A 275,810-nucleotide genomic window follows, 5' to 3' on the forward strand; every position below is an offset into this window, starting at 1 on the left:
TACCAAAGGACAAGAAGAGAAAAGGTGTAAGAAAACAGACTCTTTTTCTGCTTAAATTCACAAATGGCAGCTTCGCAGTGGGCCGGAGAGGAACAGCAGGGCTCTTCAAGTGTTTCACCTTGAGATCATGGATCATGGTTCTTCCACAAGTCATTGGCCAGTGTCCAAAATTCTGAGCTAAAGGAACTGCTGGGCTGGCCCAGTGTGGCATTCCTCACATCCATTCATCGTTTGATTATTAAGCTATCAGTAAAGTGAAGAGCATTCATGCTTCATAAAGCCCTTGAATGAGATCTCCCACTGTCTGTGGTTCTCTGTTCCAGGTGGAACGACGTCCCCTCTGAGGTTGTTCCTGAAGGTACAAGGTCGGCAGATGGCCAGGACTAGAACATGAGCTGCAGCTGGGCTGTGCTAAGAGAATGCGCAGAACATGCAGAGGCAGGAGACTCCTTAGCTCTTGTGGGCATCAAAGACACCTGTGCACCTTTCTAAACACTAGAGGGCTTGGACCCCTCTCTCTACCTCCAAAGGTGGTGCTCCAGGCAAGCGTGCCTTAGCAAAGCTTCACTGGCCTTCTGATGTGTGCTACACAGAACCAACTACCGGCATCAAGTTTCTGCCAGGCCATTCACAGACCGCATTTTGCATAGCTGGAGATGACTCATCAGCGATGCATTTTACAAGTTCACTACTTTGAGAATGACTTCTTTGGCCACCATGGGTGAGGGCTGCCCAGAAACAGGCATGCATAAAATGTTCATTCCCTTCATACCTAAAGTTAGGATCTCAAATGGACTCTTAACTTTTCATACTTTCTCTTTATGTGGTAAAGCCAGGATATCCTTTTTAAATTTGCTTTGTGGTTAGTCTGACTGAATGTTCTTTTGGTTTCAGCGCTGCTAACTCTTGTTTTAAAGATAAAGGGACTTGCATATTCAAAAAAAAATACTGAAAACATTCATCACAATTTCTGATGAAAAGATAAACCTGATTTTAATTTACCACTGATTTTTACCCAACTTTCAAACTTTAGTTTATTAGAGAGGACCAGAATTCCTTTCCCCGGTTAGTAACACCCATATTGTTTCAAATTCCCAAAAAGGAAGCCCAAAACATCATGCTAGAGAATTTCTTCTGTGTTAGCTTCTGCAATGTTTCTCTGCAAAGGAGCCAGGATAACCCCAACATTCCTCTCTTCACTCTCCGAGCTGTACAAATTATGCTTTTCAATATATTCTCGGACAAGATCTGGTACCAAGTAGTGAATGCTCTGGCCCCTTCTCAATGCTCGCCGGATCTTGGTGGATGAGATGTCATTGGTGATCCATTCATTCACCAAGTGAATGTTGTTCTGGTGTTTCCACAGCACGTCGGATTCATAGATAAATTTCTGAGCATCATTTCCAGCCCGAGTAACACATATAAGCCCATATTCTCCCACTATTTTGGTGATATCCTCACTCTTCCACAGATTGGGGACACCAAAGGACTCCAGGAAATCTGCTCCACACAGCAACTTTACCTTTGGCACATCTGAGAAGAAGAAAACATAGTTTCAGGGCTTGCCTTTTTAATCACCCGTGCATCAAGATGAATATGAAGGGGGAGGGTATAGCTTAGCAGTAGAGTGAATGCCTAGCATGCATGAGGTCCTGGGTTCAATCCCCAGTACCTCCATTAAAATAAACAAGTCTAATTACCTCCCCACCACCAAAAAAAAGATGAATATGTATATGTGTTTTTCTGGCTAGAGGGTTCATAGTTTTTTTTTTTTTTTTTTTTAATTGGATTCAGATTCTCAAAAGAGATCTAGGACACCTCAAAAGTTAAGGTCTACAGTAGGAGAAATAAGCTCAGGGTGCCTTTTATTCTCTCTTCCTCCCATCATAAAACTAACCAGGGCACTTTCCAAGCACCCCCAGACATTGAAGAGGAAAGGAAAATACAAAGGGGGTTTGCTCAGTCCTAGAGCCTGCTTAGCTCTCGTTGGTACGTCCTGGTAAAACAGACAGACCTTTTGTTTTTGTTTGCTCTGGGGATTTCCTTTGACTACAATCTTGTCTTTGTTCAGCCCACTTCCTCTTCCGTCCAGGCCTTCCCAGCACAGGTGAGCTCTGCTGGTCATCACAGGCGCTAGCCTCCAGTTTCTCCTGATGGTGTCTACAGACCAACAAAGGAACAGGACATTTCTCTTCCTCACAATGCTCGACTGAAATACCATCCCTCTGGAGATGCCTAAGAGCCTCTCATGTAACGTTAAAGGTTGGGTGATGTTAGAAACGTTTATCCACAGATATACACAGTGCCTGACCAGTCAGAACGGACGCCTTCCTGCACACAGTACTACTGGGTCAGAATGGATGCTGGCCAGTCCACTGTAGCCCTGGGTTCTGGCTGTCAAGAATGGAAAGCAAGGAAACTCCTGGGAGGACGGCAAGTGGTAGCTATCACCATTCTAAGCTTTGCGTCTGTGTCACAATAACAAGAATTAACGTTAATTATTTATTATGTGCTAACCACCACCCTAAACCCTTGGCATGGGTGATTTAACTAAATCTTCTCACGTCATGACCTCGGAATGGCACGGCCCAAGCCTTTCCGGCCCTGGGGACAGCCTTACAAATCTGTATATTCAGACACGGGCAGCGCAGAAACACGCCAAAAGCCACCAAAGCCCCCAAACCATTATATCTCAGAACTGACAAAGCTGACTTCACTGTGAATACCTTAGCACCTTGGCAGTCTCCACCCACTCCTTCTGAAGACTCTCCCATGTGTCAACTTCCACCCAGTTTGAGTTCTTGGTGGCGAGTTCGGCCATGATAAGTCGGTGATGGGCAGAGATGAGTCCTTTCTTCTTATATGCATCACCGACAGGAGAAATTATGCCTTTGATAACCCTGTATTTTCCTGGGAAAAGAGTTAGGTTTGATATGAGGTGTAAGGAATTAGATTTTATGCACAGGAAATATTATCATCAATATGGTTTTATAATCATACATCTCCACCCCCCCACCCTTTTTAACAGGGATTCAGGTTTATTTATTAATTTTAAACATTATATGGTAAAACATATAAACATAAAATTCACCACTTTAACCAGTTTAAGTACACACACGTGGTTGTACAAACACGACCACTGTCCATCCCCAGGACTCCTTCACCTTCCCAGCTGAAATTCTGCACCCATTAAACACAAACTCCCCACTACTCTGCACAGTTCAAATTCTGATCGGTATCACCAAACTGCCTTGCAAAAAGCCTAACTCCATTTGTATTGTCCACCTATAGCATATGCAAGAGCCTATTCCTCCCCAACATCTGTCATTTGACATTATCAAGTTTTAAAATTTTTGTCAATGTGATGGGTGAAATATATCTAATTTTTTATTTTAGTCCCCTGGTCACTGGAGAGTTTGAGCGCCCATCCATCTAATTTATCAGCACATGATCATTTATGTAACAAAACAAAATAAATCTGTGTGTATGTAGGGGAGAAAAAGTTTTCCTCTACCCTCTTAGGGGTCCCTGGCTGGGTGTAAAACTGATAAAGACATTAACAGGAAAAAAGCACACACATTTACTTAATACAAGATTCATGAGACATAGGAGCCTTCATAAGGAAATGAAGACCCCAAGAAACAGTTAAACCGAAGTATTTTTATGCTAGGTTTGACGAAGAGTGGACAGTCATGGGGAAATATGACAGGACAGAGAGTACAAGGTAAGTGTAGAAAACTCAGGGAAACTTAGCAAGGCCTATTCGTTTGGCATCCTTTTGCCCTCAAAGGTAAGGATGCTCCTTTCCTCTGGGTTTAGGGAGGGCATCTCTCACATGAAGGTTTTATTTTATTTTGGGGGGGGTGGTAATTAGGTTTATTTGTCTATTATTAAAATATATATATATATTTTTTTGGTGGGGGAGGTAATCAGGTTTATTTATTTATTTATGGAGGTACTGAGGATCGAACCCAGGACCTCGTGCATGCTAGACATGCACTCTAACCACTGAGCTATACCCTCCCCACCTATTATTATTTTTAATGGAGGTACTGGGAATTGAACCCAGGACCTGATGCCTGCTAAGCCGGCGCTTTACCACCAAGCTATACCCTCCCCTGCTTCACACGAAGATTTTACAACCTGCTTCAGGGACAAGGGGTGAAGGAAGGAGGTCAGAGAGACCTTCCTGCTTCTGTTGTTTTCCCAAACTCCTTCAGCTTAAAATATACAATATAGCAAGGGGCCATATTTGGGGTAGCGTATTCTGAACCCCATCATTGCTTTAGGTTACTGTTCCTACCTGTTCCATTCATGTAGTCCTTGGCCAGCTCAAACAGCCTGAGGTGCATGTTGGTGATAGGATTAAAGGAACCACAAGCAAGGAGAACCACTTCTGTCTTCTCTGAGTTTTCCATGCTGAGAATTTGAAGTTGTGGATCTAAATGGAAGAGTCTTACACCTCTCGTATTGTCTACAAAGGAAAAAGAAAGCAAGTTCAGTTACCGGTCTTCTAATGTCCTTCCATGTTCTTATTCCAAATAGATGGGGAAATATTTGACTATGCTAGATGCACTGCAAAAATGGCCCCATTTCTCCTCCTTTCCTTTTCAGTGTGAATTTGCAGCTCTTACCACCAAGGGAAGGAGTCTCCTTCCCACCCTTTGTGACTTGCTTTGACTAAAACAATGCGGCAGATGAGAAAGTGTGTGCGCCAGTTCTGAGCCTAGGCCTTCAAATGCCTAGGCCATACACCCCACTCTATTCTGGACTCCTGCCTCCACCACAGAAACAAGCCCAGGCTAAGTAGCCTGCTGGAGGGTGACAGAAGATGCGGGAGAAAGCTGGTGCGCCTGCTCATAGACAGCCAATCGCCAGCTACATGGCTGAGGCCACCCTAGAGCAGCCAAACCAGACAGTCTGCTCAGATGCAGGAGCAAGGCCAGATGAGACCAGCTGAGCCCGGATCGGATCAGCGAACCCACAAGCTGAGCCTGGACTCATAAGGAAACATGAACGTGTACTGTTTTGTGATTACACTACTGTGGCCACAGTTAACAGATACAATGACATTTTCATCTACCAAATGTAACTCCCCAGCAACCCGTCCTTTTGCCTCTTAGCCAACATGATCATATTATCACTTTCAACTGAATAACAGTTTCAATTGACAAACTTTTTCATATCAAATATTCCATCTGATCCTTTCATAACCCTAATGAAGTAATGCAAGACAACTGATTTTAAAACTAAAAATTTAAAAATTTTTATTAAACAAATTCATGTATATAGATTTAGAAATCACAGGGTGACAAAAGGCCCATATGGAACGAACATATTTTTTTCTTGTATTTTTTGAAAATTGAAGTACAGTCACTTTACAATGTTGTATTAATTTCTGGTATACAGCATAGTGGTTCATTTATACATATATATATATTTCTTCTCATATTCGTTTTCATTATAGGCCATTACAAGGTATTGAATATAGTTCCCTATGCTATACAGTAGGGCCCTGTTGTTTATTCATTTTACATACAGTAGTTAATATCTACGAATCTCAAACTCCCAATTTATCCCCTTCCCACCTCTTTCCCCACCAGCAATCATAAATTTGTTTCCTATGTCTGTGAGTCTTTCTGTTTTGTAAATAAGTCTTTTTTTTTTTTAAGATTCTACATGTAAGTAATATCATACGGTATTTTTCTTTTTCTTTCTGGCTTACTTCATTTAGCATGACAATCGCCAGGTTTATTCATGTTGCTGGCATCATTTTATTCTTTTTTATGGCTGAGTAGTATTCTATTCTGTGTGTGTGTATGTGTGTGTGTATATATAGCATGACTTCTTTATCCAGTCATCTGTCCATGGACATTTAGGTTGCTTCCATGTTTTGGCTATTATAAATAGTGCTACCATGAACTGTGGGGTGCAAGTGTCTTTTCAAATTAAGAGTTTCCTTCAGATACATGCCCAGAAGTGGGACTGCTGGATCATATGGTAGGTCTATTTTCAGTTTCTTAAGGAATCTCTATACTGTTTTCCATAATGGCTGCACCAAACTACATTCCCATCTACAGTGTACCCTTTTCTTCACACCCTCTCCAGCATTTATCATTTGTGGACTTTTGAATGGAATGATGGCCATTCTGACCAGTGTGAGGTGATACTCATTGTAGTTCTGATTAGCATTTCTCTGATAATTAGCGATACTGAGCATGTTTTCATATGCCTATTGACTATTTGCATGTCTTCATTGGACAAATGTCTGTTTAGGTCTTCTGGCCATTTTTGGGTTGGTTTGTTTGGGGTTTTTTGTTATTAAGTTATATGAGCTATTTATATATTCTGGAAATTAAGCCCTTGTCAGTTGCATCCTTTGCAAATATTTTCTCCCACTCTGTAGGTCATCTTTTCATTTTATTTATGGTTTCCTTCTCCAGGAACCAAAAGTCATTGACCACACCCTGCTCACCAACGCCTCCATCCAAATCCCTAAAAGTAACCACTTTTAACTTTTTCAAGTATTCCTTCAAGTAGATTCTACTGTAATTCTATATTACGTGCTTACGATGCAATTTTTAAATTTATCTAACGTAAATAATGTCTCTTTACTTTCTCTTATGATCTGTGAGGATTAGCGCTCATAGCCTCTCTCCATATATATGGGGAGGGAGAGAGAGAGAGAGAGAGAGGCAGAGAGGCCACCTCTAGTCTATATTGAAAGTCAGCACCTCCCCGAATTTTGAAGGCATTGCTTCTAGACTGCAGTGCTAACAGTGGGAAATTCAGAGTCACTTCCAGTAATTTCAGATCCTTTCAATGTGGTTTACATTTTTTCTCCCTTGAAGCTTACAAGACCTTCTCCTTGTCCCCAGTATTCTGAAGTTTTGCAGTGATGTCCTCCAGGGCGGCTCTATTTTCATCCATTGTGCTGGGCCTTGAACAGGCCCTTTCAAAAGCAAAACTCATAACCTTCAGTGCTATAAAATGTCCTTGAATTATTTTCACGATGGTTTTCTGCCTCCCATTTTCTCTGTTCTCTGCAGAAATGCCTGTGACAAGAGCTGAGGCACCAGGACAAGTCTTCTAATTTTCTTATCCTTTCTCTTCTGTTTCCCATCATTTGCCTTCATGCTCTAATTTCTAAATATCCTCAGATTCATCCTCCACCCCACCAATTGAGCTTTTCATTTATGCTATTATACTCAGTTTTTAAGATTTTTGTCCTTTGAATGGTTCCTTTATATGGTATTCTGTTCTGGTTTCACCTTTCATTTAAATTTTCTACCTCTCTTATTTTTCTACCAATATTAATGATATATTTAAAATTTCCTTCAAAGAGCTGATAGGAAGTTCCAAGTGGGTAGGCAGGGCTTTTGCACCAAGGGCTTCATTGTACAATAACCTGGCTGTCCGTACTGCAGGTCTTTCTGCTGGGACTGGTCAGAGCTCACAAAAAAGTATCCTCCAATCTCTTGCCTCTATAGCGTAAAAGCTATGAACCTATGCTCTGAAATTAGGCTACCTGAGTTCAAACCACAGCTCCAATACTTATATGTGCTGGATGACCTTGGAAAACCTAACCCTAGCCAAACCTTCATTTTGTCCCAGTTTTTCTCAATCTTAAAACATAGAAAATAATAGTACCTACCTCAGGATTATTGTGAGACAACACACGTACACTACATAAAACAGCTTTTGGCAAGTAGTGAACATACTATGAATTCAGCTATTATTAATGTTGCATATCATGTTGCTATAATTCAACTCCTTCTGATCTTCAAAAAATGTCAATTTCAAATGGTTCAGCCAACTATTATTATTCTATTGAATTTGTTTTTTCCTAAAGGCTTTTTCTTCTGAAACTCTCTTTCTCTAATTTGGACTGAAAATCCCTAACCCTTTGTGCATCTGTCATTCTGAAATCTTTCTCACCTCTCTCCTGAGTTAGATCCCCTATTTCTTAGAACCACGTCATTGCCTTTCTTGTTTTACTTCCTAACTTTTTGGGAGCACATCCTCAAATATCTTTATAACAAAGAGCACATGACATAAAATAAGTCTGTCGTTATTCTTCCTTAATTAAGAGAATTTTAGCCTGGAATAATTTTCTTTTAAAATTATGAATGTATCCTACATTGTTTTCTAGCATCTAACACTGTGATTGAAAGTCTGTCTCATGCCATTCTGATTCTTGTTCCTTTTCATGTAACCTACCTTTTCTTTTTGGAAGATCTGAAGCAAGGTCTCTTTACCCCCAAAGTTCTGAAATGCCATATGATGTGTCTTAGTGGGGGATCTTTTTCATTCATTGTGCTGGGACTCAGTGAACCTCTCCATCTCCAACTCAAATCACTCATAGTTATAATCATTTCCTTAATAAACACTCCCCATTAACTATCAATAAAATAATTTTGCTATTGTAAAGCTTTAAAAATATTCTTATCTATCCAAATTATGTTTCAAAATAATAATTTGGAGCACTTAGAAATATAATTCCAATGATGCCAAATTGCTCAAAGCATTTTGGGAGCTTTTAGGGAATTACTTGCAGAGCTTGAAGTATTTTTATAATTAATGTAGAAATATAACAAATGGCAAAAACAAACCAACATTTGAATGATACTTTCCAACTTATAAAACTACTTTCATGCACATTATCATTTAACCCTCATCATAAAACAAAAAAAAATTGGCCAGAGGCATTTAGTTTGTTCCAAATAATAATCTACTGTTAGATATTTTATTTTTCTAGTTCATCTTCTATCACTGGATTATCTAATTTTTCACTATTACAAACATCTCAAAGAAGAAATAATAAGTTGAGAATGAACTGAAAATTAAGGCCATAAAACACCTCACTGTGTACTTCTAAGACTTGCCAGCACTCAAAAGACCTGCACCAGAACCATTTATTTGTAGCCCAGTAGTGTTCAGACCCAACTGCTAAGTTGATCAACTTACCCTTACTCAGATTTTACACTCTCATTGGACAAAGTTAATGAGTGGCAGAACCAGGACTGGAATTTAGGTTTCCTGACTCCTGGGCTCTCTCTCACCAAAAAATGGAGATAAATGGGAGAGAAACTGGAGTTGTGTAGATTGGAAGTGAGCCCTCCCAGCTGAGGAATTGAGGAATGTGAACTTTAGTTCCTTAGACGACGGGAAACTTGGAAGGTTTCTGAGCAATGGAGTGACAACAGGGTTCTAGAAAAACAATGTTCTAGAAAAATAAGGTAACATAGGTGCTTAAAACCCATATATAGTTGTATGATCTTGACCTAATCACTAAACTCTATGTCTTAAGTTTCTTCATCTATAACATAGAGATAATGATGTAATATGGCCAAGCACATATCACATTGCCTGGCACGGCATTAATATAAATGGTAGGAAAGTGATAATGTTGGTGATGGTGATGCTATTGGAGTAATTGGAAGGCCAGTTACAAAGCAATGAGAGCCCCGGTTTAGGTACAGTCAGTGGGAATGGAAATTAGGAAACGTTAGTCAATAACCATTTAAGGTCCCCCAAACAGTGGCAGGGACACTGCTAACTGTTAATAGGAAATAAAAGAGAGAAGAGTCAGTCATGCTCCACACAGCATTAAAAGGGGTTCACTGGTTACTATTTAAATGTCTCACCTTTCAGTTATCATCCCATGGAGAATACCAGGATTCACTTGGGGCTTGTTTCCCCCTTCCATCCTCAGGCCGTCCCCCAATTCCCATGCAAAGTACCCGTGGTATTGTGCGGCAGGCAGCGGTGAATACCACACCCCCACAGTCCCCTGGGCCTACAGGGGTATCAGGATATCCGGCCGCTACGGAGCACTTCTCAGGACTAGGATGGAGGGGTTGGGTTCAGCTGGAGTCCAGCGTCAGTTTCAGCCCCACCCGTCTCAAGTTTCAGGGACCATTCCCCAGGGGACACTGAGCTGTGGGCTGGAAGAAGAGAAAGGTAGAGAGCAGGAGGTACAGGTCCCCAAGGGAACTGCTTACTTGCTCACCAAAGGATGGAACAAAGAGCTTGAAGCCCCTGCCCTGGAGGAGCTCAGGTTTCCAGGTCCTCGCCAGGGGAAGGGCTGACGAAGGGGATGGGGGTAGCTGATCTCTCAGCTGAAAGGAAGCTTTCTCTTTTCACATTCATGACCTGTCTCAAATATCCAGCTCAGTTCTATTAACGCACTGTTAACAGCCAATTTGAGCTCAGAGTAGACTTTAGACCCTCAAAGCCATAAAAGTATTAAGTTACAGTGAGCTCCTACCACAGCCCAGAGTGGCTTTAAAAGAACAAGGATCTGTCCCTCTCCATGGGAGAGCACTTCCTGTTTCCCTGCCGGGTTTGTGCATAGGGAGGGGGGCCTCGGCAGGTGAAGACTGGGTGTGGAAGAGGTTCGGGGGCTCTAACAGGGCAGCCCCTCCCTGCTCCGGATATTCCAGGACCAGAGGCACCATGATTCACTTCTGTCTGGCTCACACAGCCTATCGCCTGCACTGCTGGCTGCCAAGATCTCATCAGCTCAGGCTGTAAGTGTCTCTTACACTTACATTATGGGCAGTCCATGCTGACAAAAAGTTCATTTCTTTAGTTTAACTAAAATTTACTTTCAATTTTAAAATCACCTACCTCCTTAAGTTTAAAAAAATTGACGTGTAAACATTAATGAAACATTTTGTAAACATTAAGCCAGTTTTTAAAACATTAACTTTTTCCACACACACACACACAAAAAAAAACCCCAAAACAAAACAGTAACTGTTTGGCTTTTCTTGTCACATTTCAGAATGCTCAATATAATTAAATCTGTGTTGGCTGCTGTTAATGGATTGACTTGACAACCCCTCAGATTTACACCTCTAATGGGACAGTATTCCTTTAAAAATAGTAACCTTAAACATGTAACTATTCTAGTTCTAAAAATGTGCCATTGCTTTAAATAGTCTGGGCTTTATTTTGGAACTTGCTTGTTTTTTTTTTTTGAGTACCTTCAATGAGGATAAATCTTTGTCTATGGAGGAGAGATCTGATTTCTACAAATACCCTGAAGTCATTCAGTGCTAAACCCAATTATTAATAAAATAAAAAATGAAGGTAACAGTTTACAGTGAAGACAGACACAGAACTACTAGTCAAGGTGGAAGATTCTCCTACAGGCATGGAAACTAAGCACGTGTAATCTCGGAAGAAGAATTTCAAAAATGTTCCAGCAGTAACTGCAGGCTTTGTTTGGTTGTGTAAGCTGTGGTAGGTAGGTTAGCTCTCAGCTGATGGGTTACACTCATGCGAACAACGCATGGAAGCTGAGCCAGCACAGCCGGGGATGTGGTCAGGACTTTTAGGTCTGGTTCACATTGTAGCTCTACCACTTAGTACTACTAGGTACTAAGTTTGTCCTCAGAAAAGACATTTAATCTTTCCGAGCCTCAGTTTCCTCATTTATAAAATGGGAAACCACAGTCTTATGAGCCTCTCAGGATTTCTGTGCATATGAAATGAGAAAGTGAATTAAAAATGTCTGACACATTCGTCTACTAATCATGAGTGTTAGTAACTCTTACTATCACTTGTGGGTTGTCCCACAGCAGTAATTTACAGTCATGGCAAAGAAACCAAGGTTCTAAACGTCCCTTGGAGACCAGTACCAACAGTGCCCGCTACACGGTAGGACCTCAGTCAATGGTCACTACTATAACTGAAGTATTTTTAGACATATTTTGCTCTAATGGGATGGATCTCAATTCTTCTTTACTATGTTTAAAACTTTATTTCTGTGGCTTGATGTAACATTATCATGAAATAGAACCCGAATTTGGTTTCCGGAAGCCATTTTATCACTAAAAAAGTAACATAAAATGTAACTCATTGTGTCCCATGCAGCCAAGTGACAGTTTTCCTGTTTGGGGCCACCATCCTGACCGTCCAGTTCTATGTTCTGCTCAGGTAAGTCCCTTCACCAGCTAAGCCCCTCACCTGGCAGCTCAGCACGCCTGTCTTACCTGTGCAGACAGCGCCGGGGCTCTCTGCCACCCTGCTGCGTGCTTAACTGCAGCCTGCCCCATGGTTTTTCCCTATTATCAATGGTAGTCACCTGCCTCACCTCTTTGAAAAGTAAAAAATCTTAGTATAACAAGGATAGCTGGGATTTGGGCAGACTGAGTTTAACTTTTACTCAACAGTTGTTTCTTTTCATAAAGAAATCATGGAATGGGAGACAATGACGGCACCAACATTTCAATTTATGGACTCCCCAGAGACCAGTCCCAACAGCCTAGCATTCGCTAATGTCTACAGGGCTGAGGGAGACACAGGCACACTTGACCAGATTGTGACTTGACCTGCTATTTCAGATTTTATACTGGAAATCAGTCTCGGTTGGAAAGTCAGTTAATACCTTTTTCAGTGGGCAAATGAAGCAAATGCAATTTGACACATTCAAAATAAATTATAATTCTAAAAATGTGAAAATTCTAAAAAAAAAAAAATCTGAAAACTGCGAATCCACTTAAGTGATGGGGAAGGAATGGAAACTGCCACACTCATTGTAATTAGCCTAATTCAAACTTGCCAGCTTCCACGGAAACAAGTTTGTGTGTGGTGAGGCACAGCTCCTTACTCCAGAAGGCCAGAATTTCCACAAAACATTTTCTCACCAAAACATCAAACTGATAAGAATTAGAAAAAATGGCAAGCATTATTTGTCTACCAATTAAGAAGATTATTAACTCTTAATGTTATTTGTGGGCTGTTTTACAGCATTAATTTGTGGTCATGATAAAGGAGCCAAGGTTTTTGAGAGAAGTGAGCTGCCTAGAGCCAAATGAACCTAGTGCCAGAATCAGGATTAGAATTCAAGGATGAGTGCCTGCTGGTGTTACACTCACAGCATGAATTTCTTCTAACAAGTAATAAATGAATGTATGACTTGGTGTTTTGATTTTTTAGGCCCAGATCTTCCCGATACTGCAGTCAGCCTCTCCTTACCAACCTGGTTGGTAACATCATCCTTACTTTCTTCACAATTGGTAAGCGTGCAGTCATTCTGTCAAGCACTTAAGAGTGTATACTGCTTGCCAGACACTGCTAGAATAAGAACGGGTAAGATAGGACCCCCTGCTCTTTAACATAAACTCACAGGCTAAATTCTAAGAAAAAATTCACACTTAGAATTCAGGTGGCATCTAAAAAAAGGACACAAATGAACTTATCTACAAAACAGAAACAGACTCACAGACATAGAGAACAAACTTATGGTTACCAGGGTGTAAAGGGGGTGGGAAGGGATAAATTGGGAGTCTGAGATTTGCATCTTCTGGGGAGTGATGGAAATGTTAGCTGTCTCAATTGTGATGGTGGTGGTTTCACTGGTGTATATGTCTATCAAAATTCAATAAATAGTACATCTGAAATATGTGTAGTTTACTGTACAGGAATCATACCACAATAAAGGTGTTATAAGTACATAAACAAACAAACAAATAAATAAATAAAATTCAGGTGAAAGAAATTTTTTAAATGTTCCTTAGTATCTCTTTTAGCTGTCTTACAATCTGAATGTGAAACCAAATTAAGTTAAACACAAATATTTTGTTTTGATAGTATAAAATTCTTTACAGTTATAAAATTATCACATTTATTCACCCATTCAATAAATAGCTGCTGAGGAGATAACATGGGTAAGAAAACCAGGGACCTCAACTAACTGAACTCAAAAAGTGACATGGAAGAGTTGGACTCTAAAATGTGGAGAAAATTTAGGAATAACTTAACTAATATATTTTAGTTACTGTTTATTTTGCACGTACTTGTAAGAGTGACGTGCAATTTAAACAAAGACTAGGTCTAAATTTTTATAAAATAAAAAAGTAGTTATTGGGTGTCTCAGGCACGATTCTAGAAAGAACCCCCTCTGAATAACAACTGTGCCAAGAGCCAATGTGTGTTAAGGGTGAAGAGCACTGGCTTTGGAGACAGAGGGAGGTCAGCTCAAACGTCCACCCACCACAGCAGGAGAGACCACCTCTCTGAGCCTCCCTCTCCTCATTCCTAAGAGGGAGATAAAAAATACCTGCCTCATATTTTTGCTGTAAGGTTTAAGTGAGGTAATGAGGGAATTATTCAAAAACAGTCACAGTTAGTATCACCAGCATTGCTAATAGTGAGAATACAACTCTATCAAAGGAAAACCTTAGCCTGGTTAGATTTTGGGCACTTTTATTGCACAGCAGGAACTAGAGAAAACACTTTCCATTTAGGTTTGCATTCAAGAACGTGCGTCTGACGTGATTCCACCTACTAAACGGATGCTGTTCTGCCATCCTTTTAGGCTTTACTGTGCTGCTTACTTGGATGGAACCGGTCCCACGGGCACTGAAGAGGATGTTTTCTGTATTTGGTGTGGGATCCTTCAGTGAAGGAGTCTGCACGGCAGTGTTAACATTTTTGGCAACTGACTGTGTTCGTGTTTAAATATTGAATTTCTAATGGTTCATCTTAATCTGAAAGTTTGGCTGTATAAAATGCACCACTAGTCTTCAATATTTATTTTCTACTTATATTAAAAATAGAAATAGACAGGAGAGACAGAACTCCTAATCAGACACATGTCACAGTTAAAAGATTTCATCAGGGAAAGTTTAAAAATTACATGAGAGATTTTTCTTTTTGTGGAGGTAAATCCCACTTTACTAGAATTTTTTTTTTTTACGTTATATTAATCAACAGTGGAACTGTTGGACAGGGTTTGGCCCATTAAGCAGCAAGCCTTCTGTCTCTTGCTAAGCTGGTGCCTTTGTTTAAATCATTTTGGCAAGAACATTTTAAATATGTGTTCCAATTAAAAGACAGATATTCTTCACAGTGCTTTTTTCCTCCCAAATATAGGAGAAAACAACTCCTGAACTGTACTACTTATCTGTGCTGCTGTCCGTGAGCAGTCTGGTTTCTACAGGTAAGCAAAAACTTCCCCAGTAACCCAGCCCTGTCAAACCCAAACCCGGTCTTCAAGGGAAGCACACACGCTCAGCTAGACTGTCACTTCGCAAGGGGAAGCCCTGGTTCCTCTTAAAGCAGCAGCTCCAAGCAGCTATGGGGTCTGACAGGAAAGAGAAAGCGGAGAGGGTTAGAATGGGATATATAATTAAATTCCATTCAATTTGATTCCACTCTTTACCCTACAGTGCTTTTCTCAAGCCTGGGGCTGACTTGGCTGGCCACTGTGATCTGTCCAAGGCCAGATGCTAAATCAACAGTCTGAAGACGGCGGTTGAGCCCTGCCAGTCTCCTGCCTCAGATATGCTGTTGGCAGGTTGAGCCCTTCCCAGCAGCACTGTCACCTGACCACTGCCAGCAAGCACGTGACCATCTCCACCCTGCTACTCCCGGGTGAAATGGGCAGCTGAGCACCAGAGCTCTGACAACAGAAAGCACCACAAAACTAGCCATTGCGAAGAATACTGTCGTTAAGTATTAATGAGCACTGACTATGGATTAAAAAGGAAAAGTTCAACCAAGACCAGTGGGTTGACATCACAACTAAATTCACCTCAAATCAGGATCTCCTTTTAGATACTTCAAGATCATTACTTTGGCTTTCTGAACCTCTTTTCTGTCTCAGTGAAGCTGGCAGCATCAGCTGGATGGTTGCTATAATAATAAGTATTGAGAAGGAAGAAGGAAAATACAACTCTTAGTAATGAACAAAGGTCTAATTTCAAAAGAACACAGTGACCCAGACTATATATTTGAACAAGATCAATTCATTGCTGCTTTAAAAGCACAGTGGGAAATTTTAGAGAAGAAATCATCACAATCTCCCCTATCAGGGTTACACGAATCTCTCACATCACAACAGTCAATTGTTGTCTAGACAAAACAGCCAATTGACCTGCATGATGCTTCGTCTTCTGGCTTTTTCTGTGTGTATCCACAGATTCAGAGGGATTTTAAGTAGGAGCTAGTTACTCACAGATGCTCTCAAAGTCTTTAGGAAGTGGAGACAACTCCACTTCTTGAGGAAAAGAACAGAATCTCTCGGCAGATGCAAACATCTCCCAACACATCTGTGACAGGCACAGACCTTCACAAGTGGAAATGACTGTTTTCCATCTGCTTCTCTGTTCAGGTGGTAAGTGCCAGAGGGGAAGTGACCTAACAAACACCGTACCCATCCACCACACTGACATTTTCTGAGCACCTTCCACACCCAGACATAGATTAAAACTTAGGAATTAGAAACTTGAGTAACTCAGTATTTCAGTGAAATTTCCTGAGATAATTCTATTACTATGATTAACAGAAACTATTTAAAAATAACAATAAATATAATGAACAGCCTTTTACATTCTCTAAACCTCATTAGCCAAATATTAACATGCCAGATAAATGTCAGCTTCTCTGAAGACAGGATTTCTATCAGAAGATTCTTTTTTTCTGAGTGTTCCATCTTGCTCCTCATCCCTAAACCTGATCAACCTGAGAATCCTAGCTGATGACTACTTCATTCTTCCAGATGCTAAAAGCCAAGTACCCCGCACCATCCTTAATACATTTTTTTCTTCCCCCACACACTGGCAGGAAATCCTAATGGCTCACCCCCAAAATGTATCCAAAATCCAACCATTTTTTGCTAGTTGGAAATTTTTAACTGACTGTTTCTCAATGCAAGAGGTTGCTTCTTAAGACCAAGGTTGCTTGATACTTCTGTCTTGAAATTATGCAACATCCTTAACATAACTCCAGAAAATGAAATTATGTTTCTTAACTGATAAGCATAACTTAAAGCATAATTTGAACCAGCACCTTAATCCATAACCTATAAAATTGAATTTTCATTCACTTTAATGGTTTTATCATTTCCTCCAAAACCAAATCTGTGTTCACCAGAGTTAATTTCATTACAAAACATTTATTTTAGCTTACCAATATCTTATGAAATATAAATTATGTTCTTTCTGCTACAGATGAAAATTATAAAATTCTAAAACTGGTATTTTAGCCCCCTCATAATTTCAATAGCCACAATCAGGTATAGTTCCACAGACTAACAAAATTTGTTAGTAACTAGAAGTGTTTCACTTTTATGGTTTAGCAGCTGTTATAGCAGTTTTTAATCTGGGACCTGGGCTTCAAAGGTGTAACGTCTCTGAAGTTACAAGCAAAATGTTAGGTATGTACATCTATGAGCAGCTTTCTGGAAGAACCTCAGGGAAATCTGAGAAACTAAAAACATTAAGTATTACATTCTGAAATTTACTATAAGAAAAAAATAATTGATGTTTGACATTCACTACTTTTTCATTTAAAATTTTTAAAAACCCTGAGATTTAAAATTAGTCTTCACACTACTTTTTCCACAGCTGCTAAACCCTAAAAGTGCAACCCTTCTAATTACTAACTGAATTGAATACTGAATTTCTAAATGCTCCTCTTAATCTGAAAGTTTAGCTGTATACAATGGGCCATTAGTATTCAATATATACTTTCTACTTATATAAAAATAGAGATATGTAAAAATGGAATTGCTAATTAGACATGTGTCAGTTAAACATTTCATTGGAGAAAGGTCAAAAATACTCCACAAAGAATTTTTCTTTCTTTTTCTACTCTACTAGAATTAAAAAAAAAAAAAAAAGGTAATATGGGACTAGTAGAAGACTGCTTTAGTGCTCCCACTGTCAGATGCAGTATTAGGGAGTTTGGATTTCATCCTGCAGGGAAGGGAGATGTATTAGAGGGTTTAAATAGGGAGTAGTGTACCAGTGCACTTTAGAAATAATTCTAATTTGTTCATTATGGCTCAGCAAATATTTCTGGAGCAATGGCTAGCTGTAGATGCTGGGAATAAACCAATATACAAAACTGTCAAAATTCCCTATCCACATGGAGTTTACATTCTAGTGTTGAGAGACAAACAATAATCAAAATACATACATATATGTGGCACATAAAATAATGAGGCCATGAGTAAAACAAAGCAAGGCAAGAGGATAAGGAGTGTTGGAATTCTAAATAGGGTGGGCAGAAAAGGCCTATCATGTGACATGTGAGCAAAGAATTAAAGGAGACAAGGGAGTGAGCCATGCAGACATCTGAGGGAAAAATGTTCTAAACAAAGGCAACAATGCAAAAGCCCTGAGGCAGAAACAAGCCTGTCCTGCTCCAGGATCTCCTGAGAGATCAGAAGGGTTGAGCTGGGATCCTGCTTTCCCAGCAGCCCTGCAGCCAGCCCACCCTCCATGTGCTGCTGAGTCCCGGGGAACCTGTCAGCTCTTTATCCTTTCTGGGAATACTGTGAATCCCTGAGGGCTGGCAAGATGAGGCTTACACGGCCTCAGATAAAGAACAAGTTTATAGTGTGTAGCACAGGGAACTATATCCAATATCTTGTAAGTAACCTCTAACGAAAAAGAACATGAAAACGAATATATGTATGTATATGGATGACTAAAACATTACGCCGTACACCAGAAATTGACACAACATTGTAAACTGATTATACTTAAGCAAAACAAAATAAAACAAAAATAAAAAAAAAAAAAAAAAAAAGAAGAAGAGTTGAGACAGAGGAATAGTAGATGTCATCAGAAAGTAAGAGGGAACCATTGCAGGGTTTTTGAGCAGAGGAGTGACATGATCTAACTTATATTTTTAAAGGCTCTCTCTGCACAACATTGTAAACTGACTATGCTTCAATAAAAATGTTAAAAATAATTATAATAAAATAAAATAAAATTTAAAATAATAATAATAATAAATCAATAAAGGATCTCTCTGGCTGCTGAAGCTGAGAACAGAATGTAGAGGGAAAGAGGGTAGAAGCAAGGAGACCAGATAGGAAGCTACTCCAGTAACCCAGGTGAGAGCTAATGCTGACTTCAACCAGGGTGGTAGCAGAAGTGATGAGAAGTCATCAGATTCTAGGTATATTATAAAGGTAGAGCCAATGTGATTTGCTGATGGAGGGGATGTGGGTTGTGAGAGAAAGAGGAGTCAAAGATGACTCCAAAAGTTTCTGGCCTAAGCAACTAAAAGAACAGAGTTACCTTTAACTGAGAAGAGAAAGATGGCCGTGGAGTAGGTTTAGGGGAGAAGATCAGTAGTTCAGTGTATAAAGAAGTTACATTCAGGATGTATATTAGATATCCAAATAGTAATGTGAAGCAGGCAATGGAGAACAGAGTCAAGTTCAGGGGAGAGGTCCAGACTAGAGATTTTCTAGATTTGAGGTTATCTGCAATAAATGGTATTTAAAGTCATGAGACTGGATGACATTACCAAGAGGATGAGTGAGACAGAATGGACCAGTGGTATGGGCATCACCTGGGAACTGGTTAGAATACAGAATCACAGGCCCTATCCTAGATCTACTGAATCAAAATCTGCAATAGAACAAGATCCCCAGATGATCTGCATGCAACTTAAAGTTTGCAAAGCACTGCTTTAGAGCACTCTTGCAGTCCCCTCTTATGGACAATGAAGGGTGATAATGGAAAGGATGGTGTCAAGGATTTACAACTGGATCAGCTGACTGAATGGAGGAGGAGAGGAGGTGAAGGAAAGAGATTTCTGACTTAAGCGACAGGGTAGATGGTGAGCCAGGAGTCAACTAAGCACAGGTTGGAAGGTATATGGAGGGAAGGCATTAAGAGACAGACTACTATTTTACAGGTGTTGAATTTGAGGTACACATAGGACATGCAAGTAGGGAGATCTAGCAGGCAGACAGAAACAGAAAGACTAGAACCTGGCAATAAAACCCAGAGACACTAAGACTACCTTCAATGGGATATCATGGTTATAGGAAGATTGTTTATTTCATTTTTTTTTTTGAAGAATAGAATTAGAATGTTGGTAGGTTAAAGAAAGAGCACAATTAGGAAGCCACAGAACCTGCAGGAAAGCAAATAATTGATGGAGAAAGGTCCTTAAGGAGGCCATAAAGAAAGGATTTTGGGGACAAATTAAGAGGATAGCTTAAAAATAATGGGGAGAAATTAAAACATATGTCCACACAAAGAATTGTACAGTTCAGCTTTATACACAATAGCCAAAAACTGGGAACAACTCAAATGTTAATCAAGAATTGAATGAATGAAAACCGACAACATAATGCCATTTGCAGCAACATGGATGCTCCTGGAGAATGTCATTCTAAGTGAAGTAAGCCAGAAAGAGAAAGAAAAATACCATATGAGATCGCTCATATGTGGAATCTAAAAAACAAAAACAAAAACAAACAAACAAACAAAAACAAAGTGTAAATAAAGGACAGAAATAGACTCACAGACAGAGAATACAGACTTGTGGTTACCAGGGGGGTGGAGGGTGGGAAGGGATAGACTGGGATTTCAAAATTGTAGAATAGACTACACTGTATAGCACAGGGAAATATACACAAAATGTTATGATAACTCACAGAGAAAAAAATGTGACAATGAGTGTGTATATGTCCATGAATAACTGAAAAATTGTGCTGAACACTGGAATTTGACACAACATTGTAAAATGATTATAAATCAATAAAAAATGTTAAAAAAAAAGAATTGAATGAATGAATGAAAAAACAAAGTTGGTATACTTATATGATGGAATACTATTGAGCAATGAAAAGGGGCAAACTACTGACACAAATAACATGGATGAATCTCAAGAGACATTATTTTCAGTGAAAGAAGCCAGATACAAAAAAGTACACATTGTATGATTCCAGTTACATGAAATTCTAGAACAGACAGTTTACTATAGAACAGACAGTTTACTGTGGAAGGCAGCTCAATGGCTGCCTGGGGTTGGGAAAGTGAAAACAGAGGGCAGAAAGCTTCAGGGTTCCTGCCATGGAATCTTCATTTTTTTTCTTGTGTGCTCCTCACTAAATAGCAATACATTGGGGGAGGGTATAGCTCAAGTGGTAGAGCGTATGCTTAGCATGCTCACAGTCCTGGGTTCAATCCCCAGTACCTCCTCTAAAAAATAAATACATAAATAAACCTAATTACCTACCACCAACAAAGAAATGTAAAAAAAAAACAAAACAAAACAGCAGTACATTCACTTATTCTCACTGGGTTTATTCTTTATAAATAAATATCTAATTATGCTATGTAACTATAATGATGGTGATAATTATACTAATAGTAACTCACTGAGTTCTTCCTGTGTACCAAGCAATTATACTAAGCACTCACATGATCCTTACAACACTCCAGTGAAGAAGGCACTATTTTATCTCTTTTTTTAATATATAAGGAAACTGAAGCTGTTGATTAACTTGCTCAAGATCTCACAGCTCATGTAACAACCTCAACTCTAAAAGTTCTTACTCTTAACAGTTACACAAGACTTAATGACAGTACAGATTATCTACCAATAGACATTTAAAAGAAGTCCATACGTTCAGAGAGTCTTTGGCTCATGGTACTTCTTGTTAGCTGCTCAGGTTTCATCTGTCCCTGCATTCTCCCTACCTAGCTGTAGCAACTTGTGGTCTGTGGACTCCCATCCCAAGTTCAAGCTAAAGTGTTCTAAACTCCTCCAGCTGCCAAGTAGTATTTACCTGGTTTTCCAGTTATGACTCCCAGTTCTGAGGTTATTTTCCCCAATGCTCTCTTCTGTGACTACCTACCTAACATTCATTCCTCTTTTCCCAATTTCTTCTCTTCCCTCCCCATTCGTCCTCCAGGCTTGGTTTCTTTTTTGTTTGAGAACTGGAACCCAAATCAACTTCCCTTGCCTATGTACTAGTAATACTTCTTCATTAGCCACTAACTCTAAACAACAACCCAAAGGTATGTAAGACTACTCTCAGCAGAGACCTGCTGAATCAGATTAAGTCATTGAGAAAGAGGAGGAGGCACATACAATGAATATATGGTGAGGCTTTTCCTCCACAGCTTCTAAAATTGCACACACTAAAACCAACACAAATGCCTGAATAGAACACCTTACTATCATGATCACAATTAGGGGAAGCCCATAGTGAGAAAATGTTTATTCAGCAAAAAGTTCTTCAAATGGTGAAAGAAGTATATTTCCCAGTTTTGTGTTATGTGGCACTAACCCTATTTGTTACTAAGACTTCAAAAACGTTGAGACTTCCACACATATTCACATAACAAAAATGAGAGATACTTATACTAACATAAAAGCCACTTACTTTTACAAAGTAAATTCTGTGAATCTGAAGCATTCTGCAAGGTAGGTTATTGGAACCATTCTAACTTGAGTGTCAACAGTCTTCTCTAGGTTGGGCTGAGAATGGTGACTTCACATCCAAATTGTAACTCTGAAAAACAATTTATGGTGATAAGTAAGAAATTTTATGATCAGACATAACTGACAAATAATTCATTCCCGTAGAGTTCTAATGGTAATCTTGGGAGTTTGCCCTGGGAGCCTGAAACAGAATTAACTTTAAAGATAATACCTCTGAAACAATTTCGCCGTAAACCCTGATGGTGTCTTGTGGACTAGTGACTTAAAGGAGATGAGCTGAAAACGGTTTCTACCTAATTTCTGAGTAACTTTGAGAGTGTTGCGCAACTCCTTCTAAAGAGGAGAGCCAAACAGCTTCCAGGAAGGTGGATTTGGTCTTTTACAGATTTGGAGAGGATTTGGGAGAAAATAGAAGCTCCTCCCACCCCCGCCCCACTTCCGATAAGCTGAAGAACCCTCTAGAAAAGACATTTTTTTCCAGGGTGAATTCACTTGTTCCGAAGGTCAGAGGCAAATGTACCCAGGTTTTTGGTTCCACAGAAAGAACTCGTAAAAGGCAGGTTGCCCTTGCTTCGGGGACAGTTGTATTTGACCCTCAAAGACCCCACATCTTGAACTCCCCTGTGCTGGCTTGCGACTTTTTAAAAAAGAGTCCTTGGCTGACTCCCCTGAAGTCAGGTTTCTCAGGGGCCCGGGGTGGGGACTTACCACGTCCTCAGGGCCGACCGGTCCGAGTCCTCCGGGAGACGACCGGCAGTCCGGACGCCAGCGAAGGTAACACCCGCGGCCGCTCCCTCATTGGTTCCCAGAGGCCGGAAGTCCGTGCGTCCGGCGGAAGTGCTCCTTCTGCGCGCGTCCGCCGGGCCGGGGCCCTCAGGTAGGCGGGGTCCCTCGCTCCGAACTGTGGTACGGAATGGTTGGGCAAAGGCGCAGAGGGGACTCTGGGGGCCTGAGGTGGTTGTCCGGGTTCTGGTCAAGGAAGACCGGAAGAGTGTCGGGGCCCGCGGGTTCCCGGCGACCTCTGATAGTAACCGGGCCTCGTGGAATCGGCCGCAGTAGGACCCAAGTGCGGAAGCTTCAAGTTCCTCGATGGGAGATGGGGTTTGGGGCTGTGGCCAGAGCTGGTCCCTAACCGCGTCGGGATGGTCGAGGTCTGGACGCTGCTCACTTCCAGCCTGGAAGCCGTGTGCGCTCCGATTTTATCTTTTCCGTGCTTCTGGATTTGACAACTTCCTTCAGGGCTAGTCTAGGTGCGGAGTTTTCCTCAGTAACACCCTTGGCCTCACGAGATAAAAATCTTAGAAAAGCTGCCAGAGGCACAGTATAAAGAGAAAAACGGTTTCTCCCCCTCCTCCATCCTCACTCCCATCTCCTACCCCTCACTACCGCCCTTTAATGTGTTCCTAGAAGGAGAAGATATGTTTCAATTGCAGGTTGCTCGAGTGGAAGTTTTCGGGACTGCTTTAGGCCAAGATTATATATAGTAATTAAAACTACTTGTTAATGGCTTCCCTTTTCTCAGCCAGCTCCACCCCCAGGTGGTTTGAACTTTGAGCCTCTTGTAGACCTGATGAACAGTTTCGCTTTCCTCACGTTTATGACACTTGGAACTTCAAGAATTGGAGGTTTATGCAATTTGAGACCCGTCAGCACGGTGCAGAATTCAGAGTACTGAGAGACAGGTGAGCATGAATGAGTACCTTCCACTCCAGGTTACAGATTTTGAGAGTGATTTTGCTGTTTTTGTACAAGGTGCACCACCTTTATTGAATACTAGGTGGTGCCCGTGAGTTAATCTTTCTGGGATAAATCTCCATGTAGCACCAGATTAAGGGTTTTCAAGTGCCTCCATCTTCCTTGAAATTCATTTAGAATAGCTTTATCTGCTTAAAATATGTTGTGTCTTTATACAGTTCATCCAGTTACCCAATATCTAGTCTGTATTAAGGGCTGAGGAGGCCAAGAAAGGAATCAGACTCATTTTATGTTCTTGGTTTACAGTGTGGAGAGGAAGACAGACAAACAACAAGCTATATCACATATAATTCAAGGCATACATAGTGCTAAATAGAGAATAAGATGTAGAATGTAGTGGAAGAAGCAGTCAGTTCTCATTATTCATTTACCAGTTATTTATCCAGTACCTTCTCTCTGCCCAGCATTGTGCTAGATACTGGTATACAAAGAAAGTGTAAAATCCCTACTGTCAGATAACTCATAATCTAGTGATTGGTAGGGAACCAAGGAAGGCATTACGGAGAAAGTGAAACTTGACTTTGAAGAATGGCCGTGATTGATAGAAAAAGATTCAGGCTCTGAAGAGAAGAATGAAGTACATGGCATGTTTTGAAACAGCAAGTAGTTCTGTGTGGTTAAACTGTAGGAAATTAAGCCTGAAAGACACGTTCAGTGTTACTTTGGGTTTGCACTGACTTAGATTGGAAAATTCAACAGATTTAAAATAATACTTAAATGTATTTCCAGAAGAAATTATACATGAGGCATAGTTATAGTAAATTACCCTCTGGCTAGCATATTATACATGAAATATAGCTGTAATAAATTACACTTCTGGCTATAATGCAGCTCATTTATGCGTACATGTTATTAATGATTGAAGTTGATTTAAGTCAGTTTTAAAGGGTATAGTAGTAAGCATAGATTTTCACTGATTACATTCTACTTTGAATATAATGTAAGGAATCATTTTCATTAAAGTTCACATGTCAGATCACTGGATAATGATTATGTGTAGGAAAATTTTAAGTGCTTTCATAGGTTACCCTAGAATTTAGGTTTTGATGAACGGTTGTACCTCATATTAAAAGTGTTTCCTAAAAGGAATGTAAGTTCAATTTTTTTTTTGAAGTATAGTTGATTTGCAATGTTGTATTCGTTTTTTGATGTACAGTATAGTGATTTAGTTGTACATATGTGTATTCTTTTTCATATTATTTTTCATTACAGATTATTACAAGTTATTGAATATAGTTCCCTGTGCTGTACAGTAGGGCCTTGTTATTTATCTATTCTGTATATAGTAGTTTATATTTACTAATCCCAAACTCTTAATTTAACCCTCTCCCCTTTCCTCTTTGGTAACTATAAGTTTGTTTTCTATAGTTTAATTTTTATAAATGGAAAAATGTAAATGCTATAAATGTTAAGGTAAATGCATACAATATCAACACACCAAAATCAGTAGCTTGTCTCTACACCTGCAATAATCAGAAATTGTAATGACAAAACCCCTGTTTCTGATATTAACAAAAAAAAATACAAAATATGTAAGAACAGCCAATTTTCAAGGCCTTTTTTGAATAAAACAGTACTTTTTTTTTTTAATTAAAGATCATAAAAGGAAGCCTAGATTTATGGAGAGATATATTGCTTGATTGGAAGAGTCAAATTTCAAGGATACAGATTTTCTCCATATTAGTTTTAATATAATCTCTGTCAAAATTTTAGATGAATTTTTTGGAACTTCACAAACTGATTCTTAAATTCATTTAGAAGAGAAAATGTACAAGAATAGTCAAAAATTATTGGGAAAGAAACCCATAATAATAAAGGCAACTCCTTACCAGTTATCAATGTATACCACCTCTAAAGCTATAGTAATTAAATAGCAAGGTAATGCCTTAGGGCCAGACTTGAGTCTGTTTCTATTGAGTCTACATTAAAGGTAGCATAAATACAGGAAACAGTGTTGGGCCAATTGGCTATCCATTTGAAAGAAAATAAAAGTTAGATCCCTACTTCACAGTATTAACAACAACAACGAAACCTTCATATGCTTAAATACAAAATACTATGTATTTTTTTAATCTTGAGATGGTTAGGGCTGCTTTCATGAGACACAAAACTAAGAAGATGTAGAGGAGAAGATAGATTTGGCCATTAAAAATAATAATTTACCATAACAAAATATACTATAAAATTTCAGTCAGGGACCAGAGATAATATTTGCCACATAATTACAAAGACTTTATACCCATGCTATATAAATCAGTAAGAGAAAGATAATCCAGTAGAAAAATGGATGGTTTCCAAAGAAGAAATTCATATCAAAAGTTGTTCATGCCCACAAGTCATTAAGTAAATACACATAATGGCCAATGAGGTAATACTAGGAGTATTCTGAGTCCTGGAGTGTACTTATTAAGAATGAAAAAGAATGTTAAAATGAATCTTGTAAAGCAAAGTCACACCTGATCTACTTTTTAAAAATAAATCTGTATTTTCATCTATTGAATTTTTTTTAAGTGAGACCAATAGTGAAGACTTCTGATTAATTTGTCAAGTCAGTTAAGAAGACTGCTAGGCATTTTTGTGGGATGTTAATACTGTATGAATTTAAACTTTTATATACTAAGTGGAGGTTTTCTTTGCACAGCTATCTTCCCTACACCTGTAGCTCAGAAAGTATAGGCTATTTTAAATTGCACTGCTATACTGAATCATTTCAAATAACCAATGTATCTTCTATGTGGGTTTATTGTTTTACTTAGAGATTAAAATGGCTTCCAGAGGAAAGACAGAGACAAGCAAATTAAAGCAGAACTTAGAAGAACAGTTGGATAGACTAATGCAGCAATTACAAGATCTGGAGGAATGCAGGTAATAGTATAATTGTATGCTGCTGTGCTGTAAAGTGGCCTCTCTTTGCATCTAGATTATAAGCTCCGTGTGTGCAGGCCCACGTGTGATTTGGTTTCCCCTGTAGCGTTCTTCACAGTGCCTTGTCTGCTGGAGAACTAAACTCAGTGCAGGCTTTGGAGTTATAAAGGCTGGGATATGAACATTTTTAAATTAATTGCTAAGTGAATGTGCACTTGGGCAACATACTTAACCACCTCAAGTTTCCATTTCCTCTAGTGTGAAGTGGAAATAGTAACACCTACCTTGACTTCAGTATGTAAAGTAGCCCAGCCTGGTATCAAGCTGAGAAGGTACTACTTGAACTTCTGGTGTGTGTTTTCAGCTTTAAATGCTCAAAGGACTAGGACTACTCATTGCCTTTTTAAAAACCTTGAAAGATTGTTGTGAATATAACTGATGAAGGGACAAACACAATGCTTGGTCCAAAGTAGATGTTTGATAAATGGTAGCTGTTTTTGTAGTAAATGTTTAATAAATGGCTTGTTTGGTTAATTAAAAATAGCCTCTAACTCAGATGGCCAGCACTGCATTGCTATTGTATTTCAAGGTGCATAAACTTTACCTACCATTAATGATAATTGTGATAATAATAGATGTTTAAGTACCTGTTATATGTCAAGGACTTTTTATCTAGTGCTCATAGCAACCCTATAAGGTAAGTACTATCATTATCTGCAGTTTATAGATAAAGAAACTGAGGCTCGGCTATGTTAAGGTTGTACCATTGATTCAGAGACTGCTTAAAAGGAAGTTATTACATGGTTTGTTAAGTGTGCCTCATTTTGGTTAAAAAAAAAATTTAATTGTTAAAGTAACCATATTGCAGGAAAACACCCATACTAATATCTGAACACATCCATCATTAGTATTTTGATATTTTCTTTCAGCCTTTTTCCCCCAGGATATTTTTTGTATATGTATGTATCTGAAGTCTTAGTGAACAAATACTAAAGTTGTTTTTTTTCACTTGGAATTCTATATTTTTCTGTATTATGTTCACTATACATCAGAGAGGAACTTGATACCGATGAATATGAAGAAACCAAAAAGGAAACTCTGGAGCAACTAAGTGAATTTAATGATTCACTAAAGAAAATTATGTCTGGAAATATGACTTTGGTAGATGAATTAAGTGGAATGCAACTGGTAAGCGTTACGTACGTAGCATGGTAACACAGGGTGGCTTTGTTTTTGTTTAGGTTTTTTTTTCCCCAGGATGTATATTTAGGATAGAAAATGTACCCTTTTTGGGGTTTAACTTCTAGAGGAATGTCTACATACGGGTAAAACAGCATATGCTTCTAGATTTTCATCTAGTTTGTATTTGACTCCAGTGACTTACATTGAAATAGCAAATGGTAACTAAAATTGTAACAGTGTTTGATGAACACGGAAGACCTATTAAGAATTGAAGACCTGTCAATCAAATATTGTAATATCTGATTTGTTGGAATATTTTGGTTAGTTTTTACCTTGTTTTATTTCTAGGCTATCCAGGCAGCTATCAGCCAGGCCTTTAAGACCCCAGAGGTCATCAGATTGTTTGCAAAGAAACAACCAGGTCAGCTTCGGACGAGGTTAGCAGAGGTAAAGTTTCTTTAAATTGATCCAGTTGCTGTGTGTATTTCTTTTCTCAGTGCAAGAATTTGCTCATTATGTCATTCTGAAGTTTAAAAATCAGTCAGCTGAAAATGCACAACACCAACAGTGAACCCTAATGTGAAGTATGGACTTTGGGTGATGATGAAGTGTCAGTGCAGGTTCGTCAGTTGTAAGAAGCGTAGCACTCGGGTGGGGGATGTTTATGACAGGGAGATTATGCATGAGAGGGACAAGGAGTATATGGGAAATCTCTGTACCTTTTGCTCAATTTACTGTGAATCTAAAACTGCTCTAAAAAATAGTTTATTAAAAAGAAAATTAGTTAGTTGATTTTAGAGGCACAACCCACAGTTTTCTGACAAAATTAGTCCTTTGAGCAATTATTGTTGATAACGAATGCAGAGGTTTAAATAGTATACGGGAGTTTAAATTGCTACAGGCCACTTCTGCTAGGACTTCACATGTAAGGTTTTACTATTTACTTCTGGAGCCCTAAATTGAAATCCCACCTAGAATTCATGAGCAGCAGTGCTTTATGCATGTATGGCCTTTCCCATCGAAGAATTTCAAACATCTTTATAAACCTGATGCTTCAGGGAGTCTGTTTATAGACTTGAACGTAATTAAGACATTAGTAAGTTATTGCAACAACTAGTAATTTAATAGTATAGTAGCTAAGAGCATGGACTTGGGTCATACTGGCCGGATTTGTCCCTCTCCTCTGCTATGGAGGTATGTGACATTGGGGTAGTTATTTTCTTCAACCTTTTTGTGCCTGTTTCCCCTCTGGTAAAATGGTGACAGTGATAGTCCGTCCCAACCTCTTATGGTTGTTACGAGGTTTAAATGGAGTAATATGTGTAAAGCACATAAAATAGTTATCAAGACATGCTGTCAGTGTATCTGGTGGTAGAGGTGATATTTAACCTGAGTTCCAGGAGATCTGTTACCAGTCATCTCATTTAAGCCTGTAGATCACACTTCAGTTTAATGAAATGTGTTCTTAGAGGATAGCTCCTCTTTAAAGGAAACTATTGACCTGCTAATTCTTTGGTATTGTTTATAACTAAGATAATGGTTATGCTGAGCGTCAAGATTTATTAGAAGTGTGTAATAGTGTTTCTGTCATGTCTGCCTTGAGTTTTATCTATAGTTCTTTATCATATTAATCAGCTAGAGGACCTTTTATTAAAAGTAGATCTAAAAAGCTGGATTTTTGCACAGGATGTTTCTAACTTAAATACCGTATGCTTTGCATTCGTCTATATAGATGGATAGAGATCTCATGGTAGGAAAGCTGGAAAGAGACCTGTATACTCAACAGAAGGTGGAGATACTAACAGCTCTCGGGAAACTTGGAGAGAAGGTACCTGTATTTAATTTAATATATCAGGTATAAAGGAAAAAGTGTGAAGTATTTGGTATAAAACTTCTTGATCTGTGTGGTCTAGTTTGTCATCCTAAAACGTTCTTAACCGTGGTTCCTAGAACTACTTGTTAACACTTGAACTCACTCCGCCGGGCTTTGTTCGTTTAGCTGACTGCAGATGACGAGGCCTTCTTGTCAGCAAACGCCGGTGCTATACTCAGCCAGTTTGAGAAAGTCCCTACAGACCTTGGTGAGTACGCTCCTATTTCTGAAAGCTGGACATGAATTACTGCTCCAGATTGACAGATGGTACACGTGAGATAAAATGATGGCCTTTTCTTGAGTTTAGAGGTGAAACCAGAATTGTTTCCTTTATAAACCCCTTTTAATGGGTTTACTTCCCAATACCTTTTAATTTAAAATAACCAAATTAATATAACCTACTGTTTTAAAAATATGTGTCGGCTAAATGTAAATACAAAAGTAAAGTAAACGAAAATTTTACATGTTCTATTTCATACCTAAATTAGAGTAAGTATTTGTAACCGATAAATCACCCTACGTAGCTGAGTTGTTTGTGCAGGGGGAAGGGAACTGGGATGGCAGTGGGAAGGCTTAGGGGTAACGCACTGATAATAGCAGCTCACTTTGTTTTCTATTTTAATATCTATGTGATAGATTTTTCTTTCTTTATCTGGAACTGTGAATACATTTAAAGTGACATTTTAATTTATTATGTGTCTTTCTCCTTAGGCTCTGGAGACAAAGTTCTTGCTTTGGCAAGTTTTGAGGTTGAAAAAACAAAAAAATGACATGATATGAAAGCTTGAGACATTGATCACATTTTTGTTGTAAATGGCGTTTTTCTTCTGGGGATTTTGAGTCATTGCAGAGAAATCAAGAGATTCTTGAAATGCATTAATAACCTAAGAAAAGGTGACGGGAAAACATGCTTGTGGCTTCTGTTCATGCCCTTCATCACTGCTTTGTGCAGGGATGTCTGCTTGAGTGATCCTGGGCTTGCTGGGATGGAGGGACTAATGGACCTTATTCATTATTATTTGTGTGATTAAGAGAGAGAAAACAACAGTTTCTCTGCCTGTTTTTATTAAGGTTCCTTGTCTTTCAGTGCTGATAGTAAATGAAAAGATGTGAACTGACAGTTCTTTTCTGCTCATAATTTATCCCCACTTGTTGGAGTAAATAGTGTAGGCAACATCAGCATACCTTATATTTGTAGAATTTTAGAGTTCTGAGTGATGTTAGAAATCGTTTTCATTTTACAATCAAGGAAAGTGAGGCTCAGAAATAGCAAGTGACTTGCTTGAAGTGGCATTAGAGACAGAGAGCTGGGGATAAGATTTGGGTGTCCTGATTCTCAGTTTAGTGTCCATTGAATTTTATTCCTTTATTTTGTGCTGTTTTTTTAAAAAAAAAAAATTCACACATATTTGTGCAAGTCTGTGTTTATGAAAATTCAAAGTCCCAACAGAAAGTTGTCACCGAGGGACCTCTCCCCAGCCTGTAAGCTCTCGGAATGAATGGTGCCATTGTGTCCCTGAATTTTGAGCTTGGAACAATGGGAGCCCTGTTGAGAGTCTCCTGAAGTAACTTAACCTCCTGCGTTGTTTCACCAGGGAAGCAATTGGAAGTGGCAGCCAGAGGCCCTCCCCGTGTGTGACCTCTTTGCCGAAACCCAGAGGGTGGGGACTGTAAACTACTATTTACTCTTCAGTTTTTGGAGAAACACGAGTTGTGAGGAAAAGCTGGTTTCTCCCCTGAGTGTTTACCTCTCTCTGTATACTCAAATAGGTAGACTTCCCTATACGCCCATATGTTAGCTTATTTCCTAGGCTCTGGCCACTTAATATTCTTTCATGTTTTTCTCAGTATTCTTTTTCTTTGCACTTTATGCAAATTAAAAACATTTTTAAAGCTTCTTGTATACTGTAAACTCTACTAGGTGCTCTGCCAACTTGACAAATTAGGGGACCTCAGCTACATTAATGCCTTAGTTAGAACTTTTAATGGGTAACTTTTTATATATTGGTTTATTATGGGCAAAATCATTAAATTGTGGCAAACTAAGAAAAAGCAAATTATTTGCTATTCATCTAGGGCTTTGTGGTCAATCACTATTTCATTATTTTTATAATCAAAGTGAAATTCACATGACATAAAATTTACCACTTTAAAGTGTGCAGTTCAGTGGCATTCAGTCCATTCACAGTGTTGTACAACTACCACCATTATCTAGTTCCAAGACATTTCCTCACCCCTAAAATAGACCCCATACTTAGTTAAGCAGTCATTCCCTCCTCCTCCCAGCCCTCCAGCAACCACTAATCTACTTTCTGTCTCTGGACTTACCTATTCCGGATATTTCATATAAACATAATCATATAGTACGTGATTTTTTGTGTGTCTGGCTTCTTTCACTTAGCATAATATTTTTGCGCTTAATCCGCATTGTAGCATATATCAGTACTTCATTCATTTTAATGGCTGAAAATACTCCATTGCATGGATACCACATTGTGTTTATCCATTTATCTCTTGATGAACATTTGGGCTTTTTCTACTTTTTGTCTGTTGTGAGCAGTGCTGCTATTATGAACATTTGTGCATAAGCATTTGTTTAAATACCTGCTTTCAATTCTTTTGGGTCCATACCTAGGTATGGAGTTGCTGGGGTTTGTTTTTGTTTTAAGCCATAGCAGGATTCCCCCTCCCCTTCCAGTAGTAGTAGGACAAGGAAAATCAGCAATATTTCATGTTTGAGAGGGGCCTAGATGAATCTGAAGTTCTTCATTTTTCCCCCGAAACTTTCTCTAAGACTAACCTCAATGAAATATTTTGTTATTAATTATATTAATGTGTTCATTTTATAAGTAATAACAAGTACTCAATTTAAAATTAATCTTCCTTTCAAAGTGGCCAAGTTTACCATGCCTAGCAAGACGCTGTCAGCTGTGGCCGTGTGACCTTTGGTAGGTTACTTAAACCTTTTGAGCCTCATTTTCCTCTTCTATTCAGTGGGGATAACAGGAGCTACCTACTACATTGGATTACTATGCATTCCTCTCTCTTCCTTAATATAGAAAGTTTTGCATTAGAGGTAGTCCACCATTTAACAGTTCTTTCAAGGGCCATATGATATATTTTGTTTCTCGAATTCGATATTTAATTCAGAAAAATTATTTGAAACGTGAATAATTTGAAAAGTATACAACTATAGTTATTAAATGACATAAACTATGTTTCTGTTCACATTTTGCTATCCTTAATTCTCCAGTTTTTTAGACCTCTTGGGAGGTCTCAGACAGCAATAACTAATGCTAAGGCAGCTGATTATTTGACATCCTTGGGTCAAGCTAGTATTTTAATGAAAAGAATTCCTGCGTTTTTCAAAGAACTGGGGTTGCAGCAGAAATAAATTTCAATGATCAAGTGTCTAACTGAGCTGTTTAATGAAATCTAGTAATTTAAAGAAATACCTATGTTTCAATGTTTTGTTTTGTTTTTATCCTGTGAGTGGTAAGTTAGGTATTCTAGGTGGGCGATAGAGGGAAAAAGCAAGCAATAGAATGAGTTGTTCCCAGGACAGAGCTGGAGCTGGGACAGATGGATTGTTAACTTTGGTTGTTAGGTCTTTTATTGAAGACACTCAGCCAAAGAACGGTCATCTTAGGCAAAATAAAAGACTCTGCAAATCCGCCATTGGAATAGTATCTTATTACAGTGAATGATGGATAGTTTGAAATTATTACAGAAAAAAATAAACCCAGACCATTTTGCCTAGAGCTTTTCAGCCACTTTCCTGTCTATTTTTTCCTTATTCTATTCATTACTATGACCAAAGAACGCTCTTCTTTGCCTCTCAAAATGTTTTCCAGCATTAATATGTAAATTAAAACTGTCAGCATTCCCACAGACCCCCATGAACAAGCTGTAATTGCTTTCAGCCTGTGTGGCCCTGGAATTAAAAAGATTTAGAAACCGGAGAAACTAGTATTTAATATTTTCATTAAGTTGCAAAAAGCAGGTTAGAAATATGGCTGTACTAGATATCCCCCTGGAAAATGGCCTTTTGACATCCTCACTCGCTTTCTTTTAGAAAGCCCTCTCCCTGCTCACACTAATAGCAGAGTGGAGAGACTAATGCTGAAGGGGCCTCAAAACACAAGGGGTCAGCAATGTTCTCAAGAGTTCACGATAGAAAGTCGTGCTGTTCCAAGCAGAGAACCAGGAAAGTTGAGAGGGTCGAGGCTGTCAGTTGGTGACTTCCTAATGCTTGGTTTTCCTCTGAGAAGATCACATTCCTTACAGCCTCAGACAATGAACTACAATTAAAATTAAACAAATTAAAAAAATATTTTCTACAAAGGAGGTCAAGAGCCGCCAATTTTCTTTTGAGTTAAAAAAGAGGAAGATAATGCTAGTAAGAGTTCTCAGATTACGCTCACAGGTCCTCTGCCCCCAACTTCTGGCAACTGTGACCATGAACTCTTGAAGCATTCCCACAAGAACTTCTAGTTTTATTTCTTCACTCATAATTTCAGTACCTGGTTTAAGAGTTTATCTTAATTATGTCTGTTTACTCTAAAATGTCTTAGTGGGTCAAGTACTGTTTCTTTGTTACTACTAAATTATCCTATACATACATAGCACTTTCTTTACTATAAGAGGAGTTCAGTGATTTTTTTTTTTTTTTCTTTTTTGGCTTATGTGAAAACCTTTAGGTCTGGCCTTATTCCTCCAATGCTAATAAACCAAGCCAAGTTGAAAACTGAGGCAGTGACCCTTGATGATAATCAAAGAGATAGATAATTTAGGTAAAAGCAAGTATTTGGCCTGGCTTGGATTATAACTGATTGCCTTAATCCTGTGGTTGACTATGATGTTAGAAAAGGTGGTGCTTTCTATTGCTTCATCTTTAAAAAAAATTTTTGACTCTATTAGCATCTCAAATTTTAATCATTTATTCTAGGTCTTGGTAAATTATACCTTAGATTTGGTTTATAAGGCTCTGAACTTACTTGTTTAAATATTTTGTTTCGTATTTACCCAGGAGAGGAGCATTTGTACTTTTGGAGCAAACAGGCAAAAATCTCAGTCCCTTAGCCTCAGCCTTGTGGCATTTCTTTTCATCCTGTCTCCCAGAAGTATGAGTGCTTTGTTCTTCTGCAAGAAAATACCATGAGCAAGACTCCACATAAAGGAGTACATATAGAAATACTTAAACCTACTTTCTATTCTCAGAGAGAAAAATGTGGATTCTGTCTTTAACTTGTGAGCTTGGAGGAGCAATGAGGGGTGTGAGGGTGTGCTCGCTCATGTGTATGCCTCTCTTCTGGGAGCCTGACTGCTCCCCCAGGGCTCTTACGACCTCCCACAGCGCTGCTCTTGCCAGAGTGGGAGGTTGATTGTGCCAGGTTAATTTTGTTACAATCAAAGCACTGAAAAATTGTGTGTACTAGGCCCCTTTGGTTTGAAAAACTCAAAATGTGCTTTTCTCTGGTGGGGATCAAGTCTTGAAATTGAAAAGAACACATTTGAGAAAAATCTTAACAATCGTTATTGTGTGAAAGCAAGGAAAGTTTCTATCTGCTACCTCTTCTGATTGTGATATCATTCTTTCATCAGACATTTGTTGATTGCTGATATATGCCACACACATTATTTGACTCTTGTTAAATTTTCTGAAATTGGATATATATATTGGATAGAGTCCTTTTTTAAAAAAGTAGGACTCTTAAATGTTTATATAATTAATAGAAGTTTAGCTATCCAGCTGCATCACTGATTTATTTTACAATAAAATTGTGTTTAATAGATCTAACCCCCCCCAAAAAACTTTTACTCTATCATAGTTAGCTGGGTCTTTAGAAACATTATTTCACATGTGTATTTACATGTTGTAAGGAAGATTCCACTTAGAAATAATCCTAATCTGGGGAGGAGGGTATAGCTCAAGTGGTAGAGCAGCATGCTTAGCATGCACAAGATTCTGGGTTCAATCCCCAGTACCTCTGAAAAAAAAAAAAAAAGAAATTATCCTAATCTATACAATTTGATCTAAGTGAACTCTTTCATCTATAACTTTTTACCTCATCTTTTAATCAGTGTTGGAAAATGCATATCTCACTAAAATACAGTTGACCCTTGATCAACATGAGGTTTAGGGGTGCCCACCCTCTACACAGTTGAAAATCCTCAGTCAGCACTCGGTATCCGCAGTTCCATGCATCAGTGAATTCAACCAACCATGGATATGTAGTTAGTTCTATAGTATGTATTTAGTGAAAGAAATTCGGGTATAGTTTGACCCTGACAGTTCAAACCCATGTTGTTCAAGGGTCATCTGTATTTAAGTTATTAAGTTGTTCTGGAGAATATTAAATGGAAAGAAATACTCCTGTGGGGGAGGAAAAATGTCTTTCCTCTACCTTTTCATGTTCTTAACTGGGACCCCGATAACAAAAGATTAACAAGAGAAAAGCATGCAGATTTATTTACTTTAAGTTTTATGTGACATGGGGACCTTCACAAGGAAGTGAAGACCCAGAGAAATCGTTAAACCTGAGTCCTTTTATACTCAGTTTGATGAAGAGTGGAAAGTTGTGGGGAAATGTGATAGAACAAAGGTGAGCTAAGTGTGATAAACTACCAGAAACTTGGTCACATCTGTTTGTTCAGATTCCTCTCTCTGTTTCTAGTCTTCGGAGGAAAGGATGCTCCTTTCCTCCAGGTATTGGGGAGGGTACCTCTCACATGAGGGTTTTCTGACCTGCTTCAAGGGAAGGTCGAAAGTCTTCCACACATGCCATATCTCAGATTCCTTCAGCTTAAAATATTCAGTGTTCCAGGGTGCCACATTGTGGGGTGATGTGTCTCCTGAACCCTGTCACTCCATTTTTAGTTCTAATTCTGCCACTCTTTTATACTTGTATCCCATTTTGTCAAGTCACCTTCCAAATGTTCATGTAGATATTTTGTGAAGAATGGTTATTAAATGTTTAAATTGCTTTGAAACTACCATATAAGGAACTGTATAAAATTAAATAATACCACTTTCATTAAAATAAAATATTTTAAATCTTAAAATATACATTTTAAGAATACTAAATAAAATGGAGGTGTTGTGTTTGGTTTGACTAAGGGAAGCTTGTGTTCATATAGATATTTGAGGTAATGAGAAATTAAAATCGTAAAATAAAATTAAGTAGAAATACCTGATGTGGGGAAAAGTCTACAATTCTGTTACTCCTGTCTTTTCCTTTCCTGGAGTTGAGATAAATGACTTTTTCTGTTAAATTTCCTTTAATGACATAAGTTGTGCTAAAGAGATCTTATAATAACTCAAGACATCCTAGTGAAAGAATGTTACTGGGTTTGTGGGAATTTGTGTGTCTCAGCAGGGTGTCGTTAGCAGCAGAAGTAGAAGACACATTAAAACTAGTTCCACATTGTAGGCTGACTATAACTCAATACAATATTTTTAATTAAAAAAATTTAAAAAGCATTATTTATTGACTCGAACAAAATAAAAAATTAAACATAAAACTAGATACTGCAGCCCCTTTAGCATGCTGGTTCTGTGTCTCCTCCCAAAAGAAATTAAATGGAAATTGCCTGCTCAAGGTTGTTTTAAAAAGTCACAAGTGTCCCCTGTGCTTGCTTGAGGACTCCTGCCTCTTCTTCTCTGGGAGTATGTCTTTTGCTCTTTCCTAAGAAAGCTTTTCTATTTATTAGTGAGGTAAGTGTCTCCGTTCTGTCTGTACTTGGGCACTAGTGAGTAAGATGAGCGGAAATGCTCCCATGCGGAGCACGTGCCGGGGGCGCAGGAGCAGCCGGCAGCACTTGGTGATGCGGGCTGTGGAAACGCCTTTCTGTCTCCCAGGAGAGGACCTCAGTGGGTTTGGTCTGCCCCCTGGAGCCTGCAGCTATTTCAGTCTAACTCCTCATTTAAGTCAATCTGAGGTACTGCTAAAGCCTGTGGATTCTTTAAGTGAATTGCCTCCACTTGAATTCAGCTAAAAATTGTTCACTTTCACTTCCCAGGGCTGCTCCCAAGTTCCATGAACTCTCCCCTCAGCCTCACACCCCACCAAAAATATTGATGTCCACAGCATGACTAATTTCTTATTAAAGACCCAGGACTATGGCTATGAATGCATGCCTAACTGCAGGAACGGAGGAAAAGGGTGAATCCCAGTGAGAGCTAAGCCCAAGAATGTGAGATAAATTAGGACTTAGGAGAAAAAGAATGGATTTGTTTTCCTCTCAATAAATTGTTTTTAAAAAAGAAGAAAGAAGAGGAAAAAAATGCAAAAAACCCCACCCCCAAATAATAAATTATACCTAAAAACTGATGCGAGTGCATAGCACTATGCCAGACCCGTCCACCATAAACTGAGTGCCTGCTATGCCTTTCTCTCCTTGCCGTCCGGAACCCGTTGTAGAATTGGTAGCCGTGGAGCAACTGACAGAAGAGTGAGCATTCCTGAGCAAGGTAGAGCCAGCCCCCGCAGGAAGAAGCTCCTCTTGTGTGTACATAGCAGTGAGTGCAAACAGGGGTCAGTGTGTTTCTGAAAACTTGTGAAAGAAGATCATTACAGCCCTACAACCACCTACAAATCATACACACACTGCATCCAGAGACTCCCTGAAAAAGTTAGGGTCAAGGACCCCAAACTGTTCCATAAATGATCAAAGTCATTCTGAGCTGATAATATTATACAGTTTTATATTCTACACATTGTTTTAAATGGAAAATTAAATTAATTGGGAAAATTAAAGCAGTTGTTTGGGGGCTAGGGGCAGGTGGTTTAGGATGAAGAAAGCAGTAGACTCTACCATTTATTTTTTTTTCCCGTAAGAATGGAAAATGCCTTGATCATAGCTGCTTTGATGTATTGGAGTATCACTCCACAAGTATTTATTCACATCTTCCTCCCTTGAGGTGGAATATATTTCTTTACACCACCACTTCAGACCTGGCCATTAGACTGAACTTGGCAAACGGAATGTTTATGGATATGACTCCCGGAGAGGTCCTCAGTGTGCTTCCGCGGTTTGGCTTGGTGCTCGTGCTTTTCTGCCATTCATCGTAAGAGGAATGTGCCCTCTGTGGCCTCTGATTCAGGAGAATGAGGAGACATATGGAGCAGACTTAATCCCAGTCTGCAGCTAAACCCTGTTGATCCCAGCCTAATCCAGCAGAGTCATAGCCAACCCACAGCCTGAAGTACACACACACCAGGCAATCTGCAGACCCCTGAACAAAAAACACAAATGCATGTTAAGCCACTGAGTTTTGAGGTGGTTTTTTACACAATCACTGACTAATATGCCATTCTTATTCCATTTTAGTTCATTCTCCTTGCAGAAGCCATAGTCATCTGTTTAAATACAAATCCAACCATGTCACATCCTTGTGTAAACCTTTTAGTAGTTCTCATTGCTTTTGGAATAAATACTGAATGTTTAGCATGCCCTGTAAAGTCCTGTATGATGGGGGCTTGGCCTCTTTCCCCATCTCTCTGCACTCGAGCCACCCAGCCTTTTCTCTCAGCTCTTTGGTCTCACCATGCTCTCTTTCTTGTTCACGGCCCTTTTATGGGCTGGCCCCACTGTGTGCTACCCTCTTCTCCCCACTCTTTGCTTCGTTAACTCCTATTTATACCTCAAGTGTAAGCTTAAATCTTAATTTTTCCAAGGAAACTTCCTGACCCTAATGCAAGGTTAGGTCCCTAATTATATGGGCTCGCAGTCCATTTTATTTCAGCTTTTAGCACTTAACTATAATTGCAATGAATTATTCAATTGTGTAATTCATTGGTATATGTCTTACCCATCATGAGGACGATATGTGTCTGATTTGCTGCTTTATCCCTACCTAGCACAGTGACATGCACCTGGTAAGCACTCAATAAATATTCCTTGAACAAGCAGTTGACTAAGGAGACTATGCTTGAACAAAAGTCAGGGGATACATACTAGGTCACATGAAGTTCTGAATCACTTCAAATGAAAGATCCTGTAAGAATTTAGTGTAAGGTAGTGTGAATATTGGGACAAGGTCAGAAAAAGAGACCTACAAAAAAAAAAAAAAAAAAAAAAAAAAAAAAACCCACAGTGTTGTCTCAGTCACAGAGCCAGGGTAGTTACAGTAATAATGAGAGATCTCTAAATGTTACTGAATTAGAAATGAAACCGGTGGTTATATGAGGAAATGTCATTAACTGCCGGGGGATGGGCAATTTGGAAAGGTTGCTCGGTAGGAGAACTACCGGTGAGTTTCAAACAAGTGGAGATTGTCCAAGGATTTAAAAATAAGATCAAAGTGCGCCTTTTTGGGCTCTTAACTTTTTAAATAGTGTTACAGCTTATGTAATAGGAAGAAACCGTTCTAGGTATCATGATATACGCAAAGAAAAAGTAAAACCCAGCAGGAATGACACAACTTTTGAAATTTGAAGTGAAAAATCTCATGAAGGTTTCAGGACAAAGAAAAGGGAATCAAGGTGGTTGTAGCTTCAGCTTTAGAGTTTCAGTGCCCTGAGTGTGTAGGAGCAAGGGAAATGCACCTCGAGGAGAGCCCGGGACCCACCGCCTCGGGAATCTCTGGGACCTGTGAAGACCTGACTGAGCCGCCTCGCGTCACTTCCTGCCCCCACGTGCCAGCGCAGAGGGCGGCCTGTGGAAGCCATTTCATTTTCATATTCCAGTTTGTTAGCAGTGTATACAAATATAACCTATGTTGTTCGGGGTTTTTTAAAGGGAAAAAAGTGATAGAGGATTTTAAAAAATTCTTTAGCTGTTAAGTATCTTGGTCTCTTTCCCTTGACTCTATATCTTGCTGCTAATTAAAGTGATTTCAATAGAGTATCCTAGAGTGCAGCTTCCTTTTTCATCATTTTGCCGCCTGTGTTTTCTCTCATGTTCTTTGCTTAAATAATTAATAATCACTACTATCTGTTATGCAGCGTGTGGGAGAAGAGTAGCTAATCTTGGGTCCCAGGACATTTGCACTATGCCTGTCCCCTGTGCGTAAGCTTTCATGTGAGGCTCTTCATTAGCTGGCACCAGGGCGTAGATTCGCTGCCCTCAGCCTTCGGTGTTTATTTACTATTAAAAAGCCCCATCTGATTCACCAGCTGGGGGCAAATACTGCTGATGGGAACTAATTTCCCCCGAAGAACAGTAATGAAGAAAGTAAGAGGAATGGTGTGTGGAGAAAACAAAGCCACAAAAAGTTCATTTAGACTGAGCAGTCTCTGCTGGACCAAAATATAAAACGGAAGTGTCTGTCACGTTACTGCAAAGCCAGGTCTCAGTCTTACAAGTAGCAGAGGATTTAAGAAAACCCCTAGCTAAAATATGAATGTGGAACAGGAGGGTTTCTACTCGGGTAGGTTTAAACATTTCTACTCTTGGAACAGTGCAGGGTAGGAGCAAAGCTACAAATGTTTAATGATAACAGGCCCTACTACTTGTTAGCAACAGTCAGCTCGCAGGCAGCCTGTCCCTCAGTCGGGTGAGGAAAGAATTGCTCCTCAGGAATGGTCTTTCAGTCTCGCTTGAATACACTGATAACATTGCAGCATCTACAGATATGAAGTGCACTGATTTGTGCTGGGGGGAAAGACGGCTGTTTTATCATTTACTCCCCGAGAGCAGAGGATATTTGCTTTTAGGGATGGTAATTTTTTATACTTAATTGGACAATAACCAGCAATGGGAAAAAAAAGTGATTATTTAATAGACGACTGTGCTTATTGAAGGTTAATAGGCTGAATATTAGGATCCAAACTGAGGCCTTATGTTAGTTTGTCTTCACTAGGTGATTAAAACATTTGAGACTGCACAGACAAAATACACTTATAAGACATGTTGGTCAAAATTCTCTGCCAAAGAAAAGAAAAATTATTTCTTTATATTGTTCCCAAGCACAATACAAGCAACGTTCCATGATGTTGGGAGCATGTACATATCAGATGCTGCAGAAACCACCCCTCTGGGGAGAGGTTGGCAGCAAGCCAGATGTTCACAGCTGCACATACCCCACTCATGACACAAAATATGTATATTCACTGGTCTACAAAATGCTTTCATCATTGTGTTTAATAATTCCTTATTATCTCCAAAGTAAAATTAGATGACAAGTTATTTGCCAAGGCGAAACAGGAGAATGGTGTAGGACTGTGGCAGTCTTTGCTGTGCTTCAGCCTCCGTCTCACTGTCTGTTTTCAGAGAAGTTAGAGTTCTGCCACATGTAAATAGGATGACAAGCTTAATATCAAAAAACAAATAACTCAATCAAAAAATGGGCAGACGAACTGAATAGACATTTCTCCAATGAAGACATACAAATGGCCAATAGGCACATGAAAAGTTGCTCAATATTGTTAATTATTTGGGAAATGCAGATCAAAACTACAATGAGTTATCACCTCATACCAGTCAGAATGGCCATCATTAAAAAGTCTACAAATAATAAATGCTGGAAAGGGTGTGGAGAAAAAGGAATGCTTCTATACTATTGGTAGGAATGTAAATTGATGCAGCCACTACGGAGAACAGTGTGGAGGTTCCTTAAAAAACTAAAAGTAGAGTGACCATATGATTCAGCAATCCTACTCCTGGTCATATATCCAGAAAAAATTAATTCAAAAAGCTACATGCACCCCAATGTTCATAGCAGCACTATTTATAAGAGCCAAGACATGGAAGAAGTCTGTGTCCACCAACAAATGAATGGATAAAGAAAATGTGTGTACACACACACACACCCAATGGAATACTACTCAGCCATAAAAAGAATGAAATAATTCCATTAGCTGCAACATGGTTGGACCTAGAGACTATCATATTAAGAGAAGACAGAGAAAGACAAATATCATATATCACTTATATGTGGGATCTAAAAAAAAAAGATACAAATGAACTTACTTACAAACCAGAAATAAACTCACAGACATAGAAAATAAACTATGGTTCCAAAGGGGAAAGGAGGAGGGAGGGGGGAGGGATAAATTAGGAGTTTGGTATTAATATATACACACTACTATGTATATAATAGATCAACAACAAGAACTTACTTATGACATAGGGAACTATATTCAGTATCTTGTAATAACCTATAATGGAAAAAAATCTGAAAAAAAAATACGTATGACTGAATCACTTTGCTGTATACCTGAAACTGACACATTGTAAATCAACTATACTTCAATTATAAATTTTTTAGGGGGAGAGGGTATAGCTTAAGTGGTAAAGCACATGTTTAGCATGCATGAGATCCTGAGTTAAATTCCCAGTACTTCCTCTAAGAATAATAAATAAGTAAACCTAATTACCTCCCTACATCAAAAAAAAATTTTTTTTAAGTAAACAGGATGACAAATATAGGAACCAAAGTAAAAGACGATGTTTTTTTTTACTTTCTATAGTATCGGAAATTATTAATTAATGTTTAAAATTTGGTTCTCAAAACACAAAAGGAATTGGTTCCAACTTTTTACTAAAAAATCTCTTCTTTATTCAGTACAAAGCCTGTTCCTTTCTGTCACATTCTCATTCTGTACCTGCTCAACTTGTAGGCAGGAGGCCCTCTTAAGAGGTAAAGTTTAAGGACCACTGTTGCCATAGCTACTTCAGAATAGCTCTCCTTCTCTGCAGCCTGCTGTGGCTCCACTGTTGCTTCATACTTGGCCTGAAATTTTTACTGTTAGTGTTATCCCTTTGGATTAGAGTTTAGAGATTTTTTTTTTTTTACCTCCAGAAAGCAACTATTTTAAAGATATATTTAAGTCTGGGAGCAAAGAGAGGCCCTCCCTAAAGCTGAAAGGATAAAATACAGAATCATAAATTTATTAGGTGAAGAGTGAAAAGAGGATTGGTAGCATTGGAGTTCTGGGTGGAGATGGGGAGATAGGAGAGGCTATCAATGGGAGGGAAAGCCCTGGGTGGGGTATTTCCACATTTTTTTATCCATGCAGTAATATTTGTTGAGCATCTAACACATGCCAGCTACTCTGCTAGGTGGAAGTGGTTCACAGTGACCTCCTTGCCCTCCTCCTGGAATTTATGGCCATGTTGGGACTGGGGCTAGCCTAGTATAAGTCAAGAAAACTCTCCTTGAAGAAGACCAAGAAGACCAAATATTCAGTCAGATGAAGTGGACAGAAGTGGGGAAAAGCCACTGAGGCAAAGGGAATTGTACACTCAGATGTCCCAAAACACAAAGAACCCTATGATCAAGGAATAGGGAGAAGGCCTGTGTGTGGCTGAAGCCCAGGTGGCAAAGGGGGTTCAAGATCAGGCTGGAGAGGGGAGGGTATAGCCTAGTGGTAGAGTGTGTGCCTAGCATGCACAAGGTTCCAATCCCCACCACCTCCACTAAAAAAAGTAAATAAAAACCTAATTACCTCCTCCTCCCCACAATCAAAAAAAAGATCAGGCTGGAGCCAGATCATGCAAGGCCTTGGAGCCATGCTAAAGACTTTGAACTTCATCAGGAAAACAAAGAGAAGTCATTGCATAGCAGACATTTGACAAGCTCAGTACATTTTAGGAAGATCCCTCTAGTTGCTATGAGGGCAATGGATTGAGGGGGATAGGGGAAAGGCTGAATCTGCATGTACTTGGAAGTTATTGCTGGAGTCACAGTGAGAGCTGATGATGGGTTAAACGGGCAGAGAATTGGAGTGGTGGGAAGTGGGGAGATTCAAGACATGGTTTGGGGTGGAAACAACACGGAGTGGATATGAGGGCTAAAGGGATAGTGGTGTTAAGGATATTCTTAAGATTCTGCTGTAAATGGCTGGGTAGAGTGGTGACAGGTATTGACAGAGGAAAGGCAGATTTGGGGACCTATTAAGTGTGAGATGGTGTGTGCAGAGCTGGTGCAAAGTCTACTGAAACCGTGGAGCACACCATGTTAGGGGTTTCTCTCCTCTCTCCCTTTTACCTTCCCTCCCTCCAGATTTGGCTTCTGGGTCTGTCCAGCAACATTGCTCATTCTTTCAGAATTTTCCATGTGACGGGTGGCGGATGATGCTAACATTTTTGAGGTCACATCCTTACAGCTCTTGATCCAATAGGGAAGAAAGCTTCCTTTCATTTCTAATTCAGAAAGTTTCAGAGAAGGACTCCCATTGGCTCAGCCCAGGTCACATCCTACGTCTTAGTCAATGGTCAAGAGAGCACAGCACTTGAATTGGTCCAGTTTAGGTCCATGTCTCCCTGGTTTTTGTTTTTGTTTTTGTGGGGAAAAGGCAGAATTCTGTAATTGGTAGCCTCATCAGCACCTCTGGTGGGTAGAAGGTGGGGAGGAGCAGTTCCCCAAGGGGCAGAGATGGTGCTGGGCTGTCTGAACTAACAGGTGTTTCCTGCCTCCTAAGCCTTCAGTGTTTCATTCTAAGACTACAGATGGGTGGAGCCTGAGTTAATCTTGAAGTAATATTGCTATCTAAAAATGAAGAATTTTCCAACTCTGAGCTGATGGGGTAAGTGAGGGCCTGGCCGTGTGGATGAACTTATTGTGATTTTGAACTATAAAAATGATAAATAAATGAAAAATCTGAAAGAAGGAAAAGCATCCGTATTTCACACGGACATATTTTCATTTTATTCATTCATTTCCCACCTTTATCCTTAAGCATATATCTTTTAAAAAATATAATGTATACATTGTATCTTGAATACCAAGTAACTTGTTCAATTTTAATTCATTTGGTTAAATATCCATATTTATATGAAAATAATTTGAAGGTGTAAGTTTTTTGTATTGGTATGCTCTGGTAAAGTTGAAGGACTAGCTAGTAACTGTACTGGCAAATATTAGTTGGGCTTTTGTTATGGTCATGGTAGTCTGGGTACTGATGGAGATACAGACATCATTAAGATCTATTTCCGGCCTTTAAAAGTTCATAACCTCGTGACTTTTGATAAAATATTCCTCAATTGTAACTAAAAAGTTATTAAGTCAAAATAATATGAACATTGGAGAATATAAACACAGTAAAGTTTAAAAAAGGTATCTCTTACCCTTCTTGCATAGAGAAGGAGAAGAAATGTGGGGGGAGTGGAAGAGAATGGGACAGAAAAGGGGTGAAAAGGCTGGGGAAAGCCGGGCAGTAAGGCTTCTAAACTGTTAGTGTCACCCTGTGCGAGTGTTGAAAGTGAGATCACATGCCCCTTTAAAAGAGAAGGTGGAGGATTCCAGACTTGGTAGACACTAAACTCTTAGAGGTTCAGTTTATCCTACTAGAAACCTGGGAACTCTTTTTCAAGAAACAATTATTTTTCTGTTCTCAAGGTTATAAATACATAAAAATATGTTTTATGTAATAACCTATAAGGTCGTAAGATAGTGCAATACCAAATTTTAATATAAAAGCAAAAAAAAAAAAAAAAGGTAAGGTGGGTGCTGAGAGCAATTCGCATTTTGCCTAAAAGGGGCTGTTTCTATACACTTCCCAGACACAGCCAGATTGGCAGATAGTCATACTTCCTATAGAAACATTTTAATCAAGGATCCCCTTCTCCCCGGAAAAAGGCACTCACCACCAACACACACGATATTCTAAGTTTAACGAACCCTCAGAAGCCCATCCCTGGGCTCTGAGCTAGGGGTATCCCAGGTTAGACAGGCCCTCAATTCAGTAGTGGGCCTAACTGCTTCAAAGGTAGCAATATTCCCAGCTCCAGGACACAGAAATACCACGCCTCTAAATGTTTTGCATCCTGGTCCGTTTAAGATTTTTCAGGGGTCTTGGGTAAACTGGTCTCACCCAGGATTCCGCCCCGTCTGGCCTCTACCATTTTTAAACACAGACCCGTGTGTGGGAGAGGCCATTATTTTTACGGGATCACTGTGCTCCTTGAGCTGCTAGGGACAGGCAGAGTTGCTTTACCGCAGCGCCGGCTCCATCCTTGGCCCGGGCTCCGCCCTCAGGCCGCCGCCTCCTCCGAGCCCCCGCCCCTCCTTCCTTGCCAACCCCTGACCGGCTCCACCCCTTTGCTCTGAGCGCAGCCAGGCCGCTAGCCGAGACTGGATTCCACCAGCCCATCTCGTGGCTCCGCCCCCTCCCGAGGGGCCCAATGAGCGTGCCCGTCAGCCCCGCAGCACCCACCCTCAACAGGAACCTCCGCCCCACATGCTGATTTAGCCAGTGAGCCTCCCAGAGCGTCCAGGGCCACGCCCACCAGCGTGCCACGCCTCCGGTGCCCGGCCCTGTGCCGCCCTCCACCCCCGGGGCGTTGCCGTGGCCGCGCCTCCGCCGCCCGAGCGGAGCCAGATGCCGCCCCCTCCGCCGGTCCCTCCCCCGGCGGCCTGGCGCCTCCCTCCCTCCCCGCCGCGGTGACTCACGGAGCGGGAGGCGGAGGCTGAGGCGGCCGCTCCCGCTGCTGCTGCTGCCGCCGCCGCGGCTGCTTGGGCTGAGCGCGCCCCGGAACAGGCCGCCGCGCGCCGCTCTCGGACCCGCAGCCCCCGCCCGCACGGCCGGGTCGGGCGGCCCAGGTAAGCTCCGAGGCCGGCCCGCACCCGCAGCACTAGGGCCCGCGCCGCGCCGGGGCTCGGGGGAGCCTCCGGCCCTTTGTCTCCCGGGGAGGGGCCGTAGAGGGCGCCCCCGACCCCGTTCGGACCCACCGGCCGGGTCCCCGGCGCGGCGCCCTGGTCCGGGCCGGGCCTCCTGCCCCGCCTGGCCGCCGCCACCTCCTGCCGCTCGCCGCCCCCGACCCCGCGGCAGACCACCATCCAGCCGTCCTCACCCCCGCCCGGGGGTCGCCTCCACAGGTGTCCGAACCATCCACTCTGTTGCTCACCCCACCGTGTCGGCGTGGTTGTCATCGTCTATCACTCCACGTCCCGTGTCCGCGTGTCTTTTCCCTCACCTCGCCCCGCTCTCAGCATCCTGATCCTCTGTATAGAGCCCCCCTACCCATATTTCCCAAACTAAATTCTACCAAGGTCTGGCCACTGGGCCACCTTTCCTCTCTAGTTTAGTTGAACTGTCGTCTCCCCATCCCACTCTCCCGGTTCCTGGAAGGTGCACATTGTAGGCATATGTCTCACCTGTATGGCGGGCGGGTGTGTATGAGCCTGAAAAATTAATCACTCAGAGCCCCAAACTGCACTTCTTGCCTCCTTTTCATCACCCCCACCCCAACCACCTTCCTTTTTATTGAACCTGGTAACCAAGACACATAGATTTGGATACCCAACCTCTTTTAGGCCCCACATGCCTTCTGTTGTGTGCTGAACCTGTCTGAGCAGTACCTGCTGTCAGGTTAGCCCTTGGGAAGGCCCAGGAGGCCTGTGTTGGCAGCAAATCAAGTTTTATGAATAATGAGATGTGTGGCTTTCAGCACCTCCTATCTGAGGATCTAAGTATGCTATAGCTGTTAATTATTTTGTCTCCTGTCACTAACAGAACTTAAGGAAGTGTGCCTGACCAACTGCTGGGTAAATTGAGGCACAGGGTGTGTAGGTAAGGGGCCTGGAAGCAAGTCAGAGTTTGCCCTGAGGTTCTGCTCCCAGGTGACTTGGCTCTTAGCTCCCTTCTACAACTGCTGGGCTCTAGTTCCTGGCTTTGGACTCTAAGTGATACTGATCTCTTGGGCCATTAAAGTGTCCAGAGAGACCAAGTTTCCTCTGATTTAAAGCAGGACTTTGAGTCATAAATAAAGGTGGCGGCTGTTAAATGCCAGTGTGTCATTCATGGTTTCCTCGTGGAGTGAGTGGTCCTTGTAAAATACAAGTCGTTTCTTTGGAATGGAGATTCCTCTATTCAGTAGTGGGTGCTTACTGTGTGGCAGGCAGCATTCCAAGCACTGGGGCTGCCGTGGTGAAGATAGACTCAGCCCCTGCCCTCCTGCAGCTGACATTCTAAAGAGGAGGGAATAAACAAATAAGTGGAAAAAATAATTTTAGTAGTGGTAAGTGCTATGAAGGTGGGAAGAACCAGTTTGGATTTTGTTCTAAGTGCATTTAGAAACCATTGGAGAATTTTAAGGAGAAAGGTAATAAGATCTGATTTAAGCTTTCAAAGATCATTCTGGCTGCTGTATCGAGGATGGATTGTAAGGAGCAGAGGCAGAAGCAAGGATACTGGTTGGGAGACATACTGTTGCAGCTGCCAGACAAGAGATGATGGTGGCTTGGTCCAGCGTAGTAGTACCAGAAGTGAAGAGGTGAAGCCAGTCTGCTTCCCCTGGGAGAGGCTGAGAGCTGTAACACAAAACTTCAGGTAACGCTGACTGAGGTTTATATGTCTAGCAGAGAATTTCTAGACTTGACCATGCTCAGGTTTAGCTCAGCAAACCTTACTCGGTGCCTGTTGTGAGCCAGGTACTGTGCCAGACTCTGGGAACACTGACATAAATAGGGTGACTAGGGAGCAGTCTCCACGTTGTAACAGGGTGCGCATAGAAAGAAAGGTGAGCACCTCCTTGAGGGGAGGGGGTTTGTGGGCTTAAAAACCAGTTAGAGGTGAAGGAGGGCAGAACACACTGGGTGTCATTTCCACATCCAGCTTCATTATTTAAATGAGAGCATATTGTCCTGCCTCTGCTGTAAGATGTTGCCCAAAGAAATTGGGACTGTTCTCATGGTAGATGGGAGAATAGCTCAGTGGCTGTGAACTTGAACCATTAACTAGAATAAAACTTGATCTTCATACCATTCCAAATCTGTGCCGTCAGAACATGTCAGAGCTTGAGGGTCATGGGGGTTACGTAGGCCAGCCCCCTCCTACGGTTGGGCACCTGTGGCCCAAAGAGACGGAGTAGTTCTTTTGAAATCCCATAGCAGTTTGTATATTTTCTTGTGGCACCCGTCACTTTCAGCCTGTTTCAGCTTCATGTGCATGTGCATGACCCTAAGCTTCCTGACGCCAGGGGTCTCTCCTGGATTCACCTTTCCATCCCTTGCAGCGTCTAGATCCTGCACAAAAAGGAAACTCATCAAGTATCGGTTGACTTGCCTGGGTGTCTCACGGCACCTAAAACTAGAGCCCAGGATTCCTGACCCTGGCCATGCCTTTTCAGCAGGTTCCTCCTCATCCGAAGTGCAGTACGAGGGTCACCCCGCAGTCTCTGTGTCACCCAGCTCACACAACAGGGCAGCCCTTCCTTGATGGATCTGCTCTCTCTCCAGCCCTGCGTACAAGGAACAGCTGCTGAGGGTGCTGACCAAGTGGTTATTCGACACTCAGCAAATATGAGGTGTAGCGCTTAATCAGAGCACGGACTTCACACCAAGACTATCTGGGTTTGGATCCTGGTTCTGCCGTTTTGGGCTTCATGACCTTCAGCAAGTAGCTTCACCTCTCTGTGACTCAGTTTCCCCATCTATAAAATATTAATACTTCTTTATGGAGTGGTTGGGATTAAACTAAGTAATACCTTAAATGCTTAGAACAGTACTGAGCACCTTAGTATGGTCTAGGTTAAAGTAGTAGCTCTTATTTCACCATCATTTATTTATTTGCTTCTTATCTCCCATGAGAATTTAAGCTCTTTTAGGGCAGAGATTTTATCTTTTTTTTTTTTTTTTTTTGGTCAACAGTTAAACTTTGTAGGCTCTCCATAAATGTTTGTTAAATTGCATGGCTCATTAAGCACCTACTGTGTGCTAGGCACTGTTGTAGATGCTGGGGATACAGCCAAGAACAAGCTCATCTGGATGCATTATCTAACGGAGGTTATTTTCCAGTAGGAGAGACAGACAGTAAAAAAGCAGACAAGTGAACAAAATGACAGCGGGCGGTGAAAAGAGAAGCAGGGAGAATGAAACAGAGCAGGGAGATGGAGAGGGTTGGGGTCATAACTTTAGCCAGTTCTGAGGAGGTAGCATTGAATGGAGACCCGGACGACAGGCCGAGAGGTCAGCAGGAGCAGGAAGGCCCCTGGGGCTGGCATGTGGCGAGTGAGGAGCTGGCAGGAGTTGGGTCCATGGCCACGGTGAGGGGTTTAGATTTTCCCCTTCAGTTCTGAGCAGCGGGAAGTCACCATGTGGGAACTTTTTCTGGGGGTCCATCCTAGGAGGAAGAGCAGTGAGTGGGCTCTCCTTGTCCTGGGAAGGCTTTTGGAGGCCAGCAGTGTTGAGTTTATTACCACAGGTTTCTCATTGCTCTGGCCTAGGTGCCCAGAAGATGTGGGAGCCATCTTCTAGGTTAACGAAGATCCAGGTGTGTGTCTTTGGGTCCTGCAGATTCCATCAAGCTGTCTTTCCCCCCTGAGTGTGTAGGTACTTGCTAAATGTTTCTTGAATTGAATGAATGAGTATCACCAGCTCTTAGCAGCCTGTCTTATGCAGTGGCATGTCCTGAGGTTTCGGCTTCTCTCTGCATAATGTAAAGCTTTCAATCATGGTTGTGACTCTGGCATGACCTTGGAGTTTTGCTGCTGTTTTTAAATGCATCAAGGACACCCACACACATGCATGTCACTGTGTCTTTTCTGGAGGTGCACCAAGATCGACTGGGCAGCTTTCCCTCCACCCCACCCCATCCCCACTTCTCTTCCAGTCTCCTGCTGAGTGTCACCAGGCCACGCTGTCGCCTCGGAACATCTCCTATTTTCCTGTTTGATTATTTGATCTATACTCCTGTATGTCACTTGACCTAGGTACAGTGGTACCTAGAAAGCATTGGCTGTCTTTAGTCTGGGCTGAGCGAAGTTGGGAAGTTCAGCAGAGCACTGAGGGAAACTGCATTTCAAGTTTAGGAGTTCAGCTCACCAGGAATCCGGAGTCGGCCTCCTGAGACTGGGTGCAGTTGGCTAGCTTTTCAGATCCTCACTCAGGCATCCCCTTGTCTGTCAGTGTTCGTGATGCCACTTGCTCTGCTGACCTGGAGACTGGGCATCAAATAGGACTTCCGTGCTACAAGTAACCCTCAGGGTCCTGCTGTACTTCATTGGCAGAATCTGAAATGCTTGTTAGTCATATGTCACCTGTAGCCTTGTAAAAACTAAACCTGGAGTGGGTACAACCTTTTTCTCATGTAACTTTTTTTTTTTATTATGAGAGTAATAGGTACTCATTTAGAAAATGAGAAAATGAATGATAATGGCATTTTACATATATTGTCTTGTTTAATCTTCACTGTAGTTTCTGAGATAAGTACCATTATTATCATTTTACATATCCAGAAGCTGAGCCCTGGAAAGGTTAAGTAACTTGTTTGAGGTCAAGCTAGTTAGGAACGGAGCCAAGAATCAAACCCAGGCTCCCACATGCGAGCTCTAAGCACCCAGTGTTGCTTTTCAGCAGGAACAATAGAGAAGAAAAAAACATACCCCTTAAGCTCAGCGTGGGTGACGTTGTGAGGGTGGCCAGTTAGCTCACTGGCTGCTGTGAAGAGTTTGAATCCTACGCCCTTTCCCTGTCTCATCTGACCTTGGGCAAGCCAGTCGGCCTTCCTTGGCCTTCCTTTCCCCAACTGTAAATGGGGATAATGATACTTGTGCCTTCATAGCTCCCAGGGGCATTATGATGTCTGAGCCAAAGTGCTTTTGAACTTCTTTTATGAAAGGGCACTGAGCCCCAGCTGCTGTTGTACTCAGTTATTAAAGCCCTATTATGCCCTGATCCTCCACCAAGCCTTGTTAGAAGGGGAAGACAGTAGTCCCCGGAGGGAAAGGTGTCCTTCCATAGTGGCCAGAGCTGGACCAAGACATTGTTTTCTTCCTTCAGAGTTTCTTAAGGATTGAGGGTCACGAATGCTTTCTCTGTTTTTTGTATTCATGCTGTACCAGACTCGTGTAAGCAGGCGTGTAAGCTGTGCACCACAGGAGGACTGAGGACCGCCGATGGCAGGGCAGAGAAGGGGCTTGCGGGGCTTGGCTTCTCACCTGTCTGTAATGTCTCTGTACTATATAAGCCAAGGACATGGAGATGCCAAGAAGTGATGGCTGTCTCCCGTTCATCCTTCCTTTCCTCCTTCCTTCTAAGGACTCATTGATTCAATTGACAAGTATTTGCTGAGCTTTTATTATGATTTAGGCCCCATAGTAGGCACTGGGAATACTGTGGTCAGCAGGGTAAAAATAATTCTTCCCTATCCAAAACTTACAGTCTAGGGCCAAGAGGCTTATTATCTAGTTGGAGTCATGTGAATAAAGAAAGAACATGTTGGTGAGTGTTTTGAACTCTCAGGGGGAGAGTCAGGATATAATTTCCAGTTGTACACATGGGCCCCACAGGTGCCTGCCCTGGGTGGACATTAAGGTGGAGGGCTGTGCTTGGCTTCCCAGAAGAGCCAGGGAAGACTTGGTAGATTAGAGCCTCGTGTGTCACACTTAACAAAAGCTGCACTTGGTGTGGGCCTCTGTGGAAGCGGTTAGCACCTTGGCAGTCATGGTTAGTGAGAACTACGTTTCCGTTTAAAGCCTTAACCCTTTGTTACTGAAGTTCAAGTCAGGGAGAAATGATCATGGCACCGAGCTCGTTCCAAAGTTTTTTGACGTTATGCCACCAATCCAGTGCCTTTCTTTTGAAATGACCATCAGACCTAGTCTCTCCAGAATTGTCTTCGTGCCTGACAGGTCTCCGTCTGCCAACATTGGAAAGCAGGCATATGGCGGCAGGCGGGCTGCGGGGCTGCGGGCATCAGTGCTCTCCGGCACGATGCCAGGGACGCCTGTGTCTGAGAGCCCCGTTTGGGGTCAGTACATGCAGAGCCGGGCGGGGGGAGGGATCTTTCTTCCCCAAGTCTAATGTCCACCCAGGGCAGGTACCAGTGGGGCCGATGTGTCCATCTGGAAAGCCCCAGCCCCGAGCCTCGGGATCCCTTCAAAGAGTGCGGTCAGGGAGGCCCAGCGGTTCCTGCAAAAGCACACAGTGTTCTTCCGCTCTCTCTCCAGCTGGGGCTGGGGTGGAGGGCCAGAGGGCTGGCAGAGGCTCCTGCCCTCATTCAGAGTGAGCGGAGGGTGCCAGGATGGTGGTTCAGTCCCGGGCGATGTTACTTTCACCCAGCCCCTGTCACTGCCTTCCTGGTGCTGGTCAGCTGCCCCTTCCGAGAGGAGGGCCTCAGAGTCATCCAGCATCTGATCAGAAGGAAATGGCTGGCCTTGCGAGGAGACCGGGTCACTCAGTGCCCCTGGACTTCTTCAGGTGTGGTTGGGGCCCACAGGGAGAAGGTGACCCACTTCCATATCCCCTCCCACGTGGACAGCTGGGTGGGAGGCTTTTGGAGACGAGTTCCAATTAAGGTTTTTTCAGGCCTGAGTATCTCCTGAGTCTCCAACCCACATGTTTCCTGCTGCTGGAATCCTGTGGTCCGTGTCCCTGAACTAAGTAACAACCCCAAACAGATGAAGTTACCGCCTGGTCGTTCTGCAGTCCTGGTTTCTGAGGCGGGCTTTCTTCAGGGGTCAGGGTCCGTTTTGAATTCAAACACCTTTCACAGAGTGGGCCCCACCCTTGTTCTTCCTGCTAAATTACCTGGCAAACCAGGAGCCCAGTTTCCAAGGAGGTGGGTTAGTGTTGACCTCCCTACCCCAACCAAGGCCTCACAGCCTCCTGCCCCAGGCAGCCCTGGCTTCTGGCAGGTCCGTCCTGACCCTTGCCCTCGAAGAATGTTCTGCTGCAGAAATATGAACTAAAATGTGTTTCGGACCCTCTAGGTTTCTTCCATTCTCTCCAAGTAGAGGGCCTTTGAATGATTTTCCATTTATAGTTTTGCTTCTCATGTGGGTGCGGGGGTGAGGGGTAGAGGAAGATGATCTAAATTTGTGAGGCTGTGAGTACTGCCCACATGATCTGGAGATTTTTAAATGGTGACTTGTGATAGTTCTGAGCCCCTGAATGATCCAGTCTTACTTACAAAGGGGAGAGCAGAAGGTGGTAGAGAAACCGCCAAGGTCAGGTCCACAGACCCGTGTGAGTGCTGTACCTGACCGTGAGCTCCACGGCTGATCGCTGGAGTTGCAGGAGGCTGGGGGGTGCTGGTGATTTTTAGGAGAACAAAGTGGCTGTGGGGGCGTCTCTCCAGGGCCCTAGCTCTACTTTCCTGCACAGACAGCCTTCCGGAGCTTGTGGTGGGGCGTGGTGGAGTGGAGTCAGCCAGCGCAGGTGCAGGCCTCCATCCCTCCCGGGGAAGCTGCTGCCGCCACCTGAGAGGCAGCAGGTGCCCATCACTTTCCGTCTGCTCTGGGTGCGGCTGTCCACCCTCACTTCCTGCCTCCCAGCCCCGTGAGCGATGATGGCAGAGTTGAATGCTCAACATCAGCCACGGCGCTGGACTGGCTGGACCTCCTGGAGGAGGATCTTTCTTTTGTTTTCATCTTCTGACGCCATTGCACTTCCTTTAAGAAAAAAAATACCATTTGGTTATTTTGCAGTAGGTAGTATATACACAGTACACAACTCAAAAGGCTAATTGGAAACGAAGTCTCCCTGCCTCTCTGAAAGAGACACCCCGAAAAAGACGTCTGTTAGTGGATGTCCTGTGCATCTTAACCAGAGACCTCCTGCACACGTACGAGTGCATGGCGCACATGCTGACCACACACACGCCTGACACGCACTATTTTTTTTCACACTGTAACACACAGTGTTCCCGACCTTACTTTTTTCATTTCACAGTAAATACTGGAACTCATTCCATTCCTCCACCACCACCACCACCACCGCCACCACCATCATCATTGTCATCATTTGGCTATTAGCTCTTGAGCACTCTCTGTGTCCTGGGTATTGTTAAAGTGCTTTACTTATATTAGTGTATTTATTCCTCACAACTAAGTACTGAGCAGTGATAATTGTGTACAGTTTGCAGATGAGTAAACTGAGGCAGAGAGGTTAAGTTGCTAAGCTCCTTGAGAACCACCTCGCTCATTTTGTTGGTTCCATGGCATTCTTTTGATTGGTTATACTTTAATTATTTTTTAATCAATCCCCTGTTGCTGAGCATATGACTTTTCTTTTATTACTATTAACAAGAAATATATTCTTCTGCATATATCTTTGTGCATTTGTATAAGTGTATCTATAGGATAAGTTCCTATAGTCTGGATTACTAGAGCAAAGGCATCTGCTTAAATTTTTAGTATTGCCAAATTGCCCTCCATGGAGATGGTAACATTTTATACACCCACTAAAATTGCACAAGAGTACCTGTTCCCTTCATACCTTGGCAGAAGTTGTCAAACTTTTTGATTTGTTGCTAATCTGATAGGTGAGATTTGGTATATCATTATAAATTTAATTTGCATTTCCTTATGAGGAAATAGAGCATCATTTCGTATCTTTAAGAGCAATCTGTGATACTGTTTGCCCATTTCTTTCTTGGGTTGCCAGTCTTTCTTATTGATCTACAGGTGTCCTTTACATATTAAGGAAGTTTGTCCTATGACTGATATATGTTACACATATTTCTACAGTTTGTGATTTTTTTTTTTTATTATATTGTTTTTTCCATGCAGAGAGTTTTGGTTTTTCTATAATCAGATTTCTAAATCTTTTATTTTATAACTTCTAGGCTTCATTTCATATTATTTCCTCTTCCCACTGTTTTCTTTTCATATACTTAATTCTCTGCTTTACACATTTAAAATTTTGGTCCATAACTGAGTGATACACAAATCCGACATACCAGAAGTGGGACAACCTGGTATTGTGTGCCTCCGGTGGGACTTTGACATTGCCAGCTATGATGGTTTCTTGCCAAAATGTTTACCCTTTCCAATTCTAAGGAAAACTGGACAAGTAGACGGTGGTCCTGGACTCTAAAAAAATGTTAATGTCATGATAGAGAAAGAAAAGCTGGTGAACCATTCTAGGCTAAGGGAAAGGAAAAAGTGTGGGAACCAGATGGGGTTGAGATCTTTGATTAGATCCTGGATTAAAAACCGGTAAAGGCTGAAGCGAGGGACGCGGCTGGGGAAATCTGGATACAGGCTGTATATGAGAACACTACTGGGTCAGTAGTAAATTCCTTGGGGGTGAGAATAGTATTGTGGTCATGTCAGAACATGGCTTTAGGAGATGGGAGATAAACTGAGAGACGTTTAGCAAAGTATCGGGTGTTTGCAACTTGCGTTCAGATGGCTCAGGGAAAGAAGCAGCATCCGCACCTCCATCTCCCTACAGCCTGGGGATGCAGGGGACAAATGTGGCAAAATGTTATCCATTGGTGACTCTAGGGGAAGGGTATTGGGGTGTTCCTTGCACTCTTCTTTCAGTTTTTCTGTGGCTCTAAAAATTGTCAGAATGAAAAGGTGAGGAGGAAAAAGCAACAATAAGTTTGTTCCATCTGGAATTTATTTGGGTTGCAGCCCCCTTGGCTTTGCCTGGCCCTCCTGGGTTATTGTCCTGGATTTCTGGTTTCTTTTCCCTTTACAGTACGCAGTCGTCTGTTTTTCTTTGAATTCTTTTTTGGGTGAGTTATTCTTTTTTGGACTTGGAAGTTTTTTGACTGAGTATCTTTCTGGCAGACTTACATGACTTTTCTAGAAGCAGGTAAGAACTAGTGTGCATTGTATTTTTTGTTTTAACATTGCATCATGTGCTCCACGTAAATTTGCAAGGCATTTTAAATCCTCAGGAATACCACCAAGCTAACGTATAGTATAGCCTCTCTCTCAGTGAACCTGGATATAAGGTTTTTCCTCTCAGCTGAGAGTTTTTGCAGGAGGTGGGGTTCTGATTGTATTTTGTGGATATGGGCTTGTAAAAAGAATGTTGGATTTCATTTTATGAAATATGACAGCCTTGGGTGAGTAGCTAGCCTGTGAAACTGGGAGTCATTTTGCCAGGGGAGTGCTTGCAGGCCAGTTTTGCTGGAAGCTTCTGCTCCCTCTCTGTGACTTGGTGACTAATGGTTTCATAGCTTTGGGAATGGAAGATGTCATTACAAATGGATGATGAAGACTTGGCTCCTGAACTGGGTTATCTGGGCGTGCCCAGTGAGTGGGAGCAGAATATGCCATCCCCAAATATACCACTTTGGCATCTTGATTATTTTGAATTAAAGTTACTTGAAAATAACAAGTTACTTCTGGATAGCACAGGGAGCTGTATTCAATATCTTGTAGTAACCTATAATGAAAGAGAAAATGAAAATGAATGTATGTTTGTATATGTATGACTGAAACATTATGCTGTACACCAGAAATTGACACAACATTGAAACGGACTAGATTTCAAGAAATAAAAATCAAACAAACAAAAATAAAGTTACTTGATAAACAACCAGTGCAAGAAGGACACTCTGACCGTCCTTTGTCTCCCTGAAAGCAGGAAATAAATCTCCCATGTGCAAGGTTCCCTCCCTGTACCCGGGGCAGAAGGCATCCTTATCACCGGAGACAGGGAATTCAAGGCTGAGAAGGCTGTGTAAACGAACTTCTTACTCCCTCAGTGACTTACTACCCCTAGCCCAGACTTCTTCGGTCAGTTCTTCACAAATGTAATATTTCTTTGCCTAGAAGGTATAAAAGCTGCCTTCTTTGGTCACTTCTTTGAGCCTCATATCTTTGGGGCTCCCATATGTACAAAATCAAATTAATTTTTCTCCTGTTAATGTCTTACATCAGTTTAATTATTAGATCAGCTAAAGACCCTGGAAGGAAAGAGGGGGAAAGTTTTCCTTCCCTGCACTGGTCTGGGTGTACGTGCCTACCCTCAGTGGGGATGGGGTAGTTTTTCCCTGAGAACCTTCACACAAGCCCCTGAGGCCTCCTGTCAACTTCTGTCTGCTCTTCTGAGCTTTTCCACTGTTGCCCTGGCCCTGAGCAGGTGACCCTGGATGGATTCCTGTCGCATAAGGTGCTGTGTTTTCCCGGCTCCTCAGAGCCTGTGTGTTTCCCTGATCATCTCTCCCCTCCCCTCCAGCCTTCGGTGTCCTTGCAGTCAGACTGGACCCATCAGAAGTTCTCATCTTCAAGCTACTTCCCTAGCGAGTTAATGGAATAAACGCATGTAGATTCTGGAGTTGCCTTTGTGTGAGATATTTTTTTATTTTTATTATCAGCTTGTTAAACATTTAGGGAGGAAGGAAACTTAAGTCTTCAGCAGCCTCTTAGGGGGAGGTTTCCTCCTTTTTTGTCCTGAGGTGGCTGGAGGGAAAGGAGAGGGAAGGTCACGGCCCTGTGTAACAGAGCAGAAGCAGTTATCCAAACAAACAAACAGTGTGGCTTTACGTGGTTCGAGGGTGTGATGAATCCTTGCAGTTTAGTGTGATGGTCTGGATATGTTTTTGAGGTAAACAGACGTAGCTATATTGTTATGCAAATTAGCACACACCTCTATGCTGAAAGCCTACAGCAAAGAGGGGGCAGCAACCCTAAAACTCATCTTCTTCAGCGTTTATAGGGAGAAGGTTCCCCCAGGAGGCCAGGCCTGGGGCCTGTCAGCTGGATCCTGAGGGGGGCCATCTCCAGAGCTGGGCAGGGAGGAGGGGGCTGGCTCTGGAGGCCGGGAGGCGCGACTGGGGCACTGAGCCCTCGCCCTGCAGCGACCCAATTGGTTTAATGACCTAATTCTCACCACAGGAAGCTGGGGGCCTTCCTGGCCCCGTTCTGAGGGGATGCCGGAGAGCTTGGTTCGGGAAGCTTATTTAATTGAACCAATTACAGGAGACTTCAGTGGGATGGAGGGAGAGTGGGGGCAAAGGCATAGGAGCCGGAGAGGGTGGTGATTCTGGAGCAGGCCAGCCTGCCATTAGGCGTGGGAAGGGCTGGGCTGGCCTTGCCTGGGCCTGCCTCTGAGAACAAGGCTCCAGCATGAAGGTGGTGTGGACGTGTCCAAATGGCTCTGAGCGAAGGGACCTTACGCAGGAGCTGAGAAATAAATAGCACTGTGTCCGTTTTTCCCCATCCTTTAGAATTTCCCAACTGAATGGGCATTTTAAATGAGGACCCTGCAAGAGCTGACATAGCTGTGGGCAGTGGGATGGATGGAGCCTCCATGGGTTAAAATTTCCATTCTGGCCTCTTTCTCTGGAGGTGACCCAGGGTCTGTGAAACCTGGCCAGACTCCTTCCGTGGGATGATTAGGCTTGGAACTGGTCCTTCCAGCCCAAAGTTGACTTCAGCTGATCCCTAAGAAGACTGACCAGCAATGCAAATGGAGTTGTCCTGAAGTGGGGGTGGGGTTGTCAGCATGTTGGGGACATCTCAGATTTTGCCACTTGCATCCACTCATAAACAGACATGAGCTCTGGAGTCCGCGTTACCTGGTCCTTGGAACCTGCAAGAGGCCAAAGGTCAGACTGGATCGGAGGAAGACCCGGAGCCGGATTTTGTAGGCTTGCTGGTTCCTGCCCTCAGGGCTCAGGCTCTGGCTTGGCCAGGTTCCAGGGCTCCAGCTGCTCCCTGGGAAGGAAAAAAAAATCTCTTTTTAAATTAGGTCAGAAGATGCCTTTCTTTCCTTCTGTCCTTGTCCCCCTACTGTGCGGAGATGAAGCCACCACCTGCACGTCCCTTGGTCAGAGCTGCAGAGCCTTTGCCGGGGACCAGGAGACTCCTGGTGCAGCCACGGAAACTTCTCTGCCCCTGCTCCGCGTTCCCTTCCTGTTTGCATTGTTCTAGCTGACCCACAGGGGCTGTCAGAGCAGGCCTGCCAGGTGCTCTTGCTTAGCTGTGAAAAGGTAGGTTTACCTAATTCAGGACTTAAAGAGACAGTGAGGTCTTTTTCTACCAACCAACCCAAAATCACAGGATAAAAAAAAATTTATTTTGTAGGGGGAGGAGGTAATTAGATTTATTTATTTGTATTTAGAGGAGGTCCTGGGGATTGAACCCAGGACCCTTGCGCATGCTAGGCATGTGCTCTACCACTGAGCTATACCCTCCCCACTAAAAAAAATTTTTTTAAACTGAAAGTTTTGAACAGATCCCTTTTTACCAGTCCAGTTACATCAACATACTGTAATCTACACGTGCAGGCTCCTTCAGTTCCTTGACGTCTTAGAGTCTCTGAGGTGAGGATGTTCTGAGGTTGGAGGTGTCTTTCATGGTCCCCAGGTGAATCCGAAATCCGTTCATTCACTTAACCACGTGTGGAGCTCCAGTGTGACTGGCAGCAGTGTTCCATCTACTGGGCTCCTCAGCACAGAGCCCACGGTCTGCGAACTTTTCAAGGGTCCACAAAAATGTTGGAGACCCGAAAAAACAGTTCCAGGTCCCTCTGCTCTTACGAGTTACATGAGAATTCTATTTAATGAGAGATGTGGGTCCGTTTTGCTAGAGTGCTGAGAACACAGCTGCCCAGGGCCTACGAAGGCCTTGTAAACCACCCTGTGGCTGCCCTCAGAGAGCTTCCGGTTTGGAGGTGGAAACAGATACGCAGACCCCCAAGTGCAGTGTCAGGGCAGAACTGCGAGCAGAGGAAATTTGGGTGAGCTTGCAAACACAAGCTTCAGAAAGGTAATGACAGAACAGTGAACAGTGAGCACAGAAGAACGTCCTAGGCTGAGGGACCAGAGATGTGACGGCCCAGAGGTGTGGAAGGAGCCTGGTGCAGTTGGTAACTGAGGTGCCACCCAGCAGGGCTTCTCACCCTCCGTCCCGGGGTGGGAGGTGTCCTGTGCTTCGTAGGATGCTTAGCACTGTCCCCGGCCCTACCCAGTAGCATCCTCCCAATTATGACAATCAAAAGTCCCCAGACACTGCCAGATGCCCCTGGCTGAGAACGACTGCCGAGGAGGGAGCCCCTTCCTGTCCACCGTGCGGGTCCGGGGAGGGCTGGCTAGGGCAGGGTTGTGCCTGTCCTGGAGCCCACTGGTTTGCGTGGCACGCCGGTGGGAGCCACACGCACGAGCGGCCCACGGGATCACTCTGAGGGGGAGTCAGGCCACAAAAAGGAGGATGCACCCCCAAACCCTCCTTCCCAGCCTAACCACGGTTTTCTGTGTTGATGCCTTTCCCGCAGCCGTCGTGTGGACAGCTGGGTAGGGCGGCCGCGCTCTGCGTGTTGTTGGGCTGTTTTGAATGATGTCAAGTGGATTTGATTTTAATGCTTCAAGAAGCTTCACCGAGGGGGCTTCATCAGGGCAGCTCACGCCTGGAACAGAATGTGCCATGTCACTGTGAAGGGGCAGGTGGCAGCTCCGAGGGAGGAGGTGTTGGGAGGGGGAGTGTCGAGCGTTCCAGAATCTCTCCTGCGCCAGGGCTGAGGAGGGCCCATCAGTGTCTGGGCTCCCTAGCCGCTCCCCCAGACGAGGGCTGCCTCGGGGCCTTCGGAGACAGCTGCAGCCTCTCCTGCTGCTGCCCCCCATTTCCCTGGGGCTTTTTAATGTTTTCCTGGCTTTAAATTTTGATTTCAAATCTGCAGAAAGTTTGAAATAGTACAGTGAACACGCCTGCGCCCTTTGCCTTGATTCACCGGTGCTAAATAACATTTGCCATATTTGCTCATTGCCCTGTCTCTGTCCAAACGCACACACACACGCATACACTCATATACACATACATACTCACACACACACACACACACACACAGACCCACTCACATACACATACCTTTTGTCCTGAACCATTTGAGAATAAGTTGCAAGCATTAAGACATTTCACCCTTAAATGCTTCAGCCTGTATCTCTTAAGGACCAGGACATTTTCCAACATAATCACAGTGTAGTCATCACACTCAACACAAAAACACTAATACAGTACTGATATCTATTGGCTACTCCTGTCACATTTTCTCCAGTTGCCCAGCAATGCCCTTTATGACTCCCTCCCTCCCCTCCGCTCTCTGGGTCCCATCAAGAACCAGTCACTGTATTTAGGTCTTATTCTGCCTTATTCCATTTTCTGATTGGCAATAGTTTGGGGCTCTGGCTTGTTTTTTCCCCATAAAGAACATTTTCATTCTAATTTCAGTTAAAATGGCTAGTGTTTCTATCAACTTCTGGACTAGGAGGGGCGGATAGGATGGAGAGAAAGTATGAATTTTCAAATCCAGGCTCGGTCACGTATTAGCTCCATGGCCTTGGGCCAGTTACTTACCTTCTCTGAGCCTTGGTTGTCCCACCTATAAAATGGGAATAATTCCTACCTTGCAGGCTTGTCGTGAGGACTCAATGTGCTGAACATGTCTGACATCGTGCCTGGCCCTTAGAAATGCCCTAGCAACAGCAGTAATTATCACTGTTGTTCTGCAACTTCGACTGGCCTCACGGAGCAGGAAGGAGCTTTGGAACAGGTTGGAATCTGGGTTGGTGACCGCAGGACAAATTCCTTATCCCAAGCTCATCGCCTAAGAATGGTCTGCGCCCTGCAAACTCCCTGACGCGCCCGGCCGTCGCTACACCTGTTTTGCTCCTGCTGGTGGAGTAAGGTTCGAGAGTGCCGAGCCTGGCTCTGGGCTGAGGAGGCTGCAATGTGGAATTTATTAATTAAGACAGTTGCTCATGAGGCCCTAGTGTCTGGGAGGTTGCAGCTTAATTACTGAGAGTGGAGCTGGTGGAAGTTCTCTGGTGCCCCGGTTGTGATGTCGCTGGGGAGGTGCTGTCCCGCGTGGGACTCGCAGCCAGGGTTGCAGATCAGCCTCAGCCCTGCCTCCCTCTCCCTGGCTCTGAGCACGTTTTTGTCTCTTTACTTGTATACTGGAGGACAGCGTAGCACAGAGGCAAGAGCCCAGACTGTCAGGGGTCGAATCCTGCCCCAGAACGGACTAGGATGGACTGGCTGGGTGAGCAGAATCTCTGTGTTTCTATGTCCTCATTTGTAAAACCTTCAAGGGATGTTTGTCTCGAAGACTGAAAGATTCACATACACAAAGGGTTAAAAGAATAGTGTCTGGGTGTCTGGCCAACAGCAAGGCAGAATGTGTGTCAGCTGTTTCTTTAAGCCGTGTTCTCACCTGGAGGGGATTTTGTCCCCCAGGGAACATGTGGCAATGTCTGGAATGGTCTTGGCTGTCACAGAGAAGGAGGAGGTGCTAGTGCACCTGGCAGGGAGAGCCCAGGGGTGCTGCTAAATATCCTGCAGTGTGCAGGACAGTCTCCACAGCAGAGAATTACCCAGTCCCAAATGTCAACAGTGGGGGGAGGGTAGAGCTCAGTGGTAGAGTGCATGCCGAGCATGCACAAGGTCCTGGGTTCAATCTCCAGTACCTCCTCTAAAAATAAATAAACCTAATTACCTCCTACCCCCACTTAAGAAAAAAAACCAAAGCAAAATGTCAACAGAGCCAAGAGTGAGACACCAAGGGCAGCAGGTAGAACATGGGAGGGGGCCCTGTTTCCCTCTCCAGCCCTCCTCTCATTCCTTCACCTCATCATTCCTTTGACTCAGTTGAGGGCTGATGGGCAAACTAGGACGGAAGAAGGGAAAAGAAATGCTGGAATATTTTAAACCTTTGAATTCTTATTGTTTGTTTAACTTTACCCCCATCCTGTAACAAAAATATCATTTACTTACACTGTCCACGTTGCCTCCTGATCTTATCATAATAAGTAATTGTAACTAATATTTATTGCACGTGGGCCATGTGCCAGGCACTCTGCTGGTGCTTTCTTTGTATGTTCTTTCATTTAATTTCACAGCCAGCACTTGTGGTGGGTTCCATTGTCACCCCCATTATGCAGATAAGGAAACTGAGGCCTAGAGATGGGAAGGGCTCTAAGCAAATCCTGGTCTTTCCCCAAAACTGCTCTGCTAGTGTCTCCCCCATCTTGTTGAAAGGAAACCCCCTTTCAGTATCTCAGCCTGAAAACCTGGGAATTCCCATCACACACCCCTCTCCTCACATCCCACACCAGACCCGCGGGTCCTCCTGACGTCCACTCTGCACCCACTGCAGCCACTGCCACTGCCCCTCCATCTGCCTGGACTCCTGCCACGGCCTCCTTGCTGCTGTCCCCGAGTCAGGGTGGCCCTGCTAAAACCCAGGTCAGATCAGGCCACGCCTCCACTCCAGCCTCACAGGGGCTCCCTACCCCCCCACTGCCACCCGCTTCCCTCCCGCTGCACCCAGGGCCCCTGTCCAGCTCTCCTGGTCCTCCTCTGCACACCCCCTCACCAGACCACTCCACACTCCTGTCCCCTTGCCCCTGTCCCCTTGCTCCTCCCTATAGATTACCTACCCATTGATTACACTTTGTTTATTTCACTTTGTCTGTTCTCCCCTCTCACTGGAATGTACCTAGGGACTTTTGACTGCTTTGCACCGCTGTATCCCAGTACCCAGAGAGTGCTCTTTGTGTTTGTTGATTGAGTGAACAAGCGTGTTTCCCCTAAGGCTTCTCAGCTGGTAAGTGGCATTGCCAGGATATCAGTTCTTCACCCTCACTCCCGTCACTCCTTCCCAAAGTGCCCTGCTCCCCAACCACCCCATCCAGCACAGTGTCTCCCAAAAGTGCCCAGAAGTTTCTCCGGTCTGGTCCGTCACCACATTTAGACTCTGTCTTCAGAACACTTTGCGGATTTTCGTGGTGGTACCGACTTCATCTGAAGGAGGAATCTGCTCTGGTTCCAGCGTGGGCTTCTCTGTGGCCTGTGGAGTCCTGTCCTCGCTGTTCAGCCTGTCCCCAGTGCCTCCACCTCCACTGGCAGCTGTCAACGTCATGCCTCCCCACACCTCTTCCCACAGCCACAGCAGCAGTCCAGACTCTGACACAACTCCCATCCTGCAGTTCCACCTGCCGAAGTGTCCCATGCCCTCCTGTCCTTGCCGTCCCTTCTCCGTCACCCCCAGCCCGAGCCCCGGCTCTCACCTGGCCTGGCAGGGGGACTTGCCTTCCAGCTCTGCCCATCTCTCCTCCATGCTGCAGCCACAGTGGTCTCTTGACGCACTCCCCCACCCCCGCTTGACCCTCTCCTCACCCCCTCAGGGCCCCATGCAGTCCAGCACCTCCAGCTCCTTCACCTGCCTCCCCAGCCTCAGCCACACCTTCCTCCAGTTTCCCTGCCCAGGCTCTTCCTGCTTCAGGACCTTTACATGCCTGTGACCCCCAACCCAGCTCCTCCTCTTCCTCGAGTGTGTCCTCTGAAGTGTGTCTGCCCCCAGGGCAAGGTCAGATCCCCAGCTGCACTCCAAAGGCACCTTGCACTCACCCTTCTGGTCATTTATCACAGTGTCTGAGGCTGCGTTTACCTGAGTATGACTTGGTTAACATCTGTCTCCCCTGCTCACTGGGAACCACCGTCACAAGCAGACTGTGGTGGTTGAGCTCACCTGTGTGTCCTCAGTGCCCAGCACAGGGCCTGGCATTTAATAAACAGATGCTCAGTAATTGTTCAGAGAATGTCTGTTCCCTGTGCCTGCAGTGCCCTTCCATGTCTTCTCTACCAGCAAACTCCTGTTCATCCTTTAAGACCCAGCTCCAGTGTCTTCTCCCAGGAGCTGTATCCCTCCTCTGTGTTGTCACAGAGCTTTGCACATCCCCTTACTCTGCCACTTACTACACTGGGATCTCCTCCTGCCTCTGAGCTGCTGATGGGGAGGTGCTGGGCACCGCGTGTTACGGGCACTGGCACTTCGGAAGTGTTGTGTCTTAACCTGGCATATCTTTTTGGCTTTTTGTTACGTGTTATTTGTGTTGTTTTCCATTTGCCTTGTGCAGTGTGCTTTCTCAGCCATTCGGTTACCTCTTGGAAGACGGGCTCAGTGTCACTGCCCCCCTTCTGTCTCTCCTGCTCCCTGAGCCTGACACAGGGCTGTGGACACCTAGAAAGGTTTTATTTTAGAAATCCATCTGGAGTCCATGTCATACCTACTTAAGGTTACGGGGCTCTTGGCAGTTTGAGAGCACTTGACATCCTTTCCCTCATTCTGGACCAGCTAGATAATTTGTGAGGCCCAATTTGGGGCCCCTTGTTCAAAAATTATTAAGAATTGCAAGACGGTGACAGCCGAGCATTAAACCAAGAGTAGGACTCTTCTGAGTGCAGGCCCTGTGCTGGCGCCCAGGCCTTGTGCTCGTGAAGCCAGGCCAGATCTCGTGTGTGCACTGAGGGAAGACATGGTAGAGGCCCTGATTTCCTCTTGACCAATGGCAAAACGAAGGGCCCAGAGGCCAGTGACTGACTGACCTCAGGTGGCACAGTTGACCAGTGAGAGAACAGAACCGGAAACAGTCCAGCCCCAGGGGTGTGCTCACTGTCTCCACTGCTCTGGGGCCCCAGCAGCCTTGAGCCTTGGTTTCCTCCTCTGTAAATTGGGAACATTGACCTGATCATAAAGTGGCAAATGGAACAACTGGTGTAAGGCCCTGGGTGGTTCCACGAGGAGCCCACCACATCCCTTTGACGCCGTCTCCTTTAAGTCATCAGTCCAAGGTGCCTCTCTGCTTCCTGGACCGTCCGAGCCCTGTAGGCAGTAGGAAGCTAATTGGCTGTTGGGATAGCTGGAGAAATTAAAGCCTGTCAGAAGTGGGAGAAGGTTGTCTCTTTTCATCTCTTTTTGAAGGAATGTGGGGACTTGGGTGGAAAGTTCCCCAGGGATCCTTGGTATTTCAGTGCTTTGATGTCTTGAGAAATAAAAGAGCAATTAATTGCTGTAAATGTCTTTCCCGTAGGGTAGTCTGAGGGTTGGGGGCAGCAGTGGCAGGTCACCACTCTCCCATCCCAGGGCCATCGCTGGCTGAAGGGCCCTGCCGACCGGAGACCCAGAGGCTAGAACGGCACCTCCCTGTAGGGGAGGCTTTTGAAATCTCAATTTCTCAGGAAAACACGTTTTCCTCGGCCCCTTGTGTGAGTGAGTAGCTTTCTTTGCAGAAATTGCTGAAGACAGATGGGTTGCAAAGCTCCTCTCGGTCCCTCAGAACCGGTTTCTTAATTATCCAAAGACATCTGTCCTCACTGGGGGCTGAGAGCCAAAAGTCCACCTTTAAACCAGGTGCTCTGAGGTCCTTGCACCACCGCGGAGGGTTGGCCGAGCTGACAAGGGTGGGCCAGACCCCCCTGCCCCCTGCTCCTCCACCTGCTCCTGCCAGGTTGCAGAACCCAAAGAATGAGGTTGGGGGGCAGGCAAAAGAAGAGAAGAGAATGTTCTCTGATTCCTGGAAGAGGTGTGTTTGAGGCAAGCAGACATGTGGCCAGGCTAGCAGGTTGTCAATCATCTGCAAATGTGCTGTGTGTGTACAAGTCTGTGTTTCCATACACAACTCCCAATGTCACCCAGGCACACGCACACAGTACACGTCTGGGCACAAAGTGGGCAGAGTGCCCAGGTCCCTGTGCCTGGCTCTTCGTAGGTCGGGTTGTTTGGAGGGTGGGGCGCCTTCTCATGCAGATGCAGGACTTGCCCGTCAGCTGCCCCGGAGTGATTCACTCTGGTCTTCGACGTCTCCCAGCACTGCTCTCACTCGGCCTCGGTGACTAACCTGGGGCGGGGGGTTGTGGGGAGGCTGTGTGGTGACCTGCTTTGGCCGGAAATGACAGGCGAGCACAGCTGCAGTCAGCACCTTATCCCAGAGGTGTGGGTGCAAGTTCCCAGGCTGGCCAGACACACTGGTATTTCTGGACTGCACGGAGCTCATCACCACGAGGTTCCCGCCAGCTGCCCTGTATCCCTCAGCGTGGGGCGTGCGCTCCTCCCAGCTCCTCCCACGACCTGTGTCTGTTTCCACAGGGCTGCACCTTCCTATTTCTCCCTGGCCACAACCTGCCCATCGCAGTTGAGCCCCAGTTTGCCTGAAGTTAATTTCCAGAAGCAGGTAAGAACCTCAGGGGAAGACATCTGGGTGGGTGGCCATAGAACAGTGTTGGGGTGGGGGCCTTGGGTCCCGCCTCAGGGGCTGACCATGAAGTTAGCACATCTCCTGTCCTTTCTCCCTCATCCTGACAATGCTCATTGCTTCAGCTGTGTGGGTTCTTACGGTGAGCGTGTGGTGCTACTGATGCCTTTTAGGCTGTTAAGGTGTGTGCAGTCTGGATTTTTCATATAAGCTCTATGAATTGCACAATTATATTGTATTTTCGTGCAGCATGATGATTGCACAAATTTAAAGGTACATTTTAAAACATGAGCATTTATAATATATCACAATTTTTAAAAAATGGACAAAACAAAAGGCAAGTGCTGGGACCCATGGGGCAGAGAGGGCTTGTGTATCTAAAGGTCCCCCGCTGTCTGGCCCAGCCCACAGTTGCTCAGCATTTTCCAAGCAGGTGCCTAGACCACCATGAGTAGGAAGGTATATTCCAATTTATATAAATATGGGTGTTAACATTAGCTTCAAGTTTATAAATAAAAATGAGGGCAGGTGGCTGTGTTTGTGTTCGGGGCCCCTCGGGCCTGTCAGTGGGAGGCCAGCTTTCAAAGCTGTTTATCAGAAGGGGTCTGACTGCTGCATGCCCCGATCTCCAGTCCCTCCCGCACCACCTCCTGATTCTCTCAAAGTGAGATCAGCTGCTTCCAAGCTGGAGCTCGTGGGCATAGAGATTAGGTCCCTCTAATCCCTGGGTGGGAGCAGGGTACCTTCTGGATGACCTCGATGCCTCCCAGAGAGCGCAATGTGGCCTCCCAGGCCGAGGGCCACATTTGTCGCTTTGTATGGGTCCTTCCCAGTGGTTGGGAACCCCTTCCTCACTGTCCTTTACCAGCCAACCTTCTTTCAACTGAGATGTGGTCTCAAAGCCAACAGAAGTGTGTATCTGGTGGGGATGGATACATCTGTGTGTCTGCAGTGAATGTATGTACCTCAGTTTCCCTTAATTGCATTTGTCCAAGATCAAGTGTATTTTCTGGAGTCACGCCCACTTTTCACGCAACACGTGCATGTCTGTGACATAATGTATCTATAGCCACATTCCCGTCGCCGTATCTATAGCCACATTCCCGTCGCCATTCATTTGGATAGTTAGTTGATAGTTGCCTGTTTCTATCCAGTTTCTGGTTTTTGGCTCACGTATGCCTTTCCCTGGTTAGCTTCCAGAATGCTGTATCTCCAGAGAGGGAGCAGATCTGTCTCTGACCTGGGCAGGTGACATTGAGGGGTTTTCTTGGGGTTTAGAATGGAAGCGCCACCATCTTAGGTGAATGGGGTGTTGAGGGGGTAGCCTGGAGACCATAACTGAGAAGCATCGTTACCTTTGGCTCCAGAGGCTGAGGACTGAATGCATAATTAGTGTGTCTAAATTCTTTGTAGTTTGGACTCATGCAATTCAAACACATTTTAGTGGAGACCAGTTTTTTTTTTTTCCTAGACGATTTTTTTCTTTTTTTTGAGAGCAGTTCTTGATCCCTACAGGGGAGAGTAAAAATTCTCAAGTGAAGTTAATCTGATGTGTGTCAAAATTGCGATGAAAACTTAATAGCATGTTTGCTTGGATAGGCACCAAACGCAAACACACTTTAATCCGCTTGTGGCATACCAGCAACTGGACCGTCTGTGCTGTTTAGGTCAATTATGATTTATTCTCTTCAGTTATTTCCTTCACCTTGGCACCCCTGATGCAGGTTCTGTTTAGGACGGAATTATGTAAACCAGTCACAACGTCCCGGTCCACCCAGATTGGAGTGTGAAGGGCAGGAATGTGGTCCTGGTCCACAATCTGCCCCAGACCCAGCCCTGGGTGTTCCTCCGTCAGGGCGGGACCATCTCAAACTAGAGCTCAGAGAACGCTAGAAGACCAGAATTTTCAGCAGTGGCAGGAGTCTCCCCAAGGCAAGGAGAAACCGTGTAAGAACCCGTCTCTGCCAGGAAAGTGTGAAGTGGAAGTGACCTGGCCCCAAAGACCCCAGGCCCACAGCTGGGTGTGTGGGGCCCCCCAGTGATCACAGCATGAGTGTGGGAGGCAGGTCCCCTGGAATAGTGAGGCTACAGTGGTAGAAACTGGAGCAGCACCTATCTGTATGGGGCACCAAGGGTAAGATTTGGGAAGAGCAAAGTTCCATGAAGTAGAGCCCATGTAAAATGATTCACACGTGTACACACACACACACACACACACACACACACACACACACACACAGTCTCTCCCCTGTTGGTTCTGAGCCCTCATACCTCTGTTGAAGGACACTTGGCTGATTAGGAAAGGACAGCGAGGAAGGGGCTCCCAACCTCCCTGAGGCCAGGATCCCTGGTCCTGGGATGCACAGCAAAACCAGATGCATATCCTTGCCTGGGTAGAGCTGCCCCTGCATGAGGGAACAAGCTTGCTCTGGGACTGGGATGTGGTTTGTGACAGTAGGGTCACAATAAAGCCTTGAACCAGAGGGGCCTGTTGGGGGCTTGTGTTGGGGGGAACGGTGCTGGAGCTCCAGTTCTTTTGTGTGTGGTGACACCTAGTGGCCAGTCCCTTGTCTTCCACAAGGAGAGAGCAAACTGAGCTTTGACACAGGACAGAATCCAATTTTTACTCCTGGAAGCACTAACTCTCAGTGTGAAGGCTTCATGGAGCATCCTAGATGGACTTTGCAAAACATGACAGCTGAAGGCACACAAATGACTCAGGAATGAGAGTCTTTGAAAAAATAAGTTTGGTTATGGAGACTGGATTCGGGACTTCATTGAGCCTTAAGTGATGTAGCTATTGTAGAGGGGAAACCCGGTTACCACAGCCTGTCTGGACACTCCCTTCAGCCTGCCAGGCACGGTGCTGGGCTGTGGGAGCACTGGGCCTGTGAGGCAGACGCAGCCCTGGCCCTCCAGGCGGGTGCAGAAAACAGTGAGCAGGCGCCCCAGCAGGGGCCTTCAGAAACTGGGACGAGACAGGGCTACATGCCCAAGAGGGCCTGGGTGGGTCCCAGAACCTGCTTTGGTCGTGCAGTTAGGGAAGGCTCCCTGGGAAGGCATCTAAGCAAGATGGAAAGAAGTCAGTTCCAGGCCTGGGGACACCCAGTGCAAAGGCTGCTGGGGAAGGGGCTTCTTGGAATGATCTAGAAACACTGGGGGCCAGTGGGGCAGAGCGGCAAGGGGAGGAGTGAGGAGAGAGAGGCCAGGCCGGCTGTGCGGGGTCCTGGCGAGGACACGAAATGTGTTCTAGGGTAGGTTCAAGTGGAGAGGGATGTCATCTGTTCTGGGTTTATTAAAAGACCATTCTGGCTCCCTGTGTGGGGTGGTGGAGTGGGAGGAAGTGAGAGGGGGTCAGCAGGAGGGGAGGTGATAGCCCAGAACCGAGCTTCCCCACTCAGCTGCGCTGGGAAGTTAGGACATTCAGCTGGCCTTGAGCACCTGGCCCTGGGGGATGGCTCACCCCTCCCTCCCGGTTACCAGTTGTTAATTGGCTCTTTTCTGAGCCCAGAGGAGGTGTCAGGGGAGCAGACAGTAGAGGAGGGAGCCTGGGCTTTGGTGGTGGAGAGGAGGGCCCTGCAAGGGGACAGCACCTTGTCAGGCACCCGGCCGCTCCATCTGCGTCTTGCCCTATTGTGTGGGCTTTTAGGGCCAGAGCCCCTGTTGCCTTATGGGGACAGCGGTTGACAGGAGCCTCCAGGGAGGCTGCTACCCAGGGCTCTGGCACATTTCTGAGCCCTCCCTTTGCCTGAGAAAGCCTGCTGGTCCAGGGCTGGCTGGCCCCTGAGGGATGGACGGTGTGAGGAGCGTCCTTGGCCCGCCAGCCCAGTTCCCTTGGTCCTCCGAGTGCAGCTCCTTGGCACCAGGGTTGCTGAGGCTCCACCCCCACCAGCTGCTGCGTTATTTCTGACTCATCCAGGAGTTACAAGTGTGTAACCCTAACCCAAACCCCTCCACGCTTGCTTCCTCCCCACCGGCTCCTCCTGAAGGGAGGAGACCCTGGGACTTCTCTCCTGGGATCTTTCTGCAGGTTGGGTCCCCGCTGCACCTGGACACAGCTGCTGCCTTCAGGAGCCACCCTGTGACAGGTGGGTGGGCTTGTGAGGGCGGCGGCAGTGAACCCTGGTGAGTGTCTGTGTCCACAGCCGCGGGCTCACTGTCCCCATCGAGGGACTCCTTGGAGCCCAGCCCAGGAGCTGGCCTCCTGAACTCGTCAGGGACTTTTGCAGAGGGAGCTGTCTTAGTGTTTGGGGGCTGGGTACTGATCCCACAGTTTGTCCAGCGACAGGCCCCAGCCTGCTGCCTCTAATCATGTCACTTTGCAGCTTGTGGAAGTTGCTTGCTTTGAAAGCTGGGGACACTTTGGGCTTCATGCAGCACATCTCCTGGGCTCGCAGCAGGAGCCTTGCTGAGCGGGTGGATAGAAGGTAGATCTACCCAGAAGTCTGAGTCAGCCCAGGCTCCCGGGGCCCGACAGCCCCATGCACAGAGGGGGCTGGCCACCAGCGCCTGCTCCGGGGTCTAGCTGCTCAGTCTGGCCATATGGGGCCAGGGTGGCGAGGGAGGAGCCACCTGCTCTGGGGTCTCAAAAACAAGACCCTAAAGCATTGTGGGCTGCCTGATGACTCCCACCTAGCTCCCCGATGTCTGTGGGTCTGTCTGGTCCTGACACCCCCGCCACACTTCTCCTCACTCCGCAGGAGTCTCCAGAGCTGGCCAGGGGATGAACCGCGAGGGGGCGCCCGGGAAGAGTCCGGAGGAGATGTACATTCAGCAGAAGGTCCGAGTGCTGCTCATGCTGAGGAAGATGGGCTCCAACGTGAGTGCCTTGCGGGTGCCAAGGAGCAGGCCCCCTAGGCAGGGTGCCTGATACAGGCAGGGCAGAGGGGCTGTAGCCACCTAACGTGGCAGCCGTGGTCTGGGGAGGGGGTGCTGGGCCTCTGGTTTGGTTTCGTAGCCAGTTCAGGCCAGTTCTGGAGGCCCTGCTGGGACAGTCTTCCCACCTCCCTGTGCCAAGTATGGCCAGATGGGTTAGAGTTCTACAGGCCTTGACCTTCCTTTCCTTCCCTCTCCCACTGCCTGAGAATCTTCTCTGCCAGGAGCATCCAGGGGCAGGATGGGCGCTGAGAGGGCAGCAGATGTGCAGGGCGCTTCCCAAAGGGGAGGGAGGGCAGGCTCTTGGAGCAGCGCTGGCGTCTTCCCACTGGCCCTGCACTGCGCTGGAATCCATCTCAGATCTGGTTGAGTGGCAAGGCCTGTGGGCCCCATGGACCAGGTTTCAGAGGTGGGAGGGAGGTGGGTGGGTGGTGGTGCTCACCCCCAAACCGAAAGGTCCAATCACGAGAATAGAGACCTGGGGAGCAGTGGAGGAGGCACCCCTTGGGGACTGAGCGGCTCTGGGCAGGTGCCTTGGGGGGCGGTGCACGGCCCCTCACCCACAGCTCTGTCCCCCTGCAGCTGACGGCCAGCGAGGAGGAGTTCCTGCGCACCTACGCGGGGGTGGTCAACAGCCAGCTCAGCCAGCTGCCCCAGCACTCCATCGACCAGGGTGAGTGGGGGGCCCGCGCAGCCGGCCGCACCCTTCCCAGGGACACTCGGTGGTGCTTTCTCAGAGAACATAGCTCCAGCCCTTCTAGATGGGGAGTCCATGGGAGAGAGATTTGGGCGGATGAGGAGGGGCTGCCACCCCCTCCCACCCACAGAGCTGAGCCCCAGGTGGCGGCTGCCTCTAGACTTGGACCCTGGGGAACATCCAGGGCCTCCAGGCTGGCCTCTTCTCCTTCCCCACGTGGGAGCCAAGGACCCAGTCTGGCCACGGTGGGATCCCTTTCTAGCCCTGGGGGAGGCAAGAACTAGAGGTGTCTGGGGGCCCTGTCACTGCAGAGTCTCTGGTGTTTGCATTTCTTTAGCCTTTGGCCTGACCCCTCCCCACCCAGGATCCAGTTCAGGGCCAGGTCTTGTGTGCTAAGACCTGGCCTGGGCACAGGCTACATGGGACAATTGTGTTCCTGGCTGTGCCCAGGGAGGTGGCCCCCTTGGCCCCAGAGGTCTTCATGTGCCCAAGGGAGTTCTTTCTTTTTTGAGTACCCTCAGCCAATCATTATAATAGTAGTGGGTAAGATGGGGTGTTTATTGTCTGGGAGACTTGGGCGAAGTGCTTGGTCCACAGCGTTTCATTTAACCATAGGTAGCTACCAGCTGTTTCATTTCTACTTAGCAGGCAAGGAAGCTGGGCTTCAGAAGCAGTAAGTCACTGCAGCCGGTTACCAGGGGGCCCAAGGTGCAAACCTGCAGCCCGAGTCCAGAGCTGACTTCATTGGTGTCTGTCCAGGAAGCTGCTAGACCCTTAATGGGGCTCTCCCTTTCCAGAAGGCTTATCCTGCTGACCCTGTGGCCCCATATCCTGACCACCACCTCCATCTAGGCCTTTCCTTTGGTTCTTACTATGCTTGGTTGGAATCACTGGCCATTAGTGCGGCTGGTGGGCTGCCTGGCGGGAGTGGGCTCCCAGGGGCAGAGTGCTGACGAGCGTGTCCGCTGGTCCCGGAGGCCATGGGGGAGGGCAGGTCTTGCGCATGGGGCTGCTTTTCCTGAGGCTACCCTTGTTCTGGATGTTGCAGGGCTCTGCCCTGGCCCGGTGCCCGGTTCCCGTGCTCTGACGCTGGGTGTGACCCGGCCTGTGCACCTGACTCAGCAGAAATGTACAGGGTGTTCTAGTGGCGTGGGCAGCTCCCGGGGACAGCCGCTGGCCGTGCACAGCTTGCCCAGGCCACACTCATGCCGCAGCCTGTTCTGTCCCAAGTGCACCGTCAGCCGGCTGCGGAGGAGATGAGGGGTGTGGAGTCTGCCCCTGCCCTCCTGCTGGGATATTTTCTGGGGAGAGGTCTTTTCTCTTCCAGGGCTGATTTGGGTTTTATCATGGGTCCCTGCTCCCTGGTCCTGAACCATATCCACCTGAAACCCTCAGGCTTCTGAGTCCCTGGAGCATCTCCTTTCCTCCCCTCCTAGTCTTGGGTCACTGCGTTAACCTGAATTTGAGCTGCGGTGGTAAGAATGCCTCTCGTAGAATGCTCTTAATAGAAAAAGTCAAAATAAGCTATACAGCTGTATGTCAGTGTAGAAGACACCACCACATATACCCTCCCCCCCCTCCGGAGCACACACACTCATGCATGTCCTTGTAGAGAACAGAAAAAGCTGAAAGAGTGTATCCTGGCCTGTTGATAGGAAATTTTGATGAAGGGTAGAACTACGTAAGGCACTTCCACTTTCCAAGTCACACATTTTGGTAAAACTAATTTTTTAATGTTGCACATACATTTATTTTATAATTTAAGGGGAAGTTTTTTGAAGTATTCTTAAGAGAACTCTTCATCTTGCTTAGCTACACTGACAACTGAAAATAAAAACGAGCTCTGTTAAATTGTTTAAGGAGGTCATGGTGACCTCACCTGGCTTGAAACTGCTGAGCGGTCAGGAGGGAGCCATGGGCATGTGGGTGTCATTTCGTGGGCCCTGGAAGCCACGCCCCCTTGGGTGTGGGGCATCCAGACAGCCAGGCTGGCTTCAGATAGTCTCTCTCCAGGGAACAGACTCCTGGAACTGAACCTGGAGCTGGGGGAGAATCTCTGGGGAGATGGTTCTCTGCTACAGAGTGCCCTTCAGCCTGCCCCTCACCCCCACGGTCACCTCTGACCTGAACCTCACAGGAAGACGTGGGCTGCAGAAAGGCCTGAGGGAGAATTCCCCTGGAGTCGGGGGTCGAGAGGGAAGGGGTGGTGGTGCTGGGAAGAGCTCCTGTATTTTCTTTGTGCCTAAAGACACTACAAGCAAACACACAATCAAAACAAAACAGCTGTCAGTTCCGTCTCTCCCACTATGGAAGTACAAGCCTGAGAGCAGGACCCTATATTTCTGCCCATGCCATGGAGCCAAATGGGTCTCGGCTAAAATTCTAGCCTGACCACCCTTCTCCACTGGCAGAGCTGACCTCAGCTGATGCTACAGGGAGAGTTTCTGTCACAGGCTCAGGTGCTGCCCGGGTGGCAAAAGCCGTGGATCATTGCTTCCAATGCAAGAGACCCCAGCATGAAAGGCACAGAAAGGCTTAGGAGCAGGGGGTATGATGGGCACCATGGTCCCATAGAAACCTGGCATTAGTGCCTCCTGCCACTAGGTGGCACTGTCTCTCAGCAAATGCCCGTGCTCTCCTCCTGTTGGAGCTGCTGTCAGTAGGGGGCCTAGGTCTCCCCACCAACAGGTCAGAGCTTGGCATTGGTCCTGGGATTCTACCCACCAACTCTAGACCCGCACATGCTTCCCCTCTGGGGCTGGAGGGGTCTGGTACTGGGAGCATTGTTTGCCCTCCCCAGATCCAGGTAGGATTGTGGGCTGGAACTTCTCGCTCACTGTGGTCCTGCCCTTCGCCCCGTGTCCAAGTCTCCTGGCCTCCCCCAACCCCATTCTTCCCTTGGTGAACATGTTCAGTATCTGCCGGGTCCAGGCAGGCGCTGGAGTGCATGGACCTGCACCTCTGGGACTCACTGAATGGTTCCAGCAGAGGGCCCAGTGGCTCCCCAGTGTGAACTGAACAGTGGGCCTGCCTGGCCTCTGCTGCTCTGAGCCATCTTAATCTCCCCACCCATCTCCTTCTCTCTTTCCCCCTCCACCTTCTACCTCTCTCTGCTCATCCCCCTGGAGCACCTTCTTCCCCTCGTCATACACTGCTCTTCTTGCTCTTCTTTTTGGGGGGGGGGATGGTAGAGGGAATTAGGTTTATTTAATAATTTATTTAATAATAAATGGAGGTACTGAGGATTGAACCCAGGACCTAGTGCATGCAAAGCATGTGCTCTACCACTGAGCTATACCCTCCCCCTGCTCTTCTGTGTATTCTTTGAACCAGAGGAAATCAGTGCTGCTCTGGGAAGGTCGCCTGGCTGAGAAGGCCCAGCTGCAGGCTCAGGGGAGGAGGGCCGTAGCTTCCAGAGCAGGCTCAGCAGAACACTGCGTTCATTCCTTCCTTACTGTCGGTTCTGTTCTCTCCGTCACGTTATCAGTCGTTTTCCCCGGCTGTAAAGTAACGCATAGTCACTGTGGAAAGTCATTGGGAAAGACAGAAATAGCAGAAAAACTTAGCTAATTGACTCCTGCCACATAGCTAGAATCACTGTTACCTTGTGTTCATTCCCCATCAGCCTTTTAAAAATATGCATGTATTTCCGTTATAAAACTGAGACCATACAGTGTGAACACTTTGATATCCCTTTTGATATCCATTTTTCACTTATGATAATTTTACCATGTCCTTGAGCAATTTTCAGGAAAGCATTTTAGCAATCACGTGATACGCAGCTGTTTGGCTGTGCCAGGGTTTTTTGAGCCATCCTTTACTGCTGGACATTTGTTCCTCATTTCTGCTATTAATTACAATAGTAGCAAACGTTTATTGAGCTCCTACTACATGCCAGGTTCCGTGTTAAGTAGCACACGTTATCCCAGTGAATTCTCACGATGGCCCTGTGAGGAGGTAGGTGCTGTCTGATGCCCACGATGAGAAAATGGGCCCTGAAAGGTTAAGTAACACGCTCACGGCCATAAAACGGGTCATGTGGGTCCCGGGTGTGGCAAACAAAGAACATCTGGGAGTGGCTTATAGGCCATGCATGTTTTGTTTGTTTGTTTGTTTATTATTCTTTTTTTTAAGTGGAGGTACTGGGGATTGAACCCAGGACCTTGTGCATGCTATGCATGCACTCTACCACTGAGCTGTGCCCTCCCCCCAGGCCATATGCATTTTTTATCAGAACAGTGCTTTACCTGAGTGTGATTTAGGCAGTTAACATACTATTTCAGGAGGGCATCAAAAAATTGGAAGGGTTTCCTGCTGCCTCGTTATTCTAGGCCCTTCACCTACAGGTGCCTTTGAACATGCTGGTTCTTTGCAAGCTCCGGGTCTCTCCCTGTGCCAGCACTGCACAGGGGATGGGTGCCCAGTGAGCGCCAGTTCCAGGCCCCTAGTGCACCCTGCAGAGTGGCCTGCAGAACTGGCATCCTCGTGCTGAGCTCCATATAGACCCTTGTCCCGCTGTCCCAGGACTGGAGCGACCCCATCTAGGTGTGGCCCCTTTTGTTAAGGAAGCTTCTGTCCTTTCTCTTCCCCACTTCTTGGCCCTGGGAACTGTGATGCTGGCACTGTGGCTCCTCAGGTCTGATGACACTCTTTCTCGAAGAGACTTTCCAGGGAAGGTCCCCAGCCTGAGCCAGCTGGGCGGTCCCTGAGCCCTGCTAGCTTTTCCCCTTGGAAGCCACGGCTGCGGGCTCAGGGTATGCTGCCAGAGAGCCTAAAATAGGTCATTTGGTCTCAGGGTTACACTGAGAACCTTGTTAAAATAGCTGTGGTCATGGGCAACCCAGCAGGGAGCCAGCGGCCTGAGGAAACGGCCCGCCCATCACACCGCGCTCCTGGGGACCGAGCTGGGTACCCCTCTGCTCGTCACCCCGCTTGACCCTCCCTGCAGCCCTCGGGTGGCAGTGCTGGCACCACCTTCTCCATTTCACAGCCACCTTCTTCCGGGAATTCTCCCACACTCCCCCAGCCTCTGCTCTTTCTCTTCCTCCATGCCGCCCCCTGACCCCTCCCGGGGCCTGCCTGGGTTCCTTCTCGCTTCCGAACTGCCTGCGATCTTTCCTTCCACGTAGCTGTTAGTACATCGTGTCAGGAGCCCCGTGGGGCCAGCCAGGGTCTGTGCTGGGCTCACAGTCTCACGTTCGGCCCGAGGTCCGACTGGCACGGAGAGGGGGTACCTCAGATCCCTGTGTAGGTTGAGACTCAGGGGTCGAGTCCTGGAAGAGGCTCCCCCCTCTGCAGGGCCTCTGCACCACATGGACCACCTGCTGGGGTTTCGGGGGACCCCCCCCCCCCCCCGCCCATGTGCTGCTCCGAGGCGTCTCCCAGAGGCTCCAGGTGATCACCAGCTCTGGACTGAAATTGCAGTCAGGCCCGGGAGAGTTCCAGTTGGTGGGATGGGAAGCTAATATCTTTTAACTTTAATCAACACTTACATGAGAATTACCTGTAACCTAGTAACAACAAAATTAAACCAAAAAGTCACACATACCCTGAATCCAACTGAAAAATCAACCAAAAGGACTTGGTATGTGATAACTTGTGTCACAGAAAAAAAAAAACCCAAGGAAGGGTCAGGAGCGTGCTCCACCAGCAGGGCCCGATGGTCAGTTCGGCATCTGGTTCTCGTCTGTAAAGGGCGACTTTGACCCCTTTTCACCCCAGTGACGGGTTCTGTTGTATAGACCTGAGAGCTGAGGCCCCCTAGGCCGTGTGCCCCTCTGTCCTGGAGAAGAGCGTCCACGGCCCCTCGGGCTGGCGGAGGCACAGGCACCCTCGTGTGAACCTGTTGATTTGGGTGCCAGGCGGCAGCCCCGGCCTTGAGCTGCCGACCCAGGATAGCAGACAGAAACAGGAACTAACACATAAAAAGCTTTGGGCACCGATCACAGGATAGCAAACCCTGAGGGAAGGGAACTCACCTAGAAAGCCCCAGAGAAAAGGTGCTGTGCCCGGGTCTTGAAGGATGCCCAGGAGTGCATGTGGACAGCGGGGAGGAGGAGGGCGCAAGCCAAGGGATTCCCTGGAGCCTACCCAGCAGGGGCGAGTGTCAGGTGTCTCTGGGTTCCCCTAAGGTGCTGGTGTGGGTGGTGAGTGCCCGGAAAGGCAGACAGGCTCTGGACAGTTTCTTCCAGAGATGAGACCGCAGAGGGTCACCAGGGCTTGAAGGGGAGGGATGGCCGGGCTGGTGGATTGTGTGCTGGGGCGAGGTCACAGGGCAGAGGCTGAGGCAGGGAGACAGCCGGGAGGTCACGGCGGTGTCCTGTGTGAGGTGATGTGCATGACTTCAGAGGCAGGACAGCTGAGCAGGTGGGGATGGGGTTTGAGGTGAGGGCCCCATGGACGGGGCTCCTGGTCTGAGCAGCTGCAATGGGGAGGTAGGAGGAGGAGCTCCCAGTGGTAGGTGTCTGTGGGGGGATGGGGGTGAGGTCAGAGCCCAGATGCCAGGAGGGAGCAGATTGGAGGATTGGGTGTGGGTGAGGCCCCCAGGGAAAGTGGGCAGGGTGAGAGGGGTGGGAACCCCCTGAGCGCAGCTCTGAGGCCAGCAGGGGAACGCAGAGGGGTTGCCAGGTCGTCTTCAGGGCCCCCTGGGCTCATAATTAAGTGGTGACTTCTCCCAAAACAGTTTCTGTGGGTCCTGGCTGGAGGCAGATTGCCGAGGGCTGGGGAGATGGAAGCCGAACAGATGTCACTTTCAGAACGTTGGCCAGGAAGGGACAGCAGCTCAGGGGTGGGACCATCTGTAGCACTGAGTTCTCGGAGTGTGGGCCACAGACCACCGCATCGGAGTCACCAAGAGTACTTGCTTAAAATGCAGGTTCCAGGCCCCAGCCCAGCCCTGCTGAATGAGAGTGTCTGCCAAGTGAGCCAGGGAATCTGCATTTGAAACAGGCCACCAGGGTGGTTGTGATGCCCAGCAGAATTTGACAAGATGCCAGGACTTTAGGTCAAGACCTGGCCCTTCCTGACCCCTGGAGGGATCCGCTCGTGCCTCCCAGGTTCAGTCCCTTCTCTGCACAGCCAAGCTCGGTGGTCTAGGAGAGCTTGCATTTTGGCGAGCTGAGAAAATTGAGCGAGGACAGTGGGTACCTCACCTGGGAAACCAAACCCCACAGGTGGGATGGGTGTGTTGGGCCCAGTGGGGGTGTGGGAGGAGGTGAGGTGGGTTTGGGGGAGCATGGGACTAGAGCAGAGTAGGTGTGATAGAACCCCAAGTCATGACCCCACAAGGTGCTGTTTGTGATGCTTTCTGCTGCGGACGTTATCCTGGTCAGTCCGATGGGTGGAACAGGTGTTTTGTAGATGTAGGGGGACGTGCAGGGACTTGCCCTGTGTCACACGAGTAGGCACGGTGACACTCAGGCCCCGGTACCAGGATCCAGCAAGGGAGCCCATGCCTGGAGAGGCCCTTATCGGCCTGTCAGGAGGCCCAGTACCCCTGCCAGGGGCTGCCCCCATGTCTTGGCCGACGTGCCCCACCTTCTGGCAGCCCCAGTGCCTGATGATGTGGTTGTCAGCCTGGAGCCCAGTAGGCGCCATCGAGCCTGGAGGCTGCTTTGGCTGCTGAGACCTTGGTGGATCCAGGGCACTGTCCCCATGGCAACCAGTGTCATGCTGTCTCTGGTAAAAGCCATCCCCTGGGAACTTTGGGCATCAGAGCTGAGATGTATAGAACCCCCGGGTCCCTAGGCCATGGCTGCTAAAAACAGCACGTGCCACCCAGCGGGTCTGGGTTTGTCTGGGGGAAGGCCTAGTCCCAGCTGGTGCCCGAGCCTCATCCCAGTGGAAACTCTCGCCCTTGGAGGAGTGGCGGGGACCTGTTTTTCCAGGAGCCTTGCTGCCTGGCTCACCTCCCCAGACTGGTAGCTGAGCCCGCAGTTTGGGTAACCAAGCAGCAGGTGCTAGTTGGTATTAACAGCAAGATAATGAGCTGAGGGGACAAGGAGGAAGTACCAACACCAAAAATCATGTGGTCAGAGAAGGGACAGACATCAGGAACGGGAATTACCCCGGACGCTTTGGAGCATGTGGTTGTGTTGCCTCTGCGCTGGTCGGCCGTGCGGGGAGGGTGACCCGGGCTTGGCAGGTTGGGTCTCCCGGACGGTTTTCAAGAACTTTGGCCAAAGTTAACTTCCTATGCTGTCTCCCATCTCTAGCAGGAGCTGGGAGACGCTAGGCTGTCAGGGCTGTATTTCTGAGTATTTCAGGCCCCAAGCATTTACCTCATTAGGAGGGTTGGGCCCCTCAGAAGGTCAGGAGCCACAAGACCCCGGAGCCCAGCATGGAGTCTCCTGGGTATCTCCAGTCAGTGATGGGTGCGAGCATCTCAGAGAGGCTGGGAGGACCCATGGCTGCACCGGGTGATGTGGGTGTCCCCAGCTGTGGCTGATGCTGGTGCTGGGAGTCCCCCCTTCTCTGGTGACACCTGTACAGGGCTGTGTCCTGAACTGCGGGGCCCTGGAGCTGGAAGCCTTTGGAAGCTGAACCAGGGTTTGTCAGTTTCTTGGGGAGGATTTACCCTCAGGGCTGTTTTCTCCTTCCAGCCACCTTTGAGCAATCCGAGCCGGACTTTGCAGGAGCTGGACAAGCTCTCTGCAGCCTGTTCCCCTGCAGCCTGGTGCTTCGGTGGGATGTAGGCAGGAGCCGCACTGGCAGCATATCACAGCCCCCAGGAGGCCTGTCCTTTCCTTCCCGCCACCTGGTCTCTCTCCCTGCAGGTCCCTCCTGGAGAGAGAGGGAGGGTGGTGTCAGGAGCAGTCCTCGTCTGCCCTGGGAGCTGAGCCAGCTCCACGTGGGCTCCAGGTCTGTGCCTTTCCTGGAAGAGGGCGAGAGACTCCGCTAGGATTTTCCCCAGCCAGGTCGGAGAAATAGAGGTCGTGTGTCCCCTTGCTCCATCCATCCGCATCAGGGCTGCAGCCACCTCCTTGTTCCTTTTTCCTGTTCTTTTTCATCCCTGGGGCCTTTCTCCAAACCACTGCTCCCTGCCCCCTGTGCCGCAGCACCCTGTGGTGAGCTGGCTTCCTGATGGCAACGTGCTGATCCCCTTCAGTGAGCCGGGATGCGGGCCGAGGGTGGTGCTGCTGTGTGGAGCCTGCGCTGGGCTTTCGAGTCTGCTGGTGTGAATTCATCCTGAGCTTGCAAACAGACCAGTGACCCCATTGTCTCTCTCCCGCCCCCGGCTAGGGGCCAGCTTCCCTTTTCTAAGCTCCTGAATATTTGTCATTTTTCTCTCCCCAGTCACTTGACTGAACTCCATTAAAGGGGCCAAGCTGGCATGGGATGTGGGATGGGATGGCCCACTGGGTGCCCTGCGCTGGTTCAGAGAGCTGTGTCCTCACCAGTGCCTTGGCCCTGCTTTCCGTGGCAGATGAACCATGGGACAGGGGACACCTGGCAGAGCATTAGGCCAGGGCACGGGGCAGGGGTCTGGGCTCTGGGCTTCTCCTGGTTGGCCTTCTGAATTCCATGTTGAATTTTCTCCAAGGCATCCCGGGGCTGCGTTGGTGTTGCTTTCTAAATCCTGGGTCTCGGTTCCACTCTAACAGGGTTGGGTGAACTGGTGCAGCCTCTGCTGGGAGGCCTGAGCGGCCCCCGTGCTGGGGTGACTGGAGCAGGACCATTATTTCCTTCTTCTGGGAAACGACAAAGCGCATGATGCAGAGTGGTCCACAGAGTCTGCGTCGGGTCCTCCCTCTGCCTCTGATTCACTAAGTTGCTTCGTCTCTTTGAGCTTCAGGCTCCTCATCTGTAACAGTTCATCCTGTGAATGATGTAAGGCATCCTATAAATAATGGTGTAGGAGCTGTGGTCAGGGAGGGCCTGAGGAGGTGATTTTGCACAGAGAATGGCATGAGGTGTGAGAGCTGTGAGATGGGTTTGGGAAACAGCACTGAGGCAAAGGAAATAGCAGGTGCAAAGGCCCTGCAGTGCAAGTTCCTGTGCCTGAAGGACAGCCGGGAGGCCCATATGGCTGCAGTGGATTGAGGGGTGGGAGGGGGTGTATAAAAGAGGGTAAAGAGGCAGCCAGAGGCCATCATGCAGGGTCTTGTGGCCATGATGTGGAGTTTGGAGTTTACCTTAAGTATGATGAGATATCTTGCAATAAGCTGCCTTTGGAGAGTTTTGTGCAAAGAAGTGGCAAGGTCTGACTGCTGTGTGGAGAGTGGGCCATTAGGGGCCAGAGTGGGGAGACCAGGAACAGAGAGTACAGGAGGCAAGTTGAGGGGTTGTGGTGGCCTGGACCAGGGTGGTGGTAGAGGAAGTCGTCATGTATTCAGGATACCTTTTAAAAGTAGAGTCAGCAAGATTTGCTGATGTGTTGTATGTGGAGTGTGTTGGAGAGAGAGGGGAACTGGGAAGACCCCAGGGTTTTTGACCTGAGCAACCAGGGGATGGAGGTGCCATCGGCTGAGATGAGGAAGGCTGCGGGTGGAGCAGGACTGGAGGCTGTACCATTTGATGTTCCACCAGTAACATCTGAGGTTCCAGTTTCTCCACATCCTTGCCAGTGCTTGTCATTGTCTGTCTTTTGGATCCCAGCTGTCTAGTCGGTATGAAATGATGTTTCATTGTGGTTTTGATTTGCATTTTCATAATGACTGATGATGTTGAGCATCTTTTCATGCTCTTGTTGACCATTCATACATCTTCTTTGGAGAAATGTTTCTTCACGTTCTTTGCCTATTTTGAAAATTGGATTGTTTGCTTTTTACTATTATTGAGTTGTGTTATTTATATATGCTAGATATAAGTCCCTTACCAGATGTTTTCTCCCATCTTGTGGCTTGTCTTTTCACTTTTTTGACAGTATTTTTTGAAGCATAAAAGCATTTAACTTTGATAAAGCCCAATTTATCTATATTTTTTGTTGCTTGTGCTTTGGGTGTCATATCTAAGGAACCATTTCCTAACCCAAGGTCATGAAGATTTACTCCTGTGTTTTCTTCTAAGAGTTTTATAACTTTAGCTCTTATATTTAGGTCATTGGTCCATTTTGAGTTGATATTTGTATATGGTGTGTGGCAAGGGTCCAACTTCATCCTTTTCATGTGAATATCCAGTTGTCCCAGCACCATTTGTTCAGTTATCTCCTGTTGAACCACAAAAACCTTTGTGAAAACTTAATTGACCATAAATGGGAGGGTTTATTTCTGGATTCTTTATTCTGTTTCACTGATCTATGCCAGTTCCACCCAGTCTTGTTTACTGTAGCTTTGTAGTAAGTTTTAAAATCCAAAAGTGTGGGTCCAACCTTGTTCTTCTTTCTCAAGATTATTTTGGCTATTCTGGATCCTTTGTGTTTCCAAATGAATTTTAGGAGCAGCTTGTCAATTTCTGCAAAAAAGGCTGCTGGGATTTTGATAGAAATTGTGTTGAATCTCATTCAGTGATGTTTTGAACAATGATGTTTTATATTTTTTAGAGCACAAATTTCACACTTGGTTTGTTAAATTTATTCCTAAGTATTTTATTATTTTTGATGTTACTGTAAATGAAATTGTTTTCTTAATTTCACTTTCAGGTCATTGATTGCTAGTGTATAGAAATACAAATGATTTTTGTATATTGATCTTATACCCTGCAACTTTAAGTTATTTATTAGGACTAATAGTTTTTTTAATGGGTTTCTTAGGATTTTCTTTACATAAGGTCCACATCATCTACAAACAGAGTTTTACTTCTTCATTTCCAATTTGGATGCCTTTTATGTCTCTTTCTTGCCAAATTGCCCTGGATAGAATCTTCAACACAATATTGAATAGAAATGGTGAGAGTGGACATTGTTTTCTTGGCTCTAATCTTGAAGCAGGGAGAGCTTTCAGTCTTTCACCAGTGAGGATGATGGTATCTGTGAGTTTCTATTAAATGCCCTTTATCAGATTGAGAAAGTTCCCTTTTATTCCTAGCGTGCTGGGTGTTTTATCATAAGCGAGTATTGAATTTTGTCAGATGTGTTTTCTGTGTCTATTCAGATGATTATATGATTTTTTTGGTCCTTTTTCCTATTGATAGGATGTTACATTAATTGATTTTGGGATATTAAACCAACTTTGCATTCCTGGGATAAATGTCACGGTGTCTAAGTGTATAATCCTTTTTTATGTTGCTGTATTCAGTTTGCTAGTAGTTGTGAGCATTTTTGCATATCATAGGTGTCATGAATGTCTGTATTCATAAGACACTGGTCTGTAGTTCTCTTTGCTTGTGATGCCTCTGTCTGGTTTTGCCTTTCTTTATCTTTTAACGGGTCAGAGAGTGTGGAAGAGGAGAGACTAATCGGCTTCTTCCCCACCTCCTGTGCTCTCCGCATCCAGGGGGGAAGGACAAGCAGAAGCTCTGAGCCCATTTCCAGACAGTGTCAGCAGAGGTACCAATGGTGTGGACCAGTCTCATGCGTAAAAGGGGGCAGTAAGCCTGGCTGACAGCCCGGAGGCGGTGGGCTAGGCCCACTGACTTCTCTGCAGCATCTTCCCATTGCGAGCCCCATGTTTCCAGGACAGTGAGAGTGTCCAAGGAAGCCACCATATACTGGTGTTTAAAGGAGAAGGAGGGACCATGAGGGTCAACCTTGGAGATCCCTCCTGGCTCTGAAGCTCTAAGAGGCTGGATCATAAGTACCTGAACAGGTTGCCCTCCCCATTAGGTAAGTGGCCCAAATTCCATGGAGAAGAGGAGCGGGAGGGGCAGCAGCCTCACCTCGAGGTCGCACAGGCAGGCCCTTGTTGAAAGACAAGTTCCCAGCCAACCAGTGATAAGGACAGGTCAGGAAGGGCCTGTTCCCTCTTCGGCCCCAAAGGAACACAGATCCTTGATGGTGAGGCCTGGAAAACAGCACGTCCTGTAAGAACAACAGAGCACGAATGGGCAGCAGCTCTGTGGTTCCTGTCTGCACCCGGCTCCAGCAGCTGAATGGGAGGCTCTGTAAATGGGAGCCGTGGATTCCCAGCCTTCCCCACCCCAGCTGGGGATGGGGTGACCAGCTGGCAGTGTGGCGCTGCCTCAGGTGTCTTGTTAAATAGTCATTGCAGTCACTGCATGACCTTGAGGAGACTTCTTTCTCCACCTCTCAGTGTCGCCCAGGTACACACACTGGGCAGCCCTTGGGTCTGGGCTCCTCCAAGGAGCCAGTGGGCCGTTCCCTCTGCAGACTCACTGTTCCCTCCTAGGGCAGCCAGTGCTACTTTTGTGCCTGCAGCTCAGTACAGAGGCCCCAGGTCCCTGTGAGAAAGCCCATGAGGCAGGCAAGGAAGGAAGTGAGTGGGCTGCCACTGTTCATTGCATTTTTGCTGACAACTCACCTTTCACGGTCTCCCTCCAGCCCTTTCCTGATAAGCGAGCTGGAGAGGCGGCACTTGGGAGAAGCCGGCATCTGTTAGGTAACCAGCTCAGCTGCCATGCAGGGTATGATGTAATCTTGGATCCTGTGGTTGCTAGGAAAATTCTGCCTGCAGTGATATTGCGTGGTCCGAGGACTGAGGACTGAGGCGAGAACAGAATGTTCCTGAGAAGGCAGGGGAAGGATTTGTAGGGATTCCCAAGCAAAGGAACCCCATCCCAAGAAATCAGACAAGTTGAGCTCCTTTCTAGAAGTTTATTCCCCTTTTCAGGAATAGAGGTTGTGTTAGTAACAGCAGAATGCCATCAGGGCAGGGGGGTGCATGCAGCAGGGTTAGCTTCCTTGGCAGCACCTTGGTGCTCTGGTGCCAAACTGAAGGCACGTGTCTGTAGTGTTACATCCTTGTGGACGGGCCCTCCTCCTGCAGCGCCCACGGCCGGGTGCCTCCTCCGCGCTTCCACGTGGCAGGGCAGCCAGGAAGGAGATCAGTAGGAGGCTGCCAGTGGGAAGGGGAGATGCCCTGGGGTGGGGACAGAGATGGCCAACACCGGGCCCAGGGTAGGGGGTGGAATCCGACCACTCCCTGACTCCGTCTCACATGCCAGCAGCTCCACTGCATGCCCCCTCACCGCCCACCCCTTGGTGGCCTTTCCCGTGCCTGCTGTTCCCACCCTTCCCTCCCGGGGAGAATTCCTCCAGCGGAACAGGAGAGAAGTATGTCTGAAAGGCACTGCAGCCGACTGTTAACGTTCAGGAAGCAACCAAGAACCGGCCTAAATTTAGAAAAAGGGGGGAAAGCGGCAGAAGCCAGGCAGGGCGCGGGCCCGGGAGGCGGGGTGGGACCTGCTGGTCACCTCACCTGCCCTGCAGGGTCTGCCACTCAGTCCTTCCTTCCCCAGCAGCTTCGGGTCGAGGAGGCAGGTCAGCATCTCAAGCTCTCTCCCTCCTCCTTCCTGCCTTTTCTGGCTGCAGGTCAGAGCCTGTCTTATGGAAAACAAGACAAAGGAAGTGATTTCATGAGTGCCTGGACTGTAATCCTCAAGTCCACCATTAAAAATAACAATGAAAAGATTACAGCCGTTATCCGTCTGCATAGGAGCCGGCCCTGCAGCAGGCTGGGGATGGGCCTGGCCACGCTCCTTTGAGCAGGTGTTAGGTTTGGGCAAAAAGGGATGAATATTAGAAATCACAATGAGCAAGATCAAAACAAGAGTCTTAAAAAGGAAGAGGGAAGTTCTCAAGGGCCCCAGCTTTGGTGACGTTGGAGCAAGCGTCACAAGCAGAGCCCTGCTCCAGGACAGCAGCCTAGGTTCCTGTCATGCCCACCTCTTCACTCTGTAGCCTTGAGAAGCCTCTGAGCCGCACCCCTGCAGCCCACAGCCCTGAGCCCTCCAGCAGGGTTGCTGGCGCGCCCTGGTCAGGCTGTCGGGGAGGCCCCGAGGGCAGGTGGGCTTCCCCGGAAGCACCTTGTTCTCAGAAGGCACCCCGCTCCAGGGGACTGTCCCCGGGTGCCGCAGCCTCCTTGCCTCATCCCAGATGGCAGCCCAGTATCCGCGGCCCTCCAGCAGCAGTTCTTTTCCCCTGGTCTGCAGGTGCAGAGGATGTGGTGATGGCATTTTCCAGGTCGGAGACGGAGGACCGGAGGCAGTAGCTGTGAACCCCTTGGAACACTCTGGAAGCTGGCAAGGGCCAAGAGATCTGTGTGGACCTCACCGGCTGAGTGGCAGAGGTCATCTTCCCTACCCCCCACCCACCACCCCACCCCTTCCCGTCCCGCCTCACGGCCACTCAGCATCATCGAGGGAGACACCAGTGGTGCAGTTACGATTGGCTTGAAGGGACGGACTCATGATTGGCTGCGGGAAGAAACCTTTTTATTTTTAAATCTTGACCAACGGAAACCTTTTTATTTTTATTTCTGACTCTTATTTTTTAAAAAAATTTGCGCCTCGGTGTATGGCTTCCCAGGAAGCTCTCCGAGCTCTGGTGCTTTATTTAGGTCACTTTTTAGGAATGTGAAGAGGTCCGATTGGCTGCTTAAACTGGAAAAGGATCTTGATTGGCAGGCTAATGGGAAACGATTTTTTTTCTTTGATTGGCTGCAGGTGTCCTGCTGATCAGCAACAGCTTCTCCCTTTTGAATGTCGAAAACAGGGTTTGGGACGTTGGTTGTTATATTTGACTTGAAAAAAAGAAAGAAAAAAGAAACCAAGTGCGCTTTGCAATATTTATTACACAAAGAGCTTACTGCTGCTTTCACGTGTTTTGTTTGTGTTTGCATTCGATTGGCCTTCGGTATGTGCGTTTGGTTTCCCATTGGCTCACCCATGACTCCCGTTGTCATGGGCTCCCCCTCTGCTGCCTGCAGGCCCTCTCCAGCCCCAGGGTTCACCTGGAAAATGCATTTGCTTTAATGACCATGCCCGGCTCCACCAGCATGGGGACCACGAGGACCCCCAAGCAAGATCCGCAGATGGAAAACAGGGCCCCCGAGGAAGTCTGTGTTGTACTGATCTAGCAGCCCAGAGCTTAGAGGTGACCATTGGCCAGGATTTATGTGCATCACTTCCATGAGTTGGCAAGCATCCAGCTTCCCTTGGTGAGAATGGAATCGCTCACACGCCATCCGTCCAGCTCCCCCAGCCTGCCTGTGCTGAGCAGACGAGTAGGCGCTGGGTGGCTCTATCCTTTCAGCCATTCCTTCCATAGGCTACTTCCTGAGGCCTCATCTGGGGGCTCCGCCTGTAAAGGGAAGGAGCTGCTCCCAGCTGTGAGACCCCAAAACATGGCAGAGGTCTCTGCCTGGGAGCCTAGAACCCACGCAGAGGCTTCAGCTTGGCTCACCAGGCCCAGGAGGCCTCTGGTTCCAAACACCCCCTTCGTCCCCAACCTCCCCCAGCCTCCTCTGGAGGTGTCTGCTGCTGGAGCAGTGGGTCCTGACCAGACTGCCCTCAGATGGGTCTCTCTCCACAGCTGCCTGGAAGTGACAGGCATTATTTATGAAGTGCCCACTGGGACAGCTAGCTGATCCTTCACTGAACAGATCCCACCAGGCTGGCCCTCAACCCAGGCCCCCCAAAACACATTGCAGGGAAGTGGTCTTTGAAGGGCTGCAGGAACCCCAAGTCCTCCCACCTAGCCTCCTTCCTCCCCTGGAGGCAGCCTGCCCTGCTTCCTGCATCTCTCACGGGAACAGAATCTGGGTGTGGAGTTGGAGGAAGGTGTGGACCTCAGGGAGACAGTAAATGCCTGAGGCCTCCTTCCTGCCCCAGGTACCCAGAGCCAGGAGAAAATTCTCAAGAGTCAAATCTCCCCCTTCTCAGGGCTTGGGGCTGTCGTGGAGCATAGGAGTGAACGCCAGCGTGCCCTAGGCCCAAGCCCTGGAAGGCTCCACGGTGAGTGGTCGTTGTACTCTGAGCTTCCTCTGAGCCTTGCCCAGAGGAGAACCAGAGTGTCACAACCTAGACACTCATGTCCTCCACATATTGGCCACATCAGTTGGCTGATCGTTAACCTGAAGAGGCTGTGGGGGACCCCAGCAGGGGCCTGAGATCATCTTCCTCTCAGGGGCAGGGCACGTGCACACGCGTGTATAAGTACACAAACTCAGACTCGCACATGCACACTCCCAGCTCAGTGGCCTGCAGCTCCAGCTGAGCCCCTGGGGAAACGCGAGTGTTTTTCAGTCTCTGCCCTGGCCCCATGTGGTATATCTGTTAACAGACGTCAGTGCCGGTGTGGCCGGCTGCTCCCTCTCCTTGTACCTGTAGCTCTCATGAAGGGTCCGTGTCCCGGCTGATGGTGTGTTCCTGCCCCAGCCTGTCCTTGCCAAGGTCATGGGCCTCCCTCTTGTAACTGTGGTGGCCCTGATCTGTCTCATCTTCTGAAGAAGGAAAGTGAAAATGTTGCTGTGGCTTCATATTTCAACTAAAAATATATCTGTTGGAGAAAAAAAACAATAAAAATTTTTAATAGTTTGGCATGTGAGCTGAGTTACTCGCACAGAGCTGGGTGCACTGACTGTTTTCCCCACATCATGTGGACTCTGCTGCTGGGACCCGCCCTCCCCAAGGAGGCTTCCTAAGGATAGGTGAAAACGCCGTGTTGGCTAGTTGAATTGTCTATGATGTGGAGTGGAGCTCAGGGTTTGGAAGAGCTTCCAGATCTACCCAGCCCAGCTGACATGTCTGTAGGAATGGTGAGCCCCTCTTTTGACCTGGAGGTCCCAAATATCATCCTAGGTTGGGCTGAAACCAGCAGTCTTCAGAGGTGACCCCCCCATGCTCTTGAGCAGACCCTGAGCACCCTGGGCACCCTAGACTCCCCAACATCCTGTGTGACGGTAGTGGTCATAGAATGCTTGAAACAAAAGTCTAAACAGAGTATTGGTCCCTTCCATCATCCTAGAAATGAAAGATTTATTGGTGTTCAGCTGTATATTCAAGTTTGGAAGCTGAAATCATTTCTGCTTTAGGAATTTTTGCCTTGGAAGCATTTTCTAGAATTTTTCATTTCCGCCCTTCGTCATCCCATTTTAGATCTTCTTTTTTTCTGCTTACATGGACTCACCATGTCTGTTTCCTTTTCAAAGAGTTTCACTGGGTGCTCAGCGCTACGAGGTTTATTGAATATGGGGGCTGATGGCACAACTGACGTCATTAAATCTTGGTGTTGGAAGAGATGTTGGAGGTTGTCTAACAGCCCTAGTAGCCAGATGTGAGTCCCCTCTGAGACATCTGAAAAAGGCTTGTCCAGCCTTTGCTTGTATACCTCTGGCACTGGGGAACTCACTACCTCACACGATAGCCCATTCTACCTACAGGTAATTTATGTTCAGCCTTAGAGTGAGTTGCTCTGCCCTTCTCTGTAACTTCGTTTTCCAGGAAGGAGTTTATAGTTATTGAGAGAAAGACAAAAAAAGACAGTTATGTTAGCCAAAAATTACATGGAGACACCTATCAAGAGGTTCCCATTGGGTAAATTATGTGTAGACTCTCCCCACCCCCCACCTGCGCTCTGAGTGGCACTGTCAGTAGTTAGTTAACCTTGGACTTAATCGGCTCTTCTTAGCTGGGCCGCTGTGCAGAGGGAGGGGTTGGCTGGCCCTGGTCCCACCTGCCCAGCCCCACTGCAGAGAGCCTGGAACTGGAGCAGGGAGGGAGGAGCCTCCCAGAGCTGTCTGACCCTGGTGGGAATCAGGCTACGCAAGAAAGATGAGTTGGGACACTTCAGCAGGTGAAGGGAAAGCACTGGGGGAAGGACTGGGCCTTTCAGGGTCTCAGCCCACTCGGCAGGCAAACTTCCGGGTCCACCTTCCCAGGTGCAGGTGCACGTGGCCAGTAAAGATCCCAACAGCGGGACTGGGACTGCTGAGGCCAGGGACACCTGGGAGCCTGGTGACGCCTAAGATGGGCTGAGAAGGGAGGCCGGGCATCCTGCCTTTTGTTGGTGTTTCCCAGCCCTGGGGGAAGGGTGGTTGAGGATGAATGAAGCGCTTCTTCTCCCTGGCCCCCCCAGGTGAATAGCACCTGTGAGAACCCAGGCTGCTCCAGGCTTGAACGGGGCCCTTTGTAGCAGGGAAGACGATCCCTCCACGGCTCCTGGTTCAGTGGTGGGGCTCTTCTGGAGCAGGGGAGCTCTGTGGGCCCCGGGGGCCCCACCATCACCCACCTGCCCTGCCTGCACAGCCTCTCTCTCTCTCTCGTTCATGGCCACCCTCTCCTTTCCTAGAGGATGAAATAGGCTTAGACTAACCTGAGGCCATATTTAGAAAACATTTCTCCATCCAATGAAGCAACTTTCTCTTCTGGGGCAACAGCTGGTGTCTGGTAGATGTGGGGGCTTGGGGCACCATGACTGCCAGTCCTAATTTAAAGAAAGGCCTCTTCAAAGGACAAGGGGCAGTAAAATGCCTTTTGAATCTCAGCCAGTGCCTTGCCTTCGCTTGGAACTGCCCCTCACAGGTGGTTTCTGAGGGGCAGGGAAGTCAGAGGAGCTGAGCCCCACCCTGCCCACCCCGCCCTGTCTGGGCCTCCTCCCGAGCCCCTCAGGCATGGAGGAGAGTGTGTGACAGATGGCAGCCCTGTTGGCACACCTGTGGGAGCCCCGCCCCACCGCGCAGCCCCAGATCCTCTGAGAGTTCCCGCCTCTGGGCCCTTGGCCTTGGTCGTGGAAGGCGTGGGTTTTTGCAAACACCTTTTTTATGCAGGTGTCTCCCATATCCCAGGCTTAATAACACAGTGAATGTATGTTGGGTGCTACTCGGGTGCAGATGCGTAGTGCTTTGTGTACACCACCTCCGGTCATGTATGAGGTTCGTTATCTTGATTTTATAGATGAGGGAACGGGGGTGACATAGTTTGCTAAAGCATAGTACAGCCAGAACTTGGACCCACGATGTCTGACCCCAGACTCTGTGCTTAGAGGCACTATTTCCAACTTTGACACGAGGGGCAGGTAGGGGTGGGGGTAAATCCCATGTCGCTGGGTCACCCAGTACCTTCTCCCCACCTGCCAGCTCTGTGACCCCAGGGCCAGTCTGGTGTTTGCCCCTGGTCTCCAAGCCCCCAACCCTAACCCCGGCTGTCTGACTATGGTAGGTTGTTAACAACTGTTTGTCAGGCGGGTTAACCCAACAGCTGGGTCCTCGGTCCAGCCCTCATCTCTGGGATGAAACTGCTGTCCTCCCAGCCTGGGAAAGAAGCTGATCTCCCACAACCCAAGGAGCCCCGGCAGCCTCCGAGCCGCCCCTTTCTGACTCCTGCTCCTCACCTTTCACCCACTCTGATGCCTCCTCATGCAGACCTGGCAGTTCTCCAGCCTAAGCTGGTTTCTCTAGAACACGTTTCTTTTCCACTTTACCGTTAGCTCTTCCCGTTCACAGCTCCCAGCCAGTCCATCTGACCTGGAAGCTCACCTGCTCCTGCAAGGCCAGTGGAAGTGTTCTGGATGTGGGGACAGCAGGCTGGGTCTGGAGCTCTGCCTGCCTCCTATGACCTCTGTACCTTTGGATAGGTCTCAGCCTCAATTTTCTCATCTATAAAATGGGATAATATCAACATCTGTACCTTTAACAAATTCTATGCGAATTTGAACCCAGTAAAGCCCTGGACAAACATAATTCTCCCCTGACCTCATTTTATGCTGTCTATTCCCACCGTGCAAGTCTTTATGTCTTTATGTCTTTGGTGGCTGGGGAGACATTAGGATTCTGAGCAAGGACTCTGGAAGCCACCTGCTGAAACTGAAGTCTGGATCTGCCCCTCAGCAGCTGTGTGACTTGGGGCAAATTTCCCACCATTGGAAAAACAGAAGAAACCTAGAGCATCTACCCTATAAGGCTGTTGCTGAGAATTAATGGGATAATGCATATGACAAGCTTAGCCCACTGACCTGCCCACAGTGTGGGCTGGCAGCACATATGGTCGCCATTAAGTCACCATGACGGTGTCCCCCACCCCCGTCCTCCCCACTCACAAGTCCTGCAGAGCAAGGCCCTGTCTGCAGCTCCTGCTGTGCGTGGGGGAACAAGCCTCAGGCCCAATCAGGTGCTTGTTAAACATCCTTTAAAAGAGGATGAAAAAGCTGAGACATCCCTTGTTGAGGCCAGAGCTGCCTCCTGCTCCTGGGCCCCCGCCCCAGGCCTCTCCCTCTGCTAAGCAGCTTTGCGCAGAGAAAGAGCAATAATTGGAGCGAAGTCCCTCAGCCTTCCAAGACCTGCAGAGCTGATGGACCTTGTCAAGGCTGGATAGGGGCCTCGCAGAGCCTGGTGGTGGGAGGCTCTGCAAGAGTTCCAAGGACCCTCCTGCTCACGAGCTCGTGCTTATACTCCAAATAGAATCAGAGCCAGCCAGGGAAGAGGATAAAATTAAATCCTTGATCATGATCAAGTGGTTAAAAAAAACCCATCACAGCCAGAGGCTCCTTCCCACTGCAGCCAGCTCTGCTTCAGAGCAAACAGGAGGAGGAGGATGGAACCACTCGCTCAGAATGCCCAGCACCCCCCTCCCCCTTCCTCCGCCCTCCCTGGTCACAGATCCCAGCCCCCCAGGGTCCGAGGGTCCCCCCACCAGAGCCATGGACTGAAACAAAGCTCCTGTGGGGCTCCAGGGTGGTCGCTGTCAGGGGAGGCCCTCCCAGACTCTAGACTCAGGGCCTGCACAGATCCGGCTTCAAACCCAGAACGTGGGGATAATACTGGCACCTGCCCTGTGGGTCCTCGTCTGCATTCAGTGTGTGAACACCAGCGCGGCCTTCCCAGGACGCGGTGCCCGTGGGAGCAGTCAGCCAGATGCGGGACCCAGGTCAGGCAGTAGGGTGTGTTGGCTAGAGAGAATTTCAGAACAGCAACACTGGTGTAAGGTCTGGTCTGCCTTTTTTTGTCTCCATGCATCAGCAACTCAAGCTCTGGGGCTGAGGAAGGCGGCCCCCAACCTTTGCCCTCCCCTCAGGTGGGAGGGGGCTGCTGCCTGTCTCACGGGGGCTCTTCTGAGCAGGCCGTGGGGTCTGGGTGGGCTGCGGCAGAGGTGCCGGCGGGGGGATGGGTCCCCCAGGCTGGGCTCTGGAGTCCTCGGTGCACTTCCCCGGCCTCACAGCCACCAACCGCAGCCCGGGCGGCCGCCTCTCCTCACCCTGCAGCCTGGCCTGCCGCGAGGTGGCCGGCCTGAGGGAGAGGTGGTGGCTGAGCCACTGGCACATGGCAGCATGCGAGGAGGGAGGACTCAGGTGTACCTTGGCTGGGGAGCCAGGAGGCTGAGAGAGGAAACAATGAGGTGGTAAAAATAGCCCTTTGTTTACCAGAGGCTGCACATCCTCCTGTGTCCTTGTTCAAAAGAAAAACACCGACCACCCTAGGGAGCAGCGCCAGCACAGCCCAGGCCCAGGCCTGGTGGAGGGAGCCAGGCTGTGCATGGGGAAGGGGCCTGGATGAGAGGGGAGGACAGACTGACTGGTCCGGGTGGGGCCAGCCTCACCCTCGGCGGCTCCCACAGACCCTCCTGCTGGGCTGGCCCCTTCTGGCCAGGCCTATGATGTAGCTGCCACTGTGCTTCCTCAGAAACACTGTGTCCCCCAAACTCCAGCCCAGAGGAGGCCTAGGGCCAGCCTGGATTGCAGGGCGGGGAGCTGGCTGCCCCTGCCCCCCCACCCCCTTCTCAGCCAGACTGCTCCTGCCAGCTTGCCCCTTTGGGAATTTGTCCTGGGAGTGGTCCAGCATCCCAGAGAAGGGTAGTCTGTGGACTCTTCTCTGGCTGAGTCACCCCCATACCCCATCCAAAACTGAGGCTGCTGGGAGGCCATACCCGGGGGGGGCAGCCTGGACCCTGGCCCTCAAGGTTTCTATCCCAAACCTTCCTCGGTGGCTCTTGCAGGTCCTCGAGCTCAGGTGGCCTGCCTCAGAGGTGACCCCTGAGTCACCTGGCTGGCCCCTGGAACTCCTCCACACTTCCGGAGAGTTAGCCCTCCTCCTCGAAATTGGACCCCTGCCAGGCTTTCAGCCAGTCAGGAAACACTGGCTGAGGACCTACTATGTGCAGGCTGGAAGGCAGCCATGAGTGGGACCCAGCCCCACCCTGTGGTGGCGGTGGCTGCTGGGACAGATGGATTTGGAAGCAGCCAACAGTGTGGCATCTTATGAGGAGGAGCAAAACCCTCGTCACGGAGGAAGCGAATTGGAGCTGAAGGATCCAGGCTTGTTGCGGGAGCCCAAGGGGTTAGGAGGGTCTCTTGGAGGTCCTGCCCTTGCCCGTGGGGCTGTCCTTCTCCTTGCCGCTCATGGCAGGGTTCAGGGCACCAGGACTGCGGGTCCCTGGCTCCTCTCCAGCAGCCAGATGGTGAGAGAGCAACCGGAGGAGCCCAGGTAACTGCTTCCAAGGGAGAAGGCACTCAGGGGTGATGTGCTGGGGCAAGCCTGGCAGTTCAGGCTGGAGCCTGCTGGTTGCGAGAGAGCCAGTAGCACCCCACCTGGCCCAGCCCGGAGGACCCCGCCACTGCGGCTGGATGCACAGCTGCCAGCACCAGCTTGGGCCTGCTCTGGCCACCCCCCACCCTGTCCAGGCTGTGTGATCTCTTCAGGGCCCAAACATTCGTCCTGGGGGAGAAGAAGGGGGAGGGGGGTGTCCTAGAACCCTGTCCCTCCTCTGAGACGTTGGGAGGACGAGCTCGTGCTTGTTTGTGGAAGGCACGAGAAGCTTATGAGATTAAGCTCTTAAAGGTCGTTAGGCAGAAGAGGAGGCTGGGGCAGGTGGGGAGGGGGTGGGGCACGGCAGAGAGAGCCCTGGACTACAGCCCACCCACCACTAACCTTGGGGATTCCACCCCATGGGTCTGAGCCTCAGCTTCCCGTCTGTAAAACAGGGAGTCATCAGTGCTGCTCCCCAAACACTCCCAAGCTCTCTACCTGCCAGGCCTGTGGAAGGACTGTGAACCCCTCTCCCCCTCTTTCCAGTTAAGTGTGGCCCTGACTTGCTTTGGCCAATGAAATGTGGGCAGAAGTGCTGGGCCATTTTGGGCGGAAGCTCTAAGAGCTGTTCGGTAATCTTCCAGAGGCGGCTGGCTGGCTGGCTCGGGTCCTGGCAGAGCCCCCGCCAGTCCACCAGGGAGGGGGGAAGCGTGTTGTTGTCTTGTGCCCTGAGAATCCTGGGCCTGTTCATTTCTGCAGCGTCACCTGGCCTCTCCTGACCACTAGGTCGCAAGAGTCAACTCAAGCCTCTGATGCCGCGTGGCTTTCTGACACTTGCTGTTTCAGGGACTGCTGTTCTGCTCCCGGCCCGAGGGCTTCCCTGAAAGTGTTTGGGAGCTGCTTGCTTTTCTGGGACCTGAGAAAACACAAGCAAGGCTGCCCACATTCCCACCCTGGACCCTGCAATGCAGTGGCTGCTCTTCGCACTCAGGGTAAAAATCTCCCCTCCCTCATGGGCAGCCCCAGGCCTCGGGGACCTGTCTCTGGCTAGCCTCTGACCTCTCTCCCCCGCCCTCCGCACTTGGCCCCCGGCCTCCTTTGGTCCCTCTCAGACACGCTGAGCAGCCTGCCCGCACCTCAGGGCCATGTGCTGGTTCCTCCTTCTGCTGGCAGTTCTCTTCCACATGGCTGAATCCTCCATTTTCAGATGTCAGCTCAAATGTCACCCCCTGTCTCCGTCTGCTCAGGCTGCTATAACAAAATAGCACAGACTGGGTGGCATATAAACAACAGAAGTTTATTTCTTACAGTTCTGGAGGCTGGAAGTCCAAGATCAGGGCGCCAGCATGCTCAGGCTCTGGTGAGAGCCCTTTTCTGGGACACAGACGCCAGCTTCTCACTGCGTGTGTTCTGAGGTGGTGGGAGGGGCGAGGGAGTTCTGCGGGCTCTCTTTATAAGAGCACTAATTCCATCCATGAGGGCTGGCCTTCACAACCTCATCACCTCCCAAAGGCCCCACCCCCTACACCGGTGCACTGGGGTTAGGACAGCAACATATGGATTTGAGGGGACCCCAAACATTCAGACCTCAGAGAGGCTTCACTGACCATCCTATTTTGCTTCCCACTCTCTGAAGTGTTCTGTCCCTTTTTTCTGTTGATTTTCTTTATCTGAAATAACTTTATTTATGAATTTCCTTCCTTGCTTGTGTATCTCTGACTCCTCCCACCAGAAGGTAAGCTCGCAGCGGCAGGAAACTTGTCTGGCTTCTGCGATGCTGGGTCCCTGGCACCTGACATAGCGTAGGCTCTCCATAAAATTTTGTTAAATGAATGAATAACCTTGACCTTGAAATGGATCCTCTGCTGAGGCCTCTGTCACCGACAGGTACAGTGAGCCTGTTTTCTGAACTAAGACAAGGAAATCTGGGACCTACAGAGAGGAGAGAATTGTCTGTTTTTCTGGCTGTGGCCTCAGGGCACGTTTCAGGGGGGCTGGGCCCAGGTACCCGTGTGGCACCCCACACCCACGGCCCTGGTGGGCCTGTCTTGGCTGCTGAAGCAATTTCAGGGTCCTGAAAGGGTCCAGGGACTGGCAGTGGTCAGGACGTTTTGATTGCAGGCAGCAGAAACGCAGCTCCAACGGGCTGCCGTGGCTGGGGAGGCTCTGGGTGTAGCTCACAGGATGAAGGCAACTGCGGCAGGAGCCAGGGCCTCCGGGCCTGGAACTGGAGGCTCGATGTTTCTGAGGGGATTCTCTTCTTCTAGGTCCAGCTCTGCTTGTTTCTGCTTGATGTTGGTTTTGGTCTCATCATTTCCTTTCAGACTGAACTTCTCCTCCTCCTGCAGCCTCAGTGCCCCAAACAATCCCAGGGCAGTTTCTGATTGGCCCTGCTTGGGTCATGTGCCACATTTTGGACCAATCACAATTGCTGGGGATTTAGCCATCTCCCTTTCCTGTGACCAGGGTGGGACAGGCTATTGAGAATGTCACCACCACCAGGACCACATGCAGGACAGCAATGGTGTCTCACACACCTCAGTGATGGTGTGTCATCGGGAACGCCATTCATCCCTGGGCTCTGGTGCTGACTGAACCCCAGGGGGCGAGAAATCTTACAGTGATATCAACCCTGGTGCTCAACCAGCCTGCCACAAGGGGCAGAAAGTGGACACACTCATTGCGATCAGTTTTCCTCTTCCCCATACAGAACTGGTTTTGCCAGCCTAGAGCAGCACTGTGGTGTCATGTAGCCCTGCCTAGAGTGGCAGGTGTCCCACAAAAGTAAAAGAAGGCTAGAAAAGGCTGCATACTATCCACAGGCTTTTGCAGGATGGCAGTATATTATCCTAAAGGTTCTGAGGAGTCCTGCAATAAAGACGATCTTTTCATTTAGCTTTTCTCCTCATCTGTTTGACCACCCAACTCTTAAGGTCTGAGCCCTGCTGCTTATGGGTTGTGTGTGACTTCTCCAAGCCCCAATTTCCCCACCTGTGAAATGAACGATGATACCAACACCCACCCCCCAGGGTTGTCATAAGTTTGGAATGGAAACAGGTCTTTGATAAGTACCTTGTGAAACTGAAAGCATTGTGCAGAAACCTGATCATTTCCTGGTTTAACCTGGAAAATAACACATACCCTGTTTACCTTACAAGGTACATAACCCTCTGTCATCAAGATTAGGCGATGAGAAAGGGAAAGGAAGTGATACATCCAGCACTGGCCAGCCAGCTGGCTAGTTAGAGGTGGGTACAGAGGGAAGGAGGAACTCTGACAGCAGTGCTGTGGGGAATGAAGGCTCAGGGACCAGGAGAACAGAGGCGACAGTAATGGGAACTGGTGCCCGATGGGAGGGAGGTGCTGGATATCGCTGCTGATCCTTTCTCGAGACTTCTGAACAGACAGCATCACTGGTGTCCCCTTCCCTGAGAGTTCCCTGTCCCCTACGGGGGACTCTGCCTGGGACAGAGATGGGTCTATGAGTTTGCTCAGGCTGCGTTAACAAACACCATTAAGTGACTTTAGGGAAATTCATTTTCTCCCAGCTCTGGAGGCTAGAAGTCCAAGGTCAAGGTGTTGGCAGGGTTGTTCCTCCTGAGGGCTATGAAAGAGAAATCAGCTCCAGGTCTCTCTCCTTGGCCATCTTCTTCCATGTCCTCCCTCTTTGTGCCTAAATTTCCCCCTTAAAAAACATTTTTTTTGAGCTGTCTTATTGATTTTGTCCATTTTTTAAAATTCTTTTTTTTGTTGTTTGGTCTTTTTTTGGTGGGGGGAGGGAGGTAACTAGGTTTCTATTTTATTTTTGCTGGATTCAAAGCAAAATTCTTTTGCATTTCTATAAATAACAAAAATCAATCGGTTTTTATTTATTTCTTAATGGAGGTGCTGGGAATTGAACCCAGGACCTCATGTATGCTAAGCATTGCTCTACCACTGAGCTATACCCTGCCCCCTAAATTTCCCCTTTTGATGAGGACAGCTGACCTATTGGATTAGGGCCCACTCCCATGACCTCATTTTAACTTGGTTACTTCTACAGAGACCCTATCTCCACAGAAGGTCACATACTGAGGTACTGAGTGGTTAAGACTTCAACATACAAATTTTGGGGAGACACAGCCCAACCCATAACTGTGGGCATTCTCCCGAGTGGGACTCAGCCTCCATCCCACCAGCCCAACTCCTTGGCCAAAAGCACGTGGATTGTGGCCTGCCGGAAGACAGAGAGCGCCCGTAATTGTGTTAATTGCCACAATGCCCGATCTGCAATTAATACGCCATGGGAACAAAGAGCAAATGCACTAATAGCACATAATTGGACCCAAACTACAGCCTCGGCAGAGCTGTGCAACTGAGCTCGGCTGTTTATGCTCCTTTTCAAATTAGCAAAGACAAGCAAATTAACATCCGTTTCCCCTTCACTCTGCTCAGAGGGGGGCCGTGGGAGAACCTCGGGGATGGGGGATGCTTGCCAGGCACCCTGGGAGGTGCTTGTCCAGAGCCAGGCACCCTGACTGGCCTTTGGAGCTGTGGGCAAGAGGAGGGCATCCAAGGAGTGAGGAAGCCAGACCTCTCCACAAGTCCTGACACTGGGGCCTTGGCAGACCTCCACCAGGAAGGCAGAGATTCTGGTGACTGGGGCATAGGCATCATGCACATTCAAGTGGAGACTATTTCGGGCCTGGGACAGGATTGGTCAGGATTTGGAAACTTGAGGCTCAGTGCTGGGACCTCTCCTCCTCCATTCCTGGGGTGGTGGTCAAGTCCAGGGGCAGATAGCAAACCCCACAGGAGGGCAGATACAAGCTCCTTCTGCCCTCTGGGCACACAGGCCTGACTGCCTTGTGTCTCCACGGCCCCAGGGACAGCCAACTGGAGCCTGCTCTGCCCGAGCTTGTCTCCTTCAGTGGCAAGGTGCCCTGCTCAGGCCTGGAGGCGGCTGGCCCAAGCTTCCTCCCTAACACGCAGCATCCAGCTAGTGCCAGGCAGAGCCTCCCCACCCTCCACCGTGTGCCTGGGGCTCCTCGTCCTTGGCTGCCGCATCTGCCTCTTCCTTCTTCCTGAAGCTCCCAGGTCCTGCCTCAGGGACACAGGGATGGACTGAGCCTGCAGCCTGCAGCTCAGATGGTCTTCCCTGGGCCCCACCAGGGCTCCTGGCTGGGCCTGTGCAGCCAGAGGGGCAGAGTGCGAGTGGGGCTAACAGACTCCTCAGCTGGCCCCCTCTGCTCCCCTCCAGGCCACTAGGGTGCTCCTGCCTTCCAGGGCCTGGGTGAAGGGTGAGGGAGGCCCTTCTCGCTCCAGTACCTTCCTGAAATTCGCTCGCCTACCTTTCCCAGGCTGTGCTGGGGCCTCCTGCCTGGCTCGTGCTAAGCCAGCCACAGCAGGGTCACTGAGAATTCTCGGGTCGTATCTGTGGTCCAACCACAGGTTGGTGGGGAGAGACTGTCTTCCTCTGACAGGCAGCCTCTTCATTTGCATCCCCGAAGTCAACGCCCTCAGATGATGGACACCAAGCACGGAAGAAGCTTCAATGGGGCTACAGCCGGGGAGAGGAGGAAGGAGTTTTCTGCTGCTGCCTGAGGCCCAGGGGACCTGGAAACAAGAGGCCCTGGGGAGCACACAAAAGGGCAGCAGAAGTCCCTCCCTAGGTAAGTGTTCCTGTTCCCTGGTCCTTCCTGCCTGCTGGACAGAGACGGGGGCAGCACCGGACCTGTGGCAGCACGGCTTGCTCTGATGTTCCTGGCCCTGGGGGTGCCTGGGACCCTGACTAGGGCCAATCCTGACCATCCACCCACCGTACTAGGAGCTCCCAGGGCTGGGAGAGGCACTACCAGCCAAGAAGGGCTCCCATCTTGGTGCCCCTCTGACTTCCTGGCCTTGCAGAAACTTCCACCATCAGAGCAGTTTAGGCAGATGGTAACAGCGTGGGTAAGAGCTTCAGCTTTAGGGCCACACCGATCTAGGTTGGCATCCTGGCTTTACCCCTGAGCTTTGTCACCTTGGGCAAATTACTTAACCTTTCTCAGCCCCAGCTTCCTCCTCTGTAAAAGCAGGATAATCACTGTATTCATTGCATGTGATTCGCTGCTAGCATTGAAATCAGATAACACACAGGATGCTTCAAGCACAGCAAACACTCATGGATTGTTATTACTTCATCTCTGGGGGGTGATTAATCCCTGCCACACAGATGAGGAAGGAGGGAAATGGGTATCCCCGAGCAATTGAATTAGCTGTAAGCTTGAAAGAGCCAGAAATTCTGAAATCTGGCTCTTGATTTTTATTGGAGTTTGCTGGCCTAGGGAGCTTCAGGGTCAAGGAAAAAGCGCAAAAATACCAGAGGAGCCTCATCCAAGGTTTGGTTCTGCTACGTCTTTGCTGGGTAGTCTTGGTAAGTCACTCAACCCCTCTGAATTCCCGCTTCCCATCAGCTCAATAAAACCCCCTGTGAGGGAGATTGTTGTGAGTCCCAAAGGCATCAGATGCCCTTGAGAAAGGAAGTATGCTAAACAAATGCAAACTCGAAAGTACTGCAGGAAAGTAGTTATTATAATCATCAACTTCTTGGACATCTCAGGTGCATTCGTGTTTATCCCCATCATCGTGAGAGTAGTTACCACTAACTGAGCATCCACTATGTGTCTCTGACTGAGCTAAACCCTTCATGTGTATCCTCTCATTTGATCCTCACAATAATCTAAAGGAGGTATTGTTATTGTTGTTATGGTGATGATGACCATTTTACAGATGAGGAAACTGAAGCTCTGAAGATCTCGCTTATCTGGTCTTTTCTGCTGATAACTGGAACCCAGGTGTGTCAGCAGTAAGACCATGGGAGTAAGACATGCCTCCTATTTTTTTAACCACTTTATCCTACAACCTCCCCACTAATTCTAGGAAATGTGATGGAGCTGTGGATAGAACCCAAGTTTGGTGCTGTTTCCATTGTGCCCAAACAGTGGCTGTGTTTCCTTTGGACTGTTTCTGCCCTCGCCTTTCCCTCCTCCCTGGAGACCCGGTCTAGTCCTTTCCATCAGCACATGTATGCAGACAGGGCATATCACATTTGGCTGGTGTGCCCTCAGAGGGACCACATTTGCCCATATGCCCTGTGTGTGTGTGTGTGTGTATGTGTGTGTGTGTATGTGTAGAGTGTGTGGGGTGTATCACTGGTGCTGCTGAATCAGACAGCCACCCCCTCTCCTCCACGACACGCAGAAATGAGTGGCTTGTGTGCCTCCCCCAGGGTGCCCATCCAAAGAGAGGAGAGGAGAATGCAGTGTGTTATCTCTGGGAGGGAGGATAAGCAGGAAACCCCAATTCTGGTCCCTTTTGGGGGTGGACAATCCAGCTGCCTGGCTTCTGTGTGAAGGTGAAGTTTTCCTTCTCTGTAAAATTTCACCAGCCAGAGATAGCTGATGCTTCATGTGTAGCAATTCTCAGTTCCTTTGCAAATGAGAGCCATGAAAGCTTTAGAGAGAGCCTGAAACCTACGGCCGCAACCTGATTGGAGACCACAGGAAAGCACCTTCCTAAGTCAGGGTTTCTGCTACTGCCGATAAGACTTAAAGCTCCGAGCCATGGACAGAAATGAACAGCTGATGTTGTGTGTTGGTTCCTCTATTTGTCATATTCACCCAGCGAGGCGGGCACTGGCTTATCTCCATTTTACAGATGGAGATACAGAGATTGGAGAGGTGAGGCCCTCACCCAAGGCCACAAATGGAGAAGGTCACACAACTGGCCAAAAATACAAAAAGGCTCACTGCTGCGCTCTTTGTAAAAGCAGAAGACTGGAAACAGCCCATCATTAGGGGACTGACGACATAAACCCCAGTACGTTCTCTACTCACAACACTTCTGACCCCAGATGTGTGGGTTTTCCACACCAAGTAAGCCTCTAATTCTCTGCGGACATCAACTGGGTGTCCTATAAATTAAATTAATTCTGATAGTAATTCCCTAGAGTTAGTGCAGACCCCATGGACTAGGGCTCAACCCCACACTGCCACCACTTCACATGCAGATTGCAAGGAAGGGGCCCCCAGGTTGCCCACACTTCTGTCTGACTTGGCTGTGACCCCTTTTTAGTTTCAATAATTTGTCATAATGGCTCACAGAACTCAGGAAAACACCTTACCTTTCCCAGTTTATTACAATGGATATTATTAAGGACCCCATGAACAGCTCGATGAAGAGGTACCCTAGGTCAAGGAAGACCATACCCTAGGTTGAGGTCTGGAACGGTCCCGAGTGCATGAGCTTCTTTCTGTTCCCGAGCAGTTCAGGGTGCACCACCCTCTTGGCAAGGGGATCTCTTCACTGGTCCAGAAGCTCGCTGAATCCTATAGTTCAGGGATTTTTATGGAGGCTTCATTATGAAGGCATGATTGATTATTAACTCAATTCCCAGACCCTCTCTCTTCCCTGAGGTTGGAGGTGAAGTGGGGCTGAAATTTCCAAGTTTCTAACCATGGCTTGGTCTTTCTGGTGACTGACTGTCATCCTGAAATTATCTTAGAGCCCACCAAGAGTCACTTCATTAGATCAAAAGATGCTTCTATCACCCAGGAAATTTCAAAAGATTTAGGAGCTCTGTGTTAGGAACCGAGGACAAAGACCAAATATGAATTTCTTAATACACCACCACACAGGGGAGTACTATGCACCCATGAAAAAGAACGAAGACAATGTTTGTATACTGAGATGGAAACATCTCCAGGATATTTTATTAAATGGAAACATCAAGATACAGAAAAGCTGGTGTGATATGCTTCTTTTTATCTAAGAAAGGGCAAAGAAATATATTCAAATATTTACTTGTATTTAAAAAAACCCCACAATGGAAAGATAAACCAAAACAAGACAAAATGGTAATCTTTAAGGGCAGGAGGGGACAGGAAAGAACAGACAAGAATGGAGCCTCTTGCCTTCTAGATTTGACTTTGGGCCCATGCAAATATTTCATATAACCATACAACAAGATGAAATTAGAATTTTACAGAAGCAAAGGATGTGGGTAGATATGGGTTTCACCTGGGTCTGTCCATCTAGAGTCCCTGCTGTAAGCAGACACTGTCTCGCTCCTCATTAATTAACACTTTTAACAGCAATGGAGTGACCTAGCCTGGCCACCAGAAGGCAGAGATGGGGCCAGACTTCCCTGCTGCTTTCAGGGCTCCAGGGGATAGCCCTGGAGTGGGTTTGCTCCCAAGCACATCATTAGGAGAGCAGCCACAATGATGGCTTACCTGCCTCCAGCTCAGTTCCACGAACACAGGTCAAGCAGTATATGCTGTGTGAACACTGATCACGCATCCACCGGAGGAGGGCTTGGCTTCTGGCAAAGAGGTTCCTACACGAGTCCTTGTTTCACTCCCACAGCAGCTCTGCACCTGGGAATGAACAACCTGGTGAGGTAGCCAGCCTCCATGCTTCATACAGCTGGAGGGTCTGACGCGGTAGAACAGGCTAGTTCCAAGCTGTGGGATACCATGCAGGGCTTCCTTCCTTCCTTCCTTTCTTTCTTTATCTGGGGCATAATTTCACGCAGCGGGTAAGGCACTACTTGGGCTCAGACGTGAAACTGAATCCCAGGTATCCTCCCTTCTAGCCATGAGCTCTTGAGCAAATTTTACTTTATCTGGAATAATAAAAGTACCTTCTGGAAAGAGTTGCTGCAGGCATCACTGATATGTCACTTATAAGTACAGAGGCTGTTTTTATTAGCAAACCTCATTTTGAAAGATGCAGCACCATGGAAATTCTGTGTCCTCTCTCCTTTGGCTTAGGCGGGCTGACTATACATTCAAAGGTTCCAGTCTTCCTTGGCTGGCTGACAAAGCCACCTCCTCATCCTCCCAGTTGTCCACTGAGGGCGGGCCTGGCTGGTGCCTCATTTCTCCCTGCTCCAGGGCTCCCGGAGCTGCAGCTCCGTCAATAGCCGGCTAGGTTCAGGCAAGGCCCCTCTCTGCTACCCACAGCCTAAGTCTAGATCAATCCTCATCTCAGGGCCGTTTGAAGGATTAGCCAATCCATCACGTGGAGACCTTTGATAAATCCCAATATGGCTGAGGCTATTGTCAGACCAACCGGAAACCGAGTTCACTGCTTTCCCTGGCTTCCAAGATACTCAAGCTAAGCCCTGCTGCTGGACTAACTCTCCTGGGGGTGAAATCTCAGCGTGTGCAGGTTGCACTGAGCTCAGGGGCCACCTGCCTGCCCACCTGCCGCTAGACCTGTTTAGATCTCTCTTTCTATTTCTCTAAGGGACAGCCAGGGTGAGAAGATAAAGCAATCAGGATTCCAGACTCCGAAGAGCTTTTGTTTGTGTTTCTTATGGAACTGAATACATTACATTTTCCCTCTTGGCATCAGTTTATTGACTCAAAACATAGTTCTGAGATTATACCTTTCTGATTTTATGTTTTGTAAATCTCCAAGGTTGCTGGAAACCTACAGGGTGTATTTTTTACCCTCTTGAGATATGATCTCCACAATAAAAAAATCTACACAGCAATTCATTCAGTGTATCATGGAGTGTTTATTGAGTACCTACTGTGTGTTCAGCAGTATACCAGGAGCTCAGAAGCCTCCCGGGGAAGAGGAAAAACCACCATATGTTTAGACCTACTGTATATTAGTCTCTGTGAGGCACTTTAATTGCATCAGCCATTGAATTCACAACTCTAGGAAATAGGTATCGTTAACCCATTCCACATGTGAGGAAAGATTCGGAAGGTTCTTTAACTCATCTAAGGTCATTTGGAGTAGCAGGAGCCAGAATTTCCATCCAATGCTGTCTGACTGTACTACATGGGTCCTTCCCACTACAATAGTGTGGAGGAGAAAAGGACACACATGGATTAGTTAACCAACAGCACAAAGCAACAGATTATCAAGCCTGGATTGTCAGGTTAAGAGCATGTGGGCTTGGGGGGGAGGGCCTGATAGTCAGGAGGACTTCCTGGAGGCGGCAGCCCAGAAGTGCACTGGTAGGACCAGAGGCTCAGGGCAGTGATAGGGGATAGTGTGCCATGTGATGCTGGCCCTGGGAAGGAATGAACTTGAGCTCAGAGAGTGGTGAGACATGGGGCCTAAAGTCAGCTGGGTGGGACCCAGGGATGGAGTATGGGAAGCCCAGCAGAGCTGTCTGGACCTGATGAGGTGGCAGCAGGGAGCCACTGGGAGCCAGGTAGGGCCTGAAGCAACAGCAACGCCTGGAGAGGATGACTGTGCAGTGCTGGCTAGAAGGAGTGGGGGGCATGGCCTGGAGATGGCAGGAGCCAGGCAGGTGTCTCAGAGTTTAGCCCTCTTGGACCCAGATGGATGTGCAGGGGGATCAGAGGTGGAGTCTTCAGGCTTTGGTGGAGGATGCCTCTGAGGGACAAAGGACGGAAGGAGCATGTTCCATCACAGATGGCTTTGAAACTCCCCCCAAGGTCACATCATGCCTCTGTGCACTGCTGTTCAAGGTCTTCCTGTGGCCTCTAGGATTAAGTCTGAATCCCTCAGCTTGCCACTGAAGGCACCTCACAATGGCCTCAACCTACCTTTCAGGCTCTTCACCCATTATTCTCTTAAATGAGTCCTCTGCTATCCTAAATGAGTCCTTCTCTCTCGACAAACTGAGTGACTCACTCTCCTCCCAGCCTCTGAGACTGCCCACCTCCTTCACCCCAGCCCAAGCTGGTCTCCACAAAGCCCACCAGCCAGCCAGACCCTCTCAGACAACATGGCCCCGGCAATCATTGTGCAGTGAATCACCTCTGATACCTCTCCTAGCAGTCTTGAATAATTAACATATTGTTGTTTAACTTTTGCTATGGGTATCTCCCTAATGCTAGCATCCCATCCTTGAAGGCTGATCTTTTTACAGCAGTTGTCTCAGCTGGGGAAGTCATTTCGCCTTAATCTTCTTCTCTGCAAAATGGAGCCAATAAAATGTCTGCTCATAGGGCACTGTGTCTGGCACTCAGGAGACCATCCATGACAATTCTGGTCCTTTCCTCTAGTGTGAGGCAGCCCCAGGGCTCCCAGAGAGCCCCAGGACAGGAGGAAAGAGGAGGACCCAAAGGCCCTGAAGGGATCCTTCTTTATCCATCCCGATTTCTGCATTTCTAAAGGACCGTTAGCATCACACTGAGCTCTAGAAAGGGCACGTGCACAATCCGCTTTTAAAAAGCCACAAACGGATTTCTTCAGCAAATGGAGAAATCCTGAGTTACAAATTCAGGACGGTTTTCTTGGAACAAGCAAGCCCCCTCCCAGGGGTGGACCCACTGCAGCACGTGCTGCACAGCCCTTGACTGTTTACAAAGCGCGTTTAGCTGACCTCGTCTCCTTGAACACCTTTCACACCCCGCAAGCTCCATCTCATCACCTCCACTTGGCAGAAGAGAACACCGAGGTTCTGGGAGGCGACGTGACTTGCTGCAACTGGCACAGGGTGTTGGCGCTCAGCGGCCCTGGGCTGCACCCTGCAGCGGGGTCTGCACTCCTTGGGGGTGGGGGTGGGAAGGGGAGAAAGGGGCGGCGCGGGATCCAAGGTACCCATCGCCCCGTTCTGGAGCCTGGGAGCTCGCGTCGGAAATGAGTTGATGCTCTCGGCTGCGGCAGCGGACAGGGGGTGCAGTCCCCGGGGCCTCTCCCACCCTCTCGGAGCCCCCACCCCGGCCCCTGCCCTCCCCAGCGCGTACCCGCGGGCGCGCGTTCCCGGCTTCGCCTGCGGGTTCTGAGGCGCGCGCGCCCGCCCCCCACCCCCAAGCCCCGCGCGCTCCCTCGACCGCGCGCGCGCGCCGCGCCGCCGCTCCCCTCCCGCCCCTCCCGTCGCTCCCCTCCCCGCCCCTCCCGCCGCCACCCCGCCCCCGGCCGGGTACCCTCGCCGGACCCGAGAGAGAGCGCCGCCGCCATCTTAGTTGCTGCCGCTGCCTCCAGCGAAGCACTGCCTCTGCCGAGGGGAGGGCGCCCGCGGCCCAAGCGCGCGGCCCAGCGTCACGGCGGCGGCTCCTCCTCGGACCCCGGTGCTCGCCGCGGCGCCAGACAGCCGGCCCCGGGCCGCGAGAGCCTCGCTCCGCGCCCCGCGCGCGTCCCTGCAGCTCCCGCCTCGGGCCGGCCGCGGCGCCGGGAGCCGGAGCGATGCCGCGCCGCCCTGCGCCCGCGCTGGCCCCGGCCGCCTGGCTGCTGTTGGCCGGGCTGCTGTGCGGCGGCGGGGTCTGGGCCGCGCGAGGTAAGCGGCGGGACCGGGTCGGGGCTTGGGGGGTCGGGTTGGGGCGCGGGGACCGAGCGCCGGGAGCCGGGTCGGGACGCGGGGTTCGGGGCCGGGCGCGCGACTCCGGGCCGGGGCGCAGGAGGCCGTGGACGCGCGCTGCAGGCGCCGAAGGGGAAGCCAGGCTCCGTCCCGGGCGCGGCACCAGGTCTCTGGCCGCCCCCATTGCACCAGCTCCCGGTGGTGGCTGCGCGGGTTTGGGGAGCTGTGCAGACGGGCGGAAAGATCGGTCCGCCTTCCTTAGCGCCCGCGGGCTAGGGATGCAGCCCCCGGCTGAGATGCCGTGTACGTGTGTTGGGTGCTTAGATGCGCATAAGGCTGGGGGTGCACGCACAATTTTTGGTGTGTGCTTACATAAGAGCCCACTCCTCCGCATGCCTTTCCCAGATCTCGATTATCTGCTGCTGCTGCACCGCGGACGCGGCATCTTCGCCCTTTTCCGCCTCCTTCCAGGGTCTTTTGAACGTCTGTTTTAAAACGAGGCGAGGCTGAAACTTCTGGCTCCCCTCCCACCTTTTCACCCAAGGGTGAAATTATGATGAGGTTTACGACCACGGTCTCACCCTGTGTTGGAAATCTTCCTCTCCTTTACCCTCGACGCCTTGGTGCAGTTTTTCTGACGGTAATTTAGATCATGCCAAAACGAGAAACCCGTCTTTGGTTCCTTAGAGCCTAAATTATTTTATGGTTACTTGGCAAAAATTTGTTAGTGAATCAGTTGTTTCGTTGTTGTTGTTTTAACCTTCAGTCACTTAACCTTGTAAACGTTACACGCTTTCTGATATTGACTGATCTTGCCAACGAAAAGCTTACGCATTGCAGATATATGCTTCCGAGTGGATCTTGGAATCGTAAACATTTTCCTCGGCCTTAGAGCAAAGTAATCTAGGTGTAGTCTATAGAATACTTGGATCTATTATTCTGGGTTTTTTTTTAATCAGAAAAAAAATATTTTTGGTGGAGAGGGCTGATGGAAGGCCAGACGAAATGGTCATATTTCAGTTTGGCAAGCTTTTAAAAAATTGTCATTTTCTCCTTCTGGGCATGACATATCAAGAGAAGTATGGTGTTCACAAGTTAAAGGGCAGGAGAAGCAAATGCTTCTTTTGTTCTGTGTTCGTTTCTTCACATCGAAGATGATAGACTTTGAATACTTCTTTCATTTATTTCATTTCTAACATTCTTTTGACTCTGTCAGATTCAGATATTAGTCACTAAATATCTGATTGCTGTCAGTTTGATTTTTAAAAGTTAATCAAGCTAAGTTTGGCATGTTCTTTCTGGATGTGGGCTGGAGTAAGTCTAATATATCCAAGAAAAAAGGTCAAAGTTTGCTTCTCTTGGGGAAAACCCACACAGTTTAAAAATATGTGCTTGGATTGGGCATTTTGGCAACAGTTCCAGTATATTTAGTTTAGTTAGTGATAATATTTCTTGTTAAATAATCCGTATTTTCTTAGGTTTGTCCATTCACCTCCATTTGCTTTTCATCACTGAATTAACAAATGGGCTAGTTAATTAGCCTATTAGCATTATTGGGGTACTTAAACAGCAGAGAGTTCAGCTATCAAGCATCTTCATTATGGTGGACTAACAGAAATCTTAACTGAAAGTCATGCCGAGGACTTGAGTCATTTGTAATTTGCTAACTTTCTCTAAGCTTTTCTTGGTGCATTCGAATTCTTGGTCTTCAAAATAAAAACACATTTTAAACATCAGTTATTCTGTTGCATTTTTTTTCCAGCTTGCAAGTTAGAAAATGTCTTGTGAATGTTACATGAAATGTTAATAAAACGATTTCACTTTGAGGTGTTACATGTAAATTTTGTATGTAAATAGGCATTTTGTGGAGATACTTTCTGTGGGCTCATTTAAAAGATGATCTTTTCAACTAATATCTGAATTTTTAATCCTGTAAGACAGTGTGACATTATGAACTGCTGTTCATACTCTAGCTACCTCTAATAATAATGGGGTAAAGATAACGTGTAAACTGCTGGAGAGAATCTTAGGTTTTGTGATATAAATTCCACTTAAATTTGAATTAGTTATTTTATGGAGAACCCTGGATTTCACTTTAATTGTAGCCATAGTTTTAAAAAACAAACAAACAAGTAAACCAAACTATTAGGAGAAATCTCCTTGGCATGCCCTAGGCTGCTTTGCGTCTCTCCAGTCTGTCAATGATCAGAAAATAGAAAATTTAATAGGGAAAGTAGAAAGCTTATATGAATATTAAATAAAAATAAATGCACTCCTACAATGCATTCCAATGCCAAATAAGTGATATTCACTGTTATTTTCCTGTTTGCACACAGACTTCTCAGTAAGGTCTCTGTGAACCCCAGAGCCCTCCGCTGCTTCGCTTTTTCTTTTCTCCGTAGCGCTTACCCCATTCTAACACGCTCTGCTATTTACTGATTCTGTTTATTGCCTGTCTCCCCTCACTAGAATATACCCCAAAATGGAAGGGTATTTGATCTGTTTTGTTCACATATGTATCCGGTCACCTGTACACAGTAGGCACTCAGTATTGTATGAATGAATGTATTAACTATATTCCAGTTTAGGCAGCATAGAGTTTTTACATCCTAATTTTGACCTGACAGATAAATGTTATATACTGAAAAAGCATTACAGACATAGAGTATAAAGCAACTTAAATTCTACAACACGGATATAAGAGCTCACTAGTGTATAATTTTTCAAGGATTCATTCTGTTGATTGCAGTGTTGAGGATATGAGATCATGAACGTCTGTATCAGCCTTTGAAGGCTGTAGCTCTGTGGCTAACGCTTTGAGTTCATTTTTCAAAAATACTGTAATTCTCAGCTTTTTTTTTTTTTTTGAAAATGCTTTTGTTACCTTGTTTTTCAGAAGCAACATTGAGGAAAATGTCATTTTACTATAGACTTCAATATGATACTTAATTTAACATTTTTATTGCTGAAAGTAAATATTACTTATTTCACATAAGAGACCTATAATTGCTACGGAAATAATAAAATATTAATAATTCTGAATATGTTCCAATTTAAGAGCTGTAACTCGATTAACTGGAACCGTCAGTTAACTGGAATCCAGGTTTTGGCTGCAGACTATTTTTAGAGAAAAAAGCATTAAAACCAAGCAGTTTCCCAGAAATTCTTTTTCAAAAGGAAGATTTAGTCATTCATATCATACGTTATTTGATTTTGGAGCCAAAAAAAGCAATTCAGTTTTAGGTATGATGAGTATAACAAATAAATGAAATTTTTATGAAATAACGGTAACATTTTTGTATTGAAATAAGAAAATGCTGTCAGTCCATGACACTAGTTTTAGGACTTGGTTAAGCTTATTAAACCAATTCTTAATGTTTAAAATGAGGAACCTGAGGGGTGTTAGATTTTTAAGACATGAAAAAAAAAAAAGGCTTGAATTATTTTTTATTATTGCTTTCGAACGCAGGAAAACAATATTTTGGTAGAATTTTCATTTATAAGAGTTGAAACAAAGTGGATTTGGTTATCCTGAAGATCATCCAGAGTCATATTTCTCATGCATTCTGAGTAATTAAGGTTTTAGATCATTATGCTTTAAAAAATATATGTTGCTTTTTCTGTGGTCATGATTTGGTAAGAGCAGAGGTCCTTAAGAAATACATCTTTTATAAGTGAAATTCAAGATACTGGTTTGTGATAAAATACAGATTTTAGTAGAGCTTCAGGAGTATAGATTCAAGGTTGGTGGAAATAATTTATATAGTGTCATGTTCTTCCACTGTTAAAAAAAGAAAGCCTCAGAAATGACATTTTGACACTGGTAGAGGCTATGCAAAGCCCAGAGTTAGGAACCTTCAAACTATGACAGTCCCCCAGCCCCGCATGTGATGCTGATGCAAGGTACCCAGGAGCACCTAGGGGTTGGGGCACAGCATTCCGTGTTCCTGATTTGATAGGTCCTTTCTCCCTTATGTTTTAGATATGTTTTTGTTCATTTTCTCATTTAGCTGTAGGATGATATTATTATTAGATTAAAAATTTCCACAAGATCTGTTGCTAAGGCTTTTTAGTTTTAAAATTCTAGGCAAAAGATTCAGTTACTTCAAAGTAATTCAATTTATAACATCTTAAAAACCTATAAAAACACATCTGAAAGTTAACTTCCTTCCATTCCAGAACCCCAGTAAGGAGGTATGTCTTAGCAGACTAGGGGGAGAATTGTGTTTTTCTACTTCACCTTTGGTCAGGCATGAATATGTTTTGGACCACTCTGAGTCTCTTGTGACAAGAACTTCTATAAAGTCTGCTACTTTTCAAGTCTACCTTGATCAGTATTTTTTTGAACTTACTGTTTTAGGGCCAAAGAAGACTTTCTTTTCCTACATCCATTGTTTTTTAATGTTTAAAACAGGTTTATTGAAATATAACTCACCATAAAATTCACCCTTTTAAAGTATACAATCCAGCGATTTTAGTATATTCACAAAGTTGTGCAACCACTATCAATATCTAATTTTAGCGCATTTCATCACCTCCCCCCCAAATCCCATATCCTTAGCAATCACTCCCGATTCCCCCCTTTTCCCTATCCCCCGGTGACCACTAATATACTTTATCTCTATGGACTTAACCTATTCTGGACATTTTATATATATAGTATATGGCCTTTGTGACTAGCTTCTTTCACTTAGCATGATGTTTTTTCAGAGTTTACCCATGTTGTGGGTGTCAGTGCTTTTATTCCTTCTTATGGCTGAATAATATTTGCTATAGACTGAATGTTTGTGACCCTCCAAAATTTGTAAGTTGAAACCTAATCCCCAGTGTGATAGGATTTTTAGGTGGGGGCTTTTGGGAAGTGATTAGGTGATTGAGGGTGGGGCCCTCATGAATGGGATTAGTGCCCTTATAAAATACTCCAGAGAGCGCCCTTGCCACTTCAGCCACCAGCAGACACAGTGAGAAGATAGATGGCTGTCTGTGAACCAGGAGGCAGGCACTCATCGGACACTGAATCTGCTGGTACTTTCCCCTTGGATTTCCCAGCCTCCAGGACTGTGAGAAATAAATTTCTGTTGTTGGTAAGCCACCCAGTCTGTGGTGTTTTGTTATAGAGCCCAGACAGACTGAGACAATATTCCATACTGTGTGGCTAGACCACATTTTGTTTATCCGTTCATCGGTTGATGGGCATTTGGGTTGTTCTCCACTTCGTGGCTGCTATGAATAATGCTGCTGTGAACGTTAATGTGCAAGTTTTTGTGTGGACATGTATTTTCAGTTCTGGGTATGTGACTGGAGTGCAGTTGCTGGGTCTTAACAAATCTGTGTTCAACATTTTGAGGAATGGGCCGAACTGTTTTCCAGTCTGCATTCACTCTTGACTTCCATAATCACTCCAGGAACATTTTTCTAATCAGATACGTATCTCACAATTGTTTTAAGAATTTTCTTATGACAGTTTTAAGTTGCTGATTTTTTTCCTACCCTAGGGACAAATTGGCATTTCATCCAACCAACTCCTTCCTTCCCCACTCTCCCTTATCATTTCTACCCAGGATCTTAGACTTTGAGTTGAAAGGAACTTGGAAAGTTCTGTCTTCTGCACTTCCTATGAAACAGGCGTTTCCTTACACGTCCCTGACAATTGATCATTCAGCTGGGCATTTGTTAGCTCACAAAAAGCAAAACGTTTCTTCAAAAACATTGTTTTCTTCAAAACATTGTTTGGGATTTCAGTCAGCTTTCCTTAGGACTTAATGTTATCCATTCTTCAAATCTTTGCAGGCATCCAGCCCTGCAGCTCTTTGTTTTTTGCCGCCTCTCACTTTAAGAAAGGCTGAGAGCATCTGTGACCCAGTGTCTATCCCCGAGGCCCTGATTTCTGCCCGTGATCTGAGGAGTCAGCTAGTACAATGCTGCAGACCCAGTGATTGGGGACATCCCCCCATCACAGAGTAAATATTTAGTGCTTAATCTTATGAAAGAGACTGTAAGAAACACTAGGATTCTTAAACTGACATTTCTTCATTCATTACATTTTTGCTAGCTAATTGGCTAAAAAGGACTTTGTTAAAGCAAATTATTTTGTCTGGTCCTTTGATTTATTTTTTAATTAACTATTCATTGTTTACCCTGTCTTCAATCATAGTATAAAATGCTTAGAAATATGTCTTTAGATTGAAAGTGAATTTTAATACGGTAAAAATGGATGTCATCTTTATTTAAGTATAATGAAGACATATTTATTCTGAGCTCTTCCTAAATCTTAAAAATATTTTCTTGATACAATACTTTCATTTTAAAGACCACCAAGGGAAAAAAATTTGAATGTCATAAATTCCTTTTATGAGGTTGTCTATTAAAGTGGTTTTTAAAGAGCAAATTTTATTCCATCTGAAATGCAGAACCCAGTCACACTGAATTTTGCATATTTCAGACATAGTTAATGATGAATATTGATGGGACCAGCTGCATAATCAAAGTGTGGGGCTCCTTTGTTCAAAAATTATTAGGAATTTCAAGATGGCATCGGAGCATTAAACCAAGCATGGAGCCCTGCACACCCAAGAAACTGGTCCTGAGTATTGACAGACTTCACGTGGCTGGAGTGTGAACAGAATGTGGGCCTGACCCTGAGATTTTAGCCAGAGCCCTCGGTCCTCTGGGCACCCTCCCCATGAACCAGCGGCACAGCCCTCCTCAGCACACCACCCTCGATCCCGTCCCCTCCCTGGAAGACTTTTGTTCTTTAGTGGCCTCAGGGTGGAGGCTACAGCTCTTCTATGCCCCCCCCCCAGCACCTGCTGAAGGACAAACTGTACAGGGTTTACAGTAAGCAGTGAGAGCAAGTGGTGGAGTCTAATTGAGGACTAGGGTCACTTTTGACTTGAGGGAGTAAAGCCTTTGCGCCAAGGAGATTATCTTCACCTTTAAAAAACCTTGACTAATTCATGCGTTTCCTGTTACTCATGGAACTAGTAACAAGGATAACAGAAGTAATTAAAATTCTTGGATGATCCCTAATCTGTTTTTTGCTGTGCGTTTCAAACACATATCAGAGTAGCTAGTAAGCAGCAAGATGCACCCACTGGCTTGAATTTAATTTTCTCCCCAGGCCGTATTCACTCTGGGCCACAATTTTTAAGACCAGTGGAAGGACTGAAAGGTAGGCAGCAGCCATTCACGTATTTGTGTTTCTCTTGGTATTTCTGCTAGTGCTGTGTAAGTGGTAGTGTCCCTTGATAATCCTGCAGCCTGAATTATAAAGCCCCGAATTGGCAGTGTTTCTGGTCTTACTTCTGAGTTGTTTGTAAATATCCATTAATAACTGCCCATGATTCCTGAATAAAGCATTTCATTTGGCAAGAGTTTTAAAAAGTGCATGCCCGAGTGTACAAAGCGTTCTGCTTAATTAAGAGAAGCAGCTAATAGGTATCTTACAGACATTCAAAGCCTAGAATAGAAAATGAATTAAATGCTTTTTGAATGTGAAATCTGACATTTTAAAACATTTTCTAACTGGAGGAAGATGTACCAATGTGATCGTTTAATAACATAACCTCTCTTTCCCCGTAATGGCGACTTCAATTAATAACTGTAGCGTTAGTATTTGATGAAGTTTTAGAAAGGCCATAAATGCCAGTAATTAGTACATATTTTCTTATTCAGTTGATAATGTTTATTAACCCCACTTTCCTCTAGAATTATTCTTTCTGAATATTGAAAGGTTTGATACGTTTACCAGTACTTTAAAAAAGCAATGCGTACGGCAAGTATGTCTTCTTTGCGTTTTTTTCCTTTTCTATTAACATAGTGTATGCTTACATGGTTTTCAGTTCTGATGGACAGAGGGAAGCCGGGGCAATGAGAACGCAAACATGGGCCACTTACGGCAGGCTTTGGTTGTTTAGACCTGAAGGGAGAAGGCTAAAAAGGTTTCTCAGAATTTCTGTTTTATCTCAAAACTCAGCTCAGGAGTGCAGGAGAGCAGATAGGAATTTGGAGCAAAAGCCTTGCCTTGGAACAGAGCAGTCCTGACTATACCTTCTTATCTTTTGGAAACCCAAGTAGAGACAAGTAAACTGAGGCAAGCTGGTGCCACAGGCAGTGATGGACCCTGGACACCAGAGAAATCCCCAACAGTGGCTAACAAAAAGTTAGTCCATGTCTGGTTCCAATCAGATTGAGCTCTTTTCTCCTGAGACACTCAGGCACATTTTATTTCTCCGTGCTGATTCCCTGGGTCAGGGAACTCACTGCAGCCGAGGCTCCTTGACTCCCTCAGCTCCGCGCCGTCTGCCAATGCCTGTTCTTCAGCTGCCTTAACCCAGCTTCGTCATGATGTATTGTCTCCTGGGACCCATTTCTGATTCCCAGAGGACCTGAGAAGGCCATTCGTATCGCTCTGTTAGGAATTGAGATCAGGACTCAAGTTTTATTTTTCCCCTGGAAACATGGTTACAAACTGCTTATACTCCAGAAGTGATCATCACTAACCTGTTTGACCCATAATGAATGAAAATCAGGCCAATTTTGCAGTAAAACACGGCACACACACCGTTATAATACTAATAATTATCTAAACCAGCGATGAGGTGCTAGGTGAAGTTTTGTGGTAAGCAGGTCTCGAAGTTGCTTAAAAGATTTTGTGAGGAGCGTCAGCCATGATCAGCCATTCCTTGAGGAGCCTGAAGCAAGAGAAAGGCCGAGAAGGAGGAGCCCGATGATCTGAGTGACCTAACCTGTGACAGGAACCGGGGGTAGTTTGTTGTGATCTTGAAAAGGAAAAAAGGCAGCAGAAGAGAGGAGACAAATCCCCTGGTGCCCAGTTGCTCCAAGAGTCTGCAGTGGAGGAAGAGGCCAAGGTGTGGGAGAGGCGGTGGGGGTGGGGGGGCGTTGAGGGAAGGTGGATGTGTGTGGCGGGCCCTCTGCAGGTTACGTGTTGACCACGCCAAGAACTGCTTGTCTGTGCAGGTCATCCCTTCAAGAGACTACTTACTGATGTGCCTCATTTAAAGGAATGACTCATGGTCTGATGGACTGAATGTTTTTCATCAAAGAAAATTTTACCTAAGAATTCCTATTTAAAACCTTGCTTTGACTTTTCCAAGTCCCTGAATCTATATGAATTCAGTTTACTCCTTTGTAGAATTATTTTGCTAAATCAGATGTAAAAAAAATGTATTTTACATAACCCCTCAAAATTTTTTTTTTGAGAGGAGTAGATTATTTATTTATTTATGTATTTATGTTTTAGAGGTGGTACTGGGGTTGAACCCAGGACCTTGTGCATGCTGAGCATGCGCTGTACCATTTGAGCTATACCCTCCCCTGCACCTCTCAAATTCTTGATTGGATTTGTAAGTGTCATTTCCTGGAAGTCATCCTTTCTTTTTTTATTTTTAATTGAAGTATAGTCAATTTACAATTGGTAATTTCATGTGTACAGCATAATGTTTTGTCATACGTGTACGTACATATGTTTGTTTCCATATTCTTTATAGGTTACTGCAACATGCTGAATATAGTTCCCTGTGCTCTATGGAAGAAACTTGTTTTTTACATCCTTTTTAAATAATGGTGACATAGTGAATTCTAATGGTAACAGTAAAGGATCAGCATGAAGGCTTCCTCTTCACACTGATTATATAGGATAAGTTGGTCTCTAAGGCAGTGTTTTTCAAAGGATGTCATGTGGATGGATGTTATTTGGTAAAAAAAGGGTCTGTTAGTCACCTAAGTTTGGGAAATGCTGTTAAACAGTTTTCACGACTGTAGGACTACTCGGAACCTTTAGTGTAGTCATGTGTGTTGAAGAATTGCCGAGGTATCATCAACTAACTTGGCCATGGACTTGTCTGGGAGCATGTTGTGGCACCACTGTTCCACAGAATGTACTTTATATTGCTGCTCCAGATTCCCCATCCACACCCCCACTGTAGAAAATGTAAAATACGATTTACTACAAAAAAGAAAAAGTTAAAGTGACCTAAAATACTGCATTTATGAGATCATGAGTCTTAACACTTGTGTATTTCTAGATTTTTTTTTCCCTTGTAAAAATTTATCTACATAGGCAAAATTTTAAGGAAAATGAGTTCATTTTATACCAGGTGTTTCATAACTTTCTCAGTGTCATTCATTGAACATTTGTCCCAGGTGTGGTAGGTGTAATAGTCTACTAGAGAGATGTAACAGGATCTATTTTACTAGTCCTTAGGGATTTCCAGACTCTAGCTCAGAACCCCTGTGCTCTCCAAAATTATTGAGGATGTCAAAGAATTTGCACTTAATGTGGGTTTTATCTATCAATATTTGCTCTATTGGTAATTAAACTGAGAACCTGTTAAAATATTTATTAATTTATTTAAAATAGCAATAATAACCCATTTGATGGTAGTGACATCTTTTTAATGAAAAATAACTACATATTCCAGAACAAAAGCCGGTTTAGTTGGAAGACTGGCATTGCTTTACTTTTTGCTAATCTCTTTCATGTGGGCTTAAGAGAAGGCACTGGGATTCTGCATCTAACCAGTTGCAATCTGTTATTTGGTTGAAGTAGATGAAGAAAATTTGGCCTCACACAGACACATAGCTGGAAAAGGGAAGCCTTGAGACCCCCTGAAAGGATCTTGGGGACCTTCCGAGAGTCTTCAGACCACATTCTGGTAACTGCTGCTTTAGGGCAGTGGTTGATATCGATGTCAAAATACAGTGGGGGAAATGTCACCAGTCACTTGCTTCTAAATAACAGTTGAAGTAGCAAAGCAAAGTTTGCAAGTGATTTTCTTAAAAAAAAAAACAAAACAGAAATTAGGGTTAATGTACTTATTCCTATAATCATGTCTCTTGCTTACATTGTCACTTGCTTTCTTGAGTGAATTTTTAGAAATTTTTTTCATTCTTGCGTATACAGATGGGGGGACCCTCACTACAGACCTGGATTTCCCTGCTGTGTCTGTCCAGCACATTCTGCTACAGTAAGGGGCCCTCGTAGGTGGGCAGTCAGTACCTCCATGTGTGGAATCAGCATCTTGTGTGCTTGTGGGCTATTGCTTTGGTTTTCTTTTTAATTTCATGACAGGACACAGTCTTAATAAGAAGAAAGACAAAAATAGGTGAAAAGTATAAGCAGGTGTTAAGTAGATGTATAAGTAGATGTTAAACTCAGATTTATTTAGGCTTTTTCTTTTTTTAAAAATTAATGTATTGTTATTATTTTTAATTTAGGGGGAGGTAATTAGATTTTTATTTATTTATTTGAATGGAGGTATTGGGGATTGAACCCAGGACCTTGTGCATGCTAAGCACACACTCCACCACTGAGCTCTACCCTCCCCGCTGGGCCTTTTCTTTGGTGGTGTGTACACTTATGCATATTGTTAGTAATTTCTGTAGAATGAGATCTGGGGAAAATTGTCTTTTTTTCAATGCTTAAAAAAAGTTCAATGCTTAAAAAAAAGGTTACTATCTTTGTTTTTCCTGACAAGATGGCCCTTTTGAGACTTTTACATGGCTGATTTAATTGTAAAAATGTTTTTTATAACTACCACGATGAAAGAAGTCTGTTTGTTTTATTTTCCTGAAAAAAAATCTTCAGGGATTTTCTCAGAATCTGGAGTACAGTTGTGCATGGATGTGTACGTTTGTCTTGGTGGAGAGTGTTTGTTTTGGTGTTTCCCTTGATTACCAGTGAGCTTGTTCTCAGCTACGTTACATTTCATAAGTCTGGTTTCCCCTTTAGAGGTCATCTAATCCTTTCTCCCCTTTTATAATAAACTCCTTTACTTTTAAAATCTGGCACTTTGTCTTCCCACTTAAATAATCTCTTGTTACTTGTATATCATTGCATTAGAATGTTAAGTACCTTTAAACCACTAAATTTTAAAAAAGTCTCCTAGTCTATCTAAAAAAACCATGTGAATTAATGTGGCTAGAATTCTAGAAAGGAAGGGATTTTAGAAATCATTTTGTTCAGTCAGCCCATTTTCCTGTAGAGGAAACAAGTGGAGTTGTGTTGTCAGGATGATGTTTTCACAGCTCAGAATGTGGAAAGTAGGAAACAGTGGAGAACAGTCGAGTATCTTTAACCCCATTTCTTTCTGTAATAAATAGTGTTCAGAAAGCATACATTTGGGTGGCTTGTTATGAACCTTTCATGTGCGTGTTGAGTCGGGAAAGATGATGAAGTTGGAGTAGAATTTTAAAAATTCTGAAGAAAGGCTCCATTATGTTAACAAAGTTACATCCCTTTAAATTTTGTAGCACTTTTTTATTGGTGTCTCAGAAATTTGCACACTGTGCTCCAATCAGTTTTGGAGTTGACAAGAGCTTTAGAAATGATCTGGTGCAGCTTTCGGTGGTCTCTTCTCTATCATGGGTCCTGACATCAGGCGACCAGTCCCTCCTGAAAGTCCTTTAATCAGGAACTCCTTCCATTTCGGAGGGCAGCCTTCACTGTCAGAAAGTCCTTGATCTCAGTCCTGCCTCTGATCCCCACAGAGCAAATGCTGGCACTCTGGGAGCGTGGTGGGTGGTGAAGAACGTGGACTCTGCAGCCAGATGACCAGGATGTGAACCCGGCTCTGCTTTTCACTTGCTGTGTGTGCCCCAGCAGGCGCCTTAATCTCTCTGTGCCTCAGTTTCTTCATTTGTAAAAAGGAGATAATAGTACCTGTCTTACCAGGTTGCTAGGATTAAACAGATTTTGAAAGTGTTTAGAACACTAGAATATATACATCATGTGTTTGCTGTTTTATTAACTCAATTCCATATAACCCCCCCTTTTAAATTGAGGTGAAATTCACACAGTAAAATGAACATAGCATTTTAAAAATTTAATAAACTTTATTTTTTAGAACAGTTTTAGGTTCATAGCAAAGGTGAATGGAGAGTACAGGCCCCACGTGTGCACAAGCTCCCCCGCTGTTGCTGTCCTGCACCACAGTGGTATGTTTATTACAACTGAGGAACCTACACTGACATGCCACTGTCACTCAGAGTCCACAGTGTAAGGTTCACTCTTAGTGTTGTGCATTGTCTGGTTCTTGACAAATGTGTGATGCCATGTATCCAGCACTGTAGTATCATACAAAATTGTTTCACAGCGCTAAAAACTTTCTGTCCTCTTCTGTCCCTCCCTCCTCTTGAACTCCTCGTGACCACTGATCCTTTTACTGTCTCTGTAGTTTTGCTTTTTCCAGGATGTCATGCAGTTGGAATCGTACAGTATGAAGCTTGTTCAGTTTGGCTTCTTATACTTAGTAATGTGTTTATGTTTTCTCCATGTCTTTTCATGGCTTGATAGCTCATTTCTTTTTAGTACTTCTAGTACTTTTTAGCACAAATATTCCATTATTTGGAGGCACCACAGTTTATTTATCCATTCATCCCCTGAAGGACATCTTGGTTACTTCCAGGTTTGGGACAATTATGGATAAACATCCATGTGCAGGTTTTTGTGTGGATGTAAGTTTTCCGTTTATTTGGGTAAATACCAGGGAGCATTTTTGCCGGGTCACACAGTAAGCATATGTTTAATGTTGAAAGGAGCTGCCAAAGTGTCGTCCAAAGTGGCTGCAGCATTTTGCATTCCTTCCAGCAGCGAGTGAGAGTTCCTGTTGCTCCACATCCTCACCAGCATTTGGTGTTATCCGTGTGTTGGAATCTGGCCGTTCTAATGCGTGTGTAATGGTACCGTTGTTTTCATTCGCGATTCCCTCATGGTACGTGATGTCGAACATCTTCTCATTGCCTTCCTTCACCTGTGTATCTTCATTGATGAGATGTATGTTCACATCTTTGGCCCATTTAAAATATTGTATTGTTTGTTTTCTTGTTGTTGAGTTCTTTGTGTATTTTGGATCAGAGTCCTTTATCAGATGTGTCTTCTGCAGATATTTTGATTAATGTTAGTGGTGTATCTTTCTCTCTTTACTTTTCGTCTATATGTGTCTTTATATTAAAAGTGAGTTTCTTATAGAAAACATAGTTGGGTCTTGTTTTTTTTGATCTACTCTGACTGTCTCTGTCTTTTAGTTGGTATATTTAGACCTTTGATATTTAAAGCAATTATTGATATAGTTGGTTTAATATCTGTCATATTTGTTACTATTTTCTGTTCGGTGCCCTTGTGTTTTGTTGTTCTTTATATCTTCCATACTTTTTTTTTCCTTTTTGTGGTTTTAATGAGTATTTTATATGATTCCATTTTCTCTCTTTTCTTAGCTTCTCAATTATACTTTTTCTTACTTTTGTCTTAGAGTTTCCACTGTACATTTCCAATTAATCCAAGTCCACTTTCAGATAACACTGTTACTACTTCACGGGTAATGCACGTACCTTATGAAAACAAATGATCCCTGAGTCTTCCCTCCTGTCCCTTGTGTCATTGCTGTCATTGATTCACTTATATACAGACGTGTCCAAGAGCATATATGTGCAAGAGCAGACTTACCGGTTAGACCAATTAAAAGTAAGAAAAAATAAAAATAAGAGAAATATTCTATCTTCACTTACTTATGCTCCAGTGATCTTGCTTTCTTTATGTAGATCTCAGTTTCTGACATAATTTTCCTTCTCTTTGAAGAACTTCTTTTAACATTTCTTACTGGCAACAAATTCCATCAATTTTTGTTTGAGAAAGTCTTTCATTCTTCACTTTTGAAGGCTAATTTTGCAGGATACAGAATTTTCGGTGGTTTTTTTTTTTCCTTCTTAACACTTTAAACATTTCATTTTGTTCTCTTCTTGCTTGCATGGATTCTGAGAAGTCAGATGTAATTCTTACATTTGCTTCTTTGTAGGTAAGATATTTTACCCTTTCTGGCTTCTTTCAAGATTTTTTCTAATCTTTGATATTTGGCAGTTTGAATATGACATGCCTAGGCGTAGTTTTGTTGTTGTTTTTTGCATTTATCCTGGTTGGTGTTCTCTGAGCTTCTCAGATCTGTGGTTTGGTGTCTCACATTAATCTGAGGGAAATTCTTTCATTACTGCTTCAGATGTTGCTCTGTTCCTTCCTCTCCTTTGGATATTCCCATTTATGCATATGTTACACCTCCTAGAGTTGAACGAGTTCCCAGAGTTCTTGGGTATTCTGTTTCTGGGTCTTTTTGTTTTTTGTTTCTCAGTCTTTTTTTTTTTTGCTTTGCTTTTCAGTTTTGTCATATCCTCAAACTCAAAAAGTGTTTCCTCAGCCTTGTCCAGTCTCCTAATGAGCCCATCGAAGGCATTCTTCGTTTCTGTTAGCGTTCTTAATCTTTAGCATTTCTTTTTTATTTTTTTCTTAGAATTTTCATCTGTTTACATTAACTATCTGTCCTTGTATGTTGTTTATTTTTTTCCATTAAACCACTTACCATATTAATCACAGGGTTTCCCGTCCTTCCTTCCTGCCTCCCAGATAATTCCAACTTTCCTGTCATACGTTAACTCTGGTTCTGATGCTTGTTCAGTGTCTTAAAAATGTGTTTTTGGTTTTTAGTATGCCTTGTAACTTTTTGTCGAAAGGTGGACGTGGTGTCCTGGGCGGAAGGGTGCCTTTGGTGATGCAGTGGTAGGTGTGGGAGTGGCACTGTTCTGTGGTCCTGGGATGAGGTCCTGGTCTTTCATTGAACCTGTGCCCTTGGGCTGTGGACCTCACCAGTGCTTCTCGGGCCCCTCCCATCCTTCAGTGGGACAGGATGGCTGCAGTGGGCTGGAGTTGGTACTTTCCCCTCCCCCAGGTAGATCAGGCTCTGGTAAAACCCCAGCGGGTTAGACTCTGGTTAAAGAGTTAACCTGTTAAGAACAGAATGCTCTGGAGTATTTTCAGATGGTTCCTTCCCCCCTCCCCCTGCTGGAAACACAAGGTGGGGGGGTTTCTCCAGTATTTACGTGAGGACCTGCTAAGGTTCCTGGAGGTAAAATGCACAGAAGTGTGGGAGACCCCGATGACTGGGGCCCCCTGGGGTTTTCAGTCTCAGAGCTGGCCACACGGACCCTCCAGCAATTCGTCAGTGACTCTGGCACTGGCTCCCGGAGGTTTCTGCCCGTGGGTTTCTGCTCTTGTATGTTGTGGTTATCTGTATCACCCTGTCTGTCTCTACCATTTGGGAGGCGCCAGTTTGCCCTGTGACCTCACTTCTCTGATGGATCCAAGAAGAGTGGTTGCTATTTCAGTTTGTTCAGCTTTTCACTTGTTAGCATGGAGTGGTTTCTAAGCTCCTTACATGCAAGATGGGAAACCAGAAGTTCTCAACATAGTGTTTTAAGGTGTATAGTTAACTCAGTGGCATTTAGTTATTCACAGTGTTGTACAACCACCACCTCTGGTAGTTCCACAACAGATCATCACCCCAAAAGAAAGCCTCACACCCATTAATCAGTCCGTCCCTACTCCCTCCCCCCTCATCCCTGGTAACCACTAATCTGCTTCCTGTCTCTATGGATTTCATTATTCTGAAAATTTCATGTAAGTGGAGTCATACAATATGAGACCTTTTACATATGACTTCTTTCACTTAACATAGTGTTTTTGAGGTTTGTCCCCATTGTAGTGTGTATCAGTACTTCCTTTTTATGGCTGAATAATATTCCATCTTATACATAGACCGCATTTTGTTTATCCATTCATCTGCTGATGGACATTTTGGGTGGTTTCCACCTGTTAGCTGTTGTGAATAGTGCTGTCATGAATATTCATGTATGGGTGTTTGTTTGAGTACCTATTTGCAGTCTTTTGGGTATATACCTAGGAGTGAGACATATGGTAATTCTGTGTTTAATTGATTGAGGAACGCCAGACAGTGGCTGAACCATTTTGCATCCCCAACTCTACCCTCCCCACCAACTTTCTACATTTCAAAATAAAGCATCCTTTGTTTCTTCAGCTGTTCTTCATGGACATATTTCCAAAATCTCCGCCAGCCTGCCTGGTCTCTTTCTCCAGGTGCTCCGTGGTGTAGATACCGCCTTTCAGACGGGGCAGAGGTTAATAGAGTTCCATTCACAGGAGCGGAGTTGGAGTGGTGTGTGGCCAGTACCCCTTGTCTAAACTTCTCAGACAGACCCCACGTAGATGTTGAGCCCTAACCCGAGGCTGTGAACCACTGTGGGGCTTCACGTCCACCTTCATTATGTTTCTCCTTGCTGCATGTGACCGGCTACTCCACGCTGCCAAGTAGTTTGAATCCTGACTGCACATGTCCACCTGTCCATCCAGCTTCATGTCACTATCCAATTCGATGTAAAGGTTGAAGAGTGCCAGCCAAGAATGAGCCTTTGACAGGTTACCAGAGACTGGTCCAGCGTTCCCTGGGTTTATTTATCCAGTGACCTTTATTTATCCATCCAGTGAGCGGGATGGTCATTGTAAGTCCCCCGACCTTGATTTCTGTCCAGTTTCCATCCTGCCGTCTTGTTCTCAGTCCCCAGGAAATGAGGAGAAGCCTCGTCCAATCCGTTTCCGCAGTTCAGTGCACTATTTGTAGGGTTTCAGGTGGGTCGTGGTGAGTAAAGTTTTCACCAGGGCGCTTGGTGCTCCATAAACCGCAGCTTATGTTACTTTTCCAGCTTTCCTCTGACTTTCCTAATAACCCTCTCAAAAGAGGAAACATTTAATACCTTGTGCTTGTGAATAATGTCACCAGCTCTTGGCGATTTTCTTTCCTTCTCTAGAGGCACAAAAACTTACCGAGAATTTTGTCCGTGATCGGTGTCAAACTCATTGAAATACAGTTTAAAATGTCCATCATCTTCTTATTTTTGAACCGGGTTATTATATCCTTCACAGATCCTTTAACGATCAACCATGGTGTAGGTTAGCAGTTCCGTCTAAGTTTTCTCAATGTCCTGGGATTTAAAACACCCAGAATAACTCAGGGGAAGTGTATCTTCTTCATGTCTTCCCCAGTCCTGGACATTAATTATCTCATTATTGTATTGGTTCTGCTCTTCCTAATCCAGACGTGCTTCTTGAGAGACTCAGTGGCAAAGTAAGATTGAGATGTTTCATTTTGTGTTTGTCACAAAAACCTTTACACTTATTTTACAGATGATGTGAGAACGCTATGTAAAAGCCGTTGTCTTGCTCATGTTAGTATTGTAGGAATGTGAGCAACAAAGGAGCAAAAAGTAGGGGAGCGAGGACAGAATCTTGATTTTTTTTTTTCCCCCTGATTAGCTACCAGGGACTTTACTAGACAGCTCTAGTCAACTCATGACAGTACTTCGGGTGCCAGCTGCTTGGAACGTTGCATTGATATGAATGTCAGAAGGTCTTGAATACTGTGTGGCCTTTTCAAACTGTATGTGATAAAGTTTTCCATTGTACATGAAGGTCAGGAGACTAAAAAAACACACAGAACTTGGAAATTAGCACTGGACTATTATGTTACGATTCAGGACAGCGCCCTGTCCTATTTTAACTCAAGACAAACGTGATAATGATAAAGAGGAAAGAAAAGGGCAAACCTGGCCTGTATTTTCTGATAACGTTGCAGAACAGGGAACTGAAGGAAACCATGGCGTGAGCTCCTTTGTATTGCTAGGTTTCTGATGGACTTGCATTGTAGGAGTTAAGGGATAAATGGATGCATACAGATCAACATCTTGAAGTGTTCTACGAGTGGTTTGGCAGGTTTGTACCTGTCATGCTGTGTATTTAATTCTGTAGGAAACTTTGTATGTCGTCAGAATAACTTCCATGCACGTAAGATATGAACTGAGGTGCGTTAAAGGGCTCTGTTCCAAAATTCTTTTCCTCCACCAGCTGGCAGGGTGCCTGCATTTCTTACCTTAGCTTCTACTTTTGTATTCAGTCATTGAAGTTCTTTTGCAAAATGCAGGTGTCCTCACCCTTCATCTGCACCCAACTCAAATGAGTGTCTCAGACCAGCTGGCCAGTCCCAGCAGGAGTGTGAGGAAATGGAAAGCTGGAGCAGGTACATTTTGCTTTGGTGTAAATGAGTAGGTCAGGAGGATCTGGAAACACACACTGATGGGTTGGGGACGGAGGCAGGTGTATACCTTGGAAACCCTGGCCTGCCAAAGGAGGCTCCAGGAGCCTGGTGGCAGCTTGTATAGAAAGGCAGTAGGGTGACCTGAAGATAAAGTTCACAACGTTGTGTTGCCTTGCCTGAGAAAAATGCTGTGCATCACATTTTAGAGAACGCAGTCACGCATGAGATGGCTGCTTAAGAAGGGCTCTTGTGTAAAACAAAAGTGGTGGCCGGAGCTGGAGCCAGTTACAAGTGTCCTGGAAGAGCAAAGCCAAAGACAGGTCGCTACCGAAATAGCTCTCTGGGGTGAGGGTGGCAGTGGTTGGAGGTCGGGGGATGTGTGCAGAGGGCAAGAAAGCATTTAAGAGAACAGAAGTGAAAATTGTCCAGTTTCTCTTAAAGAGAGCTCTCCAAATGCCTCTGTTCATGAGCTGTGGGGGATACGTTTGTTCGTCGTTGGGCAGTGCGTCAGAGTCTCCCGGAGGACGTTCCGTTCCAGACCTGCCCAGCCCCAGGTCAGTCTGACTGACTCAGACTCCAGGGTGCGGCCCAGGAGGTGCAGCTGAGGGGCGAGGTCTAGAAGGTTCTGCCCTGCACCCTGGTTACAGAGCCCTGCTGTGGTACACACACTTGGGCATGTTCCTTGCCCTCTGTGGTTTGGGCTGCCCTCCTTTTAGGATATTAATTTTAGTAAGTGAAGTTTCTTCAGTTTCCCACCACTCCTGGCCACAGATCAACATCTGAATGAGGAAGACACTTTCTCCAGCTGCACACCTTCCTCCCTTCCCTGTCACAGAACTGTGTTCTGGAATATCTCACTGTTCATGCAAGAGCAGCCACTAGGGAACAGAGCTTGTGAAAAACTTTTAGGACCCCCTGAACTTAACCCGAGCGCCCATCCACATTGGTCAGAAGATCCCAAGTGCCCTGGGGATGTCGGCCTCCAGACCACCCTCTGGGTCACCTGTTGGGTGTTGTGGGATTCTGGCCAGGTGCCTCCTCTGTTCCCGGGGATGCTGTAGCTAAGGGCCCAGCTCCCGGCACAGGGGACCAGGATGGTGGCAGCATATTCATTACCAGGACCCGAGAGAAATTCTGTGACCCTGGAGCACTTCCACCTGGACCCCTCCCAGTGCAAATCCTAAGGGAGACCCCTTATTTCCCAGAAGTTTAAGGACCGTGTCCTCTGCACCTCTCCCATCACCTGGAACTTCTGGAAGAGTCGGGGTTGGGGGGGGAGTTTTTTTGCCATTAGAAATTGTGTTGTCACCAGAAACGAGGCTCCCACGCTAGAGTGGCTGCCACGTCTCATGTGTGACATTCAGCAGTGGCTCTCAGTTATTATGTGAGTTTCATGATGCTGACGATGGAACACAGGCATGCTGGTTATGTTAGACCTGCTGGTTATGTTTTAGGTTGGGACCTGGCCTGTTAATTTGATGGGGGTGAATCTCAGTACTGAGTAAAACAGAATTTGATTTGAAAATTTCACTTCTTATTAGTGACATGTCTTCATTTGCTCACCAGGAAAAATTGTGACTATGATATTGTTACCTTGGAGAATTAAATACAACTTACCACGAAAATCTGAGTGCTAGAAAAATGAGATAATGGGCAGCTGAAGGGCAGGTAGCCTCTTTAAATGTTTAAAAAAGTTTGTTGGAGCCTTCTTTAAAAATCCCACTTTTTTCTGACAATAGTGAATGAAATATGCTAACCACCTTGGTGGTTTGGGATCAGTTATTCTGTGCTGCAGGTGGTGCGTGTAGGTCTTCACCGACCCCTCTGTGGAGCAAACCTGGAACTTCTTTAAAGAAGGAACTCCTTACACTGTTATCTGTCCTTCCATCTACCCACCCAGTTTCCTTTTCATCTTTCTGTTAACAGTGATCTAAGAATGTTTAATTATGTAATTAACCTCCTGAATAGTGTAATAAAGATGCCCATCTATAAAACTAATTAGGGGGGAAAGATGGAAGTAACCCTCTTGAAAGTTGTTTTTTTAAAATTGTTATTCTCAGTAAAAGCATAATTCTGTCTTTCTTTATTACTTGAGCTTCTCACCATCACTCAAAGCATACTCCATCATCTCAGCTTCATATTAAGTTCCTTGTTAATTTCAGCCTCTCTGTGTCCCTAGCCTTTAAATTCTTTAAAAATGCAGCAACAATGTCTTTCCTAATTTGTATTTCTTCCCTGGCTCTTTCCTGGGGTGATGTGGGGAAGTCTCCATGAACTGTTCAGCTATTGCTGCTGAAGAGCATGAAGTTCAAGTAGAATGTGAGAATGACAAGCATAAAAGAAATGTAGCTTTATGGTTTGATTCCAGGTTACACTGAGGCTGCAGACGCCAGGTTTCTGAGGGTCAGCTAGTGGAGATTCCGCTGGGTAGTGAGTCTTACTGGACTAGGGTGGCAGCAGGAGGATGGAGCCCGTAAAACCTGCCACTTGTTGTGTGTGTTTTCTCATTTCCCCCTTGGGGTGAGGGGTTCTTGGCTTTCATTAGGTTCTCAAAAGAACCCGTGATCTCAGGGGGGAGAGTATAGTGCAAGTGGTTGAGTCCGTGCTTAGCATGCATGAAGTCCAGAGTTCAGTTCCCAGTACCTCCTCTAAAAATAAGTAGATCCAATTACCCCCCCAAACAGAAACAAAACAAAGAAACAAAAAAGAGCCCATGATCTGAAAAGGTCATGACCGTTGTTTTAGGAGGTCCTGCCTCTTCACTAACAGACCTTCAATTATTTGTCTCTCAGGTGTAGGGGTGCTATGTTTCACCCAGATTTAATATCAGAAACATTAATTTTATTTGACTTTTTTAAATCCTAAATTTTAAGAACATCACACCCTGATTTCTCAAAAATAGCACTGTGACTGTTGTTGTCTCTTGTCTAATGTAGCTAGATCTTTGGGAAAATCAGTCCCAATGGTAAGAAAATCGAGCCTACATGGTGCCCAGCGCGTAGCTAGTGCTCGGGAAATACGTATTGTATTTGATGTTGAATCCGCAACATTAGCTATATTCAAGCCAGTAGAATTTTCAGATCAAAATGGAAGTGAATTGAAATATATTGACAAAAACATTTATAAAAATGACAGTCTCAATGAATTAAAAGTCCTCAATAAGACATTAGCAAATCAAATCAATAATGTACAAAAAGAATTACACACCATGACCAAATGGGATTTATTCTATGTGCACAAGGCTGTTTCAATATTCAAAAACCAATAGCCCACCATATCAACAAGTTAAAGAAAAAATCACTTGATCATGTCAGTTAATGCAGAAATAGCATTTGATGAAGTCTAACACCTGTTCATGATAAAAACTCCAGCAAGTTAAGAATAGGAGGGGAACTCTCAAAACCTGATAAAGAACATTTATAAAAACCCTACTTAATAGACATACTTAATGGTGAAAAAAGATTGGGAAGTTGTGGAAACCATTAAAGAATTATTGTTTAAGAGCGATTAGTAGTTTTAAGTTTTTTCTTTCATAGTAATAGAATTCACGATGAAACATCACAGAGAGATTATTGAGTTAAAGTATTTGATATACCAAAACTATTAGATAAATATGAATCCTGGCTGGATATTTGATGGTATTAAATCATTATTGTGAATTTTTAGGTGATAATGCCATTATGGTTAGTTTCAAAAAGAGTCATCTTTTAGGATGCATGTTGAAATATTGAGCAGTGAAGTTATATGATGTCTGAGAGTTGTTTCAAAATATTTGAAATTAGCAGGAGAAGTAGGAGCTTGTATATCAAACAAGATTGGCCTTGTGTTGATAACTGTGGTGATTGAATCATGGATACTTGGGGTTCATTATTCTGTTTTGTCTACTTTTGTATCATGCATAATAGAAAAAAATAAAATTACATGATATAAAATTTGTTTGGTCACACCCATTAGGTGGCTCCTATAAAAAACAAGAAAGTAACAAGTGTTGGTGAGGGTGTGAAGAAATTGGAACCCTTTGTACTGTTGGTGGGAATGTAAAATGGTGCAGCCACTATGGAAAACAGTATGGCATTCCTCAAAAAATTAAAAATAGGATTACTGTATGATCCAACCAAAAGAATTGAAAGCAGGGTCCTGAGAAAATATTTGTATACCCATGTTTGTGACAGCATTATTCACAATAGCCAAAAGATGGCAGCTACCTATGTCCATTGATGGATGAATGGATAAACAAAGTGTGGTCTATACATACAGTGGAATATTATTCAGCCCTAAAAAGGAAGGAAATTCTGATACATGCTGTAACATCAGTCACCCTTGAGGACGTTATGCTAATTGAAACAAACCAGTCATAACAGGACAAATATCTGCTTATCCAAGGTACCTAGAGTAGTCAAATTCAAAAGAGACAGGAAGTAGACTGGTGGTTACTGGGAGCTGGAGAGGGGGAGTGGAGAATCACTGTTTAATGGGGACAGACAGATCTCCAGTTTTGCAGGATGAAAAGAATTCTGGAGATGAATGTACTTAATCCTATTGAATGGAATACTTAAAAATGGTTAAGGTGGTAAAATTTACATTGTGTGTTTTACAACAATTTAAAAAAATTTGTTTGGAATTTGGAAGAATAATTAAAAGGGGGCCCATTTAAGCTTGGAAAAGTTAGAATTATAAAAAGTGTGATCTTGCTTCCTAAGAATTCCTTTGCAGAATGTGCTTAAAATTAATATTTTAATCATAACATAAGCTCTGTGAGGGCAGTAAGCATTCCAATCACCGTTGTTTCCTCAGCACTTAGAAGACTACCTGGGGCTCAATAAAAATGGATTGATGAATGGATGAATGATGGATGATGGATGGATGATAGATGATGGATGGATGATGGATGGATGGATGATGGATAGAAGGAAGGAAAAGGAAAGAAGCCCCTTTCCCTGGATTCTCCCCAGCCCTGACGTCCCTCCTGAACTCTCAGTCCAGGATGGGAGCAGCTGTCCCATCAGCTGTGTGCTGTGGAGGCCCAGACACTAAACCAGAGTCTTGGGTCCACCGGCTACCATTTCTCATCTTGTCCCTGCAGCCAAGGTCTTTGACGGACTTCCTGGATTCTGTCCTTGCCCCTTCCTGTCCCCTCTGCCCTGAGGCAGGAGGTCTCTCCCTGCTCCCCTCTGCATGGCCTCCGCCCTCCACGCTTTGAACTTGGGAGAAGGGCATCGAGTCTTCTCCCCTTCTGCTCTTACTCTCTGGTCTCACCTCAGGACACGTCCTGTCCCTGCCTCGCGGAGCCAGGGTAGCTCTTCAGTCTCGCGAGCTTGACTGATGATGAGCCCACCCCGCGGCTCAGGGCCACCCTCACCCAGACCTTCCCCGCAGGCCCACCTTCTCCCTGCTTACCGGACAGCCCCGCTTCACCCGGAGGGCTGCACATTCGCTGTAGGTGAAGTGTGTGTCCGGTGAAAAGTGAACAAACACGAGAAACATTTCACTGAACCATTGATTGTTTAAACGTTAAATTTACGTGCAGTTGTGATGAGGCCTTTAAACCTGCTTACTTACAGAATTTGCCTAAAGAGCAGTTGCTCGTCTGCTTACTTTAAGGATTTATTTTACACTGAAATGTGATTTTAAAGGTGAACTTCTTGTTGATGTAATAGACACATTGTAAAGTTGGCTGTTTTTGAAGTCTACAAATGCTTTTACTATGGAAAACCTTGGTTTTCCTTAAGGAGGTGGATCCAAGTCAGTGGCTCTCGGGAGCTGGGCAGGGTGTCGGCCTGGCCGAGTCTTGGCCGTGTCTGGAGACATTTTTGGTTGTCACAGCAGGGGAGGTGCTCCTGGCATCTAGTGGATGGAGGCCAGGGACGCTGCCAAACATCCTACAGTGACGGGACGGGCCCCTCAGCTAGACATTACCGGGCTCAGAATGTCAGTAGCGCTGAGGTTGAGAAACCCAGATCTAAACAACGGCTAATACATAGAGTTTTTTGTTTTTTTTTTAACATTGTAACATTAAATTTATTTGGGATTGTGATGAAGAGGCCTTTAAACCTGCTTACAGGATTTGTCTAGAGATTCTTTGGAAGTGTTCAGTTTTAGAAAAAAAAACAAGAGTAATTAAGAAATGTATTTTACAAAGTCAGAGGAAACTAATGCTGTATTAGCCAAAACCATTACCAGCTATAACTTTGGCTGAAAAGGAGGGCTATTGTTTATAAATTTCATGCAGTGTTACTTTGGTTGATTAGAAAGTTTCCTCTTTTGGTTAAAAAAAAAACCAGGTTTTTGTTGGTTTGTTTGCTTTTTGGTTTACACTTAGCAATATTGCTCTGTGTAATACTACATCTCTCTCTTTTGCTGAATAAAGGGGATATAATTAGGCCTCTACAGGGTCTGAGGCTGTAGGGAGTTCCTTTTGCTGTAGGTTGTATTCAGGAAGATGATGTTATGGAGGTTGTCATGGGAACACCTCCTGAGCCTCCTAGGCTCTGGTCTCTGCCCTCCCAGTTTTTTCTAAAACGTAGTTCTTGCTTACGATTCATTTAACAACAGGTATTTGTGGAACGCCTGTGTTGGAGGCAGAGTGGGCCCTTCAGTTACGTCATTTATAATCCTCAAAGCAAGGTTGTGGAAGGTGGTCTCATTCTCCACTTACGATGCAGAAATAGGCACAGTGATTAAATAATCTGCCCCTTGTTACAGAGCGAGTGAGAAACTATTCATTTATTAACTAAGTTCTGCCTGATACAAAGTTCCTGCCTTTCCCACCAGACCACTCTTTGTTTATAGCTTTTAACAGCATCTTGCTGTCTGAAGAATTGAGAGAGCTCATCCGTGTAGCAGAGGGTTGCTCACCACGATACCCCTAATCGCAGGCCAGCCCCTCTCCAGTTGCACCTCCTGATGCTCTTGTCTTGCTAGTCCCAGGTTGAGCCATGTATTTTTCTACCTTTATACTTTATATGTATTTTTATTGTTTTAAATACTCCCGCACACCTGAGAAACCTCAGTTATCCTTTTAGGGAGATCCCTGGGAGGTCTCCTCGTGGACTTCTGGTGGTCCCTAGAGTTGATCTCAGGTATTTCCAGCCCCTTCTTCCAGCACACGGTACAGTTGCACTTCCCCACCCCATGCATTTGGGTGAGGGCTTGTGACCAGTTCTGGTCCTGACTTAGGAGCAGAAGTGACTTGTGACCCTTCTGAGTGCGAGGGTCAGCTCCCACCAGGAGACCCTCCAGAGCGCTCTTTCCCTCTGGAAAGAGGCGGGGCCAGATTTAAGATCGTGACTCCTTGGTCATCTGGGTCCCTGCTGCCTGGTGAATTTCCCAGCACAGCGTGAGTTGTTCACACCTCATCACCCTTTGGTTATAGCGCCTTCATTTAGAATGTAGTGGTCGTTGACATGTTCGTGTCCCCTAAAAGATTGTGACTTGATTCCCCAGGAGCCCAGCACCTGCGCCATGGTAGGTGTTTAAGGAAGATCCCTGGGAACAAACCCCAGGTCAGCGGTGGTGTAATGCTGAAAGGACCTTTGATGTTAAGATGCTTTGAAGGATCAGGGATGGTCTGATCTAAATATGAATTTATGACCCAGAGAGTCTGAGAGAATATTTGTCTCTTTATTTTTTTATATTGAGACTATGAATATTTTGCTTATTCTAAACTTTTCTAGAAAAGAAAATAATCTGCTGGAGATTTTATACTCATATAGTTTAAGACACTTTTTCATGCCTATCATCTTTAACAAAGGGCCTGTTAACTCAGACTACATTCCCCTCCTTTGGTAAATAAAGAGCTGGATTTTGTAATCAAAGCCTGTTAATTGGCGGCATGGACTCGGTGGCACCTCTCGCCACCTAGTGACAACATCCCTCTATTGCAGATTCTTTTGACGGACCAAGGTTAAACATTGAATCTGCAGACAAAACAGGTAACATTGTCTAGGATTTACCTGTAAGCTCCTAAAAGTAAGTCACCTGTCATTATTTATTATGATGTCAGTATTGGCCCAATGTGACCAAGCTAAGTAAGTATTCTGGAATGAGAAGGAGGCACATATCAAATTCTCTTGAAGCAGTGGATTTCTCTTTATAACTGAATAAATCAGAAGGGAGTGGTTTGTGGTGCCCGACTGAAGTCAAGGCCGTCACACACAGGCTTTGGAACCACCTTGCCTGGGTCTGTGACTTGTGGGACCTGGGCAAGGGGTCGTCCTCTCTTTAGGCCAGAGAGTTGGGATGTACTCGGGGGCATAAGTTTTATATTCCAAGTTTACCTTGACATTGACGATTGTATTCTTTTCATTTTGACTTTTAAACTGGTGGCAATTCCTAATGATTAAAATCTACCACAACCACGAAAACTAGCTGTGTCCTGAAACAGTAGGCGTGTACCCCAGATACGGCCCACACTTACAGAAGGTCTGATCTCTAGCATTGCTATTCTGCAGTTTTGTTTAGTGCTGTGCTATTCAGAATTTGCATGGCTTTTTTATGGCTTAGAATGTAATGAAATGTATCAGGTAGACTCTGAATATGGTGACCTGCTCCTAGACTTATGGCCAATAGTCTCATGTCTTTATTCGTGATTTTTGGAGGATGATGACAGAAACATCAATCACTTGTTTCCATAAATATTTTATAATGCCAATTGAAGGTGATGAAATATTAAAAATATCATTTATTAAATATTTAAAAGCTCAGTCTTTGGAACTGGCCACATCTCTTCATTCTACTGCCAGCTTAAGGAGCAATTTAGAAATTTTGAATTATAAAGTTAGAATAGAATAGTGGGGAAAAAATGAAGGAGCTGGGATGATAGCTACCTAGTAATTATTCCCCTTGAACCATCAGCTGTTTTCAGCGGCAGGCCTTTCCGTTAGGGCCGGCAGAAATCCATCGGGTTTTCTGCAGTTTGCTTTGCCGAGTATTTTTACTTCCCTAGCAGCTTAAATAAATCCATTTAGTTTAAGTCTCGGAAGTTTATGGACTCACATGTGGGAGTCGTGTTCCTCAGTTTTATTTGCTGTGCTTCTAGTTTTATTAATAAAATCTTAAATATGAAAACAAATTAGAATTGAGTATGGCTATTACTAATACGCCATCAGGAGTGAATTGAACTAACAGCCTTTGTGTTTTAAAATGAGAGATTAGCGACGAACAGCAGAAAAAATGGCCTGTTTTCCTGTATTAGGCCTGTAGCTCCAGGCAGTGTTCCAGCCTATCTCATAGCCTGGTTCAGCAAGATACCTGGAGAAGATGATGAGTTTCAGAAGTTAGGTAAAACATTTGGCCTGATTGCAAAATGAGGCTGTTTTCTGTGTTTGCTGGAAACCTCTCAGATCAAAGGCTGCAGCCAGCTGTGGGGTCCACACAGAGTCCTGCACCGGTCACCTGTCCTGGGGAGTGCTTCTGAAGGAGAAGGCGGGTGGACCAGGACCGTCCGAACTCTTTACCAAATCTCTTGTCCTCGGAGCAGCTTTGGCGAGGCGATGAGGTGTTTTCCAGAGACACTTTTTTTGTGTGACTGTGTATATATGTTTATTTGTTTATTAAGGTATAGTCAGTTTACAATGTTGTGTCAATTTCTGGTGTACAGCATAATGCCTCAGTCATATGTACATATACATATATTCGTTTTCATATTTTTTCACCACAGGTTACTATAAGATATTGGATATAGTTCCCAGTGCTATACAGTAAACTTGTTGTTTGTTGGATTTTATGAGGAATCCTCCTGTGTTTTGAAGTTAGAGACACCCTGCCAGAGTTCAGCAGGTGTTCTGTGCAATTCAAGGGGGTCTGTAGATGCAATTCTTGGTGTTTGTGGGAGAGGGCGAGCGGTGAGTCTCTCTACTTTGCCGTCTTGGCACCTCTCTCCCAGAGGCACTTTAAACATTTGGTCTTTATGGTCTGGGTTTGGTCTCACATTGGTTCTTTCCATAATCTCACCAGAGCTCACCTTGCCAGACATCCCTCGGTATTTTGATGTCTGCGCTGCCTCTGGATTCTCGTCTGTTGTACTTGGAACATCCACCTGCCACAAACGGACAAACAAACAAACAAACATCTTCCCAATGTCTAAAACATCAGATCATACCTTTTTTTGTTCAGTTCTCAGCACCAAAACTTTTCTCTGTGAGAATTTATAAACCAGGGCACTGACTTGATTTGCACTGTGTATGAGGTTTCTTATAGCCTCACTCACTCACCAAGTAGTTCCTGAGGTGTGAGGTGCTAAGTCCTGTCCTTGGTACTGGGAATTAGCAGTGAGCAAAGGGCCACACTCTCCCGGAATCTGTTTTTGTCCCCATACATGTGCAGGAGGAGAAGGGACCACGCAGCCCATCATGGCATTTGCTGAGTGCCTGACGCTGATCTGAACATTTTGCACATGATTGGTTTGATCACATAGCAGCCTGTGAGGTGGGTGGTGTCACTGTCCCCAGTTTACAGATGAGGAAACCGAGGCTTAGGGAAGAGGCCAGGTAACCTGCCCCCAGGGGGGGCCCAGGCTGACTGTAGGAGGAAAGAAAAAGGAAGTGGAGGTGGGTGGGGTGGAGCAGCGGGGGCTCCAGAGGAGGGGGAGGAGGGAACCTTTGAACAAAGGCCTGAAGCAAGAGACCTGGTCAGGGGATTCGTGAGGTCAAAGCTATTTTAATAATAATATTACAACGTCATTTGCCTTTTCCTCATTTTCTCACGAGTGCGCAGTGGAGGGTCTTAGAGGCCACAGGACACGGAATAGCGCTGCGTGTGGCCTGCAGGAGGGGCAGTGAGAGCCCCGCTGGCTCTGCCAAGCTGGACCCAGGAAGGGTGTGCAGAAATGTAGCACACTGCCTCTATTCCTAGTAAACTTTGTTTTTAAAAATAGGGTTGTGTTCATTGAAATATGATTTATGTTAACGTCCAGTGGGTTTGCTTTTTTAAAAGTGACTAAGTACTAGAAGTTGTCTTGGTTTTAATTCCCAGTACAGTAAATACCGATAGGTTGATGGGCAGACCCCACAGAAGCCAAAGCTGATTAGGGTCCTTGGTGTAAAGGTGTCCCAGGAGCAGGGGGTTTGAGCCACCCCTGCGTTAGGAGCGTCCCCCTGGCCGCTGTGTGAAGAGTCCGGGCAGGAGGACACGATGAGGTGGTTACTCGGCTTCTGTAATTGGTCTAAGTGGGCAGCAGAGAGGATGAGAAATGGTGCATCTGGATTTATTTTGTGAATGTGGATTTTTTTTTTAATCTGGTAAAATACACATATAACAAAGTTTCCCATCATAACCATTTTTAAGTGTGCGAGTCAGTAGTGTTAAGTTCATTCATTCCTTCTGTTGTGCAACCAACCCCTGGAATTCTTTTCATCTTGCAGAACTGAAACTCTGCACCCATTTGTCACCTCCCCATGGGTCTGGATTTACTTTGAAAGTGAAGGCAGAGGTTTGGATGCAACATGTGTAAAATGTCTTGTAGATGCGTCATTAACTAGAGAGATGGTGGCTCCCCACCTCACCCCGCAAATGTAGTTTCACATTGCCTGCTTGTTTGGAATTTTACACGTGAGCGCACTGCTCCTCCCGCACGTCAGGTGGGAGTGAGTGCAGGTGAGGCCCAGGTGCTTCTGGTCCTCACCTCCGGTTATCCCATAACATGATGTGGTCACATGACAGCCAAAAAAAAGTATCTCATCATGGTAGGTGGTTAAACATTTGAATTTAGTTTCAGATACTTCTGGGCTGACTTACACTTAGGGAGAGAATCTGGGTTGTTCATTCAAGAAATAGGCACTGACTGTGTGGAAATAAGGTTTTCATCACATTCCTTTTAATCAGGTCTGCTTGGTGAGTAGCTCCATGGTTAATTACATGTCCTGAGATTATGATGTGAACACTCATAAGGTGAAGGTAAAAGGAAAATGGAAAGTTTCCAGCTGTGAGATGAGCCCCAGATGTGCTGGTGGAGATGGGAACTCGGGGAGGAGGGGGGGTTGGTGACCAGAACCAGGGAACGTCTCAGCACAGACCCCCTGGGAGCCAAGCCCTGGGCGAAACAAAATGGACAGAAATGAAAAATTGATTTCGTCAGGTAAGCAGACTGCCAGAATGCAGTCCTTAACCTTAAAAACAAAAGTAGTTCGAGTGCCCAAGCAGGAAGGAAAAACACCACTTCTCCAAATTGTCCGCCCAGCCCTGTGAGTTGTGGGGTGTCCCTGGTTCACAGAAGAGGAAATTGAGATCAAGAGGTCAGTTACGTGCTGCAGGTCACCCGGCAAACAAACAGCCCGGCTGGTTGGCCTGATCCCACAGGGGGTTATTCTTGAGCATTGTTTCCAGTCAAGTTTTTCAGAAATTATATATTTCATTTTCTTTTAAGACCTGATTATTTGTAATTTTATAGTCATAAATCTTGTTTCACATCTTTGTATGTTTTTGTTTGTAATTCTAATTTTAAATAAGGAATATTGTATTACTGTTGTCATAGAGAAATAACATTTTAAAACTAATTCTTTAGTTTTAAAAAAGTTTTTACTGAAGTTTAGTTGATTTGCAATGTTAGTTTTAGGTGTACAGCAAAGCAATTCAGTTATACGTATACATACACATATATACACATATTTTTCAGATTCTTTTCCATTACAGCTCATTACAAGAAATTGAATGTATTTTCCTGTGCTATTCAGTAGGTCCTTGTTTATTTTATATGTAGTATGTGGTAATGTGTGTCTGAGAAGTAACATTTTTTTAATTGAAATGTACTTGATTTACAACATTAGTTTCAGGTGTACAACATAGTAATTCACTGTTTTTATAGATTATACTCCATTTAAAGTTATTACAAAATAATAGCTGTATTTCTCTGTGCTGTACAGTATATCCTTGTGGCTTATCTGCTTTATGTGTAGTAGTTTGTATCTCTTAATCCAAGAAATAACATGTTATTATTTGTAACTTTTCTGTGATAGACTGAAAACGGAGTGTGAGTTTGTCTGTGACGCTGTCTATAGATGTCAGTCTTTTTTCTTTCGATTTCTAGAGCAGTTTATTTCTTATTTTCAGTTATTTCATGGACTCATATAATTTCTACAGTACTTACTCTAGAATTGAAGATTTCATTCCATTTCGGTCTTGATGCCAGACTTTGTAACAAAAAACATACACGCGCGGCCTTCCAGACTCATGAGAGTTAAAACTTTTGTCCTTTTAACAATGGACATGTGTCTTCAAAGCAGTTGGGTTGAAGATAATAATCCTAACTCAGCCTACGTCCTTTCTCCGTTTTTTTTTACACATAGTTAACAAGCACAAGCCATGGCTGGAGCCCACGTACCATGGCTTAGTGACAGAGAGCGACAGCACTGTGCTCCTGGACCCCCCGCTCATTGCCCTGGACAAGGATGCCCCTCTGCGCTTTGCAGGTAAGCACGTGTCTTTGTCCACCTTGGCGAGTTGGATGGGTGGGAAGCATTTCACGCGGCCCATTGGGCTGTCGCTGAGCCCTTCTGAGAATGTCTTGATTTGGTAGCTAAGGGTTGCTTGAGGCCTCTTGTAACCACTTTTTTTCCCTTTAGTTTTAAGAGTTGGGGTACCTGATCCCCTCCCTCCAAAAGCCTATACCTGTTGAAAAGCAAAACAGTTAATTGCATCACTGTGTCCCTTGTCTTGACGGAACTAGAGAGAGAGCGTCCAGACCAGTGCATCTCAGACTTCAGTGTCACACAGAGCACCGGGGATCACGTTGTTTGTTGAAATGCAGGTTTGGATGGAGTGGGTCTGGGGGGACCTGGGCTTCTGCCTTTTTAACCTGTGCCCTGGTGCTGCTGGCCGTGAGCATCACAGATCGAGGTAATTACAGCCCTAGATGTCCTCGCCCTACCTAGGTTTCAGTTACCTGAGAAGACTTACTTGAAAACACTGAGCAATCTTCTATGAGTGAATTCTTTTGGCTTAGATTTTACTTTTAGTAAATTTTTATCTTGAGTTACTTTATAAGATTGTAAACTGTAAGCGTTTATGGACACAGGTCTCTAGGGTTGCTTTGGATTTGCTGCTCTGCTAACATTCAGTAGCACTTTGCACATCAGAGCTGTTCTTGCTTTTCGCTGGGGCCACGGTGACTCATAACTGGTAGAGGAATGGGCCCTTCGCCCTGTCTGTGCCTCAGAGTCAAAACTGGTGTCGTGAAGTTGATTTTTAAAGAGTAGTTTCTGCGTGACATTTCTCCAGAACAGAATTTCTCCTGTTAAAGAGCGTTCTGTTGGCCTAGGGACAGGTGAGAAAGATTTCAGTTAGCTTGTGGCGATCATACCGCCCATGAATTTTACTGTGGTAAATGGGGGGGAGTGAATGTGGAGCCGTCTCTGCAGAGCTATGTGAAAAATGAATTTGTTCTTCATCCCATTTAAGTGCCACTTCCCATTTTCAGGAAAGTAGCCTGAGAACAAGCTTACGCTGTTGGAGTCAGTGGAGGAGACAGACCTTTCCAATTAGTTTTACTTGTTTATTGGTTTTTAGAGAGAAATCCAATTAGATCTGGGGCAGTGGAGGAAGCTCTCTGTGCTATGAACACACACAGAGTATTTGTCCAGGAGCCAAGGTGTTGTTTTTGTTTGTTCCCACCCCTGCCATTAAGATCATTTTTAGCTGGTTTCCTCTGTGAGTAACTAGATTTTGAGTGTTTGCATGCACGTCTGTGCACACGCTTCACACGCAGCGCCTTCGGTTACTATATGCAGTTCCTCCTCAGGAGTGTGGCGCTTCAGGGCTGTGTGAATAACCTTCATAAGATTGTCTAGTTTTTGTTTCTGAGTGGACCTGGACATTTCTGACATCTCGTACATTTTAAGAAGTGATTGCATTGGGGGGAGGGATAGCTCAGTGGTAGAGCACATGCTTAGCATACACGAGGTCCTGGGTTCAATCCCCCAGTACCTCCATTTAAAAAAAAAAAGTGATTGCAGTCAGGAGCTCTGTACATACTCCCTCCAGCCTCTTTTTACGGTGTGGATTGTCAGGTTGTCAGCCGCATCCAGTCCTGTTGGTAGAGCTCTGTCCGTCTGCATCACGATACACAATGCTTATAAAGCACGTAGTGTTCCAGACGCCGTTCTAAGCGCTTTACTAAAATACGCATTTGTGTTTAATCCTCAGTGACCCTTTGAGGTAAGGACGCTTCCTGCCATCCCCATTTTAAAGAGAGGAAGCTGAGGCACAGAGCAGGTCACTTACCTGCTCTGGGTCACACAGCTCGTAGGAGGCAGAGGCCAGATTCCAACCCAGCAGGATGGCTCTTTACTGCGATGCTGTCTAAGGCACCACAGGAAGTTACTGGGGGAGGGAAGTAGGAAATGAAATGTACAGTAAGTGCTAACTTTGAAGGGAAATGTCATACTAGTTACCTGTCATGTATTTTTTCTTTCTCATTGTTTTTAATTGTATTGTGCCGTTTATCAAAACTTAATGTATTATAATGGGGTGGGGGAGGGTATAGCTCAGTGGTAGAGCATGTGCTTAGCATGCACAGTGTCCTGGGTTCAATCTCCAGTGCCTCCATTTAAAAACAAAAACAAACAAATAAATAAACCTAATTAATTACCCCCCCCCCAAAAAACTTAATGTATTACCATAAATGAAATAATACTTACAGAGTTTTATGTTTTTAGAGGTTCTCGGGTATTTTTTAATTGATGTGTAAAAGTTATATATTGGAATTTTTAAAAAGTATATAAGGAAGCAGTTTAGAGCCAAGTATAATGGTAACTTATTGTATTTGCCCATAGGGAACATAAAAAAACGTATTTTCTTTCTGGAGATTTTCATAGGGGGAGCACAATTGCTGTTATAGTCCTTTTTTTTTTTTTTTAAATAAAATCTACCATAAAATGTACTTTTCTTTTTTTTTTTTTTTTTAGTTGAATTCATGTTTAGTAATTATAGGCACTGTGGTCCTCCTTCCCCCTGCCCAGGCAGCAGCAGGGGTGGTGCAGGGGCTGGGGCATATGCCCCCAGCAGGGAGGACAGCAGTCCCAAGAGTGATTTTCAGAAAATAAAAAGGACCCCAGGGGTAGGTGCTGGTGCCCCCTCCCCCCCCAAAATGTACTCTTCTAAAGTATACAGTTGGCTGGTTTTTGGCATATTCATAAGATTGTTCAACCATTAGCTACTGTCTAATTCTGGAACATTTCATCTTCCCCAAAAAGAAACTCTTGCACCTGTTAACAATCACCCCCTACCCCCAGCAGCAACTAGTCTACTTTGTGTCTGTGGATTTGCCTATTCTGGACATTTCATATAAATTCAACATGTGGCTTTGTGACTAGCATCCTTCACTTAGCATGATTATTTGAAGGTTCACCCATGTTGTGACATGTATCAGTCTTTCATTCCTTTTCATTGCTGAATAATATTCCATTGTGTGGATATACCACATTTCATTTATTCATTCATCAGTGATGAGCCTCAGAATTGTTTCCACTCTGTGGCAATAATGAATAAAGCTGCTGTGAACATTTGTGCACAAGTCTTCGGATGGATGTCAGTTTTCAGTTTTCCTGGTTATATACCCAGGGATGGAACTGATGCTCATATGCTCTAGTCTAAAGCATGGACCTCATCCTTCTACCAAGGTGAGCAGCTGAACAGCGTGGGAAAGGGAACACCTCTCTGCCTCCTCCCTCTTCTGTTGCCATGGTATCCACCCGGCCCCTACAAAGAACACTGGCCCCCACGAGGCTGTAGCAGCAGGTACATCAGGAACCCAAGTGCTGAATCTTGGCTCTGGAACTTATTGGCTGTGTGGCCTTGGACAAATTACTTAACATCTCTGTGCCTCAGTTTCATCATATGTAAAATGAGGATAATAATGCCACATACCTCATAGGGTTTGGGGAATATTAGCTTCTTTATTTATAAATATGAGGAGCTTAAAATAGTGCCTGGTGCACACTGAGTGCTGTGTATACAGTGAGTGCTGCTGCTGTTATGAACCTTTTAAAGATATTTTTTTACTCACCATTCTGTGAGAACTGTTTTTCCATCTTCCTATAACAGCTTTCATACTGTTCCATTTTCTCACTGAGTTTCTTTGGGTAAAGCAGAGGCCAGGTCCAAAGCCTTATTTTGATCTTAGGTTGGTTTTGGTGATGACGGTGAGTTTAATGTAGCTCTATGGTTATGGTGGTGGTGGCGGCGGCGGCAGCGGCAGCGGCAGCATCTGATATCTACGGAGCCCTTCCAGTGTGTCAGAGGGTGTGTGCTGAGGGCCCTGCGTTGTTACTTCAGCTGATTCTTTCCAGCCATCTCATGTGGGAGGTACTCACACTCCCATCTTCCAGATGAGGAATTGGAGGCTCAGAGCACTTCTGTCAGCAGCATGACTACTGTGTTCTCCATCTAATCCCTGGTCCCTAGACCAGCGCCTGGGACTGGTTGATGCTCCATAAATACTTGTAGAAGGAACGAGTGCCTTTGCCCAAGATCACACAGCTCACACACTGTATAGCTGCCTTCAAGCCAGTGGTCTGACCCCAGCGTGGTTCTTAGATTCACTGTGTCAGTTCTCACGACATTGTCTCTACAGCATAGTAAACACTGGTTCACAGTCTTACCACGTCGCAGGACCTGTGTGTGGTAACCGCCGGAGATGACTTGTCCCAGCTCCGAAATAAATACTCGTGTAACGTGGGAAGCCTAGTCCCAGAAGTTCCTTGCAGGTTGTCCCTCATCAGACATTCATATGCGGTGCACAGGGTCTGGCCCAGATTGTTTTCTTGGGGTGAAACTAAGAGAATAAAGTCTTGGTATTTGTCAGGTGTTTTAGGATGTTAAAATGACTCAATTCCTTATTTCTTATTCCACCCCTTTCCCTTAATCTGTTAATCTAATGGCCTGAGTAGAGATGAGGGTCACGGCGTGTACTGTACATCTTACGTATGTAATGGGGGAGTTACAAGTTTGAGCCACTTCGCAGGCCACGTTGTTGTTTGGACAGTAACTTCTTCGTCACTGCCGGTATCAGAAACTGAGCGTCCTGCATCCCTCCTGTTTTGAAGCTCTTCCCTTTAGTAGATGGTTCTGGAAGCATTCTTTTTCCTGCCTTTCTAGACTGAGTACAGATATTTTACAAGATTAATTGAACAGTTGTGATATGGGTAGAATCTAAAAGAAATCTCAGGGTGAGAATGAGAACTTTTATCTTTGTTGGTATTTAATTAGAACCAACTCAGATCTGTGCCACTTTTCTGGGTATTCTTTGTAATTCATGTGACTCACATGCCCCGGGGATGGGGTTCACTACCACTCTTCTCCACCCACTTTTGCTTTTTTAGCATGTGTAGTGTCGTGTTGGCAGTGATGAGCTGGATGTCAGTTAAGCCGCATGAAATTGCCATTATTATGTGCTGAAACTGTCAAAATATTTGAAAAAAATGGAGCGTCAGAAATTGCATGTGATTCAGCCTAATGTAAGGTAATAATGTTGAGTAGCAGTTTTAAATAAGAATCTAGATGTCAGGGCAGAAACTTCCTATTAACAGTAACTGACTAGAGTGAACTCATTTTGGATGCATTTGCCTCCAGAAAGGTTTGAGATCGATAATCATTAAATATTAGGTAGCTCTGCTAGGTCTTCCAGAAAACACACACAAAAAACCCATAAAAGTTGTTCTCGGTCCTCCAAGCACTGATCATCTGGATGGGAGGCAAAACTCATGCCGACAAAGAGTTAACCAGGGAGACCAGGATGTTTGTTAGCTCGGTGCCGGTGCCGAGTGAGAGAGGCCACGGTATAGACTGGGGGTTAAGGGAGGCAAGGAGGTGATCTAAGGCAAGTCCGGGCTCCTGCAGAGGACAGCTGGGATGTGCAGGGAAGTGGGGGTTAAGGGCCGAGGTGGGAACAGGCAGGGCTTCCAAAGAGGAGGGTGAATAGTTGACTCACGGCGTGTGTGGAGGAGCAGAGGGGTGGAAGTGAGCTCAGCGCTGTGTGGTGTCTGTAGCCACGCTGAGTAGACGGGACGTTACCCCTCACGCGGTTTTCTAATACCGCTTCCAGATGGTCCTGGGACCCCTCCACTGAAGGCAAATTCCTGGGCTCTGCTCTTAGCTCTTTGAGTCTGTACTTCTAGGAGTACAGTTTAAGAAATCTGTAAGCAGCCACAGAGGTTTGGAAACCATTGCGGGGCCAGCGTCTCAGGCACAGGCTGCAGCCTGTCTGCATTGGGGCCTTCTGGCAGCGCTCCTTAAAAACACAGATTACTGAGCTCGGCTCCTGAGCTGCTGAGTCAGAATTTCTGGGAATGGGGCTTGGCAAACCACATATTTAACAAGCTTCCCAGGCAGTTCTTGGCACACTGAAATTTGAGAGCCATTGCGGTAGCGGGCGAGGCGCTTGGAGGGCACAGCCCCCGGGTGGTTAGGCTTGGGCTGGTGGGGCATAACCCTTGGGTGTCTGATTTTTGTTACTGTATGTTCACAGTATCTTGAAAAACTGCTCTGATTAGAGCCACACATGAGCTTGTCCCAGAAACCAGCCTGGACCAGGGAGCAAGGAAGCAAAAGTCACCATAAATGAGAGTCAGCCTGGATGTCCAGCTGGTGAGCGTGGGTGCCAGGGCCTCGCAGGGAGGAGACTTGGATCAGCAGGGACGTTGTCCTGGACTTGCTGCTCAGGCAGTGCTGTTCATTTTCCCTTAACAGCCCCCTATCTCTCTCCTGCTGGGCCCAGATTGGTGGGTCTGTGCCCGTTACCTGCCGCCCCCCCCAGCCAAGTGCATGCGTGACCCAGGCTAGGCCGACCTGACGCTCCCTCTTGGAATGTGAATGTGGAGCAGAGGGACGAGGGTGCGAAGACCAGTTGTGGTCACGTTGCTTCCGTCCAGGCCGTTTGCTCTGGGACTGTTGCGGCTCCACCTTCCTGGTCTCTCAAGCTGCCTTGGTTTCTGACCGTTTCCAAATCCCTTTCTCTGGCTTGCGGTCACTTCCATGAGTTTCCGACGGCTGTTCACTGGAGGCCTTTTTGCTGAGTCAGCTTGAGCGGTTTTTTGGTTGCCACCAGAGGCCCCTCAGTGTGTGGGCAGGACGGCATGCGAGCTGGGGGGCTGCAGGAGAGACTCGAGACACGCCCTCTTATTGGCGGAGGAGGCTGAGACCCTACTCAGATTTCGGAGAAGACTCAGAAAGAATGCAGGGCCAGCTGGAAGCTGAGGTTCCTCAAAGGGACAGACGAGGGAAGTGAGGGCTGAACACAGTCAGCCGAGAACCCTGGATGCGACTGGGTATCGTGAAGTCAAATCCATACTTTGCTGGGCTCATCTATTATGTTTTTGTGTTTTGCTTTAAAAAATTCTTTAGTAAAGTTCCTTTTGGCTATTTAGATGACCTTAGGAATGAAGAGGGGAGAGAGAGATAAGGGAAGGTTTGATCCATTCTGAGGCCCGCATAGCTGGAGAGGTCACCTGGGGGCACTGCAGGTGTGACAGAGCAGGGCTGCAGGTGGATTTATCTGGCAGAGCATTCGTGCAGGGTCTGAACTGAGTGGGGAGGGGCAGGACAGAGAAAAGAGAACATGAGAAGTGATTTTGAGAGGTTCTTCCTTGCTGAGGTAAGAGAAGGCTGAGTCTGGGAGAGCAGTCTGAGGATGTAAAGGGCAGAGATGCCCTTTCTGTGTGGTCACGTGTGTGGGGTGGTCATACGGGTGTACCTGGTAGACCTGTACGTACAAAGATGAAGGAGAGGGAAGAGGAATGAATCGATGACGAGTTTAACGTTTAGAAAAATCAGCTCCTGGGAGAATGGGGCATTATGGACAGAAATTGGTCCCCGTATTGGGAGAGAAAAATCAAACTGCGTGCCATTCGAGCGGCAGTTGGAGACTCACTATGAAAATAGGTAAGGAGTTATTGTTAATTTTGTTGTCTATGTAATGTTACTGTAGTTATGTTAAAGCAAAGGCCTTTATCTGTTAAAGATGGCCAGGGACTGGTGTGAGGATGAAACAGTGTGATGTCTGGCTTTCAGATCCTCCAGCAAGCAAACACACAAGACGTTGTCAGGGATGAACAGGCTGAGCTCCGTTCTCCTGAGTCGTTTCCTCTCTTCTTTGTGCCTTAGCTCCCTAAGTGGCGCCATTCGCTGTAAACCAGGGGTTCACTCCCAACGCTTCCGCCCCCTCCATCCAGTTGGCTATGAAGCACTAGCATCCTCCTAGTCCCTTAGATGTCTCCTGCTGACACGGCCTTAGTCCGGCCCTCATCCAGTCTCTGCTGAAATTCGGCGTAGTTTTAACTTGTTCGCTCGCCCCTCGCCTGCTCCAGTCAGCTCCACCTTCCTCATTGAAATCAGGGTCCTCGTTTGAATGAGTGGACAGACCCTTGAAGTGGGCGTAGCGGCCAGGTCTGCAGACAGTGGCTCAGCAGAGACACGCAAGGCCACGCTGTGGGTACAGAAAACCCAGGTCTGCCGGTGTGCAGCTTTGTGCCACCCCTGCCCCATCACGCTGCCACCCGGAGAGATGTCAGGGGCATGTAAGTCCTGCAGGTAGAAGGACCAGCCAGCCTAGTGATGGAATAAGCACCCGTGAGCGTGAGGCACTGAACCCTATTGGTGCAGCCCCTCCGAGTAGCGACTTGAGTACAGTTGGTGGGGACATGGGGCAAAGATATGAATGTACGTTTTTGCTGTTGTCATTATAAATGGAGCCAGTCTTTTAGAGAGCAGCCTGGAAATACATGCATTTCAAAATAATGTCTATTATTGTAGTTGGTAATCATACCTCTGAGGTGCTGTTCCTTAGCAAATTGCGGTATAGATACACGTTCAGAGCTAAAGTGTGAACTCCCATTCCTCCCTCCAGACCCTCCTTCCATGGTTTCTCCTGGCTTGACTGAAGGCAACTTCGTCCTTGCCGTTTCTCACTCATAATCCCACAGCCTTGGCCTTGCTTTGAAAGCACAGCTTGAATCTGACCACCCCCCACCGTCTCGTGTACCCTCCGTTGTGGCCTCCAGCATCTCTGCCTGGATTACCCCCGTGTCCATCTTTACCCTCTTAGAGACTTATTGCAGCACAGCAGCCAGATGGATTCTTTCAGCATATAAGCCACATTTACTTATTTCTCTGCTCAAAACTCTCCAGTCATTTCCTCCTCACTTGGAGGAAACGTTGCATTTCTGTAGTAGCCCCTGTCACCTTGGTTCCTTGTCTGTGTCTGACCCCTTCTGTAGTCCTCCCCTTTGCTCAGCAACCCTAGCAGCATAGACCTTGTTCCAGAGCTGGGCCAGCCCACGTCTGCCTCAGGACCTTTGCACTTACTGTTCTCGCTGTCTGAAGCTATTCCCCAGATTAGCATGTGGTTTGCTTCCTTAGTTTCTTCTGGTTTCTACTCTGACATTATCTTATCAATGCAGCCTTCCCCGAACACCTGAAGTATAAAACTGAAACACCCCAGTGCCTTCCTATACTCTGAGTCCTCTCTTCCCTTCCTCCCAGCCCGATAGCTCAAAGGAGAGATTGAGGGGGTCTGCGGCCGTTGGCAAGCGGTTCCGCTCCTCCTGGTGATCTCGTGGTCGGAAACAATCTCAAGGACGTTGCCTGAATGATGAGCGTCTTTAAACTCTCACTCAGCAGTGCACCATGTAGGCGGCGTCACCCAGGTCAGACACTTCATCCCTGAGTCTTAAATCTCACTTTCCTGTGCAGCGGCCTTGTCAGGAAAGCACACGTGTCACCTGAGTGATGTGGGGCAGCCTCACCCTCTTTTCTTTAGAGCAGCAGAGTCCGAATCAGACTGAGACATTTTCTCTGAATTAAAACTGGATAACTTGACTTACCTTCAGGTGTCTTGTGCTGTATTAATACACACCCCAAAGTGTAAGCATAATCTCGTGAATGTGCACATTCTGGAAGACAGCTGGGCACAGCTCATGGCGGATGTCTAGAGCAGCGGTCAGCCAGCCTTCCTATAAAGGATTTTGAAGGTCTTGCAGCCCATGGGGTCTCCTTGGCAGTGACCCAGCTTTACCATCGTTGGGGGGTGGGGGAAGCAGCCCCCAGATGATACAGGAACAGGTCTGTGTCCCAATAAAACATGACTTAAGGACACTGAAGTTTGAATTCCATATAATTTTCTTGTGTCGTGAAATAATTTGCAGAAACCATTTTCAGCACGCAGGCTGTTGAAAAGCGGGCACAGGCTGGACTCGGCCCGCGGCCGCTCTGCGCAGCGCTGTTGGGTAGAGCCCGGGGCGGGGATGGAAAGCTTCCAGGTCCGCGTCTCCATTCAGCAGTGATCAGTCCCGTGTGGCTGTGGAGCACTTGAAATGCAGCCACCTTCACCGAGGAGCAGAGTTTTTAATATCACTCACTTTTACTATGAATTTTAGTTTCATTTTAAACAGCCCCATGTGGCTAGTGGCTTCATATTGGGCAGCACAGATCTGAAGAGAGCCTGTGTATGGGCCCGGGAAGCACAGACAGCAGTGTCCACTGTTGCCCTGTTCACAGACAGCAGAAACCTGGAATTCTGGTATGTTCACACACTGGAAAATAATTACAGTCATGGCGAACGTTCGTTGAGTGCTTTCTGGATACCAGGCAGTGTTTTAAGCACTTCACAGGTTTTAACTCATCGGGTTCTCACTGTGTGTGGCAGTGAGAATGAAAGCCCAGTGTAACTGCACGAGCCAACCAGGACAGAGGAGTCAGACACACACAGTTGGGAAAAAGCTGAGTGAAAAAGCAAGTCACAAAAATTGCACACCGTCTGATGCCATTTTAAAAAATCTCACGAACAAACAAAATGAAACAACATCTCAGGGATATACAAATATGTGGTAAAACCACTAAAAAAAGGGAAGGGAATTCAGGCAGTGTTACCTTTGGGGAAGCGACGGTCTCCCCAGTGAGGCCACGCTTTGTCTGGGGAGAGGGGCTCCTGACCTCTGCTCGTTTCTGCTCTGTAGTGGTCGCAGGGCAGGAGTGATACTGACTTGGGAGAACAGATGTTTCAGGAAATAAGAACTGTGATGGTTGTAACATCACTCCACTTAGCATCGAATCTGGTTTTGGTTCCTGTTTAAGCAGAGGTTCCACTGGAAGAGGCGTTTGTATTTGCTGCCTCGGTTGGGTACTTTAGACAGAACATTGTTATTTATTCAGCTCAAGAACAAAGGGTTAAAATAAAGCCCTTTGCTCCAACTGTTTCATTAAATCTAACGATGAGTTGAGTGCTACCAGAGTCTAACCACTGAGAACTTACTTAGCTTGAAAATGAAAATCCAAAAATTGTAAAATAACAAATAGATTTACTTATGAACTGTTGTCATCAAAGCATTCATTAAAAGAAAAATCCTAGTGACACCTGAGGGTGTCAGGAAACTTGATAGCAGAATTTTATCCCTGGGCTGGTGTAGTTCATGGTAAGTGGGATCCAAAGAGACATTTTGTTACCAAAGACTCAGTCTTGTTATGACAATTCTAGCAACTGACTACTGAGTTTCTGTTAAATTATATCAAGCTTTTCTATGTAATATATGCATCTTTTGACTTTTTTTTTTCCCCCTTATTGTTTCGGCTTCATTCTTTCCTGTAATACTGACATGGGTTTATCTTTTCTCCCTTCAGAGAGTTTTGAGGTGACAGTCACCAAAGAAGGTGATAAAGGGTTCTTTCTCTCCCTCTTACGAACATTAACCCACTAACTTTGTTTATAAAATTGGGAATCAGCCCTTAAACAGAAGAAACTGTCATGCTCTTTTATCCCTATTTATTCTCCTACTTTGTTTCTATTTTTAAGTATATTGATGGGAATTGTATGTAACCAAACCCTTGGTTAGAAATATCTGGAAATCAGACATCCATTTGAACTGTATGGATTATCCTGTTCCTTTTTAAAAAAATGGATTTAAGAGATTCACCTTGTAGTCATTTTCTACTAGTTGTAACTTTGGAAGGATTCAGTTTTATTTTTTTGTGAAATATGTTTTGTGAAGTTTTACACATACATCAAAATACTGATAGGTGTTCTCCCTCGGGCAAGAGTGGAAACCTAGATGTTAATTTCTGCTTAAGCTTGTAAATCAGCTTGGAGGTACTTAGGTTCCCCGGCAGGCGTCGGCTTCAGGTCTGACAGGAGAAAGTCCGAAACGAGGGCAAGTCTAGCAAATCCTCCCCAGAACGGAAGCTGTGTCTTCATCTTAGAGGATAGCTGTTGAAATGGATGCCTGAAAAGTTGGTATTTCTACCTTTTTCTCATCCAGTAGTTTGTTTTGATTCCCTAATTTTAGCCAGGCTCATTGCACAGGAAGACTTGTTTCTTCGATTTTTTTTTTTTTTGACAGACTTTCTGTAATTATGGTGCTGAACCTACATCTCCGCATCTTCCTCTCTCAACACTTAACTGTGCCTTTTAGCCTCCTCTCTGGTCCAAATCAAAACAGCTGCCCAGCCCTGCCAGGTCGCTGGGCAGTTTCTCCGAGTTATCAGGCCTTGGCTGTTTGCTAATGAACTGCTTTACCCTGGAGCTGTCTTAAGTACTCCTGTGAAATGCCTGTCTGTATTTTCTCTTTCTCTCTTTTGTATTCCTGCATGAGTGGATGCAAAGTTAAACAAGTTGCTTGGAAAGCCAGAACATGCTTCTTTTTACTAAAGCCCCAGAACTTACCCCTTGTCCAAGCACAGCGCCCTTGCTTTGTCCACAGACCCTCCAACCCTCTGGCTGCCGATTGTTGTCGTTTATTTTCTTTGGGGGAGGAGGGGAGCGTGCCCAGGGTCGGTTTGGCAGAAATTCTAACCCCTGCTCCTTTGACTCCCTAGGTGAGATTTGTGGATTTAAAATTCATGGGCAGAATGTCCCCTTTGATGCAGTGGTAGTGGATAAATCCACTGGTGAGGGAATTATTCGCTCAAAAGAGAAACTGGACTGTGAACTTCAGAAAGATTACACGTTCTCCATCCAGGCCTACGACTGCGGGAAGGGACCGGATGGGGCCAACGTGAAAAAGTCTCATAAGTAAGTGAACTGGACAGAGAGTGTGTGTGTGTGTAAAGAGAGCAGGAGTGACTGTTCTGCTGTCTCCAAGACTCCCTGTTTTTGAAATGTGAGGCCCAAGGTAGTTCCCGATTGTCCACAGTGGGACTGTAGTAAGCTCTTCGAGGGCAGGAATCATGCCTGTTGACTCTTGTGTATGGTGCCCAGCACGTGCCTGGCACATACTAGGTGCTGAATAAATGAATGAATACTTTGATCTCACCAGATACTCCAGTAAAGAAACGAGGGCTTTACGTTGAGAATCAGAAAAGCCCACTTTTTCCAGAGGATGATATTTTGTTGATATGTTTGTCTTTTTTTTTTTTTCCTATAAATTTTAAGGGCATTTGAGCCGGTGGAGGAAAGCTGGCTTCTGCACCCCATCCTGGGTGTGTTCACACCCTTCCTGCCAGTTGAGAACTACTGGTGTGACAGAGAAGACTGAACGAGATGTAGATTTAGAATTCTAGTCTTTTCTCCACCACTCACTAGCCCTTTGACACCAGGCAAATTTAATTTTGTTGCGTCTCAGTTTCTGCTTAGCCCATTGGCTCAGGGAGGAGGGTAGGTGGGTGAGGGGATGGCACGCAGCCCACTGTGAGGGCAGAGGTGGGCGGGTAGCGCTGGGGCATGGAGGGTCTTGGTGGACAGTGGGGGTGCTGCGTGCCGGCGAATCATGCCCCATCCTTTTTACACGGTGTGGTATTACTGTTTTCCTTGAAAAACACCTCGTTCCCATCAGGGACCTTGTCTGATTCAGAAACGCGCCCTGATCAGTTGCACTTGAGACCGACAGTTTTCTCTGTTTGTCGCCTGGTCTGATGGTAGGTGTTAGTTTTCTCAGGCCCCAGTGGGGCGACGGAATGAGGTTTACCGGGCAGGGCAGGCTGCGGTCTCTGTCGGGTCCGCAGTGGGTGGCATCCCAGCAGTGGTCACTGATGGTCTCCATCCCTTTGAGGCAGGATGAAACTTGCTTTGATGCTCATAATTTCCCATCTTCCTTCTCTCTTCCTACCCCTTCTTCCTAACTTTTTCTGGATTTTGCAACAAAGTATTTTTAATTTTTTGATTGGAGAGCAAATAGACGTCTGACACAGTTTATCTTCCTTCTTTATGCGCTGTCCCACATTGTCAAGAAAATCCCAAATCTCTTGCTTCATATTATTGCCTTTTTACCAGTGGCCTTACTCGCTGGGACTTGGAAGAATCAACCCAAATTCCTATTTTAACTTTCTGTTGTCTCTACGCTAAATTAAAAACAATGAATAGTTTAATTTTTATCTCCATCATAAGGATTTAATAAAACAAGATATCAAAGAAAGGAAATGTAAGAATAGGGCAGAATTTTATTCTTGGGGTAAGAGAACCCACAAACAGAACACACAGCTTCTTCCCGCCCTTCTTCCAGAGCCACTGTCCACATTCAGGTGAATGATGTGAATGAGTACGCACCTGTGTTCAAGGAGAAGTCCTACAAAGCCACCGTCGTGGAGGGCAAGCAGTATGACAGCATCCTGAGGGTGGAGGCGCTGGACGCAGACTGCTCTCCGCAGTTCAGCCAGATCTGCAGCTACGAAATTGTCACTCCAGACGTGCCCTTCACCGTGGACAAAGACGGTAAGAACCCAGGAGCGTGCCTTCCTCACCACGGGAGAGATGGGGGCAGGCGGTGGGTCCCCTGGACACCAGTCAGCCTCAAACCCAAACTTGGTCTGCACTTCTGTGAAACTCTGCTCTAACAAAACACCATAAACTGGGAGGCTAAAACAGCAGGCGCTTATTTCTCAGTCTGGAGTCTGAGAAGTCCAAGATCAAGGTGCTGAATGATTCCGTGTTAATGAGGACCTGTACTTACTTAGAGATGGAGTCTTCCTGCTGTGTCCTCAAGTGGCAGGGAGAGAGCTCTTGTCTCTTCCTCTTGTAAGGACACTAATCCCAACATGAGGGCTCTGCCCTCATGACCTCACCTGAACCTCATCACCTCCCAAAGGCCCCACCTCCTGATGCCATCACCTTGAGGGCTGGCGCTTCAGCGTGAGAATCTGGAGGTGGCAGGGACGCACACATTCAGTCCATATCAAGACTGAATGTGGTGTGTCTGTTTCACATTCAGCTTTTTGCTCTGTCCTCCTGCAAGCCTCTTTCCTGGCACTAATGTCTTGTGTTCTCTGAGAGGGCAGTCCTCCATTTCCTTCTCCACCAAAATCTATTAAAAATCCCCCACCTAAGGTGCTTTTATTTTTTTATCTCCCCACCTTTCAGTCAGTGTGCATCTGGATAAGATTGTCTTTTAGTCAATCTCGTTTTCTTTTCTCCGTCAGATGTGCGTCTTCAGCCTCATCTTGAAGATGAAGGTTCATACCTTAACTGACAGGCCCCCTCCATCCTTAGTAACTGAAAAGAATTGATTTATTCTAGAGCTCAACTTCTTTATTAGGTTATGGCTTCTTGATGATGCCACGGTGTCTCCACTGTTAGCGCAGAGTCCAGAATCTCTGATGAAATTAAGGACACTGAAAACACTTTGCAGACGTCTGTACTGAGGTTCAGAAAGCAGGCTTCTGTTCTGCTGGGGAAGGGGAGGAAACCCCTCTCTAAAAGAGTAAATCTTTTAGCAAGAAGTATTGAATGCAGCTCGATCTTGTGTTTCATATTTGAAGTACTTGAATTCTTTTGTCTCTTTTATATTCTTACATGTTAACGATTAAATCTCAAATATAAAACCAAATAAAACTAAGAATATATAGAGGTTGGATTGTGTAGACTCATCCGGACTCTGCTTAAACAATCCTTAGAGGTGGATTTAGGGTGTGTTCAAGCTCAGCAAAGCCAGACTGAATGTTAATTACCTCAAGCGTCAGTTTATTCTGTGTCTGTATTTCTAGGGTGGAAAGCAGGTGCATTTGTGTTTCAGCATGGGACGACAGAAGTCAAAACCAGCATGTGTTTGAAAGTAATCTGAAAAAAAAATGCATATACAGGCACACCCATGTGTAACTGAAGCCCTTTGCACTTGAAACTCACACAATATTGTAAATCAACTATAGTTCAATTAAAAAAACAGTCAGGAAGAGAAAAACAGCATGGTTTTGGGTCCTCACTGTTGTTTTTCCCTTGGAAGGTTATATAAAAAACACAGAGAAGCTGAACTACGGGAAGGAGCACCAGTACAAGCTGACGGTCACGGCCTACGACTGCGGGAAGAAAAGGGCAACAGAAGACGTGCTGGTGAAGATCAGCATCAAGCCCACCTGCGCCCCCGGGTGGCAAGGTGAGCACCCCCCACCCCGCTCCCACCCCTGTGCGTACCGTGTGTTCCCCAGGGAGGCCTGACGGGAACTGCCCTCTCCCCCTTCCCGCTCCGGGGGCCCACACAGGATGGAACAACAGGGTCGAGTACGAGCCCGGCACCGGCGCCTTGACGCTCTTCCCAAACGTCCACCTGGAGACGTGTGACGAGTCGGTGGCCTCGGTGCAGGCGACGGTGGAGCTGGAGACCAGCCACATAGGGAAGGGCTGTGACCGTGACACCTACTCGGAGAAGTCCCTTCACCGGCTGTGTGGTAAGGAGGCGAGAGGGGGACCCCCGCCCCTGGAGGTGTGTTCAAAGGTTGTGTGTATGTGTGCATTTTAAGCACCACTGATTTGAAGCAAGTATTTCTCTAAGCTACATTAAGAATCATCCAAATAGGGATTATAAAAGTGGAGTGAGGTTTGGTTTGTTTTGTTTTATGAGGGGGAGGTAATTAGGTTTATTTATTTATGTTTAGAGGAAGGACTGGGGATTGAACCTAGGACCCTGTGTATGCTAAGCATGCGCTCTGCCACTTGAGCTATTCCCTTCCCCCGGAGTGAGTTTTAAATGTAACGAGATGTGTTTTTTTTATTGTATTGGCCCCAAAGCGGCATTTATTTACCCACTGAATTCCAAAACAGTTAATTTAGAGGTCTGGCATTTCATAATCACCCATCTCAACTGACACGGGCCGATGCACGTGGTGCCGTCAGGATATGCAAGGACAACAGCCAAAGGGTCACAAAAAATAAATCCATGATTTTTAAAAATTATTTTTATTGAAGTATAGTCAGTTTACAATGTTGTGTCAGTTTCTGGTGCACAGCAAATCCATGATCCTTAAGCAGTCGCAACCAAAACAAAAAAAAAAGTTGCAGGTATCAAAGCTTTAGATGCATTGCATTGAAACAAGGTTTGTGCACGTCATAATTTAGAGGCAAAACAAGGCACCACTGAAACGTCATGTTAAATGGTGGAGAAGTTAAACTGAAGGAGAAGAAGGAAAAGAAAGAACAAAACCATAGGTAATGCGGTAGCTTTTGGCAAAGCTGGAGTAGAAAGTCGAAACTAATGAGGCCCACATCTGAGTTACAGTCTTGGCCGACTTCGTGTCCCACCTACAAGCTGCGGGGCAGCTGAGGAACAGGGTGGCTGCGAATCTGACCCGAGCCTGGTTCTTTGGCTTCTCATCCGCTGTGGATATTTTTCTGGTTTATCTAAATGAGGTAAAGGTGAGGCATGCATGCCTCTCGGGGAGAGTGCTGAGGAAGAATGTTCTACTCGCCGGTGATAAAAGCACCAGTAAGCGAGGTGCCCTCCTCGCGATCGCAGGGGCCTCCTGTGTTCCCAGAGCTTCTCAGTAACAGCGTTGCGGGGAGCGTTTTCCTATCCTCATCTGTCTTCTCCCTGAGATATCGGCAGATCAGGCGACCGGTTTTCCCACGTGGTTGGACATTGTTACATGGTGAACAAGCAGGCGGGGAAGTATGTTCTCTGCCGGCTCCTCCCGCTGGGGGATATACTCGGGTGTTTCATAACTCTGGGTCCCGATAGGCATAATCATGTACTAAATATATGCAAGCTAAGATGTCTGGGATATTTTCTGTTTTAAACTATGTATATAAATGTAGTGCAGAAAACTTAATTTCTCATTATGCCATCATTTTGTATGATGTCCAGTGCACATTTTCTCAGTAGAGCAGTTTAAAGGTAGAAAAATGGAAAGAATTTCTTATTTGAGTGTTTATTGTGTGCTCGGTACCTCCACGTGTGTTATTTCATTTAATCTCCTGTCAGGCCCACAAAGACAATAGTGCCGGCCTCGTTTTTACAGAGGATCTAATTGAGACCGAGGGAGGCCGGGTCTCTTGCCCAAGGTCACACTTTTGGGAAGTGGCGGAGCTGGGGTTGGGACTGAGATCGTATGATATTCGAAAGGCCAGGCTGTTCCAGCCAAGTCTTGCTGCCTCTTGAAATAGGGAAGTCCAGGACCAAGTGACTGGGAGAGGTTGCAAACTCTTCTGTGGACGAATTTAAAAGAAAATCGAGCCTGGCGATGTGTAAACAACAGTTGTGAAAATGTTTGACGTTCTTTGGCCTAGTATTCCATTTCTAGGAATTTATCCTCAAAGAATAGTCATGGAGACACACAGAGGTCCTCATCAAGGCAAGGTTTATCAGAAAAAAATCAGGGACAACTCAACATGCTTGGGATAGGTCAGTTAAACTACAGTACGTCTGTGCAGTGAAGCCCTATTCAGACATTTTAAATTACACTGTGAAGAATATGGATGGGAAGATTTGTATGTATGTGTGTAGCAGGACTCCAGTTTTAGAATACGTATGTATTCATATGTATTATACATATTTTATAATGTATATTCGCACATATTCTACATGTTTTTATAATATGTATATATTCGTAAAGAAAGGACTGGAAGTGTTTATACCCAAATATTAATAATGCATGTATTTGGGTGGAATTGCAAGTAATGTGTCTTTTTTTCTTTTTCGTTTCTTTTATTTTTGGGGGGTGGGGAGAGGTAATTAGATCTATTCATTTATTTATATTTAGGGGAGGCACTGGGGATTGAACCCAGGACTTCATGCAGGCTAAGCATGTGCTCTGCCATTAGAACTATACCCTCCCCCGTTTTTCTTTTTTTTAAATTGAAGTATATTTGACGTACAGTTATGTAAGTTATAGGTGTACAACATAGTGATTTACAATTTTTAAAGATAATACTCTTCTTTTTTTTCCTTCTTCCCTTTTAAAAAAATACCCACGGTTGTTATTTATGAATCTTTTAAATAATAGAACCCCTTATTTTTGAGGAAAAGTAAACTGGAACTAGCAAATTGTGCATCGTAAGATAAAGGTAGTACCTCAGCATGGTTTTGAAATGCTCACACCTTTCCAGTTGGGCGCGTCACGCGTGTTGAGTGTGACTGTTGTTACAGGTGCCGTGTCCGGCACCGCCGAGCTGCTCCCCTCCCCGAGCGGCTCCTCCAACTGGACCATCGGCCTCCCCACCGACAACGGCCACGACAGCGACCAGGTCTTCGAGTTCAACGGCACTCAGGCCGTGAGGATCCCAGACGGTGTGGTTTCCGTCAACCCCAAAGAGCCTTTCACGATTTCTGTGTGGATGCGGCATGGGCCGTTTGGCAGGAAGAAGGAGACGGTTCTTTGCAGTTCAGACAAAACAGGTAGGTGAACTTCCCTGCGACAGGCGTCCCCTGCGGTGGCACCTGGGGGCTGCTGCCTTGTTCTCCCTGAAACAGCTCCCGTGGGCTGTTGGTGGCACATGTTGTTCCGTGATCAAGATATCACACTGGTACGTGGGCGTTTGTTCGTTTTGGGCCCCACTTCTTATTAAAATCCAAGTGTATTTATTTCTAAACCCTACCTTGGCTCATCCCAGAGAGTGCATTTATGCTAATAAATTTGTGTCTTCAAAACTTATTAAAGAAATAGCTTTTATTTCTCCGTTGGGTCTTGAGTTGGCAGTTTGGCAGCAGAACGTCTCTTTGCAGATATGAACCGGCACCATTATTCACTCTATGTCCACGGCTGCCGGCTTGTTTTCCTCCTCCGTCAGGATCCTTCAGAAGAGAAGAAATACAAACCTGCAGAATTCCACTGGAAGTTGAATCAGGTGAGTGAATGGAAAACTCGCTGGTTATGAGAGAGATTAACTAGGTACTGCAACCTTGGCTTGCACAGTACCAGCTGTTAAATGGGCAGCATATGTTGAAGATTTTATGATTTCTGTGTCTGTAGGTGCTAGATAGCAAATGAAATCACATTGAGGAGTTGGGCATAGCTCAGTGGTAGAGTGCATGCCTAGCATGCACAAGGTCCTGGGTTCAGTTCCCAGTACCTCCGTTTAAAAATAAATAAATAAGTAAACTTAATTACCTCTCCCACCAAAAATATGTAAGAGCATGCATGAGAAAGGAACAAAGTATGTGACCGTGGAAAGATGGCTGTCCAGGTGGTAGCGTCATCGCTTACTGGTGTAATTTTTATCTACATAGATCATCTCTTTCTGGGAAACTTTATCATAAGTTCTTTCAAGAAACTAAGAAAGGGATAGTCCAGAAAAAATTTTTGCAGTGTAGGTAGACATGTTAGGTATAGTTCTGTTTTAGTAACCATAGTCTGTATTTATATATTTATAGTTTCTCCTGATTACTTGTTTAAAACCTTCATTATGGGAAATTTCAGACATATGTAAAGTAGATGCATATAGAGCAAAACTGTACATCTCCTTCGCCTAGCTTCAGTCATTATCAACTCTGGTCAGTCTCGTTTCATTGTTGCCTCCGCTGTTAATAATCTTCTGACATCCATCCAGTGATCAGATTTCAGATTGTCTCATAGATGTTTTGTGTTTACAGTTTGCTTGTTTGAATCAGGATCTAAATAAGGTCATACATTGTGATTGGCTAATAGACCTTTTGAGTTTATTTTAATCTGTAGATTTTTCTCTTCTCTCTTGGAATTTATTTGGTGACAAAATCAGAGTTTCCAGGAGCTTAGATTTGGCTGATTGCATCCCTGTGGTGTCGTCTAACGTGCTCCTCTGTCTTCTTTATATCCTGTAAACTGGGCTTGGGCTCTGAAGAGTTGATCAGAATGAGGTTTATATGTTTCTTTCTTTCTTACTTTCTTTTTAAAAAAAAAATTTAATGGAAATACTGGGGATAAGAACCCAGGGCCTTGTGCATCCTGATAAGCATGTGCTCTGCCACTGACCCATACCTGTGCCCGCCCCCTGCCCCCCGGGGTGTGTACGTTTCTGATCTGTTTCAGCTCTGGGTCTGGTGGTTTCTCTTTGTGACTTAAGCAACGGTTAGTGCTCGGTGCCACCAGTCCTCAGGGTGCTTGACTTTGGTCATTTGGGTTGTAGGAAGTGTGTTCCCAGGAACGGCTCATGGAACAGTCGGCTCCTGAGTTCTTACATGTTGTTTTAATAGTTTGTCTGTGGCCTTTATACTGAAGGTCACTTAGGCTGGATGTAACATCTGACTCAGATTCAAGATTTCCAAGAACAGAAAACACCTCCCTCCGTTGACTCCTGACATAAAATACCGCTGTTAAAATCTGCCACCGACCTGATTTTCCTTCCTTTGTAAAACACCTGGTCTTTTTGTTTGGATGACCAAAGGATGTTTCTTTTTTCTTCTTCTCTTCTTCAGGCTGTTTAATTTTATGAAGATGTCTTGGTTGTTCGGGGCCTGTTTTCTCCAGTACGTGTATATATTCTCATGCGTTTTGGTATTTCAGGAGGCTTTGCTGCAGCCGTTAGTGTTCTCTTCCAGGGCTTCGGTTCTCCTCTCTGGGGACTCCTTTTATCCTTGGTTAATACCCTTTACCCGCCTTCTGTATCTGTCACTTTTGTCTAATTCGTTCCTGTGTTTTGTCACCTGATTTCCGAGTTGCTCTAGTTCTGAACTATATAGTCTTGATTTTCTGTCATTTTTCTGATGTCTTTTGATGCATGACTGTTGTCATCCTTTTTGTAGTTAACGTCTCTCAGGTTTGGTTTCATTGTCTGAAGGGATATTACTCCCTTTGATTGAATTTTTTTTCTTTAAAAAACCCTGCGTGGGGTCGAGTTGTCATCTTTTCCCCTCTCGGTTTTATATGAAATGAGCTTTCCTGCACTTTGAAAATAGAGTTGATCAGCATGACCTTCTCCCCCCACCCCCTTCTGTTGTTTTCACAAAGTGTGAGGAAGAACGTGGCCTCACCCACTCTGGCGTCTCCTGAATCATCGCCCCGGGCTTTCCTCCCGCTGACTCTCCTCTTGGCGTTCACAGCGTTACCATGTCACCCAGTGTTGCTGTGGGGTTGTCTGTGGTTTGGGGTTTCACTTTCCCAATCACCCTGTTTTTAAGGAAATTAGAAAATTATACTAATTCTACTACTGTCTTCTCAGAATATATGCTCATGGATTTGACCAAATATGAGTGATATTTAAATACACTGTTACTCTACGAATCCCCTAGAAGCCAGCAGTACTTTAAGAACTGGGATGTAATATAAATTGCTTTCTGCAGGAGCTTATGTTACAGAACTTGTTTCAAATAAAGATTTTTTTTTAATTAAGATTTTTATCTATCTCAAAAGTGAATTACTGTGCTATTCCTTTATGTAGAAACACGTGATTATACATTTATATACACACATAATATGCATGTATAATAAACATATACAATGTTAGAGGTTTGGCTTTTTACTCAAACTTACTGGGAGCAGCTGCTTTTCTTTTGGGGGTAATCTTTGGCAGTTCCTCCATTTATTTTGATGTTTCTGGTCTGTTTAAGATCTGTTTCTCGTTTGTTCAGTGTCTGAGCGTTTAAATGTGAATTGGGCGGACTTTTTAGAAACGCACTTTCAGAGCTCTCACCTCACAGCACCTGCTCTTGCCTGTCTCTGTTCCTGCACGTCTGCCCCTTCCTCTCGGGCCAGCGGTCGGGGAGTGCCGGGCCTGGCAGGGCCTCGGGGCCTGCAGCCCGACTCCCCGCGTGGCAGCTCCTTCACGGTGGGAAGGAGCTCGGTTCAGTCTGGGCATCTGAACTGTCTGCATTTATCTAGACCGTCACCTTTGAGCTGAGAAAGGAAACGCACGAGCTCCAGGGTGCCTTGTCCTGAGACTGGAGGCGTTTCTCATTTTGATCTAGAAAAGGAGTGGCCAGCTCAGTGGGTGGTGTCTGTCCCGCCGATGCTAGAATTTCCTGGTGCTGCGCTCTTGGCCAGAGACGCGGGCAGCTCCCTTCTGGACCCTGTCACATGGTGGGCGAGCGGCGCCCTCATCCCAAGTGTCCCAGAGGCGGTAGTGCCACTGGGGCCCCTCTGACGGGACGTGCTGGGCACGTATTTTGTTGTTGCTGTTTTACGTCTTTCCCTTTCTAGGGAGACAGATTCATCACAGGTGACTCGTTCTCACGTCCAGCTGTGTCGCTGTCACTGCTGCGTCTTTGGGCGAGAGGGAAGGTGGGCACCGCACACTTAACCCTGCCCTTGGCCTCGTAGGTTTGTGACGAGGAGTGGCATCACTACGTCCTCAACGTGGAAATCTCGAGCGTGGCTCTCTACGTGGACGGCGTTTCTCACGAGCCCTTCGCTGTGACCGAAGATTACCCGCTGCATCCAGCCAAGATCGAAACTCAGCTCGTGGTTGGGGCCTGCTGGCAAGGTGACGGTCACTGGCACCCAGTTCCCCCAGGACGGAGGAATTCAGTAACACTCCTATGCTGTGTTGGAGGGAACGGGCTCCTCTCAGTATCTCACACCCGTCACTCCCCTTCCCTTGGTCCTTTTGCTCCCTTGTCTGGCTTCATCTCTGGGGCATTGCTCTGTTTACTGTGCTCACTGAGGGGGACGAAGGACTCGCACACACCCCAGCCTTCCCGGGAGCCTGGGAGGGCGCCTGGGAGGGCGCGTGGCACAGAGGGAGAGTGTCCTTGAGGGACTTTATAAGTCAATCTGTTTGTTGGAGTGTTCTCAAGAAATGGAGAGGCAGCAGTCAGGCACAGGTGTAGGGGTGTGCTTTGGCCCTGAGGGGCTCACCAGAGCCTTTAACCTGGTGGGGACACCTTCAGCAGGTGCTCCGCTGGTGGGGGGCTCTGTGGACGTGTCTGTGAAGACCAGGGACGGGAGGTGATGACAGCCCCCAGCGAGATGAGACCGGTTACCGCTGCTTTCCGAGTGGCAGGCTGTGTGCCGATGACCTCACATGCATTACCTCTCTAACTGCAAGAATAAGTCTGCGGGGTAGGAGCTGAGAAACTGAGGCTCAGAGAAGTAGGGAGCTGTGTTACCCAGCTGGTAACGTGACGCTGGGATTTGAACCTTGGGCCAGACCTCTGACCCACCGAACCAGGGGTTTTACCCTTTTCTGGGCCATCGAGCCTTTTGGTGGTCCGAGAAGAAGTATTCTCAGGATACTTTGTAGTTAATCTGTAAAATACATAGAATTTCAGACACAAGCAATTAAATTGAAACACAATCATCAAAGCGCTGAACGGCTGGATCTGTAAGGTAGCAGTACCCGTGCTGCTGTATTGCCACGTGCAGATCAGGCAAGTCCAGAAACTGCGGTGAATCAGGGCAGCGAGGCGCTTTGTGACAGCGCTCGCGTCTCTGCCCAGTGCACCGAGACAGGAAATTACTCCTACTGGCAAAGTCTCAGTTTCTGCTAATACTTCTGTGGTTTGTAGCTGACACTTATAACCAAAGGGAGAGCTGAATTTCAGAAGTTATTGAAAAGAAGCATGTAGTTTTTCCTATCCAAGTTCACAAACCCCTCGGTCAGCCCTTGAGGTTCTTACCCACCCCGCCCCCACCCCCTTCAACCCTCGCCTTTGACTGTGGTGTCACTTCAGGGTGTCACCATCACTACACATGCCTGCTAAATAGGCCTTCTTTTTCCCTCCCCTATGGAAACATTCTACCTCGAGTTAGGTTAGAAGTTTATGAAAGAGCCTAATTTCTAAGACAGCTTTGCTTCTTTTAGTACAATTTGAATTTCATAATTTTCCTGCAGACCCTTTCCAAAGGAGTAAGACAGTATTTCAGAGTGAACTTCTTTAGCAGATTCCCAGATTTCATTCTCGTGATAGTTCATCCATCAGAAAGCAGAGCATGAGACCAAGGAATGAAGAGTAAATTATTAGGCACATAGGAACTTTTTAGTTGTTATTCTTAAAACTTTGGTTCAAGTTTGCTTTCCAAATTAAAGAACAATTTCTGAGTAGTGATTTTAAAAATAAGAATAAGAAAGCAGGCATGAACCTAAAGGTTATTTTGTATTCTGGGAACTTTGTCCCGTGGGTTAAAATAACCCCCTGCCTTCCTGGTCATGTCACAGCATCTCTGCTGTCACGTGGCAGTTAACCTTTCACCCCCTCTCATCTCTTCTGTCTCAGCCCTCTCAGCATCCTTAGCCAGAAAAATCTGCCTAAATTCCCAAACCAAATACAAGTTTTAAAAGTTTTAGTTAATGGGGAAGATGTCTTTTCTTCCTTTCAGTGGGTTTGAAGCCCCCTTCCTTCCAGATTCACTGTCGGGAGCCTGGGCTGCAGGCACCGCTTCACACATCAACTGAAACAGCAATTCTAACTGTGTTAGGAGGGTAGGAGCTGTGTGGGCTGCGGGGCTCACCTGCACACACCTGGCCCTGCCCCCAGCGTATCCCCGTGAGGCTGCAGCACAAAAGGTGGCGGAGGCTGGGAGAGAAGCAGTGCATCTCCCACATGGTCTGGGAAGTGAAAATCCTGTGCTGGATCACTGGGCGGTCACTGGGCGGTGCCTCTCCCCTCAACACTGGGCCAGGAGCTGCAGGCGCTGTCAGGGGTTAGAGTTCCCAGGCCTGTCACGGATTAAGTCTTTCTCTGGGTGAGTTCCTTAACCTCTGACTCTCCCTTCCTGTTCAGAAAAAGTAGTTAAAATGCCTTTTTTCCTCTGTCACTTAGAGGTCAAAGTCTAAACCGATGTGAACTCCTTTTGAGCTTTAAAAAAGACAGCTTTTTACATATTCACCACATACCAGGCTTCAGATGCTTCCACGGGCCATCCCGTTTTGTCTGCCGAAGTATCTTACCCCCTAGGAAGGCCGGGGTGGGGTCCTGTTTACACCAGGTGTGTCTCCGCCGTGGGTGTCAGCTGGCACTTCTCAGCGTCCTGCCCGGCAGCAGGGGTTGAGGACATCAGTGAATTTAGAGCACAGCATTTACTCATCGTACTTTGAATCCAACCTGTGTTTCGGCAAGGAGGCTGCAGGAAGGTGGGAGGAAAGTAGAAAGAAGAGTGAGGGTGGTCAGTATAACTTTGGGAAATTGTGACCAGGTACAGACTTCATCCAGGTGGAGTGTGTCCCCAGGAGGGGCAAGAAGGGAATTTTTCTCATTGTGTTTTGTGTTTGGTAGCTTTTCAAAACTAATTTTCAAGGTCCAGTTTGAAGAGCCTAACCTCTTGGTCCTTTTCTATTGTCTGTCTTGCTTTTCTGCAGAGTATTCAGGAGTTGAAAATGACAATGAAACTGAGCCTGTGCCTGTGGCCTCTGCAGGTTGCTGGACTTTTCCCCCTACGGTTCACTATTATGTTTCATTTAAAGACAAGACATCAATTCATTGCACATTTCGCATGAGATGCCCAAGTTGCATTTTGGTCCCAGACCCTATTTGAGCTGCTGCTTTGCCTTCCGCTGCCCTCCCTGCATCATGGGATTTCCCTTTTCTGCCCATTCCGATCACAGTTGAAGTGAGAGCAAGTGACTCATTAATGCAGTGCACTAATTGGAATCTTTTTTTTCCCTCATCAAATTTTACCCCATCCCACTGCCTGAGGCGCCCTGCGGAAATCTCACAGGCCAGGTTTGGGAGGCCACCTCCTGCTTCTTGTGTGTCTGAACCACAAGACAGGAAAAGACTCGTGTCTAGATAGTCTGTCCTCATGGTGACTTTTAAATAGTGTTTCTTAGAAATCTCGATCCCTAGAGATGATGTAGCATCTGACGTCCTTATCAGGAGTGAGATGTGCTGCCGCCAGCCGGTGCCCTCTCCAGTGTAAAAACGGTGTAGGTCCACCTGGTTTTGGCTCTTCGTTACAGTCTGTCAAGGGCCACTTTCCAGGTTTTTCTTTTTCTTTTTTGGGGAGCAAAGAAAAGAGCAGCTTTATTGCTTTTGCTGGGCAGAGGGGAGTCAATGCAGGCTAATGCCTTAGCAACTGTGAATCCCTCTTTTTAAAAAAAAATGCTTTTTAAAAAATCTAATTTGGGGGGTGGAAATTATTAGGTTTTATTTTTATTTATTTATTATTTTAATGGAGGTACTGAGGATTGAACCCAGGACCTCGTGCATGCTAAGCATGGCTCTACCACTGAGATACACCCTTCCACCCTGGGTTTTTCTTACAGCGTCTTCACTTCCCAGTTATCCTCAGTGGTAGGAGACAGGCACAATGGGACTCAACAAAATAGCCACCTATGGGCCTCGTACTGGTGTTCCTTTTATCTTTCTAGTCCTGTTTGTGTACATTCACACCCACGTTTGTATGTAACCCCCTGAGGATGCTCAGTTAGAAAAAGCGACCCAGCGCCTGACCCAGCTGATTGAGAAGGCGGTGGTGGAATAGGCTGGCACCAGTATGACGTCACTGGTGTACCATGGTGACGGGTACAGTGCAGGCCACCCTTCCCAGGGAGTGCCTGGATGTGTGGGGACACTCATGGGACCTCTTGGCTTCTGGGCTTGGGTGAGGGACCCCCGACTCCTCTTCTCCAGGCCATGTGCATGATCATAAACCATTTAATTTCTTCACTGCGCTTCCATGTCAGTTGCAAAGCTAACAGGATTTGGTAGGAACTAACCTGCATGTCCACTCATCAAGCTGCCACCACCAGTAACACCGCATTCAGAAATGAAGCAGGAGGCCCTGGGCTGCAGGCCTAACTTCTGCTCTTTTTCCCCGTGTTCCAAAGGTGGTGACCTGCACATGACCCAGTTTTTCAGAGGTAATCTGGCTGGCCTGACGATCCGTTCTGGGAAACTTGCAGATAAGAAGGTGATAGACTGTCTGTATACCTGCAAAGAGGGGCTGGACCTGCACGTCCCTGAAGACAGCAGCAGAGGCATAAAGGTAACACCGGCAGCCGCCTGCATGGCACTCACGGCTTCCTGGGCCGCGATGTTGACACGAGGATTAATCTGTGATTGTTTTTACTCACAGCACCTCTGACACCACACATGCGGGTTTTTTCCTCACACCAGTTCTCCAGCTCTCTGGACTCTAGCTCCCTTGGTGTCCTGCAGTTCAGTTCAGCTCTGACACTAACTCCCTGGAGGGGGCAGGGACCCCCAGCCCACCACACGCCTGCTCCTCAGGTGCCACCTACAGTGTCAGGGCCTCCGACACCCACACTTCCATCCAACTGGGCTAACAGTCGAGGGCTCCCACAATCCCTCCCCCTTTCCAGGTTCAGTAATCTGCTAGGACTGCTCAGTAAACCCCAGAAACACTTCACTTACTGTTACTGGTTTTTGATAAAAGATACAACTCAGGAACAACCAAGTAGAAGAGACACAAGGGGGCAAGGAGCGAGGGAGGGCCCATGGCGCTCCCACACCCTGTCTAGAAGCACCTCCCTCCCAGAACCTCGATGCATCCACCAACCCAGAAGCTCCCCAGACCCATCACTTAGGGGGTTTTGTGGATGTCCCATTAGGTAGGTATGATTGATTAAATCACTGACCATTGATGGGTGGCTCAGTCTCCAGCTTCTCCCCGCTCCCAGGGTTTAGGGGGTGGGGCTGAAGAGCCAACCCTCTAATCACATGGTTGGTTCCTCTGGCAAGCAACCCCTCTCCAGACTATCCAGGGCTCCACCAGGGGTCACTTCATTAAGGTACACTCTGGGCTGGTCGAAAGGGTCTTATATATGAGTCATAAGACTCTCCTATCACTCTGGAAATTCCTAGGGTTTTAGGAGCTCTGTGCCAGAAGCCAGAGACGAAGACCAAATGTATATTTCTTACTATATCAGAGATCTGTTTGCACCTCAGATATTTACCGTCAACTTACAGGGTCACATCACTGGAGTTACATGAGCTTTTCCTCTCCACGTCACCAATTCAAGTCAAGCCCAAGCTAACCCTCTTTGCCAAAGCGTTCGTTCGTAGCTTCAGCTTCTTGCAATTAGAACCTTATTCCTCTCTTCTCTGTTTGGCACCGTTTCAGATCCAAGCCAACCCCAGTCAGTCGGTGTTGACCTTGGAGGGAGAGGATGTTGGGGAGTTGGATAAGGCCATGCAGCACATTTCCTACCTGAATTCACGACAGTTCCCCACCCCTGGAATCCGAAGACTCAAAATCACCAGCACGGTCAAGTATGTGCTGATTGGTAACAATAAATCTGTCTTTGCTCAGTGACCCTTGAGAAGAAAGTGTGCGTATTTGGGTTTTTAAGACAACTCAGCCTCCCTTCTGTAAGGAAAGGTGGTCCATCGCTCCTTACCAGGAAGGTCGAGTGATGTTCATTAGTGATGTTTGGAAATACTCTGGGAGTGGCCGCTGTCTTCAGTCCCCCAGGTAGCTGTGGAATCCTGCATGTTCCACCTCCGAGCACCTTTGCCCGTGAGGCCTGGGAAGCCGCCTCTTAAAGCCCTGACCCCTGCCTCGCCTTCTTGTTGGCAGGTGTTTCAACGAGGCCGCCTGCATCTCCATCCCCCCGGTGGACGGCTACGTGATGGTCCTACAGCCGGAAGAGCCCAAGATCAGCCTGAGTGGCGTCCACCATTTTGCTCGAGCGGCTTCTGAATTTGAAAGCTCAGAGGGTGTGTTCCTTTTCCCTGAGCTTCGGATCATCAGCACCATCACGAGAGAAGTGGAGCCTGAAGGGGAGGGGGACGAGGACCCCACAGGTAACAGCCCCTCTGCCCTCTGAGATGTCTGCCTCTGCCTGGGCTCGAAGCTGGGCGCTGAAACCCCACCACTGCTGCACTCCTCCTGGCCCTTTTTCTTTTTTTTTTTTCCTTCCTTTCTGTTGGTGCTTTCTGTTTTGTTTTGATTTTTGTGTTTTTTAGGGGGTGGGAGGTAATTAGGTAGGTTTGTTTGTTTGTTTATTTAAACAGAGATTCTATGAATTGAACCCAGACCTCGTGCGTGTTGAGCATGTGTCCTACCACTGAGCTGTACCCACCCGCCTGGCCCTTTTTCTCTGGGGTTTTAGGGACTTGGAATCTGACCCATGGGCTGGAGCTTACTTTGACCTTTGGAAACCCACCCGGAGGGTCCTTTCATCTTTGTCCGGCTTGATGCCAGGATCTGGGATGGATCTTGTGGGTTGAGAGGATGGAGACCAGGGCAGGAGACGCTGTTTGGGTGCTCCTACTGGCTGGTTAGCCAGAGCGGGACAGGGTCCCCTCTTCTCGGGCCTTCCCAGTGGCCAGTCATCCTAGACACATAAAGCGCCCCCAGTTCTTGAAGGTGACTGTCCCATACCTCTGTCTGTGGTCCCTGAAAGGGCTCTGCGAGTTAGAGGATGGGTGGGCCGGCCATCAGGTGCGACCTGGGCTCTGCGGCCTCTATTTCCCTGTGGGCTGTTTTTGCAGTTCAAGAGTCACTGGTGTCTGAGGAGATCGTGCACGACCTGGACACCTGTGAAGTCACGGTGGAGGGAGAGGAGCTGAACCGAGAGCAGGAGAGCCTGGAGGTGGACGCAGCCCGCCTGCAGCAGAAGGGCATTGAAGTCAGCAGCTCTGAGCTGGGTGTGGTCTTCACGGGTGAGAGGCGGAGTGGAGAGCAGGCGCTCCAAACCCTCAGCCCCGCTTCCCCGCATCGCAGAACCCGGAGGGAATCCGCGGGGAAGTGTCGACTGGGAAGAGTGGCGGCTACCCACCTTCTCCAGATGGGAGGGGCTCTGCCTTGGGTCCTGTCCTCACAAAGGGCGAAAGTTGGGCGTGTGGTGGCACGTCCCTCCACGGCCCGCGCTCCTAACCTCAGCTGCCGGGCGTCTTCTCCCTGCCTGCAGGTGTCGGCACCATGGCCAGCTACGAGGAGGTCTTACGCCTTCTGCGGTATCGGAACTGGCACACCAGGTCTTTGCTGGACCGGAAGTTCAAGCTCATCTGCTCCGAGCTGAATGGCCGCTACGTCAGCAATGAGTTCCAGGTGGAGGTGAGTGCCGGGTCTGTGGAGAAGGGCCAGCAGCATGGTGACTGACCCTCACTCGTGGTCCCTTTGTTTGCACACGAGCTACCTGGGGAGGGTAGGCTTTTCCAGCCTAGGGGCTGTTGCCGGTTAGACCTGCACAGGTTTGGGGTGACAGGTCGTGCCTGAAGTGGGCCGGGGTACCGCACAGTGCCTGCCTTTCACCAGATGCCTCAGCCCAGGGGTCAGAGGAGCCTTTGGAGAAAGGAGGTCAAGAACAAGTGGCAGTCAGTGCCCTGGTTGAGGGACGAGATGGTTTCTTGAGACTGGACACTGCTTTTGAGAGAGCAGCGCCTAGAGAACCGAGGGTTCTTTGTAGGTGGCCCGTCCTTCTGAGAACAAATCCTTGGCCCAGGGTGAGGGCTGCTGTCCTGCCCTGAAACCTGTCATCTCACTCCGAGCTTCTGTGGTCCAGAGAAATGGGCCCAAAGTTCTCAGCAGTCGAATGCTTCCACCATGACCCCGTGGCAGCAGAATTAAACTCACAGGGCTGGAGCCAGAGGGTAGCGGGTTTGAAAGGAAATGAATGGCTGTGACTTGTGCTGTTGTTCACGTGGCTATGGTTTGGGGAAAAGAGGAGCTGTGGTCTGTGCCAGGGATTCTCAAACGACTTGTGGGGAGGGGCCAGTGGTGGTGGCAGGGTCTCGCCTCCGGTCTGTTGTGGACAAATTATTTTATCAGATGTAATAGAAATGAGCTATTAGGGCAGTGGGATGTCAGATGGTTACAGCAGCCTCCTTGGTTTCCCCGTCCTTTTCTCCACCCACCAGTATCGGTCCAGGACCCACTTTGGTGGTGCTGGTCCCGTCAGCATCTCAAGTGCGTCTCCACCGTTCAGACACATTAAGGCTGCCTTTCTGTCCCCACTGCAGGTGAACGTCATCCACACGGCCAATCCCATGGAGCACGCCAGCCACATGGCCGCCCAGCCACAGTTCGTCCACCCCGAGCACCGCTCCTTCATTGATCTCTCGGGTCACAACCTGGCCAACCCTCACCCGTTCGCAGGTAGGACCATGGGGAGCAGCCCCACGACTTCTGACCTCCAGCAGAGTCGGGCAGCCCCAGCCCCCCACCCCTTCCTGTGGGAGCCCAGCTCCCACTCAGAACAGCCACCAGCCAGCCCGGTCATTGTTCTGTGTCACACGTGAGGAAGCTAAAGCGCTGACAGAGGGCAGACTCACTGATCCCCGGCCACCGGACAGCGGGGCCAAACCTGGATTTGAAGCTGTGCTGTGCCTCCTCCCATCTGTCTGCCTGTTCTCTGGGGGCTGGCGGGGCGTGAGGCGTGCGGGGGAGGAGGTCGGGCGCACGTGGGCTCTGAGTTGGGTCTGGTTGCCGCAGCAGCCCCGTCTCCTGTCCCCACAGTTGTCCCCAGCACCGCCACCGTCGTGATTGTGGTGTGTGTCAGCTTCCTGGTGTTCATGATCATCCTGGGAGTGTTCCGGATCCGGGCCGCCCATCAGAGGACCATGCGGGACCAGGACACTGGGAAGGAGAACGAGATGGACTGGGACGACTCTGCCTTGACCATCACCGTAAACCCCATGGAGGTAGGTGCGGCCAGATGACGGCCGACAGACAGCCAACCAGGCTGGGGCCGGACGGAGCTGGGCTCACCTCATCCTCAGTCGTGTGCTTTACGTGATCCGCACAACTGGGTAAACAGAGGCCTAGAGAGGCCTTCTTCAGGCTCACAGTCACCCTGTGGGGGTGACCAGAGCTTTGTTGTCCCCTGTCCTTGGTGAGGCTCCTCCCAGCGCAGCACAGCCCCTCTCCTACTGGGCAGCGGCTGGGGCTCCTGGCAGGTGAATGCACGCTGGGCAGTTAGCGGGGCCACGGGGTGGGGCCAGATTCATGCCCAGTCACCTCTTGGTCAGACGTATGAGGACCAGCACAGCAGCGAGGAGGAGGAGGAGGAGGAAGAGGAAGAGGAGAGTGAGGACGGAGACGAGGAAGACGACATCACCAGTGCTGAGTCGGAGAGCAGCGAGGAGGAGGAAGGGGAGCACGGGGACCAGCAGACGGCAAACAGGCAGCAGCAGCTGGAGTGGGATGACTCCACCCTCAGCTACTGAGCCAGCCGCTCCCTCCGTCACCTCCCTTCTTGCTTCAGGAGACTCTGCTGTCATCTCCGTCCCCGCCCTAAGGGTCCACGATGTACAAAGTCATTCTGGCCAGTAGGTCTGCAGACCCTCCCCACCGCCCATCTCTGCCCGTGCTTGGTGTGTAGGACCGTAGGCCCCCTTGCTCTCTCCCTGCCTCCGCCTGATGGCGCATAAGTTACGTGAGGAGCTGACACTCTCCGGAAAAGTTGTTGTGATTGGACTCGTTGGCAAAGGGTTAAAATTGCTCGCTCCCACCTGGTAATCCTTTTTTTCTTTTTCTTTTTTTTTTAATTTTTATTTTTTCCAAACTAGTGCATGTATAAAATGGCAGAATGGGGATTAATATGTAGATGATGAACTGACTTTTTAATATTTTGTAAATAAATTGGGATTCCTTGTGTCCTTTGTGCTAGTGTAAACCAGGGCCGGGTGCAAAGTGAAGTAGGAGACGCTGAGCGTGGGAGGGACCGAGGCTCCTGCCCCTGGGTGTCTGCCCGACTCGGGCAGCCCTGGGCACTCACGGCCTCGGGTCTCAGGCCTTGGCGTGTGGACGGGGCAGCCAGGGGCACAGACATCAGTGTGCTGCCTGGCAGGAAGGGACCAGGTCAGGGACCGCTCTTTGGAGGCTGGAAATGGCCAGGTCTTTTCTTGGGGATTCTACCCGTTTCTGACTTGGCAGAGGTCCGCGGGGGAGCTGAGGTCCCTGGCCATTTGTGTAGGCTTCTCTGAGGACCAGCAGCTCCTTGTGCGGGAACCTGGACTCACACGCGGCCTTGGGGTTTGTACTGAACATTTCCTTGCTGGTGAGAGCGCGTGTCGGTTATACGGCTAGGGCAGACCGTATGACCTCTTGGTTTGGATCAGCAGGCCTGAGGGGTCCATACTCAGAACGGCTGAGGAGCAGGTTTGCTGAAATGATGTCCAGTGGCCTGAAGGCAGTGCTAGACCCCCTCCCCAGAGCCCCGGGGCAAAGCCCGTGCCCAGCCGGTGGTGAAGGGCAGCGGTCAGGAGCTCAGACCCCTGCAGCACTTGGTTTTTAATTTACATGTGAAATTTCAGATTTCTAAAACTGGGGGACAATAATTTTGAACGCTGTTCCGTGCTCATAACTGCTAGTTTTGAGGACACCGCCGGCTGTCCTGTGTCGTGTGTGGCCACCCCTCCATGTACTGTCGCTGTAGCTGCTCTGTTTAGACAACAGCTAGACGCCGACGCGGAGGTGGGATGTTCTCGCGCTGTCTGTAGCCGCCGCCGTGTCACTTTCCAGATGTGTACATTGATGATTAGGTCAGAAAGTGTATACACCACAATAAAGTTTGGGTTCTAACCAACTCCAGTGGGAGAGTGGGTTGTTTTTTGTCTGGTTTTCAATTTAATCCCGCATTCCCTTGTTTCTTTCTGAGCCAAAAGCCTGACACGCAAAGGCTTTTATTTCTTTTACTCTGTTTTTACCTCTCATTTCAAGGTTTCAGAGTGCTGGTCTCAACCTGCAGCAATTACATTGAACTTGCCTTCCCCATCCATACAGAAACAGCAAATGAGTTAAAAAAAAAAAAGAAAATATTCACTCAAACAAGAAATTGCTGTGAATATGCACTGTGCTGCCCACGCCAGAAAGCACAGACAAGTTTAAATAAATAACAGATAAACATACACTCGGCTTTTCCTATTTCCAGACGGGTGAGGTGTGTTTGATGAATTCAGCACTTGGTGGGGAACCAGAGTGTGGTCTGTGGGGCTGTGCGTGGGGCACGGTTGCTACGCCTGTCAGCCACCTGTAACTGATTGAGAGAGAGCATTGGCACCTGGGCTCTTGGGAGGGCGGCTGCCTCTGACTCTCCTGAACCTCGCAAGGCCTTTGAGACAGAAGCAGTGCAGCCCTGCAGGCCCCAAGTCAGCTGCTAATACATTAAGCTCATCCGTGGGCTTCTAAAAGCCCAGATTCTAAGCCTCATCTCTGGAGTTCGCTTCAAAAGGCTGAGAGAGGCCCGAGAACCTGCATTTCTTGAGTTCCTCAGATGCACCTAAGGCTGAGCCTAAATTATTCAAGCTAAGTACCGTCAGAGGAAAAGATGCCGCCACACCCCTAGCTCTCACGCTGCTGGTACCTGGGTACTGAGAGCAGGTTTTCGGATGTGAGCATCCAGGGAGAGGAGAGCAGGTCCTTCGCTACCTAAAACCTGCTTTAAGAGGAGGTTACACGTCATTGCACAAAGTACTCGCACCTGTTTGCACCTTGATCCACGACCAGGAAGAGCTCGGTCAAGCTCAGGTCTTTTTAATGTGTCTCAAGGACCAGCGAAGGCTATACTTCCTGGAGGCTAGGGCCGTTCTCCCAAGCCACAGAGGTTCAGTAGTTTGGCTAATTTTTTCTTACCCGCAAACAAAATTGCCTTACAGCAGAGATGAGAGAATTCCCGTACCCGAGAGTCACTTTCAAAGTGGAAAGCAAGCGTCCCTGAAGTTGGAGGGGACCCAGGCTTCCTCCAGGAGCTGCCCAGAACTCAGTCAACGGAGAGCACGGAGGTGGAGGGGTGAGCAAGCCTGGGCGCCCTGTCGGGACTGCAGGCACCAGGTAACTGCCAGGTGCCAAGACCTGTGCAGTCCAGCGGGAGCCTGGAAAGAGAAGGCTTCCCCGTGGGAGAAGAGTCTTTGCTGGCTCCAGATCCACCAGCTGGAAGACTTGAGGTTACAAATCCTCGGCAAGATGCAGTCTCGAGGTGCCCAGCTCACAGTGTCTTCTCATCAAAGCCCAGGGCTCTGGCAGGGGCCTCCGGAGGACAGCACCCCTCCCCTGCGTGAAGGATGCATTTCCATTTATGGCTGTTCAGTTCCTGAAACGTTTCAAGTCATAAATAAATAACCAGTGTAAACAAAAGGCAGCCATGTAGGTTATTTACCAAATGGTACAGTTCAGGCTTTAGGCCCTGGAGGATGGCTGAGGACGTCTTGTTCCCAGGACTGACGGTTGGTTTGTCCAGGCCCAGGGCTTGCAGGGGCCAGTGTCCGGCCAGGAGGGGCTGCTATTGTCTGTTATCTTTGGACACGTTGTGGGCCAGCCAGTTCACTTTGGTTTTCCAGCTCTCCCGGAGGGCTTCGTTAAACTTCACTCGGAAGTGCTTCAGAGCCTCCTCCTCTGTTTTTCCCAAGGCCAGAGAATCCTGAGGCAAAATCAGAGCAGTGGGCGACCACACTGGGACCTGGTCCCTGCTCTGCAGGCTCCCCTCCTGCCTCCCTGTACCTCTGCCCACCCTGAGCAGGTAAGAGTTCCTCCTAAGGGAGCTGCGCAAAGGGATTCAGGAGATCTCCACCCAACAGCTCCCCTGGAAGAGGTTGCTATTCTGCTCCCAGGGAGGCCCCCTGACCCATCCTCAAAACAAGAGGCCAACTCGTGCCAGGTGGTCTTGGCCCCAAAGCTCCAGGGTGGACAGGCGGCCTCGCCTTCTCCATCGGAAGCTGGCAGGAGGAGGAAGGGAGGGAGCAGCTTCATCTCATGAACTGGGCACCAAAGAACACCTGGCAGGTGCTGGTAACCCTGCCGCCCTTACTCCCTGCCAGCCTCAGACTGAGAAGACACAGGAAGGAAAAATACTTTTTTAACTGTAGGTGAACCCTATCTAATCCAGCCCTCCCGTACAAGTGGAAACACCAGTCCGTGGAGGACAGCAGGGTGGATCAAGGGAGGTGCCCGCACATCCTCAGCAGAACTGGGGCTCCGGCCAGCTGCTTCCCACCAGACCCGGGGCCCAGGGCCTGTGAGTCTGGAGGGCCCACCACACTCTAGGGGGGAGGAGAGGCTCGGCCATATTGCTCGGAGGCTGGCCTGCCTGGGCTTCTGCCTGGCGCGGCCCTGTCTTGGTGCTTACCTTGAGATACTGGATGTCTTTGGAGCAGCTGAGCTCAGGCAGGCCTGCCGCCCGCATGAGGGCGAAGAGGTGGAGGAAGAGCAGCCCGTGCCGCCGCAGGATGGAGTAGGCCCTCTCACAGTAGCCCCGGAACCTGCAGCGGAGGCCGGGGGGCGGGGCTCAGGATCCTCCCAGCCACCCCTACCCCAAGCCAGCCCATCCTCGCCCCGGAAACAGCTGTGGACACAAAGCCCTCGCTCCCTATAACTGACCCCCGACGCCCTGAGAGGACCCCTAGACCTGCCCACACTGCCTGTCCCTGCACCTTGACTGGGGCCCCCCGCACCAGGGGGGATTTAGGGGGCCTGGGGCACCCTCACCTTTCAAATTTCTCACTATTATTCGTCTTCCCCTGCTGGATCACGTGGACAAAGTCATAGGTGAGGATGAATGGGACTCGCTCACGGTTGATTCCAAACTTGGTCTTGAAATTCCCCAGAAAGTGGCCGAAATCAATGTGGAAAAGCTAAGGGGAGAGAAGGGCAAAGACTGAAATGGAGTCAGAAAGGAGGGCACCCCGGCCCAGAGGAGCCTGGGAAAGCAGAGGAAGCCGGAAGGGCTTGGAGTGGGCTCCGCCCGGCAGTCGTGTGCAGAGCAGAGAGGCCAGCAGGCTGGCGCAGGGTGACAGGCACCCCCCTCATGGCCGCCCCCACCCTGCCCCTACCTGGCCGTTCTCCCGGACCATGATGTTGTCGCTGTGCCGATCACCGATGCCCAGCACGTACGTGGCCACGCAGTAGCCAGCACAGGAGAGGGTGAACTCCTCAATGGCTCGATCCAGGGCCTCCCTGGTGGGAGGGGTTGGAAACCATGGCCACACCGTTCTGCAACTCCTATCAAGGGGTGGGGTCTATGTCCCCCCCGAATCTGGCTTTATAACTTGCTTGGACCAATGGAACGTGGAAGAAGTCATGCTGGGCTCATTCCAGAGCCTGGGCCTTAAGACACCTTGCAGCTCCTGAACCTTCCCTATGGCCGTGGAGGGAAGCTCAGGCTAGAATGAGCGACCACATGGAGAGAGACCCCGTCACACAACCTTCCAGGCCCAGGCACGCTACCAAATGACAGCAGCCACACGAGTGATTCCAGTGGAAGAGCCACCCAGCTGAGCCAGCTCAAGTTGCAGATTGGTGGTTTAGGCCCCTAAATTCAGGGTGGTTGTTACATGGAAATAACTAACTGATACATGGGGGAACAGAAACCTGACCCACTTCCTCACAGTATCTATGGGCTGGTCCTCAGAAGAAGCCACAGAAACTGTCACAGGCCTTCCTCCTTGCCTTTGACTCCCAAACTGTACCTCCTGGAAGGAAGGGCGTGTGTCCCTAGAGCCCCAAACCTACCCAGGGTTCTTGGACTTGAGCCAGTTGAGTAGAGCATCTTTGTTGAAGGCAGCTGTGGCCGCCATGTTGCTCTTGTTCAGCTGGATGTTGGCGATGGTGTCCGAGTGAAGAACGACCTCGATGAGGCCTGTGCGGTCCCCGGTGGAGAGGCAGCCATAGGGGGTCATCCTAGCAGGTGGGAGGAAAGGCAGGCAGACACAGTGGTCAAGGGCTGTCCCTTTGGCTGCTTGGCCCTGAGAAGCATAACTCAAAAAAGCCACAGGAGATGCTACTCAAGTTGCTGAAAAAGAGGAGACAGGCCTGGGGAGGAGCCCTTGACCCTCCGGGGCTTCAAGGAAGTTTCCTTGGAGAGGTTGCACCAGCACCCAAGATGCAGAGAAGAAAAGTCAGCACCTTGGCTGAGCTCACTATTTGCTGAGAGATAAAAATCCAGGTGGCCTGGATGAAGATGGGGCTGGAAGCCAGGGATGCTTAGGTCAAAGGAAACAATGGAGCAAGATGGGTACTAAGGGCCAGGGCTGGCCTCCTCCACCCTCATTCTGGGGCCCTATCACCTCCCTGGCCCCGAGTTTAAACTGGTCCCTGGTCTTCTTAGAGCAGCCAGTCTTCTCCAGCTGAGGTGGAAATGTCAGCTTTGACTGGGGACCCCTCCAAAGGGACAGGATCCTAAGCCTGGTGCAGGCATGAGTGGATGACAGGAGGGCCTCTCACCTCAGGTCCAACCCCTCCTGCTTCCACAGAATGTCCATGAGCTGGATCATCTGCAGGGTCAGCATGTCCTGGCGGAGGTCTGTGCAGCCGGCCCCCGGGAGGAGAAACACGAGTTTCTGGTGGGTTCTCCAATCCCAGCCATGCCCAGGCTCCAAAGTCCCGGGACTCTGTCTTTTCCTCAGCTGGCCCTCCAGGAGTGCCCCCTCCCAGGCCCCCCCGAGGGCAGTATGGGGAGGCCAGGGCCCAGCCTGCTCACCATCCCCGTTCTTGAAGATGATGCCCACGCTGCCGTCACTGCCGGCCTCCTCGTTGCTGTACATGACCCACAGGGGCTTCATCTTGGAGTCCATGAAGGTGCACTGCTCCACGCTGCTGGGGCAGGGCGCGGTCAGCGGCGGGCCCTCTGCGGGGCCTCTGGGGGGCGGGGGGAGGGGCCCTGGCTGGGGCCCGGGGCTCACCAGACTTCAGCCAGCAGGGTGCTGGGGTCGAGCGGGGACTGCAGGTGGGAGAGGGCCTCCAGGTAGGTCTCCTGGCGCATGCACATGTGCATCAGCTCCTTGGTCTGCGGCTTGGGCGTCTTCTGGGAGCTCACTTTGACAAAGTCGTTCAGGGCCTTCAGTTTGCTCAGAGCTTCCCCCTGGCCCGGAGGATGGGAAGGCAGTGTGGGCAGGCCGGGAGGGGCAGGCTCCGAACCTCGGTTCTACCAGGGTCGGGGCGACTTGGCCAGAAAGTAGAGCCCAGCGTGGGGTGAGAGTGCAGGGCCCCGAGCCTCACCTGCTTCATCAGCACCTTCATGTGGTGGGTGCTGCCCCGGCAGTAGGCCTCCATGATGAGGCCGAAGCGCAGGGCCACAGACGGCACGTGCATCTCGGAGCTGGAGGGAGGAGGAGGAGGGGCTGAGCCTCACCTGGCAGGGCCACACAGCCCCTCCCAGCCTGGCCCGCCAGGCCAGCAGGCAAGAGGCCCCTCTTCCCCACGGCCTTCCAGGCGAGTCCAGCTACCGGAGGTGCCAGAAGAGGAAGTGGCCGATCTTGCGGTTGGCCAGGGCCCGGTCCAGCAGGAACTTGGTCAGCTCGCAGTCGAGGTAGGACTCGTACTTGAGCACCTGCACCAGCTGCAGCAGGTACTGGAAAAGCTCGTCGTCCCTGCAGACAAGGGAGGCCGGCTAGGGCCCGGAGCCTGACGGCTTGGGAAAGGGTCTGCAGCTGGGGAGGGGTCAGGGCAGGCGCAGGAGGCCCCATCCAGCACCCAGTCCTACACGCTGGGGCAAAGCGGCCCTCTGAGGAGCAGGGAGCCCGCAGGACTCACGTCAGTTTCCGCAGGGACTTGATGGCGAAGGAGCCCACGTGGCGGTCGGGGAAGCTGAAGTCCAGCAGCTCCAGGGCACTCAGGACAGGCAGCTCAGGCCAGGAGCACAGCAGGTAGAGCATCTGGGGGGAGCCGGTGGTCAGGGCGGGGGCCGCAGGTGGTGGTCTGGCTCCAGGCCCGGCCCCCTCCCCGGCCCTGCCCCCACCGCCCACCTGGGCCACGTCCTCATGTTTGTTCCACTTGGTGACCAGCAGCAGCCGGGCCAGCGCCTCGGGGAAGTGCTCCTGGATCTCGTGCCGCATCTTCCACACCAGGTCCTTCTCGTGCTCATACAGCTCCCCGGATCCCCGCCGCTCCAGGATTTCCCGCAGCTGCAGCTGCTGGAGGATGCAGGCGGGGAGGCGTGAGCGCTGCAGCCAGGACCACAGCCCACCGCCCACGGCCCCCAGCTCACCTCCTCCTCCGTGAAGCGCCCATGCTCCCCGTGCCGCCCCAGCTCCAGGATCTGCAACAGCGGCCCTGCTATCAGCGGCGCCCCTGGGGCCCTGGGCCAGCCTGGCAGGGCCCCCAGGGCGATGTCAACGCCTCAGCGCTGCCTTTGTGGGCCAATGACTCTCAGTGGTGGAGATCGTCCCGCCCGCTGCAGGGTCTTTAGCAGCACCCCTGGCCTCCACCCACGAGACGCCAGGAGCATCTCTCCCACTAGTTGTGACCCACAAAGTTGTCCTTGGACATTGTCAAGTCCCCTGGGGGACAAAGAGGCCCCTGGTTGAGAACCACTGCTCTAGGACACACGAGAACTACAGAGAGTCAAGGTGTGTGGGGGACCCAGCCTCCAGCCTCACGGGGTGTGGGGACCAAGTCCTGGGGAGCCTTAGAGGCAGGGTCAGGAAAGTTAATCTTTAGCCCTGAGGTTTCTAGGCAGGGTAGGTCCTGGACCCCTCACTGACCTTGTCCAGGGCAGGGTAGTACACAGGGTGGGGGGCCACCTCAGGGAGAAAGATGACCAGAGCGGCTGCACTCTCAGTGTTGGGATTACTCCGCACAGTTCCCGAGGGGTTCAGCAGCTCCCCTTTCTCATCTGGATACAGGGCCAGATGGAGTTACAAGGGGAATGCCACCAGGTCTGGGAGCCGCCCCCCCCACCCCACACCTGCCCTTCTGGCCTGGGCCCACCTGGGACGGAGGGCCACATGTAGAGGCGGCACTCGCCGGTCTTGAGCTGGTCCTTGTAGTCAAACAACATGAGGTTGGCCCACGCGATGGGGCAGTCCTGGGAAAGGAGTCCAGCTGCTGAAAAGCCTCCATTTGCTCACCTGCAGGATGGGCCCAGCCAGGCCCAGACTCCCTGCGAGGCAGCCAGCAGGGTCAGCTACCCCTTGGCTCCCTTCTGCTCCGGGATGCATCTCACTCTTGGCTTCTTGAGAAAGCCCCAAACAAACCACATCAGCCCCAGAGATCTGGCCTGGCCCAGCTACCAGTGAGTCAGCATGGCTTGGTGGCCAGTCACATCCTGGGCCCAGTGACTCAGTGCTCGACCACCACTCCATGCCCGGCCGGCTGCTGTCTCAGGCCACCTTGCTCCCTGGGAGTACACTGCATTTGTCCTTTCACCCCAGGGGGCTGCCTCCAGGTTCCCACGAGGACCGAAGTCCCAGGCCCAGATATTCTGAGACCCCTGCTCATGAGCCCAGGGACCCAGCACCATCACACAGCAGGGGTGGTGGCCAGGGTGGGAGGGGTGGGGAGTCTGGGTCCAGAGGCCCTCTAGACCCCATCCCCAGGCTGCTGGGATGCTGGGAGCAGGGCGAGCAGCGGCCCCAGAGCTGCAGGACTGGACTGGACCCAGCAGGGAGTCCACTGGTTCTCTGAGGCCTGGCCCAGCCTCCCGACCAGCCCCACCTACCGCCTTCTTGGACTTCTTCTTGGTAGAGCGCGCCTTCTTGGCCTTCTCAATCACGGCATAAAGTGCAAAGCAGAGGCGGGCCATGCGCGGCAGGTCGCACACATTGATGTCGAACTCCAGCCGCTGCTTCCATACGGGTTCTGAGCACACGCTCACCTCTGAGCTGGACACCGTCTTGCACAGTGTCTCGTTGCCATGGAAGAGCCCGGCCTGCACCACCAGCTGGGGAAGGCATGGGCACGGGTGACAGGGGGCTGAGGCCCAGCCTCCCTTTCCCTCCCACCTAAGGCTCGAGTCTCCTCCTGAAATGTGGGTCTGAACCCCACTCCCCACATGGAAGAAAGGGGTCTGGAAGAGGGATGGCTGGCTGCCTGAGCAGGATGAGTGGCTCTGGGCGACAGGGAAGGTGTCCTGGGCTATGCTCCCCATCAGCTCGGCAGGATTCTGGGGCATGTTGCCTCCCTGCTCTGGGTGTTGGTTTCCCCATCAGGGTTTGGAAACTCCAGGGGCCCTTCTAGCTCAAGCACCCAGGGGTTCCCACACTGCTCAGAATCATACAAAGGATTCTGTGGAAGGGGTTTAATGCTGCCCGCACATGCTGCCCTGCCTCCTCCAAATCCACCCTCATCGCCCAGTCAGAAAGCTGCCTCCATCCAACCCTCCATGATTCGTTCACGGAAACCCAGACCTGCCCTGCTTGGGAAATTACCCCAGTGAGTAAGTGCTCCAGAAAGAGCTTTGATCTCTATGGACCCAGGTTTTCCGTCCTGCAAATGGGACGAGAAAACCTGCATCTCGCAGGCCGTCCTAAGGACTAAGGAGGTGGGCTTGTGAACGACCCAGAAGTGGCCTTGGCCCCAGGATCGAGGTCTGGGCTGCATATACCCCGCCGCACCCCAGTGCCCCCTCGGAGCCCCAAGGCCCCTGGCCAGTGGGAGCAGCTCCTCCTCTGTGCCTGTCACCTCCTAGACTCTGTGGTTCCCACATCCCTGGGCTGGGCCTGGCCCCACAAACAACACTAAAGTCAATACCCAGAATTCGCTGGGCCCGGTTTCTCCGAATCGGCACCTCTGGCTGGCCAGCCTGCTCCCCTCCCCCCTTCCTGTTTTGAAGCAGCTCACAATCACCCCAGGCAGGGATGCCGGGTAATGTGGTCAGGTGGCTTTTGTGTAAACCCCCCTTCTTCCTCCACCACCCCTCCAGGTCACAGCCACCGTGTTTGTGCAGAAAACACACGATCCCTATGCCCTTCCCGGCCCAGGAGCCCCTACCTTCATCCGCTCATCTGCATTCACTTTGCTGCCCTGGATCAGCTCGATGCAGAAAGGCTGCTCCAGGGACCACAGAGACACTGAGGAAGGCTGGGCGGGGTGGAGGCAAGAAGCCAGCTGTTAGAGCAGAGGAATTCAGAGGAGGGCACGCCTCGGCCACTGACAAGGCTGGTGGCCACTTGGGTGGGGGTGGGGTGGGAGTGTTTCAGGTTTACGACAGGGCTCAGGTACCTGCACACAACACCATCCTTTACCAGAAAACCTGCCATGCAGGCCCCCCAGGGGCCCCAGGACCCATGGAGTCCTGCCCGCAGTGCAGCAGGCAGGTCCTCGTGAGGAGAGGAGGCCTGAGAGCCAGGACTGGAAGCTGCCCTGGGGAGTTCAGACAGGCCCCCACCCCAGCAGTCCAGTCGCGCTGGCTGCCCAAGCTCCAAGGCCCAAGTCTTAACACAGTGTTGCCCAGTGGGCTCCAGGGTTGGGCAACAGGTGGGAGGGAGAGGTGGAGGGGAGGGTAAGTGCAAGGCGCCGCTCACCTTCTTCATGGGAATGGGGGGCGGCTTGGTGCGCGGTTTTTGGACTTGGGAGGCGGGGTTGCTCTGTTCGTCCCGCATGGCGAGGATGGAGGAGGAGTGCACCATGGTCAGGTGCGGGGTCAGCCCGCTGTGCAGGCAGCTACAGATGTACTGAGATGGGAGGCAGAGTGAGCGGCCGATGGGGCGGCCCCAGCTGTTCCTTGCATGATTGGCTACCCAGGGACCCCCTCCCCTCATCTGACCACTGCCTGTGCCAGGCCTTTTGGGGGCTCTCTTGCTGGCTCTTCCTGTCCCCACACACCTCCCTGTGCTCTTGGGGAGATGCCAGCCCAGCAAGAGGACACTCTCACTGTGACCCCCTGAGATCTGGCTTGTTGGGCTCAAGAGGGGCCAAGGACTGCCTCCCCGCCCTCCCCCCCCCCCCGCCACCCAGGCCCCGGGCCAGGGCTGTGGGGAACCCATGAGCCCAAGGCCCCTCCCAGACCTCAGCCCTCACCTGGAACTGGCAGAGGGGGTAGCTGCCGTACAGGTACTCATGCCTCCCGTTCACTCGCAGCGTGTAGTCCTCAGGCTGCTCCACCAGCGGCTGCCGGAACACTGTGGCCTTCTTCCGGAGGGCGCAGGCCATCAGTGCCAGGGGCACATCCTTGGTGGACACCTGGAAGGTGAAGCTCTCCTAGGGGGAGGAGGGAGGGTCAGGCCTCCTCTCTCGTGGAGAGCCCATGGGGGTCTGGGGCATGGGGGTGCGGTTGCCTAGCTGCACGTAGTAGGTACCCCCTGGCCTCCGGATGTGAGCTCCGTGAGGGCACGTGGCCAACACCAGGAAATATCTGTTGAACAAATGAGTGGACAAATGACCAAAGCCAAAGGTCACTCTGCCTCTCAGATCTTGCCTGGTAGGACACTCAGCCGAGCCCCTCATGTGCACAGATACACTGTAAATACCTGATGTAGTTGGGAGGAGGGTGGACCTGGAAGGCTGGTGGGTGACCGGGAGTCTGGCAGGGGAACCGTCCTCCATGGACACGGCAGCACACAGGCTCGCAGGAGCCACCACTCACCTCACTACCCTCGAACTTGACGTTGACCAGGAGGGCCCGGTTGGGGACGCGCAGGGTGCCTGGCCCCCAGCTCCGTGCTGAAGGCTCCAGCTGCAGCGGGAAGCTGTACTGCAGCCAGGCCTCCCAGCTCAGCTGCTGTCTCCGCACAGCTGCCTCCTCACAGAACTGGCGCATCTTGGCTCGAAAGTCATTCACTTCCGGGTCTTGCAAGGAGTCAAACTCATGGAGGCCTGGTAGGAAGGGGGAGCTGGGTCAGCGTGGGGGTCAGGGGTCAGGGGTCGGGGGCAGGCCCAGTGGAGGTACCTTTGCCAATGAGCAGGCTGATCTGGGAGTTGATGAGCTTCTTCACTCTGTCCCCCTCGCGGGCCACCAGGCGCAGGACGGGCAGGAAGGGCTGGATGTCACACAGCCGCCGCTGCTCGTCCTCCAGCTCCTGCTGCTCTGCGGTCTGGTTGACGCAGGTGAACACATAGGCCTCGGGGTCACTGAGCATGTGGAAGAGCGGCTCATACTGGGCTCGGTGCCACAAAACCTGGAAGGGACAGTCACCGGTCAGCCCCTCTAGCTAAGGCAGGCGGGGCCCCAGGGAGCCGGGAGGTGACTAGAGCTGCATGACCCTGACAGGGAGGCAAAGGCAAGATCCCAGGACTGCTACCCTCTCCATCCATTGAACGTTGACCATTGGGTCACCAGGGGTGTCCATCACTGCTCCTCTGTGAAGGGGGCCAGGTACGCGCTCAAGTCCAGAGCTGAGCGGTGGGTCCTACTCTCTCCCCTGTGGACTGGCCTGAAAAATGGCCTGCTGGACAGGACCTCCTGGCACCCAGTTAGTCATTCTGGGGCTCATCACCCTTATCTTTAAATGTTGGCCACTAATTCAGAAAAGTTTAACACACTGAGGGGGCACAAACACCTCTGTGGCCTGCGTTCAGCTCCTGTTCTGTCAGTGTGTAGCCTCGGGGTGAGGTGTCCCCAGGGATCACTGGGGCGCCATCTAACAGTCAGGCTTTAGTGCAAAGGCGCTCACTGCTGAGTTACAGAGAAGACTGTGGAAAAGGAGAGAACAGCCCTATTTTTCTTCCACGGGGGACAGATAACTGTGGTCCATCAATGCAAAAGGAGAGCACAGGGGGCTGGCCCAGAATCTAAGGACACCTGTAAGAACGAACGGGCACAGAGGGCTGGAGACACAGCACTTAGCAGGACAAAACCCCAAGCTATAGAACAACGGTTGTAATTCAAGCCCATTCCCATAAAAATAATAATAAACGTGTCAATTACTTGGCAAGCTCGGGTTTGCCAAGTTACTGGAAGACAGCCACACCCATCGGCTACAATGGCAGAGCTGAGCAGCCACGACGAGACCAGCAAAGCCTACGCTATTTACTACCTGGTCCCTGGTATAAATAAAAATATGAAGAAATTGAAATCGAACTGGGGTGTGAGGTGAGGCTGCAGGGACCGATGCGTTTTACATTTCTGGGGTGTTGGAATTTTAATAACATGCATATGTGGCTCTGTAGGCAGAAAAACGAGATTGACTTTAAAATGATATTTATATAAAGTTAATAACACGAAAAAGATATGTTATAATGTTATAATGTTAACTCAGAAAAAAATTCATGATCAGAATTATCACAAAAAACACAATATAGGAAAGAAAACAGGAAACAGCCAAAGTGTTAGGCAACTTTTCCTTCTACTTTCTTTTATTTTCCTAAATTTCAATGTGTCCATATTGCTTTTGAAATGAAAAAATTTTTTTTAAGTTTTAAAGAAACATCCAGGAAGGGAAGAGTTAAAAAACAAACAAACAAAACAAAACCAAGGATGGTTCATGACTCCTTTCCTTTTTTTTCTGCTCCCAAGTATAGCTTTTCAAATTCTGGGCGTTGCCCTCTGGCACGACCCATTAAATCCCACAGACAAGCCCTCTGAAAAGTCACAATATCCACCGAATACCACCCAGACGTTTAATCCTTTGACTGAGTAATTGACCCTGAAAATTATTCAACAGAGCCAGAAACCACTTCCAAAGATGACATTTACTAAGAAAACAGTTCTAAAGACAAAAGACCGGTAAGACTCCTAAGTGGTCGTGGATGGGGTGTGGTTCCAAACACGATGGCACAGTCACGGAGAGGATGACAGGCCACCGTGGGAACCAGCACCCTGACGCTTTCACTGGGCTCTCAGGTGTGGGGGGTGGTAAACGTGCCCTGATAAAGGCGCGAGCTGAATTTGGAAAGCCAGAAGGACTCTAGAACTGCAGGTTTTAAAACAATTCTTGGATATCATTTTTATCTTTTAAAATTTGTAACTGAGGATCTCAAATCCGAGAAACCAGGTGTGAGAGTGAGAGAGTCTGTCTGTCTGTCTGTCTCTTTGAATTCCAAGCTCTGAGGACTAGGACTATGATCTTAAGGTCAAGATCATACCTTCTTGATGGTGCTGAGGTTGGCATTTCGGGACACAGGGAAGTTCAGATAGACCCCCGTGGGCAGCAAGAAGTCAACTGCCACGTCCTGATTCTCCTCTTTGGTCCAGAATTCCATGGGGCAGTCAACCCCGGGGGGCATCCTGCTCTTACTTCTCAGATACCAGTCGTCCTGCAAAGGAAGCGAAGGCAAAATGAGGCCCCCAGGTGTGATGGGTGAGTCCTTAAAAGGACCCTTTCGCCGTCAGGATGTCAAGACATTTGCCAGCAGGAGGCTTGGGATGGAGTCCCGGCCAGGGGACTTGTGGCTCCCACTGTCCCAGGTCACCATCTAGGCTGAGCTGCCTCTTATCACAAGTGGGCAGTCTGTCTGCATCCCTCACAGCAGTGCCCCCAGTTCAAGACTCCAACAGACCCAAGTCAAATCTTTTTTTTTTCCCCCTTGGGAACACGCATACGTGGGAGACCAGCCAGCAAAGATGGAAAACGGTAGGATTGCTGGGCAGACAACCCCAGACTTGAGAGGGGCCAAAGGCTGAAGTTCTTCAAAACTTTTGGACCAGAAACCAAATGGCTTAAAAATGGCTTTAGCCATCAAACACGTTGTTGAAATAGCTCAGTGTTACCAAACCCATTCCCTAGTAAGTAGCGAAATGTTACAGATTAGAGTTCTTTGAAGTATCTCGCCCACTCCAGGTTACCACCACCTGGATTCTGCTTGTTTATAGTTTCCATGAATGTTTTTATCCTTTTATTATACTAATATGTAGCCACAAACAATTCCTAACATTTTTTTGCATGCTCTAAGTCTTCTGCAACTTGTTTTGGCCACTCAGCATCTTTAGATGTATCCACACTGATACATGTAGCCCTAGTTCATTCATTTTAACTCTTGAGTGGTACTTCACTGGGTAAATAAACCACAATTTATTTACCCCTCTCTTGTGGAGGAACCTCAAGGTTTGTGTCTACTCATTTACAAATGATGCTACAACGTATATACTCTTGCCTGCACCTCCTTGTGTACAAGTGAGAGTCCTGATGAATGTTGTCCAAGAGAAACATAATGTGAACCACATGTGTAACGTCAAAGTTACCAGTAGACACATTTTTAAGAAAAATATATAGATAAAATTAAGTTAGTAATATATTTTGTTGAACCAAGTATATCCAAACCATGGTTATTTCAATACATTGTCAGTATAGAAAAATTACTAATAAGATCTTTTACAATTTTTGCTATTAACGTGTCAAAATCTGGTGAGTATTTTACACTTAACAGCACATTGCAATTTGGACACTAGGTTTTCATTTAAAATATTTCATCTGCAATGTACATTTCATACAAATTTTACAATTTACACATTATAAAAAAAGCAGGTTCACAGATTCAAGTTGTTCCAAATACACTTAAAAGTTTTCCGATAAACAAATCAAGTAACCACATCTTACATTTAAATGAATTAAAATTAATTACAATTTTTAAAAATTCTGTTCCTCAGTCACACTCTCCACATTTCCAGTGCTCAAGAAACACATGCTGCTGTGGCTGCCGTATTGGACAGCTCTGCTGGAGGGCACACACCAAGACTGGAGCTGCTGGATCACAAGTATAACCTATGACAGGTTTAACCACATCATTAACTTTGCATGTAAAGTGGTAGTAACCCAGTAACAAGGGACTTCATCTCCGTATCTTTGCCAGCACTTGGTATCGTCAAATTTACTCACTTCTATGGGCAAGAGATGCTCTCTCATTTTAATTTGCATTTCTCTGATTATCCATAAAATGTTTATCTTCTGCAAATAGCCTGCTTATAAACTTTGCCCATTTTTCTGTGGGGTTATTTGTCTTTTTCTTACGGGTTTGTAGGGTTTCTTTATAGTCTCTCAATTCAATTCCTTTGTTGACTGAATGAGCTGGAAATGTCCTCTTGTTCAAGTTGTGTTTATGTATCTTTTTGATGAGTAGAAGTTTTGAATGTTGACAGTCAAATCTTTTCCCTTTTTTTGAGGGGGAAGGTTATTAGGTTTATTTATTTATTTAAATGGAGGTCCTGGGGATTGGATTCAGGACCTCGTGTATGCAAAGTGTGCCAAGAGTATACCACTGAGCTATGTCCCCTCTTAAATCTTTTCCTTTATGTTCCATAATTTTTATTTTTTAGACAAATACTTACCTACCCTAAGATCACATCCTCCTGGATTTGAATGACTTTTAAAAACAGTTGAAAGAGGGGAGGGTATAGCTCAAGGGGTAGAGCATATGCTTAGTATGCATAAGGTCCTGGGTTCAATCCCCAGTGCCTTCTCTAAAAATAAATAAATAAATAAATAAACCTAATTACTTACCCCCTACCAAAAAAAAAAAAAAAAACCTAACTAACTAACTAAATGACTCTTAAAAACATATTTTTTAAATAGTTGAAAGGAAATGTTTAGTTTGAGACAAATGTTCTTTTGGTGGCCCTGCCAGCTGGGCCCGGGCCTCACCCTGGGTTAGATGCAGATACTGCTCAGAGCAGTGGGACAGCGTGTCACCCTGCGCCACCATCTTACCACGTTGGGATCCATTTCCCCTGATTGTAAAACCACATCCTACTTTGGGTTCCTCTTTCTGAGAATGGCCAGGCTAAAGGTTTTGTTGTTTTTTTTGTTTTGTTTTGTTTGATTCAAAAAGTGGAGGACAGTCAGGAATCCTGGAAAATCCACTTACAAAGCTTTGGCTGAGCTGGGGAAAATCAAGGGCACCTTTGGCCACTCAGTCCTGAGGCTGAGATGAACGCGTGTGTGGCAGGAGCTCCCCAAGACTCTAGCCAAAGGGGTGAATGGGGCTCCCCTGCCCCTCAGCACTGTGGAAATGAAGCCTTCCACTATGCTCATCCATCTGGGATGCAAGGAAACACTTTGATATTAAAAACTCACTCCTAAAAGGGGAAGATTCAGAATGGTGTGGGCAGGACAGAATCAAATGCCAGATATGGGACAGGAGAAAGCAGGACCTCTTTGCCTCTTTGTGGCCCCAGAACCCAGGATGCAGCTGCTGACAAGCCCCAATTCTCTGTGAAGCCCAGTGTCAGGACTCTCAGGGTGTATGGGACACAGATGATGGCTAATCCAGAGACCAGATGCTCCAAGAATCAGATTGGTACAACCACTTTGGAAAACTGTTTGGCAGTATCTACTAAAGCTGGACACATAAGCCCTATGACCCAGCAGTTAATTCCACTCCTAGGTAGACACTCACCAGAAATGCCAGAACACGTGCACCAGAAGCAGCCTACAAGCTAGAGCATCGCTACTCATAGAAGCCCCTAGATGGGAACTTCCCCAACGTGCGTCAGGAGTAGAATGGGAAAATAAATTGTGGTTTCCTCTCCTGATGGAATGTTATGTAGTAATGAGAGTGAATGATCTACAAACACAACAATACAAATGAATCTCACAAACCAAGCTGAGCGAAAGAAGTCAGGCACAGAGGAGGACATGATCATGATTCCAATTATATGGAGAACAGGGGGAGGGTATAGCTCGGTGGTAGAGCATGTGCCTAGCATGCAGGAGGTCCTGGGTTCAATCCCCAGTACCGTCATTAAAAATAAATAAACAAACTTAATTACCCCCCAGAAAAACAACCAACCAATTATATGAGAACAAGTACCCCAGAACTAATCTATGTTGAGAAGAAGAGCTAGGGGTTCCCCCGGGGAGGGACAGGGCTACAGTTAGCTCTGGGGAAAGGGGGCACAGGGGCTTTTGGGTGCTGGTAACTTTTGTTTTCTTGATCTGGGAGCCAGGGACCTTTCACAAACTCAATCCACCTTTCATCTAAGTGGCTCAGATGGGAGCCACTACTCCTGGCTACTGGAGAGGCCCAAGACCCAGGCCTAGCCAATCAGAGCCCTGAACTTCCCCTGGCAACTGGGACTGGATTGGAAGCAGGGATGGGACCTAGGCCCAGCCAGTCTTTTCTCCGGCTGTGGTGACTCCAGGATGGGCATGTGACTACCAAGTCAATCCAATGGGTTCTGACATCTGGACTTTGGGGCTTTTCTCTGGGGGGAACAGAAGACAGAATTTATACCTAGAGATGCCGGTGACCACCCGCTGCCCTGAGGGCTGGAACCCGAGAAAGGATCGGTGTGGAGGAAAGCAGAGCTCAGCGTGGAGAGTAAAGCAGGGTCCTTGATTCCCTGGATTCAGCCGTGCCTGATGCTACGCTCTACCGCTGGACTTTTCCATTCTGTCAGCCAAAAAATACCCCCTGCCTTTTTTGGGGTTGTTGTTACCTTGGAGAAGTCTGAATTGGATTTTCTGTCACTTACAGCTGCAAGTCTCTATTTCCATAAATAGAGCAGCACAATCCATTTTTGGAAGCTTCTAATGTTTGGAAAGTTCTTCCCTTGGAAACTGGCCACCTCTAAGAGCCAACCCCTGTCCTTTGTGCTGCCATCTTGAGGCACAGGGAGTTGTTATCTGAAGACTCTTCTGCTGGATGGTGGCCCCAGCACCTCTGTTCTCCCTACAATGCAGATTTAGACTCTTTTGCCAAAGTTTGGTATTCCAAGAAAACAAGATGCTCCAGTTGGGGCCTGGCAAATTGACTGTAGAAGAATGTTCTGGACACTAAACTCCTGTTTGTTTGGCCTAGAAGTGTATCAGGCTTCCCCCCACCCCACCCCCGCCAGAAAGTTCTTTGGTGGCCACATCACCTGGCTTGTTGGCTGCCAGCCCTCTAGACAGTTCTCACAGTAAGCCACATCTCCCAGCCTGCACAGGAACACTAATTTCCTGAATCTGAATACAGGAACTCACAATCATTCTTGGTAATTTCATCTCACGGAAATAATCAGCACTCACGTATTATTGGATTTGGCATTTCGTATATATCACTCAGCCTGAGATATATTCGTTATTCAACTAGTATTTATTAAGTGCCAGGAATCGTGCAGGGTGCTGGGAACACAGTGGGGAACGAGACAGAGGCTCCCTTCCCAGGAGGAGCTTACATGCCAGTGGAGGAGACACAGTAGACCAGAAGGATGCTCCCACATTGTATCCACGTGGTGAAGGGCAGAGCATCAAGTGAAGATGTGATGAGAATAGCAGGAGGGGCTCTGCAGGGAGGGAGGCCAAGAGAGGCCCCGCTGAGGGGAGGACCCTGGAGTAGAGGACCAGAGGGACCCATCGTGTGCAGAGCAGAGCGGACAGAAGGCGGACCTCTGCCATTGGGGCACATGGGAGGGTACGGGGTGGGGCGAGTGCGGGGTGAGAAGGGTTGAGTTGGTCAGCAGGGACTAGCCCTGTAGAGCCTGTACAGGGGAAGCGCCTGGCTGTCACTCTAAGAGCCACACCCAGCCCTGGAAGGATTTAGGCAAGGGAGCCACAGGATCTCACTTGTGTGTGAAATGATGTCGCTGGCTCTGGCCTGGAAGGGCTGGACAGCAGCAAGCATGCAGTGGGAGACGGTGGGGTGACTCGTGCCACAGATGACGGTGGCTGGATCCAGAAGGAGGAGGGGGAGATGGAGTCGGAGAGAGGAAAGGAATCAAGATATACCCAGGAGCTTGGGGCCGGGTCAGATGGGGGACAGTGAGGGAAGAAGTAAGGACGACAGACAGATTTGGGCCGGGAGATTGGAGGCGTGGTGGGAATTTACCGAGATGGGAAAGTAAGGCAGAAACTGATTTGGGAGAGAATGAAACAGTGAGAGCTCCATCTCAGACAGATTGAATCTGAGTTGCTCACTGAACATCCCAGAGAAACAGCCAAGGGGCAAAGTCCCAGTTTGGAGCTCAGAGGAGACATCTTTGGGGTCACAGAGATATAACTTGGGGTTAGTGGGCTACACACAGATGTGGAGCCATGGGGATGGGTGAGATGTCCTAGAAACAGAAGGTAAATGAGGGCCAGGACCCCCCTCGAGGCACTAAAGTGGGATGGACCAAAGAAGAACCATGATCCTTCTCGCTCTGAGTCATCCATTTCTTGGGAGAGGACTTCTCTGTCTGTCCACATTTGAATCACTGATAAAATATCAAAGAAAACTGGACAAGAAGGTGCTCAGTTCCTTTCGCCTCCCCGCTTCTGGCCAGCACGATCCGCAGAAGAGCTGGGCGGCAGCAGAGTAAGCCCGGCTTGGGGGCTCCGTCCCCAGCCCCCTGCGAGTTGTTCCTAGATGCTCCAGATGCTTCAGGGGCACGCTCTCTGGCTCAGAGTTGAAGAACAGTTTCTCGGCTGTGAATGTCTGAGGGGTGCGACCTTCTGAGTCCTGACTGGCCAGCAGAGGAGTTCCTCCAAATTTTGATAAACGTATTTCTGCCCCCACCATCCTTCCTCGCCAGCAGCAGGGAAGGCTTCGGGGGCCCTAAGTTATTTTGAGAGAAAAGGGCAACCAGAGCCATGAACACCTCTTCGGGACTGGGAAGGAGGTTGCAGATAGTCCCCTGGGCTGGCAGGCCAGCTGGCCGGTGGCTCGTCCCACGCTCAGGACTGCGGAAGGATCCCTTTCGTCCCTGTTGAAACTCCACCGTCTTGGGGCTCTGAGCTGGCATCGCCTGAGCCTCTCGGACTTCTGCCTCTCTCCAGTGGCCATCACAAGTGTGGCTGACACTTGGACCAGGAGCTGCTGCCCAGCCTTCGTCAATGTAAAGACAGGCTTTTTGGTGCTATAGTCACATGTTCTGGGGAACAGCTTCCCGAGGGAACACGTGAGTCACTCTCAGATGGCTCTGTGCAGGGGATAGACAGGCAGCGGGGACAAGGAAGCTGTATCCTGCTTGTCAGAGCAATAAACATCCTCCTCCCTGAGGGGGTGCCCTGGGCAAAACATGCCATGTACCTTCGGATGGTATTAAAGCAAGAGTTGAGAGGTCCCCCTGGGCCACTCCTACAAATCTGTGTAGAGAGCTGTTCATGTGCTTAACCCAAGGACAGAACATCTGTCCCACGCCTGGATTTCAGAGCCTAAAGTTACAACCCAATTAACCCAAGGGAAGAAGCCTCAGTCACATAAACTTGTAGAAGTATCCACCGCCCACCCAGGCTGGGAGGATGCAGGAGCAGCAGCCACGTGACAAGGGGCAGGGCGGGCTTCCCGCCCACACTGAACAGGGCAGAGTCCGCACTGTGCCTCTTGACCTGAGTTTATTTTCAGGACTCCTCAGCCTCAGAGAGTCCTTCTAATCAAGTGTTGTTTCCCAGCCATTCTCCCATGGAGAATGAAGTGGACACTTCCTGTTGCCCAACTTAGGTGGACAGTGAGGGCAAGTGAGCAGTTTAGAAGCGGGTTAGAAGGTGCTTTAGCTGGAGAGCCCACCTCTCGGTGGAGCTCCTGGATGGTCACCCTGAAAGAGCTTTCCAGAAACCACAACCCTACTCTGGCTGCCAGAAGCGCCTTCAACCCCCACATCCTCCTGGAGACCCTGGGGAAAAAGAACATGGGGCCCCCTCCTCTGCCCAGAAGGCTGCAGACCCCAAGTTCTATTAATTCATTCACTCATTCATATTCATTCATTCAGCAAATATTTATTTCTGCACCTTCTTTGTGCCCATCGGGGAATGGGAAATGCACCATCCCTGTTCTTGCGGAGTTTTTAGTCTAACAGGAAAAGACCAAAAAGAGGAAAGAAACAATTGAATAAGCGAGATGATTTCAGAGAGAATAGGAGTTGGAATGTTTGCAGGGAGGGTCTCCTTTGGATGGAGGTCAGGGAAGGGTCCTCAGGTGAGATTATATTGGAGTTGAGGCCCAAACAATGAGAAGGATCTGGCAAAGATCTATGAATAGGCTTCCAGGCAGCTGAAATGGGAAGTGCAAAGGCCCTGAGGCAGGAGGCCAGGTAATGAGAGTCAAAGGCCCCAAGGCGAGACTGGAGAGATGACGAAGCTGACCTTGCGGGGCCCTGTAGCCTTGGTGAGGAGCCAGGCTTTGTCACCATGGCAGTGGGAAGTCACTGGATGGAGATAGCCTGATTTTATGCTTTATGAAGAAGACTGCTTTGGCTGCCATGAAGAAAACGGAAGAAAGGGAGGCAAGAATGGAGGTGGGAAAGCAAGTTGGCCAGGGCCCCAGGTCAGAGCTGGCAGGGCAGATTAATGAGGGGAGGCATCAGGCCCTACAGGCTGCAGACGGCCCCAGTTCTCAGCTCTTAACAGAGGAGTGCCTCTCTGAGGAGCAGGTGTTCCAGCAGCCTAGCCTGGAAGCCTGTATCCTTCACCTTCTTGAAAAGAATGAAGCCACGGGCCAGAAGGGAAACTGCATGGCTCAGGGCCCCCAACAGCTACAGTTTTAGGATAGACGTGCTGTTTTTTTTTTCCAAAATACAAGCCCTTTCTTTCCTTCTGTCCTCCCTCCCTCCCTCCCTCCTTGTGCAGGCAAGCGGCACATCCTAAAGACCATGTCCAGGATTAGGAAGGAAGGGCTTGTCTGGAGAGCTATCTGACAGCCCAGCTCCTGACACAGGAGAAAAATGGGTCAGAGCGGGTGAAGGATGGGATAGGATGAAATACAAGTAACATGAGGTGGAGGGATACAGCTCGGAGCTCAGAGGGGGAGGGGGTAGCTCAGTGGTAGAGGGGGTGCTTAGCCTGCAGAGGTCCTGGGTTCAGTCCCCAGCACCTTCATTAAAAGAAAAGGGGAAAAAAACACAAAGTAACATGAAATCTTGCAGCAGGCACCCCAATGTCTGCTTGGAAGGTCAAGCTGAGGACATGAACTGCCTTACTCCCAGGTTTCGTTGTCTACCCACTTCTGCTTCCCTCACCTCTTTTTTCTCCTCCCCTCCCCTCCCCTCCCCCTTCTTCTTTACTCCTTCCCATTTCATTTTTTATAGCTGATTTACATCTATCTCCCATTTTAAATGTGTCTTCTTTGAGTCCATATTATTCAACAGGATAGTAGCTTCTCATCTGAATATTTAAAAAAGAAAAAAAAATCCTCAACAGGGAAAACCAAGACTGGCATCAAAGAATGAGAGGTGTAGGTGTTTGGAAATTCTGTTCTATATGGAAAAAAGAGAGAGAGACTTCTGACTTCTGTTGCTGCCATCAGGACAAATGAGCCAACGACCCTGCAAAAAATTCTATCCTGTCTCTTGTGATGCTCAGTTCCTAGCCCACCCAGGCAGCCTCAGGCCTGCACCCACACAGAGGCCCCCCGACACCACACAGCAAAACCAGGAGGAAGAGCCATAATCTCCAATATGGTAATTTGAGGAACTTGGGAACTGTCCTAAGGAAGCAATTCAAAAGTGAAATAAAAAGAGAAAAGCTATATGCACCAAGATGTTCATTGAGGTATTGTTCGTGAAAGTTATAAATCAAAAATAATAAAGAAATGGCTAAGTAAATTATAATACATTGGCTTAATAAGAGTGAATGTAGTCACTAGCAGGGCACCTGTGCACATCACACAGCACTGCAAACAGACTCCACGTCAAATGAAACCAATACTGCACAGACGTATACCACGGCAACGTGCTTGTGGACAAAACATTTCAGAAAGCATAGACAAAAAGAAAACAGCTATCATGTGGGTGGATATGGATGTTATAATAACAACATTTAAATGTCAGTATCTATGGACGTTACGCAAGCACATGATTTTAAAAATTAATCAAAACTAAAAACACCTGCAGCCAAAAATTAGCAGTTCCCTGACCTCCACATCCAAACATGCTACCCCCAGTTTCAGCTGTTTCCTTGGGTATTTATCTCCGCATTTCTAAATATTAGGTCTATACTGATAGTTCTTGGTCTTCAACTTTTAACTTTTTTTTGCAGGTAATTAGGTGTATTTATTTATTTAGTTTTTTCGATGGAGGTATTGGGGATTGAACCCAGGACCTCGTGTATGTTAAGCATGCGTTCTACCAGTTGAGCCCTACCCTCCCCCCACTTTTAACTTCTTACCATAGAAGGTGAGTTTGTGCTTTCCTGCACATCGCACGTGCACACATCCTCTCCCCCATCTTCTGAATAGCTATATGATCATTTTTTGTTAATCAAACTTCAGTGCTTCCATTATTTTAACAATGTAAATATTATGATTTTATTTCCTTTCTTGTTCAACTTTTGCTACTCCTATAGTTGATTGCTGCCTTGTTTTCAATTTTGTTTTCTATGTATAAACATGTAATTCTTCCCCCAGAGTTTGAGGAAGAATTAATGACTAGTACATTGAAAAAAAAGCAAATGAAAATAGGAAGCAACTATCAAGTCCAGTGAAAACAAAAAGTTGAACAAGAAAAGAAAGATAACTGTAGTACACTATGTGGACTCCACGATGAAGAATCATGTGTGATGGCAAAACGGCTGGTATTGCCACCGAGTACTGGGCCCTACTTTGTACCCATGCTACTTCTGTACCAAGAACTCAACCTTGCAGCCCATCCCTGCTGTCATCACCATAACCATGGAAACAGCACATGCTTCATCCCTCTCTTCTCTGTCAAAATATAACACAGGTACATCTCATCAATGGATTCTAGGTCACAGGTCCTAGCTGCAGGGGAGGCTTGAAAGAGAGTACTTTTCAGTTCCCATGCTGGGGTAGGTGTTTTTTTTGTTTTTGTTTTTTTTTCTCCCTACTCTCCAGACTCAAAAAGTAAGATAATAACTGAAATATACAAAGTTATTTGGCAGCTGAGCCAAATGAGAAACAGGAGACAATGGCACATTGTATAACTGTTCCTCTTTCTTGGTTTACTCTCTCATTTTAGTGGAGCACATCCTCCAGTAGCTTCCTTGAAAATGGATACAATGGATGTGGGGGGGGGTGTATAACGTTTTTTGAAAATTTGCATGTCTAAAAAATGTCTTTATTCTATTATTTTGCTTGAATGATGATTACAGAATTCTGGGCTGGGAATTAATCTCCCTCGGAAATTTTAAAGAGTTGCTCCATTGTCCTGTAGCTTCTGGTCTTGATTTCGTAAAGCCCAGTGCCATTCTGTTCTCTGATCAGAACGTGGCCTATTTTCCTTGTGCTGGCTTTTAGTAACTTCTGTCTCTGGAGTTTTGAAAGTTCTTGGTGATGTCCCATAGAACATCTTTTACTTTGTCATAATGGATGTTTTATCATTCATTGTGCTGAGACTCTTAGTGTGGAAACTCCTTCAATTCCAGATTTTTTTTCCTGGAGTTTCTTTAATAAGAAACTCTAATCCCCCAACACAGGTCTACACAATCCATGGGTTTCATCTATATTCCAGGGAGCCCTGGGGTTCCACAGAAACACCCCAAGGCCCTCAGAAGATGGTGGGGTAGGACAGGGTGCTGAGTAGAAGGAGTTCTGGGCCAGTCTCTACTTGGACCACAGTGGCACTCTTTTTATCTGCTTTATAGGTTAAAATTCTGCTTAATACTTTGATCTTTTAAAAGAGATCCACACTAACAAAGATGTTTGGAAAGTACCGATGAAGATCTAGAAGAAATGAGGTTGGGGTGGGGAGAAAGCCTCCAAAGATGACACCATGATGTACCCCCACACCCCACCCAAACCATCAGAAAGGATGGGAGCTACCCAAGCATCCATGTAAAGAGGACAGCGCTGTACACCCACAGTACATATGTACTCACACAGCCAGCAAATGGGACTGCTGGTCTACCAACCTGGGGCCTTGCTACCGGCTACCCAGCTACCCCCAGACACCAAAGGGGGATAGTTAGCCAATACTCAGCCAACGTCAGTCTCTGGCCTCAGTTTCTTCATTTGCACACTGAAAGGACTACATTCATCTTCCAAGCTAATGTCCTAATGTCCTAGAGGTTACAAGGAGTGTCCCTTTACTGGTACAGTGACTGCCAACTCTCTAGAGGAACAGAATGTCCCCACCTAAGGACTCCCTGAGAAACAATATCAAGTTATGGAAATCCAATCTACTTCCTTCAGAAAAATGTTTTAATATTTCTCTCCCCAAATAGGCCAGCCTAAGTCTGCCATGAATAGCGTAAGTCAAATACCAAATGCTGCAGCTTAATAATGGTCTCCAGGACTCCTCGGAGCAAAGTCATCCCTTCCTTCCCAGGCTACAGCATCCCTTTCTTGGGAAGCTGGCTGAGGTCCAGTTCATGTACCTCCTCGTCGGCAACTAGCACAAAGTTGGATCATTCCCTCCCTTTTGGCATTCTAGTCCTATAGAGAAGTTCTCTTTTGGCTAGATAGTCAGGGAGGATGGATTCCATTCAAATTCTTAACCTATCTATGAAATAGCATCTCTTCTTCCCCCCAACCCCCATACTGCCTCCTTTGCCCAACCTACCTCTCTGGAATGGTCCAAGAGAGACCAGCAGCAAAGGCCCCTCTGCCTGGCAGATTAAAGATGCTTTGGAATCAGTGAGCATCATTCCGCCCTTGCCTGACTCTGAGCTCCTTATCTGTCTGGGAAAAAAAAGAAAGAAAGAAAAAAAATGTTTTAAAAGAGAGTCTCAGAAACCTTCTGTGCCTTCTCTTACAGGACTTTGGTTCAAAAGCGACTGTTTCACTGAGGTTCCCTTTTTGCAAACCAGTCACATTGTGCTGGATGGGCCTTTTTCACCATCTGTGTCAATGCCACCCCCAGCTCCCTTTGGTGGTACTGAAGCAAACCACAGGAGCAATTCCAGTGCCTAAAGCAGGAATTTATATACATATAGATGACTCAGATCATTTTGAGAGTTGTTTGTTGGTTTTGTTTGGTTTTTGAAAGCAACGTGAGTGATCTGAGCCAAGTCTGGGTTCGAGTTCCATTCAACGGCTGCAAAAAGCACGTCTGTGAACTTGAGGTCCCCACTCAAGACCCAAATCACATCATAAAGGAAGATTCATCCCTGCATGCTGGAGACAAAAAGGAAGGGGATGTGGGGAGGGGTCCACCCACTCACTGCATCTGTGGTGCTTCTTCCCCAACTGTGGGCGGCTACGGGAAATAATCTGACCCCAGAGAGAGAAAGACACCTGAGCTCCGGAAGCCCAGGCAGCTGAGTTCTAGCAGCAAGACACGCCCCTTCCTCCAGTATCAACCCACTCCCCCAGCCCCCAGCTACCTGCACAGCAGAAGACTCTTGCCTGGACCCCCCCCCACCCCCACCCCCGGCTAGGCTGCAAAGGGCTCCCTGAAGAGCAGGAAACCTAAACCACTGACTGCTCCATGAGACAAAAGCCCAGTTCTAGGAAGCCATTGGAAAAGGTGCCATTCCAAGCACACATTTCCCAAGGTCCAAGCTGGAATTCTCGCTGCTGCCAGCCCAATCCCTGGAAGGATACCCTATGGACCCCGCTGCAAGAGCCCAGGAACATGGGCCTGGATGGTCCCTCCACTCAGCATGCAGGGAAGGACGGCAAAGACTTCCCAAGGAACTGCCATCAGTGTCAGCGACAAGAGCTAATAAAGAAATAACTTCCACTGCTGACCAATGGAGTTAATTAACAAGAGGCCAAAAAACATCAGCTCAGTCACCGGGAAAAGAGACAGGATCACAGAGAAAGCACTTTCAAAACGTGAAAAGACAAAGCAGAAAGCATGATGGAGCCGAGGGAAAGAAGAGTTAGAGAAGCAAGGAAGGACTTAGTCCTTAGGAATTCAGGTCAGGAAATAGGGAGTCGGGACAGAATTCACAAGAGGGCAGCCAAGGAGGAGGCTCTTCCCCGGGAAGAAGGTACGTCTTCTGTTTTGGCTCTCATGCTGACCGGGACCTCAGGAGCTGGGTCTGCCGCCCTCTAGCCCACTGGGTTCAAGGGCAAAGCTTTGGGAGGCAATGCTAGGAACGGTCAGAACGCAGGATGCTCCTTCCCGATTCCAGGGCAGGGGGAGGGGTAGGCGCGCACCGCAACTGCTCGATCCCTGACAAGTAAACAGCTTGCCCTGTATAGGCGCGCGTCCTCGTCCGGAGCCCAGCTGAGGGCCCAGCTCATCCCATCAAGGGCGGTAGCGGGACACCCGGGATTCCCGGCCCCCCAAGCATAAAAGGGATGCAGCGGGATGAGAAAAGCCCACACCAGAGAATTACAACGCGAGAGCGGCCCGCTGCCTCGGCCTCCCGAACGGGGTCTGGTCCTCCCCAGGAACGCGCCCGCCTCTCCCAACCCCCACGCTCCCGGGCCCCCAATCGCCCCAGCCAGACAAAGCCCGGCGCTGGGCGGGGCGTGCACGGGGGGGGGCACTGGGACCCCGCAGACGCCCTCACAGGTGGGCTCCGTACCGGGTGTCGGTGCCGGGGGCGGGGCCCGGTCTCCCTGGAGACGGTTGCCCAGGGGACGCGGCGGGCGGGTCCCGGGGCGACAGGAAGGCGCGAGCCTCCGGGCTGTGGCGCGGGGCCCGCGGGGGCCTGAGGGCAGGCCCGCGGCGCGGAGCCGGTGAGCGGGGCATCCGCGGAGGGGCGCGGCCCTGGGCGGGGCCCGGACAACGGGCCGGCGCGGGCGGGGCCAGGGGGCGGGGCGTCCCCGGGTCTGGGGCGGGGCCCGCCGCCGTGCGGGCACTGTAGGCAAATTCTCACAGCCCCAGCCAGGCGAAGCTCTGGAGAGCAGGCGTCTGATCCGCGCTTCGAGGACGCCGCTACAAATCCTCCCCGATCCCCGCTGTCCTGGGCTGGCTGCTTGGGTTTGCGCCGGGAGCCGGGAGCCGGGAGCCGCGAGACTCCGCTGGACCTCCGACCGCTTGCGCACGCTGGCCCTGGACCCACTTCTGCTTTGTTAACCAGAGGATAGAAAATGCCTTTTGCAAAGTGAGCGAGGGCTGGTCGTCTGCCAAACTGCTTTCCGCTCCGGGTTCCCAGGGAATCACCATAAAGGGCAGGACACTGGACCGGTGTCACTAGTCGAGGACTGTGGCCACCGCAGTAACTGGCCATCCCGGGCTCTGTGCTCAAATCCAGTGTGCGTGCTGTTTCCTGGCCGCTGGGCATCCCTTTTCATCGGAGTTCCCCTTACATGTCAGATTTAGAAAATAAGTGGGTTAACCCGGGACTTTCACGTTACACCTATTCATCACAATGAACTATGCGTGCTGGCAGAGCATGCGGGCAATAGAGCGGTAATCCCCCTGCACTTTGCCCATGAGCTGTAGTTGTTATCCAGGCATCACATTGTAAGGTAGGTATTGTTCTCCCTCGGGTTGTAAATAAAGCTTAAGATTAGAGGGCAAGGAACTTAAACACACATCTGCACTCAATCCCACAGCCTCTTAGCGGCAGAACTAGCTTTGGAACCACTTTGGTTTGGTAACGGGCTTACATGCTTCTTGTCCTGCAATGTCCCAGGTCTCCTCGAATGTTCTTTCGGGTCCACAGCCCAGGACTTCAACCTTTGCCACAGTGGAGCACGAGAGGAGGGAAATGTGAGGTTCAGAGTGAATGACAGTGTAACACCGGGGCGGGGGTGGGGGTGGGGACAGACGTGGGGCGGAAGAAAGTGATGTGAGGAACAGCTCTCCGTGGTCCTAACTGCTCCACCTGTCTCCACACCACTTCCATCCAGTGTTTCAGGTGAAGTGCCCAAGGCAGGGGCCCCCACTCTAGCCGGAGGAGCCTCCCTCCCCACCAGCGTCACCGAAAGCCTGCGAAGAGAGGAAGGAGAAAAACTCGGCTAGAAGCTCCCGGGAATCTTGAAGAAGCTTGGGATGCGCGGACCAGGCGTCCGGGTCGTAGGAGGTCCCGGGACCTCGAAGACCTCTGCGTCCCCGGCCCCAGCACTCCTGTCAGGGTCAGGGATCCGGGCGCCCCAGACATCTCAAGAAGAGAAAGGGGGTTCAGATAGGAGGATCCCGTACCCAGACGTCACACAGACATACAAAGACATACACTTCCATGCACGTTCACACACACACACTCGAGCACAGTTAAGTAAAACAAAACACACAGAGACGCACACTAAGTCACAAGAGACCAAACACACACACAATTACTGTATGTAAAGACACACAATGACACAGACGCCGGGACCACAGATACACACTGAAGTTCACTGTCTACACACACAGCGCAGCCGGCTGTGCACTTGGCTGACAGTCTCCGGAGAAGGCGGAGCCTGGGCCACTGGGCAGGGACCGCCCTGCACCCAACCCAGGGCTCCACCCGCTGGCTTCCTCCACCCTCCCCTTCACTCCCAGGGAGGGGAGCCTGCAGCAGAAGACTGTCCCCCAGCTGCTCCTACCCGGACTCAGCCCCAGGGTAGGGGTGGAGAGACAGGACCGCCCTTGACCCACAGGACCAAGGTTTCCCCAGGATGAGAAATAAGTTCACAGCTGGACCCTGGGTGGGCAGACAGAGGCTGGGAGTGGCTCTCTGACAGCCACTCTGACTGGAGAGGGGTGTTATCCCTAACAAACCTGGAAAGGATAACAACCCCACAGAGCCAAGCTACCAAAGAGATTTTCCAAGGGGCAGACAGGCTTTGGTGGTTCCCACCTCCATAGGTGTCTGCCCTTCTTCCCAGGGGCCCTTTCTCTCCAGCCTGCGTCTGATTGAAAGTCAAGCTCAAAGACAGGTCCCCATCAGCAGTGTTCAAATTGGGGTATTATTTTCCTCTGCAGCCAAAAGAAAAACCCAAGTTTCTCTGAAATGGCAAAAGCCACAAAAAACATCCCACCTGTAGTCATCGATGTCCTGGAACTGCACTGACAAATTTTGGAAAGGTATACAGTGTAATAAATTGGGAGCAAATTATGTGAATTAATTCAGATACATGGAAAGTCTCTGAGAACAATGCCTGGCGTGTACACTAAACACTGAAGGAGTGCTTGCTCTCACAGACGGGAAACAGACACAAAGAGATGCAGTGGCCTGCTCAACGTCACACAACTAATTAGTGGCAGAGAGAGAAGGAAAATCAAAGTCTCCCGATTTCCATGTGCCAAGCTCAGGTATATTCAGTCCTTTCTGAAATACAAGTGAGGGTATCAATAGATTCGTTTGGTGGAGAAATAGTTTCACAGCTGTTAGAAAAAAATAAATAGGGAAATTTGATTCCCTCTCCTCTACTAGCTGTTGCCAAAAGGAGTGGCTCCTCTTTATAAGTTCCCACGCTTGAGGCAAGAAATCAGATGAGCCTTTGTTCCCTACCCATGAGAGCCCTTGTTACAGGCAACAGGCCTGGAGGAGGGAAGTTTATTTGCTCCATTCGTCACTCCCACTTCTGTCTCTCCTTCCACTTGCAGGTAAGCTCGCTGATGCAATGTCAGCTCCTCTCGGCTGCGCAGTGACATCCCAACGGCCAGCCTTCCTGGGATTCTGCTTGGCTCTTCCCCCTCACACTTGGCACTCAGCATTGCCAGGGGCTCCGGATATCTCAACCCCAAGTACGCCACTTTGGCATATTGATTCTTTTGAATAAAAGTAGTTGAGAAACAGCCAGTGCACAAAGGACACTCTGAACTTCTCTGTCCCCTGAAAGCAGGAGATAAATCTCCCACGTGAAAGGTACCTTCCTTACACCAGAAGGTGGGAGGCATCCTGACTACCAGTGACAGGGAACTTAGAGCCAAGGAGGCTGTGTGTACGAGCAAACCTGGTATTTCCTCACTAACTTACTACCCCTAGCCCAGTCCCCTTTGTCTTGTCAATTCTTCACAAATTAATTGTCTAAAAGGTATAAAAGCTTCCTGCTCTGGTGACTTCTTTGAGTTTCATATTTTGGAGCTTCATATTGGGGGGGGGGCTTCTGTATGTACATATATATTTATATGTTTTTCTCCTGTTAATCTTTTTATTACAGGGTGGAGGGAGGTGCCCTCAGCCAAGAACTTAGAAGGGTAGAAGGAGAATGATTTCTCTTCCCTAGCATTTGTAGGTGTGGTCAGATAAGAAGCTGAGTAGGGACAAGACTAGGAAGGCTCCAGTTGGGGAGTTGGGAAAAAAATAAGATGAAACTAACAAGAACCAAAATGAAACCAGTTAAATGCTGGTTTTAAGTTCTATTAGGCACAGGAGGACTCTGGAAAATAATCGTCTTCAGAGGGGGAGACAGTTTCCCTAGTTATTCACATAATCCTCCATCCTTTTGTTCCCCTGATCTTTTTCCTCTTAAGGCACAAGGATGAGGGAACCTAATTACAAGAGTGTCTAGTTCCTGCTCCCCTGCCATCTTTACAGATTTCCACTAATCTCAGAGTCTCTCACCCCCAGTTAACTCAAAAAGTGGCTCATCTGTAGTTAAAAAAGCAAAGTTAATTAGAATCTGGAGATTCTGTCTTTTTTTTTTTTTTTTTTTTTCCCAATTCCCCAAGCTAAGACCAAAAAAGTCTGCCTTAACTGAGGCTTCCAGAGTTTGTGACCTGGGAGGTTGCAGATTAAAAAAATGATGCTCATGTCTGCAATGCAATGCCCAAAGTATTCGTGGTTGCAGGGAATCTCCAGGCGAAAGGTAGGAGCACCAGCCCTGGAGTTAGACCTGGATTTGGATGAGTCTCCTAATCTCTCCAGAGCGGTCTCCTCCTTTGTGAAAAGAAGAACCAGCACACAGCACTGACTTGGCCCACAGAGGTGGGATCGATTGGACAACGCACGCAGGGGGCTTCTAGCCGCGCCTGGTGGTGGGGCACCCGGTTATACGCTGCATTTCATTGCCACCACTTCCTGTGAGTTTTGGGCTTCCCGTTCCCACGTGGTCCTCGCGGGAGGACACGATGTCTTGGACTTTTTTGTACATTCTAGAGAAGAAGAGCTATTCCTTTGTTCGTGGAAAAGGTCAATTGTGAATTTTTATTCCAAGAAAATTAGAGTAAGGGGATAAATTGGGTGCCAGAACAACAGGGGATTGTGTGAGTCACACATCAAGGCTCATGAAAGATGCCCTGGGGACTCGCGAAACCCATTTTCTGGAATCTCCTTGGGAAAGCGCTAGATGTGTCTGCGAAGCCGCTGAGAATAAGAAAATTCAACTAAGGCTAGGGCATTTTTAAAAGTTGGGTCTAAACTTGAAGAAGGTAAAAAGAATGGATCTGGCAATATTTGATCAAATATATTTACAGAGCTGCAGCTTAAAGGTAATTTAGTTAAGACGGTGGTGGGGGGCAGGGGGCTTGCCTGAGTCTCACAGTCAGATCCATAGCGATCAGTACCTGAGAGATACCAAAATGGACAGCAGCAACGGCAGAGGGGACAGCAGCTAACATTTTCTGGCTCATACCACATGGGAGGCACCATGCTAAATGCTTTACATCGTCCATGAAGCTTTTAAAACGTAGCAGCCAGTTCTCATCGAGGTGGCATCTATGTCTCCTCCCCTTAAATCTGTGTGGACTTGGGACTTCCTTGACCAAGAGAATATAGCACAAGGGATGCTAAGTGACTTGGGAGTTTAGATCATAAAAGGCCATACAGCTGCCAGTTGGAACCAAGCTCCAAAGCTTGCTCTTGACGTTCTGAGCATCAAAGAAGTGCCACCACCCAAAGCTGCCATGCTGCGATGAGGCCCCAGCCAGAAAGAGAAGCCATGTGCAGGCACTCAGGTTGACAGTCCCATCTGAGCCCAGCCTTTGATTCATCCCCACCCAGGCAACTAGACATGAGTGAAGAACCCTCCAGGTGATTCCAGCCCTCCCTCCACCTGCTCACAAAAGTAATGGGCAGGCCTTTGAGAGTCCCCCCTGCTGACCCCAGACATCACCATCCCAGAGCACAGCCAAGATGTCCTGTCAAGTCCTGTCTGCGTTCCTGGCCCATGGAATCCACGCACATAATAAAACAGTTGTTGTCGCTCAAACAGACTAGAGAAAGGCCTATTTAGAGATTAGCCAAAGAAGATGAGCATAAATTAAATCAGGAAAGATGTGGGTCTGACATGAGGAAGAACTGCTTGACAGTCAGAGTAGCCAAGACAAATCTTGCTGTTGGAATCTGAGGAGCCCCTGTCCCTGCAGGGGAAGGATGGGCTGGTGAAAGGGTCCCTGTGTCCTCGTTCCTGTTTCATCGACTAGTTAGATGACCATGAACTAGGGGGTTTGACCTCACTGGCCTTGCTCGGTTCCTTCATCTGCAGTACAGAACCCAAGAGGCCGAACACTGAGGGAAGGACATCTGGATATGAGACGATTAAAAGCTCAGGCTCTGGAACAGCCCGATGTGGTCTGACACTCCACGTGGCCTCAGCTAGGGGACCCTGTGTAAGTCACCTGACACTTCCACGCTTTAATTTCCTCATCTGTAAAATAAGTCTGCTAATCATGGAGGCGTCCTAAAGACTAGATGGATGCAAAACATAAAGCATGGGGCTGGACACGTGGTAGGAGCACAGGAATAATCAAAAAGCGAACCATCAACAAACAAAACAGTGGTTGCTTTATATCTCTAAGTCTGATGTGGTTTTTATGTAGCAACAGATACCTAGAACTTTGATTACCTTATTAAGTCCTCAAAACAATCCCACAAAGTAATTATTGTCATCATCTCCTTAAGGAAACTGAGGCCCAAGACTTACCTAAAGCTACACAGTAAGTGGCAGAGCAGGGATCAGAACCCACCTTTACCAACAACTAAGGCTGCTTCTAACAACGAATCACCCACCACTACAGGGCACACGGCTCAGTTTTTTTATGCGTGATATGCCTATTTTATCGTGACCCAATCCTGCCCCTCAAGACAGTCTAATGAACCACCTGGAAAAGAAGGGGTCTCCGGTGGCTCTGTTGGATGGTGTGACCCAGTGCCCTGGTGGGAAATGGTCAAAACTACTGGGAGGGGTCGCGGTCCTGTTCTAGTCAATACTCTTCTTAATGACAGGAATGAAAGGAAATTCAAAAACTGGCTCACCAATTTGATAGAAATGCAAATGGAATTCACAAATACCCGAAGAAAGAATTTGTAAAAATTACTCTAACAGAAGTGGTTAGATCTGGTAGAACGAAGTTCAAGGCTATATATGGTTACATGTTAAGGTCCCCAGTTATAAATACAGAGTAGGGAAAGATGGAAGAGGCTGCAATAGAGCAAGGAACCCAGAGGACTCAGAGCTGACCCAAAGCTCATTCGGAAGCAGCACTGGAGGCCCTTCCTGAATGAGCCAGCTGGGTCCTGGCTTTCATAAGGACCGTCTCCACATGAAACGGTCTCCAGGTACTTGCCCCTCCTGGTATCACACCTTTGTACAGCCCCCACCCACATTTTAGCAGGGTTGGTCTATGTGACCAAAAAAATATAGCAGAGTGATGACAGGTCTCCTTTAAGATTAGGTTATAAAAGAGCATGGGGCTTCAGTCTTGTGCCCAAGAGAGTCTTTGTCTCTCTTTCTCTCATCTTTAACTCTGGGGTAAGCCAGAGGCCATGTTGGAAGGACACTCAAGCTTCTGTATGAAAAAGCCCACATGGCAAGGAACTGAGATATCTAGCCATCAACAGGTGAGTCACGGAAGCCTGCCCACAAAAACCTTGGCAGGTGTCTCAGCCACATAGACCTGCAGCCCAGATTCTGATCCACGGAAACTGTGCAATGGTAAGCGTTTGTTGTTTTAAGCTGCCAAGTTTGGAGGTAACTTGTTACACAGCAATAGCTAACTAATACACCACCCATGGCTGCTGTGTTCCTTGCTGTGTGGCCCAGCACCTGCTCTAGGCTTAGGATAGCAGGGGTGCCCTCAATACCTGTGACTGAATAAACAGTCAGGACCAACAACCCCTCCACTGTGATTATGAGTCAGACACATTTCTAGAGAAGAGGCAAAGGGCCAAGTGAAAGAAGCCAGCCACAAAAGACCACATCCTGTATGATTCCATGCATCTGAAATGTCCAGAACAAGCAAGTCCACAGAGAGAAAGCAGCCCCGTGGTTGCCTAGCACTGGGGGGCCTGAGGAGGGACGGGGAGGGGCTGCTAACGGGGATGAGGTTTCATTTTCAAGTGATTAAAATGTTCTAAAATCCATTGTGGTGACAGCGGCACAATTCCATGAATATACTAAAAACCACTAAATTGTATACATTAAATGAATTTTTGTAGTATGTAAATTATATCTCAACAAAGCTTGTGATACCAAAAAAGGGGGAAGAGGAAACCAGGTGATGTCACTGAGCGGGGAGTGGCATCAAGGGCAGATGACGCCCCCCAGGACGAGGGAAGGCCTCGGGGTGCTCACCAACCCCGTGCCTGGAGCAAAGAACACGGTGCTAAGGTCTCAAGGAGGCTTACCTTCACCTCGGCGCTGTGGTGGGCTGCTCAGCGCCAGCCTACCCACTTGGCAAAAGGGGGCCTGCCTGTTAATCTTACAGGGTCTCAAGCCACGTGAAGTCCAAAATGCAGGGCCTGGACCATTCCAGCCACCTGTGATCTACAGCCGGCTCTCCGGGTGGGCTTTCCCACCTGCCGGAGCCAAGGCCCTTCACACAGAAGGCGAGGGGGCACAAAACCACAGGCTGCAGCCATCCCGAAGGATGGGTGGCCTCCTCAAGTGAGCCAGTCCTCCAGCGAAGTCACATGATTCAGGAAGCTGGTCCCTGCTGAAAGCCCCCAAAAGCAGCAGTGAATTTAGGTCAAAGAGAAGGATTTAAATGGCTCAGAGTACGCTTATACATCGTATCTAAGAAGCAGTCAAGACTGGAAATAGAAACAGCTTCAAAGCAGACCTTGAACACGTGGTCGGGCAAGTGTGTCTCACAGGGGCTTCAGGGGGGTCGGAACCCCTTGCCCCTCTCTGGCCTTTGAGGTCAGTTTCAGTGTCAGAATCTCACAAGGCAGAGAAGCCAGTGGTAGAACCCAAACAGCCCTTCAGTGCAGAGCCTAGGACGCACCCGGGACACCCAGGAGGCCAAGGAAAGTACCCACAGAAATGTCCTCGTTGGCACCTTTTTCTGGGGAGAAGGTCTATGATTTTTCAGCAGATTTTCAAAAGGATTTAAATCTGAAAAAAGGTGGGGAGTTTATAGCTCAGTGGTAGAATGCCTGCTTAGCAGGCACTAGGTCCTGGGTTCAATCCCCAGTACCGCCGTTAAATAGATAAAGAAACCTAATTACCCCTCCCCCCAAAAAAGAAAATCTGAATAAAGGTTAGAAACCATTGAGTGGTGGAGTTCTAGGCAGATGGAAGATGGATGTTTTTCCTTCCTTTGGCAAACCTGTATTTCTTACAAACTTCACAACTAGCTTGTATCAATTCTATACAATTAAATACATATAGTATACATGCACACACATTTATAAAACACATAGGGCACATCTTGAAAATGTGGGCATGCATAAGCTAGGAAATCACAGCCTATAACACCGGGGAGATGTAGGCCACCCCCATCTCAAGACCTCCGAATCATATCTTTTAAAATTGCAAACTCTACTTCCTCTCTTCTGTCCTGACCCCAAATTAATCACACACACACACACACACACACACGCACACACACACACACGCGCGCGTGCGCGTTCAGGATCGCAGTGGAGTTGGTCATAACGTCACAAGGCTCTCAGCTACTTGGCAGTTTCCTCCATTCTCCTGGGAGCCGCTCTGCCACGGGCCACCCCGCACCTGGCTCGGCCTCAGGCCCCTTCCCCACCCGGCCGTGGGCTTACGTCCTTCTCTTCTATTGTCACGAAAGCCCAGATCTGCAGGTGACCTGTAAGCCTTGGGGACCACAGAGACCTTTGAGCACCTCATTCCATCATCCATCACCAGGTCAGCCTCTCCTTGGCAGGTGTCCCCACACCTGCTCCTTCCAACCTCAGGTCTCCAGGCTGCTTCTGCCCTGGGAGCCCCCGGGATAAGTTCAGAATGACAGCCTCTTCCTCAGTTCTCAGGCCCGTCTTTGGGGCCACAGAAAGCAGCCCCCATCACTGAGGATCTACCCTGAACGGGCACATTTTAGGTGCCTTGTGTCCATTTTCGCATCTAATCATCACTACAAGCCCCTAAGGCAGGCCTTCTGTTTCACAAAGGAGAAGAGTGAGGCTCAAGGAAGTTACAGCTGCACAGCTAGTGAGGGGCAAGGCAGACGTGAACCCAGGCTGACTCTGGAGCCCCGCTCTTACCACCGTACCACACTCTCTCTCCTGGGTCACTGCAAAGGAACTGGATTTGGGCCACCGGCCAAGAAGACACTTGAGTCCTGTTGCCCTGATTGTGTCACTCACTAGCTTGAGGACCATTCGGTGGACTTCCCACAAGAGCTTCAAGAGTTGGGCAAGAAGGCAATTAAGATTTCAGAAGCCAGGCCCTGCTTCCTCTGGACAGAGGGAGAATGGGCACCACGCTGGGCAGACTGGGGTCAGGCTGGGTGCCAGAAGTTGCATCCTCCTGGCATCTCTCTCTGTAGAGGAGCAGAGCCCAGGAAGCCAGGTCCATAAAGGACCAGCAAGAACAGAAAGGCTGCCTGGACCCCAGCTAAGTGCTGGAGACAGAGGAGACAGGTGAGAACGGGGCGGGGAGCCCCTCTTTACAGCCAACAGACTCCCAGAGGCCTCAGCCCTCCTCCCACCTGAGATCCAGATTTCCCTGCCCCAACTGAACGCTTCCTCCTGGAAAACAAGCGGCCACATTTGGAGACAGCGCAGGATAGGAGTCAGGAACAGGCTCTGCCACTTCCTAGTCGGTAACACCTAGGTAAGTTACTCAACCTTCCTGTGCCTCAGTTCCCTCTTCTGTAAAATAGAGATCACAAGAGTGCTTAAAGGAATAAATCAGTAATAATAAATTTACAAAGTGCCCATAACACTTTGTTTGGTGCTAGGTTCACCTCCTGGCACACAGTGGGTGTTACAGAAGTGTTTGTTGTTGTCAGACAAAGACATAGCAAGCTGGATTGATGAAGGTGGCAATTCCGAGCTGGCCAACAGCCAAGCTGATAGCACAAACGTTGCTGACTGGATCAGCAGAAAAAGAATCTGGTGTGAACCGCCTCCCTTCCAGAGCCTGCCATGCTCCTCCCAGGGTGAGGGGCTGGTGTCATTTAGATGGCAGTTCTAAGTCAAACCCCGCCTCTCACCCAGGCTCTGTGATTCTGACGTCTTATTGAACTTCTACGAATCGGCGGTAATGTGTTCTCCATTTCCTCTTCAAGACAGCCTGGCCGATGGCCTCAGTGTGCTGACCACCCGGGGTGCCCAGCCGCCAGGCCCTGGTCTCTGCAAGAGTCAGCTATGCTTCTGCCCAAATACCCCCATGCCAGTCGTCCACCTTCATCATCTACACAACATGGTAAGTGGATAAGCAGGTGAACTACGGGTGTGAAAAGAAAGAGCTCTTTCCATGAAAAAGGAGCTGAATGCTTTAGAAACAATAAAGAGAAGTCACTAAAACAAAGTTTTCATTGAATTAGAATGAGCCGAGCAACTGTAAAAGACAGGAGGGTAATAAAAATTTATAAGGATTTATGCAAGGATGATAAACCCACTCAAACAAAAAGCTCTTGGCCTTCCATCAGCACATCAGTGATCCAATGTACACTGATATATTTTAAGTTAAAATAAAATGCTTAGATTTGAGGTGTTGTATTTTGATAATTATCTACCCCAACCAAAGTTTCAGTTACTCAACCAATAAATCACATGAGATAAAAGGGCTCCTAAGAGACTAGAATTTTCCTGTCACAATTGCGTCTAATCTAATCACTATTTTGCCCTAATCCATGTTTTTCAAACCATAGTTGGAGACACTGTGCTGGGAGCAGCGGAAGCCACAGGGGAAAACGTAAACATCTTCCCAGAGCATCCATCTGACTCAAAAGTAAGGGAGAAACAGTCCTCATAGCAAAATAAACATGGATTATCATGGACTAGGATGTAAAATCAATGTTAGTGTTAAAAATAAAACTTGAAGCTTCAAAGCAAGGTCATGGTTGGGGTGGGCTGCTGCAGGCTAGGGTCGCAATCCCATCTCCTCTGGAGGGAGGAGCGGGTGGGAAAGTTGGGAGAAGAACGGTCCATGAGGGTCAAGGTCACTGCCAGCCGCCCCGCCATCTCCCAACCACTTTCCCACAAACCTGCAGCACAAGGGCTCCTGCCTCCGGAGCTCGCCCAGCCAGGCACCCCTGCTCGCTGCTGCAGCTCACAGGACAGGGCCAACCCAGGGTCCACTGCCACAGCCAAGGTCACTGGATAGCAGACCTCAAGGGCAAGCTGCTCTCACCTGCCAGGCCAGGCCAGGCCAGGTGAGCTAGTCCAGGGGCTGCTCTTACTGCCCTCCGGTTTCCAAATGACAGCAGATGGCCTATATTATTCAAATATTCTTCACACCACACAATAGGGGAAAAGATTCGTGATGCGGTGATCTGGCTCCCAGACCTAGAAGCCGCTGGCAACAGGAGGTGTGGTTTTGCTCTTTTCATTGGGTCTGAACAGGAGAAATTTTTTTTTTTTTGAGAAACGTTTTTTTCATGGAATTTTTTGAGAGGGCTGGGTGAGGGGAAATGATGGGAGCTCTTGATGTTTTTTCCCCTAGAAGAAATTTCTCATGAAGCTGTTTATTTGAGACCAACACCCTGGTTTTACCAACTTCCTCCTCAGACACAGGTGAACAGCAGAGAGGAAAACGTACGCATTAAGCATGGACAAACACCTGCGTGTCAGGCTGGCGTCCCCCTCGCCTGAGCCCCACTTGAGGCGAGTGGAGGCACTTTACCCTAAGAGGCTGCAAAAACAGGCTTTGTGGGCAGGAACCCAAGCTGGTGCCAAAGCCCTGAGGTCACCCTCTTGAAACACCTGCCTCAGTTTCACAAACTGCATGAAAGAGTATCTGGATGTGGAAGCGAAATAGTCACCGGGATGAATTCCAGACTCAACCATTAGTAAGTTTTTACTCCCATTTCCAAGCTACAGAGGCTACAGGACCACAGGGGCAGAAGGTCCCCCTGCCCATCCCAGCCCCTTCTCAGCTTTCAGTGTGGTAAGCATCACCCAGCATCCATTCATGTGTTTGCCCCCAGGAGGCTCACCCCCAAATCCAGCCAGAAAGCCAGGGACGTGGTCCTTTTCGACAGAGAGGTGCTGCCACCTCTCTCCGAGGATGGGCTACCTTTACAGCAGAAAAATTGATCCCTGTGCTTAACCCAAATCCCTTTGGCTTAAGTGTAAACCATCTCTCCTTAGAGAAACAAGGTGACTCTTGAGGGTGAATGGAGACTCATTAAATTAAAATAATGATAATAACATTAACAGCTAATATTTAGTGAGTATCAACTATGATAGGTGATGTTCACCATCTAGTTTATCTCATTTAATCTTTAAGACAGCCCAAGGAATAGATCCCATTAGCTTCACTGTACAGAGAGGAAACAGGATCAGAGAAGGTAACTCATCTACCCCAAGTCACACAGCAGGGACATGGGGAAGCTAGAGTTTGAATCTGAATCCATTCAGTTCCAGAGCTCAAGGGTTTAACTATTGCATTACACTGCAGCAACCCGAATGCTTTACATCCAGCTAGCAACCAAAAAGAAAGCTACTTTACCTCATTAGCAATTTTTTAAAAACCCACATTTAAGCAGACTACCTTTTAAGCCTATTGGTAAAATATTTTTTCCAATATTATTCACTGCTGGCAAGAGTGTTGTGAAACTATCAAATATCACTGGATAATCTAGTCCAGTTGTTCTTGGAAAACCATTAAGCTCCAAGAGCCATAAAAATGGTCAGTGACTTTGATGCAATAATTCTTGAATATGGGAACAGTCAGATGCCTGAAAATGTCCGTTACAGTATTTCAAAAGCGGGGTGTGTGTGTCTAGAAGCAACATAAATGTCCCACAATGGAGGATGCCCAAGAAAATGATGGTGTCCCTGTTTTAGGACACCTCTACTGCCGCTAAAAAGGATGGCTGGGTTAGGAAGCAATGTGGGAAAATGCTAATGTGTTCATGTTAAGTCAAAAAAAGCAAATTACAAAAGCACATGCTTCGCTCTTCAAAAAATCAACCATATTCCCATACACTCCAGCGATTACACTACTGGGTACATACACAAAAGAATGCAAAACAAGGGCATGAACAGTTACTTGAACATCCATGTTCATAGCAGCATTTCTTACAGCAGCCAAAAGGTGGAAGCAATGCAAGTGTCCATCGACAGATGTACAGATACACAAAATGTGGTCCATCTATACGCTGGAATATTATTCAGCCTTAAAGGGGAAGGGGATTCTGACACCTGCTACAACGTGTATAAACCTAGAGGACATGATGCCAGTCACAAAAGGACAAATACTGTGTGATTCCACTTATATAAGGTACTGAAAGTAATCAAATTCAGATCAGAAAGCTGAATGGTGGTTGCCAGGGGCTGGGGAGGGGGAGGGGGAGAGGGGAACGGGGAGTTAGTATTTAATGAGAAAAGAGTTTCAATTCTGCGAGACAAAGATGGATGGTCATAATGGTTCATAACAATATGAAGGCGCTAAATGCCACAGGGCAGTGTGTACTGCAAAGTGGTCAAAATGGTCAATTTTGTTACGTACATCTTACCACAACTGAAACATAAAAGTTAAAGTAAAAAAGCACATGCCTATTAGTTACAATTAAACTAAAAATGCACATTAAAAAATGGAAAAGATGCCCAAACTGGCAGTAGCTGTGCTGGGATAGTGAGGTAATAATACGTATCTTAACGGCTCACTCTATACACCAGCCCCTTTACAGACAGGCTGTGTTTCGCTGCGTGCCTGGCACTTTACACGCGAATCTATGAAATCTTAAAGATTGGTGGTAGTATTGCCGTTCCATTGTTACAACCGGAGAATCTGAGGCTTGCAAGGGTTAAGCGATTTGCCAAAGATCACCCAGCAGATAAAAAGTGGTTGCAATGAAAATCTAGCCTGGCTGCCCCCAGAGATGGTACTTTCTCTTCCATGTGGCAGGCAAGCCACCCATCACCACCGCCACACCCCGCCCCGCCCCACCCCACCCACACGTAAATGACTTTCACAATTTCCATCTCAGAGCTGTGATCTTGCTTCCCTGTTGGTAAGAAAGCACTTCTCCCAGATTTCACAACCCGAAGAAAAGAAATGTCCTTCCTGCCCAACCAGGGAGGAGGAGACAGGAGAGTGGCCCTGCCCTCCCAGAGAGCCCCCACCTCCTACAAGTTTCCATGATGGGGAGGGGGCAGGGGCAGCTCCCCAAATCCCTTCCAGCACCACCAGCCCCACTCCACAACGGCGGCCCCTCAGGAGGAGGACATGGGGACACAGTAGCGAAACCAAGCCTTGGGGCTGCTCAGCAGACGAAGCTCCAAAAAGTGAGGGGCTGCGTGGCCCCAGGCAGGGGAGGGAGCCCCAGCTGGGAGGGAGCCCTGAGTAGAGAAAGGGCTGTCCTTGAAGAGGAAGAGGTCAGGAAGGGCAAGAGAAGAGGAAGAGGGCCGAGGCAGTCCTCTGCAGGCAGGTCCTTCCAAACCCCAGTTATCTTTTCTGCTATTGGACCCTGGGGAGCGAGGCGGGATGCTGCTAGCAGCGAGCAACTAAGGTGGCTTCCAGTTCACAAAGCTGCAGGGAGGGGAGCAGGAGGGGGAGAGGGAGGCTAGAGACCTCTGGGGCCTCCGAAATCCTTGCCTAATGACACCTATGGGAAGCACGGTGGGATCGCCGAAGGAGGGAGCAATGGGTTTCCTGCAAAGATAACTGTGCTCAAACCTTCCCCAGAAAGTATCAAAAGAAACACACTGCCGTCCATCTGCAGTAGGCTGAATGGTGGCCCCCAAAAGAGATGTCTGTCTTCACCCCCAGAACCTGTGAATTATTTGGAAAGTGAATAATACGGGAAAAGGGTCTTTGCAGATGTAATTAAGGATCTTGAGATGAATTCATCGTGGATTCTCCAGGCGGGCCCCAAATCCAATGACAAGTGTCCCTGTAAGAGACAGGAGAAGGCCAGGTGGAGACAGAGACGAGATGGCAGTAGTGCCCCCCTAGCCAAGGAAGGCCTGAGCTCCCAGAAGCTGGAAGAGGCGGGAAGGATTCTTCTGTAGGCCCCTGGAGGGAGCAAGGTCCTACTGACGCCTTGATTTTGAACTTCTGGGCTCCAGAACTGTGAGATAATAAAATTTTGTTGTTTTAAGCCACAAAATGTGTGGTCGTTTGTTACAATAGCCACCGGAAGCAAACACAGCGTCCCTCCAGGACATAAAATCCAACTGGGGCAGCTTGCTCCTTCCTTTGCCCCTGCCCTACCCGGGGCCACCTCCACCCACTGTCATTCCCCTGGCATTTTCTCTAAGTGGAAAGCAATTTCCCCCAAAGTGAGTGAAACAGAAGCTAACCGAAGTACCACTTTACAAACAGCCACACCCATCACTCTGATCACTCTCCCTCCGGCTCAGCAAGTAGGCGGCCTTGGAAAGCACTCATTTCCAGGAGAAGCCCAGAGAACCATCCACTGAGAGGACGAGGTTGCCACTTCGGGGGCAGGAGCGGTGGCTTCCCACACACACCAAGCTGGTGAGGCAGGAAAGGGAACCTTTGCAGCGCCAACCTCTGGCCCTCGGTGAGGGGAGAGCGGGCCGTATTTTGGTGTGACCCATAGAAAGTCAATGTTTGTCGCAAGGAAGGAGTGAGGAGGGAGGTTCCTGGGTTTTTAAAAAAATTTTTTTTCCATCTTGAAACTGACAGCATTTCTGATATGATTGTAGGGGATTTCCACCAACCAAATGAAAGAAAACTCAGTTTTCGCATTCGCTGCAAGGAGTTTTGCAACACTGTCATTTATGAAACACTGGCACTGGCACAAAGATGAGAGTGTGTCCCCCTCCCCCCAAACTAGGCTGGCGGGCGGGTAATTACCACATGTGTCTGACTCCGACTCCGGACAGCAGGGCACCAGGGCACCGGCGCGCCCTGATTCTCCCAGAGCGGTTCCCTCTGGACCCGCCCCTCCAACAGCTTTGCTGGGAAACGTGTTTGTCCCCTGGAGAGCGGCTGAAAGAGCTTTTCTAAGGTCCCACGGTCAGGAAACATTTGGAGGGGCCCCAAGCCCCCCACCATCAGACCCACAGAAGCAGCTGGAGGGAGGGAGGGAACTGTTCTCTAAACAAAAATGGTTTTGAAAAATAAGCCAGCCAACAGGGAATTGCCTCATAAGTTGCACATTCACTTCTCCCTTTAACTGTGCAATTGAAAAACAAGCTGAAGCAGGAACTGATCCCTCACACACTCCCATTCATCGCCCCTCCTCTCTCCCTTGACACAGCGGTGCCACTGGGCACAAAAGCTAACCCGGTCTGAGGTCGGTCTCTATTTGTGGATTGTCTGTGCCTTGTAAGCCACCCCCCACCCCCGACAGAGGCTGGTACCCTCCCTGCCTGCCCGCCCTGTTCTTAGCAGCTCCTTGGCCCCCAGTGGGATCTTGGTAAATATTTGCCAAAGGTAATAAAGCAAGAGAAAAAGGGGGAGCCCAAAGCAGAATGCAAAGACATGCTTTATGCGCCCTTCCTGGGCATGGATCAAGGCTGCAGAGATGCAGCTTATCCCACTGAAAGGGGACATCAGTGTGGCCAGGGGTCCCTCTGGGGCAGTTGCCCTAATACCAGAAACGTTTATATTCGCAGAGTGGCCAGCATTGTTTCTAAACATGGGTGGAGAAGGTGAAGGGAGTGGGGCTCAGAAGGAGGTAAGCTTGACTGTCTTTGGAGGCGACAACTGCCAAGTGCATTTTAAGAGCACACACCATCCCCCCCGCCCCCTCCCAGCACACCACCTCCCCACCCCACCCCCGAATCCCAGAGTATCTTCTAGTACTTGGAGGAACTTGTAAAAGCACCAGAAGAGAATCAATCTGAGCACAGGCTCTGCAGTGCCCTCATGAGCCAGGACAGGCAGAATCCTGAAGTCAAGGAATTAAACCACAGCAGGACATGGAAATGCTAAGGGCTTGGTATTTTCTGCTCCAGAGAGAGCAGAAGAGAGAGTTCTACTCCTGTCTCCTTGTGTTTGGTGGCAGCCTCCTAAATCTGAACAATCTCCATCCCCACACATCCCATCAATCACACCTGGTGGTTAACGGTAGTAGGTTTACAGGATGGTACCCAGATGGGTACCTTAGGCGCTGTGGCTCTGAAAGGACACCCCAAGTCCTCCATCCCCACATCAAGAGAACTGTTAGGAAACATCCTCCTTAATTTGCAAGCAGCAACACCTCCAGATGATTAAATGCTGTGGCATCTGAGGGAACCAGGATTCTATATCAGCTAATTGTAAACTGTGGGTTGGCAAGTTACTTAACTCTTCTGAGCCTTAGTTTCTTCCAGTGAAAATGGAGACGACATCATTCAGCTCCCAACATTAACTGAAAACACACGTAGAAACGAGCAATTCTTTGGAGGGGTAAAGTCTCCTGTTGTACCATTCACTTGACAAGAACACCAAGGCACTGTGGGCACTCCAGCAGTGTGCAGCCCTCCTGGAAGTGAGCAGTGGGATCAGCCCTCGGTTTCAAAGTCCCTTTGGAGCAGTGACACCCTCGGAGACTCCTGAGAAAGGAACCCGCTCCCTGCTCCAAGGTACACCCGCCCCACATATAGGCGTCACTGTGCAGGGCATTTCTGAGGGCGGCATCCGTTGGGGTTTCTGCAGGGCCCCGGAGGAGGAAGCCCCACTTGATAGCCTGGTGGGGTTACAGACCCGCAGGTCCCTCCTTTCCAGGGAACACCTGAACGAAGCGAAAGCTGCTCAGTCAACCGAGGGGTCCAGAGCGCTCCACCTGCAAACTGGACAGATCCTAAGGGTGCCCCGCGAGGACCTGGCAAGTGGGCCACTAGCATGGGCAACCCCAGGGCGCCCCCCCTACCCCGACCCCGGAAATCCCGTCCCAGCTCGCTTCCTCTCCGGGAGGACGCTTTTCGAGGCCTCGCATCAGTCCTTCCCTGGTCTCCGGACCTCCATCTCCCCAATAGGGCAGAGCGCAAACGGTTAAGCAGTGCCCCTCACCCTGGTCCCCACGGAAGGTCTCCCTGTTTCCCTCTCCTCGATCTCAAAGAAGGGGGTACAGAGGATGAATTCTAAATAAAAACAGGAAACGCGATGTTAAAAAAAAAAAAAAAAGAAGCAGCAACAGCAACAGCCTCATTCAGGCTGAATTACGGGTAAGAGTATTAAAAAGAAGAAAAAAGAGTCCGGAAATGCAAAGCTGGAGGCGGTTTTGCCGCCGTAACCCGGGCTCAGCCGCAGATCCGGGGGCTGATCATCGCCGCGCGGCTTCAGTAAACACGCGGCGAGCAGCGCCGGCGGCCCCGGCCCCTCCGGGGCGGGGCGGAGAGGGACCGGCCGCAAGTCCACGAGCCCAGCAACGGCCGCTCCGGCCGTTCTCCAGCCGGGGGGCCGCTCGCCAGGGGCCCCGCTCGCCAGGGGCTGGGGAGGGCGCGCAGAGCCAGGGCGCCGGGGAGGCGTGCGCACCCCTCTCGCCGCGGCTCGACGCGAGCGCGGGGGCGGCACCGCCGCTGGGAGCGCACCCCGCAGCCCGCCGCGCGGCCGGGGCGCCCCCTCGTCCCGCTCGTCCGCCCCTGGAGCAGGGCGCACTCGGCTGAGCGCTGCCCGTTACCCCCGCGCCTCGACCGGTGCACGCGAGGCCGCACCGCCGCTAAGAGCGCAGTCCGTCCCCCGCCGCCGGGCCCGCGAGCTCCCGGGTCCCGTCCGCGGGGCAAGCAGTCCAGGCGCCGGGGAGCTGCGCGCCTCTCTCGGCAAGCGCTCCGGGGGCGCTCCAGTCCCGGCGCCACCGCGCGCAGCCTCGGCCCAGGGCCGGGTGGGGGCCCACCCCGGGGGGCGCCCCTTGCCGGGCTCGCTAGACGCGGGCGGGCGCTTAGGGTCGGGGTGCACCTTCTGTACGCGCCGGGGGGAAACCCGCTAGCCGGTCCCGCGGCTCCCCGCGGCCCCCCGAAGTTCCCAGCCCCCGTCCGCTCCCCACCTCCCAGACGCAGCCAGAGACGAGCGCTTACCGGTCCCGCGCGGCTGGCAGGGGCTGGGGCGGCTCGGCCGGCGGCCGCTGGAAGCAACGGCGCTGGGCGCGAGTGAGCCTCTAGGGAGGGAGGCGGGGCGCGGTGGGGGCGCCCCGCCTGCTGACAGCCCGCACACTCCACTTCCCACTTTGTTTCCTTTTTACTTGCAACAGGAAAAACAACAGGTCCTCCTGCCGCTTTTTCTGCCTCTCCGCCCTCCCCACCTGCCCCCCAAGTCCCGACCCCGTCTGCGGCTGAAGGGGCATCATTCCAGGTGCTTCTGGAAGCTGCACCTTGCCCTTCTTCAAAACAAGTTTACGTATATATAAAAGAAAACAACCAAATGAAGGTCCTAAGAGTCCATAAAAGCCCCACGCCTTTCACACTGGAAGTCCCACTGGGCTCAGCCCTGGAGGGAAAGGAGTGGCCTCCCGGCTTTAAGGGGGTCAAGAGCAAGAGGATGGGGGGGCCGGCACCCTCCAAGATTACAGTAGTGGTTTCACATCCTTCTGGGAGGTGATGGGGGATGAGCCAGTTAACAGCTTAGTTAAAACGATCTAAAGGACCCTCCCCAACCCAGCCAGAGGGGTGAAGCCCCTGTTTTGTTCCCTTGGACAGATGAGGAAGGCCACTGAGGCTTGGGGAGGGGTTCTTTCTATCCAAGAGATTCCCTGGCCTCTCAGGACCAGCTTGGGCAGTGCTGGCTGCAGCAATGGGAGGAGCAAAGACTATTCCCATGTCAGAAAAGCAGAGAGAACCTGAGCAAGATGAGTGGGTTACTACGTGGTCCCAGTTTTCTAAGATCTAGGCTGCAGGCAGTGGTCTCTCAGCTGATATCTGTAGAGGAGCCAGGAGGAACCACTGATCCCTTAGGGGGAAGAATGTTTGGGCTGTCTCCAGGAGTGTACATCCATTCCAATGCAACATCTGAGGCCCACAGCCTCACTCCTACCCCAGGCCAGGACCACTGGTCCCAGGCAGAGGTCTCCAGCCCACTCCAGGGAGATAACTGTCCAAAGCTAGAAGAGAAATGGACATTTCAGAGAGAAAATCTGATGGCAGGTTCTGATGCTTCTGAACATCTGTCCCAGCCCTGCTCTTGCGAGGTTGCAATTTAAACACTACTCCCCGGTTTTCAGAGGTGGTTGTAAGAAACATTCAGATGAGGAATGCTTTTGCCTCAACTGAAAGAACTCTTCATTGAATATGTATTTGCTGACAGCCATTCAACTCATGCTTCGTAATATGCAAGACGGGAGGCCTGCCGAGTGCTCAGATGCGCTTCACACATTATCTCTGATCTGTACAATAGCCTCCTAAGAGAAATCTTATCATCCCCACTTGACAGATAAGAAAACTGAGGCTCAGGAAGGTTGAATCATTTTGAAGGACCACACAGTCTGTGTCTAATTGCTTCCAGATCCTCGCTTTTTTGTCCATACCAAGCTGCTTATGCCCCAGTCTCAGAAGTTTCACTTTCCTGAAACCCCTAATGCACTTCCTTTTTGAGATGAAACCATGGGCCATTGCCCCTTCTTTTGCCTGGGGTGCCAGGAAACTCAGGCTAACTGTAGCATCAAGCGCAGTAGTCATGACCCTTAAGTTCCCGATAGACTTGCCTTCTGCCTTCCTCTCTACAGTTTCCAATCTTTCTCACTTTATTTTTAACTGTTGTCATGTGTTTTTTGGAGGAAGCTACTTCAAGTTCCTTTTGAATTGTAAGTAAAATGGACCAGCCACGGTGGAGAATTAATAGCAGTCTTAGCAGAAAAGGGGCACTTTGGCTGTAAGGAAGTCAACACGTGTCACTCACGTGACCTCCTGCCTGGGAAATCCTTTAGCCTCATTTTATGGGAGGCAAAGGAGATCTCAGGTATTAAAGACAGAGCTGGTGAGTGGAGAACAACTCGGATGGACAGGAGACCCACTGCAGGCCACTCAAAGCACTCAGAGCCCTCTACACCTTACACCTATCTCCTCCTGTGCCTGCCACCCTCTCCTGCAGAACTTCCCCCTCCAGAAGCCAGCCAGCCTCCACAGCTTCTCACAGATGCAATAAGCATCTTTGTTCTGTTCGACCTTGAGTGGTTTTACCACCACCACCCACACATGCCCACAGGCAGGGTTAACTCAGGGCAGCCAGAGCCAAGCTGAACACCGGCTGCAGGGGTAGAGACAGGAGGAGCCCACTTCCTCAGCACTTCCACGAAGGGCTTCAGACACCTGCCTCCCTGCCCCGTCCTGGCAGGAAGCCCACTTTGCTGAGAGTCCTTTCCTTCCGAGCAGAGCCAAAATTATCCAGCTCAAACCCTTGCCCTTTTACCTTGGCCAAGAAAATTGTGGTGAAGGTTCAAAACACAGAGCATCTTCCCTGCAGCCAAACTGCCCAGCCTGGCCATTGTGGAGCTGTGTGACCTCAGATGAGTGGCTTAACCTCTCTGTGCTTCCATTTCCTCATCTGAAAAACAAGGATGCTCAAAATGGCTTTCAACTTTTAGAATTGTTGTTAGGATTAAATGAGTTAATACATATAAAATAGTACCTGACACAAAGTGAGCCCCCAGAAAATGTTAGTTCTTGAGTTATTCCAGAAGAGTCTTTGTGCTTTGCAGGACTGGATGTTTCTGTCTAAGACAATATTTTTCAACAGCAGCAATAGCAGCTGTTGTGACATATTAACCCATTAGTGTACAGGACATCCATTTAGTATGTCAAGTAAATAAAAATGGAACAGAATAAAAAATATCAGATTAGATACTGTACACCAGAAATTAACACAGCATTGTAAATCAGCTATGCTTCAATTTTTAAAATATCAGATTGTATTCCACATAAATATCAGATTGCATTCCAGAAGCATCTTCCCCGAGGCTTTTTCCCACCTGTAGGTATGTGTGAGTGTGCATTCAGTCAAGATGGAGAATGCATTCTCACTGCAGATCCCGGTCAACACAACTGGAAAGCTGTGCCTTCTATGGGTGACATAACGGTGGTGGCAATGGAAGGGCAGCACAGATGGTTCGAGAACTCGGCCAAGGTCAGACTTGATTTCTGGGAAGTCTGACTTTTGAGGACACATGCTCCAGCGAGTGTGGAGAGGTGACCAGGAGGGGAGGATCTGTGGAAAAGAAGCCAGGGTCCAGGCCATACCTTCTGTCTGGGGAATGACTCGGAGGTGGGTGGTTTTTGCCCCTGCACTTCATCTCAGGTCAGAGCTGGACTGAAGGTTACAGAAAGACCCAGTTAGCTCAAAGGTGATCCAGGTGAACCAGGACCCTGTGGGGCCAGGGCTGAGCTGATGGAGACTGAGTTTCTGGACCCGACTGAATGGGAGCTCCAAACAGAAATCAAGCTGTACTTCTGTAAAACATACACACTCAACACCCAGGCCGCCTGGGTTCAAATCCCAGCTGTGCAGCCCTGGGGTAGTCACTTCGGCACCTCCTGCCTCAGTGCAGGGGAGGGTTCCATGAGTAGATGGTCCTGCCCCTGGCACAAAGTCAATGTTCCAGAAACAGCGGTTGGCTTTTAAACAAATCCTCTAATGCTCTTCCTAGTCCAGGGGAGAGAAGTGGAAAGGGGATAATGGGGAGCAGTGGGGTTTGGGGTCACGAGGCTGGATCCAACCCCATGCTTCCATACACTGGGGGTGACCCAAGCTTTGCAACACTGACTCATTTGGCGAGTTCTGGGCTTTGGGATACAGCACTGTACAAGCCAAAGACCCGCCCTCCTGGGGCTTACACCTGAGTGGGAAGAGAAACTATGAAGAATAGAAATAGGATACAGTGTCATGAAGCAGTGAGTGCTGCAGAGAAATATTAGGCAGGTTCGGTGGGGAGACAGGGGTGCTGGCGGGGACACAGGAGGTCAGGACCTCCCAGCAGAGCTAGGATCTGAGTGTGGGGGTGGGGGCTGCCAGTGTCTGAGGGAAGAGCATCTCAGGCAGAGGGAACATCCATTGCAAAGGTGCTGAGTGGCAGCACATCTGAGGACCAGGAAGGAGGCCAGGGAGGCTGAAGGGGGGGGGTAAATGGGAACAGCAAAGAGGAGGATCTGAGGAGGGGCAGCAGAGGATTTGGGATTTGGCTGAAAGAGTGATGAGAAGCGGAGGGAAGGTTCTAAGCTGAGCTGAGGAGTGGCGGTAAACTGTGATTTACCAGTTAAAAAGTCGACAATATACACCTATACACTTCCTTGCTTTGCCAGCCTTAAGGTCCTAGAAACAGCAACCCCCAAGAAGCATTGCACATCCAGCACCCAGATCTGGGTCTCTGATCCCAAGGACCAGGGCTCCTTGGAGAAATGGCTGATTCTTTGATGGGAGCAGGAAATAGACAGGATGGGCCTGGAGCATCTTACACTGCCCGGAAGTAAAGAACATGACAGAAATAACAAATCAAAACGCCACAGTGATGGGGCTGGTCCGAGTGACACTGCAGTGAACTGAACAGGCTTCCAATGGCCAAAGCGGGGACATTTTGAGCAACAAAATAAAGTTGTATTGGGTTGGAACCCAAGGTATAAAATAAATGCCTGTGAGTCTGGACTGATGTAAGTAAATGACCAGATCAATCAATAAACGAGGGGGACTGGATAAACCTCCTGCACAAAGAACCCCAGAGAGCTTGGGAAGAGACTTCACCTGCCTCGCGGGTGAGGAGCTTAACTCTTCACCCCGTCAGTGTAGGCTGTGCCTAGTGACCCCTTCCACAGAGGGCACCATGGAACGGGCGACAAAGGGACTTTACAGAGGAGGCACCTGGCAGATACCGCCTTGGCCAGGTGACCAAGGTCCACGTCATCAGTGGTAAGTCAAGGGTAAGCAGACACCCTTGATAAGACATGGTGACAATGATGCTTTGTCTGTCTGGTCGTCCTCCCCAGACCCAGAAACACCAGTCTAGTCATGAGGGGGAAAAAAAACCCAAAACAAAAAAACCACCATGCAAACCCAAATGCGGGATGGTCTACAAAAATACCTGACCGTTCCTCCTCGGAACTGTCAAGATTATTAAAGACAAAGAAAGGCTGAGGAACTGTCACAGCCAAGAGCGTCCCAAGGCGACCTGACGACCAAATGTCATATGATGTCCTGGGTGGGATCCTGGAACAGAAACAGGACTTTAGGTAAAAACTAAGGCAAAATATAAACTTTAGTTTATATTTTGGACGCAGTATAAACTTTAGTTAATGATCGTGTACTTGTGACAACGTACTGTAGTAATGTAAGATTAGCAATAGAGAAACTAGCTGCGGGGAGTGTGAGAAGTGGCTACACTATCTTTGCAACTTCTCTGTAAATCTGAAACTATTCTAAAATTAAACATTTATTTAAAGAAAAAACTATCAGAATGATGCTTGGTGGGGACGAGGCAGGGGAAGGGCCAGGCTGAATCCCGTGGGTCCAGGAAAGAAGTGCAGAAAGCAGGGGTAACATGCTAGAAGTCTGGCATACAAAGGTGGGAGGTAGGGCTGAGTCACCCAAGGTGGGGGTGGGGTGAGGGGAAGGGGAGGGGAGGGTCCTGTGCAGAAAGCACTGAGGCAAGGCCTCTGTTCTCTGGCCCTGGAGATTTGGCCCTTGGAGTCTGATGGGGGGCAGGGGGTGGGTATTTTAAAATCTGGGAACCCTGAGACCCAGCCCTGCCCCCACATCCTCCAGTCTGTCCCCTCATCCTCCAGTCTGTCCCCTCCTCTGTAAAATGATAATAAAAAGTTGTGACGTCAACTTTAGAGAGCCTGTGAGACTCAAAAGATGTGTTTCAGTGAAAGTGGTCCGGAGCAGGCAAAGCGCTGTAATAGGTGCAGGGGGAGGAGGCCTGGGCGGAGCTGGCCTTGCTCCGGCCCCCCGTCCCGGCACCCCTGGCATCCCCTGCTCCCACAGCTTCTGTCCACCTAGAAAATAGCCCCTCTAGATAGATACTGTTCTTTAAAGCCACCAATTCTGAGGAGCTCCCCTACGTGAAACCCCAAAAACCTCAATGAGAGGGCATATGGCTGGTTACTTTTCCCCTAGACAGAAAAACAAGAATGAAAACTCATCAGTAAGAGAAAGACAGGGAAGTTGCAGGCAGAGAAGAGGAGGACACAGAGACGGGAAGGGGAGAAGGCCCCGTGAGGACGGAGGCAGATTGGAGGGCCAGCCGAGGACCTCCTGCCGACACTGGAAGCTGGTAGAGGCCAGGAAGGAGCCTCCCCAGGAATCTGGAGGGGGTGGCCCTGCTGACACCTTGCATTTGAACTTCCCACCTCCTGAACTGTGAGAGAATAAATTTCTGTTGTTTTAAGCCACACAGCTCATGGTCATTTGTTACAGCAGCCGCAGGAAACTGATACACACCCATTTCTTCTCTGGATCATCACACAACCAGTGAAGTGATCATTATAAGATGTGGCCTCAGGAAAGAGGGGCTGGGCTTCCCAAGCAAAGGAGAAAGGCCAAACGATGGTGGAGCGGCCAGCCCGGGCCCTTTCATGCTTTTTCCTGTCTCACCCCATAGTAACCGCGTGTGTTGGGTGTTACTATTATCCCCATTTTACAAACGAAGAAACTGAGGCAATGCCACGGGCAAGTGGGCACTGGTGGACCCCATCTGCCTAAGTCAGTAGTGTCACCCCTAGGTGGCAGCCTTCCTACAACCCTGAGGTCAGGCGTGAAGTCTACTGGATGAGCAATAGCAGTAAGTTGACCCACGAACCAAAAATGGCAGGAAGAAAATGTGCCATCTCAACACTGTGAGGGGTCTGCCTCCTCCTCTTGGGCAGAACAGTCCAGAGGAAGGCGTGGTCCTTCCCCTTCATGGAGTAGTATGCAGCCATTGAAAACGGTGCTTCTGAAGATCTGTAGCATCATGGGAAGTCATCCCATCAGCAGGTGACAAGGGCTCAAGGCAGCGCTGCCTCTGCGCTGGGTCGCCACCTCATAAGTGTTGCATACGCACATGCGCGTGGTAGGCGGTGACTTAGAGCAGTGAAAGCTGTGTGGGAGGAGGGTTGCAGATGTTTTTCTTTCCATGTCATTTTCTGTTCGCATTTTTGCCAAACATGTAATAAAGATGCAAAAATGTAAAACTTGATTTCCTCTCCCCGAGTCAGAGCTAATTCCTCTAACAGCTCTCTACGTCAGTACAGGTGAGCCGTCGTTCCATCCTGCTGGGCTCCGGGCACGTTGTTCTGCAGCCAGATGCTCACGTGTCTGCAAACCAGGAATGGGGTGTGAGGGGCGGGGGTGCTGTGCAGGGATGAGAACTCAGGACGAGGACTCCTTCGGGAATACAGGTGGCATACAGGAAGTCCATCAGTGACTAGCAGGGACTCAGCCGACGGAAGCCCCAATTTGGGGAGGCACTCTTGGGGTGTGTGTTCAGCTCCTTTCTCTAGGAACCCTCCCCCAGTGCATCCCCCTTCTCCTGTGGCTGTACCACAGTCTCCGGTCAGATGCGTTTGCCTTTGAGGTTCATTGGACTGGAGGTGGTCACCCGGCCCCAGGTTCGCCAAGGAGTGATCTCCCTGGGAGCATGGAATTAGAACCAGGGGAATAGTGTTTCTTCAGGTACTTGGAGCCTGGGCAGTGTCACATGTAAGCTGGAGAGCTGTGCGAACTCCTATCCGATCGAAGGACTAAAGAAATCAGAGAGGCTGCTGTGCAGAGAAGAGAGACTGAGAGAAAACCATGAAGCAGATGCCTGCAGAGGAAGAGGGAATCACAGATGAGAGAGAAGATTTGGGACAACTTTTCAGCTCTTTGTCTCTTTTTGAGGTCCCACTGCATTCTTGCCTTTGGGTCCTTCTGAGAGCTCCCTACACCCTGATGCCTTGAGGGCACGTGGAGCAGAAAAGTCTGTGAGCTTAGCAGCTGGAATGGGGATTTCTGGGAAGAGCCACGGGAGCGAACAACCCTTAACTCTGAAGCCTCCCACTGTTTTAGGTTAACAAACTTCAGTGATTTAAAGACAGAACTGTATACAAATGTAATCAAGTGAACAATAATGTCAGAAAATCTTTTTATACTCTCCTCTTAACCAAAATAGAAACAATAAATAAACACACGCATTAAAAAAAAACCATAAAATAAAATAAAGCCTCCCACTGTTAAGTGGCATGAGGTCAGGAGGGGCTTCTTCTGAGAGAAATGAGAGAAAAAGCCTTCCTTCCACCCCACATCAGAGGATGATTTCCTTTTCTCACCCTTAGGATGAAAGAAGAAACTAGCCACCACGCTGGCTGCTAGGAAACCCCAGCCCTGGGCCATGGCCCGGTCTCCCAGTCTCCCGGTCTCCCGGTCTCCCATTCTAAGGCTGAGTATTGAACTGGACAGGATTTTGTGGAACAGGCTATCGGTAAATGACATAATCCAAGAATAAAATTGACAGGCAATCAACTAGGGTTTTATAGGGGTTGAAACTCCAGGAGGTCCTACGACCTGGAAACTGGGGCCTGTGATCTCTCACCTTCCAGGTGATTCCCAGGCCCAAGTCCCAGGGCAGCTGCCTCCCGCTGTAGAAAAAGCCTCCCCAAGAGCCTCTCAAGGGCAGGCCTGAAAGACTAGACAAGGGATCTCCGCCCAGGGGGCTGAACCTGGGGCAGCCACGTCTGCCAACAGAGGAGCCAAGGAGGGTAACCAGCAAAGCAAACCCCGAGTGACAGCTCATCCCTAACGCCGAGCTGACTCCGTCCGCCTGGGAGGCCGCGGTGTGCACTCTGACTGGGGCCTCCCTTGTTTGCTCTGTAGATCGAGTAAGGAAGGAGGGCTTCAGTCTATCACTTAGTCTATTGATTGAGGGGCATCCCAAGGAGGGATCAAGGGGGCGTCTGTCCGCTGGAGATGGCAGCTCTGAGAGCAGAGCCCTGAGCGCAACAGTTTGGACTTGGAGCGCCTCGCACTTGGCAGGGGCAGCACCTCTGCGGTTGACTCCAGGGTGTAAAGGTTAAGCGCGGGTGACTGGAGCAGAGCTGTCTGGGGAAGGAGGAATACAGCTAGGGGGTGCATGCATGCTGGGCGGGACAGGATGGACTGCGCTGACGTGGACGCTCCTGGCCTTCACACTCTAATAGTGTAATGCTGTCCCTCTGGCCCCCTTTTCTGGCAACCCTCCCTTATGTGGTCATGAGGACAGGTACTCAGCACAGAAACCTGACCACTAAGCCATAGCTCTTTGGGACAAAAGGGATGCCCTGATCCAAGAGAGGACAGGGAACCTCTTCCCAAGAAGATGGGCTTGGGCCCCGGAAATGGTTCTCTTTGGGTGAAGGATCCAGGATGCATCACCTTGGCAGGTGTGATGCAGGTGGACAAGTGGGCACAGGCAAGCAGTGCTGAGAGAGTGTCCAGGGGCTGCCTGTTCCGGCACCCCAAAGCTGGGCTGCGTCTCTGGGTTCCATGGGCACACCCCGTCCCACTCCCACAGAGTCCCTTTCCCTGCTTGAGCTAACGGGGCTGTTTCTGATTCTCGGAACCACTCATATGCTGGGACGGTGACCTGTACTGGGGTACTGGCTGAGGCTACAGTTCAAGGACACAGTGGACAGCGGATATCCGAGGCAGCGGACCCAGCTAGCCCCCCAAGGTTACTGGCTACCACCTCCCCCACCCTTCCCCTCTTGCTGCACCATGAACTGTGACCAGCAGCTCCAGAACCCCCCAGGCCTTCTCTCCGACTCTAGGCCTTCGCTCATGCTGTTCCCTTCGCCTGGAGTGTCCTTCCTAACTCCTCCTTCTGCCCCACCCCCCGCCACTTTACCCCGCCAGGGTACTCAGCGCAGGCGTTACCCGCCTGGCTCCCTTGCCCAGATGGAGGGGCCCCGGCCTTCACTCTTGGCAATGCCATCCTCACTGCAGACAGCCTGCTCAACTGTGACCGCCTGTGTACGCGGCTGCTCCCTGGGAGCAGGGACTCTGCCCGGATCTGGGCTGGCTCCCTGGCCCTGAGCCCTGTGTTGTCAGGCACCCAGACAGCATTAAAAGTGAGTCTGTAGGAATGCTGAATGCACTGGATGAATGAATGACACAGTCGCAGCTGGACAAGTCAGGCTTTGCCCAGGAGAAGGGTCAGGGGACTGTAGCCAAGGGAAGAGGAAGGACAGGGGTCCTGGTCCCAGCCAGTGTGGGAACAGCTCTTTCATTTCCTTCCAGCAGGAGCCTGACACTCAGTGACCCTGAAACCGGATGCTTGGAGGCCTGACAGCCTCCGGGAGGCAGGGAGGCTGGACTCACTTTTCAGAGAGGCCCCTCTTCCCCTCATGTCACCAGAGATGTGGGTTCAACCTGGATCAGTCCTTCCACAAGCCTGGGAACAAACGCTGTTACCAGACTGAGGATGAGAACCCGGGACCCCTCTGCTCCCCGCATCGGGCAGCCTCCCAGCCTCTAGCGTCATTTTCTGCTTTGCCCTGGAGACCACAGAATCCAGAGCTTGGTTGCTGGTGGCAGGACATAACCTGCACTCTCCTCTCTCTGGCTTCCCCAGGTTTCCTTGCCAGGCAGCCTCTGCCTTCACTTTGCCACCCCCCATCTCACTCTGATGAAAAAGCGATGGTGCAAAATTCGTTGAGGAGAAAAACAGGAAGTAGAGCCGAGAGCAAGGCTGCAGAAGCACTCCCCGGGGTGGAGAGTGTGGCAGCCCCCTTCCACCGCAGCCTTACAGGAAAGTGGTGAGGGGGCAGCCCCAGCCTGAGTGTGGGGTAGGGGGCAGTTAGGGAGAATCCAGTAAAGACCCTTTGACCATGAGGGGCTTTATTTTTAAGCCAAACATCACACCTGCATCCTGCATTTTACATCTTCTCTCACCTTCTCACAACAACTCCTCAGGGTTAATACCATGGTCCCATTTTACAGATGAGAAAACAAACCCAGAGAAGTTAAGTGACTTGGCCCAGGCCACACAGCCTTTCCCACGGCTGGGTCATGGCTCCTTGATTCTTTCTCAGACTTTGATTTCTATTTGTGGTGTGTTTTTGTTCTGGGCCTCTGAGCGCACAGGGGGTGAGGGGAGGGCGGGAGGGGGAGGGCTGTTTCTGGCTCCTGCATCTCAGCACATCTGAGCTGGTGGGAAGACAGGGAGCAGGGCCAGCAGCTGCGGGCCTATCCCTTGAGGTTCTGGTTCCTGGAATGTGGGAGCTAGAAGGATCAAGAAAAGAAGAGAGGGGAGCCAGGGAGGGGAAGGCACCAAATGACAGCCGAGGACGGAGGGCACCCCTCCACAATACACAATCAGGTATTTACGACCTCAGCTGGCTGATGGGCCAAAGGACTCAGAACTTTGGGTGAGTTCAGAACCCACTTTGCCTCCCAGGCTTGGAACTCAGGGTATCCCCAGTTCTCTGTCTGTGTGCCTAGAGCATCAACAGATGGGGCCCCAGGGAGAAGAGGTGAGACTCCAGGTGATGGAGTGGGGAGAGTAACCCCCCTGCAGGCTGTCCTCCCTCCATCCTGCCCCCAGCCCTTCCCCCCGGGTCATTAAGCCTGCCTCACCCCCAGGACAGACTCCGGCAGGCAAACTGGTATTCTGGAACCTTCCCCAGAGTCCCCACCCCAAGCCCCTCCCAGCCCAGGCTCCTGAGGTCTGAGGCCTTGACCCACGGGGTCTCCCCTAAGCCCCAGGCCCTTCTGCCACAGGCACCTACTTCCTGGCCACCACCTCTTCACCACCAGCTACCACTGGGCGTCCCCCCAACATTCCACAGAGCTCCCCCACCCCTGCGGAAGGCCCTGATGCCACACAGTGCCTGAGGTGGAAACTGCGGTGTCATGCTGTGGCCTCCACACCCCCGCCACACGCCACGGGGTGTCCTCTGCCACGACAGGGGTGCCTTTCCCAGAAGCACCTGGGGCTGTCAGGCCTCACAGAGCCAGGCGCCTACAGGACCGGGGGGTGCCATTCTGCCTCAGTGGTTTCCCTGCCGCTCTCCCCGGGGCTGCAAAGAGGGGCTCCCAGCCCACAGCATCAGAAGCGTTCCCTCCTCGCCCGGCCCCTTGGGGTAGCAGTCCCCCCTCAGCGGCACCCAGGGGCCGCCGGGAGGCCTGGTCTCTTCTCTGTGGAGGAGCCTCAGCCTCTGGGCCTGGGCACTCGGGTATAAAAGGGAACTGTAAAAAGGAGTTAGTGTGAGTGAAGTCCTGGAACAATGCCCCTGACCCCTAGTTAGAGCTCAGTATACGTTCTTGATCATCGTTCTCTGATTTAATCCTCCCAACAACCCTGTGAAGTCAGTTATGCTCCTATTTAACAGGTGGGAAAACGGAGGCAGAGAGAGGCGAAGTCACGTGCGTAAATTTAGCAGCAGTAAGTGGCCCCACAGGGATTTGAACCTAAGTCTGCTGGAAGCTGTGCTCTCAGCCACTGTGCCCGGGGCTTCCCAGTCTCCCCTGGTTTGGGGGCCAGCTTTGGATGCACACACAGCGCCCCCGACCCCCGCAGGAGGGCTGGTTGGGGTGGGAGGCTGCAACCGGACCGAGAAGCTTGCCGCGGCCCGCCGCCTTCCCTGCCAGGCGCTCGCTGCCCCAGCCTCCCGGCCTCCTGTTCGGGCTCCAGGGAGCACGGGCGCCACCTGGTGGCGATGCCGCGTAAACGCCACCACAGTCCCGGCCGCGCATCCACGCTCTCGCTCTACTCGGGTTCCTGGAGCCCATCAGGCTGGGCTGTGTGGTGATTCCGCCAAGCTAATGAATTACAGGATATGGAACTCACTTTCCTCTCTGCCCAGCTTCCTCCAGGGATGGGGAAACGAGCGATCCCTGCTTCCCCCACCAGCCCTCCCAGTCCCCCACCAGCGCCTCACCTGCCTCATCGTCCACTTCTCTCTTCTCTGCCGCAAGCAGGTGTCCCCTATCTCATCTTGTGTGATCGTTAAGGGGCTAGAAGTTTTCCTCATTCATTTAACATGTTGTCAAAGGCCACCAAACACGATCCTGTACCCTGGGGATTCAGGGTGACCAATGACTCCACCCTTGAGGACATTCTAAGGGTGGAGCCGATAATACAGGAATAAACAAGAAACAAACAAGTACGTTCATAATACCTTGGAAGGCAGTGTGTGCTGGGTAGAAGAAAGCAGGGCAGGGGCCACCATCACCAAACCCTCGGGCTGCTTGGGCTCCACACCCCACAACAGGAGGCAGCGTCTCTCACTCCACACATTGCCCTCCTCACTCTCTGGGCTACTGGCCCCAGGCAAGGACCCCCCTCCACTCCCCCTCAGGCTCTGATACCTCCCACCAGGTCACCCTCCTCACCTGGCTAGGGATCTGACACCCACACCTGGCCACCCTGGGCAGCTGCGGTGTCGTGGACGGCCCCTCCCCCCAGGGCCTTTGGGGTGAAATTCCTAAGGAAGGAACGGAAGGAATGGAAGGAATGGAAGGGGAGGAGGGAGAGAAAGCAGCTCCTCAACTTGATATTTGGAAACATTTCAAACTCTCTAAAAAGCTGAAAGGGCAGGACAATGAGCACCATACACCCGAAAGACATGAAAAACAGCCTGGGTGACAGCTGATGGTGGGGAAGTTCCCGGAGAAAGAAAGACAGGAACGGAGCACAAGGGGGAGGGACGGCGCTGGAGGGGAGAGGGTGGGGTCAGGTGCGTGGTGCGGGCACCTCCCTAGGCTGGAGCGTGGACAGCCCGTGGTGACAGGCAGGCGGGCAGAGGACACGAGACAGCTGTCCATAGGCTGTAGGTAGAACGTCGGAACATGTGGACTTCTGAGGTTTTTTTTTTCCTGTTCATCAGGAAGCGAGCTCATCGGCTGAGAGAGAGAAGAGGGGAGGAGGTGCTGAGAATGGGAGGCAAGAAGGGAGGTGTGGAAAGTTCCTCTAGGAACCTGTGAGGCGTGGGGCCTGGGAGCAGAAGGCTACCCATCCAGTCAGCACGGTCAGCCGGCTGTGTTTTTCTCCAGGTGCCTTGGGCTTTGGTCCCAGGGGCCCGCACCTGCTCTGTCTTCTCTTCCTGGCCCCTCTGCTGCTGCTGTCCCGCCTCCCTCCCTGGGATGGAGCTCCCCAGCCTCTGGGGTCTGGGCGGAGAGGAGAGTGAACCGGAGGCACAGGGAGGAGAGGAGCCGGAGGCACAGCCAGCAAACCCCCCCCCCCCGCAGGGCCTCTCAGCTGAAGCTGGTTTGAGCTGGTTTCTCTCACTTTGTCTTCTCGAACATCTCAGTAGAACCTTCTGACTCCAGCTTCTTTCCTCCAATCCATCTGTCCTCCTGTCCCAGCCCGATCCTACTTCCGTAAGAGCTCATTGCTCTCCAGGTGTTAGCTAGGCCAAGACAAAGTTCTGGAAGGTTCCAGGGTCCTGAGTGGGGCTGAGCATAACCAGCACTTACTAAGCACCAGGCGCTATTCTAAGCAATCCTCACCCAGTTAGCTCACTCAGGTCTCACAGTGGTCCTCCGTGTGGCCTCTACTGTGATTTCCACAGCACAGTGAATGGGGCGGGGAGCAGAGAGGGGTCTGAGGGTGAAGGACAAGCCAGGATCCAAAGCCAGACCCCCTGGGCCTGACTTGGTCCACAGGCTGAAAGGGCCTGATAAAAGAAATTTCCGCATCTTGAGATGTAGGGAAGTCATTCTGGCTTATGCATGCGTTAACTTGAATTTTATGTGAACTAAAATAGCCTGTTTATAGCCTACAAATATACACTGTATATCTGCTTTAATTGTTAAAGGAGAGGGCACATCGACCAGAAGTAAAGGATGTCTATGTCAAAAATAAAGATTAAATGCCCCTCCCCCGGGACGCTGGTCTTCCTTTGATGGTGACTCCCTTCCCGGGCATCAAGACCGTACTGTACACACTGTAAGTGTATGGGCTGGTCTTTTTTTTTCTTCTTTCTTTTAAACCTTGGTGAAATGTATCCTTGACTTGTTTAATGTTCTTTGTTCCGACAAGATATAAAACTGGGCTGAAAACCCTGCCTCTCTGGAGCAGCGCCTCAAAGTCACCTGGGCAGCGGGCTGCCGGGCTAGTCCTCAGTTTGGCTCAAGTAAAACTCTTTTCTATTCTTATTACTGATTGTTTGTTGATTCATTTCATTGACAGGCCCTTCGGCTGGGTGGCGGGATCAGTACATGGCGAGCAGGGCCCCGTACAAAGGGGAAACGGGGAAAAGGGAAATAAAGAATTTCCAAAAAAAAAAAAAAAGAATTTCCAGACGACTTTTCGAGCGGGGCATTAAGCCAGACTTCAGTGTTCTTTGATCACATGGGTTGCAGGCCCAGGAAGCAGGGGTGGTGGTGAAGACAGGCAGGCAGGACCAGGGTTCGAGCCTCTTAAGGGAGGTCCACGGTGGGTTGTGTAGGTGTGTTCGTGCAGCTGCCTTTGCTTTCCCACAAGGGACCCCCTCCCCAAGCCTCCAGGGGCCCCTTGTTGAGAGTAGGAAGGCACTCTGTGCCCCTACATGGCTGGGCCAGAAAGTTGGGGCAGGGAGTGCAGCCCCGCAACAGAGAGGGGGCCTTAGGTCTTTCCTGCCTATGACGTGATCCCTCCTCCCTGTCCACATCCCCCTCTCGGAACTCAAAAACCCAGAGGGACTCTGGTACCAGGACTGGTGGCTCCCTCCCACCCCCACCTTCTCCCCACACTAGATCATCTGAGCAGGGAGAAGGACCCCACCCTAAGGCACAGGGCTGAAGACCTGTAAAATGTGCAGGAAATGTGTTTTGCGTCTAAGACTCATGCACACACAGGACTCACTGTAACTCAGCTTCCATCCAGCTGAGCCCAGAGCTGCTGACTTTAATGAAGCCTGACTCTTAACAGCAGAAGGTTGCTTAAGAGAGTTATGGTACCAAAGATGAAAAAGTGTGCCATTATCAGAAATAATGTGGAAGAATATTTAATGATGAGGGGGCATGCTCAAGATGTGAGATATTAAAAAAAAGCATCCTTAAAAAAACAAAACCAGCATGCTCAACACGATCCCAATATTCAACAAATATGCATGTTTTCATTCATTTATTCCTTTCACCAACATCTATTGAAAGAGGAGCCTCCTGAGTGCCAAGTGTTGCCCTGCAGGTGTGGGGGCTGGGGGTGGGGTGGGGACAGGTGCCAGGAAGCCCACCTGCTCCAGGCCTCACAGGTGAGCCACGGTCTTGGCTGCCAGAAGAAATTGGCAGGAGCTATGGGAAGATCTGAAGGCTTCCTGGAGGAAGTGGCACCGGAAGTAAAAGCTGAAAGATCTAGAGTTACCTGGGGATTAGTGAAGTCAACCATGTGTTGTTGGTAGTACTAAGTATGCACGCAATGTGCCTGAAGCTCGAGACACTTTTCTGAAGCATTTATTTATTTTTCAATCTAAGTATCATTAAGATAATATTCCTGCTTATTAAAAAAATTGTCAAGAAAATTCCTGCTGCTCGTTAAATTATATAAAATGTCAGTAAATACTCGTTCATTAAAATTAAAAAAATTTTTGGGGAAGGAGCTAATTAGGATTATTTACTTATTTGTTTGTTTTTATTATTATTATTTTTTTAAATGGAGGTGCTGGGGATTGAACCCAGGACCTCATGCTTGCTAAGCATGTGCTCTACCACTTGATCTATACCCTCCTCCCTTGTCAGTAAATACTTGTTGATCAAACTTAAAAAAAAAAAGAAAGAAAAGAGTTACCTGGGCAGAAGGGATGAGGGACTCCCAGAGCTGCAGAGAGCTCCCCAGTTTGGGAACTGGACAGTTGGGGCCCAGGCAGCTCTCGGGGCTAAGCTGGGGCCCTGACCAGGCTAGACAGGGCCTTGTGAGTCACCAGAATGGGGGCTGCCCGAGGCCCAGGGTCCATCCAGCTCCTGCCCCTGACACCCAGTCTCGCAAAAGAAACAAAAACAGGCGGGAGTAGCGGGGGTGGTCTGGGAAGGCCTCTCTGAGGAGGTGACATCTGAGCAGAAAGTCCTCCAGGCAGACCTGGAGGTGGGAGGAGCGTGAGGCATCCCGAAGAAATGTCAGTGTCCTGGAGCAGGGCTGCCCAACTCCGGCCCCGTGTGCAGGGGCCCCGGGGCAAGTGCTGTTTGCGGGGCTCCTGTCTATATAAACAATTCTGAGGAACCCAGAATCAGTGTGTCATTGCCATCCTGGCAGCACAATCTCACTCAGTCCCCTAAAGCAATGCCATGCTAGCCAGGGGGAGCCCCAGGCCCCCTCTTGGGGTGACTGCATGAGTGAGGATCTGACCTCCTCCAGGCATCTGGGAGGCTCAGGTGTCCCACCTAAATGACAATTCTGGCCCCCGATGGTGTCAGGCACTAAGGACGGGCAATGCCCTTTTAGGAAAGGGATCGAAGTCTGGGGGATCCAAAGTGTGTGTGTCTTGGCGTGGACCTGTGTGTGAGAGGGCTGTGAGAGTGTGTCTGTGTGAGCCCGTCTGTGTGTGTTATTAGCAAGGATCCCTCAAGTTCTGTAAATAAATTTTTTAAAATAAATTTTTATTTTCGAACAATTTCAGATTTACAGGAAAGAGAGTTCCTGTACACCCCACACCCGCCACATCTAGGTTCCTCTACTGCTAGAATTTCACCTGGTTATGATACGATCTTTGCAATGAATGAACTGTCATTACTCTTAGCGAAGCTGTGTGAGAAGATTTCGTTTTGAAGTAGGTTAACATTTGGGAAATCCATACTAATTCCATGTATTCTAGTGATTTTGTGGGGGGGAAAATATAAGTTCACCAAAATGTGTTTAAAAGCAACTTCAGGCTGGTTACTGCTGACTCAGCATGGAAGCAGAGACCGGAGCCTGCGAACTCGGTTTCTTCCTACACCGCCTGATTGTGCCGGGGTCACTTGAGGCCATTTATACCAGCACTTCTGTAAAGCCATCAGCTAATTCAGCTGGTCATTTGGCAGGTTTGAGTGAAGGGGCCAAACAAAAATGAAATATTGAATCCAACTGCCCCCTCCTTGACTATTTATAAGGTCAAAACAGAGATCCATGTCCCTTGGGCGCCACCACAGTGAATTTGGAAGCCGTGAGTTCATGTCAAGCTGCCAGTGCCTCGGAAAAAAGAAAACCAAATTTTGTGCTCTAGACAAAATCCCAGCTCAGCAAAGCTCTCAGCAGCTGCAGGGAGGCCTCAAGGTCATAAATTGCCCTGACTGGTGATGGAGTAGACAGGACTGTAAAATCAACTTTAGAAAGCCACGGGCTTGGCCTAAACTGCATTAGTCTTCCCGCGCTGTGTCTACGGCAAGTTGCAAAGGGGACGTCATGCATCTCCTTGCTGGGAGGTTCTTGGGGAGCGTTCCGGCATTTTGGTGGGCAAGCGAGAGCTGGGCTACCTGGATTTGTGCTACTGCGTGTAATTTAGATGGATTACCTTGGAAATGTCCACTAGTATTAAAAAGGAAGAGTTAAAATTGTTGAAAGAAATTTTTTCTGTAAAAGGCACCGAGTGGCCCCGACAGTGTGTCCCTGTCACATAGGCTGCCTGATTCTGGCTAAGATGCTACAGGTGGTGAGGAAAGGGATACATAAATATTAAGTTATTAATTCCCAAGCGTGATTCAGCTGAGTATGTGGGAAATAATTCAGTTAAGGAGAGGAAAACACCAAACAGAAAATGCCGCTATGCTCATAAATCTTGGACTCAGAGCTTAATTGGTTCTCCAAAAACTGAACAACTTTTAGTGAAAAAAGAAAAAAGAAACCACCACTAGAAAACTGTACCTTCAGGATCGAGAGGAACAGTGAAAGGACCCCAGTAAATTTTCACCTGCCTGCTTAGCTCTGAGCACTTGGGCCACTTAATGCACTGAGTGGGGTAGTTACCCCCCTGCGGCTTACACTCCAAATTGCTTTCTGCAACCCACAAAGCACAGAGGAGAGGCTGCACCATTTCTGCCCCAGGGGACTCTTTCTTTGACATCACATGTGCTTTTCTGGGCCACAAGGGCAGTGCTGAAACTCAGCATCCAAGTCAGTTTGAGTTCTGCCCCAAACCCCAGGGCTTCGCCGGGTGAAAAACTGTCCACTAAGCATGACGAATTGTCCTTATGTGGTTCAGGGCGCAGGACAGGTATCCCAAGTCAGGTGCAGCTTCATCCCTGCTTCTGTCCAGGTCCAAAGCAAGTGGCTCTGCCCACCGCTGCTGCCTGCAGTCCACACGAGCCCCGAGGTTGGAGGTTCCATCGCTGGGGTGGCGGTGGGGACCTTGGGCCGCATGAGGCCATCCCACCACCCTCTGTGGCCTGTGCTCATGTCCCGTAGCCTCGGAGCCAGGCAGTGGATCTGTTGTCCCTGTAAGGTCCCTCCCTGCAGCTCAGATCCAGTCTGACCCCCTTGCCTTTGTTGGGGTCACGGTCGGCAGGGGCAGACCAGGCAAGACATTTGCAAATGCCCACCCCCATCCTCCCCTGGTGAGTGAGCCTCCCCCCCAGACCCCCAGCCCAGCCTTAAACCATGCAGACGCCTCACCTGAGTGTGGGTGGCAGACACCTTCCTCCGCATGGATGCAAGAAGCTGAAACTCCTAAATCAGACCCATTCCCTGCGACTTCCAGGGTGAGAGTAGGGAGATTAGGATTCTCCCCCCAACACACGCCCCCTGCTGACCTTCACAGGGACCCTCAGGCGTCCTGGTTCAGCTCAGGGAGGCGGGTCAGAGCTTGTGTCTCTCAGGCCTAAAATGCCCCCAAGCCCCACAGGACCCCTTCTTTCGGCAGCGGCCACCTCCTGCCTCCACCTCCCCCCATCCTGAGCGGCCTCCCCTCCCTCTCCAGGGTCCTGGACTCTCTAGGCGGGAAGGGGCTTTGGGTGCCTCCGGGCCTCTGCTGCCCTACCTGACGTTGCACTGTGTTACTGTGACTGTTCTGTAGTCCTGTCTCCCTCCAGCACTGTGCCCCCGAGAGGGCAGGGACTGTGCTCTCCCTTCCGAAGGGGATGGGTAAGTGTGACCCTTGTGGCTTCGCGGGGACCTGGTCTCCACTTGCCTCCTGCCGTGCCCGCAGCACTGCCGCTGGGCTCAGCCCAGGTCTGCCCTCTCCTTGTCTCTGCTCCTGGTCTGCCCTCCAGTTCTATGAAGGACTCTCCAAGGGCAAGGCTCTCAAGTCTAGCATCTGGCACCCTCCCCCTGGCTTCAGGGAGCCCCAAGTGTGTCCCTCCTGACACCTCTACTCGGAGCTGACATACTTGCATGCTGGCTGTCTAATGGACATTTCATTCATTCATTTATTCAACAATATCTACTGAGCCTCAGCTCCAAGCCAAGATCTCCGCTCTTGTGGAAATTATGTTCTAGAGGGGGAGGCAGCCAGCGAGTAATCTCAAGCGGCAGCCACCGCTTGTGATTCATGGAAGTAATCATAGGAAATTGAGAGAGAACAATAGGGGAACCCATTCAGAGCAGGCTTCTCAAGGCAGCCTTTCAGGGGGAACTGAAGCTGTGCATTTAGGAGAGGAGGGCTCCAGGCAGGGACACAGGAGGCTGTCTCCAAAGCATCCCATACTAATGCTCACAGCTGAATTTAAAATCTATGCTATGCCCCTGTCCCCCTCTCCTTTCCCTAGGTAAGGAGGGACCCCTCCATCCAGCCAGTGTGCATGCCAAAAACCCAGGGGCCAACCTGGACACCCCTTCTACCCCCACCTCCAATCACCAAGTCCTGTGGGTTGTCCCTGGAACCCAACAGTGTCACTCTGCCTCCATCCTGGACTAGCTGCCATCTTCTCTCTCCTGAACTGTGCAGCACCCTCCCCCCACATCAGCTCCCCCCCCCCCTACCGTTTCTCTGGTTTCCTTCTTGTGTTCTTCCAACCATCTCCTTGTTCTACTACCATCTTTTAAAAAGGCATGTTTCCTCCAGTCACTCTCTTAAACTTGGACACTGGTTTCCCATTTGTTCTTAGGATGAGATATTGAATCCTTGAAGCGCACCCTTAGTGCGTGGCCCCTGCTCTCCTCCTGGGCTCCTGTGGAGCTACTCACACCCTTCCTCCCTGGGTTCTTTCAATTCCTTGAAAGCTGCCCCAGGGCCTTTGCATAAGCACTTAATCCCACTTACAGTGATCTTTCTCACCTACCCTTTAAATTTCATCTCCAACCTCAAGGGACTAACTTCATAGCCCTTTCAGGTGTGTACTGACTGTGTGCTTACCTAAGCCCGCCCCTCTGCTCTAGGCAGGCTCTGGGGAGCAGGGACATCTCTCTCTTGCCCACTGTTGTAGTCCCAGTGCGAGCTGCTACAGCAAAAAGCATTTTGCAGCTGTGCAGCCACTCTGGACACCCAGACATCCTCTAATGGGGGGCTTCTGCCTTTGATTGCCCCTCAGAAGGGATGGGAGATTGTCTGGGTCCTTGGGCTCTTGTTGCATGGAGGGGTCTGGGCACCACACAGCTAGTTGGTAAGGGGGCTGGTAAACTAGGGGTGATTTTTGAAACTTCTGCTTTTTTAATCAGCAGACCCTTTTTTCCTGACATACAACCTCAAGTGGAGCTCAGCATTTGAAAACTGAGCTTCTCTGCTAGACATGGTGCCGGGCACCCTGCTCGCCTCCCTTCACGCTTCCCCAGGTCCCTCCCTGAACCAGGGGTGAAAACTTTCTCTTTACAAACAGGACCAAGAGAACCTGCATCTTCCTATCACCCCTCCACCCACCGTGTAAGCTGTCTGCTGACCAGGTGCAGGATTCCGAAGCAGAAGTCAGCTCAGGAGTCGAAAAAAACTGGATCATTTTCTGTCTTTCTAGAATGCAACCAGGCAATGCATAAAAAAAGCTTTAGAATCTTGATGAATCTTTGATAGAATGATTTGACTCTCAAGAATTAGTGTAAGAAAAATACAGAAGACGTAGGTTCCTACAAAGATATCGACTGTTGCCCCAATTATAAAAGCGGGGAGGACTGACGGGTCTTCCAGACACTCAGCAGTGAGGGAAGATGAAATCACCGGCTGGTGCTCACAGGGGAAGGCAGCCTTTGAGACAAAGCACACTTGATCCAGAAATAGAACCACGATGGTGTCCGGAGAGAAATAAAGTGACAAAATGTTGTGCAGAAAGATCCCATTTTTGTAAAAGAAAAAATACCTATGAAGACACGTATGCACAGAACGAGCAGGCGCCGACATTAGCTGTGGGATTACGGGGCACTTTCTATTTTGCTTACTTGTAACTCTAGCTTCTCTACAATAAACATTGCCCTTTTATAAGAAAACAGCAGATGACTAATTATCAGTAAGATAACACAGATGTATCTGAGGAAGGGAAAGAAGGCCCAGCACAGCACAGCTGGGGATTGGGTCTCCCCTCGGCCCCTCGGCCGGGCTCCCTCTTCACGGCGCAGGACTGGCTGGGAGCCCTGGGCAAGGGTGCGACCCTGGAGAGAGGGGCTGTTCCCGGGCAAGCACTTGCTGGCCCTCGGAGGAAAAGGCTTCTAAGAAGTGGGCTCTCTGACCCCTGAGGCTCCGCCCGCAGGCAGCTTGGCCCTGCCATCCCAGAATGTCAGCTGTGACCTGTGTGTAGTCAAAGTGACAGGCCAGCCCTGTCCCTTGCTGTCGCCTTCAGAGTGGGGTTAGAGGGCCTGCCCTGCTGGCTCCAGGGGGCCAGGCAGCCACCACCCACCCTCCCGATGGGTGCTGGGCCGGAGTGCATCTGTCACATTTACCAGGTGCCTCTGCATCGGGTTGTGGTGTAATCACCCCCACCTCAGCCCTGGGTGGCGGGCCTGTTACTTGAGTTAAATGGAAACCCACAGAAATGCAGACCCCGTGGTCACTGGGCAGCCTGAGCTCAGAACTTGCGCAGTGACTTTGGAGGCTGGCCCGCACCCGGGCTCCTGGCTCAGCGCGGGGCGGTGCCGGGTCTCTGAGTGCTGTCTCAGTGCCCACCCTGCACCCACTCCACCGGGGCAGTGCTGGGCCACCTCCTCCAGCACAGCCCCCACGTCCAGAAGCACCCTCGCCCCTCTCAGAGCCAGGCCGCCTCACCAGGCTGGGCTGGGGGTCCGCCTGTGCACCTGTGCAGCCCAGATGCCGGGCGGCTTGCAGGGCCATTCGGAGAGGGCTCAGGAGAAAACAAGGGCTCAGTCACACGGAAGACCCCACCAGCTCAGGGTCAGGTCAGGGGTTGCTGGTTGGGACGGGCTTTTCTGAGAGAAGCTGAGCCCCCGTTCATGCTGTCTCCAGAACATCCTTCTTTCTCTGCTCAGTTCACCCTTCCCACCCAGGCCGCTGATCTGTTCAGATCCCTCAGCCCTTCTGGGGACACAGCCACATGGCGCCCACCACCCAGAACCGCAGGCCTCTGGACGCTACCTCGAGCTCTGTACTGAAGAAACCAGTGAGTGAAATCTCTCCTTCCTTGGCTGGAGCTCCCCACCCTCCACCCGGATCAGGGCCCTTCCCACCCCAGCCTGAGCTGCCTGAGCAAACGGAATCAAGACAAGACAGGCTGAGGTATATAGTTCAAAGGTTGGTATCTTTTTGGTTCCTTTTTAACTTTTGTAAAGAAAAATAAGGTTGTGTTTCTTGTTTGAAAGAAAACATAAGTAAACCCCTCCCTGCCCAGCCTCCCCACTGCCCTTAGGGGCACCGGGACCCCTGGCCCTGGGCAGGAGGGGCCGCGCTGGCCCTGGCGCGAGAGGAGGGAGCTGGGCACTCTGTCAGGGCTTCCTCAGGGCCAGAGAGGGAGGGCATTTGGGAATGGAGTCTGGCTTGGTTAGGCAAACAGTAAAATTAAAAAACTCAACACACACACCCACTATACAAATGGGGGCCAAGAGGCACCACCTCCGAGTTGGAACCATTTCTGGCAGTTGGACTCAGGGGCCTGGTACAGCCCCTGGCCCCCCAGTTCCCCATGTTCTGGGGTGGGGGACGGGGCAGGAAACAGTAGCTCCCAGGAGTAGGGGGAAGTCAGAGCAATCCCCTTCCCCACATGGTAAAAAAAATTACTAAAAAAGCACCCAAAGCTTGAAAAAACTAAACCTCCCTGGCAGGGAGAATTGGGGGCATCCTGCTTATCAACAGAATGCCTACCTGGCAAAAATGTGTAGAAAAATAAAATTAAACTTTATCCCTGAATGAGAGTGAAAACCCTTCCCCTGCCCTCATAACCCTCCCCCGAGGCTGCTGACTCCTCCCCAAGGGGCACAGACAGGTGCACTGACACGCACAAGTGTGCATGCACGCTGCCCTGGGCCCTGCCACACCTGTGTCCAGGGCCCAGGGCAGCGGGGACTGCGGGTTCTGACATCCACAGACACACAGTCTCTCACTCCTCACAGCACTCTGAGGGTCCCTGTGCCAGGCTGAGGTCCCTCCTTCCTCCTCTGGGTTGAGGGTGGGCAGGATGGGACCCCAGCACAAGGGTGGGGGCAAACCTGCAGTATCGGTCAGGAGGGCAGTGGCAGGATGGGGTTGGGGAGTAGGAAGCAGGCCAGCTGAGGTGGCCTGGAGACAGATGGAGGTCACGCTGAGCCCACCGTGACATGATGGCAGAATGAAAGCGAGGGAAGTGGGGGCTCAGTGGCTGAGGAGCTGAGTTCACAGCAGGGTGGGGGCAGGGGGTCCAGTTTCATCTGAGACCCATAGACTGAGGGGTCAAGCAAGGCCCCCGTGGACAGTGCATGGGGGAGGGGCCTGGTAATGGGGTGGGGAGGGTCCTGGGTAGTGTTCTCAGGGTCACTGGGCTGCTGCTGGGGAAGGTCACCAGAGGTAATAAAATGGGGGCACACGTAGACAGAAGAGCCTTGGGGGTGCTTACACTAGTCCAGCCAAGCCCTCAAGACCCAGGAACTGAAGAGCCAGAGGGCAGGCCTAGCCTACAGCCTACAGGAAGGGCCAGGACAAGGACGGAGGTGCCCGATCCTCAAGGGGTCTGTCCTGGGGAGGTTGATTCTCCACTAGACCATCCCTCCTTCCTCCCCCAAGGAGCCCAAGGTGCCCGGTGGGACAGGGGAGTACAGTACAGAGAGGCGATCACAGGCCTCGGGCGCGGAGCCAGGGCTCAGGCCGGCTCCTGCTCCCATTACAGTAGTAGAGGCAGCCCTGCCAGGCAGGACTGGGTGGTGGGGAGGGGACCCTGGGGTCATGCAGCCCCTTGGGGTCCCTGGCCTCAGGATCAGAGTGTCAGCACCAAACACACAACTGATATCAGCCAAGGAGGTGGGCGGGGAGGGGTGTCACCCCAAGACCTCGATCAGCCCTGCAGTCAATTAGATGGGGAGAAGGCGTCAGGGCAACAGGACTCCATCTGGTGAGGTCAAGGGCCCTGGCGACGAGGGCGGAGGCGGCAGCCCTCGGGGAGGGCTCTGAGGCCGGCAGTGGTGGGAGCTGCACGCACCTGGGCGCACCCTCCGAGACTCTCTGGGCGCCGGGAGGCTGTGGACGGCGGTCAGCGCAGGCTCTGGTACAGGTAGGCAGAGGTGAAGAGCGCGTTGGCAGCCAAGCTCACAGCCAGGAGGCTCCGGATCAGGGAGGGGCCAAAACGACCTTCCAGAGAAAACAAAGACCGAGTCAAAGGCACAAAGGTCCTGAGGAACCCAAACACCTGCCCCGCCCACCAGAAATGCAGGGGTGCGGCTCTGCAGCCCCGCCCCAGAGGCTCTCCTGGGCTGCGGCCCCACCCCCAGAGGCTCTCCTGGCCTGAAGCCCAGTCCCCAGTTCTTTCCTGCTGCCCAGAGGCCTCCCACCCAGAAAGACCCTGAGGCCAGTTGGCTAAATCCTGACTCCCTGAAGGTGCCTCCTTTCCTGACCCTGGGCCATCAGGCAGGTACCCGGCTCGGGGGGCATACACTTGTACCTTGCCGTGGGGGTAGGCGGGCTGTGGCAAAGGCTTCACAGGCATGTGCCACAGGGGCTTTAGGGCATGAGTGCCCTGCCCAGACCTCAGAGGCAGTAAGTTGCTGCCTGGGGTCCCCAGCCCCAGGTTGATGCTGCAGAGTCACATCCCAGACCCCACCTGATTTTGGGGAGAGCACCCGTTTCCAGTCAGCTCAAGACAATCATTCCAGGAAACTTTCTCATACACACACACATCTCCCACAGGGCCTGGGGTGGGGGTAGGGGGCCAGGAGCTGACCACTGGTGCTTTACACGGAACCAGGACTTGAGATCTGATCTCACACCCTGCCCGTAGCCTGCGAGCAGGGGAGCCGGGATTTGAACCCGGGCAGCTCAGTGCCCAGTGCAGGCCTGCAGCCTCTGCACCGGGCCCAGGCGCTCCAGGCCGAGCCCATCCCAGGGAACTTTCCGCAAAGGTCAAAGTGTTCTCTATCTGTTCTGTCCAGGAGAGCAGCCACAGGTCACGTGCAGCAATGGAGCACTTGCAAGGTGGTTGGTGCAGCTAAGCAACTAAACTGTTATTGTTATTAAATTTTAATTGTTAAATTTAAATAGCTGCCTGTGGCTAGAAACTACTGGAATGGCGGAGATCCAAACCCTAATACAGTCTGGGAATGCTGTCTGCTGAGCCCCGGGCAGAATCCAGAAGGTGCTGCGGGAGCGATCTAACCATCCTGTCACCCAAGGGCCTTTTGAGGGGCGGTTCTCTGTCAGGGTCCCAGACTGGAGACAAAGTTGGCTGCAGACCCTCAGCCCCGACACTGCCCTGCCCTCCTCCCGTGCATCGCATCGCGGCGCAGACCTCTCCAGGTAGTGGCCTCCTCTGCGCACCCTCTGGTGGTGGTGTCCACCACGCAGGAGGACGACTGGGAGGAATCGTCCTCTTTCTTGATGGAGCGGCTGCTGCAGGTGCTGCCTCTTTTTGGCACTGACTTCATGTCTGCAGGGAGAAGGGGTGTTTCAGTGGGAGCTCACAGCTCACCCCCAGGGACAGACGCGGGGCAGCTCCACCTCCAATCCCAGGACGGTCCTTGGATGGGGCCAGCCAGCCAGCCCTGCCCGTCCCAACTCGCCTGGCCCGCCCTGAGCAGTGGGCAGTGGGAGGCCAGGTCCTCATTCAGGTCCTGTCCGCGTAGCTGCCGCGAAGGGAGCTGGTTTTAGATCAGGAGCAGCAAACTCAAAGGCCACCAGGCGGTAGAAGACGATGGCCACAAGTGAGGCTTCGGAGGGGGTAGGTCGACGGGGCAGGGAGTGGAAGAGGCTGGGGCGTGGGACCTGAGCCTGCCCTTCCAACTGTCTGGCCAGGATTCCGGCCCAGGGTGGCCAGATCTTCTGACATCGTAAGAGACACAGGAAATCCACATGTTCATGTGAAAGATTTAAAAGACTGAGGCCTAATTTTAAAAATTTAAAAATGCTTTGCAGAAAAACACCATTTGAGCAAAACAAAAGCATCTGCAACCAGATGCAGCCTGATGTGTTTTTGATCCATTCCAAGGAACAGAGGACCCTCAAGGTCAATTGTAAAAGAAGAAAATAAAATCAGCCAACAAAGGGCCAAGTCCTGGAGGGTTCAAGGTCACCAGAAGCCAGGCTGTGGGTGTCTGGACTTGGGGGAGTGGCCACACAGTCGGAAAGGAGCCAGAACAGGTCCTCTGTGGCCTCTTGACAGTGTCCCCACTGCTGCACACTGACCACAGGGGCCTCCCATGGCCTGCTGGGCTCTCCTGCCTCCGGGAGGGTGGTCACAGGGCCGTACCCACGGTGTGCTTCATGTCCCGCGTGGGCTGCCTCTGTAGGACCTGGGGTGGCTCGACGGGGAAGAGGCTGCCGTTGTGGGGCGAGTGTTCGTCTGAGCTGCTGGGGGTGTTGGGGGCCTCTCCGGGGGGCGACGGGAACAGCAGCAGCTTCTGCCCCTTCAGGTTGAGCCGGGCAGGGCTGATGAGGGGCCGGCGGTGGCGCCGAGAACCAGAGCTGGAGGCTACGGAGCCGGCTATGGAGGGTGCTGGGGAAGGGAGCGGGGAGGAGGGGCAGCTCCCTGACAGCACTGAGAAGTAATCTAGGGGGCGAGGGGATGACAGAAACAAAGATAACAACATGGCGTGAATGTTCGCTGTGGTTACAGTGGTGGCTCTTTTGTTCCTGTTTTTCCTCTATTAACCCATGAAGAGAGACAAGGCTGGACCTAGACTGGGGGTGCACAGAGGACACCTGCTGGGTACTGAGGGCAGAGGGGTCAGGCACCTGAAGGAGGAGGACCATGGAGCCTCAACCATGTTCTCCCTCTGCTCCGCTCCGATTTCTACTCAAAGGCCCTGGTACCTCCCTCAGCTGAAAGTGAGGCCTGGGTAGAAACAAACGGGAGACCAAAGGTCAGCTAACCTAAGCCCTGCTGATGGCGGAATCCCTCAGTCATCACTTAAGAATGACAGCATCGTATCTAATTATAGAAACTACTGTGCCCATTTCATAGAAGAGGAGACTGAGACCCAGGGGTTTTAGGCGCTTGCCTGGGGCTGCACAGTAGGGAGGCACAGGGCTGGGATTTGAACACAATCCCCTTTGGGGGCTCATCTGACCCCAAAGCTCATGCTTAACCCCTCTGCCATCCTGCCCCACACAGCGCTCCGGGGACCTCGGCCCACGAACCACCCCTCCTGAAGCAGCTTCCCCATCACTCCTCTTGGTTCTGTCCTCCTCACCTGAAACTGGAACCTCCGTGGATCGGGACACCTGGGACGGTGGGCGGCTCCCACTGAACAGATACCCTGAGTCTGGAGAGGAAAGAGAAAGGTGACATGGGGCACCCGTGGAGACAGAGCCTCTTCTGCCCCTCACATAGCCCGCTCTGCTGGCGGCGTCGCGCTGTCACAAGAACACAGGCTCTAGACCTGTCTGAAGTTCGTTGGGCACATCCTCACCTTGTAGATGAAGAAATTGAAACCCACAGCAGGCCACACACGAGATCAAGCCTGATGCCTGGTCCCGCACCCTTCTTTCCCATGAGGTCTGGCTGCTTTTTTGAGTCCTGCCTCCTCCACCAGCCCATCACCTGACCAGCTGCCTGCACTGGACCTCAGGGCACCTGAGCACTCCGCTCTTTCCTCAGTCAAGTGCACCCCAAGGGCAGGGACTCCATCTCACATGTCCTATTCCCCCAAGGGTCCCACTGAGAACTGAGCGGGCAGAGGTCCACCATGTGTCCAGTGGGCACTGCTGCGCCATCGCCCGAGGGGCTCTGAGGGGCCCGTCGCCCGCAGAGCACCGCCCGACCTCTTCACCCACCAGGCCCAGGGACACAGACCCAGGTCAACCCAAGTGATCGGGCGCATGTGGCCATGTGGCCAAGCACAGCCAGAGTCCTTTCAAGAACCTGCTCTACGGATGCCGGGGAGGGGTCTTCCTCCTGGGCATGACCGCAGGGACGCAGGGGCAAGGCTGCAGCAAGAGGAGCAGAGGCCAGCAGAGCGGAGGGAGACAGTGCTGCACCTGTGACCCGGGCCACTAGGGCCGATGACCCACACAAACCTCATCCTCGGTCCACCTTGACAACGGAGACTCTGGAACACCCCACCTGATGTTCTGACAACAGCCCGCCTGCCAGGGAGCTGCCCTGCCGCCCTCGGGGCGGTGGACCTCCTGAGCCCTTGCCTCGGGCCTCCCAGGGTGACAGGGAAGCTGCCTGTCATTTGCAGTGGGTGGGAGATCTTGCCCCGAAGGTCTGAACTGGCTGTAGGGGGCCCCTTGGCTCGGCCACGCTGGTCAGTGTGCATGGCCAGTCCGGGGGAGTACTCGGGCCCACGGCAGTCTGCTCTCCTCCGCCCCAAATTCCACTACAGAGCCACAGGAAGCAGAGAAGGACACCCTCCTAACATCAGCTTGGGGTCTGAGCACAATGGTCTGACCTTTGATCCCCTGGGAAGAGCTAAGCTTCTAGCTGTATCCCCATCCCATAATGATAACAGCAGCCATGTCCGCTGAGGACCCTGTTCTGGAAGCTTCCTTGGCATGGTCTCATGTCAAGCCTTCCACAGCCCCAAGGCACAGCCACCCATTTCAGAGGAGAAGTTAGGATGCAGGGACCACCCAAGGTCACGGACTCAGGGGCCCCACTCGTTGCTCCCAGCTGGCCTGGTGGCCCCTGGCACTGTATTTCCTGCATGTACGCAGTCCTCACGCAACCCCACGGAGTGTGTATTACTAAGCTCCCTTACGGGTGGGGAACGGGAGGTGCCAAGAGGTCAGTCTGAGGCCCCCATTTCCCCTCCATAGATCAGCAGCCTCGGACCGGGTCGGGTTTTCTCCAGAGGGAGAGGTGGGTGGCAACCGTGACCTGGGCTTTTGGTTTTCTAACCCTGTGTTTACCTTGCAGGGAACCTTTGGAGCAGGAATGTTCCCCTCGAAGGTCAGGTTCTTGCCTGTCACCCTGTGGGGTGATTTATCTGACTCATTTCATTTTTTAAAGAACAAGGCAAAAGGGAACCCTCCCTGGGCAGTCAGCACCCCTCGCTCCCCAAGATCGCCAACACCAAGCTCTGGCAGGGCCCGCATCCGAGCTATCTTGCAGGGGCTCGGGAGCTGGGTCCCGACTCCAACCCTGGAGGCCTAGAAGCCTCTCAAGCTCCGGGTGGGGAGCTCCAGAGAACACTCTTTTGGGGATGGGTTTAGCAGCAGGGCCTCCCAGGTTTGGGGGGCCAGGGCATTCCATGTCCTCTCCCCTCCCCTGCCCCTACTCCAGCTGCTGTTCACGAAGGGCTCATGGAGGCCCCGTCCGCCAGCCCCAGGTCTGAGCTGGGCCAGGTCTCAGCTGTGACTCGCCTGCCACAGGCAGGGGCTCAGAACTCTGCTGAACAACCATTCTCGGCAGGGCAGGTAGCAGCCACTCTCCCCCAGCAACATGGCTCACGTCTGGTTACACGGAAACATCTGGAGTCCAGGTCTCTGTACAACTCGAGGCTCTAACCCCTGAATGCCACCCTGAAGACCTCAAACACCATCCACCGCTCAGCTCACGGGTGTGTCCCATGAACAGTCCCTCCTGCAGTGCAGCCCACCCTCTACCCAGAAGGACGCTGGACTGCACACTGGGCAAGAAGATGGCTGGGCTCAAACTCTGGGTCCTGGCAGCTGCAGAGGCTGGGCAAGAGATGGAGGGAAACCGAGACTCAGGGAGGTGTTGGACTAGAGCAGGAGCCCCTGCTTGGGGGAGTCGTTGAGGGGCTTAAATGAGACACTGCATGTCAGCAAGCCTGGCTTAACCAGACGCTGCCCACATTCCTAGAAGCCTGGTCCTGCTGCCCACATTCCTAGAAGCCTGGTCCTGCTGCCCAGCCGGCCACCACCAGGCCTGGGTCAGCCCCAGGCCACACCCCGAGGGCGAGGCAAACCCTGTGTGCACCAGGCGGCTTCCCAAAGAGATGCTGGTCATCACAAAACACCCACAGGGCTTCAGGGAAGATCTATGACGGGGACCAGGTGCTGGTCACACCAGGACTCCACAAATGCCACTGACCAGAACCGAATCCCTGACCTCTGGACCACACAGAAGGGCCAGGGGCAAATTTCCCAGTCCCCAAGATCTAAAAACAACAGCAATGAATTAAGAAATGTGATAAAAGATAAACCCAATGGGCCTGGACATTTATCGGCTGGATGCCTCAGCGCTTTAAATATGTCATCCTCTTTAACCCTCACTGAAAGAGGAGAAAACTGACAAGACGGCTGCTGAGTGCTTCAGGCCTGCACTTCTAGCTAACCCGCTCCCCTCCCTGTGCACTCTTTTCTTAGAATAACTCATCCTTTTACCCTAGAGGTCTTGAAAGAAGGTCATGGACTGAACCTCAAGAAAATGGGCAGACCCTCCTCAACTCCCCCGTAACAACAGCAAGTTCTTATCAAGATGAAAGGAATGTAGCCCCTGCTCACACCCTGATTGTTATCACCCTCCTGCTCCCATTTTTCTATAAAACCCCAGGACAGGCCCACAGTCTTTAAGGCACTAGCCTGCTGTGACTCTCTTTGCCTGGCAAAGCAATAAAGCTGCTCTTTTCTATCCTCCCCAAACTCTGTCTGACTTTTAATTTGGCTATCAGGGTGCAGAGACCAGTTTTCCAGCAACATTACTACCACCACGAGGCAGGTCCCACTAATACCCTTTTTTTTTTTTTGAGGGAAAATGAGGCTCAGGATGTTTAAGTCCCTTGGCTACGGCAGCTACTGAGCAGAGACACCAGGATTTGAACCCAGTTCCGCCTATCTCTATAGCAGGAGCTCTAACTGCCCTCCTGCACCATCTCCCACCTTGTGCTCAGCCAGAGACCCTGTGCCCAGCCACCCCTAGCCCCGCTCTGCCCACCCGAGTCCTCACCTGCTCGTGTCAGAGAGGGGATGGTGCCCAGCGAGAGGGCCCGGCTGAGGCGGCCCGGCAGCGAGGAGGGCGAGGCCCGTCGCGGTGTCCGGAACAGCTGCTGGTTGGCGAGTGGCAGGAAGCCGGGCGGGGTAGGGATGAACAGAGACGGCGAAGAGCCCGTGACACTCGGGCAGGGGATGGCCAGGCCGGGGCTAGTGGGGAAGAGGCCGGCAGAGTCTCCCGGGAAGTACCTGCAAGAGCCCATGGGCGTGGGAGAGAGGACCAGGGTCAGCCTGGGAGGGCTCTGCAGGCGGCCTCCACGTGGCGGGTCCCCTCCCCTCTCCCACAGTGCGAGGTGGGGCCTGAGTCGGGGTCCCAGAGGAGGCGTGTGTTAGTTGAAGCGGAAAAGCAGTCCGACCACATTCACGCCATTAGGAGCGGGTGGCTGGGAGGTGCCAGCGTGACCCACCCCTCCCTGCATGCCCCCTCCCAACCCCCAGCTTCACAGCAAACTAGTTCCACTACGAGTCTCAGTATTAAAGTGACACTGTCGCCCTTACCAACCTCACGCCAACCCTTCATCTTGAAGCAAAAACACCCAGCCCTGCGCCATGTGCTCCGTCAGGCTAACGGCCTTGGGCTCCTCTGTGCCACGTCCACTCAGTGCCCAGAGCCTCCTGACAGCGGCCAAGCTCGGGGAGCCCCCTGCTCCCCAAGGCCCGACTCCGGGAGTCCCACTGCTGCCCTCTGCTCTCAGACACCAGCCCCTCCTCTAAAGGCCCTGGCAGAGTGGAGGGGGAGGCAGCCAGGCCTGGGAATCCCCGGGAAGAGGCTCTCGTGGGACACCAGCCAAACTTGACCTCAGAAAGACCTGTAAACGATCGCAAGGCAGTTCAAAAGACGGAAGGTGACAGTGTCTCTTTAACTCGAGAGTGGTACAGATCACACAACAGGACCTGGTGGCCCCAAGCCAGAATGTCAACCATGCTTCTGATTAAGGCAACCGATTACAGAGGGGGAGGGACAGAGGCAGTTAATACATTATTAGTCCGCCGTCTGGACGGAGCTGCAGGAGGTCCAGCCTTACCTCAGTCCCAAGGGACAACTGAGCCCATGGACAATGTGCCGACGGACAGGCAGGCTGGCTCAGGCCCTGCTGCAGAGCCGGGGGCCGGCTAAGGGCCCCACCCTGTGCCCATCACAACCGCACACTCGGGCACCACTGGCCAAGCTTCACTCCACTGACTTCCCTCTTTCACCCCTGCCCCTGACTTCAGACAAGTTTATGAGGAAAGTGTGGATTCAGCCTATGCCCCCCTGGAGGATCATGTGACCTCCTTAATGCCTGTCAAAGTGCCAGGAGGCCACCTGGACTTCAGAATCAAAGGGGGGACCCAGTATTTCAGGCACACAGGGACAGTGAGGCAGGAACTCATCAAGCAAACCTTCAGAGGAGTCTGGTCAACCTGGCTGCCCCAGCCTGGATGCGCCTGCATTCCACCTGCTAACCTGTCCTGCCTAAGCCTGTCTGACCCCCACCTCCTTTTCCCCAAAATGCCTGGGGAAGGTTCTGCATTTAAATGCAAGATATAATCTTGTATTGTCATTTTAAAATTGCGACACCATTTGGCAGGACAGCTGCTTCCTTGGGGAGTGGCCTGAGGTCAGGGGACCATCAGGCACTGAGGGGCAGTGAAGCTGCGCTGGGACCAGCTTTGGCCAGCTTAATCCGATCAGGCAGGGAGCCCTGTCCCCAGCTGGGGCCCGCACCTCCCAGAGAACTTGTCTGCCGTGTGCAGCAGCAGCCTGGCCACGGCAGGGTGCGTGGGCCTGGCAGCAGACATGTCAAGGCCTTTCAGCGGGCGGCAGGAGGACTCGGCGCTGGTGCCCCTGAGCCACCCCACTGCGCAGACCACAGGCAAGACTGGGAGTTGGCCAAAGGCCCCCCACTGCAGTAACCAGCAAGTAAGAGGAGAGGGGCCAAGTCAGGCCGCAGGTTTCAGAGGCGGCCAGCTGGGCCCAGGAGCTGGGTCTTGCCAGCTCTTTCCTGCTTTTCCCAGATCCTTCTCACACCTGGGGCTGCCCACGTTTATAACTTGAGTGTCTCAGTCACCTGGCACAGGCCACAGGTGCTTTCCCAATCTCTGATGCAACTAAAACTGGTGGCGCCGAGGGGGAGATAGTTCTTCATTCCGACCCCTCTCGCTGAGACTTAACTAGCAGATCCTTGTGAAGCGCCAAGGGTGAGCCCTCAGCCTGGCGCCGCAGAAGACAGTCCCCTTGGGCCCCACCTCCGCCAGGCTCCCAAGCACTGCCTGAATATCAGCTTCCTCTGGCGAGGCCCCCCCACTGCCTGTGCCCTCAAACCCCGTCTCAGGGGCACTCAGTCCGGAATCCCAGTCTGGCATCCGCCGGAACCAAGGGGCTCTGGAGCAGGTGGCAGGTTGTATTGCAGCCCACCTGACGCTGAGGGGACGTCTGCTTTTCCCACCCAGTCCCCGCCCCAGCCAGGAGCGGGAGGAGAGAAAGGACTGTATTTTAAGCAGCGGTTTATTGAGACGACGAGGAAAAACACAATCCAGCAGGGCACCTGAGGATGGCCTGGCCTCAAGCCGCTTGGTGCCCACGTTGCCAGCTCCCACACCTGACTCTGGGGGGCACGCTCGTCCCCCAGAGCCCCCGCCCCCTGTGCAGAAGCCTCTGAAGGATCGTGAAAGAAAAACAAAGACGTGGTGCCTGACGCCCACGGGTAAAAGCAGGGCCCCGGAGGCATTTATTGAAAATACAGCATCAAAAACACTACATCTACGGCCGGGAGTTGCGATTACAGTGATTAGAGGGTCACTAGACAGTCATCCACGTTCTACCACACAACAGAGGACAGGACACTCGGCAACAGCCACGGGCCGAGGGGACACGGGCCCCTCTGGGTGGGCTCTGGGGCAAGCATTATGGGGGAGCCCGCTCGGCCCGGGGCGGGAACCCCAAGCCCAAAGGGAGAAGGCGTCCAATGGCACCTCCCTCACTTCTCGGGGGCTGTCACCCCGATCCCGGACGGTCAGGTGGTTGTCCCCAGCGGAGGGAGAGGCCCCCAGCAGGGCCGCCACGGTCCCCGTTAACAAGGCACGATCCCAGCGGCGCCTGCACTTCCTCAGCTGTTGCCAGTACCGCTGGAAGGTGCTGCAATACGCTCCGAGGAATGAGACTTCAAGGGACAGATGGGTAATTTTAAAACACCACACAAACTCTAAAAAGGCCAGGAAGCCTTCCTTTGACGGGGTCCATCTCATGACACGAGGGCGTCTTCCCGTCCCCGCTAGAGGGCAGGAAAGACATCTGCTCAGCAGGCTCCTGGCCAGCGAGAGAGCCGGTTCTGGTTATTATAAATAATTTAACTTAAATACACACATACACACAGATGTCCCACTTCTACTCAACGCCAAGAAAAGCAATAATTAGCATCGCGCCATCAGTTTCCTTGAGAATAGGAGGTTCCAGATACAAAGGCACGCACAGCCAACAGACACTGGTCCCCCGCCTGGCACCTGCCGCCTCCTCTCCCTGAGGCTGGCTGACTGGGGTGAGGGACAGACAGGGGCTCCCTCCCCGCTGACAGGCCAGCCACCCACCCCTCCTCCTAGTCAGTGCTCTTCCAGCTCTCCCTCCACCCAGAGCAAGCTGCGCCCAGCCAGACGGGCCTGGTCTGAGGCCATACAGCTACCGGGGGCGGCTCCTGACCCACCCAGGCTCTCCCACACGGATGCCGAGGGCGGCATGGCTGCCACCCCATCGCTCAGGTGAGTGGGGCTGGGTGGCCAGAGAACACGAGGATTCGTGCTGGTGGGGCTCGGGCATGACTCCCCTGCACCCTGGGGGCTCTATGAGGGTCTGACCAGGGCACTCTCACCTGCCCCTCAGGCCCAGCTAGTCGACGGCCCTTTCCTAAGTGTGACACATGTAATCAGCTTTTGCCTTTCCTGGGCTCTGATGTGCAGAGGGGAGGGGTTGGCACACTTGGGGCCACACCTAGAGAGGGGCTTGTGGTCACAGTGATGTGTGGCAGTACACAAGGGCCCTGGAGGGGTTGCACTGAGGTCACCAGAGGGCAAGATGCCAGGCAGGGGACAGCCTTGGTCTACCTTCCTGCTGGAGCCGTAGAAGGCAACCCCTAGGCTGAGAACCTCCTCCAGATGTGGATGGCACCTCAACTTCCAGAGCATGTATACACCAAGGTCAGCACCCAAGGGCCCTGGAGAGGAGTCCACTTCTCATTCCACAGATGGCAAACAGGATGGGACAGCAGGGCCTGGCCAGGACCACACAGCTGTCCCTCCCGTCCTGCTGACCCAGGGAGAGCGAGGCTGTGGCAGCCCTACCTGGAAGTGGGAAGCAGGAGCCTCGGTGCTCTCCATGAGGGACTCCAGGGGCCAGGAGGAGGGTAGTGACTGGCCAGAGAGGGACAAGGTGACAATGACCTGATGTCATCATGGGCCTGTGTGTCCTTTGGGCCCCTTACCCTGTGCTAACCTCAGGGAGTCAGGACTCTTCCCAGGCATCATATTGGGGTGGGGCTGGAGGAAACTGGGGACACCCCTGGCATGGGGGGAAGGAGACAGGGCCAATGAGAGCAGTTCAGGCCCCACAGTGCCAGCCAGCTAGGGCAGCCCTGGCCCGGGAAGCCTGAACCCCAGTCCCTACAGGGAGTGACTGGAGGGCTTTCCATAAGGGTCAGGGTCCTGCCTTTCCAGGGCAGAACTGGGGGCTTCCCAGAAGATGGGCAGAGTGTGTGTGCTCGAGTTCTGTCTGGCTCACAGCGATGCCCGAAAGACAGATGAATAAAGAGAAGAGTATACAGACCCCACCTCCCCCGCCCACTTGAGTGAGCTCCCACCACAGCCTGGCTCTTAAGAAGAAACTTGCTGACCACAGGAGAAGCATGGCCTTTCTACCGTCCACCTTGAGAAGGGCCTTGCCCCACAAACTCATGGTCGAGGCCAGTCTGGGCCTAAGAACTGCGCTCTCTGTTCCCAGGGAAGGAGGCTGAGGGATAACAGGGTCTCACCAAGGCCTCAGAGCAGGGAACCCAAGGGGCAGCCCTGCCTCCTTCTGGTTCCACCAGCTCTGGCAGGGCTGGCTGGGCAACGGGTAGGACCAATGGGGCAGACCAGAGAAGTGATGCTGGGACGAGGTAGGGAGCTCCGCTCTGGCCCCAAACCAGCAGCACCTGCCTGCGCCAAGCAGCCCGAGTCGTCAGGCCATACGGCAAGGGCCCAGCGCTCGGCAAGGCAAGAGGAGAAGCAGACAGCAGGCTCTCAACCTTCTCCCACTAGTGTCAGAGCCAGGAGAAGGGCCGTGGCCAGCATGGGGGTGCCCAGAGCCACCAGCAAAAAGCCACAGGTCAAAGGCAGGCAGTGTAGGGGCCCCCTGTGTTCCAGTCTCAGGGCAGTGAGGGGGTCTTTGGCCAGAGAGGTGGCAGCAGTGGTGAGCAGCTAGAGAGCACCTGGGAGCACACTGGGTTGGGGAGTGGCTTGGTGGAGCCAGAAAGAAGAGGTGGGGAGGCCCGACTTCTTGGAGAAGGGGCTGGGCCAGGACCAGGGGCCCTAGGATGGGCGGGGGTGGGAATGAGGCAGGTAAGAAAGATGCAAGACAGAGGTGCCCCGTCCGGGCTGGGGGCAAAGCCCTGGGCCTGTCCGTCCGTCTGTCCTCCCCCCGCAGTCACTGCTGCTTCTCTGACCTTCGAGGCCGGAACCTTCGTGGGCCTGTTGACTTCCTCGTGGCCACGGCTGCCGTGAAGCCCACCAGGCAGCACAGGGACGTGGTACTGAACTTGAGCGTGTCCAGCCAGCTGGGCGAGGCAGCCTGCAGGTACTGCTCGGCCAGGTGCAGCCCCAGCAGCAGGGCCCACAGGCAGGTAGAGAAGGCGTCGATTCTCCGGAGCCTGCAGGGAGAGCGGGAATGAGAGCCCATCAAGGTGGGAGAAGAGCTCTCTCGCTCCTATGATGTCCTGCCTTCTTCATCCGCACCCCTGGCCCCGCTCAGGACAGAATCCAGGGCCACGAGGAGAGTGTAGGCCTCTTGGTGCAGCGCCCAATACTTAAACGCTGTATGACTCTGAGTCAGTATTTCTCCCGAGCCTCAGTGTCCTAGTCTGTGAACTAGGGCTAAGATACCCCCGAGTCACTGTGGGATGACACAGACACTATTTGGTACAGGGTCTGCAACTGCACGGGGAAGCAAAGCAAGGACCCAAGGAATTCCCACTTGACCCTCCAACAACCCACGAGCTAGATTATCATCACTCCAATTCTGCAGGTGAGGAGCCTGAGGTGCGGAAGCAAGGCAACGTGGCCCCAGTGGCCCTGGCACATGGCAGTAAGTGGTGGGCCGGCTCTGACATTGCTGCCCCTCTAAGGCAAGTCACTTGCCCTACTCTTGCCCACTGGATTTCCAGCTGCTGGAGAAGAAGGATGGAGTCTTGTTCCAGCTGCATCATGGAGCTCAGCCAACGGCTGTGCGCCCAGCAAGGTCCCTTGACTCCAGACCTAAGCTTTCCTCCCACTGAGCCCTGTCCCGAGGCCACAGTCCAAGACGCAGACCCCTGCCCCACCCACTGCACACATACCTGATGCGGCCGGCCAGCACCATGGCCAGCAGGCAGGTGAGCAGACCCAGTGTCACGACGCCCACCTGGTGGCTCTGCCCTAAGGCCCAGGCCTCGCGCAGCTTCTCTGCCACGTGCTCCGGCAGCAGGCCCAGCAGCTGCCTCCAGCCCTCGGCCCCAGGGGCTGTGCCATTGTCAGGTGTGGCCGAGCCATTGCCACCAGGCGGCAGCGCTGGGGGCAGGGGGCCCCCAGGGGCAAAGGGGTTGTTGGTGCCATACAGCGCAGTGGTCAGCAGGAAGGCGCAGGCCAGGAAGGCAAGGGCACGGAGCACAATGACCTGGACCGGGGCCTTCACCACAGATGAGCAGAAGCTCTGAGGGAGGGACGGAAAGACTGGTCAGTGAGATGGGCAGAGCCACCCACCCATCCTGGGGCCCACTCTACGCACAGGGGTCTGGCCAGGGCCCCACAGTCCTTGCCCAAGAATCCACTCAGTTCCTGATGGCCAGATGCCCTAAATGCTGAGACACTCTTGGCTTGGTTTCTGGTTTACCACTGGGTCCCATTAATCTGTCTCACTTCTGGGCCATCATCCCACTGTGAGAATTACTGAGTGGGGGGGCGGGCACTGCGCTACCACGTTCTTCACAGAAACCCTTTTCACGTTACACTGAGCTCTTCTTTCAAAGTTTTTCAATCATGAAGTTCTTATCAAAAATTCCTATTGTGGTTTTAACTGGAATTGTAATAAATATACAGATAACTCAGGCCAAAGTTAAGTTAAAACATACAGCAACAAGTCGTCCAGTCTGGGAACAGGGTGGAGGGGAGGAAACCAAGGGTCAGGGTGCCCTGCTGGGCAAGCAGGCATGTGGGCTGGCGGCATGGCCGTGTGGTCAGGGACCTGGCTGCAGCCTGGGAGCCACACGCCAATGGGACGCACCTCTGGGGACCGGAGTGGGTGGGTGGGAATTTCTCTGGGGAGGATGGCTTTTACTTTTAAATCCACTTACTACTATGTCAGATTTTTTTAAACCATAACATCCCTTTATCTGAATACAGTGGATAAATTAATGATGACTTTAGCCAGCCGGTCCTGGGTTCAAATCCTGGTGACACGGCACACCAGGTGTATGGCCCTCTGCAAGCTACTTAAGTTCCCTGAGTTTGGTTTCCAGAGCTGTAAATGGGAGTCACAGTGCTCAGCAAAGCACCCACCACAAAGGTGCTGTGAGGAACCAACACAAGGGCTGGGAAAGTGCCCGGGTGCAGCAGGGAAACTCAGAAACCCATCAAGCAGGCAGGTAACAAATGCGTCCTGATACCAAGCCATTCCGCTCAGGACACCTGCTCCACTCCGGGTCTGGGGGCAGGTTGGTACACGGCCCCACTGGAAGGCTGCTGCCCCAGGGAAAAGGACCTCAGCTCTGAAGAGCTGCCCTCCGGTCACTGGGCTGAGTCCTCTGTGAAGGGGTCTCCTGCACAAACTTGGGGGCTGTGATGCCCAGAATGCGCTGGGGCCACCCCTCAGACCTGAGTGTGGGTCTGGTCAGCCTCCCGGCGCTTGAACTGGTGGCTGAGCAGCAGGGCGCGCAGCTGGCGGTTCTGGTGCTTGATGTAGTACTCGACGGCCGCCTGGCAGGGCCGGCACAGCTTGTACATCTGCTCCAGGTGGTGCCGGTACACCTCGATCTCCTCGTCGTACCTGCCCTGTGGGGGGCGGGGCAGAGGCTCAGGGGCCTGGTGCTGCCTGCCTAGCAGGTCGGACCTGAGTTCATGTTTGAGCAGGGTGACCACGGGCAGGTCGCCCCCACGCTGCACTGGCTTCCTCCACCGCCCAAAAAGACAAACGGCCCCCTGGGTGCGGTGAGGGCATCAGGAGTAAGGGCCACCCAGAGCCCGGGATGCAGCAGGGGGCCTCAAGTGACAGGAGACACTCTAGCCAAGTTCTGCTGCTCCACAGGATGCACCTGGAGGCCAGAACTTGGGACATGGCCCCGCTCCCAGACACCAGGGCTCCAGGAAGGCGGGTGAGCCACGGGAGAAGGTAGCTCTGGGCTGACACCACCTGGATGCAGACAGACGGGACAACCCAGAGGTAGGCGTGCCTCACCCCTTAAGCCTAGGGATCCAGACAACACTAGAGAGCCCTTGGCTGGGCCAGGGCTTTAGTGGGAATCAAAGGTCCACTGGGCTTCAGGGACAGCACAGGAGACCTGAGTCCCATCTGTCCTCCCCCAAGAGGTGCAGCAGCAACAAACCTCTCCCCTTACCCCCAGCGTTCCCAAGGGAGCCAAGCAGTTCTGTCTGCAGGGCCGGAGGGTTATCCGTTTGCTCTCCCGCTGAGACTGAAGAAGCCTCGTCACACGTGCCTTCCCTTCTTTCTGCCGCTTCCCCATTTCTCCCTGCTCAGCCCAGGCTCCCCTCCATTTTCCCCCTTCCCTCCTCCCTCCCTCCCTCCCTCCCCCCTCCCTCCCTCCCTCCCAGGCTGGGCCTTGGGAAAGTCCATGTCCCTGGGCTTCAGCTGGGACTTTCTCCTGAGGTCGTGGGATTCCCAGCCTGGGCGAGGTGGGATGAGCTAGACGACAGGGCTGCTGGGCTCAATGGGGCCAGGGAGGCAAGCCCTCACATCCAGCTTCTCAGCAGCACCCATCTCCCTTCCTCTCCCACAAGCCAGGAGCACCCTCCACCAATTCCAGAGCAAACCGCCTGCCGGCAGCAGGCAAGTCACACTCAGAGGGACGTGGACAGGACGGGTCCAACAGGGCCCCAAGCTGGAGCCAGAAGACCCTACTCACCTCCCCTGCCCAGGGGCAAACCCCTCTGCCGTGGGGCCAGCACGGACAGGGGCAGGGTGAGGAGGGGGTTCCCCTCCAGATGCCTCTCAGCTGCTCTAAAGCACTTCGGCCCCTCCCCGTGCCCACCTCACCTCGTCTCTTGGCGAGAAGGCGGCCAGCTGCTTGATCTTGGTGGTCTGGTGGTGGCTGCACCTCCTACACAGCAGCACCTGGCTGCTCACCCACTGTGGGGGCTGCGCGGGGCCGCGGGGGCTGGGCGCGCTGCTCACCACGTGGTTCAGGTGCTCCAGGTACTGGGCGGGGATCGGCTTGTTGTAGTCTCCGTTCTGGGGGAGGAAGACCTGAGTCAGGGGGCTCCATCGCCGTGAGCCTGGTCCCAGGCTGCTAACACTTTCTTTACACGCAACACAGAAGCTCTTCTTCCGAAGAAACTTCACGTGGAACCCCAACAGGCGAGACACTGGGAGTGCAGCCTGGAACCCCCTTACCCCCCACCCCCACCCCGTATCATTCCTCAGGACCCGACTGAGTCTGTCACAGGGGTTGGCGAACAGCTGGTGGGCTGCCACCCATGTCTGTGAACAGAGCTCTCCTGGACCACAGACACACTGACTACAGGGGCTCGGCAGATCCGAGTGGGTGCCAGGGACCTCATGGCCTGCGAGGCCTGAACTCCTCATTACTCGGCTCCGCAGAAAGCCTGCGACCCCAGGCTAGTGCAGAGCAGGGAACGAGCTTCGGAGCCAGAAAGATCTGGAACTGAACCCAAATCTGCCTTTAGTGTGTGACTCCGCACAAGTCATCTTGGCTCCCTGAGCCTGTTTCCTCATCCTCCAAGGAGGGGTGCAGGGCCAGGGCGTGGGGCCCACAGGCCCGGGACGGGAGGGGATGTGCGGCCGCACCTCCTGGAAGCCGTTGTACTGCTCGCAGTGGGGGCAGTCCCAGCAGTTGCGGTTCCCGTAGGGCACTACCGTGTCCTGGTTGCAGAACCAGCAGTTGACCACGGTGTGCGTCGGCTTCATCCTGGGGACGAGGACGGAGTGGAATCAGTGGGGAGACCTCGCCACCGGCGTGATGGAGACCAGGGAGGATGTGCAGGAAGCAGGCCGGGGGAGGAGAGGACGCTGTGAGGGCGAGGACCCTGACTGGACACCGTGTGTCCGTCTGCTTCTCCTCAGCCCTCGAGGCAGACTCCCCCCGACCCTGGGGGCAGCTGGAGACTCACCAGATCCCTCGGCTCCACGTGTCCACATGGGGACCCAGGTCCACCAGGCCCCACTGTCCTGGGGCTCAGGCATGGGGGCAACGGGGGTCAGGGCCAGCAGGCCATGGGGCAGACAGCGACCAGCTCCAGGATGCCTGCCCTCCCCGCAAGGCCTGCAGACCCTGGGCCTGTTCCCAGGCTGTGCAAATGGTGCTCCCTGGGGAGCATCCAGATGGAAGGAGCCTCCTGTGCTTCACAGAAACCCCCAGGACAGCGAGGGCCAAGGAGGCCAAGGGGTGGGGACTACAGACAGCTGCTCAGCCAGGGGCTAATCCTGACTGGCAGAGGGACAGGGCAGGCCAGCTACAGGGGCCCGCACAGGCCACACATGTGGTGACAGGTGGGGTCTGCAGGATAATCCCAGCCCAGACATCGAGGGATCTATGCTTAAGGCCCCTCCATTCATTTCACTGACTGTGTGTTGGGGGATGGTGTCGAGAGGGGGAGGGGTGCACAGCAACTGCCCAGCAAACCCCTCCAATCCCAGGAATTAAAACAATGCGGGTGATGAGTGGCAGCTCTTTGAGCCCCGGGGTCCTGGCTTTGCTGCTCCTGTCCGCCTGCTCACCCTCAGAGTCCACCTTCAGCCTTCCGAGTCTGGGCCTCTGCTGGGGTGGGCAGCCATATTCCACATGGACACCCCTACTGTCCAAAGACAGCTTGAGCCCACGCTTCTGGGAGCCAGAGTCCCTGGCCCTGCCAGCTTCTAGCCATGGGCTTCTCCTCTCTCAGCTTCAGCCCGCGTCCAAGTGGGGGTAATCCCAGAACCAGGGCATCTGCATGTTACAAGGATCCAATGACACAAGACACACTAAAGGTGCTTCCCAACACAGAGCGCTGGTTGTCACTACCCTGTCCCTGGGGTGGTCAGGGGCCTGGAAGAAAGGCTGCCCCCAGGAAGCAGAACTCCTGCTCCTGACACTGCAGCTGCCTCCTGGCCTTGCCACTCCACTGACCACAGGCAGGTTCCAAGAGTTCTCCAAGCCTCAGTCTTATCATCTGTTAACTGGGAACAAGACACCTCAAGTGTGGGAAGCGCTAACAGTGCTTGGCTAAACGCCCAACATCTGGTAATTAATGTGGGGATGGGGAGGGGAACTGGAAGCCCAGAGAGAAGTGGATGGAACCAGACCCCGCACGGAAGGGTCCCAAGGTCCACAGAGGGCGCCCCCAGCAGCCCCAACCCCAGCTCAGGCCAAAGCCCTCATGATGGATCACAAGGGACCACCTTGTCTCCAGCATCGAGTCAGCGGGCAACACCCAGAAACAGCAGCACTGGGCAGTGCAGCCTTGTGGTCACCATGTGGCCTTTGGGGAAAGTCATTCTACCTCCTGGAACCTCCACTGCACTCCTTCATTTGGCCATCAGGGATAATGATAATCCCCGCCCCAAAGAGGCTGCTGAGAAGATCAAACAAGAGAACTTAGGAAAGCGCGGAGCTGGGCAGGTGGTCAGTGGAGGCATTCTGACAGCTTCTCTGGGCTTCGTGCAAAGAGCAGTGGAAGGAGGCAGCTAGCGGTGTGGGAACCCGCTCTGCTGAGATGCCAGCACTTGGCTTTCTCTTTGTTAATTTATACCTGCTTTACAGGTTTCTTTTTAACAGTGCACAGGGGCAGGTCCCCAGGGGTGATGACGTAGGCTCCTTTGCCCCCTAGGCCCTGCTGTCCTCACGATGGGTCCGTCAGCCTCCTTTGCCCCAGAAGCCCACTGCACCCTGGCTGGAGAAGAGCCAGCAAAAGAGCTGGCAGCCCACAAATAAAGAGAGACAGGAAGGGAGTAAGAGACTGGCCCCAGGGACCAATGGTGGGGAAGCAGGAGCCAAGGCTTGGGTCCAGGGGGACAGGCACGGAAGCCCCTTCCGCCCAGGAAGTCATCATTTCCACCCTGAACCTCCAGCTCTGTTGCTGGGGAAATGAGCCTGGCCTTGAAAGCGAGTGACAGGAAGGGGAGGTGGGAGATTAGCCCTGGCCCCTGGGCCAGCAGCTCTGGCTCCTGTCACCCTCAGCCCTTCGTAATCCCTGCCCGGGGTTGAGGGCTCCTGCCACTCTGAGTCTTGTGGGCGCTTATGGGTCACATCTGGGGGCGCACTCATGGCTGACCTTACAGCTCGAACAGTCTTCACAGCTGCCAGGCAGGTGGGCCTGGCCTCTGGGCCCACACCCACTTCTACCAGGGATCTGCTGGGTCAATCTGTTCTGAGCCAGCAGCCCAGGTCCTGCTCTTGCTCAAGGAATGTCCCCCACCCTGCTCCCCTCCTAAACTCCTCAACCCGCTTCTCCCCCAAGCCAACAACCTCCGACCCCAGTGAGGCTCTGGGTCAACCCACAATTTGTGGTGGACAGTATCTGAGGTGACAAGACACAATGTCCCTGTGACAATTAGAAGAGTCCTGGCCAGGCTGCCTCAGGGAAAAGGTTGGGCCCCAGAGGCTGGGTGGCTGGGAGGGTCTGGAAGGTGCTAACCCAGCTCCTGCTACCTGTGTGCTGTGCTCTTGGCCAGAGGCCCGAGGCAGCCAAGGATAGGAGGAGTGCCTCAGGAGGAACCAGGGGCAGTTGCACACTCTGGAACCATCCCTCCACAAGCCCCAAACAATGGGGAAGAAAAAGATGAACACGTGCCCCTAACTGTTATCATCCCACTGGCCCCAAACACAAACTTTTAGTTACAACAAAGTTTGTGCCTGACACCCTGCCAGGCCCTACAGGTCTGGTGGGGGGCAGAGGGCGGGGGGTCACTTCTAGCCCACCACTCAGAGGGCTGCAGCATGAGGCCCTGGGCCCAGGACCCTGCCAAGGACTGGGCACCTGTTGTGAGCCCAGCACTGTGCCACATGGAAGGCTCAGTCCCTGTCCCAGGGGGCAGGGTGGGCAGAATGGGGTTTGTCAGAGACTGGTGAAGGCCAATGTGTAACCAGTCTCCACCAGGCTCTGAGAAACCCCCAGAGGAGAGCCGGGCACATAGCCCGTGACTCTAGGCACCGCGTGCTGGCCCAATGGGGTCTAGAAGATGGTCTCCGAGAGTCAGGCTAGTTCCCTCAGGTAGTCAGCCTCTGGCAGGACCCCAACAGGATGTCCCAGGACAGCCTCATAGGGGAGGGGTCCTTACTAGACCCCACATGGCTCCTCACTTGCTCCTCTGTGCCCCAAGTGGGCAATACATGTCCTATTCACCTGGGAGAATCCAAGAAAGTGCCTCCTGGGCTGCGGGACAATGGCAACAACGTGCAACTCAGCGCCTCCGCGCTGTCGCTCCAGCCTCAAGGGAAAGCACACTTAAGTCCACAGCAGTTCTGCCAACACTGAGACACAGAGCCCCCGGATCCGCTCTCGGGGGACCACCCTGGTTATTCAGCACAGCCCGTGCAGGCTGGGCACACGCCAGGCTTGCAGAGAGGCAGAGATGAGCGAGGTTCTCCACTCCTGACCCGGACACAAGGACAAGAACGCAACCTCACAGGGCAGCTGGTGACAGATGCCACAAGAGAGAGCCAATAGGCGGAGCATCTGCCGTCACCCTGAAGAACAGGTCTGCTGGCCAGCAGGGCAAACGAGCAGATGGCCTTCAAACAGACGGGACTGCTGGGCAAGGCGGGGGGGCCACCCGGCATGCGTGCAGGGAGCGGGGTCCCCTCAGCCAGAGTGTGCGGCACTAGGAGAGTGTGGCGAGAGGTGAGTGGGAAACAGGGACTCTGAACGAGGCTCTGCTCCTATACCCAGGAGGCTGCATCCTTTCCGTCTCTAAAGACCAGAAAGTGGACAATCCAATAAACACCTGCGGGGGCCGTGGGAGGCCCCTAAGGTCCTGAGCAGGGATGTGCTGGCAGCAGATGGAAATGACACCAAGCAGCAGAGTCTGGGGGTGGGAGTCTGGGTGGGAGAGGCACGGGAAGCCACTAGGACTGTGTGGGTACAGGGTGAGCAAGCCCAGGAAAGCATAATTCGGGCTTCCACAGATTTCCAGTGGGTGCAGAGCGGCAGCCACATCACCCGGTGAGGACCCAGAGTGCGGGGCTGGGTTACGAGCTGAAGGGCTGGAGTGAGGCGGGGCTCTGCCGCTGAATAGGTGGTACCGCAGGACAGGCCTCCGTTTCCTCATCTGTAGAATGGGGACAACAGCAGCACCTGCCTCCCAGGTTACACAAAGTCCAGTCCAGAGGACTGCCTGGTGGGAAGCCAGGGTGGCCCTGCCTGAGGCTCGGGGGGGCTGCAGCCCTTCAGAGAAGTGACCTCCTCCTCCTGCTCTGCGGGCAGGCTTCTGTCCATGTCTCTGTGCTGAGGCGGCAACCACCCACCTGGCCAAGTCGATTTCCAAAAACAACTCTCCTCACATGCTCTCCTAAGGGTCATTCAAAACCCATACTGTGGCCAAAGCCAACATTCCTCACAGTCACAGTTCTTCCCCCAGAAGGGAGAAGGGATCAGTCTGCGGGGCTGGTCTTGTGTCTAAATTGTGCCAGTGGCATTTATGACCCCCAACAAAAGCTCTAGGGTAAAAGCTCAAGCCTCCTGGGTAAGGGCTGGTCCTTCTCAACCTACAGGACCCAAGGCAACACCATGACCCTGGCATCATGCCACTAGACTGAAAGGGCCTCCTGGCTTCACTCCAATCAGCTCACCCGTCACGGCACCAATGCCCCAGACGCCTGTCTCCGAGAGGGAAAGCTGTGGCTGGCAGCCCAGGAGGGGAGATGGGACCCCCAGGGACAGCTGTAGCATAAGGCAAGAGCTGGAGGCACAGTGAGCACACCTAGTCCAAGTCCAGCTACACCAACACAAGGGGGCTACAAAGCCTGGTGACAATGCCTGGCCCAGGCTCTGATCCTTGGGCTGACATTCCCCATGGCAGGTTAACTGGGAGGCAGCAGTGTTCAGAGACAAACCGGGCTCTGGACACACCTCTGCTGTCAACACGCTCTGGGAATCTGAGCAGGTGGCCTGATACTTCTGCACCTCAGTTCCCTCCTCTATAAAATGACTGGTTTGAACCAGTTGGTCCTGCAAGCCCCTCCAGCTTCCAAAAATTGGGCAGAAGCTGGGACACGCAAAGGCGTGGGTTGTCAGGGACCCTTTGAGGCCGCCCCCTCCTCAGCCTGCCAGTCTGGCTTATCCTGCAGACACAGCTGATGTCCCTCCTACCCCTTCCTCCTCCGGGAAGCCTGTGACTCAGTCGCCCTCACTTCTTTCCTCCTTGGGTGAGAAGCAGGGCTAAAGAAGAACAGACAGACCCTCCAGGCTCAAATCCCAGCTCCCCCACTTGCTGTGGGCAAGTTCCTTCGCTTCTCCCACCTAAGAGCTGAGCTTCCAACATCCCTTGCTGAAGCTACAACCCCACCCCTTTTGTCCCTAGAATGTTCTCACAACCCCACCTTTTTTTTCCTGTGCCCTGGAAGGTGGATCAAGTAGGGAGGCAGTGGGGCTGCCCCTGAGACCCTGCTGAAGCAAGAGGCCATTAAGCTATTATCCCTGATCATGGCGACCCATGAGACGCCAGCTCTGAAAATGGGGGTCAACACGATCTTTGAGCCTAGGCCAGGGCGGCGGGCAGCCACTGAATCCGCTCAGCAGCAGCGCAGCCCAGTTTAAAGACCTCGGAAGTATGTCCGGCTTTCCTACTCTTGGAGGCTGTAGTGCCCAGGGGTTAGGGATGCCGGCTCCACAGCCAGGGTGTTACAGTTCACACCCTGACTGCTCTCATTATTAACAGTTTATGTAGCTCTTTTGTCTCTCAGCCTGTCTAGGCACAGCAGGGGCTGTGACTCGGAAATGGGCTAATGTGAGATTAGAACGACGCCTGGGACAGCGCCTGTACACCAGAAAGTGCCAGCTAGGATCGTGCCACCCCAGCGTGCTCCTGAGGACCAGGGATCCGGGATGAAGGCGAAAAGAGCGCAGTCCGACCCTCGCTCGATTCTCCCGCAGGATTTGGGGGCCCTGCAGACCCTGCGGCTCCGCCAGCACAGGTCTCTGCGGGGGAGGAAGTGCGTAACTCACGCGCTGGCTGTCCCCGCCCGCTCCACATTCCTGAGGTCCCCCAACCCACTGCTCAGCCGCTTCCCACTAGATTCCCCGCACGGTCTTCTTTCCGGGGGTGGGGGCGTGCACAGCGGGTCTCAGCGCGGGGGCACAAGGGCCAGGCCCCGCCGCCACGCCGGCCTCGCGGCGCACTGGCAGGGAGGCGCCGGGCGGTCCCGGAGCCGACGAGGGCGGGAGGGCCGCGGGCGGAGGGCGGAGGACGGGGGCGGGCCGAGGCCGCGTGGGCCGCGCGGGCCGCGCGCACTCACCTCCGCGCGATCCGGTAGAGCAGCACGCCGGCGGCGGCGCACGCCGTGACTCCCAGGCCGCCGGCCAGGCCGGCCGTCGGGCAGCGGGCCAGCAGCGCGCTCACTCCCTCCATGGCTCCCCGCGCGGACGGCGGACAGGCGGCAGGCAGCGGCGGCGGCGGCGGCAGCTGGGGGACCGAGGGCCGCAGCCGTGACGCGAAGCGGCGGCGCGCGCCTTCTCGCGCCGTGACCTTCGCCGCTTTGTAGCCGGCGCGGGCCCGCCCCCTGACTCGGCGCGCTCCCGCCGTGCAGCCAATCGGAGCGCGGGGCGAGCCCGTTGGGCGGGGCGCCGGCGGAAGTCGCGGTGCCGGCCCGAGTGCGCCCTCCCGCGGCCAGAGGTGGGAGGCGTCGCGGAGCCCTGCCCCGCGCTCTCCGTTCCCGCCGCGCTCGCCGGGCCTCTCCCGCAAAGTCCACCAACTTCGGCATCTCGGCTGGTTTTAACTAGTTTCCCCCGTTAGTTCTGTCTTCCCAACGCCTAGCCAAACCCGGCCCATGTGCGCGATGCTGTTTTCCGGCAAGTTGGAGCTTCTTAAACCACTTGACTGAAGCCACTCCAATGATCAATTGGTTTGTGGAAACATGAACGTCTCCCTCCCCACAGGGAGGAGATCGACTAGATCATAGGATCTATGCTTCCGATCGATCGTAACCCAACCAGAATGTCAGAGGTACTGGCCTAGAGGGATGAAACAAAAAAAGCACATGCAAATAAATTTTGAAAATACCTAAGTTTGAATAAACTCCTATATTATGTGTATGTTCACAGGAAGTAGAGGCTGTTTAATATTGAACTGCAAATAGTTGCGGGGGAGGGGAGTGAAGATTGATTTTATGCAAGTGTTTTAGCATTACTGGTTTGAGCTAAATTACTTTTATAACTAAAAAAAACAAAAAACAAAACCACCAGTAAGTCAGAAGCATTCGTATTTAATTACACAATATATATCTCAATGCTCCCACTATTCATGTTTTTTGGGGTCAACATAGAGTACTTACTGTCCTGGATAGTGATGGGTTATTTAGCAACAAATGTTACTTTGTTTCCTGTTGCTAGTTGGTCTGTCCACATCCTCGTCAGGTGCACTCACCAGGAACTGCAGAGGGAAGGGAGCAGGGCCTAAAATCCAGGCAGTGATTAGAGGTTGCAGTGGAAGCCCCTTTCTTGGACGCGGGCGGCAGAGCAAAGGCTTTCCTGTGCTCCGTTGCTGCTTTCACCGCAAATGAGTGAACAGTAGTGAAGCTTCCCTTCAAAATGTGAGGCATTGTATTTAAGCACCATTCTCTTTTCAAGGAAGACTAAGTGTTCGCGTGACATCCCGCTCAAAGCAAGGGCTCTGTGATCTATGTACAAAGAATGCACCCAACAACTCTGCCCTGAGCATTGCTAGTACCAGATCCCCTCCATCAGGGTAACACCTGTGGAATCATGCTCCCTCACTGAAAGGAATAGAACGGTTTGCTGGACCTTGGCTTCGGGTCAGATCACTGCACAGGCTGGGACACCCTCTCTACCTTAACATTTATCTACTCCACAAGCGGCACGAACCCACAATTGGTCAGTTTACTACTTACCTCCAGCAAGTCACGTATGCCTCGGAGCCTCTCTTACTTGTAAAATGTGGATGCTGATAATCTGTGCCTCACAAGATTGTCAGAATTAATTTAAATGGGAAAATAAGTACACCTTGCACAGTGCTTGGCACACAATGGAAAGCAATGAAGGCTTTAAAAGTCTTATACATATGATTACTGAAAAATGGTGAAATCTCAGTGACTAAGCTCAAGGAGGAGAGAAATAAATCGTGGGATTTCTCCATTAGCAGCTCAGTGATATTTCCTACTTTAAAATCCAACAAGCCCCTTTATAAAGGAAACATCACTTTTTCATGCTTGTTTTCTTCCTACTTTTGGTACTCAGTGCTTCTTCATTTCAATGCCCTGGCGTAGGAGCAAGCAGAAAATGAAATATACCAGGTCAACATCAAACTTACTTCAAGAATGTGTAAGTTCTAAATTATTTCCAAATAATTCTCATACCCAACTAGTGAATATTAAGCAACCTAACTTTTAACCTTCATATTGGATAAAATCTTGAGGAAAAATTCAGGTTTTGATACAAATATTAAAATAGGAAGGTGTTAAAAAAATAGGAAAGGGTGGCTAAGTGTCACTATTAAACAGTTTAAGTGAGCTTCTGGAATAGAAATCTCTTCACCGTCACGCATTTTAGGAGCACTGAAACTTGACTAAAGTCATTTATTTTGATTTCTACTTAGTATGGACAGTTGAAGCAAATTATACTAGAGGGCTCTAAAGCACCAGCTCACCTCCTTTATGACCAAAGGTGAACAAAATTAAACTCAAGTGGACTTTAATTTGAAAGTGTCCTCCTCTCATCCCTACCAGGGTATCTTCCACTGAATCTGCACCTGATCTTAGCCAGGAGGCTGAGAAGCCATCTGCCACTGAATCTGAAACTACAATGCATCGGTTATTAAAATCAAGGATCCTTCTAGATAATCAGATTGAAAAATAACCTTAATGTATTTAATACATGCAAATTCCAGTGAAAGAGCTAATGGGAGACCATCCATCTCACCTGCCTTGTCTTATTATTCTTTTGTCCCTTATTAAATTTCCTTTAAAAATGGGGGGTGGGGGGCGTGGCATGAGTTTAAAACTCTGGTCTTTTCTCATTTCTAGGATTTTTTTCCCCCAACCTTGAACTGGGGTATTTAAACCACACCTGGGCCTCCTGTCA

General features: G+C 49.2%; 6 protein-coding genes and 1 long non-coding RNA gene across 21 annotated transcripts; 3 read left to right on the plus strand and 4 right to left on the minus strand.

Moving 5' to 3' along the window:
- Positions 1-967: 967 nt before the first annotated feature.
- NMNAT1 (nicotinamide nucleotide adenylyltransferase 1) lies at positions 968-23,058 on the minus strand. Of its 3 annotated transcripts, none has more exons than XM_010957577.3 (6): positions 22,924-23,058; positions 22,157-22,285; positions 4,304-4,474; positions 2,727-2,910; positions 2,015-2,160; positions 968-1,533 (listed from the first exon to the last, which is right to left on the minus strand). In XM_010957577.3, exons 3-6 carry the CDS (start codon positions 4,416-4,418, stop codon positions 1,121-1,123), a joined length of 858 nt encoding a protein of 285 aa, XP_010955879.1. In that variant the 5' UTR covers positions 4,419-4,474; positions 22,157-22,285; positions 22,924-23,058; the 3' UTR covers positions 968-1,120. The 3 variants fall into 3 exon arrangements, with proteins under 3 accessions (XP_010955879.1, XP_045374511.1, XP_045374512.1); XM_045518555.2 differs by lacking the exon at positions 22,924-23,058 and adding an exon at positions 22,427-22,559; XM_045518556.2 differs by lacking the exons at positions 22,157-22,285; positions 22,924-23,058 and adding an exon at positions 9,648-9,916.
- A 698-nt stretch (positions 23,059-23,756) lies between these two features.
- On the plus strand, positions 23,757-37,087 carry LZIC (leucine zipper and CTNNBIP1 domain containing). The gene is made up of 7 exons (XM_045518559.2): positions 23,757-23,897; positions 26,727-26,835; positions 27,888-28,023; positions 28,366-28,464; positions 29,750-29,845; positions 30,017-30,098; positions 30,602-37,087. Exons 2-7 carry the CDS (start codon positions 26,735-26,737, stop codon positions 30,658-30,660), a joined length of 573 nt encoding a protein of 190 aa, XP_045374515.1. The 5' UTR covers positions 23,757-23,897; positions 26,727-26,734; the 3' UTR covers positions 30,661-37,087.
- A 10,043-nt stretch (positions 37,088-47,130) lies between these two features.
- CTNNBIP1 (catenin beta interacting protein 1) lies at positions 47,131-91,429 on the plus strand. 4 transcript variants are annotated; one of them, XM_074377466.1, is made up of 6 exons: positions 47,244-47,378; positions 68,382-68,466; positions 72,518-72,575; positions 73,188-73,306; positions 73,945-74,035; positions 89,045-91,429. In XM_074377466.1, the coding sequence occupies exons 4-6, from the start codon at positions 73,211-73,213 to the stop codon at positions 89,101-89,103; spliced, it is 246 nt and encodes an 81-aa protein (XP_074233567.1). In that variant the 5' UTR covers positions 47,244-47,378; positions 68,382-68,466; positions 72,518-72,575; positions 73,188-73,210; the 3' UTR covers positions 89,104-91,429. The 4 variants fall into 4 exon arrangements, with proteins under 4 accessions (XP_074233569.1, XP_074233566.1, XP_074233567.1 ...); XM_074377465.1 differs by lacking the exon at positions 72,518-72,575 and having other exon boundaries at positions 47,238-47,378; XM_074377468.1 differs by lacking the exons at positions 68,382-68,466; positions 72,518-72,575 and having other exon boundaries at positions 47,131-47,378.
- A 14,094-nt stretch (positions 91,430-105,523) lies between these two features.
- Positions 105,524-110,330, minus strand: LOC141579647 (uncharacterized). The gene is made up of 3 exons (XR_012511460.1): positions 110,243-110,330; positions 106,605-106,748; positions 105,524-105,698 (listed from the first exon to the last, which is right to left on the minus strand). It is a non-coding gene; the product is annotated as an uncharacterized LOC141579647 (long non-coding RNA).
- An 8-nt stretch (positions 110,331-110,338) lies between these two features.
- On the plus strand, positions 110,339-177,011 carry CLSTN1 (calsyntenin 1). 4 transcript variants are annotated; one of them, XM_074377474.1, is made up of 19 exons: positions 110,339-110,581; positions 142,833-142,955; positions 154,153-154,182; positions 155,344-155,539; positions 156,966-157,174; positions 158,679-158,828; positions 158,935-159,120; positions 161,814-162,062; positions 162,390-162,511; positions 165,898-166,060; positions 168,875-168,931; positions 170,345-170,502; positions 171,601-171,749; positions 172,057-172,283; positions 172,974-173,144; positions 173,393-173,538; positions 174,444-174,579; positions 174,940-175,124; positions 175,452-177,011. In XM_074377474.1, the coding sequence occupies exons 1-19, from the start codon at positions 110,491-110,493 to the stop codon at positions 175,647-175,649; spliced, it is 2,946 nt and encodes a 981-aa protein (XP_074233575.1). In that variant the 5' UTR covers positions 110,339-110,490; the 3' UTR covers positions 175,650-177,011. The 4 variants fall into 4 exon arrangements, with proteins under 4 accessions (XP_074233575.1, XP_074233577.1, XP_074233576.1 ...); XM_074377476.1 differs by lacking the exon at positions 168,875-168,931; XM_074377475.1 differs by lacking the exon at positions 154,153-154,182.
- Positions 177,012-177,091: 80 nt separating this feature from the next.
- On the minus strand, positions 177,092-224,111 carry PIK3CD (phosphatidylinositol-4,5-bisphosphate 3-kinase catalytic subunit delta). Of its 5 annotated transcripts, none has more exons than XM_074377469.1 (24): positions 223,956-224,107; positions 202,418-202,536; positions 190,156-190,326; positions 188,021-188,249; positions 187,718-187,947; positions 187,153-187,332; positions 186,657-186,806; positions 186,124-186,213; positions 184,853-185,074; positions 184,123-184,219; positions 183,897-184,027; positions 183,401-183,451; positions 183,159-183,326; positions 182,947-183,068; positions 182,640-182,783; positions 182,413-182,512; positions 182,097-182,275; positions 181,895-182,007; positions 181,639-181,717; positions 180,928-181,095; positions 180,249-180,372; positions 179,905-180,050; positions 179,546-179,678; positions 177,092-178,840 (listed from the first exon to the last, which is right to left on the minus strand). In XM_074377469.1, exons 3-24 carry the CDS (start codon positions 190,294-190,296, stop codon positions 178,703-178,705), a joined length of 3,135 nt encoding a protein of 1,044 aa, XP_074233570.1. In that variant the 5' UTR covers positions 190,297-190,326; positions 202,418-202,536; positions 223,956-224,107; the 3' UTR covers positions 177,092-178,702. The 5 variants fall into 5 exon arrangements, with proteins under 5 accessions (XP_074233570.1, XP_074233572.1, XP_074233573.1 ...); XM_074377471.1 differs by having other exon boundaries at positions 202,418-202,532; positions 223,956-224,089; XM_074377472.1 differs by lacking the exon at positions 223,956-224,107 and adding an exon at positions 204,336-204,474 and having other exon boundaries at positions 202,418-202,532.
- Positions 224,112-247,331: 23,220 nt separating this feature from the next.
- TMEM201 (transmembrane protein 201) lies at positions 247,332-273,275 on the minus strand. 3 transcript variants are annotated; one of them, XM_074377479.1, is made up of 11 exons: positions 273,011-273,275; positions 266,368-266,488; positions 265,597-265,791; positions 264,201-264,377; positions 262,688-263,040; positions 261,800-262,003; positions 256,084-256,316; positions 252,419-252,490; positions 251,476-251,775; positions 250,519-250,656; positions 247,332-249,365 (listed from the first exon to the last, which is right to left on the minus strand). In XM_074377479.1, exons 1-11 carry the CDS (start codon positions 273,121-273,123, stop codon positions 249,268-249,270), a joined length of 2,004 nt encoding a protein of 667 aa, XP_074233580.1. In that variant the 5' UTR covers positions 273,124-273,275; the 3' UTR covers positions 247,332-249,267. The 3 variants fall into 3 exon arrangements, 2 of the variants coding, with proteins under 2 accessions (XP_074233580.1, XP_074233581.1); XM_074377480.1 differs by lacking the exon at positions 273,011-273,275 and adding an exon at positions 266,691-268,978; XR_012511461.1 differs by lacking the exon at positions 247,332-249,365 and having other exon boundaries at positions 250,521-250,656; positions 250,790-251,775.
- Between the last annotated feature and the right edge of the window lie 2,535 nt (positions 273,276-275,810).

The sequence above is a fragment of the Camelus bactrianus genome, chromosome 13 (assembly GCF_048773025.1).
Source record: "Camelus bactrianus isolate YW-2024 breed Bactrian camel chromosome 13, ASM4877302v1, whole genome shotgun sequence".
In the NCBI taxonomy this organism is placed as follows: domain Eukaryota; kingdom Metazoa; phylum Chordata; class Mammalia; order Artiodactyla; family Camelidae; genus Camelus; species Camelus bactrianus.

Bases quoted from the DNA above. Each gene is read 5' to 3' on its own strand.
- PIK3CD (XM_074377473.1), bottom strand. From the start codon at position 190,296: ATGCCCCCCGGGGTTGACTGCCCCATGGAATTCTGGACCAAAGAGGAG. The intron at 184,028-184,122 runs GTGGGCCCAGGC...CCCTGTATCCAG, and splicing joins CATGTGGCCCTCCGTCCCAG to ATGAGAAAGGGGAGCTGCTG. The intron at 181,096-181,638 runs GTGAGAGGCCCT...CCCACCTGCTAG, and splicing joins CAGGAGGGGTTGGACCTGAG to GATGACCCCCTATGGCTGCC.
- NMNAT1 (XM_010957577.3), bottom strand. From the start codon at position 4,418: ATGGAAAACTCAGAGAAGACAGAAGTGGTTCTCCTTGCTTGTGGTTCC. The intron at 2,161-2,726 runs GTATTCACAGTG...GTTGGTCTGTAG, and splicing joins GAGACTGCCAAGGTGCTAAG to ACACCATCAGGAGAAACTGG. The intron at 1,534-2,014 runs GTCTGTCTGTTT...TCTTCTTCTCAG, and splicing joins AGAGCAAACAAAAACAAAAG to ATGTGCCAAAGGTAAAGTTG.
- CLSTN1 (XM_074377474.1), top strand. From the start codon at position 110,491: ATGCCGCGCCGCCCTGCGCCCGCGCTGGCCCCGGCCGCCTGGCTGCTG. The intron at 173,145-173,392 runs GTGAGAGGCGGA...CCCTGCCTGCAG, and splicing joins GCTGGGTGTGGTCTTCACGG to GTGTCGGCACCATGGCCAGC. The intron at 173,539-174,443 runs GTGAGTGCCGGG...TCCCCACTGCAG, and splicing joins GCAATGAGTTCCAGGTGGAG to GTGAACGTCATCCACACGGC.
- TMEM201 (XM_074377479.1), bottom strand. From the start codon at position 273,123: ATGGAGGGAGTGAGCGCGCTGCTGGCCCGCTGCCCGACGGCCGGCCTG. The intron at 265,792-266,367 runs GTGCGGCCGCAC...TTCCTCCCCCAG, and splicing joins AGTACAACGGCTTCCAGGAG to AACGGAGACTACAACAAGCC. The intron at 262,004-262,687 runs GTATGTGTGCAG...CTCTCCCTGCAG, and splicing joins GTGCTGGCCGGCCGCATCAG to GCTCCGGAGAATCGACGCCT.
- LZIC (XM_045518559.2), top strand. From the start codon at position 26,735: ATGGCTTCCAGAGGAAAGACAGAGACAAGCAAATTAAAGCAGAACTTA. The intron at 28,465-29,749 runs GTAAAGTTTCTT...TCGTCTATATAG, and splicing joins TTCGGACGAGGTTAGCAGAG to ATGGATAGAGATCTCATGGT. The intron at 30,099-30,601 runs GTGAGTACGCTC...CTTTCTCCTTAG, and splicing joins GAAAGTCCCTACAGACCTTG to GCTCTGGAGACAAAGTTCTT.
- CTNNBIP1 (XM_074377468.1), top strand. From the start codon at position 73,211: ATGAACCGCGAGGGGGCGCCCGGGAAGAGTCCGGAGGAGATGTACATT. The intron at 73,307-73,944 runs GTGAGTGCCTTG...GTCCCCCTGCAG, and splicing joins TGAGGAAGATGGGCTCCAAC to CTGACGGCCAGCGAGGAGGA. The intron at 74,036-89,044 runs GTGAGTGGGGGG...CCTGGTCTGCAG, and splicing joins CCAGCACTCCATCGACCAGG to GTGCAGAGGATGTGGTGATG.